General features: G+C 44.2%; 3 protein-coding genes across 3 annotated transcripts; 2 read left to right on the top strand and 1 right to left on the bottom strand.

The window, feature by feature from the left end:
• The first annotated feature begins 9594 nt into the window (after window positions 1-9594).
• LOC310917346 (protein spinster homolog 3-like) lies at window positions 9595-34752 on the top strand. The gene is made up of 11 exons (XM_083875495.1): window positions 9595-9838; window positions 12996-13061; window positions 13531-13667; window positions 14194-14345; window positions 15222-15288; window positions 16125-16315; window positions 18300-18452; window positions 21573-21762; window positions 24319-24384; window positions 30880-30978; window positions 33690-34752. Exons 1-11 carry the CDS (start codon window positions 9631-9633, stop codon window positions 33855-33857), a joined length of 1497 nt encoding a protein of 498 aa, XP_083731621.1. The 5' UTR covers window positions 9595-9630; the 3' UTR covers window positions 33858-34752.
• Window positions 34753-91216: 56464 nt separating this feature from the next.
• Window positions 91217-223184, top strand: SPNS2 (SPNS lysolipid transporter 2, sphingosine-1-phosphate; the record flags this gene model as incomplete). The annotated part of the gene is made up of 13 exons (XM_083875094.1): window positions 91217-91511; window positions 127690-127755; window positions 153705-153841; window positions 174033-174184; window positions 176010-176076; window positions 178589-178731; window positions 179859-180011; window positions 181752-181941; window positions 187385-187450; window positions 194446-194544; window positions 204989-205152; window positions 220998-221044; window positions 222751-223184. 12 exons carry the CDS (start codon window positions 91217-91219, stop codon window positions 221038-221040), a joined length of 1575 nt encoding a protein of 524 aa, XP_083731220.1. The 3' UTR covers window positions 221041-221044; window positions 222751-223184.
• A 7084-nt stretch (window positions 223185-230268) lies between these two features.
• Window positions 230269-287625, bottom strand: MYBBP1A (MYB binding protein 1a; the record flags this gene model as incomplete). Its single annotated transcript, XM_083875183.1, has 27 exons — window positions 230269-230862; window positions 231311-231435; window positions 232481-232582; window positions 243660-243773; window positions 265164-265232; window positions 266727-266858; window positions 269052-269157; window positions 270970-271104; window positions 271929-272086; window positions 273125-273289; window positions 273986-274114; window positions 274712-274801; window positions 275504-275655; window positions 276734-276824; window positions 277222-277330; window positions 277978-278181; window positions 278904-279029; window positions 279602-279709; window positions 280405-280694; window positions 283178-283295; window positions 283466-283633; window positions 283923-284113; window positions 284902-285009; window positions 285430-285504; window positions 285924-286007; window positions 287171-287266; window positions 287428-287625. 27 exons carry the CDS (start codon window positions 287623-287625, stop codon window positions 230379-230381), a joined length of 3927 nt encoding a protein of 1308 aa, XP_083731309.1. The 3' UTR covers window positions 230269-230378.
• Between the last annotated feature and the right edge of the window lie 298 nt (window positions 287626-287923).

Genomic DNA, 287923 nt, shown 5'->3' with positions numbered 1-287923 from the left:
ATACTGTCCTTGGCATCCAGAGGGTACTCAATATTTTCAAAAACTGCTGTGTGGTGCCTAAAAAGCTGGAAAAAATCATTCTTTACTCCTCCCCACAGGGGCTGAGTGAGATTGTTGAGGCCCCAGATGTAGCATCCTAGACCAGGACACGAATCCAAAACTGGGGATATATTCTGAATGTTCATTGCCTCGGAGTTTATCAAGCAATGGACATAGTAGACCAATAAGGCAATTTTAGTACCATACCCTGGTCTATGCAGGAGCATTAAGACCGGCAGATAGTACGCCATGTGTGGAAAAATATAGAGAGATAGGTATAAGACACATGTAAGCATGTTGAGCATCATAGCAAACAGGTGTCTTCTCAAATACAAAACTGTAGTTCTGACTTTTCTCACTGCCTCTGGCCCCACGTTGGGCACCAAAAAAATGTTGTGGTTTGAAAGCAAAATGAATGAGAGGCTCAAAGTCAGAGATATAATTTAATAAGAAGAAAGGTAAAAAGGTAAAAATAAAATAAAATAAATGCAATAACACAAAGAATCACTGACAGAGTCAGAATACAACCTAAGCCGGATGATGGAAGCAGTCCAGGTTAAGTGCTCTTCCTGAAGCAGTGATCCTGTAGAAAAGTCTGGTAGCTCTGCTCCTCTGGGAATCCAGTGGGTTAAGTGCTGCTTGCACTGTCCCGAGTCTCAGCTTATATCCAGGTGAGAATGCTTGGCTCCTCCCCCTGGGCAGAGCATCTCACAATAGCATGAGAAGTGTGAAATGGGTCCTTGATGGCCCATTAACAGAGATAACCCCTGGAGGGAGTTACCTGTGACTCATGGGTCATTAGCAGAAGACACCCCAAAAGTCATTAGCAGAAAACACCCCAAAGGCGTTAATGGGCCATTAGCAGAAGAGGCAGGGGGCTTGGGAAAACACTAGCCCACCTGGTTTCAACAGTTCACGAAGATGGTGATAGAATAAATACTTTGTGTACATCCTACACTGCAACCCAGGACACTTGCACACTTCAAGTGCCAAATCCCTGAATGTGCATGCACTTAGAGATGTTCCCTGAGGATTAGTTCCCTCAAGGAATCAATATAGGTTAAGATGGTGCAAGTCCAGCCATCAGTAGGCAGTAGGGTTATTATTTAATACAATATTTGCCTCTACTAGAAAATTATACAAGTGCCATTCTTGTATTATACACAGGAACTCTGGAACTGCATATAGTTTCACCTGAAGGCCAAAGGAAAAGCTGGGCTTTGGAGCACCAGGCAGGTCTGTTGTGGGAACAGGGGGGTGGAACAAAAGGGATGAATGGCTCAGGCCTGTGGAGTCTGGTGATCTCACTGTGTGGCTGTGTAGGACTGCCTTGGTTTTATGTCAGGACTAAGAACTTGCTGGAGGAGGAGAAAAGGGGGAGGGGGAATGGAGGCAGTGAAAACACAGGTGGCTTCAGTTATATTTGGCTTTTTGAACAGATTAATCACTTTGTTGATTTACACTGTCCCTATTCTGTACTTTTAAATCATTTCTTGAGGCAACATTTTAATGAAGTAAGTCAGAAGATATTCTATTGACATAAGCCTTCTTGGAAGGTAAAGAATTTTTCTCTTTTTTGGATAGTTTGGAAAATTGAGTGATTGCAGTTTTTCAGGTTAAACTCCTGCAACCATTCTGGACTTTGAAACAAAGCCTCTTCTTAGCTTCATTTAACTTCAGGATTTATGATTATAAATCTCATAACACTTTTTTTCTAAAGCAAATGTACCAGCTAAAGTTGATATTAATGCTCTATTATGAACAGTATCCAAAAAGTTACTTTGAAGTATGGAAAAGAGACTTTGCTGCTTGCTGGCTCATAGGAATAAAGAGATAATAGTTCTTCCACTGGTACTGAACTTGTCTTAAGCAAAAGTAGCTTCTAAAATCACAATAATAAAATTCTTTTATTAGCAGCCTGAGATTCTGTGTTCTTGTACTTCATCAAAAGTGTGTAAAGTGTGCAAATGCCAACATGACTCCAGGAAAGAAAGAAAGGCCAGAGTTTATTCATATACCTTATCATTTTATATGTAACATGTCCTGAGACTATCTTCAGAGCAGGTAAAATTTCTGGGATAAAGAGTGATTGGAAAGAGATTGTGAATAAAATTAATAGAAAGAAGTTTAATTTCTATCTTTTTACTTTACTATTGCTAAGTAATTAATAAATTATTCGTACCGTAATTTTATTACTGTGGTTTTAAATTTTGTGAAGAACATTGTTTGCAAACCAGAGCTTTAGGAACTGAGTGCTGAACCCTGAAAACATCTTGTACATTAGTTAACAAGAATCAGATGTTTAGTAGAACTGTGCAAGTGTTTCAAAGTTTTAATGCTTATTGTTTTCTTTCTCCCTTTAAATTATTTATGGTACCATTTGCTTTAGGACTGCAGGCTTGAGGACCCTTTGCTTTAGCAAAGGAAGTTTGTAGCAGGGCAAGGAGTTCTTCCCAACTCTTTTGTCACAGGTTACCAATACAACTGGTGCACAATCCTTTCCACACATCATGGTTTTTTCCTCCATGTTCATGGATTTTATTTTTTAAATTTTGCTTTATTAACAGCAGACATTTGACTGCTATAGATTTTTACAGACTTTTTTTATCTCTAGTGGATTAAAATCAAACAGAAGATGCCCAGGAAAGAGGTGACTCTGGCCACTTTCTCTGTTTGTTCTCTTGTAGTTGGACAGTGAGCTGCCCGCTGTCTAAGGTGGGTACCTATCAGTGATAGTATAGATATATTTTAATCCAAATTCCCTATCTAAATTGCATTATAACTTTAAGAACTTACAAATATTTTCATAATAACTGTCATAAAAATCAGCATCCTGGGGTTAGTGCTTAAAAATGACCAAGCTTTTCTTTTGTTGCTGGCAGAATTTGCTTCACAGTGCCATCAATTAAGCACAGATATAGTGAATTCATGTACCTGCCCTTCCCAAAAGGGTGAATACAGCCTCACTTTGCCTTACTGGAAGCATTGAGAGTGACAGTAAATCTCTTCGTGCAGGACTTACTTCTGGGAAAGAAAGACCTTCTCAGTACTTAAACTGTTTTTAATTTGAATCAATGTTTATTCAAATTTTTAGTTAACCCTGACTTTACATTCTCTGTAGTGATTAAAATACTGTGTTCAATGCAGTTCTTCCCTTTCAGTCTGGAGGTAGTGAGGCTGGAAAGAGAGAGGCCTCATAGGAAAAGGCCTCCATTTTTGTGCTATCAATGCTTGTCTGGTTGTCATTTCTCATAATAAATGGCTCTTATCTGCTTTGCTGTTGTCTTAATGAAGAGGACTCTGGTGTATCACAGTGAAGGCTGCAGTGGTCAACTAATGATTCTTTTGGGGATGAATGTTTCACTGTGGTAGAAAGGTCAAAACATAGGTTAAATAGACATTTAATTCTTCAGTTTTCTTCCAGAATCTGAGCAGATGTCACAGCCCTTTTCTGCTATAATTGTGTCAGAAGCATCCAGAATCCCAAAATGCAAGAAATTCACTTATCAGCTCCACCAATAAAGATAAGCTTGAGCTAAAAAAATGGTACAGGCCAAAGCAGATAAACTGTTTGTGAAATAGTATCTTTGGTGCACAGTTACTATAATTCTTCACTTCTCTTGACCTCCATGAGCTGCTCTGTGCATGACTCAATCTCAGCTCTGTTCTAGCAATGTGCAGCTTTCCGCTTTGTCTGGTGTTAATGCAAAATATTCTCATTTGCAAAGGAGGTTTTTGCTTTTCTTTTTGTTTTCCTAGAGAAGAAGGGAGCAGTTAATAGAATTGAAGTGTGTTCATCTTTTGCTGCACTGTCATTATGTGCTGGAGCTGTAATCTCTTCTGCTGTACCTTTTGGGACAGAATTATATTGATACAACCAAGGAGAATGTCACCTGTGAGATAAGTTATCTAGGTAAGAGCCCCAAGAATTTTTTTGTAAAGCTGCAGTTTGTTTCCTAATTTATAAGATGAAGGAGAAGAGTCTGAATTAGCTTCCCTGTCCAACCTAAAACATGATCTGCATTCCTGGAAGTAAGAAGTTATATAGAGCTTATTTGTCAGTAATAATGAAATAGTAGGTTTTATGCTTTAGTGTGTGTAAATTTTATTTGTTGCTATCACAACACTAGAATATGTTCCAGCGAATCCACCCTGGGTTTTGTGCTATTACTTGGGCAACAAAAAAGAGGGAAGGAGGGAAGGAGGGAAAGGAAAGGAAAGGAAAGGAAAGGAAAGGAAAGGAAAGGAAAGGAAAGGAAAGGAAAGGAAAGGAAAGGAAAGGAAAGGAAAGGAAAGGAAAGGAAAGGAAAGGAAAGGAAAGGAAAGGAAAGGAAAGAAGGAAAGGAAAGGAAAGGAAAGGAAAGGAAAGGAAAGGAAAGGAAAGGAAGAAGGAAAGGAAGAAAGGAAGAAAGGAAGGAAGAAAGAAAGAAAGGAAGAAAGAAAGAAAGGAAGAAAGAAAGAAAGAAAGGAAGAAAGAAAGAAAGGAAGAAAGGAAGAAAGGAAGAAAGGAAGAAAGGAAGAAAGAAAGAAAGGAAGAAAGAAAGAAAGAAAGGAAGAAAGAAAGAAAGGAAGGAAGGAAGGAAGGAAGGAAGGAAGGAAGGAAGGAAGGAAGGAAGGAAGGAAGGAAGGAAGGAAGGAAGGAAGGAAGGAAGGAAGGAAGGAAGGAAAGAAAGAAAGAAAGAAAGAAAGAAAGAAAGAAAGAAAGAAAGAAAGAAAGAAAGAAAGAAAGAAAGAAAGAAAGAAAGAAAGAAAGAAAGAAAGAAAGAAAGAAAGAAAGAAAGAAAGAAAGAAAGAAAGAAAGAAAGAAAGAAAGAAAGAAAGAGATTCAGGGTGAGGAGGTAAAAAAGGATGTGGTGACTAAAAATGTAGCATTTATTGAAACTCACAGAATGAGAATCTTCCTAGCAGATATTTTCCAATCAATTGTATAGTCAGGATTCATTTTCCAATTAATTGTATAGATCAGATGGTCCAGCTGGTTTTCTTGAAGTTTTTTGTAATAGTGGACTACTATAAAGATGTTTAGTCTGGATGGTTTAAGCTGTTGCGGCATACTTGTTCCAGAAGATATGGACAGGGACTCAAACAATTACTCACACGTGTAGTTCTGCCTGCAAAGGTGAAGAAAAACTATTGGCAATCTAGTTTTGATTATTCAGGTCCTAAATTTCCTGCTAAAATACAAAATATTTCCTAACAGCTTTTGACGTCATTAGCAGTTGTTTACCTGAGTGTTAATCACGGCTAATGTAGCTGCAAACACCACACAGAGATAAAGCAGATTCAACAAAGTACAGGTGCAGAGTTTCTCAAACCTCCCTCCCTCTCAGCCGTGTGTTCCAAGGCAATAACAGCTTGGCAAATGTGCATCAGTCTGGAGGGCTGAAAGGCAAGAAAAATATACACATTAGTAGCTGAGTCATCTCTGGAGTTTTGTAATACAGACTTTTATGAGAGCAGGACCAAGTGTTGACTCTGTAATAAATCTGTAACTGAAAATCGTGCTGCTTTTATACATGACTACATTTCTTGAGCTGCCTAGCCTCCTGTCAGGCTGGTCACTGCCTGGTTTAAACTGTCCAACTGCAGCCCAGGTGTTCATGGCTCAGTCCAAGTCTGTCTTTATGTTTTAGCACTGCAGACTGGGTTCACAACTAAAGTGAGTTATTGTGCAGCCTTGGTACAAGCAGTGACAAATGTTAAACCCCCACAGCCTCTTACCTGAATCTCTGTCACTCTGCAGCTCTTTTGCAGTCACAATAATTGTCTTTGCATCTCTTTGGAGTGGAATATTTCAGGTGGGTCTGGACATGCATTTATTGAGTTGTCTGTCTACCACAACTATGTTAAGTTTCACTTTTTTGATCTTGTCAGACACGAAAATTATTAAGTTTTGCACCAATCCAAATGTCAGTTATTTGCAGAATCTCATGTTTTATGAATTTGCTTCCATCACAGCAGGCTTAAAATACATACACCTCAAAATGAAGACCAGTCTTATATGTTCTGCATTAAATGCATGCTTGTTGGTTCTAACTATATTCCAGCAATTAAATATATGCTTGCAAATACAGGTATATATTTTCTTTTGGTTGCTTTATGTTCTCGGTCTGGGTAATGCATGAGAGAGATACCAAAAGCAGCTTATTTCTTCCTTCCTAAAATCAGTATTGTTAGCTCTAGTCAACAATGATTATTATTTTCATATTTAGTTTTTCACAGATTTTGCTGCTGTTTGTTTTTCAGTGGATTAATAAGCTTCTTTTTTATATATATGTGTGGAAATGATTTGGAGTTAATCAGGATAACAAAATATTTTCAATTTATTTCTTTTTGACATCTTGGTTCACTATTAATGCCCCTTCTAATGTAGCTTTCTGGGAAAGCTCTGGCAAACCTCCAAAACTGTTCACAGATGTGGCAGCATCCACCATTAGAGGATATTTGGATAAATAAGTACATTCAAAGGCATTCTGTAGTAAATACTTGGAAATCCTTTCAGGGAAAGGCAGAAGCTCTCACACTGGTGGTGTGCAAGCAGCCCTACTGGGATTCAGGCATGGCACATTTGTTGGCCTGCTGAGGATCAGCCAACCACTTTAACTATCACCAAACTTGTGATACTTAAGTTTATTTTACTACTTTACTGATATCTCTGTTCATCTGGGGGGGGGGGGGGGGGGTGTGGCGATCCCAGTTGCCTCTGTCAGGTTCAGTCATCAAATCCACTTCTGATACCACAGCCAGATTCCAAATGGTGTAAGAAAACATGTTGCTCTGTGTCTGGACTAGTGCCAAACATGAGAATAAAGAGGTTCTGACTTTCTGCTCTCATGGGAGGGTTTATCTGCATGGCACAGTTATGAGATCTCGTGCTCAAATGAACCACCAAGAGAACTGAGCTTCTGAAGGAGTATCACAGGGATAAAAAGCTGCTTTTTAATTATATTTTTTTTATTGCATGGGCACCTGGCACCGACAGGGTAAGCTGTGGAGGCAAACACTCCACTTTGTTCCAAGAAAGAAACTGCCTGACTGACAGAACAAATAAGGAAAAAGTTTAATTTGCTATAAAGAAGTGAGCTGTGATCTTGCCTAACAAAAGCTGACTTGTGTTGTATAGTGGCATTCTACATGCCCACAATGCCAAAGTGGATTGTCACAAACTTTTGGTGGAAGTTTTCGGTGCAGTGTGGCTTGGACAAAGGTGAAAATTGTGATTAGAGAACAGGACAAGCACGCAGTTAAGGCAGGGTGGCTCTCAAGGAATGGTGGCTATAGGAGCTGACAGAGGAAGGCAAATTCACAGGGGCCCTTTTAAAAACCACTGCAGATTTGTACCCAGCAGTGAAACCCAAAGTGAGTGGAAGGAGGTGGGTTGTGACATAGAGGGAAAGGAGAAGGGGGACGTGTAGACAGAGGTGATGGCACCAGTGGCCAGGCAGTACAGCAACAAAAAGCATGAAGTGGTATCTGGAAACTTTAATGAGGATAAAAAAGGGAATCAAACAAGTGTTTAGAACTGATGGGTTCGTGTTTGTGAGGAACATTTTGTTTAATCTGACTCTGTCTTTGGAAAATTTGGAAATTGTAAATTCTGCTCTATAAAAGCAGAATCGTGTTCTTGCCACAGCAGTTACAGTTAGAAACCTGCTTTTGGCCGTGTCAGAACATCAGCTCCGGCAGTAAACGCCAGTTGAGAGCAATACAGGATGTGCCCTGCATACTCCGAGCACGCTTGGATCAGGGGACATCTAAACTCTCCAAAGAGAGAGTTAAACCCTGCTGAGCTGCCCTGTGAGCCTTCCTTACAAGGTCCGAGCTGTGTCCGGGCGTCAAAGACGGAAAACATTCCCGGGAAGGCTCCGGAGGCCGGACGGGAGCGGGACCGGAGCGGGCTTCGGGCGCCGCCCAGCGGCGCAGCGCCGCACCTGCAGCCCGCTCCGCTCCTCCGGGGCCTTTGAATTAATTGGTGATGGAAAAATAGGGGCTTCTGATTTGCCTCTGTTCGCGGCTGGGCTTCGAGATAAAACTCTGAATTGCTACAGAATTGTGTTTATTCTTTATTTTTTCCAAGAAATTCCAAGGAACTCTTGACTTCGCTGGTTTAATTAGCGCTGGGATGGTATGCCTAAGGTGATATTGCTCAGAGAACATTCTGTGGTCTGAAAAAGAGAGAGAGAAGAAAGAGGAGATAGAATGGAATACTCGTGTTGGCACGTGGAAACAAAGGAGTTTGCATTTTGTAAAAGGCTTCTTATTTGCCTTTGTCTGCAGCTAGAGTCTGAAATAAAACTCTGAATTGCTAAAAATTGTGTTTATTCTTTATTGATTCTTTATTTCTTCCAAAAACTTCCAAGGAACTCTTGACTTTGCTGGTTTAATTAACACTGGGATGGTATGCCTAAGGTGAGTTGCTCAGAGAACATTCTGTGGTCTGAAAAAGAGAGAGAAGAAAGAGGAGATAGAATGAAATACTGGTGTTGGGCACGTGGAAACAAAGGAGTCTGCATTTTGCAAAAAGGCCAAGAATGGTAGGTGCTATTTTGTTTTTCAGTTAGTCTAAAGTGTGAAATACCCAGCTCTTAAAAAAAGCCCAACCACAGACCTATGTCTTCATGCATGACTCATAAACCATAAGCAGTCCTTATCCAAATTAGCTGCTTCACTCTTAAACTCTTAGAGTTTGCTGGTAATTTTCACTTGAAATTTTCTTAACAGGGTGCAAAAAATAAATTAGCTTCTGAATCTGATAATCCACAAAGTCACTCAAAAGACATGTGGCTGAATCCTTCTAAAAATGTGAGTGGACAGAAGAAAGAAGGCAGATAAAGGTGTCTCTGTGTGCCAAAAGAACAAGAATGCCTTTCTGTGCCCTCTCCTCCTCCCCTTTTGGACCTGTTTTTTGAGGGAGAAAAGGGAAGGCCCAACTCTGTTTTAAAGGCTGATTGTTTTCTTTCTTTCTTTCTTTCTTTCTTTCTTTCTTTCTTTCTTTCTTTCTTTCTTTCTTTCTTTCTTTCTTTCTCTCTCTCTCTCTCTCTCTCTCTCTTCTCTTTCTTCTCTTTCTCTCTCTCTCTCTCTGTTTCTCTTTTTCTCCCTTTCTATCCTTCTCTCTCTCTCTCTCTCTTTCTCCCTTTCTCCCTTTCTCTCTTTTTCCTCTTTTTCTCCCTTTCTCCCTTTCTCTCTTCTCTTTCTTCTCTTTCTCTCTTTCTCTTTCTTCTGTAGAAAGACTATTTTTAGCTCTGGCAACTCACTGACAACAAAGAATATTGTTATTTTTGCATTTGGAGCTTCTGTGAGATCACTGCAGAGTTGTTTTATTTCTTGAGTGTGCAATGGATTACTTTGCTTTTGTTTACATTTACTTTTCCTTGTCTTCAAGGCCATGGTCTTCAGCACTTTTGCAAAACACAGCACTGGAGCTTTTTTCTTTGTAAGTTCTGTCTGCAGGGAACAGTTCAGTTCAGTTCTTAGTGGCTATGCTCTGGTGCCGGAAATGATCGTAGTGATTGAAGTTCCTCATAGCCCCGGCGCATCAATTTTGTGTGAGGAAATGCTTCATCATCCCTGCTGAGTGTCTGCACTGGAAACATGCAACCCCCCTGTGAAGATGAAGACACAGAGTTGCTGCTCCAGGCACTGCTGGAGGGACAGAATTACGGAGCTGCTGCAGCAGAGGGGACACGATGTCCATCAGTGTCTGTGACAAGGAACTATCCAGCAAAGAGGGATTGCCTGGTAGTTGCCGTGCTGTGCTTTGGGAATTTAATAAATTTCATTGATTGGTTCATTGTGCCAGGTGAGGACCCATTTTCCTCTTCTAAAGAAAAAGAAATTTAAGTTCTTAACAGCTCTACAAATGTTTCTAAACTCTACAAGTGTTTATAAAGCAAGGATATGCTTTATGTCTTTTTACTTTTTTCTCATTTATCTGCTTTAGCCTGTTGATCATATTCTTAATGAAACTTGTAATTTTGAATCTGGAAAGTGCTAGGAATGATTTATTAAACATTAATAGTTAGTAGAATAAAATAATATTTTAAAATCTAAATCTCTTGTAAACAGACTTTAGCATACAGAGCAACTGGTCCATTTTTGTGGCTGGATTCTACAGAGATTTGACTAAGGACCTTCTCTTTACTGCGCACAGCACTTGTAAAGCCTTCTTTGCATCTACTAAATTCTATATAGTATTCCTTTATCTGAAGAATACTGCTGCTATTCCCTCCATTGCAAGTTCAAAAACTGTGCCATCTTTGAGATAACGTTGTTACCCATGTTAATTTGCTTAGAGGAGGATTAACTTCCTTGGCAATCGTGTGATTTCTGCAATGAAGAGTGGAACATGATTGTGGAAAAAGAATCCAGGCCACTTCCTTAAGCCTTCCCCTACCCAGGTTATGACTTATTGTCACATTATTAATTATTAATAATTATTAATAATCATTATTAATAAATAATTATTAATTATTTATTAATAATTATTTATTATTAAGTCATTATTAATAAATAATATCCTTCCTCCAAAATATATAATAACTCTATATTAGCTTTTAACTATATTTTTACCTACCTGAAAACAACCAAGAGTTGCTTATAGTAAACTGGAGGGAAACTCTTATGGGTTTTTCCTCCCATATAAATTGTGGTCTGTGTAAATTCTTCTATTCAGTATCCTAAGCATCTACCCTGCTTCTAGGGATCTGATTTAGAAAATAGGGGAAACACTTGTTGTGACCTTGCTGTATTTTGCTTCTGAGTGGCCTGGGAAACAGAAATGTTTTAAAACCTTGAAAAAACCCAAAGGATGGATCACTGAACTTGGAATTAATACCTAATTACAGTACACAAATTAATTATTTTGCTACTATGACCATTCAGAAATTTAGGACATTCAGTCAGTATGTATAAAAATGGAGAGTATAGTGGGTTTAGGAGTTTGAGCTTGAGTTTTTTGAGTACTTTTTAACACCACAAGAGGGAAGGAAGCAAGTAGAAGTGCAGTTAGAGTGCCTGCTGAATGACACTGCAAGGCTGTTAGTGAAAAACTTCTGTGTATGTGTTCAGTTGTCAAGTAACTTTCCTTGGAGAAGATCAGGGGACTGAAGAGGATCCAAATACCTTCAAGGAAGAACTTGGATGCTAGAAGGGTATCCCCTTGGGAGGGTTAAGATCAAGAAGCCATTTGGCTCATTCCAGGCTTTGAACTATTCAGGGGCTCCAATGTTCCCAACATGCTTTTGTGAGTGAGGTACTTTCAGGGACATGTAGGAAATCAAGAGCAGAGGTGGGGATGGTGCCCAGGCCTTTGAGACATCTCCTTTAACTACACTATGTGACTAAACCACTTGTTACTTAGTTCTATGACTCCTGGGCCATGGGGAAAGTCTGTGAACTGCAGTTTATCCCACAGCAATATACTGTTCACCTGCTAGAATTCAGTGCCCCTGCAGAGTTCTTGCAGCAGTGCATTTGAGTTTGGCTGTCCCTGTGCATGACCATGTTGGTAAATATCAGCTAACAGGAAGGAGAGGAAGGGGAGGTGTGAGTGTCTCCTTAGAAGTAAACTGGCAGCAGTTACAAAGTTGTGGTTTCCGGGTAGTTTTTTTCACAGGCTTTGACAGCGTTTGCATCACAGAAAACAAGCTCTTCCCCTTAATTGTCTGCTGACTTCAGTTTGTTGAAACTAGTGATCCTGGAGACCTTTCTCCTCTTTTCTGTCCACCAAGCTGTTCAAATCAATGCTTTGTAATTTGCCAGGAACTGGCAAGGTTAGTTATGTGGAGGGGTGCTCAGTGTGAATGTTAGTTTGAGATGAAGTTATGGTTCTGTTCAAAATACTGTGATTTGTTCTAAAAACTCCACGACAGCAAACCTGAATTCCTGTGATTTGTTCTGAATATTCCATTGGACCAAACCTGAGTTCCTGTAATACAGTATTTCTGTGCATTCATCACTGGCTGCCAGAAAGGAAGGCTACAATTGATTTTAATGATGCAAAATGTTTGAATTTATTATTTAAACTTCTGAGACCATTAGGAAACCCTTACATGTAAAATATATTCAAGAGTCATTGAGAAACAGCTGTAACCCTCTGGATCTGCCATTAGGCTGGACTTTGATCTACAGTGACTTGAAGTCACATCAGTAAATAGTGAGAGGACTGATGCTGCAGCCATGGGGACTGTGGGAGAACATGGATTTAACTTTAAATTAGCTGGTCCCACATCCCTTTTAAGTGGCTGGAGCAGTGTAAAACAACATGTAAAACACAGTGTGGGAGAAGGGGTGCCTCTTGCTGACCTCACCCACTCCCTTCTGCTGCAGATGTGAGCACAGCAGGCAAATTACACAGAACTTGTTCTCTTATGTGGTGGTGGTTTCATATTCTTAACAATGTTATGACTTTATCTATTTTGACAAAACTGAAGTAGCATAACAAGTAAATGTCTTTTTAAATTGATATCTCTCAGCACTGGAGTACAGGAATGCTTTGTCAAAGCAGGATCTCCTATTTTTAATTAGTTTTCAGCAGTGTAAATTGGAAAAGATAGGTGAGATAGAAGATCTGCAGCTCTGGCATGGTATAGAGAAGAAAATTACCTTTTTGTCTTAACATGCACTGTTTTGTTCCACATTGTGTCCATTAAACTTTGAACTCTGAATTGTTTGTGTACTTAGGTGCTAATGGGGCAAAAGAAGCAGAACAGGTGTGGTTGAAACAGGGGGTAAACTGACTCTCGTAATACCCTTATAGTGGAAGATCATTAATTTTCTCTATAGTGATAAGAATGTTTAATTCTCTGTGCATCTTGTGCTTGTGGTAGAGAGTAATGGCTTACATCTAAACCACAAACTAAATGTGCTGCAGTTCTTGCAAGCCCTAGTTTAGAGTTGGCAGTTACCAGGATTGAACAGGGTACTTTGCTGTTGTTCAGTGTCTGTCTCTGTTGCAGGGATCCTGTTGGATATACAGAAATACTTCGGGCTTAGCGATGGGAAGGCAGGTCTGCTGCAGACAGGTAATAAAATCTCCTCAGTTCAAACAGTTGGCTTTGCCTTGCCCCTCTGTGGTCTGCTCCTAAAACACAGTCCAGTTACTTACCTCTTCTAGTTCCTCCTTGTATGTAGTATTGCTCACTTCCACTTGTGGGCAGGCTGACTATAATGCAAAACTGAAAGTCACACTGGAGTCAGGTCCTTAGAAACCCCACAGTATGTGAATCACAAAAGATGAAGAGTTTCTCAAGAAATAGAGAAGTTGAGTAATTCACATACATTTTATTGTTGTGTAGATACTTTGAGTCTGCATTTATCTTTTTCCAGATATCAGTCTCCCTCCTAGTCCTATTAACTCGGCCTTTAACCCTTTATTATTAACTGCCTTTAACCCTTGCCCTAAAAGTAACCTGAGTTTATCCGGGGAGTGAGCAGTACATATGACAGAAATAATTGGATGAATATTCTCTTTGTTCATTGTTGGATTCTCAGTCTTCACCCTGTGTTACATGCTGGCTGCCCCCATCTTTGGGTACCTGGGAGATCGCTACAACAGGAAAATCATCCTTGGAGCTGGTCTTTTCTTCTGGTCTGGTGTCACCTTGGGGAGCTCATTCATCACTGAGTCGGTATGTTGCTTTTTTGGAGAGTGCTGTGAAAATTACCTGCATACAACTTGCAGGACTTTAGATACAGTCCTTCTGTAATTCCATTTAGAAAAGCATCAGTGACCACTCATTTCCCAAACCTTAAGCCTGGACTAAATATACTCCATGCAGGAATGCCTTATAGGATGCTAGAGTCCAGCCTAGGCAATAGAGAGCCCACACATTATTGTTGTGATTGATGGGATTTTATTTTTGTCCTGAATATTTGTTGTTTATAACCTTATGAGTGTGGCAGCTTGTTGGCTACATGTGCTCTATCCACCCTGTCCTGAAATTCCCTCTGGGTGTCTGAGAAATCACTGCTGTGCAGAAAGAGAAAGCTGAACAGTGAGATGTGAGTGGAGGGAATACAGACATAGGCAAAAGGCAGTTCAATTCTGATTTTCTCTGGTAGATTTCATCCACTAAAATGCCCCTCTTTAACAGTAAGCTTTCTTTCTTGCATGGACTTTTTTTTTTTTGGCTATAATGTGTCTTTTCCCTGCAGCATTACAGGATATTTGTTCTTTCACGAGGACTGGTTGGCATTGGCTCTGCCAGTTACTCCACTATAGCACCTACCATCATTGCAGACCTGTTTGAGGAGGGAAAAAGGACCACAGTGTTATCTATCTTCTACATCTTCATTCCAGTGGGAAGGTTGGTTTTCTTGGAGTGGCCTTTTGAAATTCTGTCTGACCACACCTGCAATTCAATATACCCTGAGCCCTAATCAGATTTATTTTGATGTATTTCTGCATTGGCTCTTGCAAATGGACTTGTCACTTCCTTAGCAAGTTTGAATAGAGCTGATTAGGTGTATTTTTCAACTTACCTTGATAAAATTCGCTTTTCCCCCCCTAACATTTTTTAGGGAAAATTTAGACTCTGAAAACTCTGGCTTTGAATAAAATATTGAATCAATTCTAAAAGAAATATGTGCATGAGAGTATGTAATTTATTCCTGTGTTTTGGAAGACAAAAGCTTTTAGATATTAGTTTAATTGACAGATTTTTCAAGAACCCTCCATTAAATGTCTCCCAAGAAAGACCTGGTACTTCCCTCTCCTCTTTTAGTTAAATTGACATTTTGGCTGAAGAAAAGGTGGATGGAGAAGGGCTTTTCGAAATGTTTAGAGTCATACTCTGTATCAGAGCAGGCAGCCAAGGCTGAGCCCAGAAGGGAGATTAAAACTTGTAGGGCATAATTCCTGTGGCTAGCACAGAAGGGAGTAGGTAATAAAATGTTTTATGGGCTCTTTGATCCAGGTTTGCAGTGTCATTCTACAGAATATGTATTCCCAGGAGAATCTGGGACATTACTGACATCATCTCCAGTCTGCTCTGAGGAGGTTAGACTCTCTTTTTAATACTGGCTGGCAAGCAGACTAGCACAGACCATGAGGGTTATTTGTGTTTATCCCTTTGGAAAACTATGACAGAACAATTCTGTGTGTTCTCCTTAGCTGGCAAGACATGTCATTTCAGCCATCCAAAGTTCATTGGTTACTGATCATTGCTTTCTGTTACTCACAGTGGTTGTGGTTACATGCTGGCAGCTGCCATGGCAAAAAGCACAGGTGACTGGCACTGGGCATTCAGGGTGAGTTACTCACTCTCCTTCACTGTAACATCAAAATCATCACTGGGGTTTGGGTTCTTTATGTTCATTGTGTTAAAAGTGAGCACTGCAAGGACTTTCTACCCTCTGACGGGTCAGGAATGTGGTATTTAGGAGAAGTTTTCCTGCAGGACAAGTGGCAGATTTCTGCCTAGCTCTGATAGGGCAGGTGCTGATGTTCCTCTTACCTGAGGGCACATTTGGAATGGCTGTTACTGCACCAAGACCTCCTCAAACAGAGGAATTTGATGGTAAAATGATAATTATACTGGTAGCACCAGTTTTCTGGAATGCTGTTGGGAACAACTTCCATTATTTGAGGTTTTCAAGAAAATAACCTCTTCTGTTCTGGTCGTGTCATCATGGTGTCTCTCACTGAGACACTCACAGCTTTGGAAGCACTTTGTCAGAGCCTCTTTCCTTGTATACAAAATCAGCTAGCATATGCAGGAGAGTGGAGCAGAATATTTACTGGAGTAACACTGATGTTATTAGGTAACACTGGTGACTGCATCAGTCATTCTTGTGTTGGTGGCTAGAATACTGCAGTACAGTTTTCATTCTTCACATGTTTTTCTTTGAAATCAGAGGGAGGAGCGATCATGTATCTGTATGATGGGGAGGGAGGATCTATTATCCTTCCTTCAAAGTTTCCAAAATCACTCTTTTTCTTTACAAATATGACCTAAACCAGCACACATCTATTTCTGAACATACCTGCAATTTTCTGACAGTGGTTCTAATGCAACTGGAGTTGCCGTGGAGTTCTCACTATAGGAAAACACGTGTCTTTGATCTAACCAACCTTGTGTTTACAGGTAACTCCTTGCATGGGAGGACTGGCACTGCTCCTCCTGATTCTACTGGTCCCTCACAGGATCCAGAGAAGGACAGCAGTACACAGAGCACTGAGCATCTCTGGCACAATACAGGAGGCAGATGAGAAGCCAGATGTACACAGAACTGCCAAGACCACTTGGTGTCAAGATGTGGGATCACTCGTCAAGAAGTAAGTGGTTTGAGCTACAAAGGTTCCCTCTGTTGAGGAGCCACCATTCCATTAAAAGAAATGTGTCCATTGAATCCCTCTTAGTTCCTTTGAGCTCTTGGAAAGAGGATGGAAACACCATTAGTAAAAATCTTTCTTCCACTTTTTTACAGGAATGCTACAAAAGAGATGAAAAAATTTCTTTGCTTCTTCTATTGCCCCATTTTGAGGAGGGGGAAGGGGGCAAAGTTATGATGGCAGTTTGCTCCTATTTAAATCCAAAGCTCGACTTTCTACTAAATTTTCCCTTCCCTACAGAAGCTAGATTGGTAAAACTGTATAATTTTCTGCTGTAAATTTATTTATAGTTCTTAGTGCCTGAGGAGGGTTGGATTAGCATGTCTCAGGCACTCTCTGTGGTATTTGGGAGCCTGCTGCACATGAGATCAGAGTTTGTGGGACCCCAATATGGTTTATAAAATAATTGTCTGTGTGTTTTGATGGGCTGAGCTGTGGCTGGCAGATGACACCTTCCTTTTAACCACACAAAAATTAAAGATGCAGGACCTGACCTGCAGGACAGCTTAGTAAAATCTGGGCTGGAGCAGGTTCCTCCCTCGCTCCTGTGACCTCAAAGTCAGGCAGTGAAAGCCGTGACAGCTGGAGCTGGTTTGGGGAACAGCAAAGGGACAATGCGGGGCAAGACAAGGAAGGAGCTGGAGCTTTGGGAACAGCAAAGGGACAGTGCGGGGCAGGATGAGGAAGGAGATGGACCTTTGGGAACAGCAGGTGCCGCTGTGCAGCTACTCCAGACCCGGCTCCGCGCTGCCGCTGCCCTCGGGCCGCTTTCCCCACCCAGCGCTTCTCGTTTAAAGACTTGCTTTCCTGGGACCTCGTTTGTCTTTGGGGTGTTCTCCCACACGATCCAGAGTTTCCTAACTGCCCACTAAATCTGCATCCTCTTTACGTATAAACACCAGGTACACTAGAGATCGGGTTTGTAGGATCACAATTTGTAGGCACTACATTCTGAGGTGAATGAAAAAATAATTTTCCTGAATCAGAAATGAACCTTTCTGACATTTCAACAACTAGACTATTTCCAAAGTTGTTTTCCTACATAGACGTTCCAGGGTAAAAATGGGTCTTAATTTTCTTTCTTCCTTTAGCAATTGATTGCCATATTCTTTTCCTTGGGCATTTGATTTCCAAAGTATAAAGACAGACTGCAAAAAAAGTGGTTCCACTTTTAATCAAGGCCAAGAGCACTTTATCTTTAGAAAATGAAGAAGTAGGTTCACTTCTTAACAAATCCTCTAGTTTGGTGGTCACCTGATCATTTGCAGCAGTCTTTAGATTTCTAATGTCACTCAAAGGGGTTTTCTCCTGAACTATTGACAACAAAGAGTGCAACAAAAATTTAATTTTCTCCTAGAACAGGGCAGGAAGGAGACAATGTTTGGACAGTTTTCAAAAATGCTTCTCCTTTTGTCTGAAACCTGCTGTGGAGATTGAGTCTATTTTTACTCACTCAAGTAGAGTTAAGGAGTGCTTCAGCCACTGCAACAGTTCGTGACCCAGACGTTATTCTCATTTATACTGGTTATAGAAGCAAAACCTGAGGCATTTACACTTGCACATAGAACCCTTTCCTTTAGCTACTCGGCCATTAAATTCTTGCTCATTCTCTATTGTTATACTTCTGCTATCAAAAAATTCACAGCAATTGTTTTGGCAGAAGTTGGCATGAAACCTGCAAGAGACCAGGGCTTAATATGAAATCAGTAGGTCATACCCTTTGCTCTAATTAGTACTTTATTGTTGAATTGCATGATAAAGCCTGATCAGAGTTCAGATATTCAAGGGAGTGGATTTTGATTACAAGATGTCTGAATGAATTGTCTTGTTATTGCTTGAAATCCTGGGTGTTGCAAGTAGGTTTTCCCCTTTTTCCTCACACACCATTCTTTCAAATATCTCTCAGTTGTTTTCTTTTGACTTTCAGCTGTAGTTTTGTCTGTTCCTCGCTGGGTCTGACTGCCATGGCCTTTGTCACTGGAGCCCTGGGAATGTGGATGCCACTGTTTCTGTACAGAGCTCAGGTTGTGCAGGGCATTGTCCCACCGTGCCTTCAGGAGTCGTGCAATTTATCCAACAGGTGAGCTGTGCCTGTGGGAGCAGACCTGGAAACGCTGCACAGGCTCAATCACGGCTTCTTTCTAAAGGCAGAAGGGAGGATGTGGCTGAGCATTTCTTGGGAAGGCAATGGGGTGTGAATGTTAAATTGCTTCCAGGTATCTGAGACACTCCCTTTTGTTTGTTTGTTTATAATCACTCAGTTAACTGGAAAGATGCTGTTAGCCCTATTTAGGTAAAGTGGGAGAAGCACTAATAGCAGCACTTGTGGGGAAAAAGGAGCAGCTTTTGCAAGGAGTTTTTAGTTGGCAAATGGCTGTGCATCCCAAGCTACTTAAATACCCATTTAAGTATATTTAAATCCTGTGTTTTAGTAACGTGCCTATTATCTTCTTCTTATTCTGGTTTTATAATCCTTGCCATGTTGGTGAGTTCATTGTGGCTCCCAGCTTGAAGAAAGCTTGATGATTTCGATGTAATATCATCACATCAAACCAGGATCTTGTGAACATCTACCAGCAGAGCTCTGCTTACAGATGATGTCCAGACTAATGAAGATGCATGAATTCTATAAAATATTGTATAAGAAGGGGAATTACTAGTGTTCTAGTCTACTACTAGTGTACTACTATTCCTAGTGTACTAGTCTACACTAGTAGAACACTTCTAAGTAGTCATAACACACCTTTTTGTAGATCCCTTTTCCCCACCAAGGAAGAGTTTTTCTTCACAGTGTGTTGTCCAGAATACAAACATGTGTTCAGTGTTCCTCTTGAGTCTTCACAGCTTCCCTCAGTAACAGTGAGCACTGGGACTGACTCCCTGTCAGTGGTCTCCTCCCATTCTCTGGGAGGTATCCCTAGTCTTGTTTCAGTTTCTGCTTTTGTAGTGGATTTTACTCTGTGGCCTTTCCAGGTAAATGATAAGGAAAAGTAGCAATCACACCTCTGCTAATGGGATTTTTCTGGTTTTCTGCAATGGAATAACTAAGTCAACTCAGAAGTGATTTCTGAGTTGTAGCAAAATCAGATGGATTGAAGAGTCATCCCAAAATCCTTCAATGGGAAATTAATTGTCCTTTCATGGATGCCACCAGAGGCACATTACTTGTCAATGAACAGTAGTGGGAAGGGAGTGAAACACAGGAGCCTGGCTCAGGGCAGGCAGATGAGGGAGGCTGAACAGTTTAGAGATATTTGGCTGTATCTGTTCACAGATGCAGTGTAAATACTTCCTTTGTTAACTTGAAGGTGTTAGCCTCTAGTTTGTTTTCTAATCTACTTCTGAATTATTATTCCACAGTAGTGTTTCTAGAGCAGACATGGTCTATAGGGAAGTAAAACAGAGCATCTGATAGTTTAACCTCATGTACTGCTTCTTATAGTATGCTTTAAAAATAACCTTGGCATAAGCTCATGCCAGAAGCTGGTTTTGGACTGTTATTCCAAGGGGATGTAAAGAAACAGAATATAAACTACTATGTCAGATGTGATGGTGCTGGAGGAACTGAACTGCACATTGCCAGACCTGCCCAGGGATACTTTAAAGATGTTTTTCCCTCTGGCTGTTCAACAGTTTCAGACTGTGTTTAAGGATCAGGACTGTGTCAGTTAGACTCCATGGAAACACAGACTCAAATGGCACCACAACTGACTCAAGTCTCAATCCTTTCAAGGCAGATAAATAGGAGGTGTGGAGTCTTTGTTCAGGTCTTTGTGCAAACACTTGGGAACAGATCACAGAGATTAAGTGAGCATTCTCAGGCCCTAAAAGATCTCATAGGAACCTTTCCTCAGTATGAGGTTTCTGTACTTTCCTACTCCCTGTCAACTGAAATGTGCTTGGATTTAGTTTTGGCCGTTCTCTTTTATTCCAGCTGCAGGTTTATTTCAACTACAGTTTACAATACATGAATATTCTAAACACAATTCCAGGAATGCTTCAATCAACTAATGTCACTTTGGAACTTGCCTCTCTTGAACAAATCTTTGAGATTATTCTGCCTAGTGTCAATCTATAATGTCACTATCAAGCTATAGTCAGTGATGGATCAGGATCCTGAAAAACTTGCAGGGAGAGTACAAATTTGCTTAAAGTTTGTTAGCCTGCATAACAATACCTTTTTTTTTTTTTCTTTTTTTGTAGAATTATTGAGTCCTTCCTAATCAGCCAGAAAGAAATTAAGAAGTGGATGTGCTGTAGTTTAAAGGAACAGATCATATCCCAGCTGGTTACTTTGCTTTGCAGTTAGAAAAAGCTCAGGAAAATGTACAGGACTTACCATGTAGCACTCTAAAATATTCAGAAGTGCTTGTGCTCAGAATACATTGGTCCTGTCCCTGCTTGCCTTCAGAGAGTTACAGGGCAGTGGCATCACTGATCTTGTGCAAGAGACTTGCTTTGTCAGTGGGGGGGTCTCATTGGGACAGAGATGAAAGCACACATGGAAGTCCCTTTGGAAGTTGAATCTTCTAAACCATTCAGACATGTTCTTTTTAAAATATGAACTTCCTGAAGAACACATTTGCATTTGCAGACACACACAGCTGGATGATATTGGAAATTCTGTGTTCAGAAAATGCTGCGTGGACCTGGCAGTAGTTACCTACTCAGTATTCTTTGAACTTTTCTGGGAAGTGGTAGGTGTTTCCCATAGTCAGAGAAGTGACTCATCTCAGCTGTGCTAACCAGAGGGTTATAATTTAGATGTGTATCATTCCACGTGCTAGGATCTCTTCCAAGGCAGCAGATTGTGATACAGGGATGCTCCATCTGTGTTTCAGGGATGACTGGGTAGATTGATTCACAGGGTAACCACGATGACTTTGTCTCCTCTAAATCACAGCATGTACAAGGCAGATTGTACTGAGCAGAGCCCTCCTTGAGCCTGGGTGCATAACACCTGCTCTGTAAATGGGAAAATATCTTCTCCACGGGATACAGCCACCAGAGCAAAGCCAAGGCTTCAGCTGAGGCTTGGGATTGCATCCATTTAGAAGGAGTGGGAGGGTTACATCAAGTGGAATAAAATTCAACTTCCCCATTAAAGATTCCTCTGAAACTACAGGTACAAGCTAACACCATTTATTTTTCCACAGTACAGTCTTACTATGCTCAGCTGAATCCTTTGCTTTGTCACCAGCCTAATATTTGGAGGCATCACCATTGGGACAGGAATCTTGGGTATTATTGCTGGGGCAGAAGCTGCAAGACGATTAAGGAAGAGGAACAACAAAGCTGATCCTCTGATCTGTGCCACAAGCATGTTCATTTCTGCCCTGTGCCTCTACATTGCTCTGATGGTGGCCCAGACAAACATCCTTTCCACTTTTGTAAGTGACAATTAGCAAAATGTCTTTTGGCATCCCTTGGAGAATGGGAAGGGGAAGGAGGAGGGGGCAGGGGGTGGCTTTTGCAGAATTCTCTGCAGTCTTCTACACCACTAAGGGGTTTCAGTGACTTGTGACAAGGTATCCAGGTAAGCTCTGCTCTCCCATAGCTGAAATCTGTCCTGTGAGAGCCATGTTGGGCAGTCCTTGGTACAGTATAAAGGGCACACAGAGCACAAAAACTGGGCCTCAAGTCCTGCAGAGTGCCCACACTGAAGGAGAAAACAGTAACTGTGCGTTTAGCTGCATTGAAACATGCCGCTTATGCAAAAATCCAGTTAAAGCAAGTCTCAATCTTATGTTAATTTTTAATGCTTTCTGGCTAATTTAGTATTCTTATTTATTTTTGCTCTCTGAATACTTAAAGGTTGGAGTAGTTGGGACTGTACAATACACACAGTTCTTCCTAAGAATAATTTAGCCCTCACCTTCAAACCCCAGATCACTAGCTGATCCTCCAATTCAAGTTTTTGGCAATGCACACTGAAGTATAAATCACTTAAATTCCACTCTCAGTACAGGGGAAAACAGAAACTTCCTAGGAATGGCAAAAAAAAATCCCTGTAAGAGGGAACTGAATGTAAACCCTATTTCAACTATAATCTGGTAACAGCTAGGAAGAAACTCCTGTGCTTTTTTTCCTGTGACTCCACAGCCAAAATCACCATGATTAACATAAATAAGAGGATCCAAGTAAAGTAAATTACAGTAATCAACAGTTCTCTGCAAAAGGGCACTTTTGCACATTATTTGCTTCTAAAAATAATGCTTGTTCAAAGAGGTTTTCCTTCTGACTCCTCAGGAATGTGTATTCCTATGGAAAAACACCTTTACATGAAGACAAAACACAAGAGGATTTGACTGTCTGAGTTTGTGTATACAAAGCAAATTGTGAAATGAAAGATTATTTTTGGATCCAAGAGTGGGGATCTGAGTGCCCAGAAGAATTTACCATTGTCTTTTTCTGCTTCTCAGAGTCCTACATAGCTCCACTCTTAGTGTGTTCCTCAGGGGATTTTTTGTCATTAAAGGCAGAGAACAACAGTTTAATTTGCCAGTCTGTGTTAGATGAGTGAATCAATATATTTGTTGGAACTACCAAAATACACCTTTTATTAGAATTATAGAGTCACAGAATCACAGAATCAGAGTTTTGGATTGGAAGGGACTTAAAAGCTCATCCAGTTCCACTCCCTTGCCATGGTCAGGGACACCTTCCACTGTCCCAGGTTGCTCCAAGCCCTGTTCTGCCTGGCCTTGGACACTTCCATGGATCCAGGGAACAGCCACAGTTTCTCTACCCTGTGCCAGGGCCTCACCACCCTCAGAGGGAAGAATTTCTTCCTTATATCTAGTCTAAAGCATTGTGAAGGAAAAGATGTCTGGATAATGGTCTATACTAAGTATCTCAGTGCTTCAAGGAATGTTTTCCCCCAAACTGGTTTGGAGAAGGAAACAAATGAACAGAACAGACAAGAAGCACAGGGTGTATGGATATCCTACGCCTATCCTATATCTTTTACCTACAGGATATCTACAGATATCCTTAGGTGTACTAGGTCTGGTTCTCCTTAGGAGAGTGTAAGTCACCCCTCCAAAACCATCTGAGTTTGTCACTGTGCCTCTCCTAGACTGTGTTTTCATCAACCAGGGGCAACATCCTGACCAAGACCTTACCAAACACAAGGCTGGAACCTGTTGTAACAATGTGCCATCAGTCTGATTAGTAGATAAGGATAATGTTCCAGGTGCCATGCAAATCTGTGCCCTGTGTTTCTGAAGAGATTCTGCTTTCTAGCACTGCTCCACCTCAATGGTGTAACTTTAATGCTTTCCTCTGGGCAGGCTGCTCCAGTCTGTGTCCAGGGCTGGCTGAAAGGGTTAATATTTTCTGAGACTGCAGCTGTAAGAACTGGTTGGTGCCCTACCCCTTTTCCTCATGGCTGGGTCTCCATCTGTGATGGATTAGGGATTTCCCACAGGACACCAATGTTTTGAGACTGCCTGTTCCTTGGAGTCCATTCCATTTTGGAACTTCTCTCTCTGAAGGAGCCCTTAAGAGTACTTGTACTGGCACAGAGGTGTTTACTTGGCTTCATTTGCATCCCTGTGCACTTTGTAAAGCTGTGCTGAATGTTTCTCTTCCATGGATCTTGCTTTTCTCTTCTTGGGTTCAGTAGTTCATAGCAGTTAATTTGGGAGAGTGGTATATGTTTCCTATTTTGGCCCTTCTGGTGAGGATTTGTGACTCAAATACCTTTTTTAGTTCCTTTTCCCACCTTTAAGATGAAGTTAGTGTTTGTAGGCATAGACAGAGGTGTTTAATTTAGAAGTAATGGGTATGTAGGACAACTCTTACATAGATCAGCACAGTCAGTGAGCCTGCCTCATCTTCACATTATAGAAGGGTAATGCAGTGTATAGTATAGTATAGTATAGTATAGTATAGTATAGTATAGTATAGTATGGTATAGTCACTGCTTTTTTTCTGTTTTGCAGATTTTTATTGCATTTGGAGAATTGTTCTTGTCTGTAAACTGGGCTGTTGTGACAGACATATTGCTGGTAAGTGCTCAGGAAACTCTTTCCTTATTTCAAGCTTTTTGTCCATGTAATATTGTTCCTAACCCTGCACATTGGCTTTCTGGGGACTGATGAACAAAGTCCTACAGAGAATCCTCTTATTGGTATCCTGCTTGGAATCACTGCCACAACGTGCTGCTGGGCAGGGATGCCAGAGGCAATAAGGGAGTGGTGGTGCAGAAGTCCAAGTTATTATAATCCCAGAAAGATGTGCTGATTTGGATGGAACTCATGCACATGGTACTCTCTAGTGCTGCCTGTACCCATAGTATTTTGAGCTTCTGTACAGCTCTGTATTGTCAGATATCTGCTAGAAAATGGCTTGCACCAGAAACAAGGTCATTTTGTGTCTATAATCAGCTTTTCTATTTGTTTTCAAGAGGTTTGAAAGGATGATCCAAATGAGGCAAAGTTGATAGTCCATGAAGTATTAGCAAGTTTCCTTAGTTCAGAATACAGTGCAGATGAATTCCAGCTCTTGTAAATCCAATTCATAAGTGGTGCTACACTGCCAGAGCATCAGGCCAGCAGTGATGCTTAAAGGGCTCTTGGGGATTCCAGGACTGACACCACAAACCAAGGAATAGCAATGCATGATTTCATTTGGATTCTGTAATCAGTAATTTTTTTAGAAAGGAGTGATGTGAAAAGCACACGTCTTGTAGCACAGTTTGTCTAGACTGTCATGAGCAGCTTCATTTTATTATTTCAAAAGTTTTTAGAGTTAGTAATTTTACTTGAGTTTTTACTCTAAACAAAAATTTGGCAACATTTCATTTAGATTGTAGCTCCACAGTCACTAATAGATGTCTGTGTAAACCCTGGGGCAGATACTACAATTGCTGAACTACACAGATCATTATAGTCTTATCAAGTAGTTTATATGATTTTTTTTTTAATAATCCACAGTATGAACGAGTTGAATATGGTTTATCAGTGCAATAAGCAAAGAAATGCTCATATCTGATAGTCAGACTGCAGAAAGCTGATTTAAATACCAAAGTTATTTATATGATTGACAATTCTTTTGTTGCTACCCATGGGCATAAGACAAAATATTTAAATTGACACTACCCTTTTCTATGAGGAGTAGAACCAGATCAGCCAAGGGACCCAAACTCTCTGCTTTGGGATCCCTGCGCTGAAAACCTGTGGATGTGATGGTAACCAAAATATTTCAAGCAGGAAGCTTCCTATGGGACAGGGACTGTTCAGACAAGTGTGGTACAGGCACAATGCTGCAGCAGGTGGCACTGGAAGTGGGGAAATTGTGTGTTACTCTTGCCCTTAGAGGGGCAACACGTTGTGACGTGGGAGCGGACCTTCACAGAGGACGGCAGGCAGCAGCAGGGTCAAACATGGAAGGCTCTTTTATTATTTGACTTCAATAGTTTATATACATTTTGTACAGAGGGGCAAAATTGGCCCAAAGAGATTACAACCTCTTGACTCCATTGGTCAATATGATCATCAGTCAAGTTTTCTCTCAGAGAACAAGAATGCAAAACATACTGATAAATTCTAAGAATACAATATTGTTTACATGAAGCACCATGAGAAGCTGCTGCAAAGACTCAAACACTTGAAAGCAAGAAATGCAGGGACGACAATTGTGTAAAGCCATCAGAACAAGTGAGAGAAGGCACAAAGTTAAGGGACAGCAGAACAGAGATCTTTGTCTCTTCCCAAGCAAGACTCAGGTGAGTGTTTCCCATTTTCTGTAATAGTGTTTCATTCTAAGGGAGCTGAAATCTATTTGCAGTTTGCTGCTGCAAACTCCACAGCCATGATAAATCTTACAGTGAGTGCATTCAGGTGCATGCAGCGATGAACAACAGCAGTCCACAAGAAGGACAGGAAGAAACCTTGCAGCCTGTGGCTCCAGTGGAACACACGTCACTGTCCCCTGCTGTCACAGGACCTGGAATTTTACCCCTGAGCTCCTGGCACTGTGGTCTGAGCTGCTTAGTTATACAACTTGCTTGGTATCTCTACCAGCTAATTAAACCCAAGTAATGGACAAGCTGAGCAGAGATAAAAGTATCCCTCTTACAGTGTCTGTGTAAAAGGATGAGAAAGCATATTGCCAAATGCTGAGCACTCTCTAGTGCTCAGCTGTGAAGCACTACAGAACTCTCCTTCCACTGCCTGACCTTGCCTTGACATAAGGCTGTTTATCTTTGTATTTCATAGCTGAAGAACATTTTTTTACATTCTGATTGAGATGAAGGAAAGGAACTACTTACATTTCATGGGTCTTCAGCAAAGTCCTGCTGACACTGACTGTGCATTATGTTCTCTTTCACGGTGCTGCTCTCTACATGTCAGTTTTCTGCACTCTGAAATTTTAATAAAATAGTAAATAATGCAGTCAGCATTAGTCAATTGGCTGCTTGCTTAACATCTCAGGCAGCAGTCAAGAGGGTTTTGATTCTTATTTGACTCTCACAGAATGGTCAGAAACAATTATCCTATAAGAAAAGGGTTGAAGCCTTGCAGCAGTGAACAATGCTGAAAAACTATTGCTTGTCCAGACTGACATTTTTACTTATCTTCTATTTCAGATTATTTTGAAAAGATTGGGGTTTTTTTGCAACAGAAACAAGTATAAATACCATTGCCACTCTTTTTACATGAGCTGAGCCACCAACTTTTTTAAGTTCCTCAATTTACTTTTCTTTGAACTCCTACATCTGCATTTTAATTCTGTCCTCTGTCACTGTTAAAGAGGAAGGTGACATCACTGAGTTAGATAATGGTGATACATGGTGAGGAGAGTGAGGCAGATGGTTACTGTCAGCTCTTTCTTTCAATTCCTTCCTGAATCCAAACTGCAAAGCCTGCAAGGAACAGGGCTTTTGTTCAGTTCCATCACTCCAGTCTCAGCTTTCTCAGGGAACACTGCTTCACATTGCAGCCCACAGGAAATCCGTGGAGGGCATCATTGCCACATCCTGGATCCATGTTAATCTAGAAGAGAAGGAAGTTCTTGTCTCCCAGGTGGCCAACATCCCTAACTTCCATTTCTTTCAGAATACTGTGGGATTAATTACCAGCAATATTGTATCAATTGAGGAGGTGAATATTGCAACAAGTGAGGAGGTGAAAAGTTTGGTGTAGCAGAGCTCCCTGGTGCTGTGTTCCCCTGGGAACAGACATCAAGTTTATTACCACAAATGTGCTTTGGGTTGGATCTCTTGAATTCTTAATGCTACTGATTGATTTATTACAAAAATGATGGAATTGAGCTGAATTTCTAGATGTCTGCTCATTCAGTGGTAATCTTACTTGGGAGTTGTGTTTCATCCTGTTGAAATCCCATGAGTTCAGTGTATTACTGCTGTTATATTGACTGAAGGATGCCATAGATAACAGCAGTAATTTCTCTTTCAGCCTTGCTTCCTATGTGAACTGGTAGGATTTCTGATAATGTAGCTGGATTTGCTAAAGCATGTTCTTATTTTGCCGTGAAAATGACTTTTCTTTCTTCCCACGTGGCACTACTGGCCACACAATGTAGCTAGGAATTCATTTCTCCTGCAACCTGTGGAGCTGGAGATAAAGGAAGATGCTGACTGAATGATAAGGACTTCCTCCCTTTGTGGCTGGTGCATCAAGAGGCATTGCATGCAGCCACTTTTGTGGCTCCTATTCAGTGTAAACACAAATGTATCTGCTGTACAATTGCAGTCCTAATGTGCAAGTGGAGAAGTGCTGTAGCTGCCTTGCTGATTTACTGGGAGGCTGCACTTGGAGTTATTCCTTATGAAACACATTTGCCATCTGTGAGGTTATGGAACTTTGTCTTTTAGGTTTTTGGCAGCTAATAGTGTAGGAGATGCTGGAACTGGAGGGGTTTGGGAAGGCTACCAATGTATCCCTGTCTCTGGAAGTGCCCTGGGAGGTACAGAAGTGCTCACCAGCCTGTGTGTTCCATCTGCTTTTTCAGCTGACAGCTCTGTGGCAGAGTCTGCAGAGGGTTCTCTGAAACCTCCAGAGGCAACACGAGGGATCTGCAAACCTGTTTGGGGCGCCTGCTTCTCTGCCCAGGCACCTGGGCTGGTTCTCCTTGGAGGAGGAGTGTGCAGGATGTCACTTCACTCCTGCCATGGTGTGGAGTCCTGGGCAGTCAGTGTGGCCAGGCAGAACCCCATGGATACTTCACAGTCTCTGTAGGAGGGTGTCTTTTGTTTCTTCTTTTCCTGGTGAATCCCACAGTGCCCAGAGCTCTTGAGAATAGTCTCTGTCATGCAGAAGAACCTGAGTAATAGCACAGGCAGAGTTTGTGTGAGCCCTGAAAGTATAGGGAGCATCCCATTCTTCTCTTGTATTTTTCTTATTCGAGTTTTGTTCCATCTCTTGTAGTCGCAGATATGGGATATTAAATAAATGTAGTAAGGAAGTGGTGCAAGGCACTGGGAGAGCCAAAGCACATTTAGCTTTTCTCATGCTTGCAATGCTGATGATATAGTAAGCGCATAACAATATTTGATTTGCATTTCTCAAACACAGCCTGTCATTATCCATGAAAGAAATTTGAGTCTAGGGCAGATGACATCAAAACCTCAGAGAGCCAAGAGCTGACAGTCTCCAGTCTAGTACAGTCTGTCATGGCCAGGTCTGCTTCCCAAGCTCAGAGTTTTCCATTGTAGGTTTTTTGTCTCTGTACAAGGGAGCCTGTTCACAAAGTGTGTGTGCTCATCATCCAGGCAGCTTCTGAGAGAAAAAGAATGTGGGTAGACTGCACACCCTCAGTCTAGGCCATAGTGTGCTTTGGCCTCAGTGAGAAAGAACTGTTGGATTGTTCCTTCATCCCACAGGTGTCAACGATTTCAGAACAGCCAATCCCACATAACTCTGCTCTTACACTGTCTGCAGACTGGATGCAGTGTCGTGGCAACCTGACATCAGACTAGTTTTCTGTAACTCTGGAGAGATCTCCAAAGCATCCCTGGTTTAATATTTACTATTGTTGAAGCATTCTACCTAAATATTCCTAATGAAAAAGAAATGTTCTCTCTATGCTTAGAAATATCTACTTTGGAGGGACTAGGAATGGAGTAGGTTACTCATTAGCTGCACGTGTGCAAAGGAAGAAAGGAGGTTGTGTGTTCTAATCCAGCTGCTCAGAGCTCTGGTACTGGGTGCAGAAATGCTGGTTTAAGAGTGATTTGTGTATCCAAGGTTGAGGCCAAGTGCCTAAGAGGGTACTGCCAGTGTTCTCTGGTTCTTTACTGAAACAAGTAAGCAGGACCTGTGCAATATGTGGTAAGCAGGACCAAAACTCTAAATTAAATGTGAGGGGGGGATCTTTTTTAGTTTTAAGCCCAACTTATCATGTATGTTAATGTTTCTTTGAAGGCAGTGATAAACCCACAGTATAGAGCCCAAAGTACAGACCTTGAGTCTGTCCCTTGGTAAAACACCAATCACTCCATTAATTAGTGTGTGAGACATACTTAGTGACATTTAGGTGAGTTTCAAGAAAACCCCCTCAAACTGTGGAATAGAGGACTGAGAAAATCCTAAGCATTTTGTTTCTGATATGAGCAAGTGGTTGGAAAACAAAGGTATGAAGGCTTGAAATTGCTTCTGAAGTATTCTGACTGTGAAAGCTTTTTGGAAATGTATTATTGAAAGGCTTCTTCAGGCACAGTTCAGATCTTCAACAGCACAGGCACAGAGCTCTTATTACCTCAAAATTACTATATTCCATTTGACAAAATAGTTCTAATCTGTGTGATGCTTTGCCATGTTCTGGATGTGCACCACATCTTCTTCTCCAGCTTGTTATTTAAACTGTGTGCACTGAAAAACAAAATCAGTGTGAGGTGTTATTGCTACAGTACCTTGTGTCTCAGGGGCTTCCCAGTCACAGGCAATACCATCAAAACATCCCCAGCCACTTTCTGCTCTGGCAGCTTCGGTCCTCACCCTCAGTCTTCAAGGGGTCTTCAAGGCCTCAGCTGAAAGGCTTTAAAAGCTCCTCCAGGTTCCAGGGACTCCACTTTCCCCCAGCAGTCTAGACCAGCCCTGCTGACACAGGTCATAAGATATTTTTCTGAGAGACTGTCAGTGCTGAATCCTGATTAGCAAATCATTGTGACTGCAAGGGATACTGGCTGGAGGCTTCTATTGGTTGCATGACCAAATGGGTCTGTACAGGCTGCTCTGAGCTGTGTATGGAAGCATGGGAGTCACAGTTTAGCTACTTTATTGTTATTTTCTCCTGTGTTTTCCTTTCTTGAATGGTTTTTTTCCTCAGCAAAAATGCAGTGCACCCTTTTGCTCAGAATAACTTTTCTGACTCCAAAGTTGTAAAGAGTGTTTGAATATGAGATACACAGAATTGCTCTGTTGATGTCTGTGGTATATTCTAGAAGCAGCTGGACCCTCATGAAGTTCTGTGTGTTGCTGTTCCCTGATGAAGTTCTGTGTGTTGATGTTACCCCTACTGTGGGCTGTGCTTTGTTTCAGTACGTGGTAACGCCAAGGCGACAGTCCACAGCCATTGCCCTGCAGATCCTGGTGAGCCATCTGCTGGGAGATGCAGGCAGCCCATACCTCATCGGGGTTGTAAGTGAATTCTCTCCTTATTGACCTTTCCTTGGCATAAAACTTCCAGAAACTGAAAGACACACACTCACAGAATTATAGGCACTACCTGGTCCAAACCCAGATATCACTCAAATTGAAATTACTCTGAGTCTGGGACAGTGAAACATTTTTCTAAATGTTTTTACTTGCATGAAGCACTTGGTCCTGTGACACTGCTTGTAGGTGTGACTAGTTCTATGCAGTGTGTAGAAATTTACTTTTATTTTAAATTTGCAGACTCATATTTTTAGAAGCATACATTTTTGCAAAGACAGTGTAATGGGATTGAAGCACTTGCTGCTAAAATTGTGAGGAGTTTAATGGAAATTAATTCAATGTGTTAAAACCCATGACTTAGTTCAAATTTTGAAGCTTGAAATATTGCAGTTTCAATGGTCTCTCAGAACAAAAGTGGGGCAATGGTTGTCTTTAAATACTACTTGACCTTTAAAGCTCTGGTCTCAAATCACCTTAATCCTGAATTCCCATTTTCCTTGAGACCTGATTTCTTCCTACATTTACTTGATCTTAGGTGCTTCTGTGCAGATCAGCCTCATACTGCTTTCTCTGTGCCGTTCATGAATTTTAGTTCCAGTGGACTATATTTGTCTTCCTTCCTTCCTTCCTTCCTTCCTTCCTTCCTTCCTTCCTTCCTTCCTTCCTTCCTTCCTTCCTTCCTTCCTTCCTTCCTTCCTTCCTTCCTTCCTTCCTTCCTTCCTTCCTTCCCCCATTTTGAGGTTTTTTGCATTACATGACATGGGAGATTGAGTCTTTGTTGTTGATTTAAAGTTTAGTTTGTATGAAAATTTATTTCAAGAAGTTCACCCCATGTTAACAGTGTCAGGGCTAGACAGGGCCAGCAATGCCCAAGTGAACTATGCTTGCTCAGATGCTGCTGGCCCAGCCACACAAGAGGTTCCCCTTGTCCCCAGCTGTGTGAAACCCAGAGTCTCAACTCTATGAACTGCCTGGCAGAGAAGAGAGCCTCTCTCCCTGAGGCATTACCCCTGCTGGCTTCCTTTTTTTGGCAAATGAAGAAACCACTTTGCTCGTTGGTGTTAGGAAATTCCTGCTCTCACACTTACCTGACTGTGTATGCGTGTGTGGGAACACAACAACCAACATCCCTGTGGAAAGTGGCTGAAACGGGATGCAAAAATAGGAGGTACCCCAAAAGCTGAAATATGCCTTGTTCATTCTCCCTTTGACCAATCTATTGCTTTAACCTTTCTACCTGAAAGATTAAACTGTTTGTGCCTCTTGCCTGCTGTCCTTTGCCCTCTTGGGGGCACAGACAGAACTGAGGCTTTGTGCTGCATCCTGCCTGTCCCTGTGTGTAGGACCTGCACAAGTCACCTTGAAGAGGTGCTTGAAGAGCAGCACATCAAAAAGAGTAAAGACAAAAAAAAGCTTATCCAGATGAGGTTAATCTCAGGTAACCTTGTAACTTCACCAAGAACAGAGACAATAATAAACCCAGGAATAAAACCACAGTGTCTCCAAGTGGGTTCCTGTGTATTGAGCACCCTCATTGTTGTCTGGAATGTTCATAGAACATTCCAGACACCATATATATACACACCAGACTCGTACACCAACACTTCCCATGACTGCTGTTGGTTAAACACCAAATCTCCTACTTTCATGTACTGATAGTGTTTCCTAACCTGCTTCAGCCAAGCTTAAAATCTGCCTGAAGAATCAGGGAATTTTCTTTTTCAGAGCCTGTTTTTCTTCCCTCTGCACTCCAGAGATTTTTTTACTAAGTATTTTAAAATTAAATGTATTAGGTCTGCATCATGGCCATTATGCTTGCTGTAGTCCCTAGGTACCCATTTAGAGTTGAGCTTCCTCTTATCTTCCTAAACTGTCATAAATAATCATAGAAACCCAGCAAAGATTGAAGAGTCTCATATTTATGCATTTCAAGTCACACAGTGTATTCTAACCATCAAGAACATATATGGGAATAAAAATGACTGCTTTCATCATTTATCTTTTTGTTTATGCTAAGAAAATATTTCAAGTTCCTGGGTTAAGCATTGAATCTTACTGAGTTTCTGGAAATCAGATTTTCCTTCTGCCTACAAAAATAAAATTCATGTGTATCATTTATAGCCTTTACAACTTCATTCTCTCTCCGGAGCAAAAAACACCTGCCTGGTATTTTCTTCCTCCCACTTACTCACAGTGTCACTCTATAACTCCTCAAATGCCTTTTGGCTCAAAAGCAGGCCCCACTCTTGTCTTAGGTTAACTTCCGTCTTTTCCCTGTCTTATGAGTATTGTTGCTTGTGCCTGTATTGCTGCTTGGCCCCGTTTCTATCCACTGGATGCCAATAAGGGAGGCAGAATGTCACTGAGTAGGATCAAGAAATGTTAAAGGTCACTGCCAAATGCCCATTCTGTGCTGGCAATCTGGAGATGGGCTAGGAAATAGAAAAATATGTTTCCTTGTGACTGGAGGCACTGAAGTTGTAAAACTATATGAAATTCCTTGACCATTTGGAATCTGGAGAGCAGTGGAGTACAGGTGTGCAGGGTTTGACAAACTTTGGGACCAGACTTTCATCCCTGCCTGCCTCTTTTATTCTTTTCAAGGCCCACACTGCAAACAGTGTGTTGAAAGCAGGAGAGGATAGCAGTGTTATTGTTCCAGATTAATGGCAGATTAATTGTTCCCTCCCCAGATCTCCAACGCCATCCAGGCCAGGAACATCCCATCGCTGCAGTGGAGTTTCAGGAGCATGCAGTACAGCTTTGTCACCTGTGCTTTTGTTGGGGTCTTTGGAGGAGGCTTTTTCCTCCTGACATCTTTCTACATCGAGGAAGATCGGAAAGAAGCACAGAGTCTCTGAAACCCAGGTGTGGTGACTTTTGTAACATTAAACCAATGCTGATGTCTACCTTATGCTAATGCCATGTCAGTCTCTATAAAATAGATAAGGGCAAAATCCCAGTGAAGTCTCGGATTAAACAAACCTTCCACATGGAGCAAAACAGACCACAGAGCTCACAAGCAAAATTGCTGTTCGCGCAAAATGCTGCAGTACATGGAAATAACATCTCTTACTGTAATGTAAGTGGCACATTTCATGGAAAATGAGATTCTTTTTTTACTCTGATCTTTCTCAGCCCTGTCTCTCTGTAGCACTTTTGCCTTTTCCTTGAAAGAAATCATGTTCAAAGTGTAAAAGACTTAGAAAAAAACTTTTGAATTGGACAGAGCCCTGTCCTCAAGCACCTGGATTCTCACAGCCTCCTCCTGCTCTGATGGGGTTTTCCAGGTACCAGCAATGAACTGCCCCCCAAAGGAAGATGAACTCTGGGGTGAGATTCACATAGAAGAAAAGAATGTTCTCCCTTTTTTCTTTCCTTTTTGCTTAATGAGATACAGCTGGGGACAAGGCCAAATCAGAATTCCTCCATATGGCAGAAAATCCTGCATACTGACTTCTTTTGGATGCTTTTGACTGCGAGTCAAAAATTGCTCATGCATTGGCATATGGCAGCTCTCCTCCCCCATTTATAACCAGGCCTTGTCCTCTGTGGGGCTGGGGAGCTCCAGAGGGGGTTTCACAGAGCTGCCACCAGCATCACTGCTGACCTCAGCAAGGCAGGAGCTTCTGAGGCACAACATCTCCTGGAGTTTTAGGGAGGGCTAAGAGTTCTCACCAGGATGAGATTTGCCTATAGAATTTGGAAAATGTAGATAGTAAAAAGAGTGTTTAAAGTTGTCTATAATCACCAAGAGAAGCAAAAACTATCAAAGGCATGTCAGATTCAAGATTGGAGGGCTGTGATAATTTTATAGGTAACATCTTAATGGCATGTCTCTTGCTAATACTTTGAGGCTCTTCACTGTATCCTCAGGCCTTGGGTAAGTATCTCCTCTCATGATGAGCAGTAGTACCTGTAAAACCACTTCAATATAAATGTCCATTCAAAGTCTTATCTCTGAAGTGAAGGGGATTTGGGATGTGCTATCTGTTGTCACAATACCAAACAGGACATGACCAGTGTGGCCAACTTCTATTGTTTCTCCTGGCTTAGTTCCCAGTAGCACCTTAAAGCCAAAGCCTGATGAAGATATTGGCAAGTGAATTGTAAAGTGTTGTGAATCTTGTATGATTCTCCCAGTAAATCATAAGGATCATAAAGCACAATATTCCTGGAATGACTGTGAATGTCTAATGTCACTGTAAATAACATAATTCAGCTACTGCAGGTTTTTGTTCTTCCCTCTGTCTACCTAATGTTTAAAAAATCTGTTCTGAAATCTGACTTAAACCTAGGTAGTGAAATGTGACCATCGTGGGAAATAAAAGAGAAACTTTGTGATACTCAGTAAGAGTGATACTCATCTTTAAAATAAAAGTTTGTATTCTGGAAGGTTGAGCTACTTTTTCTGGTTGTAAAAACTAGCCATGGCCATTATCCCAGTGACCTTTTGGAAACTCCTGTGCTGCCAGAGCCCATATCCAAGAAGGGATTTTTGCTATTGGATATGAATGCATAACCTTGCAAAGGTCCTCAGTGCTTCAGCCATGGCAGGATTTCAGCAGCTCCATGTGCTTCTCTATGGGTGCATTCAGGATTTACCTTGCAAACAGTTGAGCAATTTATCCCTTTCGTTATGTCAGCACTAAATTCCTCTTTAAAAATTCATCAGAAGCTGCATCTGGCACACTGTGCAGGCACGTATTTGACATATAAGCAAGAGATGCCAAACGCTGTTCTGTAAATGGTACAAGCAGTCCATGGCAAACTCCTTCCTCCTCCTACTCCAATCTCCTCCATGAAAGTCAGTGCCTAGAAATGAGCAGGATCACACTGACTAGACATCCCATCTTTTCGAGTGCCTCTCCCTTTTTACTGCAACTATTGGGCAAAGGATGTGGATTTTTGTTGTTTTTTCCCTGCATTTAGCAGGACTAACAACTGGATAATCTGAGCTGTGCCTGGGCATCCCTGGAGCTGCCCTGTCTCACTGAGAGCTGCTGGCAGAGGCCATGGAGAGATGCAGCACCTGCATGAACAGCCCAGGGAGCCTCTGCCTCCATGGCAGGGCAGCTGTTTCCATCAGCTGCTTGGTCCTGTCTCTTAAAAGATGGAACTTTCTCACTAGGATTTGTATGAGGAGTAGAATTTCTTAACATTTTCTGCATATCTTGATTTTACTTCTTAGTGGGTGTCACCAAATTCCGCATGGAGGGGGCTGTGCTGCACTGTAGCTATTTCAGACATCACAGTCATCCCATGCCACCAACAACCTGCCTCAGGGAAAGTCACAGAGTCCTGGCACATATCCAGTGAAGGAACCAAGGTTTTCAGGCCTCAGCTGAAATACCAGTTGTTTTCTATGGTTCCAGTTAAGTACAAGTAAGAGAAAAATTGAGGGCTTTAAATAAAGTTATTTAATCAGCTGCTCTGTCTATATTGGAAAGAGTTGCTGCTGGAAGCTGCTGGTTATTGTTTGTTTTGCAGCATTCCTGCTGCAGGGAATCTGTCCCTTGCAGCACCTGAATGATAATAAACAAGTTGTCAAAATGTGTATTTTCTGAAATTGTTTGTATATTCTCCTCCTACCCTTAATATTTGTTCTTTGCTCTTTCCAATCAAAATAGTGAGTAAGAGGCACTTTGAAACAGCTCCAAAAGCTGGGATTTTATAAGTCCATTCAGGTAATCCTTCTGATCTTTTCCTCCCCTTCCCTCATTCCCAAAGCAGGGACAGGTGACCTTTATTGCTGTTTGTGTGGATATTTTTTTAACAAGTTTTAGAGCTCTGCTTTGCATAAAAATTGCCTTCAGAGCTGTGATTATTTCCAGGTTCTGCCAAATGCCTGTAAAGGTGTCCAGTAGGCAGGGCATGTTGTCCTGGGTTGCAGTGTAGGATGTACACAAAGTATTTATTCTATCACCATCTTCATGAACTGTTGAAACCAGGTGGGCTAGTGTTTTCCCAAGCCCCCTGCCTCTTCTGCTAATGGCCTTTGGAGTGTCTTCTGCTAATGGCCCATTAACGCCTTTGGGGTGTCTTCTGCTAATGACTTTTGAGATGTCTTCTGCTAATGGCCCATGAGTCACAGGTAACTCCCTCTAGGGGTTATCTCTGTTAATGGGCCATCAAGGACCCATTTCACACTTCTCATGCTATTGTGAAATGCTCTGCCCAGGGGGAGGAGCCAAGCATTCTCACTTGAATATAAGCTGGTATGTGGGACAGTGCAAGCAGCACTTACCCACTGGATTCCCAGAGGAGCAGAGCTCCCAGACTTTTCTACAGGATCACTGCTTCAGGAAGAGCACTTAACCTGGACTGCTTCCACCATCCGGCTCAGGTTGTATTCTGACTCTGTCAGTGGTCCTTTGTGTTATTGCATTTATTTTAGTTTACTTTTACCTTTTTACCTTTCTTCTTATTGAATTATATCTCTGACTTGAAGCCTCTCATTCATTTTGCTTTAAAACCACAACATTTTTTGATGCCCAACGTGGGGCCAGAGGCAGTGAGAAAAGTCAGAACTACAGTTTTGTATTTGAGAAGACACCTGTTTGCTATGATGCTCAACATGCTTACATGTGTCTTATACCTATCTCTCTATATTTTTCCACACATGGCGTACTACCTGCCGGTCTTAATGCTCCTGCGTAGACCAGGGTATGGTACTAAAATCGCCTTATTGGTCTATTGTGTCCATTGCTTGATAAACTCCGAGGCAATGAACAGCATTCAGAATATATCCCCAGTTTTGGTTTCGTGTCCTGGTCTAGGATGCTACATCTGGGGCCTCAACAATCTCACTCAGCCCCTGTGGGGAGGAGTAAAGAATGATTTTTTCCAGCTTTTTAGGCATCACACAGCAGTTTTTGAAAATATTGAGTACCCTCTGGATGACAAGGACAGTATTATGTTATTGTCATCCCTGCTTTCTCTTCTCTGCACAGCCCTTTGTTTTTTCTGCACCATACTTAGGATCAAAACACTACCTGGTGTGATACAGCGTGTTCCTAAGGAAGAGGAAGAGGGAAAGAGAAGCAAAGCAACATCATCAGCATCTACACAGACTATTGCAGAGGAGAAAGAAGCCAAAAGTGAATCAACAGTGTCTGCGTCTACACAGACTGTCACAGAGGAAAAGGGAACCAAAGACAAGGCAACAGTGTCCTCATCTACACAGACCACCACAGAGGAGAAAGAAGCCAAAAGTGAGGCAACAGTGTCCACATCTACGCAGACTGTCACAGAGGAGAAAGGAACCAAAGGTGCTGTCAGCATCTCCACACAAACCGTTACTGAACTGGAACAACCTAAACCAGTAGCAGTTGCCACCACTCAGAAAAAGAAGTCAAGGAGCAAATCAGTCCGCGTAGTGACTGACGAGAATGCAGCAGGATCTTCGCAGCCAGCAGAGGAGACAGAGATAGAGATTATTACTCGCTCTCTATCCCTGGGTGAGTTGCGTGACCTGCAAAGGGAATTCACCCGCCAGACCAACGAGTCCATCCTGACCTGGCTACTCCGCATCTGGGACGCTGCAGCCAATGACACCATTCTGGATGGAATTGAGGCCAGGCAACTGGGATCGCTGTCCCGGGATGTGGTCATTGACCAGGGAATTGGGAAAACCCAAGAACCTCTCAGCCTCTGGCAGCGACTGCTGACAAGTGTGAAAGACAGATACCTTTGTAAAGAAGACCTCCAAGTGCACCAAGGCAAATGGAGCACAATAAAACAAGGTATCCAATGCCTGAGGGAATTGGCTGTGCTGGAGATCATTTTTTCAGAAAACGAGAGATTTCCTAAAAACCCAGATGATGTCCAGTGCACATCACGGATGTGGCTGAGACTTGCACGGCTTGGACCAGAGATGCACTCACGTTACCTGGCAACACTGCAATGGAGGGAAGGTGAGGACAAGGTGGGTGTCTTGGCTAATAAATTAAGAATTTACGAGGACACTGTCACCGCCCCAGTTCGCACCCATGTCTCGTCCGTGGAAACACGACTGGCTGAGCAAGTCCAAAGCTTGATTGAAGAAGGCCATCAGAAATTAAAAGAACTTAAGGAAGAAATTTACCATATCTCACCAGAGCCGATGAGAGTCTCTGCCATTAGGAGCAGGTGTCCCCCAGCCAGGGAGAGAGGATACACACCACGAGGTAACCTCTGGTCTTTTCTTCGAGAGCATGGAGAAGACAGGAAGAAGTGGGATGGAAAACCCACCTCCTCCTTAGCAGCCCGGGTACGTGAACTGAAAAGAGGAACACCTACCACAAGAAGCCCATCTAGAATCAAGGTTGCCCCAGTCTCTCAGAACTCCAGACGGTACAGGAATGATGATATGACTGATCCTCTGGAAGGGACCTCAGAAACATACGTACAGGAGGAGAACAATGTATGCCATGACCAGGAATAGGGGTGCCCTGCCTCTAGCCAGGAAGAGGAAAGGGATAATCGGATCTACTGGACTGTGTGGATCCGATGGCCTGGCACATCTGACCCACAAGAATATACGGCGTTGGTTGACACTGGGGCCCAATGTACCATGATGCCATCAAGGTATGTAGGAACAGAATCCATCTCTATTTCTGGGGTGACAGGAGGGTCCCAGGAACTGACTGTATTAGAGGCTGAAGTGAGTTTAACTGGGAATGAGTGGCAAAAACACCCCATTGCGACTGGTCCAGAGGCCCCATGCATTCTCGGCATAGACTGTCTCAGGAATGGATATTTCAAAAACCCGAAAAGATATCGTTGGGCTTTTGGAATAGCTGCAGTTGAGAAAGAAAACATCAGACAGTTGAATACTTTGCCTGGTCTCTCAGATGACCCCTCTGCTGTGGGACTGCTGAGAGTCAAAGAACAACAGGTACCAACTGCCACAACAACAGTACACCGCCGCCAATACCACACTGACAGAGACTCTGATTCCCATACATGAGATGATTCGTAAACTGGAGAGCCAAGGGACAGTCAGTAAGACTCATTCACCTTTCAACAGCCCAATATGGCCTGTGCGTAAGTCCAGTGGAGAATGGAGACTGACGGTGGATTACCGTGCTTTGAATGAAGTCACGCCACCACTGAGTGCTGCTGTGCCAGACATGTTAGAGCTTCAATATGAGCTGGAGTCCAAGGAAGCAAAGTGGTATGCGACCATTGATATTGCCAATGCCTTCTTCTCCATTCCTTTGGCAGCACAGTGCAGGCCCCAGTTTGCTTTCACCTGGAGGGGCATGCAGTACACCTGGAACCGACTGCCCCAGGGGTGGAAACACAGCCCCACCATCTGCCATGGGCTGATCCAGGCTGCACTGGAGAAAGGTGAGGCTCCGGAACATCTGCAGTACATCGACAACATCATCGTATGGGGGAACGCCCCAGGGGAGGTCTTTGAGAAAGGAGAGAAGATTATCCAAATTCTGTTGAAAGCTGGTTTTGCCATTAAACGAAGTAAGGTTAAGGGACTGGCTCAAGAAATCCAGTTCCTGGGAGTCAAGTGGCAAGATGGATGTCGCCAAATCCCCACAGAGATAATAAACAAGATCACTGCCATGTCCCCACCTACCAACAAGAAGGAAACACAAGCTTTTCTAGGTGCCATAGGCTTCTGGAGGATGCACATTCCTGAGTATAGTCAGATTGTGAGCCTTCTCTATCTGGTTACCCGCAAGAAGAACGATTTCCACTGGGGCCCTGAACAGCAACAAGCCTTTGTTCAGATCAAACAAGAGATTGCTCACGCAGTAGCCCTTGGCCTGGTCAGGACGGGACCAGATGTGAAGAATGTGCTTTACTCTGTAGCCGGGAACAACGGTCTGTCCTGGAGCCTGTGGCAGAAGGTGCCTGGGGAGACTCAAGGCCGACCATTGGGATTCTGGAGCCGAAGTTACAGAGGCTCCGAAGCCAACTACACTCCCACAGAGAAGGAGATCTTGGCCGCCTATGAAGGAGTTCAAGCTGCCTCAGAAGTGATTGGTACTGAAACACAGCTGCTTCTGGCACCTCGATTACCAGTGCTGGGGTGGATGTTTAAAGGAAAGGTTCCCTCCACGCATCACGCCACTGACACCACATGGAGCAAATGGATTGCTCTCATCACACAGCGCGCCCGTATTGGAAACCCAAATCGCCCTGGGATTCTGGAAGTTATAACAAACTGGCCAGAAGGTGAGAATTTTGGATTATCGTCTGAAGAAGAAGAAAAGCAAGTAACATGTGCTGAGGAAGCCCCACCATACAATGAGCTACCGGAGACTGAAAGACGATATGCTCTCTTCACTGATGGATCCTGTCGAATTGTAGGTGCTAACCGGAAATGGAAGGCTGCAGTTTGGAGCCCCACACGACAAGTTGCACAGGCTACCGAGGGACAAGGTGGGTCGAGTCAGGTTGCAAAGCTTAAAGCTGTCCAGCTGGCTTTGGATATTGCTGAACGAGAGAAATGGCCGAGGCTCTATCTCTACACTGACTCATGGATGGTAGCTAATGCTCTGTGGGGATGGCTGAATCGCTGGAAAAAGGCCAACTGGCAGCGCAGAGGAAAACCCATCTGGGCTGCTGACATTTGGCAGGACGTTGCTGCCCAAGTAGAGAGACTGACTGTGAAGGTTTGACACGTGGATGCACACGTACCCAAGAGCCGGGCTAATGAGGAGCATCACAACAACGAGCAGGTGGACAAAGCTGCCAAGGTGAAAGTATCACAGGTGGATCTGGACTAGCAGCACAAGGGAGAACTGTTCCTAGCTCGTTGGGCCCATGATGCCTCTGGTCATCAAGGAAGAGATGCGACATACCGATGGGCCCGTGACCGAGGAGTGGACCTTACTATGGACAGCATCTCCCAGGTCATCCACAACTGTGAGACCTGCGCTGCAATCAAACAGGCCAAGCGAGTGAAGCCTCTGTGGTATGGTGGACGATGGCTGAAGTACAGGTATGGGGAAGCCTGGCAAATTGACTACATCACCCTTCCCCAAACCCGCCAAGGAAAGCGCTACGTGTTGACCATGGTGGAAGCCACCACTGGATGGCTGGAAACCTACCCTGTGCCTCATGCCACTGCCCGGAACACCATCCTGGGCCTGGAAAAACAAGACCTGTGGAGACACGGCACCCCTGAGAGAATTGAGTTGGACAATGGGACCCATTTCAAAAACAGCCTTATAAACACCTGGGCTAGAGAACATGGTATTGAATAGATATATCACATTCCTTATCACGCACCAGCTGCCGGAAAAGTTGAACGGTGCAATGGACTACTAAAAACTGCCCTGAAGGCACTTGGCGGGGGGACCTTCAAGAATTGGGAAATGAACTTAGCCAAAGCTACCTGGATGGTCAACACCCGAGGGTCTATCAATCGAGGTGGTCCTGCCCAGTCTGAACCCTTGCACACAGTGGATGGAGATAAAGTCCCTGCAGTACATATGAAAGGCATTTTAGGGAAGACTGTTTGGATTAATCCCGCCTCAGGAAAAGGCAGACCCATCCATGGGATTGTCTTTGCTCAAGGACCTGGTCACACTTGGTGGGTAATGCAGAAAGATGGGGAAACCCATTGTGTACCACAGGGAGACTTAATTTTAAGTGAGAACAGTGTGTAACATTTTATTCTCTATGTGTATGCATATCTTTGTAAGAATGTATTGATTTGGATATGATGTAGATGGTAATAGAATAAGGGGTGGATTATGTCCTGGGTTGCAGTGTAGGATGTACACAAAGTATTTATTCTATCACCATCTTCATGAACTGTTGAAACCAGGTGGGCTAGTGTTTTCCCAAGCCCCCTGCCTCTTCTGCTAATGGCCTTTGGAGTGTCTTCTGCTAATGGCCCATTAACGCCTTTGGGGTGTCTTCTGCTAATGACTTTTGAGATGTCTTCTGCTAATGGCCCATGAGTCACAGGTAACTCCCTCCAGGGGTTATCTCTGTTAATGGGCCATCAAGGACCCATTTCACACTTCTCATGCTATTGTGAGATGCTCTGCCCAGGGGGAGGAGCCAAGCATTCTCACCTGGATATAAGCTGGGATTTGGGACAGTGCAAGCAGCACTTACCCACTGGATTCCCAGAGGAGCAGAGCTCCCAGACCTTTCTACAGGATCACTGCTTCAGGAAGAGCACTTAACCTGGACTGCTTCCACCATTCTGCTCAGGTTGTATTCTGACTCTGTCAGTGATCCTTTGTGTTACTGCATTTATTTTATTTTACTTTTACCTTTTTACCTTTCTTCTTATTAAATTATATCTCTGACTTGAAGCCTCTCATTCATTTTGCTTTAAAACCACAACACATGTCTAAGTCACAATAGCAGGTTGTGTAACCACTTCTCCAGAGGGTTCCCGTCTTCCACCAGTGATGTGGTGTGACATTGCTGTCAGCAGAATTTTAATTGCCAAAGATGTTTCGTGTAACTTGTTCTCTCCTTCCCAAACCAGCAGCTCTGTGCTCTGCTCTGGAAAGGGATTTCACAGCACCTCAGGAGCTCCCTCTGCAGATGGCAGAGCTTGGCGTCCCAGGAAACAGATTTGGAGATCCTGTCTGGGTTCCTCTCTCCTAAGAACATCTTGTGGTTTATTCCTCTTTGCCCTCACTGCTTCTGCAGCTGAATTATCTTTTGCAAACTGTTTTGCAGAACAGCTGTGAACTTTATAGTGGTGCTGATGTAGCCATGGGTGTCAAAAGTGGGGAAAAAAGGCTCAGAGTATGGTTCAGAAGGGCCTGTGCTGAGCCTGGGTCAGTTCTGACTACTCAGAGTTGTACCAGGATGGCTGTTTTTTTACTAACTCATTCCTGACTTCCACTGAAAAACTCAGCACCTGCACAGGTGCCCTGGGTCAGTACTCCAGCAATGAAAATTGGTGTTTCCCCCCATATTCTATTTCAGAATAACTGGCTGAATTGTGCCTTGTTCCTCACCACTGCACTTGTCTCCCCTTGCAGCCCTGCCCTGCCCAGTGACTGCAGCTCAGCCGGTGCCTTTACCATTGGGTAAAAGTGTCCGCGTGGCCTAGGATCTGTAGAATTCCTGTAGGGAAAGTAAACTAAAGGAGAAAGACACTCTGAGAACAGCATCCCATGAGTGCAGAAAGGCCCAGTCAGTCATATTTATGCTGTAGCTGATTTTAGTTCTTTCTTAGCAGTAGATTCATCACCTCTGCTTTTTCCTTCCCCACAATACAATGCACGTGCAGCGTATGTTGAAATAAATTCTGAAATAACTAAGGAAGCTAAAAGTCCTCCATTATCCCCAAACTTTTATGGGAAAAGTTTTCTTGAGAGATCCTTCTGCTGTTTTGCAAACACTGTTCATTCTTCAGGCCTCCTTTGAGCACTGGGTTCTCCCATCCTGCCTGTGAGGGTGCCTGGGACTGGGGAACAGTCACCTCATCCCTTGGAACAGGCAAAACACCCATGAAAGAACAGGGTCTGTGGGGCCCTGCCAAGTCAGACTGGCAGTCAGGTAGCTGGAACTGGCTCTATTCCATTACAAGAGAGCAACTGGATTAATCTCAGTGCTATAATTACCCTCATTGTAATCCAATAAAGCCTTGCAAAGGTTCTTAGAAAGCTTTTGGCTTATAAGGGGAGCAAAGGTTAATATGAGGAGACTCTTGATTCTGATGTTGTGTGGCTGATCAAAATTGTGTGGGTCTTACTTTGTGTAATTTCATGTTTCCTAACAGTTTTGTTATTAGCATGTAGATTGCCTGCATCCCCTGCAAGAGCCAAATGGCTGTAATTGGTGAGATTAATGGACATGCTGTCAAATCCTATTGTAATAAGGTGTTTTGTAAATGCCCTGTTAGAAGTGCCCAGATTTGGAATGTGTCTGTCTCCCAGCAGACACAGATGTGTCTGACCCTGCCAAGGGAGCAGGGAGGAAACACATCCTGTATTCCTAAAACCCCAGAACTCAGCCTACACTGGGGCACCAAGCTCTGACTTCATCTGCTCATACACTGGTGGGTTTTTTCCTACAGTTCATATGTCTCGATATTATTGTGAAAAATACTTCTAAATTGAATTCAGAGGTAAATTTATGAATTCATGTATGCAGGTATAATTTTTAGAATCAAATGTGTTGGGCAGTAGGCTTGAAAGTGATATAAAAGGATGGAAGGAATAATTTTTGAGAGTGCTGACTTCAAGCTACCTGTTTAATTCTACCAGCATGTACCCTAGGAAGAGGCCTGATGTTTTTCTTTTTTAATTTCTGTTTTCTCAAGAGCCTTGCACCCCTCAATTCCTAACAAAAGTGGGCTAAGTCACTGTGTGATCAACACTGAAGATCAGGCCATTTGCTTAAAGATTTAATTATTGGCTTAGGAATCATGAAATTCATGCACTGAAAATGTAACCTGCCCAAACAAAAGGCTGTGCAGAAGTATGCCCAGTCTTAGGAACATACATTTGAAATCTTGGTTGTAGGCATTTTCTTCAGCAAAAGAAAGGAAAATATCCTGCTTAATGAAAACATCACTTTAAGAAATGCAGGTCTGAAGGTGTTGCTTACTGGGATTGCCTGGTCTTGCCAACTTAGTTGAGGAACTTCTGCCACTCTTTAAGGGCAAAGTATGTGAGGAAAGGGGAAAGGTTCCCATTTGCTGATGTTCCATAAAATGCAAATCTTTGACAAAAAAAGAACAGCCTGTTTAGGTGAAGACAGATCTAGTAGAGAACTTAAAGAGGTGTGGGAATGGGATGGGTCTGCTTGAACAAGTGATTGGCTTTTTTATCCCAACAATTCCACAACAGACTTAACTACAAGTAAGTACCTGTTGCTTCTTGAGGCAAACCTGCCTTAAACCCAAGCTCAGCTTCCTACTCCTTCCCCCATTTTATTTCTGATGTGACAAACTGTGGGTTTGTCACATCTGCCCTCCAGTGATGCTGCAGAGGTACAAGAAAAAAAATCCAAATGCATCCTCCTGCTCCTCCTCCTCCTTACCCCTGGATTTTATTTCTAATGGCCCTGGAAAGCCAGTGTTAAAGCTCATTTGTTTAGAGGCAGCATCTGTCTTTCAGAGGGGCTGTGACCCCTGAGCTCCAGCCAGGACCTGTGTGTGTCAGACATGCACATGCTGAAGGCAATGCCAGAGGGACAGTCTGGGCTGTTTGCATTTGCATCCCAGCCAGGCTTTGCTCCATCCTGTTCTCCTCCAGCCAAAGGCTGAGCCCAGGGCTAAGGAGGGATAAGGTTATTCTGTATCTTCAGGCTTCTTTCCACTCCGAACTGCCTCACTGTCCTGGTGTCAGCTGTGGACAGGACAAGGTGTTTGACAGGAGCAGCCAGGGCCATCACCTGCTCTAAGGATGGGCCTTTGCTGCTGCTTTCCTGTTAGAACCCTGAGGGTTAAACATTTGGGGTGTAGTTTGAACAGTACTGTGTATCTCACAGGAGGAAAAACTTAAATTTAAGATTTTAATACATAGTAGCACATGTGAGACAAAATGAAGGATTTTAGGTGTTGTCTAAGTCCTTCTTCTTCACCTTCTTCTTCCTTCTTCATGAGTTTAGGTGGTTTTCTGTAACTGAGTAAAAAACGTCTGCATTACAAGCCTTATGTAGTCATTATTATGTCAAAAGTATAAATAATATAGGTGTCACCTTGTTTTTACGTAATTATCACCTAAATAACCTTAGAAAAAGTTAAAAGTGTCTCCATTTTACCTCGTTTTCCCAGCTTGCCAGTTGGAGCTCACAGCCTGGGAGTCTGCACATAAATAAAATATAATAAACAACCAAATCCAAACTCGACCCGTCATTTCCCATGTCTTTATCCCAACCTCAGCAGGAAAGAAAAGAAGCCAAAAAGTCTCACTCTCCCTCCTCTCCTGGAGTCCTGGCTGTGGGAAACGTGTCAGAGCAGGCAGGGAGTGCTGAGAGCCCCAGGTGAAGCATCAGCTGTCCCTATGAGCACTCCCAGGGATGTGAGGCTGAGCAGGGAGGGCTGGCAGGTGAGCCCAGAACACAGGGAAGGGAGGCAGGAGCAGCTGGAAGGGCAGGAAGAAGGGAGCAGTAACAGGAACAAATGGGAGGAGTGATGGGAATGAGAAATGTCTTTGTGCACTGACATCCAGCATCCAATTCAGCAACAATCTCATTAGGATTTCAAAGAAATGTCCAAATAAATTTGTTCCTTTAAGGGATTTGTTTTAATTCTTTATTAAAATAGGAGTTATATGTGCATTCCCCTCTCAGCCCACTCTTGTAATAGCCTTTAGCATCAACCCCATGGACTATTTAATTTTTCATTCCAGATCTTCTGTGTGCAGCTGTCTCAGCAGATCCAATCAGGTGCATTTCATTGCTCAACAGTACAGAGGAAATGAATTTTTCTGGTGAGGGGAAAGCACAGTGAATAGCTGGATTCCCCATCCCAAATCCCATCTGCAGTCAGTTTTGTGCTGCCAATGAAGTCAATGTTTTCCTGGGTCAGAGGTGCCTGATTATTCATAGCACTTTCATTTCCAGCATCAGAGTCATCCCATCCCTGCCAATCATTTTTCTGTTTTGTGTTGGGTTTATTCTACAGTGCTCTGAGGTTTGCAAGTCTAGCTGCTCTCCAAACTCCTCCTCTTCTTTGTTGCTTTTCCTGGGCTAGTGCCAGCAGTTCTCAGCTTCTGAAACAGACCAACAGGAGGCTTTGGCACCAGTATTGCAGTTTTCTCCCATCTTTTGAAATTATGTTTCATGAAAAAAATAATGAAATGGGAGGGAAGGGAGAGTGTAATACTCAATTCACTTGTAAGTAACCAAAAAAGTATTTGTATTTTACTGAGAGGGAACAGTGTCATCTGTAGAGTTGTTTTTAATGGTAGTAAAGCCCAGAGAAATGTCTTTTTCAGGTAGAGCTGGGATTTGAACCTGACTGACTGAACTCTCAGGCAGTTTGTTCCCTGCTCAGTGCTTCCTTCTGAGGAGTGTCCAGAGCTCACACTGTGGCAGCAGCCACAGACAGGTTCAGTGTCCCTTAGGCTTGTCCCTGGCAGTGGTGCCCTTGGATTTACAGCACTTTTCCTGCCACAGATGAGAGGAGCAGTGGAGTTCTGGTGTCATTCAGCAAACTGCCTGTGCCTGGTGGGGAGGGGAACTCATGGAACTCTGATCCAGCCTTGCACCATCACATACTTTTAAGGTGCTCTGCACAGATCTGTTTAGAAAGGTTTCAAGAGGGTTCCAGAGTAGATGCTGATAATTAAAATGCTGATTAAAAATATTCCCAATGGTATTCACTGATAGTGTTGCCAGAACAGGTGAGATTTCAGTTCTCTTGCTATTCCTTTTAGAACTAGAGGAGTGTCCTGCAATGAGTTGAGATAAACTACCTGAGCCATGACTATTTCATGGCATTTCAGTGCTGACTTTTCTGCAGATTTCTTCAGTTTCTCTTCTTCATCTTCTCAAGGCTGTTCTGAAAGGCCTTGAGGTAACAGCCATGAGGACAAGGATGTGCCAGTGAGGGGCCCTCAGACAGTGTCATCTCCGAGGTCAGACCTTCACAGACACCAAAGTAAAGATTTCAAATGCTCAGTTCTTGCAGCCTAAAGTAGCAGAAAACAGGTGAGTGTTCTCAGGAGAGGCCCTTGCTTTGCAGGTTTGATTGGCAGGAATTTAAAATCCTTAAAGTAGGAAATGGCACAGGGTATTGGGACTGTAACAAGAAGAAAGCTGAAGATGGGAAAATCAAAGGAGAGGAATTTGGATTAGAGGGATCCATGGAAAGAAGAAAAGGGGCTGCCACATGTCTGAGTAAAAGATGTGCTCTGGTGAGGTGGGCAGCTGTTGGCTTTCACACAGGAATGCCAGGACAAAGGTTGGATGGCCTCTGTCCTGGGGCCTGTGATCTCTGGGATTGCAGAACAAGGAGGTTTCACCAATTTTTCTTGACTAGATCCTGTGTCATGAGGGATGTGGACAGGAACTCTCTCCAGAATGTCAACTAAATTTAAACTTCACAAAAATCAATTTTCTGTAGCCAAGAGGCTACCGAAATCAATTTTTCTGAGCCAATGCTGCTTTCAGCTTTCCCTTGGAAGGCTTTAGTGCCAGCTGAAGTATTTCCAGAATCAGCATGTTCTACCAGAGCAGTGTCTAGAAGTGCTGGTGGAAGCTGCTGCTGGTGTCCAGCAAAGCACTCAAGAACCATCTGACAGAGGAGGAAGGAGTGCAGAAGTGGAAGAAGGTGAACATATGCTAAACCAGAATGTCTGAAGCTAATGAGATGTAAACCAATTCAGCTTAATGAAGCTTTTAATGAAATAAATTTATGCTAAACTCTACCCGGAATCCTGCACTGCCTCTTCCTTAGATCAAAGCACTTTGTATTCCTCTGATGCTCACAGGTAACAATGAGGAAAGTTATAATTGCTGCCCAAACACTGCTTTCCTTCACACCTTGTGATAACCATGGGCTGGGTTTGGTGGTAAAAAGTGATGTCTGTGACACTGCTTTTTGAAGTGAGGTAGGAGGTTTGGAGACAATTTAGGTCTGTTTATAAAATCAGGATGTTGTGCAATGCCTGTTACTGGTTGCATTATAATTTTATGGGTACATTAAACATTGCAGTCTGATGTTTAACACGCAAAACACAGTCCTGAGGAGATACTGGGGCTCCAGCTTCACTTGAGCCAGTGGAACAGCTTAAAATACATCTGTACCCACAGGACACCTTCCTACAGCCCAGCAGGGCTGTGTGCACTGCAAGTAAACACTTCCTAAGGGTTTTGGTGGGCGACAACAACAACAAATCCCTGTCATGAATGAAAGTTACTTTGAAGATCCTCAGGGAAGTGTTTTAATCTAAAATTAGTCACTAGCTTTAAACCCTGTACACTTTCTTTCATTTTTTCCTGAAGTAACTCCAGGTGGTCCTTCATTGAGGCAGGAGATTTCTTTTTCTGTGATCTGATAAAATTACTCCTTCATCTCCCCTGATTGAAGGTGCTGCAAAATTTCAGTGAAAACAGGAATTTTTTTTTTTTTGTTAATATCTGCAAAAACTGCTGATACACAGCAATGATGTACAGTTTGATACTAACTTTGAGTTATTTTATATTATCATGGTCTGGTTGAACAAGGTGCAAGATCTCACTTTAAATGACATATGGATTTAAGAAGCATATGGACTTAACCACTGGAAAATTCACTGAACAATCCCCAGGAACTACCTAAAGACATCCTGAGTGTTGTAGAATGTTTTGTCTCTTTAGAGGAAGGGAAGGCCAGCATTCCTACAGGATGGAGGGACTGTGCAGAAGAGTTGGGAAAATCTGATCCCATGAGCTGGGGGGAGGTGGATAACAGACTCTTGACTGTTGCTTCCTGCTGGAGCTGGACCAAAGCAAACTCTTCCTTCTTGGTGGTGCTCAGATGGGCCTTCTGTCCCTCTGTGACAGCAGCAGGGACACAGGGAACACAGAGAAGAGTCTCCTGGCCCAGCACAGCTCCTGCTCCTAAAAAGTCTCATCTGGTAAAAATCAGCTTGAGGAGTATTTTGTAGAGCAGCTTCGGTGGCAACAAGCCCATCTTCTGAATGACAGGATAAAATACATAATAAAGGATGTGTGTTGATTAATTTTAGAAGTACATGTAGTGATCTGAAGGAGAAAGGGAATTAGCTAAGTGGAAAGATGAAACAGGAATGAAGTGCCTTTTCCACAGGTGCTGGAGTGTGTCTCAGTCTGTCAAGAATAAACAAAACAACCCTTGTGTCTGCTGGGAGACTGGCCAAAGCCAGTGTCACTCAGCACTTGCTTTAAAAAATAGTCTTCTTCTGTTCTGTGGTTAAAAGGCTTGAAATGACACAAGACAAATATATCCACCTGCTTTTAAAGAACTGACCTGGCTGTAAGGGAGGGAAGGAGCTGCACACTCCCAGCAAGCCAAGGGGAGTGATATTTTCACATCTCTGTGTGAGACTCTCTGTCTGGGGCTCTCCAGGGCCAGGATTCCTCACCTGGGTCACAAAGGGCTGGTTTAACTCCTGGCCTACCCCTGCTGGAGTGGCAGCTCTGGATTCTCTGTGTCACTGAGAAGCTTCGAGTGACTCACTGTGTTTAATTACAGTGCAATTAGTACAGCACATTCACCTTAAAACAGTTCTTCAGAGTGCTGGCAGAGAGAAACATTCAATGTGTCATTTAATTGCATGTCACCTCCAAAAAGTTCCACCAGAATAATGCTACATTTTGTTTGTACAGCAGAAACCAGGAGAGGATGTTAAACTCTGGTCACTGACATCCACACCCCAACCATTGCAGCATCCCAATCTCCTTGGCTTAGTAGGGATGTAGCAGGAATGTTCAGGGTATTCAGCATTGAATTTGCAGAAAAACTGCTGAAAATGGAAGTGCAGCTTTTTAATTGATGTATTGCATATTTTATATACTTGTAAACTTGGGCAATGTGTTTTGCCTGTATTTATTACATCAATCGCTTTATGCTGCACTTGCATTACTCCCATTTTACAATTCTATCAAACATTCTGTTATCAAATGCTAACTTTGGGTTAAAAAGGCTCAAACAGCCTTATTTGCTGCTTTATAGGTGCTCTAAATGCTCAAAGGTGACCAGTGATGCTGATAATGCCTTTAATAACAACCAGATGTTCTCTCATTTTAAATTAGACCACTGCAACTTTATTTTTGTCTTGTCTCAAGTACAGGCATTCTCTAAGTCTTGTAGGAGGTCACAGTGTTTTAGCTGGGCTTTTTGTTATCTCCTGTGGGCAGAGTTTATTGTAAATCACAAATTGTTTATTTTTGTTTATTGTAAATCACAAATACTCTACTGCAGCTGGTGCACTCAGGAAACATTTCTGGTTGGGCACACCCAGGATCTCACTAACTTGAGCCTCCAGCAGGAGGGATGTATTGGGATGCTCAGAGCTGCTTTTAGAGATACAAAAACCCCCTGAGGCATCAGATTTCAGTATCCATAGAGAAGTAGGAAATCAAAGGGCTCTGAGCTCTTGGCCCACGTGTGAGACAGAAGGTGTAAGAAGTGTCATGGAACAAAGAACAATCCTGGGAGGGAAGAGAATAAAGGCTCTGTCAGGAAACGCATCTCTCCAGCTACAAGAAGACACTGAAGGGACTCAGTGGTGGTGCTGGTAAGTTTCTGGTTGTTAACTGTGCTTTGAAAGTTTTTGGTCTGTGTGGGATTCATCTGGAATACAAAACCTGTGGATGAAATGTCTGTCGTGCTGGGGGTGACCTTGGTGTTTAGGAGAGAGCATTGCTGCCTGTTACCCTCCACAGCCCCAGGGTTTCTGCCCCTTTCCCTTTGGTGTTCCTCCCTTTAGATGGGGCTGGGAGTCAGACAGGGCTGGCACTCAGCTCTGTACTCTGTGTGCTGTAAAAGTGACCCCTGAGGAGCTGGATGATGGACTGCTGATATCCCCAGAATGGCACAAACTCAGTTTGTCATTTGCCAGCTGAAAGGAAACTCTGAAGGGGCATTTTTTGTCATATTTGTGCTATAAGTGACAGCACCCTCCTGTAACTGGGCTGTCTCATGCTGGGGATTTTGCAGAGCACCTCGAGGGTCCCTGGGCTGGGCCATTCCCCTGCAGGTGTCAAAGCAGGGCTGCTGTGGCAAGCAGGGGCTACAGTGGTAGCTGGGCTGTGCCCTGAGCACACACTGTGATGCAGGGATGACCTGGCCCTCAGGATCCTGCTCCATCCTCCTCCCACTGGCACATTGGAAATATGAGTTCCTAAGGCACAGAACTAAATGCTGACTCTGAAGACACAAGTCCTAATATCCCATGAGAAATTATGATGTCAGTGCTGGACTGGGAGACCTAAAAATGTAGAAGCCAAGTAAGTGTGGGGGTGTATACAGGACAATACAGGATTGTGTGTGTGTGTGTTGGATCTGTGGTTTGCAGTGCATCCTTTGTGAGATTTGCTCATGAAATGTATATTGGACCAATTTATTCCTTGCTGGTGCCAGGCTGTTTCCTATTATCTTTTTCCTTAAATGATATGTCAGCTTATAGCTTTTAAATATCTTAGTTAAGTGTATCAAGAACATTAGTAAACAGCCTTGTGGATTTCCCCATAAATTTATTCTTTGTCTGATACTCATCCCTCCTAATGTTGTCATACAAATCCCACGTGTTAGCCTAAATATTTCCACATATACCTTTCAAGCCCTTCTCGTTCTCCCTTCCTAACCAATCCTTCCAGTCTTTTTAATTACATTTACAGTTTGCATATTTAGTTTGTCTCTGCTTTATGGAACTGTTAGAGCATTCAGTGGCAATTTTCCTTGGACTGCAGCTCTCCAAACAGCCTGCCAGCTTCCCATCTGTTCAGGAGCCTTCCTGTCACATGTAAATCACTGTCAATAGACTATTCTTGGGAATTAAGATATTGCCTGAAGTCCCTGTTTGGCTGACAGGCCCATTTTCTGGAACATGTTTCACTTGTGCCATAAGTGAGAGCACTGCACATGCTGCAGCCTTTGTTTAGCTCAGTTCTCTCCCCAGACTAGCTGTTGAATAATTGCAGGGCTGGCTGGGGTGCTTTGGGAATCTCTTCTCCTGCAGATATATTTTTTTTTTCCATGTGGTTTACCATAGACTTGCTTTAAGCATGATTTTCTGTAACGAAGCACACACACATCAAAATGCTTTCATTTCTGAATGACAGCAAGGTCCTTGAAGGGTGGGCAGGGCATGAACTGGGTAACATAAAGAGAAAATGGGAATTTTCCCAGTCCCATAAACAGTGGATTCCCTGTACAGCTGGACAAGGAGCTGGGATGTGCTTTCCCATTGTGGAGCACCATGAAAGTGAAAAAAATGAAATTTGGAAAATTGAAACCCTTGATTGTTATGTAATAGTGCATTAATATCTTGAATGTTTATTTTGTAATGTAACAACGAGAAGCCACCTTGGTAAGCAAAAGGAGAGAGCTCTTTAAAAACCACAGGCACCCTCCCTCCGACCCAGAGTGGACTGCCTGCCGCCTTGAAAGAGAGAAAGCCTGCAACCCCCCCCAGACCCCAGACCACCTTAAAACAAACCTCAGGAGTGGGCTTGCCCGCTCCCTTCAAAGAAGCCTGGCACCACGGCTCCCCACCCCCACCCCCGATGCCGGAGCGAGCCGCCTGCCGCTGGGGCCCGGCGCTGCCCACCGCGGGGACCCCAGCCGCCGAGGACTGAGAGAGAGGGCTTCGAAGGGAGGCGAGGCGCTTCCTCGCCCCTGGTTCCCCCCCCGTGCAGGCGGCTGTCTGCGCGATCAATCGCCGTCCGGGGGAGGTCACCCCAGCAGCGCGGCTGGGGTCGCCTCGCAAGCCCGTCGCGTTGCGGTCGCCGTCAGCACTGCGCAAGGACCTTCATTCCCCTAAATGCAGACTCGGGGAGTGCTCCGTAGCTCCCCGCCACCCGCCGCCAGAGCCGGCGAAGAGGAAGCTTGCCTGCCCGCCGCCGCTGCGGGCTCCTGGCTCCCGGCGCCCCTGCGATCCCCGCCGGGCAGCCAGGCACCGCCAAGAAAGCCGAGAAGTGAGCGGGGCCGCCCGGCCCCGACCTCTGCTCCCGCCGCTGCAGGGTCTGGCTCCCGGCGTCCCCGCGGTCCCCGCCCGCAGCCGCCACCATCGAGAGTCTGCCTCGGGCTTCCCAGCCCAAGCCTGGCGCTGCCCACTGCGGGGACCCCAGCCGCCGCTGCTAGACGGCGCGTCCCCGGGCTCCCGTGCCACGTCCCCGGGCCTCCAGACTGCCGCCCCACTCCAAAAAGAACCCACGCCTGCCACGCTCCATCCCCACCTCACAGCTCCGCCACCACTGAGACCTCCGAGATGCCATATCTGATTGCGAAACTGCCATGAGGTTCTTAGAGCCTGCAGCCCCTACGCCCCAGAGCGACCCTGTACATGCAAATTGGAAATCCCAGGTGCATCTCGGGACCCTTTTAACACCAAAAACCCCTTATAAAAATAAACCTAAGTAAAATTTAAACCCACAAGAACCAATACTAGGCCGTGTAAACCCTAGAGTATCAGTGGAACTGATTTTTCCAGTTTTTGTGACTCACTGTGACTTAAAAGTACCAAACCAGGAGTGAGACCCCGAGGCAAACAAAAGGAATTCAGAACTTTTGGAACACTCCCAGCGAGAGAAGAGTTCTCCAGCCCTGCTGAACTTCCTGCTGCAGAGCTGAAAGGACCCTCCTCCTCCAGGGCGTACCGGGCAGCCAAAACCCCTCAAGAGCCACCATTGTAACAGCTGATTAATAAAGGCATTTTAAGGAGAAAAATATTATCTCCCCCCATTTATAACAAAAGGGGCTGGTGCATGTGCTGGGCTCTGCTGCCTGCACTTAGAGTCAGCCCTGCCAGTTCTGTTACATCTCGCTGTGTAAGTGACCACTGAGAGGCTCTTCTTTCTCTAATAAGGAATAATAACAGATAACTGGAGGTTACACAGCATTCTACTTCAGCTTGGAACCACCCTTGAAACAGCCTTCCCCAATAATTCCCCCGTGCACTGCCTGATGGACACTGCTCTGTGTGTGCTGTCACTGAACAGCAGGAGGGGAGGTGCTGCTGGCTGGGGAAATCTGCTGGAATCCAGCATTCCTGAACCTTTTTTCTAAATAAAGCTGCCAAGTTTATTGTGTATTTCTTGCTTAGTGGAGATAGACAATGCTCCCTGTTCAAGCCATTGCACTTGTCTGGAGTTTGCAAAGAGGTCTGATGCTGCTTTGGTAGAAAGGGAGTGGTAGAAAACTGTGGAGTCTCCCATGGTTTGTGTGAGGCAGGTTCTGACCAGATAGAATTACCAGGAATGAATTTTTAGTTTTGGTTCTGTATGGACAACCCACATGAATATTTTACCATTGCTCAGGCTGTGGAAGGGGAAGATCATTCCGAGTCCAACAGGAGCCCAGAGCACTGTGAGGCTGTGACCCTGCAGCTTTAATCATCTGGCTGGGTACAACAGCCCCAAACTTCTGCTAAAACTGATGTCAGGTAATTGCTGAGGAGTGAATTTTAATGACTGTGTAGATGAGAAGAGAAGACTGAAGGCTGCTGCCGTTATCAGGCAGTGGGTACAGGCAGCAGGGCTGTTCAAGCAAGGAGGAGAGGCAAACAGCACAGATTACACACTGTCTCTGCCCCGTGCTTCCCTCATTTGCGTTCCTGGCGATAATCCCGGCAGTGGATGCCATCAGGATGAACAAAAGGATTCCCTCTGGCATTCGTGTAGCTTTTACAACTTCAAAGTCTCTGATGGTGCGCTGCTGAGGAGGGTCGCTCATCTCCATCCCGCGGGGAGGGCGCTGACGTGTTTCTGTAGCAGATTAGGGTGCCTGAGGCAGATGCGAGTAGGACCATTCCCCAGTCGTGCTTTTAATTACTTTGCCCTGGATCCAGCTTCGTTTTGAGTCTTATCATAGCGTCCTAAATTAAAGACTGAAGGTTTGACAACTCCCTGCTGGTCACATCCACATTGATTTCAAAACGGGGGCAAATCAGGAGCTGGTGGCTCCTGAAATGAGCTGGGTATGGTTCTCCTCATGGCAGGCGGTGGTGGCACCTTCACCCGAGCTGGGGCCGACCTCGCTGGGTTCCTGCCCCCTGCTGGAGCTGTCAGTGCTGCTCCTCACAGCCCAGCCCAGAGCGGGGGGGCAGGAGCCGTGGGGAGCAGCAGGAGCCTTGGCTATATGTGTGAGGAGTTCACATCCACAGCCCTCTGTGGGTGTGGGCTCTGTTCAGCTTCAGAACTTGCTGCAAAGTCCCTGCTGACACAAACCTGGGGCTGGGGAAGGGAGCTGGGAGGTCTCACAGTGATCCCCAGCACATGGGAAAGAAACCAATGGCTCTCTGTGGGTGAAGCTCTTGGGGAGCAGAGCAATAAACACCCCTGCCCAGTCTACAGCCCCTGGCAGGGAAGGGGGTCTGCTGCACTGCACCAGGTGGATGTTTTCTGTATAAGGAAAAAGGTTCCAGTTTCACCTTAGGACTTTTCAGGGAAGACCACTAGAAGTTTCTATGCTCTCCTGGCAGTAATTGGGTCAATGCCAAGACAAAAACACTGATAGGTCTCTTTAGCTGTTTCTCAGAAACTGAGCTGTTCTCTGTTGGGCTGTTTGCCAAAAAACCCCACCTAAATCGTTCAATACTTAAGGAAGAACATGAGGCTTCCCTGTGCATTTTCAGGGTGTTGTAGCAGGTGTGTGCGACTTGTCCCTACACCGTGTGTGTGGCTTTTATTCTTTTGTTTTGTATAATTTTCTTCTTCAATTAAAACCTTTTTGCTTTCTCAAGACACATTTGATCAAGCCATCTCACAAATTACTTTAAGCCATTCCTGTGAGGTGCTGGACACCCTCAGAGTGTGTTGGACCCTCGTGAAGATAAAAACACCTGGCTCAGTGAGAATTCCAATAGGGATCCACCCAGGCTGGAGACCACTAGTGAATTACAACCTGAAAGAATGACTTTTGCAGGCTTCCTCTAAGGTTAGACCAAAGACAAAATAAAAATTGAATTTGCATTCCAGACTTTGGTTAAAGAGTAAAGAGACTGTTTCACATCACACACGAGCTTTTGTTGGCAAACAGTGAAATGAGAATTGGATTCATGTCAATTTAATTTTGATGCAGTTGTATAATCTCCCTGAAAGATTGCAGGGCAGTTTTCTCCTTCTTTAATGGACTCATCCTCTCTGCAGCAGCTTTTCTTCACATAATCAGTGAGTGGTGCTGCTACAGGAGTGAGCCAACTGCACTGCTTGGTTAATTAAAGGGTTTGTTCATCAGGGGGATGAGATCACAGGAAAGAACTGATTTCTGAGCTCTCATGCAATATCTGTTACTGCTGACTGCCAAAATACTGGACTCTGCTGCATGAGGCTGTTTCGGAAGCAATCCAAACAACTCCAGTGTCTGACATCAGCTTTAAATGTTGTTTCCTGGACACCTTAATAATTAAAATAAATGAGTTAGATTTCAGGAATCTTCACTGTTATTGAAAAGTTCTACTTGGGAAGGGAGGGGCTCATTGCACAGCACAGCTCAGCACATCATTCTTGTGGATTTGTCTGTTGGATTTCATCAAAACCTTTTTCTATAGGTTTTTAGTTTAGCTTTCTGTCATTAGCTTATGGGTGAAAGCTGGTCTCAACCCCTCCATAAAGTGGATCTGGGTTCACATCCCCCACTCATGGACATTTGAGACCTTAATTAATTAATGATTTAGAGATGCTGGTAATTTTGTCATGCTAACACCAATGATTGACCTCAGTATCACAGAAGACTCAAATGAACTAACACTTCTAATACATTGCAGATACTTTTTTAAAATCTTTGACTTCCAGAGCACTGGAACATCTGGAGAGTCTTGAGCTTTTCTCCCATTACTGTTAAACTTCTGCCTTCCTCAGGCTCTGTGGCTGTGATCCTGAGGGGTTTGAGGGCCATGAGACTTTGGTAGTGATGGTCAGGACCATTCTCCAGCTGAGCCCCTATCTGGGGGTGGCACTTGCTCAGTGCCTGCTGGGCTGAGGCCTGAGCCCAGCTTGTGCTCATCATTCCCTCACTTCAGAGGGAATATTCCCAGTGCTGCCCTGAGGGAGCAGAGTCAGATCTGAAAGGAGCAGAGTGCCCAGCAGGAAGCAGGCTGAAAGCTGGAGAGGTGCCAGGTGCTCCCTAAGCACCAGCCGCTCATGGCACAGGAGGAACAGCTGTCCTCCTCCAGAACACCAAGTGTTCATGGCTTCACACACATTTAAAGAGCAAAGTTAGGTGGAAACACTCCTGCTTCCTTCTGAAACATGCTTATCTGAGCCTGTCTCTGCTCTCCTCTCTGTGGGAGGGGCTGCACTCCAGGATTGCACCACAGCGATGGGAACTCCATTAAATCATGTGGTGTGTGCTGGACACCTCTATCCCACACCTGGCCATGCAAACAGGGGAAGGCTGTGGCTTGGTACAAGTTCAATACGCCCTCATCTCTTGTGTCATACAGTATCTCCCTTAAGTATTTAACTACTGAGAACAAATTTAGTGCTTCATTCATCATTAATCATGCTGGAGGGGTTAGGGAGTGTTTTGGCAGTGGAATGGTGCACTGTCATTACAGGATACAGGGTTAGACCCAGGCTGGATTGCTGGGCAGATTCAGTGTGGGAGATAATGCTGCTGCTGTCATGGAAGAAAGAAGCAGTTAGCTTGGGAGTGTAAATCCTTCTGTACCTGGCAGTGTGCAACCCTGGCAGTGGCTGGCCTGCTGAGTCAGCAGCTGCCATAGAGTCGAAAGGGTGAGAGGGTCATGGAAAATGCAGAACAGTCACTGTTCCAGCCAGGCCTGCACCCAAAACTGTCCTGCTGCTGCCTGCTCTGCTGCTCAGTGTGGAAGCAATATGGATCAGAGAGATGTGATGCCCTTGGCTGGTATCAAATATTTTGGGTCAAATGCCATGCTGAATGTGAGCCTCAGCTTTGGCCAGTGGTGAGTCCATTGTGGAGCCAGCTGGCTTTGGCTCCCTCCTTTTTGGCTTCTCACAGAAGCCATCCTGTACTCTGCTACCAAAGCCTTCCTACACAAACCCAACATGTTAAGCTGGGCAAAAAGAAATTTTTCCCTGTTTCTACAAAGGAAATATGTGTCGGTGTTGAATCCTTAATGGCAAGTGAATTTTGAAAAAAAAAAAAAATTGTTTTAAATTACTTCACTTCACCACTCTTCTGGTGCTTTGTATTTTTTTAGCCACAACAATCTGGCGAGGTTGTGCCTTCCCTGTCACAGCAAAGGGTCACAGACAGAATGTGTCAGACAAGCTTGTTCATGCTAATGGCAGCCGTCCGTCTTCGCTCACCAGCAAAGTGCTCTCTTTGCACAGTTTTAATTTAAATCCATGAAAAAGCCTTTCTCTCCTGAGGAGTGTCAAAGGCCTCTCTGCCTCTGATTGTCTCTCTTTGTCCTCATCCTTCACTCTCTGGTGGCACAGGTGCATCTCTCTCCTTTCTGCTGTAGAGTTTCGATGACTTTGACCTATGAATGACAAGGGTAATGGAAACTTGATCTTCCATTGAAAAACACATCCCATAGCTCATCATCTTTCCACTGCAGATAGCGAAGTGTATTTCCTGTACCTGTGGCCTCCTCTGCCTGTGTAGTAGAACAGCTTTGTGATTTATAAGATTTCCTCAGTTTCTATTTTTTCCCAATTTCATCATTTAGATTGATTAGTTTGGTTAAGATTTGAAGCCTTGGCAAGTCTTGCTTGAAAAGTAGGCTTTGGTCACAATGGAGAAAGCAGTTAAGAAATCTCAGCTCTGGACTCATTTTGGCACTAGTTTGTCTGAGTCAAATTGACTGTCTGCCTTTACTTCCCACAGGCTTCCCAGCTGGGGTCTGGATGGGGGATGCATTCAGAGGCAGAGCTGCAGCACTGGCAGCAGCCTGGAAATGTCTCAGTTGTGGAAGGTGTTGCTTGTTGCCTCTGCCTGTTGCACTGTGTGGTTCCCCAGTCGTTAAGTGTAACACAAAACCAATTCTTCTCAGAGGCAGACACAGAAGGCTCCTGCTGGGATTGTTCTGAAGGGAACAGAAAGGAAAAGAAAGGGAAAGACTTTTTTTCCCCTTTTTCTTCTATCAGCATTTTTAATGCTTCGTGATAGAGAGTGAAGGGAAAAGCTGGTATTTCTGAAGGTGGGTGTGACTGTGGCTCTGATGAGCTGTTCTGATGAGGGCACAGGTGCAGTGGCAGTGCAGGGTGGGCAGCAGCAGCAGCAGCACAGGGGCTGTGTCTCAGCCCATCACTGTGCAGGTGTCCAGCAAGGGCTGCAGAGGGTCCTGAGCAGTTGCTCACAGCCATTGCACTCTGTGCATTTCAGTCTCCCAATGACATCTCACAAGTCTCTCTTCTGCCCTGAAAGGTGTATTTTCCCCTACAGTTTATGGGGAAATATACCCTGGAGCAGCTGGGAATGGTGCTGAGGGGAAAGCTGTGCCTCAGGCCAGCACAGATGAATGGACACAGAGCTCGGGGAGGATCAGTAAGTCAGTGACTTCCTCCCTGTCCCATCATCTGGTCAGTGCAAAGCTGCTGAATCAGGCACAGCAGCACAGCAAAGTGATGGCTCTGCTGTCCTGTCACTGTCCATTTATGGGAAATAAACCCCAAGCCTTTGGTGTTTTCTCTCCTTGTGAACAGAAGTTGGGCTTTTACTCATTAGGAAAGTGTTTGCATCCAGCACCTGAGGGAAGAAAACCCAGTGGCCTGTGATACAACAGCTTTAGTTTAATCTCTGCTGCACTGATCAGACAGAGCTCCTCGGGTTCTTCTTTGCCACTTAGCAGCTCAATTCTATCCAGATAAAGACTGTGCTGGAAGGACAGCTGTGGAAAATCCTGGACAGTAAAGACACAATGGGATGCATTCAGACACAGGGAGCTTTAGCCATTCTTTATCAATCCTCTTCAATTCAGCCTTCTTAGTCCTGTTGTGCTGACCAGAAGTTTTAAAACAGACCAAACCAGAAATTGCAAGGGTGTCCTTAGATACTGAGTGTTCAAAGTCCTTGATAACTTAAAAAAATGTTATCAGACATGAATACAAAGGATGTGTCTGTGGTACATTGTGCCTTAATCCCAGACAACTGGGACTGCAACAAGAAACACCGTGGCTGTGCTCAGCACTACATGCCTGACCAGCTGTGCCAGTCTTTGAAGCAGTTTGCAAATAATTTTAACTCAAAAGGATAAAGGACAGCACTTTTAAAATACCAAAGCTTTTTGCCCTAAGACTGCGAGTTGAAAAACTGACTTTTACTTAAGAAATACAAAGTTTGAAATGGGGGAAAAAAATTTAAATTATATAAGTCTTGCATAATACAAAGGCAAAGTAAAATACTTCATTTGAGCTTGAAAGCTCTTCAGTCAAAAGCTACAGGCTCTTTCTATGCACCTGCAAAGCCTCATTTATCCCCAAGTACATCTGTCTCTACATCTCTCCAATCTGAAAATTTGTCTCTCCCATCCATCCTTCCCCATTTCTCCTATATCTCTGCAATTTCACTACTGGATTAAAAGAGAAATCTTTTATTTGCTCATCTCTGGGGCCATAGAACCTGAAGAAGTTCAGTTTTCACATCATGCTGATAGATGGAACTGATCCCATTACCAGGGCAGTGTTGTGAAAAGTTCTGTGGATGATTTGCAAAGTCCCTTCTCTGCCTGGTCCCATGTTCATTTTGAGCAGAACTATCAAGTCAGTGATGCTTAAAACCTGTGGCAGCCAAACAACCCCAGTTGTTTGCTCTTGTCCTTTGGGTTTTTTCTGACTCTGTGTAGAGAGGCAGAGCTGGAAGGTTCCCTGTCATTTGCTGTTGCCCAGAGTGAGGATACTCTCACACTTCTGAGCACTGCTGCCTTATGGAAGCTTCAGGGGTGGAATTTCAGAGCTTGTTATTTACAAAGATCTCAGCAGTCCTGCATTTTTTCACCTTAAGGTGATTGTATTAATCATCCTTGTCCTGGATTGTTGCCATGGTTTGGGTGGACTTGCTTTCCTCCTGTAATTTCTGCACTTATTTGGAGGAGGAAATGTTGCCAAAGGAGTCAGGCTAACCCTGATTTGAACCCTGAAACATTTATTTCACAGGTTGCTGTGTTTGGAAGATGCTGTCGGGCTGAATTACAACAAAGCTATTGCAGTTTGGGGAAGTGTAAGCTGAGTGCTCAGCCCGGAGTCCCTGTGGCCTTGTCTAGACTGGCTGAAGGGACAGTAGCTGAGCTGTGCCACTGAAGTGCATCAGCAGGGGCAGAGCAGACTGCTGTGTTCAAACGCACTTTCCTTTTCCTATGCTAACAATAGCCCAGCTACCACCCCAACATCCCTGTCTAGACAAGCTAATGGCCACAGGTTTGTGTACCAGAGGCACTGGGGGAACCTGGAGAAGCTCCTCTATCCAACTGTTCCCTCAGCTCCAAAAGGAGAGTTTGAGTGTCCTAAGTGAAGGCAAAAGCCCTTGGTAAACTTGACAGCAGCACCCATCAGTGAGAGGAGGAGTGGGGGCTTAGGCTTGGCTTTAACTGGTTGCCTCAAGCTCTCATCAGCCTCTGTCTTTTCTCCAACACAAACTGGCCCAGAAATCCAGAAGATCCCTCCTCGCCCTGATGACAAGGCTGAGTTGTCTAGACTACCCTAAAGGATGTATGTAAAGCCCATTAGCTAAAATGACTTAATTATCACATTAAACAGGTGAAGCAGGCAGGAGGATCTGTTTTCTGCGGCTGCAGCCAGAGAAGGCTGCAGTGAGCCCTGGCTTTGTGTCTAATGGCCAACAGTTCTGAGCTGAGGCTGAAGTAGCCAAGGATCTGGGCTTCACCCAAATCTTGGAGAAATCAAAGGATACAGGATCAGTGTGTGCAGCTCTCACTGCAGAGCATCAGTTGATAACATAAATAGCTTTTTCACTCTGTACTCTTGCAGGCTGTTAGGTCAACTGGCATTTTATGGCCCTCATGGCTTGTGAGTTTGCTTGATATGTCAGAATTGGTGGAACAGACTGTGTTTAAAATTCAAATAATCCATTTTCCTATGAAATCTGTGTGAGATTTGAGCAGTGGCCAAATTAATGCATGGCACATTTGAATACTGACTAATTAGACTTAACAAATGAGTAAGAATTGAGCACTGGTGAGAACTAAACCTATTAAAGAAACAGAACATCAGTTTATTAAAAAAAGGGGGAAAATGAGAGAAAAAAGCCCTGACATTTGATGTAGTATTTTCCATTCATAGAGATTTTAAAATGCTGATTAAAACAATGACCTCTGGGATAAACCTTGGCTGTGATATGCAGAGCAGCAAGGTAAAGTCTGAGTGAGAAAACACAGGATTGGAGTCCTGAGTGATACAGCACAAAGCTCAGGTCCACTGTTGCTGCAGGATTTCTTTTCCAGACAGTAGCAAGAGAAATGAAGTAATTGCTTAAATGACAGAGAGACTGTACTATTGATGTTTTAGAGTGGCCCCATCCATCCTTCTAGGGCATAGTGAATATTGGATTCCAAGCTAAACCAGGCTCTTTAAAACATCTGAAAGATGGTCCAAGGAGTTCCTACTGGGTGTTCACAGTGGTTTTTGCAGTGCTTAAATGGTTGTCTAAAAGGAAACACCTTGGGACCCAGGATAAAGTCTAACAGGGAGAGACCAATGGAAAAAGACTGCAATAAACTCTCATTTTCTGTCATTAACAATGTGGGTTTTAGAGCTTCTGTCAGAATATGTCATGTACTTTGGACATGAGGTGTCTGAGGCTGATTCACTCAGGGTTTCTTGGCAGCAGCTCTGTAGGAGGGGTTCTTTCTTTGGAACTGGGTTTTTCTCTGGAACTGTGAACAGGAAATTCATTATCTCGGTATCCTCATTTTGTACCACTGCCCTGACTTGCAAAGCCCATGAGCAGCCAAGTTCTCCCCTTTCAGCTGCTCCTTATCTGCCATATGGAGATACTTTGCCATGAGGAGCAATCCCAAGCATTTGAGAATACCTGCACTGTGTGTGGAGCTACAATTCGAGGAGATATTTTCATGCTGCAGAAATTAACTCCCATTGTGCTTATTTTTAAGTTAGTCCTTGCTGTCTCCTAAGAGTTTCAGAGCATTAAGTGTATCATTAATCTGACAGGCTAAATATTGTGACACAGAAGCACTTCAGACTTTTACTGACAGCATTACTGTACTGGGAACCACAAGTGAGGAGCTGTTTATCAGAGCCCTGAGAAAGGCTTTTGCCTTCCTTGTGATGAGAAACTTCTGTGACTTCCAACAAAGCAGCAGAATGGGGTGAGAGTAAAATATCTTGGGGTGAGAGTAAAATATCTGTGCTATCATAGGGGCATGTATTTGAATCAGGCTTTCAGCTTTTCTGTCTACTTGCTGTTGCTTTAAATTTTGGCATCCCTGGAGGATCCCAATTGGCAGAGGGAGGGCAGGAGACTCTTAGGTGTATGACTGGTGGGAAAGATGAGACAGCCACGGACGTTCCTATATATGACATTTAAAGCAAAACAATCTCAGCAGAGACACAGGGGACTCCTGCCAGAGGCTCTCTGGGATGTCCCCATGCGTAAACCTGCAATGTTCATGTTCACCACTTCTCCTCTGAGGTGCAGCCCTGTATTTGTAACAGAGTTTGCATCATCACAGCTTGTTCCAGGCTGGCAGGGAACCTGGTCCACTGGAGCTCCACCAAAGGATGGCTTCTCCAAGAGAATGTCATGGCCCAGTGACAGATGTGATGTGCTCCCTGCTGAGCCCTGATGAAGCAAAAGTGCTGGGATCTAAACAATGCTCCATCTTTGAGGGAACCCTTGGTGTGAATGGAGTTGTTCAGCTCTTCTGCCAAAGAATCTCATTTTGCCCCAGTTCAAAGGAAAACTCTGGTGGGTTTGTCTGGCCTAGACATTGTTCTGGTTACTCAGGAGGGATTTACTTTGGCCTGTATAGATCCACTGCTTTCCTTAATGCCTGGTAAGTCTTTTCCCACCCAGAATTCCCTTGGTGAGTTAGTTGATGTATAGAAGTGTTTTATGTCAGCCCAAAGCAGACTATTTTTCTGCTTCAGTAAAAAGACACAATTCCATCTTGTTTTCTGTTCTTGATTATTTCCCTGAAGGCTAAACACAAAATATTATCAATCTGAGCTGTAATCATACTCAGTAATTGCATTTAAGGGGTCAGCACACATAAGCAGCATTTGCAGTGAACATTTTCACAAACACAGTCACATTCCAAATCAAGCTTTTCACAAGCAGCCTCACCACCAATACAGAGGCACTGCTCCTCCATCCAGCTAAGGATGTTCATCCCAGAGGTACTTTCCTGTGCTCTAAATACAATTGAGCTCATATCCAGAGGACAATTGTGCAGGGTTTGCTTGCTGCCTTGTACAGAACTTGGAATTGGAGCAGTGAGTGCAGTGAGGTTTGGAACACAGACTTGGAAAAGAAATGTCCCTGTTGTATTTAACTTTAGGTAGTTGACACTGCAGATGAGATTCTAGATGATGTGCAGATCAAAAATTTTGGTTTTGCCCTGGGTAAATTTGTTACAATGCACACATCAACTACATGTTGGGATCCCAGATGCACTGGGGCTTTAGTATTAGGCAGGGAAAAATAGTTGGAGGATAAAAATATTCCTGTACAAATTCAAATTATCTAAGAGAAGCAGGATAGATAACAGTCAAGATCATGAGGATGCAATGGAGTAATTTCATATATTATATATGTAAATAGCTTGTAATGGGTTTGTTTTTAATGGCTTGTATGAAAATGAGATTGCAATAGCAACAGTGAGAACTTGCCCACTTACAGAACTTGGCTTTAGAAATGCAGAGACCCTGGGGAAAAATCTGTGACCTAAAGCAGGTGTGATACCACCTCATCCCTCAGTGGCATCTCCACAAACTCACTGTAAGCACTGGGGCCCTCTCTGGGCCCTCTGTGACTGTCACACACAAGCTGCTGTGGCCTCGACTCGTGCCACTCTGTGCTTTGAAGCTTTATCTTCGCATGGAGGGAGCCTTTATCCCTGATGGCAGAACACAGATTTGAAGGAAGAGGCACTGTGTGTTCCTGCCTTCCCTGGCCCTGTCAGGGTCAGGGATTCCTGTCTGCCATGGACACAGCAGGTTTGTCCAGTTCCCAGATTTCCTTTATGGAAAGAGACATTTGGGCCACACTTTGCCTCGTACCAAGAAGCCAAGGGATGATGTCTTTGCACTAGGGCACTTTGGTTACATTCATCTGGGTTTTGGTCAGCCTGCTTTGCCCTGGAGGGTATTTTTTTGCCCTAAAAGTCAGATGTTATACAGTAGAGAAACTTTTTTTTTTTTTTTTTTTTTTGCTTTCTGTTACAAGGAACTTACAGCTGGGACTATTTAATGTCCCACTCTGTTCAGTTGCACAGTAAATCTGAGCTATTTCCTTGGAGTTGTTGTTCCATGGTAATGTACCTCCTGCTGTACAATGGCTAATAGACCCTGGATAAAACCCTCTCAGGGGTTGCAGAAATTAGCCTCAGAGCTCAGAAGAGGACTCAGCTGGGCAGCTGGTGCTGAGCTTGTATTTAAATCTCCCCTAAAAACCAACTTCAGCCAGTACTGATGAACACAAGGCATCTTTTTCATTCAGATAATGCAGGTTGTGGCTCTGGGTTCAGATGTTTAGAAACAAAGAAATAAAATACCTTTCCAAGTGGTCTAAATGAGGTGGGAGGGTGCAACAGCTCAGAACACTTGTCAGGGAAGTCACAGGTACCATCAATTCCAGGGGCAGCAGGATTTCCTAAGCTAAAGTGAAATTCTTCAGCTTTCCATGCCCAAGTGCTGTTCAGCAGTGACCAACTGGCACCAGTCTGGCCAGTTTGGGACACAAGGGCTCCAGTTTGGGTCCTACAGGCTGAATGTGCCATTTCTGTCACTCCAGCCCTAAAGCTGCAGTGCTGGGTCAGTGATAGTCCTGCTGTTGGCACAGTATTGATTCAGACCCTGAAAATGCAGGTTTGAACACTGGGCTGGGAGGTGTTTTGGGGGAACTCTGCAGTGCCTCACACCCCTTCCAGTCTCTCTGGCAGCCCAGCATCAGTGAGTTTGGGTGTGGGGTTAGCACAGTTCTAGAAGCTGAGCCAAGGTGTCAGACTGGGTGGGTGCTTCTGCCCTAACTTTAATGTAGTCAGAAGCAATAGCAGCTTCTGAGAGCAATAACAGCTTAGCTGAGAGGAATTGATTTGGAAGTAAAGTCAGCACAGATTCATCTTCATGCCTTAAAGCATGGCAACCAATTTGCAGGGCTCTAGAATCTAGTTACAATAACAAAAAGAGTTCAGATCACACTTGCAGAGAAATCAAAGTGAGAAATTCTTCCCTTCGCAATTTATTTAGCAGGAGAGGTGAACAAAGTGAGGAGGCATCACAGTCTAGAAGAGATATTCAGGTAATACTGGTGCAGCAAGTGCCAACTGTGCTGTGAAGGGCAATGATGTGCTTTGGAGAATGATGTTCTTTATGCAAATGGAATACAGGCCCAGTCTGAGCACGCAGAGCTGTGCAAAGCTGATTTACTACAAATGGGAGTTATTTCACAGGAATCTTGGAGGTGGCAAATGTCCTTGCAGCTTCCTTTTCTCTCAGGTACTGGGGTGTGAGGATGAAGATGGGCACAGGTATTTGTTTTCCACATGCTCTGGAGCTGGGTAACCTTCAAAGTTTCCAGCACTGGGCTGTATCACCCCTGCTTTCATAAATGGTCACTCCAGGAGATTTTACCTGGCACCTTGTAGGACTTCATCTAATCAGAATGTCAGACTGCATGGGCACCATGCAACAAAAGAATTTCCTGACTATTTAACGGCTTTTTTCTTCTTTTTCCAATCTTAAACTTGCAGTTTATATAGAGCCTTGAGTCAATTTGCAGCTTACCCTGCATCCTGTTTCTGCCTTGGAGAAGTCAGATAACAGTGCATCAAAGTGAATCAAAGCAGCCACTTCTCCTGGTGAATGACATTTCTGCAGAGATTTAACAACTGGGATTGTATTGTCCAAACTAAAAAAGGTGGAGTTTCAGAAGAGAAACATACCTGCTTGAGAGTGATGTTCTTTCTACCAGCTGTACTATCAGTCCTACAAACACTGACCCATTTCAGTGGGGTTTGTATCTCCATATATTATTGATCCTATGGGCTTTAATCCTTCACACAGTAAAACTGACACAGTTCAGAAATCATAACTGAGTGATGCCTTTATCTCTGGTCCTAGAATGATGAGCCAGACACAGTTAGGGTGACAAAAAGGGGTTACCTTTCTATAAGAATCCCTAGGGGCACAATTTGTCAGATGGAAAATGCCAAAGATGTACCCCTGCATAACGTGCACATAATTTTTATAGATTTTGCAAATTAGCAAGAGTCCCCAGTTAGAAGCACACTCAGTGAAGTCATTCCCCCAGTTCTTGTACCTTCCAAATCTTCCCCCTCAGATGAAGACTAAACTTTTTAAATAAAAAATATGTCTTGAAGGGCTGGGCTCAGCATTGGTTTCTAAGGAGAACCAAGGTAGGATCTGGGTCTTGGAATGTGTTTTGTCCTTCTGCCTATTGTAGCTAAGCTAGAATAATAAACTACAGAGCTACAAATATATGTGTAAAGAATACAGAGAATATATAAAAGAAAAAGGCAAAAATCAACACGGCATCATGGGCTCTGACAGCAATTTCTAGCAAGAAAGAGCTGAGTCACCTTCATCTGGACTCAGCTCCTTTCCCCTCCTCCTGCAAGGACAGACACTTTGGGATGTGCTTCACAGGGATGGAGCTTATGTGAAAGGGATCAAAAGCTGCCATTCTGTCCCAACACGTTTATGAAAACATGCCTAAGCTTCCCTCTGTGTGGGTAGAAGGCTGTTGGTCCGAAGGGACAGATGGGGACCGGTGCGAGAACGTGATGACAGAGATCTCTGGACTTTGCTGGAATCTCAAGCATGCCAAAGAAGGATCAGCATCAGAGAAAGAGGACAGTGTGTGCTGAGGATGCAGCTCAGCCCAGATCTTTCCAGGCTGCATTAAAGAAACTAAACAATAATTGTTTTAGAGCCCTAAAATAACCTGTGTTTGAAAAATTCCAAAGGATCCTGGTGGAAGTGAACTGTTAACTCCCAATGCCTTCCATCCTGGGGAAAGGGCAAGGAGAGCTTTCTGCAGGAAGGACTTGTATTATCAGTTGTGTTTCCTGCCTGGCACTGAAAGAGAGCTGCCCCCACACAGAAAGTGCCCTCAGGAGCCCAGAGAAGGGGGAAGGGACTGCACAAGGCTGGACATGTGGCAGCTGTGCCCAGGGGGGACCTGTAAGAGCTGGTTTAGCCTTGCTTTGGTCCCTCTTTACAAGTGGGGGCTGCAAAAATAACGGATGTGATGTGTCAGTAGCTGCTTGTCAGATTGCACAGGAGAGGTGAGTCCCACCTGTGTGTGTGGGGACTGTGATGGCAAAAGCCTTGGTACAGAGGTAAATGGAGCAGCTGGACATTTGCACTTGCTGCTGCTAAATTTGCATTGACCAACACCTGGTGAGAGATGGAGTGAACCCTGCTGCAGAGCTGTGTTGTGGTGCTTTTGGAAGTCCCTCTGCATGGAAACCAGAGAGATTTTTACTGATAGACTCTGCATATGTGGCTCATAATGGTGAATTTAAAAGCAAAGAGCTACAAAATAGTATAAACTCAGAAGCAATGGTAGGACTTGAACAGGGACAGATGTGCAGAGAAACACCAAAATGTGATTGATGTCTGATGTGCCTGTCAGAAGTCAAAGGGCTGAGGGCTGGAGTTCAGTGCCATGCAGAAGAAACCCCTTGTGAAGCTGGATAGACTGTGGTGCTTTCCTGACAGGGCACAATGAACTGGGACAGAGATGTATTTATACCACTTGATATTTTATTTAGTCCACATGCATATTTTAACAAACCCCTGATTAGCTCCCACAGCATATCTTCAGTAAATCTTTGCATTGTGCCTGGTGAGAAACTCTTGCTAGTCTTGTGCTTTTTTCATAGCAAAAGCGATCATTCCTGCCTTAGCCTTCAGAGCAAACTGTGCTTTCCCTTTCTACTTTTTTCTTAATTCACTTCTCCAGTGAAGGGCAGAGTCCTTCTGACCAGGGAACCCACACAATCCCAGCACATGCTCTAGAGCTTTTGTCGGCCAGGCAGTTCCTCTTCATTGACATTTTTCCTACTGCCCACTCCTCTTTCCATTTGAATAGCAAAAAGACAACAACTATCCTCATACTGTTCTTATTCCCTATCCCAGACAGGAATTCTTTGTTCTCCCAGTGCAGACTACTACTTCTGCCTTCCCCCTGCTCATCTAATTAAATGTAATTTACTAGGCTTGAAGGATTTTCTTATGAAAGATCAATATTTCTTGCTGTGTAAACTGTGCTTTTCACTTTATAGCAAAACTGTATTGATGTTGGGAGAATCCTATTGCTGGGCAGTGTTGAGGGATTTGGAAGTCTGGAATGCTGTGACTATCAAGGGTAAGATATCATTGTCTCACATACAAGGTAGTTGCATCCTTGCTGTGACTTCCCAAGAAAGAATTAAGAGCCTTGCAATACTGACTGTGCTTTTTGGAGTTAAATGTATGGGCTTTATGGCTGGCAAGTTGTTTTGCTAAATAGCTTCTTACTGTCAACAGAAAAAAAACCCAAACCACCAAACAAAAAACCTTCAAAACAGTAAATTTTACTCTCTCTTTTTGCATTGTTATGTGGAAACTTCTTGAGGACAAGCTGTCAGATCTGTCACGAAGTACACAGAATATATCAAAACAAAATGCCAGGAGAAATCTGCTGTCACACCAGCGGCTCTCTGCACACTTTCTTTCAGAGTAAAGCTCTGTGATGGCAATGTTTCTGTTTATCTTCAGTGGGGTGAAATTGTGCCTATAGACTAGCAGTGAAGAGAAGCTGGAATTGAATTGCTGTATGGGCTGTTTTCACCCAGTAAATGTAACTGGACTTTTTCCTTTTATTTGTTTATTTGTTTCTCTTTTTTTCCTACTAAATGTCAGAGCTCCACTGGCTGTTTTGCTGAAAAATGAAGATGTCTGTTGTGGCATCAGCAGCAGCTTCTTCAGAACCTAAAACTGCAGTGGTTTCAAGGTTTTGCTGGAGTTCCATCAGATCTCAATCTGAGAGACATCTCTTACTCTGGCTTGGAGTGTTCCTTCACTCTGTGAGCAGCTGGAACAACTTGGTGCACACTCACTGGGCCAGCTCTGCTCTGTAACTCTGGCACTGAGGTTACATAAAGGAAGAAACTTTTCAAGTATTCCTTTTGTCTTTATTTTTCTAAGTTCAGCCCTGGTATCCCTGACTGGCCCCTGCTTTACTGGGCCCTCTCTCTTCCAGCCAGCACAAAGATCTGAAGAGCTCTGTGGACTCCTTCCTAAGTGTTAAAACAAAGCTGCCCAATGTGCACTGCCTGTGGTCACCCTCTGTGGCTGATGTTCCATCTGTGAGTGGGATATCCCAGCCTTTTTTCAGCACTTGTGTTGATCCAGTAGCCTTGTTTCACATCATGGGTTTTTTTAAATATTATATTTTTCTGTTGGCCTAATAATTCTTTAGGTCTTTGTAACCATCCTTCCCTAGTACAGAAAATCATGTCATGGAGTTGGTTTCTATCTCAAAGATATCCTGGCCTGAGTAGTATAAATAAAGAACATTTCTTTAGATCTCCTCTGTGTCGATGATGATGATTCCATGTTATGCATCTCCCTGTAAATGCAAAGGAGCTCCTGTGTTGTGGGAAGGTTGTGGACTATGACTGTGAGCAACAAATTGAGGGACAATCAAAATTACTTCATGAACAAGGAAATTTGTTCAAATACAACCATTGTGTTAATAACTGCTGCTATAGCACATCAGGATGTGTTGATGCAGATTCTGTTAATTAAGTGATAAAAAGTCAATCCAGCCTGTGGATAACAGCATCATTCTTCTCTCTCTTCCCACTACCACATGATGAGGACAGAAAGAAAGGGGGGAATAGGCAAGGAGAGGCTCCCAGCTGCATTAACTATGAGTAATAAAAATCCAAAGTGTTTGGCACACACAAGAGTCATCAGAAACAGATGGTAAAAGAGAAATGAGTGGGAACTGGGAGCAGACCTGGAGTAACCTGTCTTATCAAAACAGAGAGGAAAATAATCACTATGTACCACTTCAAAGGGACCACAGAGAATCTCTTCATCTGCTGGAAGACACCCCATCTCCCATATTTGAGCAGAATATAGTGGCTCTCACCCACCTTGATGGGCTGGGTAGAAGAAAGTTGAAAATAACCTCTTCTAGGAAAGTTCATAGATGAAGGCAATAATAAAATGCATTGCTGCAAAACCAACAGTTTAAACCAACATTTTGATTTTTGTAATTCTTGTAGGAAAGCTGGAATACTTTATGCTCCTCCATGCACCCTCTGCCCTCACCTTGAATGATTTATTCTTTACATATGTGACATTCAGCGGTGCCTGCCATGTCCTGTGTGACTCCTGGATGTTCTGCAGGTGTGGGACTGATGTGCAGCTCAAAGTACACTGGATGTCTGTTGCAGCAGCTTCCACCCATGTGTCTTTTATTCTGACATCAGAAAATGTATTTTGTAATGGAAGATAACTCCTCCTTACCTCGAGGAGGCCAGTGTGATGCCAAGAACAGGAAGAGTTTGAAAAACTGATTGCAAAGAAATTCAGGGGAAAATTTTTGTTCTCTTTCCGTTCACAAGCAGATCTCAATGCTGTAAATGGTTTTATTCTTAGCATTACTGACAAGTGCATGCAGGGACTCCTGCCTGATATCTTAATGTTTCAGACATCACCTGAAAGGGCTCTGAAGGTAGTCTGGGAGCTGCTTTTTTTGGCTGAAATTCCAGACTTGAAGGTGGGAAGGAGAGCAGGTCCTTGGAGTTAAAAATACAGAGAAGACCTGCTTTGTCTTTGACTGAGCAATAACACATCTTTTCCAGATTCCTTTTCCCACTTCTGCTATTCACTACATCCTCTGTACAAGGAGATTATGAGAAATCCATTTCTAAGTCAATAGCAACTTATGAGCCATTGACTACCTGGAATTATTCCTGGTTAGAAAACGCAGAATCAATTTCTGCTGTAATCTTTCCCACACATTGGCATGTCTGTATTTATGCCACACAGTTTTGATTGTTAAGGCACAATGACCTTGTAGTTGTATTTCTAAGCACCGCAATAATTCAGCAAAGAAACTGGATATTGGACATGTTCTGGTTCGTGTCTTAATACTTCATAAAGTATCCAGACCTCATAAAGTGTCCTACACACCCCTGCAGAGGCCAACGGCACTTTGCGTGTCCGTCACCCTCCACCCAAAATTAAAGCATGCCATGTTTTCATCCATTACCTGAACAAGAATATTTCTTAGGCAGCCACATCTGGGTTACAGGAACATGAATGTTTTAACTGGCATTGCTGTGCTGGTCTCTGGGAGACTGTCCCAGCTTCTGTCCCTGTGGTACCTGTGTTTGTAAGGCACCTTCTCTATTCTTTCCCTCCCATGTTTAGTCTGCAGGAGGAACAGACAAATACCTTAGAAACCTGCACATGCTTGAGCTTAGGAAGGGCTGAGCCAAGGTTAATATTTCCTCTGAAAAGCCTTCTTTGATTTCTACAGGAACAGGCATACAAATAGTAAAAACAAACCAGGCTTGTCTAGTTCAAACTCTACAAGTTCCAAATGTCATTTGGAGGTGGTTAGGATTCAGTTTCTGTTTATACACTTATTCTCAGTAGAGAAAAGATTGCATTTTACTGGGCAGAACTAGCAGAGTCACTTGTCACTTCAGCTTAGTAAGTCTTCTCTTTGAACAGAGCCTAAGCCACTAGAGGTCAGGGGAGGGATGGACGGGGAGAGCTTCTTAAAAATGAAGCCAAGGAAAGAATTTTCCAGGGATTGTGTTTTCATCCATCCTGTATCGCCTAGGGGAATTTTTATAGCCTTGATTTTTAGATAGTCCCCCGAGGAAAACACAGGAGTGTCACTGGTATTTGACATCTTTATCCAGTCCTTGGTGCACTACAGACTTACAGTGACACCTTTAGGATGTCATCTAATTGCTCTGCGTCACAGCCCCCATCTGCCATGGGAGGATTCCTGCTGCACCTTGTGTTTCCTCACTTCACACAGAGCCACGTGTGGCACTGATAGTTTTCCACTGGGTGTGTCAAGAACAGGGCCCCACCATCCAGTGACTGAAATGCAGATAACTCACCACCTCTTTTATCTGCAAGCATTTCCTTCACCTAGAAGGAATATTTGTAAACTAACCTGGCCTGGTTGAACTGCAGGGTAAGGGCCACCTGGTTTTGATGAAAGATTCACTACACGCTGTCTTCTAATTTTTTTTCCTAATTTTGCTTTTCGTCTAGAGATTGTTAGTTTTGTGCAGAGTAGTCTGTGCTTATCAGATGAACTCCCACGGGACTGGGAAACTTGGTCCTTACGGAATTGTATCCATAGGTGAGCTGGAGCTGCAGGTAACCCTTCACCAGGAGGGGGGGCTGCCTGCCCTCAGAAGCAGCAGGCTCGGGGCTGTGGCTCTAAGGGAATGTAGAACCTGGCCGTGCCCTGTCCCACCGCTCCTGCTCAAGGTCAGTTTGTCACCTGAGCCTTCAAAGGCAAAGAGGGAAGGGAAGCAGAGAATATGAACAGGTCTTGCATTGGCCTTTCTCAAAGCCAGATAGGTGTTTGTTCCCACAATTTTCCTTAGAGACAATAAGGCTCGAGTGGAAGTGACTGATATTCTCTTTGCCTGCCTGGTTGGGATGGCCACAACAAAATCAGTGGGTCCAGAAAACTGCAGGGTATAAGCTTTGAGAGCCCAGTAAACACGGGAAAGGAATTCCAGCATTCACCAGGATATGCATTTAAACTGCTGTGACTGAGCTGGTGTAATAGGCTTCACTATACAAATACTTTCAAATTTCTTTGTGTATTTTTCCCCTTGTATTTGTTCTGACAGAAGAAATTTGGGCTGATCCAGGAAAACCTTACTTGTGTTCCAGGCTGAGCAGGGCTACACCCAGTGGAACATTCCCCATGAAGGTGTGCTCTGCACCTGCTGCTGCCCTCCCAGGCTGAGCTCACCACTCCTGGATCGTGTACAGGGCCTGTGCTCTCAGCCTCTGGGAGCTGGGAAACAAAAGGTGAGGAAGCATCGCAGGGAATGTGAGATGTGTGACTTCTAATACATCTGCTTGCTCACACTGTTCTGCAAGAAACAGAGCACTTCCTTTGTCCTGTGAGGTGGTTTGGTTATAGTACTCAAAGAATTCTCCCCCCCTTTGTCTTGCTTCATGCTAATAGGACTGTGACCTGTCCCCTGGGAGTGCAGGAAAATACTTCACATATTTTTCCTCATCACTGCTCCTGTTGTAACTCTCAGCCCTGGTCTCTCTGAGCTCGTGGCAACAAGGACCCCCTCCAAGTGACCAGGGAGCACTTGTGAGCAATGTTTTCTGGATTGCTGAGCAAGGGCTCTGGCTCCTGTAGTAAGCACACTTTTCTGTACTGGAAATAGAGATTGCTGCTCAGGGGAGTATTAGGCATGTGTGAATGATTGCACCCACAGCTCAGCGTTAGTGCTGCTCATTCTCCATCTGCTCTGTGGAAGAAGGAAAGATGCCAGGAAAACAGAAATCCATAGTGGTAAATAATATTTCTGTTGCACCTGCTATCAGAAACATACAAAGTGTTTTGCAAGCTCTGCCAAAGTCCTGCTGCCACCAGGAAAGGGGAGCACGTTCTTGTGCTTTCTTGTAATGTGATTAATGGGAGGAGGTGTGAGGAGAAGACTGAATCCTGGGCAGCACGGATCTGGTGGAGTCTAGCTCTGTTTCCAGACTTGCAGTATGAAGTTGGTTATGAGAGAGGAATAAAAAATTAGTTGGATGCCTCACAGCAATTTGAAGAATCTGGAAGTACTACCAGACTGCTCAGTGAGGGAAAAATGCTGCAATGACAGAAATATTTGTGCTCCTGGACTTGTTCTGCCTCAAACACCCATGGGGCAGGACCTTGCCCCTTCCTCTGCATGCCAGGGTGATGGCACTCCTCCACTGAGACCCTGGAGCAGCTCTCATGGATCACTTCCTGAGGAGATACTGCTTCATCCAAAACATTGTGTGACTCTCCTGCAATTTCTTTTAGGAATCAAATAAAAGATTTAAAAAACCTCAACTGTTTTAACTAAAACTCCTGTCTGCTTCTTTGCTCCTGCATATAAATATGTAGCTATAAAATGTTTTGTCGTTGCAACAAGTCCCATGGAAGTAGCTTGCTTTGATTTGTGCCCAGGGTTTTGCCTCCTCACAGAGCAGATCATGTCATGTTATGTGTTTGTTTGAGGCCTGACATTTGATGAGTAGATATATTTCCCTTGCAGAACACCTGACCTGAAGCTCCTTGCCACTCTCAAGGACCAGAAGGACAAGTCAGGTTGCTGGTATGTCCTTTCTGAAGGGATCCCTTCTTTCTGCATCTACAGACCTGGATGATGATTCTGGAAGAAATCATCCCCTAGCCTTGCATTTCCCGTGTAAGGAATGGAAATGCCACTGGAATGTCTCCATAGCCATTATGCAGTATTTCTGGGAACTCCTGTTATATTCATTTGTAGCAGGAGCTTTCCTTGTCACTTGTTTTCCAGCTGCCCAGACTCTTTGGAGCCCAGCACTGCCCATCTAGACTTATTTTCGGACTGACTGGGTGCTTGAGTACTTCTGCATCACTTTAAAGATGATTACAGACATTGAGTTCCCTTTGGAAATGCTCATAGCTAAGCTGGAAATTGTCAGCATGAGAAACTTGTACAGGTATAACCTACAGATGTTTGATTTGACCTTGAAAGGCACACTGCTAATTTATTTTCTACGTGCCTGTGAACAAGAAAACCTTCCAGTGGCTTTATCTGTGCAAACCCTTGCACTCATTTGGCCTCATTTTTTGATTTTTTTCCACCAAAACAGTCAGTCTGATCTCTCTGAGGTCACCTTGGCTGGGTGCCCACTGAATGGAGGAACAAAGGAAGTGAAGCAGCTTGTCCAGGGACAGGAATGGAATCTGTCAGAATTGCATTTATGTATCTAGCGTAATTTTCCCCAATGCTGTGCCAAAACCACACCTCTCCGGTGAGCTGGCTGGATGGAGCAGAGCATTCTTACAGCCTGGAGTCAGCTCGGGGTTTGCCTCCTATAAAACTAGTTTTTCTCACCCTCTTGCTGATAACTGACAAAAGTCAATCAGCTCCTACCTGTGAGACCCAACCAAGCTGTAAATCAGCTGTACCATGTTTGTGTGGGAGGAGGATGTTTCCAAGTGCTTGGCAAGGAAGCTGCAATTGAAGTGATGTTGTTTTTATGGCACACTTCTCCATAGGCTGGATGCAGAGGGCAGAGCTATTCCCATGGTGCTCAGATGTGAGAAAGTTCATTTCATTCCACCACCTGTTCCTCAGGGAGTGCAGTCCACCAAAAATCAGGGCAAACACAAATGTTAAAAATACTTGTATGGAAGAGAAAACCCATAACACATTCATGTGGTATCAAGGGCCAGCTGCTCTGTGGTGATAAAAGTGCTGTGGCTTGTGTATTGTAAAGGACTTCACAGTTCAACAAATCATGGCTTCTTCAGAGAGAAAGATGTGGCAGCTTTCTTCAACAGTAATATTTCCAAGGCCTTGGTTTTGCTTTTATAAGCAAAAGCTGGAGATTCAGATTCAAGATATCACTGAGACTATTTTTTCATAATGGTAGAAAATGTTTTGTGAATGAATAATAAAATCAGCTTTCCCAGCTATTCCCTTCTGGCTGGGGCACAGTCACTTGTGCAAGCAGAAATAATGGCAGATGCCCTGTTATTTGTTTGTTCTAGCATGAAAGGTTGACTCTGTGGTGAGGTTTCAAACTTTTCAGTCTTCCTTGTAACCCAGATTTTGTCTAAATGACTTCTCTGAAATCCATCTGTATTACCCAGAAAATTCAAAACATGACAACTGGCCCCCTTTCTATCTTTTGCTCAGGACAAGGCAGGTGGTGAGGAACCATGAAGTACTGCATGGATAAAACGTTGTGCCTGTTGGTGCTAGAAGGCTTCTCTTTCATCAGAACGATATCTGGGTAAAATCTTTGTGGTGTTATTAAAGAGCCACACATTCCTGGGGACTATTGCACAAAGACAAACCTCCCAGATTATAGACTGGAGAGCAAATGCTCATCAATGTGAGGTCAGATAGCCTGGATATAACATCTAATAGATCATCTTCATCAGAATATGCCTGAATCAACAAGGGTGCTTGAGTACTTCTGCATCACTTTAGAGATGATTACAGACATTGTATCAGACATATCAATGCTACAACTTCAAATATGATTCTTCTAAGTGTTAATGATATGATAAAGAGGTTGCTGAAAAGCATGTTGGCTGGGGTGATCATAGATTGATTCTATTTAAATTGACTGTGAGGATAAACAAAAGTAGGTTTGTGATTCAGATTTTCTATCTATTTCAAAGGGAGAACTGATTAGGGAAACCAACATAATTGAATATGGATAAAGGTTTGGAATTCCTTTGTCAGCTGTTGTACAATTATTACCAGGATCTTACCCAAGTACAGATCTTTCACTTCAGCATTCTGAAAGAACTGGAATATAGCAGCAAAAAAGGTTTGAACAGACTTGTCCTCTGAGAATAGAACCAAACAGGTGGAGGAGACAAACCAGGCAGCATGGAAATGAGATGAGGGTAGAGAGTTCCTAACAATAAATGAGATATTATTTAATATTTGTGTTGGTTTACTTTCATGGATAATTTTAAAATATCATGGAATTGAAATGGATACAATTCTGCAAGACAAAAAACATATGATTGTGAGTCCACAGATCAAGAGATATTTCTGCTGTACATGGCCTGTAAGTGTAATCAGATGGGGGAGGGGGATGGGAGGACCAGTCAAAGTCTGGATCTGACCTCCAGGTGGGAAGAGTGCAACTGCAGTCCTGGTCATCAGGGAAGGATGAGGGGTTGGTAATGCATTGTATGAAGCAGGAATGAAGTTTTAACTAGATTTGCAGGGACATAGCTCTGAAACAAGTGCAGAAAAAGGTTATCAATTTCCCAGTGACTCTAGAAACCCTCTTGATGAGAGAAGGAAAGAGTCTACCATCTATAAATACACTACAGGAATGAACAACAGGAAGAGAAACATATTTAAACCAAAGGATAGCATTATTCAAAGAGCAAAAGGATATGACCAGGCCAGGATAAACTTCATCCTGAAACAAGATAAATACATAGAACATTCAGAACAGAGAGCCTTTAAGAGAGTCTCCAAACTAGTGCTGTGGAGAGAAGAAACTTATTCTAGAAAATGGAGGTCTGGGAGGCCTTTCCAGCCCCATGTTTTACAGAAAGGGTAATGCAGATACAGCTGAACAAGTTGACATTAAAAGCACCAGGTGCCATCAGGAGATAATAATTTGTTCTAGGTGGCAAGAAACTGAATTATTTTTTTAGAAGTGCTATTCAGGTGGAGTCTGGTTATCTCCACCACTGTTTGCCAAAGGCCACTCACCTCTGTTTTTTGGGACAGCAAGGCAAGTTTCAGGCCAATACACATTTTGCTACAATGCTTTCAGACCTGCCTGAGAACCAATGTTGAACATGCACATTCTTACAGAATATGTGCCTACACCATCATCCCCCTGGAGCAGAGAATATGTTTCCTGATTCTACAACCTGACCCTAATTCAATTAAAGGAACTGCTGATGTCAGTTTGTGCAGTTTATAAATGGTAGGAAAACATGAGCTACAGTTGCATTGAACCAGATCCTCCATTGCAAGACATGGACCTTGCTTGCAAAGGTTTCATTTTTAATGTTCTTTAGAACTATACTGATGAATGTGTGGGATTTGTAAAATAAGCCATAGGATACATCTGTGTGAATCTTGCTGCCTGAGTAATTTTAGGAAATGATGCAGGTTGGAAAGTTTACCATATTCTTCCTGCTGCAGTGAGTATTTCCCAACATACAGCCCAGCCCTCTTTACAGTGAAGTTTTCTGCCAGTCAATGCCCAGTGGTAAATAAACTACAATGTGGCAAGAACTGATCTGTCAAAGGCTGTGTCTGGGATCTGGTGCTTTGAAGGGAATGAGGGTTCCTGCAGGTGTTCAGGCAGATGAACAGCAGGAGAGTGACAGTTCCCAGTGCTACACCTGCAGAGAGAGTTTACCTTGTTCCTTTTACCTGCCTTGCATGGTTGTGTGACTGGTCTTGCTGCAGGTTACATTCCAGGAGGAGGTTTGAGCTGCTCCAGCAGCTCAAATAAGCACTAGCTACGCTGATATACATCTTAGAAGAATTAGCTGCAAAAAAGAGCTAGTTGGAAACAGCAATCCTGAGAGGTTTGTTCTATTCTTGAGAATTAAGCACTTAAGCAATGCCCTCTAGCTTTGTTCTGACTTTGTAATTCTCTGTAATTCAGCAAAGCTTACAAACCTTGCCCTCTTGCCACGTATCAATTGTGGTTCATTAGGCTCTGCAGCAATGAGCATAGAAACAGACAAGTGATAAGAGTTGGCATTTATGCTCTTCAGTACCACCACTTGCCACTGCAGTTAAAGCCATTTTTTCTATCTTTGTACTTCCTAAGAAAGAAAAAAGCGTTTGAACAAACAGAAACACCTGCTCTAATTTATTCTTATTTTATATGTGTGTGTCTATGTGCATATACATATATATGCATATGCATGTATATATTTGAATTTGACTCTATTTAAATACAGATTATCAGAGCAGATGAGACTATTTCTGCCTATTTAATCTGATAACCTCTATGCTTTAGCTGTAGACTTCTGTAAATTTTCTTCCTATTTGAACTACACAGGTCTTCAGAAAAACATCCAATTTTGACTTGAATAATTTTTGGTGAAGTAGAATTGCTACAATTGCTGCTGAATTGCTCCACCTAATTATCCTCATTACTAATAAACGTGTGCCTTGTTTGCTGTTTGTATCCAGCTGGTCAGGGGTTTTTTTACAGTTTTGTCACACAGACAACTGTAACAATTAAATTAGTCTTCTTACATACACGCACAAACCCTGTGCAAAGCAGCCATTGGCCTAAAAATCCAAACCCATGTCTGCTTCTTGAATTTGTTGTTATCAAACATCATTCCCAGCCCCTTCATCTTTCTTGCAGCTGTTTCCTGAGTGCTCTTCTGTTTATCAAGTGCCTTCCTGAGTGGCAGTCAACAGAGCTGCACTTGCCGTGTCTGGGGTAGATGTGACACAGCAATTGAACAGTGACAGCACTCGCTGCCTGTTCCAGTGCTGAGAGCACATTTCCCTACAGCTCTGGGCTGGGAACTCCTGAATTTGGGCTTCTTGCTGTCAGCCTAGTCCCCTTTCCAAAGGGACTGCTTTCCAAAGCAGGATCCTTTGGCTGTAAGACTCAGATCTATGTTCTTAGACACTAAAACATTCCAGCTTGCCAAGCAACCCACACCATTCCAGCAGTGAGCTCTGCTGTACTCATTTACTAAAAGCTATGATTGTTGATTGTGTCCTTGTTGCTAACAATGTATTAGAGAAAACAGCTGATATTTCTGAGGAACTCCTTCAGAATTACACTTAGTAAAATATCCCCACTTCTGTTGTGTGACTTGTTGTCTAGCCAGGTTTAATTCATTTAATGTGTCATGGTAAGTCTCAGCTGCTGTAGTTCCCTGATCAGCATTGTCACATAATATCAAGTGAAGTGTGCAAGAGTCCAGTCCAGTGACACTGATACTTTCAGCAGGCAAGGAAACTTTTGATCCCTTTAAAATAAAACTCAAATTCATTTGGTAAGTTCTACTTTCTGATAAACACTTGTTTGTTGGTACTAATTATGTGATCCCCCTGTTTTTCTGTTTATCGAGCCCTGATGCCTGGCTGGCAGGCCAGCATTTCTGTTTAAAATATTGGCACAACATGAGCATCCTTCCAGACTCCTGGAAGTTCTCTCTGGGAACAGTTATCAGCAAGTCTCGTGTCAGCAGATCAAAGCACCCTCATCCAGCCTTTTTTACAACCTGTGAAGTCCTGTCTAGGCCTCTAGCCTGCAGCCTGGGCTCCTCCTGGCAGGTCTATCCCATTAGCTAATGAGGAGACACCATGCTGTCAGCACTACTCTTATGTTAAAACAGACTGGAAAACAAAAATACAGAATGTTCTGTGTCCTTCTGCTTGTTATCAACTTGTTTTATTTTTTTATTCCAAGTTATCAGAATTTGTCCTTTCTATGGTAATAGTATGTTTTTTGTAGCCTCTTTCTCAGTAGGTGGTTTTCTAGGCTGTTACAGTTCTCTAACTCTTCTCTTGACAAATTGGACTCATGATTGTTTCAGCTTTGTGAAACAGTCCCTGTTAAAACACCAAGCACTCAGTGGTTATATTCTGTTTGCATCCAAGAAGGATGACCCAAGTAAAAGCACACCTACACGAACCACAGCCCACATTCAGTTATGTGGTCAGTTCCCTCTGGTGTCAAAAATAAAGTCTAACTTAAAGCTTCTCTTATTAGGATACAGGATTATTTGCACTACGAAATAGAAACTGCAAATAATGTCCAGAGTTGCGGGAACTTTGTAACTGGCAGCACACATCCCTTTACCTAGTACTGCATTTTTTTTCTTTCCCTTATCTCTCCACTCTATAACAGGTAAATTTCAAGTGTACCTACCCCTTACTCTATGCTACTTTACTGAGGCAGTGGATTGAGAACCTCATTCTTTCTCTTTCCTTATAAGGCATGAACGATCTGAGAATAATTCAGATGTTCTTTCTTAAATTGCTCTTAAATTCCCTGATCCTGACTATATTCAAACTGTGATCCCTTCAAAGCATCTCACTAGCACCTGCAAGCACTGTTACCTTGGGTAGAAACCTAGCTCAGCTTTCTAAATTGGAGTAACACTTTGGTTTTGAAGGACTGCCTTTCTTTTAATTTATTTTATTTTATTTTATTTTATTTTAATGCTCATGGTACAGAATTTGCTGTGATATACAAAGAGCTCTTTGACAAATTATCTTGGTCTCTTTACAAGATGGGCAGGGCAACCCAATAGTGAAGTAACCCCTGCATGTTCTGTTCTGTTTGACCAAGTGAATCAGTCACCAGTGTGGCTTTCAAGCTGCAAACTGTTGAACTAAGTGTTGAACCACGAGGAACAACTTCTGTTTCCTTCCATCCTGTCTACCTGGTTGTCAAATCCTGTCCCACAGAGTTGTAGGCAACCATTCAGTCCCAGGATGTAATTGCTGGTAGTCTAGAAGGCTGCATTCCCAATACCCTATTGTAAACCAAATAGCTTCACTGTAAATGCTGAAAAGGCATGAAAATTACTGTGTGTGAAATAAAATGATCCCCTCTTCAGAAAGCCCAGATTAACCCTTTGGGTGATGAGGTTATAGATGCATTTTGTTTAACTGAAAATGCTTCAGTCTGCTTAGAGCCCAATAAATTCAAGTGACCCTGATGATGTACTAACATAATGCACATGATGTTATGAGACTGGGCTTGCAATTTTCACAACAATGTCTGGGGAAATGAATGCTCAGTCCCAATTAGAGCTGCTAGTATTAATCCGGAATTTTCAAAGTTGCTTGAGGAAATTTGGTCTTGAAATGAGTTAAGCCAGATGGATTGAGTAAACCACACAGTTAGAGCTGTGCAGTTCCTGCCTGTTCCACTCGGTGTGACTGCATCTTTTACCACGTGAGCAAAGCAAAGCAGTGCAACCATTTCTGTCAATGTTTCTGCAAGAATCCCCCTCTCATGGCTGGAGCCCTTCTGTAAGATGCCAGGAAGCGGTTTATGAATTGGTAACTGCTGGGTCTGTCCTTATTGTTTTAGGATTCCTCTGCTCCCACATGGACCTGGCAGTCTCTTCCCAAAATGCTGGGGTAGTGCAAGAATGCTATTTCTGTAGCTATCCATTCCACACTGGGTTCTTAAATGCTAGTTAATCAGACCTCAAGTATTTGGCTGTTCTGAGAAGTGGGACTAAAGGCAAAGATGCATCTTATCATCTGCAGAATCTGACTCCGCAAGTGGGCGGAGGCAGAAGTTCAGAGCCTACATCCTTCATTCAAACGGAATGAAACTTGCCAAAAATGTGGCACACTAGTAATTGTAGTCCCTGCAGGGACTTGAGGTGACACCACAAACTCCATTTATTTGGAGCATTAAGATTCCTCTGAGTATAATGAAGACCAGGACTTCTAGAGATGGGTCATGGCATCTGACAAGCCTGAACATCAAAGGCCATTTGCTAAGAAATCACAAAGGACACTGGCAGTGTTCTCCTTCTGTACCAACAGCCTCTGGGAGTGGAGAGAACAGGGTTGTTTGGAGTGCTTGGGGTTTTTTTGGTGTGGGGCCTTTTTGGATCTTTTCCCTTTAATTTGGTTTTGTCTGGCATGAGCGATTCTAAGCAAGGCAGCCTGGAACACCATACAAATGTTGTAACTGAAAAATTCACAAACAAATATTCCAGCATTTATGTAGGATTGTAGTGGAGGGTGAGAGCAGCTGTTCGTATTGTTGCAAAAGCTAAATGTTTTCATGGAAATACAGCTTCTTCTGCATCCAATTTATCTTTTCAAGCACAACAGTGTGAGGATCAGAAAAGAACTGGGTCTGGGGATGCCAGTTTCTGTTCATGGGTTTTTCTTTTGATTCCCTCTCTTTGCCTCCATCTTTTTTCTCTTGAATTCAAGCAATTAAAACCCTGCTACACTTTCAATATTAAGTCTAATTTGTATTCTGAGAGATTTTAAAACTTCTGTGCATCTTGGGGCACTGTTTGTATCTTCTTTGCTTAATGAAATTGTTCTGGAGGTGTCATGGTCAGTGTCCAGAGCTCTTCTCAGTGAGACGTGTTACATGTGAATGTGGAGGGAAATGGATGATGACCAGAAGTTTATTCACATCAATGAGCATTGAATGCATTAAACAGCAAGATCCAGGGAGTGGTCTCCAGAGGTAGTTTAGAATAAAGAGCCTGTCTGAGAGAGTGAGTGCTGGAAAACATGGAGATATGTGTTAATGCATATCCCCCTTCACTACTGTGGGAGAGCTGTTTGCTCCTTGTCATGTCTCCCTGGTACAGCATCTATCACAAGAAACCTCTGAGCTGGATGAGCTTGTAAATGCCACCGCGTAATATCAGGTGTCAGTAACACAGGTTAATTCATCTGAGAAATTTGTGAAGAAAAAAGAAGCCATGAGATAATCATGGGCATAATGGGAATGTAGGTGTGTAATTGCAGGGTTGCGATTCTTGTTCTGCAGAGCTGCAATCTGTTTGAAGCCCAAGAATGCACAGTGCTGTCTCACTGTCCTGTGTTTTGCCCTCACATCCTTGATGACCACCTGATGATATGACTTTTCATGGAATTTGGTCAGTTTAAGGCTTATGTCTGGATAACCCAAAATCTGGGGTTTGTGATCCTGTAGTGTGGTATTCTGTGTAGCTCTGTTTTTCTTACATGAGAAGCTGTGTGTCTCTGTGTGTCTGTGTTTGAGCCCTGATTTTGAATCAGATAAAGCAAAACACAGGAAAAGGACAATAAAAGCATTGAGTCATAATTATTTACAGTTGAACATATTAGACAATTATATGCAGTTACTGCTTCTGATAATGGTAGTGGCTACACTGGTGTATATTTTGGCAAAGCAATACTATAGAGAGATTCCAGCCCTTTGACAGTTCTGGTTTAGAGATTGTTGTGACTTTCTGAAGACAAAAAAGTGGGGGTTTTTTTTCCCCCAAGGTTTTTATTTACTGGAGAGGAAAACTGGATTTGAAACAAGCTAGGTTAATTTCCATTATTTCCAAAAGGGCAATGTGATGTTCTCTTGATGGTCCAGTTCCTCAGGCTGTGTAAGGTCCAGCCTGGTTATCAACAGAGATCACATCTGAGTTTTGCCTTCCACAGGTGGTCCAACTCCCCATTCTTCTCTGCAAACAGCCACATTCCCTTGGCAGAGAAGGTGGGAGTCTGGTCATAAGCTTCCTGCAGGCCAGGAGCAGCCCCAGGATCAGCTACTGGACTGTGCCACTGAAGTTAATATTGGTGCACTGGCAAATGTGGGTTTGTTTCCTCAAAGATAAGTTCTGTTGTCAAACAGAAGCACTTCTGCTCACACTGACCCTCTCTAGAACACCGTAGAGGAGGAAAAATCAATAAGTGCAGACTAGGATAAACTAAAATAAACATTTTCAAGCTTTTAAGAAACTAACAAAATACTGAAAGGAAGAAAATAATCCCTGAAGGGATACACTCTGTTGACTGCCCTGAGAGAGAGCAGTGCTACTAACAAGTGAGGCTGTTCTTTCCTCACTAATATATGGCCAGATGCCTGCAAGTTCCCTCAGCACAGGACTAGTGCCTGGTGTGTTTTGGTCTCACCCAGTGTTGTGTTTGTGGCCACTGGGACCAGACGGTGATGGGCTGTGGGCTGAGGAGCTTTCAGAGACCAGGAAGGCTGCTCATTCTTTCAGTCCTACTAATGCCTGTAAGCCTGTTTCTGCAGGAAGTGGCTCATTGTGGAGCAGAGATGATGTGCATAACATGGAAGAAGCAGGAAGATGAGCTAGCTGAGGTCAGACTTGCTTTTCAATGTATGCACATAGCTCTTGGTACTGACCCCAGTCTGAAGGAGATTACTAGCTTTTAGACAAAACACAGTATCCCAGGAGGATGCTGTTCATCTTCACCACCTGGGCTATGTGGACACTCCTGTTTTGCAGTCACCATTTCAATTCTAGGTTGTTGTCATGTGCTTTCCTAGGGGCTGTTCTCAGATCAATCTAATGACTGAGGTAGGTGCACAAAATGCATGCCTGGAAAGCAGAGTAAGAACTGGTATCTTCAGGGCTAGGACTTTAACCCACTAGCCTGACCTCCTGTATCATCAAATTACAGCCCATTCTCTCTGCAGGGAGTGCAAGAGCTCATTTGAATTCAATAATGCAGTTTCTAGAAAGGCAATCAAACCTGGATTGGAGAACATAAAGGGCTAGAGAATACACTCCTTCTTTAGTATTTTGTTCCAGAGGATAATCACTCTGTAATAAATGTGAACCAGATGATTCATTAGAATTTTTCTAACTCCAGCTCTCGGCATTGTTCTGGTTCTTGCTATGCCATTCCCCCCTTGATTACAGCTCTTAAAACTGGCATTTTTCTCCCCATGTTAGAACTTGCACAGTGTAATCAACCTGCCTCTCAACACCCTGTAAGAGCCAAGCCTTGCAATGTCTCTGAGCTAGAATCTCTCCTGTTCCTCTTAAAAGCAGCTCAGTTATATAATCCATCCTGCCAGTAAAGACCATTCTATTAAACTTTTCCCAGTTCCCTCTGCTTTCCCTTTACATAAATCTCGTGACATGGATGCACTGGCATTTCTGTGTTTGCCTGTGAGTTTTCCATGTAAAGCTGAAGGTGTTAGGGCTGGCTGCAAGACCCTGTGTGTCCACATAACTCACTGCCCAACCAGTGTCTGTGTGCTGTATCTGTGGTTCTCTCTGAGCTGAAACTTCTCTCTGCATCAGAAACAAAAGGATGTTCTTACATCCTCCTTCAGCTCAGTCCTGCAATGCTCCATTTTCAATGGCCATCAGAAGCCTGCCTGAACTTTGGAACATATATGTTGACCTTTAATAGTAAGTTGGTGTTTGGGATGATTTTTTTCTTCTCTTGGGGATATGCTGGATTGAAGAGATTTGGAGAAGTCACTCCCTAGAGTTTTTAGGCAGTTTTTCTAATGTGCATTAAGCCACCATAGCTCCCGTATTAACTGTGTTTGTGTGCTTGATACTGGTTAAATGAAAAGAAAAAATGAAATTAAACATCTGTTCCTTAACAAAACCATGCTTTCTTGACAAAACCATGCTTTCTTGATTTTCCTTTCAGGAAAAGCATCTGACTCAAAAGACTAAAGCCTTTAAGTTTAGCATACCTTTTAATCTCATTGACATCTTCTGAACATTATTTTCTGTGTGCAGAGCCTGGGGTAGACCAAGCAGAGAGAAAACAGACAATGAGAGTCTAATAGCAGAGAGTAGAATAGACTGTGGAGCAGCCCATTTGTATCTGATGGCTCCTGGACACTTTGGCTGCTCTCTGTGGAACTCCTTGAACCTGCAGTTCAGCTGTGTTTAGTGCCTGATATGTCTGATATGTTAAAAACCCCATGAGTTTTTCTGGGCAAGCCAAGTGGTCCTTGTGAAGCCATTTCAGTTATCTTTTCTTTTTTCTTATTTTCTTCCTTTCCTTTTTTCTTCTTTTCAGTTCTACCATTTTCTGTTGGTTTTGGTTGGTTTTGTTTTTGTTTGTTTGGTTGGTTGGTTTGCTTTTTGTGTTTTTGGGCTATATAATGTGAGCACTGTCACTTAACCAAATTAAGTACACCACTAGAATTCCGAAATTACTGGGGACATGAATAAGCACTTTTGTCAATATAACTGTTCCCACGTAGTCACATCTGAACTGCAGATGCTGCTATGGAGCAAAAAAATGATCCCCTAGACTTCAATAAGTCAACCTGAACATTATCATTAAACCAGATACGTTGTTTCTGTTACTGAAATGAACCCTGGAACATCTGTGCAGAGCCAGTGTTAAAATGTCACCTCTCAGTTTTGGGAGTGCCACGTATCACCGGAAACGGTGTTTGCTCCTTCCCTCAGCGGTGTTGCACAAACAGCCCTGAATTGCAGCTGACTCACCAAAAAGTGCCCTTTTCTCTGGTAGCATTCTGCGGGTTACGTTGGTGGTATCTCACCAGATTTCTGGCATAGTCTGAACCTGGTGTCATTGGTGGGCAGGGTGTGACACAGCCAGGTATGCTGAGCACACACACACACTGTGCTGCAAGCAGCTCTGTGTTCCTCAGAGAAAGGCGGTGAGGATTTGTTTAAGTACCTGAGAGACAAAGGCTTTAATCACAACACACTTTCGTAGGTAAGATCAACAAACTGAGAGAAATCTGAAATTGTAACATGCTGTTCTTGGACACAGATTGGCTCCCCAGCAGCCTTTTTATTTCTCTGGTTTTAGTTACCTTTTGTAGTTTTATGACAGGTATGACAGGCTGGAGCCACTTTGGTTGCGAACACTTCTCTTTGAAGATTCTCCTTTTGAAATGAAATGTTTCTTGGCCGTTCTTAGCTCAAAGGTGGAACTTTATAGGGAGCGGGATGGAACTGTTTGCAGTGAGGGGAACTCCAGACCAATTTTACTTCCTTTGAAGAGGTGTGTTATTCCTGAAGCTGCTCCTGTGCCGTAGGAAAATGATCTGGGGCCAAGCAGGAAGCTGTGAGATCGGTGGCACAGCCCAGTGAGCCCCCACCCTGCACCACACTGTCCCTTCCCAGCCAGCCCGTGTTATTGGAGACTGAGCACTCAGGATGGGCAAGGAGAACTTTTGTACAGATTTATTCTTAAAACCCACGTCCGAGGGTGGGCCTGCACGGCCATTGTTGGGTACAAGTTGGTAATGCTGAAGTCATTGGTTTTGTTTGGTGGGTTTGGGTTTTTTTTCCAGCTACTTCCACGCTTCCGCCCGCCCGTGTGTTTGAAGCTCGTTGTGCAGTGCTGAAGAATAATAAAGGCAGATAAAGGAAATTCATTACACGACCCACTGTGCTGGTGACGCTGGGGAGGTGGGACTCGGCCTCTCCGGGGTGAGGTGAACTGAGCTGAGCTGAGGGGGAACCTTCTCATGGCGGGACTGAGGGGGGCTGAGAGGGAATCCCCTCACAGCCAGGCTGAAGGGATCATCTGAGTGAGGGCTAAGCTGAGGCGGGCAGAGGGAAAACCTCCTCACGCCCGGGCTGGGCTGGGTTGGGTCGGGCTGAGGGGCGATCCTCTCATGGTCGAGCTGAGGTTTCTGAGGAAGCGCCTGTCGTGGCCGGGCTGAGGCGGGCTGAGGGAGGGACCTGGCTGGGCTGAGGGATTCCCTCAGGGCACCTGGGGGGGGCTGAGGGGACACCCTCAGGGCCACACTGAAAACAGAAGAGGTGCCGACCTGAGGCGGCTGACGGACCTCTCGGGGCCGGTCTGAGGAGGGATGAGGAGGCGCCCTGAGGAGGGCTGAGGGGACACCCCTGCGGGCCGGTCTATGGGCGGCTGAAGGGCCGGTGAACGGCGCGGCTGAGGGAACGCCTATTAGGGCCGGTGCAGAGCATGGCTGAGGGAACACCTATTAGGGCCGGTTCAAGGGCGGTTAAGGAGCCGCCCCGCCGGACCACCCCGGGCCGGGCTCATGGACCCCTCGGGGCCGGCGGGGCGGGGCGCGCAGGCCGGCGGGGCGGGGCGGGGGCGGGACAGGGGCGGGCATGTTTCGGGCCCCGCCCGCCCGGGCTGTCAGAGCCGGCCTGTCCCGGGCAGGCTCGGGGCGACCGCGGGATGCGGCGCTGAGCGCGCTCCGCTCGCTTTCTCCGCCTGTCCATCCGTCCGTCCGTCCGTCCCTCCGTCCGTCAGTCCGTCACACCGCCCGGGCTCCCGCACGCCGAGATTCCTTCCCGCAGCCCATGATGTGCCTGGAAAACGACGGCTCCTCCGGCAGCAGCCCTGGCTGCGGCGGGCGGCTCCGAGCTGGCGACGAGGAGGAGGAAGAGGACGGCGAGCGGGGCTGCTGCGGCCGGGGCGCCGAGGGCGAGGTGCAGACCCTGTCGGGCAGGATGAACCCCCCGGCCAGCGGCAAGCACCCCGACCGCCCCGCCGCCCTCCGCAAGGCGCCGACCCTCGGCCGGGCCCGGGTAGCAGCCGCCGGCATCCTCAGCGTGGGCAACGTGCTCAACTACCTGGACCGGTACACGGTGGCAGGTGAGCGCACCCCGCGGCTCTGAGGGCATCCCCCGCTGCCCAGGGACAGCCCTGCCCGAGCACGGTGCAGCCGCCGCCGTGCCCGGGGCTGTCCCGGGCTGGGGTCAGCGCGGCTCGCCCGCCGTGCCGGGGCTGGGGAGGGAGGGATGGCGTGAGGCATGCGGCACGGCCGGTGCCCATTGTGCGGCCCCTCCGGTATTGTTCTCTAGTTTGTCTGAATTTTATCGAAAATAAGAGCAGCGCCCTTTGTTTGTGTGGGCTCGATGGCGGAATCGGTGCTCGGTGGCTTGGGGAGGGAGCGGCGGCCGCGGCGCGGTAGGAGCGGAGCGGAGGGCGCTCGGCGGGGCTCGGGGCGATGGCAGACGCGCTATCGATCCCGGCATGGGGTGAGCGCTGTGGGCGACAGGTGCAGCTGCGGCCGAGGAGACACAGCCCGCTGCCCAACGCGGGGAAAACAGCCCTGCGAGAGCCATGTGTCTCTCCTTGGGTGAAAATCGCAGCGAGGCAAATCCCCTCTGCTTTGTTTCTGCGGAGCGCGTCCAGCCTGGAGTACTCGGCTGCCCTTCAGCCCTGTGCCAAGGAGGGTCCCTTCCCTGCAGAACTCCCGAGCAGGTGACAGCAGAGCTGGCAGGAGCGGGCGCAGGAGGAGCAGCCAGGCAGCTGCAGTGCACTTTGCAAAGCTCGGTTTTCTTGAGGTAAACACTTAAAACCGTGCGCTGGTGGATGTGTGACCAGCCGTGCTGTGTGAACCACTATGTTTCTCAGTACTTACTACTGCTGTGAAGCTCAGCTCCAAAGCAAATGTCTGTTTGGATGTTTACTGGGCCATCCCTAGAGAGGACTCCTTGTTTATTCTTGTCAGGCAATAACAGCAGGGAAGCAGATCATCACTGAACTTTTTCTAATTAGAAATGAAGTAGGCTTGTTGGTAATCAACTGTCTCATGTCATTAGAATATAATACATATTCTCTGTTTGGCAATACTGATAATTTTATCTTCAGAGCTTACAAAGGGGTTTGTGCATGTATAAATTTTTCTCTATGCATATATATGTTTTAATCACTAGGGCTCAATGTGGTGTTAAGCAAATCTGATATTTGTTTATACTACATTAAAATAATATATGTTTGTAGGGCAATGATAGAGAGCAAGGGACATAAATCTAAGTCACTGTTGTCAGAATAAGTTGGCCAGGTTGTATTTATTTTGTCTGGAGTAGAGAGATGGGGAGGATTAGAAGGAAAATTAAGCTGGCACCGTTGTGGCTTTTTTGTTTTTCTTTTTAGATGTGGCTTGTTCCTTCAGAATATGTAAAGGCCAGTATTGGGAGATATTGAGTACTCAGCTGGTAGTCAGTCTGTTACAGAAGAAAGCTTGAACATACAAGGTTAATCTGTTATTATCAAAGGAAATTGTAGTGTGCTCCCTTGCCCTCAAATAGGGACCTCTCTAAATAGAGTTTTACTACAAAGCACCTTTAAGGCATGGGAAATTTCCTTTTTAGGAAGCTATTCCCCCCCTCATGCATTCTTAAAAAAAACCCAAAAAACGAACCACAAAACACATCTAGTTCACCTATTTGCTCCAGCACTTCCACTGAGACCTTTGCAATCTGAATTTTCTGCCTGCAAGAACTGAAAGCATCTTCTTTTCTGGAAAGACTGGAAGGTGCCTGACCAAGCAGAGAATAAAAATGCCTGCCTAGTGTAATGTGGCATTGCCAAACCCAGTGCTGTGACTGCTGGTATTTCTGGGACAAGCTCTGGTATTACTGTGCTCAATAATTGCCCTGTGGAACTTATCTATTAACATTCAGCTTGATATCAAAGGTTTGAGATCTCAGACATCAGACTTGCCTTTGGGGACAGAATCAAACTTTGCATGGGCTTTTTGTCTTCTGTCAATTGGTATTTACTTTTCAAACTGGTGTTATATAAAGTGCTAATCTAAAACATGAAATAATTTAAATCCAGTGTAATGGAAGAGTTGTGGTAATAAAAATTATATGTTTTGAGCTCAAAACTGACTTGATTATAAAGTCTTCTCTAAAAGTAATCTTTACTTTTGTATTTTGAGTCTTAGTACATACCACATGCTTATGTGATGTGCACTTGCAGATGAATCAAGCTAGCGCTTTGAATATTCAGCTCATGTCTCAAGACAGGTAATAATTAGTAAATACAATTCTCTAGACCTTCAAAGTACATTTCAAATATGAATTGTTACAGCAACATAATAAGGGATTTTAACACCAGCCACATTATGGCAGGGGAAGTAGCATCAGAAATTATGATTTACCTAAGGCCAGTGGACTGTTGTGAGAACTGAAATTAATTTCTGGTTCCAGCTCTATTTGAAACAAGTGTTAGAGGAGCAGCAGTACCAATGGAAACTGATTCCTGAGGATTTGTCTCTAGGGTGATCCCTGCTGTGGATTCTCTGATGTCAAATAATAGTTGACCTTTGTCATTAGCCTTTCTCTTCTTGTCTTATAAGAGTCTTACATCTACCCAACCATTTCTTTAAATGAAAGTGTTGGAAGCTTTGGGACTTCTTCCTGCTGTCAGATTTAGTCAGAGGCAGGTCTGGCCTCAAAAGCAATTAGCAGGCAGCTGACAGACAGACATAAGCAAACAGAGTGTCCAGCTGTATGGGCACCATACTCCAAGTACATCTTCTGTCTTACTTGAGAACATGGTTGCAATCATTTTGGTTTTCCAAAAAGTATAAGCAAATGCAAGCATATATTTAGTGTATATATATATTTAACAAGTATATGCAAGTATGTATTTATTTACTGGGGGGGAAAATCATATACAGAGTTATTTCCAGATGTAATTTCCTGAGTGTCTTCCACTATTTTCTAACAAATCCTCGCAGAAGCTGGATGGTATGTATCCAGTCAATGCAAGAGCATCTTATGCAATAGAAAGAACTAGGCTGGCCTGTCCTATAGCACATCTTACCCTTAAAAGTAAAAGCTTTTGCATTGCTACAAAGCAAACAGCAAATGTTTTACTTCTCGGTGTTTATGCTCTGGACACATAAACATTGTGTATAATGAGTTAGTTTTGGATAATCTTTTTTTTTCAAGTGCAGTACACAAGAAAGTAGCTGCCTGTTGCCCTGGTTTTGGTTTAATGACTTCCCAGAATGGACTAAATGAGTTTACGATGGGATATGGCTTTTTGGTATCTGCGACAGAGCTTGAGTGCAGTTTCCAAGATACAGGGCACGCACAGCTTCACACCTGACACCAAGTTTGCAGCCTTTTTTGGGAATACATGATGAAAATGGGCCTCCACTGAGGACTGGCCTGTTTCTTAAGGTTTAAGAATAAGTTTCTTCCAGTACTTAAAAAATAAAGCCTGCACAGCACTAGTGGGTATTTCAATAAGGTCCTTATGTTTACAAAGAGTTGGAAATTTCCAGTACATGTGGAGTGTTTTGGAATATACTGGTATTTAAGAGAAGCTGTCCTAGACAAAAAAATACAAGTGCATCTACTGTGGCTTTTGTAAAGAAAAGATTGAAAACTCAATCAGTGCTGAGCATTACCAACTTGAAGGGAAATGATCCTCTGCAATTTTCTTAATAGGTCTTTGATCATACTGAAAACAGTTGCCCGTGGAAAAAGCATTCTTTCAAAAGCTGTGGTATTTCACTGCTATTGGGATAGCAAACAAGTAAGGACAAGGGGGAAACAAAAGTAATGAAACCATTGGAGATTTCCTGTGAAACTGCAGGATTGCAGCCATGCCACGATGCTGGGACATATCTTCTTCCTTAATGAAGTTTTGGGAAAAGTCATCTTGCCTTCAGAAGTTTGGAATGTGGTTTCACAATTATACCATGGGTGACCTTTTACTGCGCCTGCTGTTGACGATGAAAACAGTCTTGCTTCATTAGGGTGTCACCTCCACCTTTAATTCAGATGCTACTTCCTGGCATTTCTGTAGTGCTTTAATTTAAAGGCAACGATTTAATTAAGCTGGAGAACTACCCAGCAAAGTAAAAGAGTCTCACTATCCTACTACAGAAGGGGAAACCAAGTTGCAGGATATCAGTGATTTGCCTGTGTAGTGGCAGAGCCTTAGCTGGTATCAGTTCATCCTTGAGGTTCTCCATCCCTGTCACACAGTATGTCACAGACTTTGGTCTGCTGGTTTTGTCCTTTAAATGTCTGCAACTTGCTAATAACTGTATTTGTGTTAATTAGCCTCTCATTACAACACATAGTTGCAAATCAAATGCCATTCTTTGAAGATACATACATGCAAATGATCACTGAAAGTTGAAAGTCAAGTTTACAGCTGCGTAGTACAGACTCCAGCTGAAGGGTTAGGAAAGGTTCAGCACTAACTAAAGTGCGAAGACATTCAAGAGGTTGTGAGCCAAAACTGCTTCTTTTTTCTTGTGACCTCACATTTCTGATAGTAACATAGTGTCCCATTGAGTGTTTTTTAGTGAATGTAGTTACAGAATTCATATGGAATGGGATAAAAAGAGCCCCTTCTCCCCTTTTAACAAGATTATGCTCAGTGCTTATAGCTTCAGGGAGGGAAGCGTTAAGAGGCAGTGCAAGCACCCAGGACAGAGCTCTGGAAGGAATGTAATGCTGGAAAATATTAGAAAATAATACTGACAGAATGCACTCGAGCCAGTAGTGCCACCAGCTCACACATGTGAGAGTCTGTGAAAGGATGACAGTGTTTTACGTGGGCAGAAGGGACCTGCTACTGACTCAAAATTCAACAGGTGCTGCTTTGGGAGCAGAAATTAGACTTGAACCTGGTGCGCTTCAAAAGCAGGAGACAGAAAGTGCTTTGCAGCACAGTGACAGGGATTCTGCCATAGCATCTTGTTCCCTCGTGTTCTATTTTCCCTCTGTGTTGTGCTTTATTGCAAAGGCTGCTGCTTCCTGTTTGCTGCTTATTATGCGAGCTGGCAGGATTTGTTCCAGAGTATTTTACATTTCAAGTGAAGTCTTATTATGTTTAATCATAGTATTTTTTTCTTCCTTGTGCTGTAGGTTTGCCAGATACTAACTATCTTTGTTATTATGTGCAGATTTTCCTGTTTGACTCTGAGATCCTCTTTCATGCATGTTGATTAATTTTATCCCCAAAGCATCCAAGTCATCACAGCCAGAGAATGTGGCCTTTATTACATGGAGTTAATATACTCATAAATATTGAGTATGTTCTTAAGAATAATGTAATGATCTCATTAGTCCCTTGATCTCTGTGACTGTCAATACCAGAAGCTTTGTGATAAACTTTCTCTGGGCAAAAGTGTGGGAAATCTGTAATCATTCCTTCAGACTTTTGAAATACCATACCAAGCTGCAATAGGGTTAAATTCTATCACTCAACTTGTATAATAAATGGGAATAAGGGAGAACATTTGCTCTTCATTTTTTCTGGTACACTGTTCATGATAAGCAAATAAGCTGCTGATGATGTAGCATGGTGGGTTATTCTATGGAATAAGGGGGTGCACCCAAAGTACTTATAATCCACATTTATCTCCGTATCTCCAAAATATATCAGAGAGATGCAGGCCAAGGATGGAGAGTCAGAGGGACACAAGAGACAGAACTGGTCAATGGGAGAGGCCCTGGAAAATGAGCAGATGGGGCTTTTTGTTAGGAAGTTCAGCCAAGGGGTGAGGGGAGATTTGAGGGAAGAAAAGGGCAGCTTTCAACAAGAGTTTACAAACAGCATCTTCCAAACATGATGAGCATCACAGGAGAAAGGATGAAGATGTCTGTTGGAAATGGGTAAAGGAGGGTGATGCCCTTCTGGCTGAGAGAGTTTTGTGGAAATTGGCACTATGGATGTAGAGTGATGAGTGTTCCAGAATAAATAATGTGTGTGCAAAATGAGTTCTGCAAAGAACCTGTGAGGTGCCTAAGGGGCCACAGAAGTTAATGGGTTCCTATTTTCTCTATTTGTATTAGTAACATTTGTATTTGTATTAGTCATTATTGTCTTAGAATTCAGCTCTGTGTTCTTGGCAATGTGGAAAACAACAAAAAATGGGTGAACTGACAGTGGTAACAGTACTGATGTCTGTGTGAAGTCTGCAGGGCCTGAATTAAACCTGTCTGAAGGTTGACTCTGACTCACATGGCTGTCCTGGGATTTGCTGATCTGTGCTCTCTGCATACTCTCATTTCAGAGAAGTGATCCTTCAGGAGGGTTTGCCAACAAAGCAGTATGGATCTGAAAAGGAGGGCAGTGGGGGGGTCTTGCCCAGTTGTTGATTTGCAATTTTCACTTCTCTCTGCCTGTCACGTTTGCATTTCATGATTTGTGCCTGTGTGGTGGTGATGACCTTGGAAGTTTTGCTTTGAATCCTGACTTAGGCAGCTGCTTTAGCACAGCTTTCCTACCAGGTGGGCACTTTGGGAAGTTCACAAATCACTGTGTGCTCTTGCCCTGTTCCTCTTCAGTGGAACTTTTCATTTGAAAACGGGAGACTATGACAGGATTTCTTTTCTAATAATTTTGCATAAGATGCTGTGTTCTCATTTTCACATTGCCTTTAGTGCTGGGTGATTTTTTTCCAACAGACTGGTGCTTGTAAACTTTGCCCCAGCCAGACCCACTGGGGCTTGGCTGTCCCAAGCTGTAGGATATAAATAATTTGATGTGACACCAGCTGACCAAGTGCCACTGCTGTCCAGGCTTTATTCCCTGAGCAGGTTGGTGGATGAAATGTTGCTTATGGGATGCTGAATCAGAGCTGCTTAAACACTTTGGGCCAGGCACTAATTTTGTGCAGTTTCAGTGCTAAATAATAATTAATACAGAATTGCAACACTATTAATAAATACCAAGTGTGCAAAGTATGCAATAAGGAGGAGTAATTTCTGTTGCAGCAGTGTGGCTCATCAGGAGGGGTCATTGCCTGTGTTGGTGTGCTGAGCTATTAGAACTCAAATACTGCTGCAGTAATAGCAATGTTAAAACATTTCTAATAGTCTTGTTATTTCCGTCTTGCAGCCAGAAATGCTGACTAACTGTCAGGATAACAATCTTTTATATATTCAGGAAACAAAATACCCAAGGGCTACTGGTGACTGACAGCAACAGTGTTCTGATTAAAACTGACAGTTCCTGATCAGCTCCGTCTTGGATGTGTTAGTTCCTTTTCTCGTGGGGAAGAGAAGACAGAGGACAAAAAATTATTTAATGTAATAGTATTAGGATATGAGACTTGATTTTTTCCTTTGCAATTCTTCAGGAATTTGTAACTCAGAAGTACCAAAGTACCTGAGTAATAGTGCTTGGAAGGACAAACATTAATCTCTCCATGATGACTTTCCTATAACAAGGTACAGAAAATGCCAAGTGTTGGCTTTTAGTCATTGATTTTTGACTGTAAGCACAAAGTGCTGAGGTTCCTGAGCTTTGAGCTTCTGATGATCAGTTAATATGTTTGTGTGTTTTATTCCCAACTGGTATTAAGACAAGGAAGATATTTTTTCCCCCTCTAAATGAGAGGAATTGTGGTGTTCTTGTTCATCTGCACTTACATACAGACTGCACAAGCAATTACTCCATCCCTAATGAAAAACCTTGAGTCATTGTTCAGAACATGAGATTGTTGGGACCACTGGGCTCTGAGCACTGGTGCCCCCCAAAGTGAGTGTATCTCCTGCTCTCCCCCCTTGCCCTTCTCAGCAACAGCATTTCTTACTCAGTGAGGAAATAACCAATTTTATTTTCTTTACCTCTGTGTTTATTTAGTCTGCTTTTTACACATACAGAGATGCTGGATGCTCAGGAGCAGTTAGCAACACCTGCCCAGCATACGTTGCTGTGTGCCTTTCGGCTCTGGGGTGTACCTTGAACTGTACAGAAGCTGCAAAAGCAATAAAATTAATGATTTCACTTCATTACTTCATTATAGCAGGGTCTTGGCAGATCTGCTAAAGTTTAGAGTCACTTGCTATTTCCTTCATGAAACATGTATTTTTAAGTAGTTGAAATTTTCACCTCTTACCGTTCCAGCTGGGCATAAATAAATGTTGCTCTGTTACTTTGTAAGCTGGGCCCAGTTTTGGAAGCTCATGCACTGTTCTATATGTGCTTTAACACCCATGAAGGCAGAACTTTCCATGACTTAAGTTTTGGGTCATGCTCTTAAGCTGCTGGAGTTAGGGGCATTGGAGAAGTGGCACTCTTAGAAGCTAAAACACTTTTTCAAGTCAAGTTATAATTATGTTTGTTCATAAAGGTGTATTGTGATTGTATTAAGGCACATTTATGTCAGCTATTTACGGTGCACTGGAAGTGCTTTATGTTATTACAAAGCCACCAAAATTTTCAAGTTTTTGGGCTGTGAATCAAGAGAGTTGCAAGAGTTGCTGGAGAAAAGAGAGGTAAATCACTTTTGGTCTGCATTTCACTGTGTTTTTTAAACTTCTATCTGGAAGTGACCAAAATTAGTAATGCTTCTGTAGTCATATTATGTTCAAAGATATGTAATGGTTTAAATGTCAAACTCCACTTTATTGCAAGCTTACATTTGCCTCTCAAGTGTGCATTTAAATCACTTGCACTGCTGAAAGCCACTTAACAAGAATAAATTAGAAGTGGCGCTGATGTTTGAATAAAACCAGAAGTTGTGTGAGTGGCTGAGGAAAGGTCTCTGTCTGTAAGCACATGCAATAAAATCTGAATCAGGATTTAACATTTTTGGTTTAAATATTTAGTCAAGCTCTATTATACCATCCCTTCTCATTTTCTTGGTGAATGGGAAATGCATTCATTACCATTTAGAAATTACTGGGCTTTGTAAGCTGATAATGTTTGGTTTTATTCACTCAGACTTGTGCAATTGAAGCACAAACCACTTCAGTCCTGAGTGGGAGAGATTTCCTGGGCCATTGTTACCTGCAAAAGAGGTTTGTGTGTGCGGCATGAGCCCAGCAGTGGAGACTGGGATTGTCCAGGCAGTCATAGATGTTCTGCCTGTGCTCTCTGCCCAGAGACTGCCAGAAAACAACAGGCAGGCTCAGCCACGGTGTGGACACCACTAGTTAGGAGATTTCTATCACTGATCTGATAATTAAGATGTTTGTAAATTCCGTTAATCACTCTTTTGGCTGGCAAGTCCTCTATTTTTCCAATGCTCCAGTTCTCTTCGTATATTAAAACAAATGCAGAAAAGCTTTTGCTTTAGCGAAGGAAGCTGCTTAGAAGAAAATTTATTATTATTAATTAATTGATTTGATTTGATTTGATTTGATTTCTCCACTGTTTTCAAGTGTTTCTTTTATTCTGCAGGAGCAAGGTTTTGGTGGTTTTTCTGATCAATGCCTTTGACATAATATAGAAGATCCCTATTTGCAGCTTCTATTCAAACATGTGGACTCCAGTTGCCTCTGCTAGTATTGAGTCATCAAGACAGGAGAACTAAAATACAGATCTTACAGTCTGCAGGAAGTTTCTATTTAAAAAAAAAAAAAGGCTTATATGTATGATGTTTCTAAAATATATTGAGTCCTTTGTAATTACACACTTTAGATATTAATACATATAATTATGAAAGTATAATTAGACTCTGGTAGGTAGTGTCATAACAATTTTAAGGAAGATTTAAAAATATCTTGTATCTAAATATCCCAACAAGAGCAATTTTTCTTCTTTAGTAATATTCTTGGGCTTAGTCTGGAGGACCTAATCCTAGACTCTGGGTTTTTTGCTTTGGGTTTTTTTTTTCCCTTTTAACCCATAATTCAATAGAGACTGAATTGTTCTGTCTGTTAAAGGAGCGATCCCTTTATAGAGGGACTTCTAGAGGGTTCTTCTGTAAGATTACAGGGCTAGAGGGAAGCAAGAGCACCAAGAGCACACTCTGGATAATTTTGGGTTAGAGATTATTGTTACAAAAGAGTCTCTTGGCATTTTTTAAAAAGCCAGGTGGTAAAAGGCGTGGTTGGTGGAAAGCTGAAAGAATGTAACACCTACAAGTATTGGGGACGAGGTGTTACGGTGTGTGTGAGGGATGTTCACAGAGCCGCTCCAGACCCTCCTGCCCTGGGACCCGTCCCTTTGAACAGATCGGTTTCCCTTTAAATCCAGAGCAGCCTCTCTCCAGCCCAAATTGCTGTGCGGCGTGTGGTTTGCTGAGGGGAAGGCAAGTCGCTTTTTGTCTCCCAGAGGCTCGTGCCGTGCCCGCCGCGCGGTGCTCCTGTAATTTCAGGGCGATCCCGCTCGGAGCCCTGCGCTTAGCCCGCAGCTGCGGGCGCCCCGTGCCTTCCGCATGGGTGCCCAGAGGGTCCTGCTGCTGCTGCCTTTGCCGCCCTCCCCTCGGCTCTCACTTGTGTGTAATCAAATTAGGCAGCGGCAGCAGAGAAGAGCAGCTCTGTTTGAAGCTGTCCCTCCAGAATGTGCGCACAGATTTCATCGCCTGCACCTGCCGTGTCTGGCTGCTGCTGTGACCTCCCGTGCCAGCAGCCCGGACTGATAAGCGTTCCCTGTTCCTTCCATCCCCATTAATAGTTTTAAGAACACTTAATTCCTTGCCAGCCTTATAAAACTTGTCTTTGTCCGCAAACACTCTGCGTTATTGTTGTAAAGGTCCAGTAGAAGAGTGCTTTCAGAGCATATAATGAAAGCTAGAGCGGGCAGTGTTAGGAGGTTTCTGTTAAACACATAAAGGCAGCACTTGCTGGGGAGTGATAACTATGTGAGGATGCTGTGTCATTGGAGCTGGAGCAGTCACTCATGCAACACTGCAGACTTCTCTTTGAAAGCCTTTGTAGGTCGGTAAAGCCTTTCTTGCTGTTTCTTGAGATCCTTGGGCATTGTGCCTTCCCTGGGGTACAAGGCTGCTGCCCTTTCCCCGTGCAGGACCCGGTGCCAGCCACAGCAGCTGCTGTCTGGGCAGGGTGGAGATGCAGCAGCACATGGGTGTGGAACAGGCACCAGGCTGTGAGATTGCCAGGGCTGTGCAAGTCCTTCCTCTGTGCTCTTCACTGCCTGATGAACTCCATGGAGTCAAATCAGCCTAAAACCACTCCCTCCATCGCTACCTACAGGATATTTCCTTATGTCACAGAGCCATCTCATTGAAATATTTTATGTATCAAAGTACTGACTGATTTTAATCCAGAATTTTTTAGTTCCATAAAGATGTGTATCCATTCCCTTTCTACCACTGAAGACCAGTGAGACAGGATGAGCTCAGGGGCTCTTATAAAGAGCCCTGCTTAGACTGAGCACTAAACAGTGGTGTTTGGCTTCCTTTGGAGTTCATTGCTGCAGCCCTCCCACTGAGGGCAACTTTTCATGGATGGATAATTTTCATTTGTGCAGCAGATGATGCACATCCCATGAGTGAGTGTTACAGGTAACAGTACTCATGGAAGGGTGTCTCTCTACTGGAACTGGAGAACATTAGTGGAGCTGAACAGGGTGCAGCCTCCCTCGTTGGTTCTGCTGTTGCATTGTTAAAAACACGATAATCTTTTTAGCTGCTCGGTCTCTCCGATTGGTAATTGCTAAATGTAGTTGCTTATGTACAAGCAAGCTCAAACAATGGAAAATATATGAAATATGAACCCTTTCTTTGTGCTGGGGTGGGAACATTTATCTTGCTGTGGTGAGGAATGTTCACCTCACATTTCCTAACATTGTGTTCAGCAGATGAGCTGTTTCCTCCTTCTCCTTCAGGTTTTGGTCTCTCCATTGGGGACAGGGCTGAGGCCATGCTTAGATGGGCTGTTAGAGTAATTATCCAAATGAACAGGCATGGCTTTAAAGAGGCTGTTGTGTGATTTTATTGTTATTGAGTGGGGTGGGTGGAAATTGGCTTGGTTCTTGTTTTGTTTTTCCATAGTTCAGTCTATTGACATGTAGATGAGTGAGAGTCACTTTGGGAAAGATCTGCCTTTTGACTTTAGTAGTCACCAATTGGGAGAAGACTGAAAGAATGCAAGGGTACCTAAAAAAAAAAATAAAAATCTCAGAGCTGACAGCCTCCAGTCAAGCAGCATGTTTGCACAGATGATGGAAATTTTTATGTGGCTACTGTATTTTATCTCTGCTGAGTGACTCTGTTACTCTTAAATGGCTGAGAGAAACCTCCTTGTACAGGCATGGGCATAATTCTACACATCCTAAGGTAAAGAGAGTAAATGATAGAGAAACATTGTTCCTAAACAGTCTCAGCCCAATTTCATGGAAACTTGAACAACAAAATATATACAAACCCTTTTTTTTTTTTTTTTTTTTTTTTTTTTTTTTTTTTTTTTTTTTTTTTTTTTTTTTTAAAAAAAAAAAAAAAAGAGAAAAAAAAAAGCTCCTAAAATAGAGATGAGGTTAAAAGGAGACTGTGTCTAATTTTGTTTGTCGCTTCTGGTGGCTTGAATTCCTCACAAATTACTGGTTTGTCTGCAGATCTGTAATTCCCGCATGCTGTAATTTTGCCTTTAGAAATGTTGGCCATGGGCAGCTCTCTCTTTCTGAGTTGGAATTCTGAGCACTTTTGAACACTCTTCAGCATGGTTTTTCTCTGTTTGGTGGAGGTGGAGGCTCCTGCTTTGCAGGGAGGATGAGCAGCTCTGGGTTTGCTGGGACAGAAAGCCCTGGGGAGGTGCTGAGGATGAGCAGGGGTGCAGGAGGTACCTGCTGTGAGTGCTGAGGCAGCAGTGGGGTTGTGTGTTGGCTGTAAAGTTTGTACCCTTTGGAAAGCAGTGGAACAACCATCCAGCAGAAGGGTGTGCTGGACAAACAGGCTGTCCACTTCTGCAGTACTTCAATATGTGAGATCAAGATACTATGGGAACAATTCTGAGGCTTTTGTTATGGAAAATCCTAGAATTTTCCAAATAATGTGCCCTGCTCTTTAATTCCTATCAGCTGCTGGAAGGATCAGCTACTGCTATGAGCCTTTGGCTGGTTTGAAATCATTAGCTACATGCTTTGAGGTCAGCTAGCACCCAGTCTCTTCATTTTGTGCCATATGTTTAACTGTTATGTTATAAACTGAAAGAATATATCATTTCTTATCAAATCTCAGAACTTGAAATGCTGAGATGAAAGGAGAGATGGATATGAGTTGCACTTTGATCTGGTTTTCATAATTTCAGTTGGGTTTCATTCTTGGTTTTGTTTGGTTTGGGGTTTTTTTAGGAGTCCAAAGAAATTTAACCTTACTCTTTGTTGTTTGCTTTTTACATCAATTTTATCATCTTGGTATAACAGTTGTTTTGACTGTTAATACTCTCATAGCCTTAGTATGGATCTCTCAAGTAAGAAGACACGACAAGTAAATGCAATTAACTAACTATTCATCTCTCCAGGGGCTTATGAGGTAACTGAAGCTGTTGATGGAGGTCAGTCTCAAAGTACAAAGATACTTTCAGCTCTTGGTATTTTTACTTTTCTGCTCAGCTCTAAAATTTACTGAAATCTTGATGCTTACTAAAGTAGTCACGGATGCATCTTGAGTCTGAAGTGCCTGGGGAAGTCTCTTTGGTTATACAGGAGTTATGAACTGTTTCCATTTACACTTGGGAGTTGCAGTTAAGGGGACCGTCCCACTGGTTATGTCAGGAGACTGGAGCTCTGCTTAGCACACAGATCACCTGTGCCACAGCTGCAGGCATGGATTCCTTCACTGGAAATTCCTTACCTCAATCTCTCTGCCCTTGGCAGCCCTCAGTGATAAGGCTGGCCATCTTTATCAGCTGCTCAACAAACTAATGGGGTTTTATGTTGATTCATATGAAGCAGAATATAGGCCTGCAGTGTTCTCTTGTGCAGGCCTAGGGATGGAGAGAAGGCAAAACCACATGCTGGAATTTCATGAAAGGAGAGTGTGTAATTTAAGCAAAATGCTTTACTTGATAGGCTGCAAGCATCTATTTTTCAAATGTGCTGTGTACTGTTAGTAGTGGGTTTCTCTAAAGGCATTTAATTGTGAAAGAAGAATGTTTATTTTGGGTTGAAAAGTTTCAGAAAGGAAAGGATGTGCATATCTTGATCAAAGCTGAGTAATGTCAAGTTTGGAAGGCAAATATCTGGGCTTAAGTCTCTTCACATTAGTGTGAATGCAGGGCAGTTGCAGTGTTTGTATTGTACAACTGAGATCTAGATTTTACTACTTTATTTTCCTGTGTTAGGATAAATGGGCGAAGGGACAGAGAGCTCAAGCTTGGTTTTGGGCACTGCCATGAAGTGTTGCTGTTTGTGTTACCACAGAGCCCACAGGTCCACAGGGGCAGATCCTGTTGCAGAAGTCTCTGTGCTCTCCAGCTGCTGCAGTGGTGCTGTGGCAGCAGGACAGCAAGGATGGAAAGGAGAGAGGGGAGGCTCAGTCATGTCAGGGTCCTGCAGAGGCACACATGGAATTCACAGGTGGCCCTTCTTCCAGGGAGACCATTCTTCAGGCCTGCTCTGTGCCCTGGGATAACTAAGCACAGCCTTGTTATCAATAAAAGGGCGGAGATAATATTAATCTCCTTAAAATGCCTTTATTAATCAGCTCTTACAATAGTTGCTTGAGGGGTTTTTGGCAGCCCGTGCGCCGTGGAGGAGGAGGGTCCTTTCAGCTGTGCTGCATGAAGTTCAGCAGAGCTGGAAAACTCATCCCTTGCGGGGAGTAATCCCAGAGTTCTGAATTGCTTTTGTTTTCTTCGGGGGTCTCACTTCTGGTTTGGCACTCTTAAGTCACAGCCAGTCACAGAAACTGGAAAAATCAGTTCCCTTGATACTTTAGGGTCTACACGGCCCAGCATTGGTTCCTGTGTGTTTTAATTTTACTTAGTTTTATTTTTATAAGGGGTTTCTGGTGTTAAAAGAGTCCCAAGATGCACCTCGGACTTTTGATTTGCATGTACAGGGTCGCCTTCGGGCAGCAGGGGCTGCGGGCTCTCATGGCAGTTTTGCAATTCAATATGGCGTCTTGGAGGTTTTGGTGGTGGGCAGCACCAGGGCTGTAAGGTGGGGACAGAACGTGGCGGGCGTGGGTTCCCCTTTCTTGGAGCGGGGCGGCGGTCTGGGCGCGCCCAGGGACGCGGTACAGGAGCTCGTGGACGCACCATCTAGCAGCAGCGGCTGGTCGCCCGTCGGCCGAGCCACGTGGTGGGTTTGCGGGCTTTGGGGTTTTTCTGCGCCGGGGCTCGGACCGGGACGGGCGACTGCTTGGCGGGCTGGAGCCGCGCCGGGGCAGGTGACTTGGCAGGCTTTGGGATCCCCCAGGCCGGGCTCGGGCCGGGCGGAGCCGGCTACGCTGCGCTGGGAAGCCTGAGGCAGAATCTCGACGGCGGCAGCTGCGGGCGGCCGGGGTCTCCCGTGCCAGTCTTGGGGGGAGCGGGGAGCTCGCGGTGCCGGGCTTCTTTGAATGGAGCTCTTGTTTTTAAGGTGGTCTGGGGGTTGCCACAGAGGTGGCTCCTCACTGCTACATTACAAGATAAACATTTCAAATTTCATTTTTATCACCCTCTCTGGATTTGCTTTCCCACCCAGCACAGCCTCTCTGGCATGTAAAAACTCCCCCTAAATAATCAGTACTCACAGTGGCCCTATAAGTTAGTTGTTTATCATTAATATTGTAGTGTTGGTGATGATGCTGATGTCTGCCTTGTGCTCAGAAACTGGGAACAGCAACCAGGAGGAGTCGATCCTGAAATGGCTTCTCAGAGAAATGGAGGTATCTGTCATCTACCTGCTCCAGTTGTTTGCAGGCTGTCAGAAAAGCACTGCTGCTCACCTCCTGTTATTTGGCAGGGCCTTCCAGTGCTCCTGCAAATGAATAGGCAGTTAATTTGTGAATGAGCTGACCTGCATGCCTAATTTCCTTTCACACCTCTTGTTTGCAACTGATGGAAGTGTGCATTAAAAGAGGAAGCTTTCTCTGCTTATTCTGAGAATGTGTGTGTGTGTGTGTGTGTGTGTGTGTGTGTGTGTGTGTGTGTGAAAAGCAGAAAGAGGGCAAGGGCTGTAAGTAAAAATGTATTGATGGAGGGCTTTTAAATACCTGTACTGTGACAGAAATGGATGTGTTTCAGAACATATCAGTTGGTATAAAGGACTTGAAGAAGAAATTGATGCAACTCTCAGACCACTTTAGGAGGCTCTGGAAGCAGCCTGTATCCAGCTGGGGCAATGTAGGTGAGGATTAGGAGATGCTTCAGCTGGAATAATGTATTTGCTCATTTCTGAAAGCTTTTTGGAACATTTGTAGGCAGGAGTATTGTTAATTTTGTCTTATAAGGCAAATTCACAGAGTTCACAGAATGACTGGGTTGGAAGAGACCTTCAAGATCATCAAGTCCAACCCAGCCCTAACACCTCAACTAAACCATGGCACTGAGTGCCAAAATCAGTCATTGTTTTCTGCAAGGAGGGAAAAGTAATGCAATAACACACATCCCCCTTTCCCTTCCCTTTCCCTTCCAGGTGATTTTGCTCCCTCTCTACTCAGGGCAGGCCACACAAGTAGTTGCTTTGGCAGGTGACTTGGGGAGTAGCAGTAAGAGGATCAGGGCAGGGCAGGTTTCTGGGAATAAGCAGCTGATAAGCAAAGTACTGCGACACTGCTGATCGGATAAGAGAGATTAGGCAATTAAATTTTTATGGGGGTAAAACCCCAGACAACATCCTTAAGGCAAAGTAGTATTTTGTTAACAAAGGGCAGAGGATTTTATTTACTTGTAGCTCTATGGATGCAGAGGGTTTTTTGCACCAGTTATTAACAAAAAGAGCCTTGAGTTGATCAGCATAGAATCATAAATTTGTTTAGGTTCGGAAAATTCCCCAAGATCGAGTCCAACTATTCCCCCAGCACTGCCAAGGCCACCACTAACCCATGACCCCAGGTGCTATATCCCCACATCTGTTAAATCCCTCCGGGGATGGGGACTCCACCACTGCCCTGGGCAGCTGTGCCAGGGCTGGACAACCGTTTCAGTAAAGACTTTTTCCTAATATCCAACATAAACCTCTGGATACTTGTCAGAGAGACAGAAATTATACATTGTTGTCTTGTATTCTCCTTTCATTTGTGTCTCTATTAATCTGTGGCCTTGTTGTCTTATGTCTGAGCAATATTTTTGTGTCAGGAATCATCATTTTTCTGTTTGCAAAAAAATAAAAGATATGGTGCTGATGTCTGATGGAAATTTACACCCTACAGATAATAATTGCCACAACTGTGGCCATAATAATGAGTAGACCTTTCAATTTTGCTATGAAACTTAGACATAAGTAAGTTTTGGTTGTGACAGAGTATTCTGGATTTGGAGCCTGTTTTTTTCCTGTTTGGGGGATGTTTTTGTACAACCATGTGGGTTTGTAGAGCTTAGTCTTAAGGCATTCAGTAACAGCTGTTTTAAGGAGAGTGCCAAATCTTATGGGGGATGGCATTTCTTAAATCCTACTTCTCTAACAATTTGGGCTGATTCTGTGTTTCCCTGGAAAGCCATGGCATGAGGCAGAGCGTGTGCTGCCGTCAGATGGAAACTAAAACACGACAAATGTTTGCTGGTGACTCAGGAAAGGTTTGCCTTATGTGGAACTTCTGTGAAGCTTCTGCTTTCCTTGCTGAAGTGGGGAGGTTTTTCAGGGAATCATAGAAATGTTTAGATGGGAAAAGACCTTTCAGATCATCAAGTCTGTGTATTCCCAGCACTGCCAAGGTCACCATGTCCCCAAGCCCCACATCTACAGATTGCTCCATCTACCTTTATTAACCTCCTTCCTCCAGTTCTACTTTCAAACTCATCTTACACTGAATTGGCCCATTTTCCTAAAATTTGTTGAAAAAATAAGCACTTAAAAATTATATAAGCATGAAGTTTACTAGAAAATATGTAGCAGGGACTCAAGAAATCCTTTGCATATGTTTAAATAGTGCTTGCAGTGTGACTGCCATTAGGCTTAGACTATTTTGTTGATGCTGTTGCTCCACCACAGCAGAAATCTCATTCCAGCTGCGCATGTGAAGGGTGTAAATATCAGAACCAGCAATTTTCCTCAAGCATTTTCTTTGCATTTGAATGGAGCACAGAAAAAAAGCATCCGATCTGACAAGCAAACCTGATGATAGCTCCAGGAAAGCAGTTTTTTGTTTTTGTTTTCAAAGCAATTTCTGTAGTTTTTCTGCACTTCTCTGTTGCAGCATTTTAGCTGAATGGTGATATATTCTGCCTCCAGCACACAGCACGAACCTTATGTCTATAGATGTTTTATGCAGTCTTTTCTTGTGGCAGTATCCTAGGGTGGTGTGCCCAAGGTGAATATTTTTTCCTACTCTTTCCCCAAAAGTGGCATTAATAACAATATAAAAAAGAGGAAATTATACAAAAAAGAAGGTAGGAGTAGAATGGAGTGTGTCTTCATGTGATAAATGCCTTTCTCATTTCTAACACTTGAATTTTTAACATCTAATGTCTATTGTCCCTCAATATCTGTACTCCTCCTCTGGGCCCTTAGTGTATCAGAAGAGAGGGAAGAGCAGTTTGTGACCCAGCATGTGAGGAGATGAATTAATGGTGTTCTCTGAAATTATAGGCCATTTAAAAAGCATTAATTGCAAGAGATTTCTCAGTTTCTGCCATTGAAGATATCATGCTGTATTTTCTTACCTGTAGCAGACACTGATAGGGACACAGCTAAGTCAAGAAAGAAACTGAAAGTCAGTTCCAGGTTGGAAAAGGTTGTGTGTGTTTTTAAATAACGGCCATATAAAAGTCAAACTGCTGATCATGTTTCTGAACACAGAAGGAAAACCTGCTCTCCTTGGTTTCAGTTTCAGTGTGCAAGGAGCAGCTCTGATTCCTCAGTGTCAGTTCAATCACAAAGTGGGAGCAAAATGAGCAGGAGACAAAAATGAAATCCTTTGCATGGGAATTTGAGTTGACATGGAAGGCAAGTTTCTTTATTTTGGGAGGAGCAGCCCAGATTCCTAGTAGCAGGGAAAGAAAATAGTTTAACTGATTTATTTCTGAAGATATAATATATGTCCTGCAGTCCTAGTAAATATAGGATTTTAGGATTTGATTATACTTACATGTAGAAATTTCTCATGGTTTAAACGGTGTCTTGAGGAAAGCTGAATGGTAACTCTTTCCCAGCCCAACTTCTGTACTGAATAAATGTATGACTCTGATCCTTCTGGCTACTAGCAGTTATGTATATTAGATAATTTTCCATGTGTTTGCTACATCTTGGATTTCATGCAACAAGTGCAGCACATGATAAGTATTTAAAAGCAGTAGATACATTCTCCAACCATTTTTGTTCTGGGTCCAACTTTTCCAGATCAACCAGCCATAGGACAGGTCCTCCAAATTGCATCCATTTCCTTGAGGATCACCAAGTGCCCTCCAAGCATGCCATGAGTATTTCAAGCAAGGTGTTAATAAGACTCATTTTCTAGGCAGATTGCTGCTCCAGGTTTATATATGCATTAGCACAAATTATTTTCCCCTTGGTAACTTCTAGTTTTCTCTACGTATTTTTTTGAACCTTATTAAATTTAAGCCCGTGGTTGGGGATTGCAGGAGTCTGAGGAAGAATGAACAAGACTTTCAAGGTGATCTGCTTGTGAGTTTGTGTTCTTTATTACCATTATTGAAATGAATGAACAGGTGCCTCACAGAATGAGAAGTAGCACATAGAGCAGTTTTTCATTTTTCTAAGATTGCACAGCAGATAAAGAAAGCCTATTGGTTTGTTTCCTTTCCCAAACCACTTGCATTTGGTCCTTCCTCACTTCCACTTTCTCTTCCCTGCCAAACCAGGTGGAGCACAGGGAATGTGCAGTTTCTCAGTCATGCACAAAGCACTTCCAGGCTTGCCAGAGAGAGGAAGAAATTGGATGACAAAAATGGAATTCTCTTTTGTTTGATTTCCTTCCTCTCATTGCTGCTGTCATGAACATGTGAAAATTACCTCTAGCAAAACACTTAAGCTGAGATATAATCTGCCAAGGGAATTTGGGCATACAGTACCTGCTTAAAATAACAATAAATTAGACAGTTGGATGCCTTATTCTCAGTGCAGCTTTGAAAGTCTCTGGCTTTAAGTATAATTACAAATATGATTTAAACGATGTCATTATTTATACAAGCTCGCGATGAGTCATGAATTGCATCTTTCTAAATTAATAAAAAAAGATTAATTTTCTCTCGTTTTCACTTCCATCATCCCCAATACCTTGCGGGGGAGAGCTTAGAGAAGAAACTCCTTCTGGGGCCCTGGCTGCAAACCATGGCAGTGTGGGGGCTGGTGAGGAATGCTGCAGCTCCCTTGGTGGAGTGCATCCCTCCTGGGAGCACCTGCTGCCTGTTCAGACCTGCACAGGGATTTATCTGCTGGCGTTGGGTGGCACTCACGGCGGGCTCTTGGACTGACTTGAAAGCTCCCTCACAACTTGGCTTTGGCCTGTTTGGAAACAGCTCTTTGTGCTGGGGCAGCTCACCTGTCTGTCTTGTCAGTCCTTTTGGATTTACCTGCCGCCCTTATGTGCTCCAACATGTTCAGTGGGACCTGGATCTGCACCACGCTGGGTTCTGCACTTCTCTCCACAGTAAACTCCTCCTCCACCACAGAGGGGCTGAGGCCAGCAGTGGTCAGCAGGTGCTGTAGACCCCAGCAAACCCCTCATGCACCATGAGGGTGCTTGGAGCCAGCCATGATTCCAGTGTTAGGAGCAGGATTGTCACTGTAGGACACGAAAGAAAGACTCCAAATATTTCAGAAGGCAAAGAGCATAGAAAAAAGGTTTTATTGTCTAATTCTTACTACCTTTGATAAGGTGTTCTGATACAGACTTAAAATGGTTGGTGAATAGGAATGACACCTCTCTAATCCCATTGATTAAACCAGAGAAACAGCAAACACCACCTAGAGAAAGATTTTTTTGAGAAAGGGGAGTTATTTGCCAAGATTGTTTTGAGAAGAAGCTTTCTTGAGAATTTTTTCCTTGGGAAAAAGTTAGCAGCTGCTAGCAGGCTAAAATCTCTCAGACCTGGAAATATCAAGCCCACACAGGATAAAGTCTGTGGGACACACCACACTTAGGCAGGACCTTCAGCCTGCTCTCTCCCTCCAACCTGCATGCCCCATAGCAGGATGCTTCGTGTAGAGTTTCTTATATCCAAATATCACTTTATCTGATGATATCAATTTTGGTGCCCAGAGTTTGCGGTTCTTCCTGAATCCTCATTTACTGTAAATTTACTGACCACACGAGCATTTTGCAATACTGTGCTTTGCCTTCAAAGCCCAAACAGCACTGAGGCTGGCTTTCCCTTTTGCTTCAGACTGGCACTGGTTTTATTTCCTTCTCTCGATATCATGCAGCATTCTAATGGGCATACAACTCAGGTGCTTTATTTTCTGCTTCATGTCTAACTCAAGAATAAATGAACAAAAGGATTGACGTGTTTCCTGAAAGAAGTGCCTTTGATACGAGTGACTGAAGTGCAGGATCAGTGTGTGGATGACTGACTGTCCAGATTTAGGTCTGAGTTACCTTTTACTTTTGAAATTGATCTTTTCTTTTTCTTCTCTCAGTGAGAATGGAAGTTCACAGGCCACCAACAGGCTTCTTCATCAAGACTCTGCTTTTTGTGTTTCATTTGGTGGCTAAGCATGTTCTTCCTGACCCCATGTCTTCATCTCTTTATGTATTTCTGTGCAAAAGAAGGGTGTGGGCAGGCAGGGAAAGATTCTGTTTGCTTTATTTCAGTGTTAGTCCCTTGTGTGCAGTGCCTGTGACTGATCTTGATTATCTCTGGAGATTTAACAGCTTTCCACTTCTTACATAACATCCTGAGACAAGGAATGGGAGTTAGGGACTACCCCAAAAGCCAACCACCTCCAAAGCAATGTGGTGTTTATCTCACTAAATTACTGAGAGTGTTGATTAACAGAAGAGAGAATTGTGGGAGACAAGGGATAAGGCACACGTTTCCAAGTTTATAGATGCAGTGGAATAATACTGCTGGTTTGCTTCTGTATGGACAGGAGGAGATGCTGTGGCTGACTCTGGTCCTGTAAGGCAGAAACAGTGACTTTTCTGAAACAGAAAAGTCACTATGGCAGAGAATGTGGAATTAAAAAAAATAAAAGAATTTTAGCAATTCCAGTAAATGGAGACATGAATTGCAATGGAAGCAGTTTCTTTTGAACAGAGAGTGTTTTGTAAGTTGGTCTCTCTCTGGATTATTCATTATTCCCCTTCTCCCTAACTGTTTTAATCCATTGGCAATTTCAGCCACACTTGAAAGAAGACTTCTTCAGAATACAATACTGCTGGAGGGTTCATAGACATTTGGAGCCAAGGAAAGGAGGGAGTCCCTGTAACATGAACTTAATGTTTATGAGATGTGAAAGAAATCACAAAGGCAAAAGATTTTGAATATCCAGCACCTCTGAAAAAGCTTGGAGTTTGCTGTCTCGAGCATAAAGCCATAGAAGAACAGGCATCATTATTTCTACTTTTAGGGAACAACCTTTTGCTATAAACTTGCTGTGATCTGGCTTGTGGGACCTTGCCAAGGCCTTCTTTGAAAAAGATGTGGGCTTCTCTGAGCCCTGTACTGTGGTTAACTCCTGATCTAGTGATTAGCTGTCCTGACTCCAAGGTGCACCTGTTATTAAGGAATTAATGCACATTTCATGAGCAGAAGCTGAACAAATTAGAGCCTTTTGCTGTTTATAGTTAAGGGGTGAAACTCTTTCTTTAGCTGTATTGAAGTGTCTCCTGAAACAAGTGGAGGCTATGTCCTTTATTTCTCCTACTGCATTGGTAATTATCACAAATTAAGGTGTAGGTGACTTGCTGACAGCAGTTTCCAAAAATCTGACTCTTGAGAAACGAAAAGTTCAATACCACCCTATTTTTAAAAAAACCTGAAAACTTTCTGTGCAAGGTGAAAGCAAGGAGTTTGTGTGTCCTGAAAAGAAAGTGCAATTATTAATTTTTTCCCAGGTTCCTGTACTCATCTATTTTTTAAGGAAGTCATTACTGATTACCCCAAGGGATATTTAATGAAATTTGGTATCACAATGAAGTTAGAGTTGGAACTGTATTTGTCACTGGATGTTGTTGAATTTAAGTTTGGCATTCATTGAGGGCCTGCAGCATGTCCAGAGAATGGCAGCAGAGGTGGGGAAGGGTCTGGAGAGTGAATCATATGAGGAGTGGCTGAGGGAGCTGGGAAAGGGGCTCAGCCTGGAGAAGATGAGGCTGAGCAGGGACCTTGTGGCTCTGCACAACTCCCTGACAGGAGGGGATAGCCAGGGGGGTCGGGCTCTGCTCCCAGGGAACAGGGACAGGAGGAGAGGGAACGGCCTCAGGCTGGGTCAGGGGAGGCTCAGGGTGGACAGCAGCAGGAATTTCCCCATGGAAGGGGTGGCCAGGCATTGGAAGGAGCTGCCCAGGGAGGTGCTGGAGTCCCCATCCGTGAAGGTGTCCAAGCAAAAACTGGAGGTGGCACTCAGTGCTCTGGGCTAGGTGACAAGGTGGGAATCAGGCAAAGGCAAAGGATGGATTCCATGATCTGGGACATCTTTTCCATCCTCAGTGATTCTGGGATGTCTGGGACACTTTCAGCTTGCTGCAGGAGGAAGAGGGGTTGATCTCTGGCAGAGGAGGAAGGAGCTCCAGGGGAAATCAGCCCAGACTGGGGCTTGAGGAAACACTCAGGTCTCTTTCTGGGCTGTGCTGCTCAGTTAGATGTGAGCGCAGATGCATCACTGTGCCTTTCCCTGTGTCCCTTTCCCCATGCTGAAACAGACAAAGATACCAACCAAAATCAGGAATACTTGGTACTTCCTGAGACAAAATCACTGTAGAAAAGATGTTTCCATTTGCACAAGTTTTTGTTACATACTCAAGTGCTTGTTAATACAATTTTGATGCAATGTTTCCCACTATGACTGTGCTCACCATGGTGTGTTTAGCCACAGGAAATGTTTCCTTTTTTCCAGTCCTAGTCTTTTCTTCAGAGTGGCAGTAAACTTTTGGTTCCTTGATTTGCCTCACAACAGTAAAAACACAAGGCAGGCCTGTCATCACAGACAGTGGTTGCTGTGAAATCAGACCTTCAATCAAAGGCCTTTATGTTTGCAATATGAGAAGCTCAGCGGCCTTTATCACCTACCCACCATCTACAAATAAAATTTGAACGTGGAAAGTGGTTAAAATGGATCTGCTTTACCAACAGAGAAATAAAAGCTGGCCTAAATCAGACAGACTCTCCACTAATAACAACAACAACATTGTTCCTGTCTGGTTTTTATTTGGGATGCACATCTTATAATTAATCTTCCTTCTCCTAATTTCTCTTTCATCTGGGGCTCTTCCAAGCACTTCATAAGAACATAATAACCAAGCCCAACTGTATCTGTGACACACATGATTATTGTTATTATCTTCATTAGGCTAATGCAGACTCTGAAATTCTGCATGATCAAGTACCCAAGGTTAAATAGTGATGTAGTGTCAGGATTGAGAACAGAGCAGCCCTGTCTCCTAATTCAGGGTTGAATTCAGGTTTTGCCCTGTCATCTAGGAGAGTGCGTCACTGTCCTGTTACCACAGCCCTTCTCATGGAGGTCCTGTGGCAGTGCAGCTTGGCAAATCAAAATCCTTGCTGTGAAGGGTGTTTTAGCTCCAGAAACTGCTGCAACTTGCACTGAATAAAACACTCTATTAAAAAACCAGGACAAGCCCTTTTTGTGCTGTGAGGATTTCCTGGTCTCAGCTGTAGCCACATGCCCACACCACTGACTCCTTGCAGTTCTGGAGAAGCCCTCTCTGTCATGCTGATTTTGGTGTCCCCTGTTCTCATCTGAGTACACACTCTCATGCAGGTATCAGGTTTTATCCACAGATTTTTGCTGTATCAGCTATGGACCTATGGTAGAACATAGTAAATGCTTTACTGGATCATTTTAAGAAGCTAGACTGATGCATTTAAATATCTCTTGTGATAACTCCAAAGCTGGTTTCTTTTCTCTAATAGTGCTGTGGCTAAGCTGTGGGTTCCTTAACAAGCTTTTGTGTCCTGCACAGGTCTTTAAATGCCTGTGTGCTCTTACTAATTACCTGTACAAAGCCACTTGCCCTGTCAGTGAGATGAATTTAAAGAACTTTGCTTAGACTAACTAATGGACAGTTGGGCACCACACTCAGTTGTGAACTGGCACAGCTTGACCAGGACCCAGAATGAAATAAAAACACTCATTGTGTTCCTGTGGGAGATAAATGCATGTGAGGAGTGTCACATTGCTTTGTGCTCAGGGAAAGGTGTCTTAATCTGTGGGAGATGTTGGATCAGGCAGTGGCAGGAGGGCATTTCCACTCATACATAAATTTAAAAAATCCCTATGGTTAGAGCTCTGCAGTGACTGCTTTAAGCACATGTGGCAGAAAGCTCAAGGTGATTCCAGGAACCAACATGGGCGGTGTGTAGGAATGTACCCCCATTCGGCCTCATCTGTGGGAAAAAAACATCTCCCTCAGAGCATGTGAGGATAAAATAGCACTTTTTGATTTATTTACATCATGCAGGTGGTAGGATTCCTGCAGATCAGTGCACTTGTGATGAGAGAGTTCCCCAAATGCATACCAGAACAGAGAGAAGGAACAGGAGGAAGGGAATGTTGGATATGAGAAGCTGCTGTAGGGATCACAGTGCCCTCTGGATCAGGGTGAGTGAGGGGACCCCAAAAGTCCTAATTATGGTGCTCTAGAGAGAACAAGGAAAAGAGGCGGATGAAAGGAAGGATTGTGTTACAGTGGCCTTGGAGCAGCTTTAGCCTCCCTTCTTATCCTCCCTCTTATGAACACAGGCTAAAAGAATTGGGCTTGTTCAGCCTGAAGAAGATCAGGCTTAGGAGAGACCTTAGAGCCCCTTCAGTGCCTAAAGGGGCTCTAAGAAAGCTGAAGAGGGACTTTGGACAAGGGCTTGGAGGGCCAGGGCAAGGGGGAATAGCTTCCCACCACAGAGGACAGGGATAGACGGGATACTGGGAATTCTCAGCTGTGAGGGTGCTGAGGCCCTGGCACAGGCTGCCCAGGGAAGCTGTGGCTGCCCCATTTGTGGAAGGGTCCAAGGCCAGGTTGCACAAGGCTTGGAGCAACCTAGGGTAGTGGAAGGTGTCCCTGGCCCATGGCAGGGGTTCAGAACAAGATGAGCTTTAACATCCATTCCAACCTAAACCATCCCATGACTCTTTATGCAGGATGACAGATTCATGAACCTGCCTCCCATGTTCAGCAGCAGAGTCTCAGGGGTGTTTAAAGCAAATGTCTAAGAGTAAAGGCTATTCTGGGATTACTAAAGTTAGGGTAAGTATTTTTGTCCAGATGAAAAGCTTCTTCATCTGGAATTCTAAACAAGGTTTAGGTAACTACTTGAAATAGTGGGGCTTTGGGTTCTTTTACAGACTTCCTGTTGTCATAAAAGTGGGTAGCAGCACCGAGTTTGTACCACAGTTTTATCCAGGTTTTAATCTGTGAAGGAGGAGCTATAAACAATTCCAGCTTTTCTTGTTTGTGCACTTGAAGCCTCATGAGCCAGTCCAGATCTAGGTCACAGAGGGAGATTTGTGTAGTGGACACTAACATTGCACAGCCACTTGTGAAAATCAGTGTGCAGGAGCACTGAAGGTGAGCTCTTACACCCCTGGACTGGCATGAAGTTGATGACAAGAGCTCTTTGTTAGCTCAGGACTGTGACAGTGGATGTTTCATTCTTTGACTGAAATCTGACAGTCGTACTCTGCAGAAACCTGCCTGGAATGTGCCTGACATTCCCTGATGGGCTGCTTTTCTCCTGGCTGCTGCTCTTCTGCAGATCTCTCTGTACGAGGTACCTCTGCATCTGCCATCTCCCTTGTATTTTGTAAAACATTCTTGGTGGTAAAAAAAGAGAATAGGAGGCCCCTTACAATTACATACAATATACCAATGTGCCCTGGACAGCTTGTGATGTTCTGAAATAGCTCTGAGGCATTGCCAAGTAGAAGCAAAATGCAAATGAGAGATGGGATGTAATCTCTTGGAAGTATGTCCAATCTGAGTGCACATTTCTACAGATTTGATAGAAATCTTCTTAACTGGAGAAATTAGCTGTCATCTATTGTAAATCATCAGTCACTAATTACCCCAGTTGTTCATTCAGTCTCCTGTCGCAGAAATGTGCATGGCTGTAGGAGGAAAGGAAGTGGGTAAAAACCCCTCACTTGCTAGAGTGTGGAGCTAAAGAACATTCCTTTCATCTTCACAACCTCGAAATTTGCAAATTTTCCTCTCCTTTTTTTTTTTTTTTTTTTTTTTTTTTTTTTTTTTTTTTTTGGTTGTTGTTGTTTTGGGTGGGTTTTTTTTGTTTTTGTTTTGTTGTTGTTGTTTTGTTTGTTTGTTTGTTTTTTTGTTGGTTTGGTTTGGTTTGGTTTTTTTTTGGTTAACAGTTTGAAATTAATTTCATTACTGTGAAATAATATCCATGAGGTCCAGAGACACAGCTGCTTGTACACAGAAGTGCATATAATAATCCACGCTTTTTGGTGGGATTTGTCTTCCCAACCTGCCTGAAAACCTCAGATCCAACAGGTGGTATGTCAGAAGGTGTAACAGAGCAAGTTCTCATGGTCTGTGTGACTGAGGTGGCAGCAAAGTGGTTGTGCTTGCACAGACTTGGGTTTAGAACTGTTACCCTCATGCCATGCACACTACTAGTTCTCAGTTTAGTGCTGTTAAAATATTTGCATGTGCTTTGACTGGTTCCAAGTGATCAATACCCACCTATTTACTTGATAAGGTAGTATCAGGCATTCAGTAGAATATGGTAATAATCTTCAAATGTTCTTGGTTAAAATATATACTTTTGTAAAAGTAAAAGCATCAAACTGATTCTGACAACAAGAGCCCAATCAGTATGCATTGTCTCTAGAACTCATAAATGCCTCTTTCTTGATTTTATCTAGTCAGAAAACTATGAGGTTAGAACTGTGAAGTCCATAACCACATGCATACAAAGCCAGCAAAAATCTCCAAAATCTCTCCAAAAAGAGATTTTGTAGATACTTATTTTAATTTCCTTGCAATTTGTGGCTCATGCCAGTTTCCTGACTCATCGTCACCCCAGTATGGTGATAAGCCAAGTTTTCCAATAAGGAAAACAAGGGAGCAGTGAGTCACTGACTGAATTCATATGCACTTGATTTGCTCTATCATTATCCATACTGGTTTTATTTATTTTAATTAGTTCATATACAAAGTCTCTGAGATATGTTTCACTGCATGAATTAGCTCAACTTGTTAGTCTTGTCTAAAGATTAGAAAGGCAGAAGACAAGTAGAGCTTTTGGTGGCAGGCCCAATTTTTCTGCTGCAGAGTCCACGAGGAGAATGTGAATTGGGGGAGTATCTGAATTTTCTGAGATTTGAATAATTAAAATAATAACATTTTTTTAAGCTTCTCCTCTTTGTTGTGAAAATCTGGTGAGGCTTAGATCTAAAGTGTCCCAAGAGTAGTTTTTCCTCTGGTAAAGATTGTGTTTCATTCTATGTTTGCATGAGATAAAAAACCCCAGAAACTGGGTCTAAACTGAGTCCTGAGCTAGAGATGCTGGGTGTGGGAGAAAGGTCTGGCCAGCATTTTCTGAAAGCTGTTAATGATTCCTATCCTTTCAGATGACTAATATAAACCTCAGCTACTACTTCAGTTTCTGTTGTTTTTTCAGGTTTGTAGGAGCTTCTGATTTTTCCCATTCCACATAAAGGAACTGCTCCAAGTCTCAATGAGTGAGTTTGGTTTTAAGTTCAGGTCTAGTTGCCAATTCATTTTAATCTGTCCTTTGAGCCAAATCCTGTCACTTATCTGTAATTGAAGTCTTCCCTTGGCTTGTGGGAGCTGCCAGGCTGATTAAGATAGGCTGAGCAGGAGTCTGCAAGTGAGATGAGGCAGGGGTGAAATCAGGGATCCCCTTGTATGGAGCTGTGTCCCAGGTGGAGAGGAGAGTGAAGTGACACTGTTTCTCCTCAGATTTGGCCCACATCATTTTGAGTCTTACTGCTGAGAGCTGTTGTTGGAATGGGTCATACATGGAAAATCTCCCATGTTTTGGAATTTATTTAAACTCTTTGTTTCATGGTGGCCGAGTATCCCATGTTCCCTATTTGACAAGGACATCCTTCCCAGCCACAGTCCTGGGAACAGACATACACTGTAATTAAGGAGATGAAGGATTTGATTAGGGTGTGGGTTTACCAATGAGGCACCCAGCATCTGGCAGCCATGGTTGCATCCAAACTCCCATTTGTTTTGTTTTGTTTTGTTTTCTAATCCCAACAGGACTGGCTGTCCTGTGCTGCCTTCCCTAGACGCCCTGACCCTGTGTTAATGATGCTTTGTGCTAATCGATTCTACGCCTGATGAACTTTTTTTATCTCCTCCCAGTCTTCCAGGCAATTTTGTGCTCAGACTTTGCATACCACATTACAGTGGAGTTTGAGCTGTGTTAGAGAAACCATCATTTATTACTGCCAGAGTAAGAAGTTGCTTTTTTAATATACTACTTCTCTATGTTCTTGATTAATTGCATTCCTTATTTTTTTTTCCTGATGCTTAATTACTTGTTACATGCTATGCAGGTAAGCCAGTAGTAGCCTTTGGGAATGAAGGAATAAATGAACAGCTCAGATACCTCCCTGCTGATACTATAATAATGACAAAAAAATTGAATGGAAAAAGTGGGTGCGACAGGTGGTGTGAGTCTCCAAGGATAGTTGATTCAGAATAGGAATGTCACCTCAGACAGGCATTTCTATTTCAGTTCCCAAGCAGTAGTGTGTGCTTTGCAGAGCTCACAGCACCTGTCCTTCCAAAAACCCACTGCAAATGCTGCTTGGAGTAACCAGCAATTCCTCTGCTGTGCCTTGGCAGTCCAACACCATGATCTGAGACAAGCCTCCACCTCATCACCTTCTGCAGGTGGTGGGAGGCTCCCAGTGCCTGTGAAGGCTTTGAATTCTCATGCTTCTCTGGGGTTTTGTTAGGAAATGCCTGGGGCTTTGTCAGGGGAGGTTTATGCTGGGTGTCAGGAGAACCTTCTTCCCCCAGAGGGTGCTGGGCACTGCCCAGGCTCCCCAGGGAATGGTCACGGCCCCGAGGCTGCCAGGGCTCCAGGAGTGTTTGGACAATGCTCCCAGGCACGGGGTGGGATTGTTGGGGTGTCTGTGCAGGGCCAGGGGCTGGACTGGATGATCCCTGTGGGTTTCTTCCAGCTCAGGATATTCTGTGATTCTATTCTGTGATTTTTAAGCAGCCGTCTCGTGTCCTGTGAATGACATCAGCACCCTGGCTCACTCTGATCTTCAGCTCGAGCTGCTGTGATTGTCTCTTCCCAGCACTCGACTTCATTACACAGGGAAACCCCTTCCTGAGCACTGCTGTGGGTGTTGGCAGTTGCTCTTCAGTGCTTTCTAGGTCACGAGCTTCATGCATTCCAGTGTGAGCAGATCTTAGGAAACCCTTGTTTTGATTTGTCTAATTGCTGGATTTGTTTTGTTTGTTTCTTTTTAATCCTGCAGCATTATTTCGAAACCAAAGACTGTTTCACCAGTGTATAGTGTCGTGTCATGCAGCAGTGGAAACTAGTTTTGCAGAAAGAAAAGTCATGTTTATGTCCTAAGGAAGCTCCTGTCAATGTTTTCAAGCCAGATGTCACCAGGGATTTATCAGTACTTGAAGAGCAGGCAGGGAATGCTTTCATGGCAATCCAAAGAAGGCAGTACTGCATTTATATTCTAGACTTGCTTGTTCTGGCAGCAGTGGGAATTTATCTTGAGGTACAAATATCAGTAGGGCTACCACGGTGGTTTTCTGCAGCTGAATATTTAAATGGGGCTCAAATTGTGACGCTGGTGTTTAATAGCTGGTGGGTGGCTGAGCTGAAGCAGCTCGTTTGAAGCTCAGGGATGGCTGTGTGAACTGCTGCTACACCTTGGGGTTGCAATGAAGATGTAATCACAGAGACTTCAGAATAAACTTCTCTCCACCTAATCTTTTCACATGTCTCTGAAGAGACAGGTGTGTTGCACCACTCCTCTGCCTCCTTAATGCTTTATTTGTAGGAGGTTGAATATGGCTGCAGGCATGAGGAAGAGCCTGATGTGAGGAAGGTGGTTTGTGTCTTTAATGGAAAGAAGGCCAAGGCTTGGCTATTCCTGCTTAGCTTCCTCCTCCTGAGGAAGCTGGTCCTGGAAGTACCAGGGACCAGAGTCTGGGAAGAAAATGTCTTTATAAGGAAGAGAGGTAGGTAGCAAGAGGTAATAGAAGAAACAGTTGTTTTGTTGTATTGTCAGTACAGAGTCTGTGCTGGCTCTCAGGGAGCTGAGTGTGTGAATCTGGGTTCCCTAAAGAGAGGTGCAGACCTGCAGTGGGGCAGGAGAGAGGGTGCCAGGTGCACACATCCTGTACCCTGTGCAAAACCATGTGCTGGTTCCTTTCAAGCACCATCATTTTTCCCCATTAAAAAATGCCTTTAAAAGTGAACATGCTTTCTTAAGTAAGTAGTTATGTTGGCCAGTGGTGCTGCAGCACATACAGAGTATTTAAAGAATGTGAGCTGCAAACCTGTGCCTTTATTTCTGTAAGCTCTGCCCTCTGTGGACAGGCCAACTCTACATTTTGCACCTGCCTTGGAAGCAGTTTGAAAGCAAATCGTAATATTTTGTTTTGGTGACTGGAAAATGGGGCTGAGCCAGGGAAGTTCTAATGTATTTTTGCTTTGAAATTGTCATTTCACTGTGGTTTAGCTTATGGATACTGTTTCTTAATGTGGCAGTGTATACAGGCAGCAGTATTTGGTGAAGAGCCCACGTAGAATCCTGCAGCTTTTGATTTATTGTAGCTCAGATCAGGGACACAAAAGCTATCTGGGCAAGCAGTTTGCCTCATGCCTCATCTGTACCTCCTACCTCTCTGTTTGAAGTGTGAACTGCATGCTTCCAGGAAAATCTGGTTTCCCAAAGTATTTCCCCTAAAACAGAGATAACCTGGGCCATTAAATGTGCATTTGCATTCCAAGAGCCTCAGAATCAGGTCTTTTGCAATCACTGTTTGTGAAATGGTCATTAAAAATATCAGCAGTACCCTAGAAACCTTCTGACCCTGTGCGTGGGTGAGGTGAGGCACATCCCTCTGTATCTGTAGCACTCCGTGACCTTTTATCCTGCAAATTGCTCCTAGAAGTCCTCTTCATGCCCAGTGCCCACAAAAGTCTGATAACTGCCTTGGTCTCTCTCAGGTGCTCAGACATTAGGGCTGGTAAAAGTCCCCTAGAGACAGCTGCAGTAACCAGACTTTGCTCTTCTCTCTGGGTTCCCAGTAAGTCCTGTCCCTGTGCCTATCTTGATCAGCACTCCTGGCTGGGTGCTGCCTGTGTTTCATCTCACCAAATCTACATCAGCATTAACAGCATCTGGTTCAGCTGCTGAGATGCTTTGGGAGATTGGCACCATGTTTCCTGTGTGTTTGCTCAGTCCTGAAAATACAGAATGTGCTTCAGAAATAACAGGGGGGAGCACACCAGGTGCCATATACAGACATCCCAAATGGCCCCAGCCCTCCAGAGAGGTTCTCAGGAAGACTGGTGCCTGCTGGCTGCTCTTGGCTATTTTGAGATCCTCCTGGGCCAGAGGTGTGAGCTTCAATCCAAGAAAGGCCTTGCCAAGTGTGGTGGCTTCACTCTTGGGTTACATCTGGTGCTGTGAGACACAGCACTGCAAACAATGTGGTCACTGTCTGGAGCCTGGCTCCAGCTCCCTCCCTTCCCATCATCTAGAAACAGAAGGGAAAGTCAAAAGCTCTATCATTTTCCTGTATTCTCCACTGGTCTATCATTGCTTAATTGTATCCCTAAATCTTATTAAATTCTGGGGTAAGTCATTGCCACAGTGAGGTGGAAACAGAGCAGAGGGAATTGAAGAGAGGAGGAGTGTCTTCCCAGGTGAGTGGCTGGGCAGGAAAACTCCCACAGCAAGGAACTACTATCACTTCATAGGTGTGTTGCATCATCTACCTGCTGTTGCCTCTAATTTAATGCTCTAAACCCAAATCAAAACACCTGTAGTCCAAAGAGAACATAACTTGGAGTAGGTAATCCATGCCAATTAGACATGCAGATCTCTCTTAATCATCTGAGACCTTCTTCCAAGGTTACACAGGACTTATAATTGTGGTTCTGCATTGTACTGTTGCATTGGCTCCCTACAGAACCCACTTTCCTCTCCACCACCAGGATAAAACTGTAGGATTAATCCAAGTGTCTGCAGGTCTGTGTCCTAAATGTATTAATTTGTGGCTACAGGAGTTTGAACTTGTAAAACTCATTTTGGTCTGTAGGACTATGAAACCACTGTCACTGGACAAATAACTTGTCATAAACTGAAAACTCCTCTGCTTTTTTTTTTTTTTTTTTTTTGTTTGTTTGTTTGTTTGTTTGTTTGTAGGCACCATTATATTCCCCTCTGCTTTCTGTTCTGGTTTCTGATGCAAATCCATAAAAGTCTGCTTTCCATCACATCGCAGGCTCCTGCTTCTCAGAACTTTTAGAAGTTTAATGTGCCTAGCATTCTGTCATGGCTGGGAATATGTTGTTGAAGGCAGGAGAGCCACCTTTCAGGGTGCTGGATGGAGCTCTCAACATGTGTGTGTATTCCCTTGTGGAATATATTCCATCTAGTCCAATCCCCTGCTCAGCTGCAAGCAATGAGTAGATATTTCATTTCTGTGTAGCAGAACTGAATGATGATAGGAGAGCACAAGAAAATATTGTAGGCAGTATTTCCTCCCTTCTTCCACATTGCTCTTGAGGATGTTGATGAGTTTATTGTCCCTAAAATTGGGATTATAGTGCTCAGAAGTTGTTTTGACATGTTGAACTTTCCCTGATGCTCCAAGCAGTCAGACTGGAGCACAAAATGCTCAGGGCTGGTTAAGCTCAGTGAGGTTTCTAAGTTGGGTTGCATGAGAAACATTTTTTTTTGTGGAAGGGTGGAACACCAAGGGGAGCAGGGAAGTCAGCTACACCACAGAGGGGTTTGCTAGGCAAATGCAAATTAATTTTTGTTCATCAGTTGCTGCCTGGATAATGGTGTTTCAGTTGTTAATAGAGCAAACAGGGAAGCACAGTCAAGAAATGCCGGGGCACTTCGTAAATGGAGTTAAATCTGCCATCCAAGAGAAAGCAAAGAAATTCCTATTGAAATTGTAGTATTGAACAGCAATGTTCCAAAGGAAAAGAAAGGCCAGGGGAACACTGTGTCAGGATGGATGTAATCAGGCACTTAGTACTTCAGGAAATTATAAAATCACAGAATAATTGAGGTCAGAAGTGACCTCTGGAGATCACCTAATCCAAGCCCCCTGCTTTAAAAGCAAAGTCAGCTTGAGCAGGCTGCACAGGACTATGTCCTGTTGGGTTTTGAGTATCTCCAGGGATGGGGAACCCACAACCTCTCTGAACATCTGTGCTTCACCTCCCTCACAGTAGAAATTAATTTTCTTATATTTAGGGGGAATTTCTTGGATTTCAGTTGTTGCCCTTTGCCTCTTTAATTGGGCCCCAGTGCGAAGAGCCTGGCTCTGCATCTACCCCCTTTTTATCAGTAATGACATACATGAATTAGGTTCACACCCTTCCCCACCCTCAGCCTTCTTGTTTGGGGCTAAACAGTCTGGTGAGAGAGTAGGGAGGTGGGAGTTGTTGCAGGAGGTTAAGCTAATGTTTCTGGGCAGATATTGAGGCCTAAAACCCACCTGAATTCTGTCCTGAATAAATGGTGATGTACAAGTAGTACAGAATAGCTCACATGAGCTTTCTTGCTTTTTCTTTCCTTCTCCCCATCATCTTCTTTCCTTTAGTATCTATAAAATTTATGACTGTTCCCTTGGCATTATCCCAGATGTCTTCTGGGAATAGTTATCTCTGGGTCTTTTATCCCTCTGTCATTTAGTGCGATCTTGGCAGGCCCAAAAGCTAGGACATTTATGGTGAGTGATTCAGGTTGGTGCTCAGTTGATTTCTGTAACCTGCAGAGATGAGAAGAATGACTTTGGAGAAAGCCTTGGATCAGAATTTGAGCTGGAAGTGAATTCTGTGGATGTTTGGTATAGTTGGAGAATGGTCTTCTTGTTTTTTAAAAACAAACTTGCATATCCTCAGGTCTGGGGAAGACAATAGTCTAAATAAGGAAGTCTCAGATCTAAAGAGAGCAACAGCCTCTATTCCAGACCCAGGAAGTCAGATGCTGGTCATTTGTCACCATTGACAAATATTCAGGCCTATGGATCTGCATCTGAGACCACTGGACCATGTACAGCTTGTCAAACCTGCGTGTTCCTAAATGAGTTATTAAAGCTCTGCTGTGGGTTTTCCTGTTGGTTTGTTGGTTACAAAAACATGCATGTCCCATATACCTGATGTTACATGTGTCAAAATGTTTGGTACAAAAATGTTAACTCTAGTTGAATGTGTAAATACTTCAAAACCTGTTAATTCTGCTTGTGCCAATTAATGTCTTGGGGTTTAAGGAAGACAGAAGATTTGGTTTGGTTCTGCTTGTAGTTGCTTTAAATCTGAGCATTTGGTCACTTACCCACCTTTACTAAGGTATTTTAAATATATGTTATATTTGCTTTGAAAGTAAAAACTCCCCAGAACTAGTTAAAGGTGAAACCTTTCCTCATTGCCAATCTGTCATATCTCTTCCCAGCAGAGATTTGTTAAAACTTGTCTTGGATTCAATCTGTCTGTCTTGTTGAACCATTTAAGCACCTTAAGTGCAGAATCAGTTTCCCTTTATTTCTGTGAAATAACAGAATTAAGAGGTCTGGATTATGCAAAAAACACACAAAAAGAAAAGCTTTATCTTAATTAAGTAGAAAAGAAAGATCAATTTCCATTCTTGAGGATTTAATTCCCAGGCTCATTGCATGATGTTACATCTTCCCACCTCTGCTTTTATTGCAGTAGCCCAAAATTACTGAGTGTGCATGTATAGGGAAAAAAAAGGTACAACCTTTATGTGTTTAAACTGGAATTTGAAGCTTTGCTGATACGACACAAAAGGTTTGAGTTGGATGCTTTTCAAAGGCTGAAGGCACTGAGCATATTCTCTGTTTTCCTTGTAGGTGTGTTACTGGACATCCAGCAGCACTTTGGAGTCAAGGACAGCGGGGCTGGCTTGTTACAGACAGGTAAGAAAGTGTTTCTTCTCTCACTGCTCTTTGTGACATTCCATTTGTCCAGTGGGTGCCTAGAGATTTCTTCATTGTGATTCATGGGCACACTGGTTGTGAAATCTGCTCTTAGAAAGGTGAATAAATACACTCCTACTAGGAAACTAAATTAACATCAGGGGCCTTTTTGGCCTTGATTTGTTGTTGGGCAGGAGATTGGGTCTCAGAATGACTTGAGTGTAGAATGGACTAAAAGCAAACAAACCTAATGATTTTATTTACAAGAACTAAATTCAAACAGGAGATAGTTGCTTCCCCATGATCAGAAAGCTCATGATAAACCAACAGCAGGACCCTGTTCACTTCTTTAGGTTGGTAATAAGTGTGATGTATTTTGCCCTTCAAGTGCTTGACAGAGAATCTGCTGACTGGGCAGGCCCTGGGAACATCGTGTGGCATGAAAATGTAAAACTCAGCGGGGCAAGAAGCTGAGGATGAAGGCTGTAGGCAAGGCTAACAATCCATGAGAACTCATGGATTAACAACAGCCCTAGAATTGTGGTGCTGTTAGCTTCTGACATTTCTCTTGCTAAGAGAAAGAGAAATAATCCAAGAAAGGATTATTGCAATTCTGATGTCCTTTTAAAGGAACAGGCATTTCCATGTCTCAAACATCTTCAGGCAGAGCTGAACAACTCCAGGAGAGCCCCAACTTCTCTGGGCTCTGGTCCTGAGGTCGCTCAGAGCAGGGCCTGTATCCATGAGCTGCACAGGGTGACACTGAGTACCAGTCTCATGTAGACACAACAGCATGTTTGATCCTCGTGGAGAGCTGAAAGGAACAGCAGTATTTTTAGTAGTACAGGTTTTTTTTAAGAAATGCAGTATTTTAAGAAAACAGTCTGGTTTGAAAACCTCCTACTGAGCTATTAACTAAAGTCACGGATTTGTGGTGCTGTGGCTGTCTTGTCACTGTCGTCTGTCTGAGGGAACCACACTGGAACAATTATATCTCTGAAAAAGTGAGAATGCACTAAAGTTTTGAAATAGTGTTGCCAGCAAGACATGTTTTCCCATACCATCACAGTGGGTACCAAACACCTGTCAGGAGCTTCTCTGTGAAATTGTGGCCAACACTGAATTGTATAAAATCATTCATTCTGTATGATCACACTAAAGGTGAGACTATTCTGGAGCTCTATCAATTGGTCTTTGATTTCAAACTATGTGAACCACTGCAATATCCCCTTCTTTTTCATTTCCTGCAGCCCATGGCACAGCAGGGTCCTCATCTGTGGTTGCAGCTTCTTGGTAATGTTTTAATACAAACAATTAATTACAATTTGTATTAAATGGTTGAAAAATGCTGCCCTTGTGGGACAGCAGAGCTCAGCTCAGCTGATGTGAGCAGCATGTGTCCAGAACAGAAGGTTTCAGTTTTACAAGTGACATTGATTATAAGTATCATCAATCAGTTATGCCCAAAATGGCACTGGTTGTCTGTCAGATTCTTTTCTACAGCAATTATTTGTATTTCTTTATTGTACTCAGAGGAGCAGGTCCTCAGTTTATTATTAGACACTAAGTGCTTTCAAGAAAATATTCTGGTGGAAAAGGACACTTGCCAAAGCATGTATTTAATCTTCATCCTTCTGAAGATTATTCATTGACAGCCAGTAAAAGCTGACTTCAACAGGATATTCATTTGTTAATTGCAAGATATGTTATTTATTTCTCTAGCAAACACACAGGGCATCTGAAAACAGCATCACTGAGATATTACAGGATTGCTCTTGAGTGTGTCAAGTTTTCTAACAGGTAATTGTTGCTTTAAGAAAAGCAGTGTTTTCTCTTGGGTGTTTTTGCTGATCTGAAAACTGAGGACTTGTCTTTGCTTCTGCAGTATAGATAATAACGTACTAATCACAGTGCTATCGGAGGAAAAGAGTGCTCAGAAAATAAAACACCATTTCACATAAATAAGGGTAGAGGCACATAACTTATTAATTCCATTACTCCAAGTTACCAGGTTTCTGTGTTGGCAGGTGGTCCATGGCCCAGGTATACTTAATCCTGGTTAAAGAAAAGATGCTGCCCTAAACCACCACAAACATTGCTTCTAATCTTTTTCTTTTCTATAAATCTGATTCTCAATGTTAAAATTAGGGGAAATGGTTCAGGATGTAAAAGTACTTGCCCAGGGTTGCAGAATGAGCCTGGAGCAAAGCTGGGGCCAGGCCAGGTGTGTCCCACTCTTCTGCCTTAACCCTGAACTGTTCCTTTGCCAGTGGAGACACAAATGTTGTTTGCTTCCCATGAGATGGTCCTGCAAACTAATTGAGTGATGTGAGACGAAAGACTGTTCATCCCGATTATGTCCTCTGAATACAGAGTGGATTAGTCCTCAGGTTGTTAATCCTACATCTAAATCAGTCCTAAATTAATTTACAATGTTAAAGAGGGGAAGTGAAATATAGTATTTTCTGGCAGTTCATAGCACTCATCAAAAAGGCAATAAAATAAAAAACTTAAAATATTTTAAAGCCCTTTAACTGAGAAACAAGGTTGCACAATATTTTAGGGGGAAATGGTTCTGAAAATCCAAACAGAAAGTGGGGAAAAGAAATCCAGCAGGGGTAATGTTTGACCCTGTGTTCATCCCACAGCCCACTCTGCAGCCACAGCTGATCTGGTATCTCTGTCTCTCCAACCACTTGCAAACCAATCCACACTCTGAGCTTCTGATGCTGCTGGAAAGCAAAGCTGACTTGCTCCTTAGGAACTGCAGAAACAATTAGAATTTTTGTCTTCTTTCATATTAATCCTGACATACAAGCTGTTCTTTAACCAAGACATAATGCAAACTGGTTAGAGGGACACTGTAGCTCCCTGTGCAGAGAAATCAGAGGACAATCCAACCTCATCTATAATGAAAAGAAGCAGACCATGGTTGTCTCTACAGCAAGGATCCTGTGACAGCAGAGGACATGCTGACAGATGGAGCACAACTGCTGCTTGCTCAGGAGCATTCTAGAGTAGCACACATAAAACTGTGGTGGTTTGAGCTTCACTCATCTCCAGATGATGCTGTAATTGTGTGCCGATGTTCCTTTTTAAAGCACTGCATATGCAGTTATGTAAATGTTGGTTTAGCTCACTGTCCCACAGGTCTGCATTCAAGCTTTCTTTCTTGTGCTTTTCAGTTCTTACAGGCTGCTTTTCCCAGCTAGAGGAAGGATAAACCTGGCTGAACTCAGAAGGTGTTAGAGCATCTCTGTGCCTGCTTGTGTGTACAGCTGTAGTCAGTCAATACATTCATAAACCAAACCATACAAAAAGTCTTATCTATGTGTGGAGTTAGGCAGGAGTAGCTACAGAACTACAGGCCACTAGGAACACAAGGAATAAGAAGGTGGACAACTGGATTTGTAGAACTGCTTCAAAATAGTGTTATCCTTCCATATACACCATACCATGGGAGTAATGCCCCAGTGCTCTACTCTGGTTTTGACTAGATTTTTTCCCCCTTCTTTCTTCAATTTTTGTATTTTATTGCTCTGTCTGCTCTCTGTGCTTTTGAATTTATTTTGCTTTTGTGTCTCTGTAGCACACAAGAGCTCTAATAATAGTAGTGGCTGGCTTGTGGTAGAGTTTGTTGTCCAAAGATCTCAAGATGTTTTGTATTGGGAGGGCTCATAAGGCTGACTCTTACAGATGGGGAAACCAAGAAGGCCAAATGGGAAAAATTACCTGCCCGAAGGGGCACAGCAGGTCTGAGGCAGAGCCAGGATGAGAACTGCAGTTCCTGAACACGCAGCATTAGTGTTAATTAGAATTAATTAACGAGGTTAATGCTTAGACCCAGAGATTTGGTCCTTTTTACTGGGCACCTGAATCCTCCAACCCAGACAGCTCCAGCTCAGGGACTTCTGCAGGTGGAAACCGAGAGGTATCAAATGGAGGTCACTGCAAGGATTCCATGGAAGTGCAGAGGGGCAAAGTTTCTGTCTTCAGGAAGAGCATAGAGATGTTATTAAAGGAAACCCTGGCAGGTAAAAGTGTGTAGTGTAAGGTCACAAGCCAGGAAATGTAACGTGGTGAGAGATCTGCAAGGACTCATTAAAGGTGAATAATCATAGATAACTGGGGCTTTGAAGGAACTTGTCTTCCTCATGTGCAGAGAGATGGGCATTCCCCCAGATGCCTTTCAGCCCCTGGTTTCCCAGGAAGCCAAGCAATGCCAGGTACTTTTTTGTAAGCCAGATACTTTTTTTAAGTCTTGTTGTGACACTTACACTTTTCCTGTAAGGGTCAATTCTATCTACAATCTCTGTTCATTTGAAGAGTAGAACTTTTATCTACCTGTGTTGCCCTACCTCTTGAGCTGAGGTAGTGTAACCTTGCAGGGGGTTACAGCCTTGCAAATACACAGTCAGCTCTGGTGTGCTGTGATTGTTCCCACCAAGCTATGAACACCTGCACTGAGAAGGGGTCTCGACACAATGGTGGGATAAATCAGACTTGATGGATTCAGTTCCCTTTGACCCCCATCTTCTTGTCACTGGCTTATGGTGACAGCTCTAACCTTTTATTTATTCCATGCAGAGACCACATCCTCCAGGTGCTACACCTGAATATGTGTATATTACATGAGTTACAGGTGCCACTTCTCTCTTTTCTATCATCTTCTCCCAAAATGGACACTGTCTTTCTCCTCAGCTGTGCTCTGCAGAACTGAACTACAGCTTCATGTTTTGCTTCCTACTGCACCTATTTAACTACTCTTCTTGCTAGAACAGAGAAAATCATCATCCAAACACTTTCTATTTTCTATTTCAAGTTCACGGGCTTTCCTTTTGGGTGAATGTCTTCCTGCACCCAAGCACTTCCCAAGGAGATGGTTCCTCAGCTGTCCAGGCCACGAGGTGAGATAGAAAGCTTATAGAATGCTTTGTGCTTGCTCTTCTTATGACTGCAAATGGTTTGGTCCACCATGTCCTACCCATTGCCTTCTTCCCTGCTTCCAACAACACTAAGCATTCTTAAATCCAGGTTATTCTCTGGCATTCTGGTGCCCAAAATGGCAGGACAACGTGGATGTGTCTTTCTGCCAGGAGATGCTCTGAGTCCTTTCAACAATGAGCAAAACCTTTCTCTCCATTTCCCCCTCCATACCTGACTCTGTGTCCTTTCCTCTGACATTTTTCCACTTTCTGTAGGATGCTGCTGATGCAGGGATTAAACAAGGTCAGTTAAAGCAATGAAGAGAAAGCAGGGCTCATTCAATATGAGCCTTAATTAATGTTGTGACAAGGGTTGGTTTTATTTTACTGCATTGAGTTGACATAGTCCAGAGCTTGATTATTTCCCACCTAAGTCCTTTACAAGTTCAGACAGTCCTTTTTTCCTGTGTGCTAGAAAGCTGTCTGATATCCTGAGAAGTCATGGCAGTCTGAGGCTCTGATTCATGAAAGCAGTTAAACCTATTTGGAAATGCCTCTGCAGCCAAGAATGAAAGTATTGTCTTGAATCAGTGAGCAGGTTAGACGAAAATGTCTTTGTGCCCTGGCCCAGTCCCCACACACCAAGGACTGAAGTATAAAAATGTCATTTACAGCCTTTGTTCTCACTGGAGAGCCCTGGATTGCAAAGTAAATATTCTTTGGGAGGGATAAAATGGTCAGGGTGGGAAGGGAAGGTGTCCTTGGTTCCTGCTGAGAGGAGGGAAGTGCTTCAGCTGGCGTTGTATTTTGTCTGTTCTTCATGTCAGCAAGTGAGTGCAGGCTAATAGAACAGGGGAACTCTCCAGACTGCCTTGTCTTCATTAGTATTTTCACTTTATGATACTGCATGGCCAGTAGCACAGGTTAACCATTCATCTCCCCATCCTGTCTTTCTGCTTTGCATAAGGAAAGTTTGTCCTCACTATTGGCCTTTCAGGTACTTGGGCTGAGTGTTGCAAGGGAAACTTGTGCTGCCTGTGGCACATCTGTTCTATCAGTAGAAATTGCCCTATTTTCCCTCAGGCTGTAGTTCAGGCACCTCTTGCCAAGGTTGTCTCCACTTCTGTAATTTATTATAATAATGAGGGGAAAGATTTCCCACAGATTTTAAAGAAGTAGTTATTATTCCACCCAAAGTCCCCACATCTTTTAACACAGACTGTCCATCCCCTCCATGTGTTCCTCAGACCTCAGAATTTGATTCAAGCACTGTATAGTGGAAGACAGGATATTTGTTGGTATTGTGCAATATTTTCAAACAACATTTTCCTCTTAGTACCAGCAGTGCAGTCTCATGTAACTGGTATCTGCATTGTTTTGTGCACAAATAGTTCAGAAGGGCTGGTCTGGCTCCCTTGACTTTTTTCATTACCACCATAGATGTAATTATGGAAGAAGGAGATGAACATTTACACTCTCAGTTATTATGTATTTAACAGCTATCAGTTGCTGGAAGGGAAGCATGGACTTATATTCAAAAACCTTTTAAGTAGGTTACTTTCTTTCCTCCCCTTCTTCAGGCACTAAAAGCATTTGGTAGTAAGTGGAAAATCTGCTTATCTTTAATTCTTGCTTTCACTGTGCCTATAAGTTTAATTTTCAAGTGTGGTGACCAGGGGGGTGTTTTTGTATGGTCTCAGTATGGTCTCAGTTGCTGTTGATACATCTTGGGCCCAATGTAAAGGGAAGTGCTGGCTCAGAAGGGAAGGGGTGTTTTTGCCTTCACCTTAAGTGAAGTTGGATCAGGGTCTTCTATGAGCTGGGGGTGAGAAAATAGACCTAATTTTAATAGTGCATTTTGTACATTTACAGTACATTTTATATATTTAACATGTTTCACCCCAGGGGAGCCTCAAGTGCTCTCTCTGAAAAGAGGTGTCCTATAGTTCTGCAGGGCAATGTATGGTGTAGTGAGGATGTGAACAGCAGGGTGAGAAAGAGATCAGGCTTGGTCTGTGCCCACTGGGAGATCCCCAAGGTGATACAGCACTGTTGGAAGCTTTGCTGCTGGAGGTGGTGTTGGATTTGAGAGAGAGATCACATGGATAACCCAAATAGCCTTGACAGAATGTGAAGGACTCTGGAGCACTGAAGGTGCTATTTGGGAAGGAAGAGCTCTGAGGTTGGTTGCTGTGACACAGCAGGCATCCAGAAGACTGGAAAAGCAGAGGTGTGTTTGCAGTAGTGGGAATGTTTGGGATCCTGAACCAGTCCATGCAATTATTTTGCTTCTCTGTTGTTCTATCTGGAGTTCCAGGTGACTTTTCCTCTAAACCAGTGCTTCACAAATCTTTTGGGCCATGTACCAGACCACTCTGCATCCTTCCAATCAAATTTGTACAGTGATTTATTACCACTATAAAAGTAGCATTGCTACATGTCTGGCTGTTGTGGGCCACAGTTTTGGGAACTGTAGCCATGGCAGAAGCCACAACAGGGCTGCAGTGATTCCCATATAAAGACCCACATGCACCTGAGGTGGAGTGACTCACTCATAGACACTTGTACCTGGCTTTGAAAATGAATTCCAGGGCATCACTTACGTAAAACGGGAACATTCTTCATAGTATTGGGTAGTGTTAGCAGCCTGCAGAACTAGATTCCAATTAACACAAGTAAGCCTGACTTGCATGAATGGTATATTGTTGTATCAATCTCCCAATGCTCTCCCCTTGCCCCCAGTACATGCACATATTTGGGGATGTTTCCTGTAGGCTGATGTAAGATTATAGAGCAAAGACAAATTTTCTGCTTAAATTACGTGGGGAACCTAGTTTTGGAGAGGAAATATTACTGATCATAATCCGTTACTTACCCTAATTCACTTTACATTTACAATTATGTAAATGTATATAAACATTTTTTGCTAAAACTCTCTTCAGTTGTTTTTAAGGTAGTCAAATGACTGTGGAAGGCTCAGGTTTTTAAATCACAGATGAGAAACAAACAGTTCTTTGATGGGATGAGTAGTAGGAGGAGGAGTTCACACATATTCTTGTGGTCTTTGCTGCTGCATGCAGGGAAGTGCTTTGGTTTCTAGTGGAAAGGATATTTCTAGGGAAAGTTCAGTTCTGATGTCTTTTATTCCTCCACTCAGTTATACATTAGGTTATTAGTAATTAAACATTTGAACAGTTTTTACCAAACCTTTCATCCACTAATGTTTACAGAAGACTTACTTTACATATTCTCCTCCTGCATCATTCTCCTTGTTCTTTGTAGGTGAGCTGAACTGGAGATGAGGCACCTCTAATTTATTTCCTTGTGGGACAGTGGTGTTGAAGTGAGAAAATTAATAGTAATACACATTTCCTGCAAAGAGTTGCCCTAAAAAACTAAGAAGTTACAATAACTGGCTTATTTGGAGCTGCACTAACTTTAAATGGATGGTTACAATAAATTACTGTGGGGGTGGATTTGGAAGTGAATTAGGGAGGCAGTACAGGTAAAACAGTTTGAGCTTTGATTTCTTTCTCGTGAATTCTATGAGTTTACAATTCACAGAATCACAGAGAGTTCTGAGTTGGCAGGGAGCCACAAGGATCATGAAGTCCAACTCCTGGCTCTGCACAGGACACCCCAACAATCCCACCCTGTGTCTGAGATCGTTTCACTGACAGTGGTGGCCAGGGTACTCTCTTCCCTGGGTGATTTGCCCATTTTCCTTTGTCTGGATCATCACTTTGTGGAGGCAGGATGATCCCTGTCAGCCTCTGATGAATGAATACCTGTTAAAACTGACCTTGCTAAGAGTTACACAGTGAAATTTTCGGCAGAGGATTTGTCTGTCTGGGGCTGGGTTGGATTTGTTTTGTTTTCCTTGAAGGATGTTTGAAATGGGCTCTGAATTCTTTGGTTTTAATTCTGTCTAATTCACAGTTACTGGATTTTTCCTTGGCTCTGCCTCACCTTGGGATGTGAGGGGTCCTGGTTACCTCAGCAATTGATGGTATCAGTTGTCAGCACTGTTTGTGTCTTCAGCATCCTGTGGTCTTGCCCAACCCACCTGGCAGTATAAATAACAATAAAATTATCTTAGTGCCCCCGGCCACACCTTTTGAGCACTAGAAATCATTGACAAAGTCTGACAAAGAAAGGTACTGTTTCATGAGAGCCTTTGTGATAGAATGAGTCAGGTTAAGAAAGATGGGTGAGTTAAAGAGTAACTACCACCAATTTAAAAAGGAAAAGAAGAAAAACAGAAGAAGAAGAAAAAGAAGAAGAAGAAGAAGAAGAAGAAGAAGAAGAAGAAGAAGAAGAAGAAGAAGAAGAAAAAAAGTTTTACTGAGTTCCATTCAGTTTAAGCATATGGGCTTTGTTGAAAAGCAGCCTTCCATTTTACAGGTGTAGTTTAGGATAGATAAATGCTTAACTTACTAACTGTCCCTGCAAATCAAAGTGAAGTGGCACTAATTCCACTAGAAAAAATTGCTCCCAGGGTAAATTAAAAGCTCAAAATTAGTGATTGAGCTAAGAATCTTTTAAAAGCCTGATACTAAAAATAGATATTAGTTCAGAAGTAATGATGTAAACAGATATTATGGTGAGAACCATGCAATATTTCACTAGATAAATCCATCTCCTTTATCTGTCTTCTTGGAAATAAAATTACAGAACAGGAGCTTGAAAATATCTCATCATTTTTTCTGGTTGAGTTCTCACCATCCCCTGCTTTATTTTTGAATTGGCATCTCCCACCATCACATTGCTGCCCATAGTGTCGTTGGGCAGGGCTCTGGGGGCACCACTGGGGTTGTTCCAGCTCAGGGAGCTGAGTCTGCCTCAGCTCTTGAGGAAAGAGGGTCTGTCTCTAAGGGTTATTGGGTTGCATTCCTTAGAAAATTCTTCCATTCTTATCGAGGTGTAGGTGGATTAATTCCTGCTTTACCCACCCAGAGTTTTCAGTTACTTGCAGCTTTTGGCTGATGTAGCAGTCCTGCTGCCTGCCAACTGCTTTGAAACCCATGGATGTGATAATGGGGAAAATTATTAGAGAGTGTGACAACAAATGTCAAAACTGAGGGAGAGGGTGGCAAAACAAAGAGAAAATATTAAATATTAAAAGAAAATATCTCTGGAAAAAAAATGTGAAGAGAGCATTTTCCTGAAAAGCAAATTGTCCAAAGTTGTTCTTGCTCTCATAAAGGATGTTTTATGGCAGAAGAGATATAATATAGGATATTATATAACAGATATTGAATTTTCACTAAGAACTCCCCAGTAAGATATTCCTACCAGCTGCTGATGTTACACCTTCCAGGGATGTGGGCAGTATATGACACACTGAGCAGAGAAAATACTTGCACTGTATATAAAAGATGTGTTAATTTTCCTTGTTTGTACTTACTGAACTTATTCTTTCTGGATTCATAATCCAGAAACTGGTTTCTTGTCTAATCACCAGACAAATAAACCTCTGGCAGCACCATGCCAGGTTTTCCCCCAGGGTTCAGTTCTAGCTGAAAAGGACTCTGATAGCAGAGCTCAGCTGGCACCTCAGGGCTTTCCTGGTCTCCTGGGAGGGGAATGGAACAGGCACTGAGCACACACCAGCACCAGATGGGCCACTGGTCACTCATCAAGCTCATCTTCTACATTTTTAGACCTAATTGAAATGGGCTTCTTTAATACCTTAACAATCCCTGGATTTACCAAATATTGCCTTTCCTTTTTTCCATTAATGTAATTGATGGTGCATGAAGGAATTGCATTTGCAAACCTTGCGCATTGCAGTGTTTGTTTCAGGATGGTTTTTTTCCCAGTGGTACTTGTGCTCCCAGAAAGATGCTGGTCCAAAGAAATTTAAACTGAGGGATTATTTAAAACAGGGTCCAGTCACACTCCATGGCTATTGAAACTGTGATTAACCCTGGAGTCTTCTACGGATGTCGTGTTCTTTTATCCAGGGGGCAAGTTCAGTTGTAAAGCTCTCTCCTGGAACTGGAGCTCAGCTTGGCATTAGAGTGCTTTCCAAGTCAGGAATGACACATGGGTGATAATCTTAGAAATAACATCTTGTAAAACAGAGATTCTGTAAGACACGCAGAGTTTCATTGTAGCTGTGATCCTTTCCCAAACCATGGCAAGTTAAACACTGGCATATGCCAGTATTTCAACAATTTCCTTAAACTAATTTGTCCCTTTTTGAAGGCCCCCCAGCCACTGTGAAACACTTGCTCCTTGTCTAAATTGCCATTTATAATAGCAAGAGGCAGGAGCTTTTCTAAATACACCACACAACGTTGAATTGGCAAAAAATTCTGTCAAATAGCACTGACAATGGTGTGAGAGGCTTCCCTACATCCTGTGATGTCTCTTCATTGTGGGATGAAGGCTGCTCTTCACTGTAGGTGTTTATTCATGGCCTGCTGGTGGTTCAGCTCTTGTCCTAGTCCTCAATATACAAATGGCAGATTGCAGTCAATGATGGTGTTTCTTTGCATTTACTTTGTGATGCAAAAGCCTTTTGAAATGTCACTGACATCTGGAAAAATAGATGGATCAGCCCATGGCTCTGTACCCTGGCAGAGAGTTCTTCAAGTGCTGATGAGCATTGTGTGGCATTGGATAGGAAGGAAAAAGTATTTATGGTCCCTGAGCTATTCTCAGACCACTGGGGCTTGAAAGATGGTGAGACTCTGTCTAAAGCTTCCTGGACATACATAACTGTGGGAGATGAGGGTATTCTGGATGTCCTAAGCTCAGCTTCAAAATGCCTCTGGCTCGCTTGTGGCTCTTATTACATGGGGTTTTGTGGTTGTCTGGGAAGCCTGTTGTATTTTAAAATAAATATATGTCTTTATTTATATATCTATATCAAGATAGATAAATTGAAAGATAGTTTTTTATATCTACATCTATGTTGTAGTTTAGGTGCCAGACTCTCAGAGGAGAATAGGTTGAGTTACCTCGTGTGCTTTAACGCAGGAGAAAGAAGCTTGACAACTGCTGAGAGGCTGGAGCCTTGTTTTCTGCCAAAGGTAGATCTTGCTGTCTGGTGGCTCAGTCTGCTCCCTGACCCTCACAGTGCTGTTAATCAGACTAGGAAGTGGTTCAGCATTTTATTCCCTGTCTCTTGCAGCTGCTGGTGATTGCGTCCGAGCACACGGTTTCTGTGGCTGTGTGAGTTTAATGATAGGTAATAAATGAGAATCAGCTCAGGGTGCAGGGTAAGTGACAGCAAATGGTTCCTTCCCTGCCTTGTGGAGGATTTGTGATTCATAATGAAACCAGACAGAGAGTGCATTTACACACAAACCACACTTTGAGCCAGCATGTCTGGCCCAGACCAGCTCTATCCCCAGCCTGTGCTGCACTCGCATCATCTCACATACAGCCCACTTCCCTCTCACAGAAGAAGTCTCAAAAATTATTATTTTTAATTTGCTTGTCCTCAAAAATGAGAGGGGAGTAAAAATCACATAACATAATGAATGTCCTGAAAAGGATGTAGGGTTTTCTGATTTTTTTCCTCACAATGCAGAAACAATCAGTGGGGGTCAGTTTGCTGGAAAGCATTCCAAAAACCTATCAGGGAAGGGTGGAAAGCTTGTGGAAATGAATGTCACGAGGAATATTGTCAGGACCCGAGCTTAAAAGATCAGATCTTTATGAGGATAACACATTATAATTCTTGGGAGTGCTGAAGCCAGTCTCTGAGTAATTCAGCTGTCTGTGTAGGAATTCTGTGTACTTTCCTCGGAAGGATCTGATTGCTGTGCCTGTCACAGACAGGATGCAGGGCTACATGGTTTTCTGATCTGTTGTCATTGTTCTTGTGTTCTTAGGAAGTGGTCTCCTGAGGTTACATGAAAGGTATTTTACTGGGGGACTTATTTATTCACTGGCAATGCCTTAGGCAGAAAGAAGGACACGGCTGTTAGGGAGAAACCGTGAGATTCCACAGAGAGATGATTTGTTTTTCTCTTTCTGTGTTGATACTTTGAATTGAAACCCAGTCAGCATTACAGAGATTTCCCCTGTAAAGTTAGTGTGGTTTTGGGCCAGTTCCTAATGGGTGGTAGCTTATATAGAGACCTATCATTGCACAAGACACTTTGCATTTTACAGGCAACTCAGAAAAAAGTAGGTAATTGAGCAGGACAAAATACTGAAATCCCCCCTGTGAGCAGCAAACAGCTCTTTAGAAGTAAGGATTGGCTGGGCAGTGTTATGAAATGTGTGGGTTTCCTCTGCAAATAAAGGTGAAGCTATCAATAGCACTAACAGCCCTGGGAGGAGGGAAATCTTTGAGGAAAAGAAGACAATTCTGGGCTGTTGGATTAGCACCAAACCAAAGCAATTACCCACAATGGCTTTTATATCCATATCTTCTGTAGATTTTAGCATATTCCCATTCCACAGTGATTTCTATTCCTAAAAAAAAGTGAATTAGCATAAGGCTGCAGATGGCAGGATTTTAAGAGCAGTACCCCTTGCTGGCACTGCCTGCATCTTAGAGCAAGTGAATAAAAATCAGATCTTTTAGATGTCCTCTTGAAGTTTTTGTGATGAGAAATAATATCTTTTCATCCCCTAGAATTCAGTTTAATTTGATAAAGTTTGTCTTCCTCCAGATATCTGGAGGCAGGCAGTGTGAGACCTGGGTGAAGTCAATGTGTTTAGAAATACAGAAAGATGTGAACTGACCCCTGTGAAGGGAGTCAGCTGTAATACAGAGATGAATCTATATTTTCTCCCTTGATAATTTCCTTAGTTACTGAGTTTTATTGATTTTAAAAGATGGCATTTTACTGATCTGCTAAAAGCACTCTTGCAGACGTATGGCTTGAGTTGGAAAGGGAACAGTTTTGTGAAAAATGGTGTGGAAGGAGTTGGCCACCAAACTCTGACACACTTTTATCTGCACATGCACAGACACACACTGTGAATGTGATTCCTTGTCCTTCCCTGTGCAGACATCAGTGCTTCATTCCTGTGCCGTGGTGATAACACTGAAACAAGATCTGGGGTGCCCTGCATGTCTTTCATTCACCCCAAAGCATTTCCTGCCCATTTGCCTGTGCTTACGTGCTTTCCTGAGCAGTTTTGGGGGCACATAATCTGCAGAAACGTCTTCAGTTTTGACTCTAGGACAACTTGGGTGGGTGCTAGTGATAGACATGAAAATTGAGAGCAAAGTCTCATTTCATCCCTGTGTCCTACCAGATTAGAGGCTGTCCTGAGGCTGTCCGTGCTGTGGTAGTTGACAGCCAATTCCATCATTAAAATGCAACTATGGCCATTTTCCCCTCCAGAGAGGGAGCATGTGTTTTGCTAAGCCCACTATAGATGGTACAGCCCCCAAAGAACTGTAAAAATAATTAAAAATAAATCAATCAGTCCCAGTGCCAGCCTGAGGAGAATGACAGCAAATAGCAGTGTCCCCCTGCCCATTCCCAAAGCAGAGCCGTGTGGATTTCAAAGCTTTGATGTAGTTTTTCCTCACTACTCTCAGCATTTGCTTGGCTCCCAGCAGTGTAGCCATCAGGACTGGTAGCTCCAAAATCCCCCTGGGCTTGTGGCCCTGGTGGAAGGCAATGGCCGAAGGTCTCTTTCTGGCCAAGGCTTCTGGCAAAACCTGCTCCAGCCTTCCCCAGATCCCTCACTCCATGATGGAGCAGGTCCTGTGCCCCGGCTGTGTGTGGTGTGTTTGGGAAGCCGATGTTTGGTTATGGCAGAGTTTCTAACTGTAAATGCAACCAGCAGATATTGAGACCTGTGTGTAGAGGCCAGCAAGGCATTCCCACTGAGAAATAGTAATTTATTTAGGCTTTTCATTTTAAAAACAAACCCAAACAAACCTTAAGTCTGAAAGCTGTGGGATGAGAAATTTCAGATGATCTCCCGCAGTAAGTTGTTAAAAAAGCATGAGGAGCTCTTGATTCCACACTGAAGAGAAGGGGAAGCACTTCCTATTGCCTTGTTTTTCTTTTCTTTTTCCTTAGGAAACTGCTGTTGTTGGTAAATTACATGTAGCAAGGAATTTATTAGTAATACCCAGTACAAGTGTCTCCTCTCTATCCTGTTCTCTGTTGCTGTAGGAAGTAGGTTTTGAGATTGAGACAGAATAATTCCTATTGCATCCTAATTAATTATTTGAAATGAAAATGTTAGTTGAAGAAGGATGCAGGATTAGTAGTGCTGTTGTAAAGAGGAATGGCAAAGCTCATTTTTAGATGAAAACAGTCTTCCCTCTCTATCTCAGATTAGGAACCAGGAACATTATTTCTCTTTATACCAGATACAAATGAAGCATCATTCTATTATGAGAATAACAGATTTAAAGTATTTTATTGCTAGTTAAATCTAATTCATGGTACTCAGTGCAGATTTCAAAGATCAAGGGATTTAGATTATCCTGCATTACCGGCTTTAGGCTGTCATTTCTTGGTGTGTTTAAGTGTCTGCTCTGTTTGAAAAGACTTTGAGGACAAAGGTGCACATCCTTGCCCCTGCTCCAAGGGACCTGGGGTAGTTGTAGCCACCAGCTCATGCTGCCTCTCTTGGATCAGGGAACTTGCCAGAAAAGAGACAAGATTAGTTTTCAGCCCTCAGCCCCAGATTCTGCTCTCCAGATGGTCACACAAGCTCTGTACTGGCACAAGGGAAAGTCTGACCAGGTCCTTGAGGACATCTCACCTTTGCTTCCCAAGGCAGATGTGGCTCTGTGTATGTGCCTGAAGTCATCATTGCAATGGCAAAAGAAACAACTCTTCAAGTAGAGGAAAGGAACAGAACAAAATAAAGCTCCTTTGGGGTTTGTGGTTATTTAAATACTTTTTTAAGACACCTTTCTCTGGGTGTGAGCCCTGGGATAGGTGTTTCATTCTCCTGGCAAACAGGAGCAGCTCTTCCCAGCTGGAGGGTTATTTGTGACTCTGGCTCTCAGAGGGATGGCAAGGGGGCAGAACATCCTGGAAAACTGCACAGAAAGGGAAAGGTAAAACTGCTATTTATTCAGATGCACTTTCATGAGTGCCAGGAGTGATTGCTGCCTGTGTCTGTAACAGCAGCCAAGACTGGTTTAGGTATATTTTAGTCGTGTCACAGCTGTGTCACTCACAATGCTGCAGTGCTGCACAGCTATTGACCAGGCTCTGCACCTCTGGGAGCTCATGTCTAATTCAGGATTGACCAGAATGGATACAAATCCATCCTAATTGGCTAACTAAGTTAATGAACTTTCCCTGCAACTGATTGCACAACATCAAACTAACCCTGTCACGCACAGTGTGAGCTCCACAGGCGGGCAGGGCTGGCACCTCCTGCTGCTCTGTGTCACCACAAAGTTCTCAAACTCTCAGAGTTGCTTAAGGCAAATGGAGGAGAAACTGCAAGGGGACAAAGCTCTGACTGGGAACTCTGTAACTGCACCTTGTGTATCTGGGAACCACATTCTGGCTTTTAGAAATAATTTAGGTGCAGCTCGAGGATATGTTAATAATAAGATATTACCTGATCAAGCTGGTGGAAATGATGCAGATGCAGTTTTGTCTTCTTAACTTTTTTTTTTTTTTTTTCTTCAGAATACTGTGGGAATAGTTGTAATTTCCAGACCACACGTCCTTTTGGTGTTTTAGCCAGTCTTTGGTTGTGATCACATATATAGGGAAGAAAAAGATGAACAGGACAAGATTATGGTGGTAGTTTCTGGGTATACTAAATCAGCTGGCTAGCTGAAGATGTCCTGAACAGGAGGAGCTACCTTTAGCAGCCTTTCAATTAGTATTCCTACAAGGTTTTGTACAGTCCTGTTTTGTGAAAACATAAGCTCCTGGGGCATCCTGTGATAAAATCCCAGTGTTTAGTTAAGTTTTGTGAATGAAAGGTCTCCTTTGATTTGCATTTTTCAGCTGCCAGTCTTATTTGATGCCACCTTGGCTGGTCACTCTTCTAAGAGAGGAGGTGATTCAGTTTTCCCCTTTTCCTTGCTCTTCATGGTGTTAGATCTCCTCCATATCCCACAATGGTTGTTCCTTTTCCAGATGTTTCATGTTTTACTGTAAAAGGACTTGTTTTGTCCTTTTGGCAATTCTTTTTGGTGTCTGCTGTGCCTTTCCCAGTAATAACCTTTATTATTACAGGGATGCCGTAAACTTACTAGTATGGATGTGGTTTTTTTGGCAAAGAGGTTCTGATCTCTGCTGCCATTAGAAGTCATAAGCAGCTCTATCCAAACAAAATTCTCAGCTGTAATGCCCACTGAATCAAGGAGTCCTTCCATCAGCTTTGGTCAGGACTGTAAATGAAACCACACTGAAAGCATTTTGCAGGAAAACAGCTCAAAGTGGAAGTGGCTGTAAAACAGAATTGGCCTTGGCTTATTTAATCCATCACTTCTGAAGAGTAAGAAATGCAAAAGCAGAGTTTAAACACTGCCAGAAGAGTGGTCTGCTGGGATCTGCTGACAAGTGCCAGCAATCCAATGCTGTCTTAGGCAATAATCTGTGCCATGGAAACCCAAGTGTGCCACAACCTCCTCTTCCCTCTTCGTGGAATGAACCAGATTGTGGAACTGAACTGTGAATATTATATTTTTAATTGGTGAGGAGAGGTGGTGTCTGCTCCTCCTCAAGTGTTCTCATAGCCACAGAAGACATTCTGCTACAAATACACTGTTATTTCATTGGAAAAGCTGTTCCTTGGGGCTGAATGGCTGCTGCTCTCCCAGAGCCAGCTCACTGCAGGGTCAGGCACAAGGAAAGTGATGGGCTGGGAGCTGGACACTGGAACTGTTCTTTGGGATCTCTGCAGTGTCTTACAGAGCACATCCCTAGGAACACAGCAATGGTTTTACTGATGTTCAGGTTGCCCAAATCCCTTTAAAACAGTGCTAATGTGATCACTAATTCCCACAATGAAAAGCAGAAGTAGGAGGTTTCCTCTTTTCTATTTAAATGATATTTGTCTGTGTACAGCTGTTCAAAATTTAGTCTTGTAGCAAGTTGGCTCCTGCTCCAAGTAAATTTTCTGGACATCCAGAGATATAAAACAGTACAGTAGAATTCTGGCTTTTCCACTGTACAGTTAGGTAAAAAATGTTGAAGTACAGCAGGATGGAATTGAACTTCCATGTATAAAAGAGTTGTGAATTGATAACTGTGACTAACTGTCTCCTTATGACTTCAGCAGTAAGGAAGATATGAATGGCTGAATCTTTAAGCTGTCTGCAGCTTCAATGGACATAATATAGGAAATTAATTTTTAAAAAGCAGTTAAAATTTTGAGTGCTGGGTTCCTGGATATTCTTATCTTATTTTCTGTTTCCAAGGAGTGGATTTCCCAGCAATTCCCACTGAAGCAATTATTCTTGTTAGTTAAGGTGAACAAAGCAAGCTTCAGGATATCCTTTGCTGGGAATATAGGGGCAAACCCTTGGAAGACTCTCGTTTCTGCAGTGAGGAAAAGGGGAGGAATTATCACTACTGAACTCTTCCAAGCACTGCATCTTGTGTATTATTGAGTGAACTGTGAACTTGCCAGGCAAAGTGTGTTCAGGCCTTGTCTGGCTTCATAAGTGGTGTTTTTATAAGCAGGTTCTGACCCTGTCTCAGCAAAATGGAACTGAGTGGATTGTACAACAGCCTCCTTCTCTGTGTAAATATGTCTCAGCTGTGTGTGCACATACTCATCCTAAACATGTTGTTTACATTTTGTATCAGTTTGTGCTAAGGAAAAAACTGGCACCTCATGGTGCAATGTACTCCCTATAGAGGAGACAAGATTGGAACTTGAATACTGATGAGTAGCATCTGCAGTGAGGGAAACACGACCTAGAGTGTCCTGTGAAACAGAAACACATGCTGGAAAACACAGACTATGTGAGTAGTTAGGGCCACACCTTTAAAACACTTACTCTCCTCTCTTTCCAACTTTTGGCCCACTCCCACCTTGTCACCCAGCCCAGAGCACTGAGTGCCACGTCCAGTTGATCCTTGAACATCCTTCACCTCCCTGAGAAGCCCCTTCCAATGCCTGACCATTCAGTGAAGAAATTCCTCCTGAAGTCCAGCCTGAGTCTTCCCTGGCACAGCTTGGGGCTGTTCCCTCTCCTCCTGTCCCTATTCCCTGGGAGCAGAGTCTGACCCCCTCTGGGTGCCCCCCTCCTGTCAGGGAGTTGTGCAGAGCCACAAGGTCCCCCCTGAGCCTCCTTTTCTCCAGGCTGAGCCCCTTTCCCAACTCCCTCAGCTTTTTCTTACCATCCTTGTGCTCCAGACCCTTCCCCAGCTCTGCTGCCTTCCCTGGCCATGCTCCAGCCCCGCAATGTTCTTGCAGGGAAGGGCCCAGAACTGGATGCAGCACTCAAGGTGTGGCCTCACCCATGCCCAGAACAGGGGGACAATGTCCCTGGTCCTGCTGGCCACATTTTCCTGACAGGATGCCATTGGCCTCCTGACCACCTGGGCACACCTGGGCTCATGTTCAACTCATGTTGACCAGGACACCCAGATCCTTTCCCACTAGGCAGCTTTCCAGCCACTGTCCCCTGCCTGTGGCACTGCCTTGGGTTGTGACTGAAGTGCAGGACTTGTCACTTTGCCTTATTGGACCCAGCTTGCTGAGGACGCAAGCACAAGGACACAACAAGCTGTTTATAAAATTCTCCATTTTGTCCTGTGGTCTGTCCTGGGAGAATGTTTCAGGCCACATCCAACCCAAACCTTTGTATACCTTACTCCAATTGATTAGGTGCATTCTCAAGTTTTTTTAAAAAATTTTAAATGCTCCTGTGACACTGTTTTACAGCACAAAGACCTTAACTTCAGAAGGCTGAAAAAGTGACTCCTTTATTCTCGGGAAGTGTCTCCCCTTTTATACCATTCTACACAGACCAATTTGATTGTTGACATGAAGACAAACCTCTTCAATCACATTGGTCAGACCAGAGGGACATCAAGAAGATGCCCCTCCTAGGGGAAATATGTAAACAATTTTACCGTTACAACAACATGTCTCTTGCTTACAGAAAATTCCCTGGGAAAGGAATTTCACAAAACCAAACACCTCAGGCACAAACCACGGCTGCACTCCTGTGTTAAACATTGTCACTGTGTGACAGCTTTGCATGACATATGGAACTGATGGTGTTTCAAAGCTCCTCACACTTGTCAGAAGCTTCTCCTCTGCATGGGAGTCTGGAACCCAGGGCTCTGGTGTTTTACACCCGGCAGAGTACACTAACAGGATCCATCTGTTGGCTGTTGAATTAGCAATGAAGTAAAACAAAGCCCCTGTGCAGAGTGATGTAATAGAGTACTTATAGCAAAGTTGGTGACAGGGATGGTTTCAGGGGGATATTTCCTAAAATTGTGTTGAATTAATTCATCCTCCTTCAAAGGATGAATGTTTTAAATCATGTTGTAAAGTTCACAGGGCCTTGGACTGTTCCACCACTGGGTATCAGTTTTACCTTGGTCGTATCATACAGTCAGTAAGGTTGAAGATCTCTAAGATCATCAGGCCCAGCCATTAATCCAGCACTGCCACCTCCACCATTAATCCATGCCCCTCAATGCCACAACTACACAGTTTTTGGACACTTCCAGGGATGGTGATTCCACTGTTGCCCTGGGCAACTTGTTCCAATGCTTGACCATCACCACATTGTGCCTGAACTGTGGCATGGTTAAATAGCATGAAAGGATCTTTGTTCCTTTTTGGCTCGAATGCTGCAGTAAGAAAAAAAATCACTTTAAATTATGGTTGTAGACCTTCAGAAATCCCTCCAGTATAGAGATGATCCTATAAACAGGACACTGCTGAAGCTGCAAGACCTGTGTGGGTTCCTCATGTCTGTAGTTCATCATGGGCAGGTCACCTTCCTGTGCCTTAATTTCCTTAGCCCTAAAGTAGAAAGTAATGTTTAACTTTCTTTTTAAATTGTTCCATGCCTCACCATGATTAAATGTGCTGTGTTGTATGTGCTGAGTGGTATTATTATAGCATAAAATTAAAATTAAAAGAGGGAAGCACTGCAAAAAGATGTCTTTGGAATAGAGGAGCTGGTTGGGCTGTTGGAGAATTTTATTCACCATTGCAGGTAGATGGTAACTGGTGTCACAATTAGAGAAACACATGCACTCATGTCTGAAAGTCCCTGTGGTAGAAGTGGCTCGACCAAATCCCAGGGTTGTACTTGTACACACCCATAAATTATCCCACCCAGGGCAGGCTGCCTGTTTAGGTGTTCTCATTGTTTGGAAATTTGTTGTTGAGAAGATGTTATCAACCTCTCAGCACACAGTTCTCAGCAGTGTCTCAGTGGATGCCAGTCCCTTGAGGCAGAGGCTGTCTGGGTTTGCCTTCCACAGAACCAAGCTCACTGTCAGCACTCAATTAGATGTGTACACATGATTTGTGCTGACTCAAAGCTCAAAGATACCCACTAGGGTTTTTTTGTTGAGCATCCTTGTGTAGAGAAAGCTATTTTCACCTGACCCTGAACCTTTTTAGCATTATTCCTGATAGGGAAAAATAAGCCCTGTGTGCTTAAAGTCAAAACCAAAAGAAGGGACCTTTTTTCAGAGGAGCCTGTGATCCACTCAACCTTCCAGGAACTGAGGGATGGCAGCCTCTGTGTGTGCCCCTGTCATTGCCTCTCTTCTTCCTTGATTCCACTCTGTGGATGACCTGCTGGCAGGAGAAGCCCCTCTCTGAGGTTATCTCTGGGTTGATGAGTCCACTAAACAAAAGTCCACTATAGAAAAGAGCAAGTGAGATGGAGGCAAGTGTCTTTGGAAGCACAGGGTGGAGAGCTGTCAGGTCAGAGCCTTTTCAGGGAACAGCTGTAGAGCCAAGCTGGTACATTTTTGTTCTGAGAGAAAGAAAAGGAAAAATATGAGTGATGGTGTCTAGTTCCCGGAGGCAGGAGCTTTTTGTGACTGTTCAATATAAAGTCTACAGTTCCTTCCTCTTCTCTCATCTCCTTTGCTTCCACTATTGGAGGATTTACTTTTCCCCTGGGCACACAGGGAGCACTTGAGAGGGGAAAGTGTGTTCTGAGTAGCAGCTCCCTGGCCATAATCCTGAAACAGCCCTGAAGCTGCAGTACATGCAGCAGCAATAGAGGCTTGGCAGGATGATTTCCATGTCTGGTGGGTGTTTGGGTGGGACATGTAAGGCTTTTTATGCTGCACATTGTTGTAATTCCAGCCATGCACAGAAAAAGCTGGGCAGTGCTGGCTGAGAAAGTGCTCATGAACCTGTACAGGGTGGGACAGGCACCCAGAGGCAGAAATAGACACTAAGCCATCCTGTTTGGGCAATTACACTCTTCCTGCCCGCTCACCACAGCCACAAAGAGAGGAATAAAGACAAATGGGTTCTCCTCTTGAAAATACCTGTACTTAAAAGAACCTCCCTCTTTGACGGCATTCACTATGTGTCTATTTATTCATCCTTTGCTCACATGATAATTTACTCCTGCAGAAATGTATCTCAGCTCCACCCTGTGCTGGGACTGAGCCACTTTTGCTGGCACTGCTGGAGACCATTTACCAGGAGAAATTAACTATACACATCCATAATGGGACTGCCAGGGCTATACCTGCCCACAGCTGCTCCTGATGCCATCACTGCCTTCACAGTAGCTCATCTTAAATCCCAGTGGGTTTCTAACTCTGCCCTGACATGCACTCTACATCTCTTCAAGAGCTGGTAATATTCTCAGACATCTCTAAGTGCAAATGGGAAGAGGAGCTGTTGATTGGGAAGAGGAAAGTGCAGTGCCAACCTGTGTCCCACTGCTGCCCTAATAGAAAAGATTTGTGGCTGTGGTTGAGCTGAAGCAGCAGCTGCTGTGGTGTCATTTCAATTTTATTAATTTGGGAGAGGCTGAGCGCAAGGATCAGAAAATGCTGTGGAAGAACGGAGAGAGGCCAGAGAGGAAGAGGCTGGCACAAGTGCCAGGCTCCTTTACTGGAATGCAACCCTCTGCCTTATGCTCAGTCCTGTTCCCTACAAATTAAACATGTCTCTGCTGCCCTTCTCTGCAGCTGAATGTGCTGCAATTTTCTGTCTTCTGGATGAGATGTCTGCTTTGTGGTGTTGAGTTGTCACAGAAGCTCAGCTCCTGTTCTAGAGTAGCTCAGGTTTCCATCCTACCTGGGAACGTCCTCTACTTTTGTCCACCTCTGTTCTGCCAGCCCAGGCTGGGGCTCAGGAGTCTCGGCTGTCACTGGCAGGAGTAATTGCAAAAATTGATTAATGGGAAATGCCTCTAACAGGCAAATCCTTTTGACAGACCACACAGCCATCATACTCGGCATTTATTGGAGTCAATCAATGCTCTGGTGCATATTTGGGTCATAAATATTCTGAGATAAATTGCATTTATTCTTGTGACAGCTGTGTTCCCTTACCTGTTATTTATTTGGCTCTGTTGTCCTTTCATTTTACACCTTCTGGAGCTGTCAAGTCAGCTGCTTACCACTGACAAAGCTCACAGCTCAGAGTCTTCCAAAAATAAATCCTCCAAAGGGATTTGAGCAGCAGAAGGATGTATGTTGGTTTTTTTTGTTTTGTTTTGTTTTGGTTTGGTTTGGTTTTTGGTTTGGTTTGGTTTGGTTTGGTTTGTTTAATTTGAAAGAGGAGCTTTGTGCATTTTGCCCAAATTCCAGAATTAGACTTTTCATTTTTGATCCAGAGGTCATTGAAGCTAATAATCCCATTGATTAATGTGAGTTTTGGATCACCCCCTGCATGTCTCAGAGTTGAATTAACCATGTTATTTGATATTTGAAATGATGGGATGCTGACTTGGATGTTTCTAATTTTCCCTTGGGAGCCTTTTCAGTTTTGTGTCTTTTTGCATTGTAAAAATGGCAGAGTATGGGATTCTGAGATGAATGAATTGTAGTGTCCTTCCAAGAGAAAGATCAGATTGCAGTGGTCACACTGGTCTGGACGAGTCACAGTCATTTTCTGCTCCTCATTCCCAATAAACAGCCACATTTCCTTCATGCCAGGTTGTTGCACCAGCTTTGCAAGGTGCCAAGCCCTTGGTGTTAATTCAGGAAAGCGCTTAATCATGGAATGGATGACTCTAAAGTGCCTAATATAAGCATGTGCTTAAGTGCCTTGTTGGAGTGGGGCCAGTGCAGATGTGCCCTTGCTGAACAGAGATTTGTGAGCCACTTCTGCTCTAGTTTCTCTGTAAAACAGAGATGAAAACACTGCTCATAGTTTTATTCGTAGGTTTTGTTTGCACAAGGATTTTCGGTATAGATACAGGACTGAGTTCTATCAGTAGGGTTTATGTGTGAGCTAAACATCAAAACTGTTCATAGCATTGCTGTTGAGGTCTGTGTGATGTGTTGCTTGTGCTGCATTTCAGGCCTTAGCATTTTTCTATTATCTCGATTTATTTTACTCTAAATGTAAAAAGAGTAATCTTGTAATTTAGTTCAAATATCGCAGTGCAAAATGCACACTCACATGGGTCACAAAACACAGATGCAAATGGATATGCATTATTTATAAAGCAGCTTTGACATCTTAATGTACTAAAAGGGAAAAGACATTTAGTCATAGTTCAACATTCTGCACATTTTTGAACTGTCTTATATCATCATCCATGAAAAATTCATTATTTGGGTCTTAACCATTTTAATTTTATACGCACATTCCACCCAAAAGGGATGCCCTCTGCTCTTGTCTTTTTTTTTTTTTTTTTTTTTTTTTTTTTTTTTTTTTTTTTTTTTTTTTTTTTTTTTTTTTTTTAACCTATTCTATCCCCCCACCCCATTTTATACAATGAACAGTAGACAGTAGACAGGGGTCAGGCTATGCTAAAAGCCCACAGTGCCCTCCAAAACCTACCTGATAACAAATGAGTGTCAGGACTATGTGACTTAAGAGAGACCTCTAGGTGTTCTGGTCCCACCCAAATCCTTCTGGATTTGCTGAATCCAAGACAGACAGTTATAGTCATAGTTCATACTACACATCAATAAAATCCATGTAATTGCCCTTTTCCAATTCTCTAATGTGGACAGAAAAAAGCCAGGTATAAATCAGGTTAAAACATGGCAATTTCTGCCAAAATCCAAATTAATCAGGAACATGGTGTGAATGCCCCATTTGAGGTGTTCTCAGGGGGTTCACAGGCCAGATTATTTTGAGATGGGCAGAGAATGGATTGAAATGGATTATTATTTTGAGGTGGGCAGAGGAGTGGAGTCTGAATTGAGGTGATTTTGCAGAAGTTACTCTGTCAAGAGCCTCATTCCTCATTCATGACAGAAGGTCTTAGGTTAATGCTTTGGGGGTTTTGAGGGAACAAAGGGTGAACTTGAAGCCTTTCAGGTGGGGACAGTCCTGGCCTGTTTGGACTTTGCAGGTTAAAACCCTTTGTTCTAGTGAAGCTGTTGCTCAGTGATGGGTTTAAATACAAGTTTATTGATGGTGAATGGACCTAATGAGGAGACAGGGCTGGTGTCAGTAGGATGATCGTGGTGTTTACTGGTTTTCCTCACTATCATAATTCCTTTAAAATAGGAAGGATGCTAGGAAGGATGAAAGAACCTCAGCGTCTGTGGCCCATTTCTCTCAGGTCTCTGCTGCAAGAGCCAACAAGGAGCCCTTGGCTTGTTTTCTGTTTCCTTGAAACTCCTTCCAACCTCCACTTCACCTTCTCAGTAACATTTATGCAGAAGCCCTTAATTTATTCTGTCCTGGTTTTGCCCATCCCCAGGTCTGAGCTCAGCTGACTGTGATGGACTGGTGCTTTCAAGTAATGTGAGTTCCTTGGTCTGAAGTTTCTCTGGGAATGAAAAATCTGTTTGATTAAGGAAACCCTGACTTCAGAAAGGCTGTCGGCCTGCACTGCTCTGCGAGGCAGGGCTGCAGAATGTCTGATTATTTGGAACCATTCTCTAGAGGATTTGGCTTTCAGAAAATTATTCTTCCTGTTCTTGGTCTGATGTTTATTAAAGGTTTCTTTCCTTTCTGTCTCCTTTACAGTTTTTATCTGCAGTTTCATGGTCGCGGCACCGATCTTTGGTTACCTTGGTGACCGGTTCAACAGAAAGATCATTCTCAGCTGTGGGATCTTCTTTTGGTCAGCTGTCACCTTTTCAAGCTCCTTCATCACTGAACAGGTAAGATCTTTGCAAAGACACTTTGCAGGGACAATAAATAACTCCCCACCCCAGTGTGCTTAAGGGGAACACATCCCTCTCTTGTGTGTTTAACATTTAGCATGTTGTATTATCTGACCTTTTGTGGCAGGAGTGTGCTCTGTGTAACTGTGTTTGCTTAACTGTGAAAGCTGTCATCCTTTGATTGTGCATATTCATAAAAGGTAACAGATGAAGCATGTCCAAGCAAGAGTTTCTGTTGACATAAGGGCTTTGTTTTGAGGGAGATCCTAAAGAAGCTTTAAAAGGCTTTACAAAAGTCTTGGGAAAATGAATCCATGGCTACACAGTGGTTCTCTTGTCTTCTGATATGTAGCTGAAGCCATTGGATTTTGTTAGGAGGTCTGCTTGTGGTATGTGTAATAACAAAAGCCATCCAGCTGTGGTTTTACAGATGCACTTTGGTTTCTGTCCACCAAGGCAGAGAAGGTGGATTATAACATGGAGGGAGATCAGGCACAGTTTCAGCTCCTTTAACACTTGTCCATGGATTTGTCTGGGGAAACTGGTGATGGAGCTGTCAGGCTCACTTAATTTTGTCTCTCCCCTGCTCCCAGGACAGCTGCAAGTGCCCCATTCTGAGGACTCTTCACTGCTTTTTAATTTTCTTGTCTGTCTGAGGCATTTGGAGGAAACAATGATCTGGCAGTTTCTGGGGGGAAATATCCTCTTGTTTAAATCATATTATAGCAGAGTTATAATTGCTGCAGGTGGCAACATTCCTGGAGAGACAAATCAGAGCTCCTGGCATCATCAGGCTGATTTTCCCAAGGGAGGCAGGGGCATTCCTCATCCTTTCTGTCCAGCTGCATTCCAGAGATTGCAGCATTGAGGTCACACGTAAAGAATGACACCCAGGGACTAAACTTCTCCACCCTTCTCCATCCTGCCCACCCACATGCTCTTCAGTTTTTATAAAAAGAGAGTTTCCACTTAAAGCAGGCAGTGGCACTCAATCCAGTCTGGCTTTCCCCAGGATTGGTTGTTGCTGCATTTCTAAAGCAAAATGCATGTGGCCAAATGTGGAAGCCTTTAACTTAGTAAATTGTTCTGGGTTACCCTTGGCCAGGAAGCACCTTTTCCAGAGAAAGAATCTCTCTCATCTAAAATAAAGAAGGATATTTTTAGTTTTCTCTATAATTTTTTTCTTTAAATGTTTGTCATAACATTCTGCAAAAGCAGCTTTGATCAGAGCCCAAAGGGAGAAGTATTCTAGAGAGAACCAATGACCTTTTTATAAACACTTCTTGTGTTATAGACATATATTTATGCTTAGGTTCTCACTGATCTCCCTGCAGTCAACTGGGTCCCACAGCTGGAAGTAGGAGAGCACTGGAACTGGATTGATCTTTTCAGAGTTGAATTTCAGTTTAAGGGTTTGGGGCTCATTAGCTGAAGTAGTTCAGGGATTAATATATATGGTTATTTGTACAGAGGGCCTCAGAGTGGCAGTAGCATATGTTTGCAATCCAAACCCCAATGTTTTGGAACTCATAAGAGAGACAAGATCAAAATAGTCAGATCTGTGTTAAGTCATCCTGGATATGCATCAGTACTAACTCTGGACCCCAAAGACCATCTTGACAAAAACCACCCTAATACTTATAAAAATCCCCTGCCCTGATTTTCCTGCAATCCTCAACTCCACCAGAAGACTTAGCTACTAATCCAGAGTTCTCATGCCCAGCTCCTGTCACTGACTCCAGGAGGTAATGGAAAAAGTTGCAGCTGCTGTGAGGATGTTCTCTACCCAGAATAATCCAGCTTCCTTTGTTCTCCCTCCCACTTTGGTGTCCATGTTGGAGGCCTAGTCTCTAATTGGGAAGATGTGTCACATTGAACAAGATGAATTCCTGACATGCTAAAAGGGTCAGAAAAGAGATTTTTTAATTTTTTTTATTTAATGTAGGCATTTTTCCTGATCTTTTCATTTGAGGAGTAAAATGTTGCCTTTTCTCTCAATATTTTTTTCCTTTTAAGTCAGTACGTGTATTTGTTGGGAAGGAGGACAGGGAGCTGAAATATCAAAAACTCTTTGCTGGCACAAATAAAAGCAGTAGTAAAACTACTGTGAGTAGAAAAGTTCTCACATCCCAGTTGACATGAGAACACAGGGCTGGAAGGAGCAAGTTGACACAGGCTGAGCCCATTAGAGAACTCCTTTATGTGGCAGCCCCAAAAATCCTGAATTAGATGAGAAACAGTAGCCATTCAGCAGGAACAGCAGTCTGCCTTCAGGGATTGCCTTTCTTCAAAGTTTGAGGGCTCCTCATGGATCCTGTCAGTGTGCAATTAAATAGAATGCACAGGCACACAGCTCAAATTTGGAGTGCAAATGGAAAGAGACAGCTTTACAAAGGCTGAAAGCAGCTCCAGAGCTGGTGAACTCTGAAGGCACCCAGCTTGTAAAGCTCTTTGGTAGTGTGTCAGTTCCTGGCTAAAATTTGAACATCTAAAGGAAGCCATGAAAAATGGTGTTGTTTGAGTCAATGACTAGATTATTGTGCAAACATATTTACAGAAAGAGACATGTTCATTCTCCTTTGTCCTACTGTCTTCCCACAACTTCATCTGCTGTCCACGATGCCCTGTGGCCTGGGATATCCCTGGGCTCAGCTGAGATCAGCTGTGGCTCTCGAATTCCTTCATCCCCCAGCCCTTCACTGGGGGTGAGGAGCAGAAAAGACCTTGACTCTGTGTGAGTTGCTCAGCAGCAATGAAAACATCCGTGTGTTATCAGCTCTGCTCTCAGCACAAACCTAAAACATGCTCCCTTACCAGCTACTGGGAAGAAAATTAACTCTGTCCCAGCCAAAAACAGCACAAAAGGATTGGAGTATGCTAAACAGCTCATCTCAGACACTGTCCAAATGCTATTTTTTTCTTCTTGAGTTAAAAAAAGTGACTGAAAATCAGCGAGTAAATCAGGAATTGGATATGTGTGCCATGCAGACAGTTGCTAGAGAGCCCTGCCTTTTTTTTATTATCATTAGTAATTTATTATCAAGTATCTCCAGGTTCCTAGCATGGAATAATGACTGTCAAATAAATGAAGAACTAGTCTCTTATCTCCTGGTAGCTACTAAATAGGTAGAAAATAGGCTCTTACAATGAAAAAGAAAATCAAGCCAAAATCTGGGGGTAGTTCCAGTGCATATAGGGGCTGATAGAAAACAGCAATGCATGAATGCCATATACAGCAAAATAGAAACAGGACAACTCACGCTTAAAAGTTTGGTTACTGTTCATGAGATCTTAAATTAATTTTGAATCAAATCATAGTAAGAAACCAAATAAATACTGCATCAGAGTGATTCCATAAATACACCTGTTCCCATGGATGAAAACAGCTAATGGTAAATTTAACTAAAGAAAATCATCAGAAGGAGTAAGACTGAGATAATATTGATAAGCTCATTTTTTAATGTGGTTTGATAACTTATGTTAGTACAGAATTTCTCTATAGAAGGATAAGACATGAGGCCTCTGCTTGGGTACCTTGCACATTCCTGCTCTATAATACTGTTTAGCACTTCCCAAAATAAAAGTTCCATTAAGAAATCGTTAACAAATTTGTTCCATAATCTAAAATTAGGTAAAGTTGGCACATATTTAGACATATCTCCAGATTAACTCCATTTATAGAAGCTGTAATAAATAATGTATGTATCTTAATTTTTATTTCCTAAGTACAAACACCTGCATGGAGATTTTCTCCCTTTCAGCCTGACTTTAAATCAGTTCTGCACCTACCAGCACAACTTTTGGCATTTTCACCTGCAGAATCCTTTCTTGTGTTATTTTTGGCTTTTGCCAAGCATTTGGGGAAAGCACTTGCTGGTTGTTGGTTCATGAACTGTAATAAATCAACAAAAAAATCAGTAGCCTTTTGTGTGGTATAGAGTCATATCCCAAAATAATGAACCAAGTGCACAATCTTCATGGAGTTTCTTTACCCAGATGTGTTTCCAACCACATAGAAAGCTAAATATATGTTTGTCTTCATCCGTATCAATATAAACTCTGATTTAATAAGTGACCAGTTTATTTCCCTAGGCAGCATTTCCATGAGCACAGTGCCTGATTGCATGTGGTGGCTGATCACCCTGGGGTGGTTTATATTCCAAGCTGTCATTGCAAAGGGTCAGTAATCCCAATTGCACCATTTCTCTCTTTCTGAACAGCTTAATATGAAGCAACCTGGTTATCAGGAGTGCTCATGCTCATGCTGAGGATATGTTTCTGGCTGCTTGGATATCCACATCTATTGGTCATGATAAATGTTCTCAGCTGGTTGGTTTGAGCAGCAGATTGTGTTAGATGAAGCTGGGGTTTGGTGCTAGACTCCCTGCCCCTCTCAGCACAACCTCTGGGACATCAGGACCCCTTTCCCTCATAGGCAGGCACCTCTTAGAGCAAGGAGCTTGGAGGTGAAAATTTGCAGGCTGTTCTCTAGTCTTCTAAAATACTATGTCTATGTAAATATCTTGACTAAGGCATATTTCTGTGTAAAAGGCTTACAAATGAGCAAAGGCTTCTGCTCCACCAGACTGGGAGACCAAGAGTACCTAATAAGCAGCCAGAGCAGGCTGTGGTGGTGTGGGTTAGCTGGGAGACACCAGAGCTGCACATGCTAGAAAGCTGGGAAATGGAAAAGCAAAGAATTAACAAGGTAAACCAGGATGTGATTTTGATATGCGCTCCCACTGCAATTTACCTCTGGATAGGTAATTCTCCTAGTGTTGTTTTCTTTTCCTTTTATTTTGATTTATCTCTGGAAGAGGAAGCAAATTGTCCATGGTGGAGTTCCAGTTAGTCTGCAGTGCTCGCTCAAGTCCTGTCTTTCAGACTAGCCAGATGTATTTTTATTTCCAAAGCTTGTCTTTCAAGGAGTTTCTAAAAGAGAAGCAACAAATTGTGTGCAGCATGGAACAAATGGTTAGGTGGGTTAATTAAAAAAAACATAAACATAATCCAGCCACCCCCTACAAATGATGATTCACTACAGGGAAAAAAAAACCCTTTAGTCTTAAGTGCTCTGGCAGAAGTTGTAATATAAAACATACAGCTCCTATCCCTGTGGTTCCACTGTGCAAGACAAATACACAGCTTGAAAAACACAAACAAACAAAACTAAAATCCCCAAGCCATCATTTCATATGTAAGGAGGAGACTGAGTGTTGTCTTTGAAGTCACCATGAATTACTGGAATGTCTACATCCCACTGTTCCGGCCTATTATTTTTTGAGCAGAACTCTCTTGTAGCAAAAAGGCAAAAAGGATTCTCCCAGCAACTTTGGGAAGCCAGCTGCATGTGCTCTGAGTCCCTTCCCTCAGAGGCAATTCCTGGCAGCCCTGTGGCTGTCACAGAAATGGTGCTGGAACCAACAAATGGGTTCATGGCCGAAGCTCTTGGTTGGCTCTGCTGTGTTTTGGCAGCTTTGATGTGGCACAGGAGCCCTGCAGACGGGCACATGCTGTTGACATTTGAATTTGTGCACACTTGCTCTTTGCTAGACTGCTCAGGAAAAACATTACCTCCTGTGGACTCTCTTATCAGGAGGCCAGGTGAGTGCTGTCAGCTCCCAAATCACTCTGAGCTGCAGTTCTGATCCTTTGTGCTGCCCCAGTGCCCCCTACACCACAAGACACCCACGGCCTCCTGCTCTGCCTCTGCCCTCTGGAGAGAGATGGGGCAATCTGTTCATCTCCTCTTCTTCCAGCTATCAGAATCCCCTCCTCCCCACAGTGGAGCTGCTGTGCCAGGGGCACTGGGGTCAGTGGGTGCCAGGTGAAGGAGGTGCTGTGCTGGGCTTAGGTGCCTCAGAAGTCCCAGTAAGAGAGGGAAAGGATAAAGACTCTCATCTCTGCTTTACACTGCAGAGTGGAATTCTGCACGGGCTGATTTTGCCTCACTGTCCCTCTCTTGTATGTCTGAAAGGAGTAATTTAAAGAGAGACAGTTCCCACAGCCCCTTTTGGAATTATAGAACTGTTAAGGCTGGAAAAGACCTCTGAGATCATCGAGTCCAGCCATTAACCCAGCATCACCACCATGTGATGAATTGAAAGGCACCATTTCTTTGACCCCTCACCAGCAAGAAGGCACATGCTGTTCCTTCCAAGTGCTGTTCCCTGTGCTCTTGTAAGTTTTACTATGTCACATCTTTTCATATGGATTATATGAGGTGTACTCTAGGAAAAAATACACTATTGCTTATTCCTTTAATAATGGGACATTGACTGAGCTGGTCTTAAGATGCTCTGGGTATCTGTCAAATCTGCTATCACCTTCAGCACAGCTGATTTCAAATACTGTATGGGAAACTGTTTTTTCTGTAAGAAGATATTTTCTTGCACAGACAAGTGCAATGACTTGAACTCTTCAGTCTTGAGTCCTCACTTCAATCTTGGTTCCCTCAGATTTTGCTAACCAAGGAGGGAAGCATTGGGAAAAGATTTCTATAAATGAAATAGTGATAGAGTGCAGAATTACTGTTATGTGTTTGTCTCCTGGTCATTTTATGTTGCTACCTTGTCCCTTTGTACCTGACACTCTTCCAAGGGAACTAAAAATGAAAACCAGATTAAGGTGTTCTCAGAGCATCAAACCCAAAATAAGCCAATCTATGAAAGGAGCAGCTTTTCAAAGGTGTTATCAGAAACTGAAGTGTATTTTCTGCTCAGTGTTGGGGTTTTTCCATCCAGTATCTGTGTCCATGTATCTGTGAAGCATTTGGGAAGAGTTATTGAAAACACAGCTGGTGGTGGCTGCCAGGAGAGAGACACAGCACAGTTTGAAAGCTTACTCAGAAAGCTTATTCCCATGATGAGAAAAATAAACTTCAAGTGACTATCATAAGGATATAACTATCTCTACCACACACTCCATTTCCCATCTGCAGAATGTCTGGAACAGGAATGGTTTTCTCTCCCTTCTGAGACCTGGAGCAATCAAGATGCACCCCCATGTCCCACCTTCCCCAGGTGGGGTCGGTCTGGCACCATGTCCTGGTCAAATCTCTCAAATCACCCCAGCTGTGTGTCCATAAATCTGCCTCCTGCACCCTGCCACTCCCTCTTAGGTCATTAATGGGTCTGAGATCACACAATATCTGAATCAAACGCTGTGGATGCTGAAAGAAGAGATGTTTCCAGAGCTTAGCATCAGAACTCACCTGCATTCCTGTGTGCTGCTGCAGAGGCTGCCATTCCAGCTCAGTGGAATGAGGACAGTCACTTGCACTGAAATGTCAGACCTGCCCCTCAGAGCTCAGGCATTTTCTAGAGCAGGTGGAGAGAGGTTTGTGCTGGGAGAGCATCCAGAAACAGGCTCAAAGCTCAATGCTAATTTGCGCAGGGTCTCAGCGAGGGCCCCCTGTAATTGCCTGTCCTGTTTCAGAGTTCCATTTGTTATCTGGGTTACTGGGAGGTGCTGAAACTGTGATCACAGGATCTGTGATTGTGGTTCTGATTCAGCTCCTTCTTTGGAAGTCTGTGGGAACCTTTTGTGTGTCTGTGGCAACTGAGATGAGACCCTGCATCAACACACATTTGGTGCTGTTCCATTGGATCATGGAAATAGACACAACAGCATGGTGCATGAAAGATTTTTGCAGGCCAAAGACCTTTATAGGTTTGTCCCATTTCTTCGCAGAAAGCTAAATGTACAGTCTCTAGGTTGAGGAGCAGGAGAATTAATCTGCTGTGTCAGTTAATGGATGGTGTGGAAGCAGTGCCTGCCTGCAACATTTCACCTGTCCTGCTTTTGTTGTGCCTGAGCAGGAAATCTCACCTGGGCCAGTTATTTGCTGAGGAGGTAGAGGGTAGAAGGCATGTTTGTTGTATTTCCAGGCTGTGTGTGTCTTGGTAACATTCCTTCTTCTTGTGTTGTCTATTAAAATGTATATTCTGCTTGTCATGCTGCAGCAGAGGCCTAACCCTATGGCATGCTGATGGAACACAAATAATGTCTTATTTCTTAACTCTGTGTAAGTGAAAGCCTCTATAATGCTTTAGCATTATGTTTTATAAATAATTATGACAGTATCTTAAGCTCAGACTTGTTCAAAACATGGAAAGAATGGAAGAAAGGGAAAATGCTCCTTAAATAGGCTGGGCTTCAATCAGTTGGTGTGAAAAGAAACAAAGAAAAGAAAAAGTAGTAGTGCTGCATGTAAGTTTCCAAGCAAATGTTAAAATATAAAGGAATTTTAAAATTTCCGGTCAGCCGGACAGAATTCTTGCAGTAGAGTTGTGGCCTGAGGCTCACAGATGATTCCTGATGTGGGGTCCATGGATGTGTGCTGGGCTTCCATAGGGGATGTCTGGCTTGGCCAAAGGAGTTCAGAAGCCAAAGCAAGTCACTGCTGCAGTGCCTGGGTGGTCCTGCTGCTCTGGGAATTATCTCCCCAATTAGCTGTGTATTGAGGGTACAGAGAGGGTGCCAGGCTGGGGTACAACATGTGCCTTCATGATCCACTGGGATGGTCAGATATGGGTCTGGAGAAGTGTTACCATTTTTGAAGGCTGTAAACTGATGTGTGTTCAGCATGGATATACATGAGGGAGCTTATGGATGGTGTTCTTGAAGGTCATGCCTTGGGAGGAGGCACAATGCTTGAGCAGAGTTTGGTTAATGATGCCTCACAAAGAGAACAATCCATTCACCCCAGGTTTAGGCTCATTAGGAGGCCTGGAAGCAAAACTAAACTTTCTATTAGCAGGGTGGTTCTTGAAGGTGCTGCATATTGTCCTGAAAAACAGGATGCAGGAGAGAGAGAATGTGTTATTCAGGCTCTGCCTTCTGTTCAGATGCAAAAGTCTGGATTTGAGCCTTTCTTTGGTTGGGCTCCTGGTTGCCTGCTGATCCAAATGCATCAGTCACTCCTTGGGAAGTGGAAGTGCTTCCTCGGTGGCCACGCGGTCTTTGGCCTCCTGGGCTGTGCATAAAGGCTGGGAAAAGGACCATTATGTTCCAAGTCATGTGCAAATAATGGGAAGAAGGGAAATGTCTTACAGTACCAGGTGCTAAATTAGTCTTTTGAAGTGTTGACATTTCTTTTAAATGTATAAAGTTCCCAGGCTACACAAAACACTGCATTTGCAATTCAGATAAGTCAAATTAGAGTACTAATCTCAACCCTATGTAATAGATCTTGAGCTGGAAATCCCTGGGAGTGGTGCTGATCATCAGGTCTGAAAACATGAGTGATGGAGCCTCATGAGAAGATAGTCACAAAACATCGAAATGTATTTAGTGTGGTTTAATAGGTTGTCATTTTGTCAAATAGGCTGGATTTAAAGAATGAAATTAAGCTACAGCATGACAAAACCTTGTCAATTAATGACACTTCAAAAAGGAACGTGACAACTGTTCAAGGAAGATCATGAATAAGAAGCAATTCCTAAGTAGAAGGAGTTGATGGATGCACCACTTTCCCTCTGGAAATCTGAAGCTAAAAGTGAGGCATCTCTCAGATCTGGGCCGAACATACTGCAAGGTCAGCCTTGTTCTTGGAGGCCTCTGGATCTTGATTGAGTCAGCAAGCCAGGGAAGCGTGAAAACAGAAAGCAGCAACAAAAATCAGAGTTTGGAATGATTTAAGTGGTTCTTCAGCAAAGCTGCCTGCAAGAGCTGACCTGCTGGTGCACTTGACTTTTTAGCATATGCAAAGCAAAATATGCCAACAATCAGCAGAATCAAAAGTATGGGAAAAGTTGCAGGGACTGTAACTTTGTGTTAATTTCATTTAAACCTTAAAATATGTCCTTCATCCACTCTCAGAACTTGTTCTACACTTGAAAATGCATCTAGTGAGGGCAGAGTTTTAACACCTGGGTGTCTCATTCAGTTGGCTGAAGCTTTTTTCAAAGGGTGCTGAGAAATCACAGTTTCTGCAATGGTTTTGGGGATAGGGACATGAGATTGTGCTCTCCAAGAATCTCCAATCCAACCTGTCTGATGGGTTTGACTAAATTTTTGCTTAAGAATTGGTCCAAAACAAAGAGTTTGAGCCAAGAGGGCCCATCATGTTAAAGGAGTTGGATCTCACACATTTCTGTGGACATCACTGGAGGTGGAGATGTTGTTAGTGCCAGATATCAATGCCTGTGACTGTTTGTTCTGAAAAATCTGCCATCTCTTTGTTGCTTGCATTTAGGCTTTGCCTGTGGCTCATCAGTGGCTGGGACACAGCAGCCCATTGCTACCTGTGAATATCCTTAGGTTCAGTGAATGCCATCCCATATTCTAGCTGCCTTTGGGAACCTGGGTGGGTCAAGAACCTTGCAGTGTTTCCACAGTTGCAAAAATACATTGTATTTCTTCCAGTCCCTATTTTAGTGATTCTGGCTGTGTTTGCACCTCTCAGGAAGGAAACTGTGATAGTGCCTAATGCCAGAGATATTTGAGGCAAGAGCTGGGAAGTGTGTCCCACCTGACAGATCTGGAACAAAAAGCAATCACTTGCCTCTGACCCAGAACTATCAGTGTTCTTAGGGGAACAGTTTTGAAAGATACATTCTGGTGTAATGGTTTTGTAACAGGGATAAATGACCATTATTTCAGCCATGTGAAGGGCCATGGACTCCTCTGGGTCTTACATCAGAGCTAAGGATGAAAAGAAGTGTTTTAACTCTGTCTCCTACCAGGCACTGGAAACATGGGGCTCTTTATGATCCCTGTGATTTATTTGAACATCAGCTTTTTTCTTAAGGTCCATTTTACAGCAATGTTGCATCTGTTGGATGGGGTTTGGTGAGTGAGCAACCTGGTACCTTCCTCCCAACTGCATCCCAGGTCCCTGTCATTAATCCAGTATTAATGACCAAGAAACTAAACTGAGGAGAATGTAAATCCCACCATTTGCATGTCATAGTATTTTTACCATGGGCAGGTCAATCAAATGAAAAACCTTTCAGTTAGGGAGCCCAAATTCTGCTTTGTCTTAAATCATTTTATAAATAAACCATATTTATATATTGTTTATATATTATTGTTACATATATATGGGTTGTATATATATATGTGTGTGTGTGTGTGTGTGTGTGTGTGTGGTATATATTTGTATAAATAATCAATAAACCCTATTTATTGTCAGGGCCTGGTGGTGTTGCTTCATCACCTAGTGTTTTGTAATTACACTATCCAGTGGGATGGAGAATGGGAATTGGGCTGGGCCTGCTCTTTTTTTTTTTTTTTTTTTTTTTTTTTTTTTTTTTTTTTGTGCTGCTCAAAAATGACTGAAAAGCAACAGAGGATTCCCTGAGGACTGCCACAGCTTTGGAGAGGGGAGAGTGATGGGAACCTGAATTTCAGACACTGCAGTTTTAGTGTTGAAAGGGAATTGTACATTTGCAAATAGCTCAGAAAACCTTGCCTTGGATATTTATGTCCCTGTGAAGCACAAAGCAGCTCAGTGGAAGAAGTGCTGTGGGAGTCTTGCTACTTCCAGGGTGGTTTGGGTTTGTTTTTTATCTCCAGAGCATTTAATTAGGTGTTTCACTTTGGAGCCTCCCTGTAGGAATGCAGTTGTTAAACACTTTAGTTGCTGATTGAAGGATGTGATGAGTGAAAGAGGAGTATCTTACAGTTTTACTGGTTATTTTTATATACTAAATAATAATAGAAATCTCATAAGGATGCTTTAATCAGCCAGAATCTTAAGTGCATTCCCAAATAAAACTTTCCACATTCAATTAAGTGTGCCTGAACAGGCTACCTGGGAGAACTGAGGCCATTAACAAATACTAGAGACAATCAAAGAAAAGGTGAGTGGACTTTGCCTCATCTCCCTTGCTCATTTTTATATTTAAATATGTATTTTGGTCTCTTTCTGCCTGCTGCAGTCCCTTTTCTCCTTGTAGGTCTCTGAGTAGCAGCTGAATTTTCCCTAATGGGAATTGTTCAAAGGTGAGGTGTTTAGAGCTGAGAATCAGTGAGACACTTAATGCATCCAAATGAGCTGAAGTTTGGAAGTGTTTGACAAAGTGTGAATGGATGCTGCAGGGGACTCGGACCTGCTTTAGGAGCTGTTGTATAAGTTCCTCCTAAATGCAAAGGATTTCAGTATTGACCCTTGAGCAAGTGATTTCATCAATGCACTAAAGTTTCAGTAACTCAGGAGCTTGTGTTAAATCCAGGTGTGGTGTAGCAGCCTCATCTCTAGCACAGTTATACCCTCTAGCCAGCATATGTAGAATAAGTACATGTGAATAAAACTAATATGAATGTGTGAATAAAACCTGTGAACACTTGAAGAAAGAAGGCCTGGGGCATTTGCACTTGAGTTTTAGTGACCTGCTTGTCAGAGCTGAGGATCTTTGGGTAAGAGAAGCATCCTTTGCCAGACACAAATATTTAAATTAGTATACTTTCTATGCCAAGCAGGCTTAAGGGAAAAGGAGTGAAGAAAAACCTGGTTAGCGTGAATGTGGCAGAGACACAGCAAATGTGAGATGGTGTCTGCCATACAGATTTAACTGAATTTAAATATTTTACCTTTTCCAAAGGGGCAGCCTCCCTGTAGGACTGCTTCTGTCCCCATGGAGCCCATAGAGCTGCTTTAGAGCATATTGATACCTGATGGGAGGTGTAGAGGTGGAGCCAGACTGTTCCCAGAGGTCCCCAGTGAAAAGATGAGTCAAGAGGCACAAACTAAAATACTGGAAATTACACTTAAACATAAGAAGAAACGATTTTACATTGAGGATGGTCCAGCATGGTTGTGGCTCCTCCATTTTGGAGATACTCAAAATTCAAATGGATTATCCTGATCAGCCTGTTGTAGTTGATCCAGACTATCTCAAAACTGCTTCAAGTCTTGGGTATTCTCTTATTCTGTGAGTGTTTGCAAAGGAGAAGAGCAGTTTAAAACTGGTGATGGAAGATGGACTTTAGCATCAAGAGTTCAATTTGAAGGGAGGAAACTGTAGAACTTAAATAGAATCCAGTGGTGATGGAAGTTCTGGGAAATGTTGTGTGCAGTAGTGACTTATAAATAGTTGTGATGGTAGAGGTGGGGAGTGAGAAGTAGGCATGAGTGAGTAACAACACACACAGTGGGGGAAGAAAAGAGAAATCTAAATCCAATCACTTCCCTGCAGTGGGTAAGTGGCAGAAGAAGCAGCAGCTGCATCTGCCCTGGGATGCCCTGCCTGCAGGGCTCAGGGCTGATAAGGGGACAGCTCTTGGTGGAGGTGAGAAGGGTGGTTTATAATTGTATTTATCTGACAGGTAACTCTAGCATGAACTTCTAAGTGCACTTGTATCCCTACAGCAAACAGATAAACACTGATAACTCTCAGCTTTGACTCACAGCTGATAACCCATCAGTGTGTCTCCACCTGAGCATGTGCCCTGTTGGTCCCTTTGTACCACCCAGAGACTGAGCACAACCCACTCCCTTTGGCTGTAGGAAATCCTGAAACCAGTGCTTAGCCAGCCTCTGAACAGGGGAGAAAGGTACTGATCAACAAAACATCTCAGTGCACAGTTTTGCCCCCGTGCTGGTTTGTGTTTTGCTCTCTTGGCTGGCAGTTCCCATGAGGGATTAGGTAAGATTACTTGTCAATAAAGATAAAAATATTCATCTTCCTTTGTTCCTGCTCAAAGATCTCCCAGATGGTAAGACATCAAATGGCCAAAGTTTGTAATGAATATTCAATTACTTAAAAATCTGGGCTGGACTTGACAGGAGGACATGTTCTTCAGGATTGTCATAGGACAGTTCACCAGTACTACGTAGCCCCTCTCTGTCTGTTTACAATGTTTTTTCTGTTTTTATTAGAGAAGAGTTAGAACCATTGATGTTTGAGAAGGTGAGGTGTGTAATTTTGAGTTTCATATCTAGATTTGACATAGTATTCCCATCAAGTATTTGGGCCCAGGACTTGTGTCCACCAATAGAAGCCAGGTGCCTTGGTTATAAATATGCAAAATTCATAAAGCTTTAGGGGTGCACAGTGTTGGAAAATGTATTTAGGCTTATCAGTTCTGCTGTGGCCTTTGTCACCCATCCAGGCACAGAATGGAATTCAAAACATCAACCTCATTGTTTAATGTCAGCTTGTCTCTCGTGCTATGTCGGTGTCCTTGTTTGACTTGGAAACTTTCAGATTCTTCAAGGTGAGGCCTCATTCCTGGGAGGGCTGAGAGAATTGGAGCATTTAGTGTTTAAACAAATATGTAATGTCATTCCAGTGCTCAGCTCTTCAGTGACTCTCAGCTAATGAGCTGGAATTTGAGCTGTGACTGTGCAGGAGTCAGTTCTCTTAGTCACCACCCCGATACTCAGAGCAGGTTCCTGCTTTGGCTTACCTCATAGTTAAAGTGCATCTTTTGGCAAAAGGTGTGGTGTGTCATCATTAACCATTTAAATCCTGCAAAGTGCTGGGAAAACTTACTGCAGCACAGGAGGAAGTAGTATTTGCCTGGCCAGAAAATGCAGGGTCTGCTCAAGGAGGGCAAATTCTTGCATGTGGGTGCAGCTGCCAAAAGGAACCATGGTTGTGCAGCCCCTGAATCGATATTTGAGCCCTGTGGGGTTTGCTTTGTTCATCTGGCACCAGCAGTATCTCAGTCACAACTGATCACTTGTGACTGCTGTGCTGCCCTGGCTGCCTAGTGCAAGGCTCAGCCAGCTGGAGAAATACAGGAGTGTAACTCAGGGAAATTAGGTCAATCCCAGTGCTTTCCCATTAGTTTATTGTCATGTCACCACATTTTAGGCTGTGTGGCAATCCCATCTGCCCATGGTAGGAATGACTTCAGGCACATCTTCTTTCAAGGGGTGCAAACCCTGATTCTATATTCTTGATTTTTGCATAATGTCTATATAATAAAAGAAGGAAAAAATGGCACAACTCAGCAGAAAGAGGAATTTAATGGTACCAAGTCCTCTTTTACACCAGTTAAATGCATTATCCACAGGAGTTTAACTCAACATGCTCACACAGGGAAAGGTACAGGTGCAGGTGCTGTAGCAGTATAAAAGATCCTTCTTTTAGACCAGTTTTAAACATGGTTTGCATTGGTGCTGTGCACACACAGGAATTCATGACTCTATCTGTGGGATCTCCTCAGTCCCTGTGTCCCTCATCAGAAAGCAGCATGTGCTCAGCTTCTTTTGAGACTCTTACAAGCTGTTCCACATTCAAATGCAAATACTTAATAACCAAAGCTTAAAGATCATATGATTCTTTAGACAGTAAATCTGGTGGTTCAGAGTTGTACACATATTTGGCAGATTATAGGTTTACCAGTAGCAGATAATCTTTTAAAGAACAGTGGCTTTACTCCTTTTGTTAACTAATTAAAAAAGGAGAAAGAATTTCAAGTTGTAATTAGACCTCTTAAAACATATATTACTCCCTGAATGGTCTATACAAGTAGGATAAATGTCTAATTAGGAGGTTTTGCCAAACATGATTAAAGCCAGTCATGTGTCCTAGGCCATCAAGTATTTTTGTGTGCAGGAGATTGAGAGTAAATTCAGTATGAAGGTGTGAATAGAAACCACATCAGACATTTTATCTGTTGGATCTGATGTTCTTAGAGGTTTTTTCCAACCTAAACAATTCAATGATTCTGTATTATAAATACTTTACTGTAACCATGAAAGCTTTTTTACAGATGTAAATTCTGGAAGGATTGTCACATCCATAGCTTCTAGAGTTTGGTGACACTGGTGACAGGAATGAGACCAGGTCCCTTGGACTCCATGATCTGTCACTCTTGTTGTCTGTGGCTTGCTGATAGTTCAAGAAATGTAGAAGTTGATGGGTAGAGTTTTCTGTTCCTTATTGGTACATCCTCAAGGCATAAGGATTTCTATCCCTTCTAAAACACACTTCTGTTTTGAGGAATTTGATTTCTTTTGCTTTATGGATAGAGGATGTTTTTCCTTCTATATATTTAGGAGATGGGAAGAAGAGAGCACATCCATTGACCTTTTGTAATCCCATTGATAGGTATCAGTGCTTTCACCATGCATTCATTTCTGGTGATGTCATCTCTAGAAGGGAAATTCCCAGGGAGGCTATGGCAGTTCTGGCTCTCTGCAGCCACCATTCTTTCCATATGTTGGTGTTTATTATGTACTGGAATCTTCCATGGCTTGTGTCTCAGCAGTCACACAAGCTGGAGAAAGGCACTGGAAGCCCTTTTGCATCCTGAATTGCTCCTGGAACTCATGGCAGTGCCGTTGTGTGGCTCAGGTGTCCCCTCCCAGTGCCACATCCAGTCTGGTGCCTCAGCACAGTGGCTGCAGAACCTCAGCACAGCCACAGAGCTGCACTTTGGGCTGACACACAGGCAAGGAGGGGGATTGAGGCTGTGCACTCATCCCAAGAAACCCATGGCATCTCTCCAAATCAGGAGATGTTGGCAGCTTTCCAAAATTAGAGACAAATTATTGCTTGCCCTGATAGCGCTTTGTTTAAAAAAAAACGTTCAATCTCAAGCCTTTCATTTTAGGAAAACACTACTGATAAGTGTTGAGGTTGCTGGACTTAATCTATGGGGAAGGAACTAGTTCAGGTCTTGAAAGCTGACTCAGATATTTTCAGTTTTCCTGCCAGAAACCTGCTTGCACAGATGAACAAATTACAGCAGAGTTACCAAGTCATATAGAAAGGAACGAGCTTCTTCAATTTATATCAATTTCTGCTTGGGGAACAGTAAAATTCAGTTAAAGTCTGAGCTGCCTGTTCTGCTTTTGTGCGCCGACAGAATTGAGCTGGTGTCAGCCCTTTTTCTCTCATTAAACTCCTGAGAACCTTGAGGTAGGAAATAAATGGAAAAGCAGTGGGGGGAAAATCCAGTGCAGAGGAAATGGCAGAGGTGTCCTGCTACAGCTATAGAGGAGAACAGAATTTTCCTCAGCATGTGGAATATCTGACTTTGCCATGTGTTTGTGCAGGTTGTCATGTCCACATACACGTGGAGAGGAAAAGGGATGTTCCTATGGGTGTATGTGTATAAATGTACACAAAAAATAGCAGTTGTCTGTATTGCATATGGAGTGATTTCTGAACCAGTTTCTGAGTGGTTCATGGAATGCCTGTGGTCCAAATGAGCAGCAGCATAGTAATTTTGGAGTTGTTTTGTTGTTTGTGTTTTTTTTCTTCTTATATGAAAACCAAATAGAAAATGTCATGGCTGGGACCACTTTTTGCCTTGGGGAGCTCCCCGGCTGTCCCTCGTCAGAGACAACTAAAACATAAATTTTGAGTGACTGATTAGAGATGGAAGATGAGTGGTCCCAGCTCATTTTAACAAATTAATTTTGTTATATGAGTTCCAACAGGATGAGTGCTAGCCAAAGATCCCAAAGGACTGATAAGAAGGGGAATCAGCCCTTTAATCCTAGATACAGAGCTCCAAAATCAGGCACAGCATAGAACCTACTATATATAATTCCCTAAATTGTTTTGGATTTTTGTATGTTTAATCTAGTTATCACAACATAATGGCTCCATGGTCCATAGTCTTGAATATCTGATCTCAGAAGGGCAACACTATTCAGGTCTTTATGTGGATTATGCTTTTTAAGACTGCTTTTACTCCCAGATGAAGTAAAATCTCATTACTTAAGTTAGAATACCACTGCTTCAAAGAACATAGTTTAAATATTAAACAGATATTTGAAATGTGTCAACATGGGATAAGCCAGGGAGGAGGATTTGAGGAGGAACTGAGAGAGAAGAGTGAATGTGTTACTTTTTACAGATGATTTCATTGTATTGGGCATCTGATTCCGTGGTATTGATGAAACTGGGTCACTCTACCACAAAAGGAATACTTGGTACAGTTTTCCTGCTTTGCACAAGGATTGTAAGAGGAACCTTCTCACAACATTGTTTGGAGGAAATTCCTACCCAGTGCATTCACTGGGAGCAATACTGGCTGGTGAGCACAAAACTGTGTCATTTTTCTGTAGGTATTTCAAATTTGAGGAACATCCAGTGCATTTACAAACTTGTCGTTGTTCAGGTGTAAGTGACATTGTCTATGCTCATCCCAGGCAGGTGACTACTTCACCTGTCACCCTCTCAGTGATCCAGATCTAAACTCCCTCAGAAACCACAGCCAGCCTCCAGTTCCCCGCTTTCTAATTCTGCATGACTAAGCCTTTCAGCACGTTATAACTACTGTTGCTCATTCTAAATACATTGGTTACCTGTGCAGCAATGCCTGCCAGCATATTTCTGCAGTGGAGTGGTTGAGAGTTGGGAAACTGACATAAATTAAATCCCTTGAGTCATAGTAGTGCCCTTTCTGCTCACACCCACGTGTGTGAGTTACGTCTGTGCAGCTTTTGGGAGGTGTGTGAATGCCAGCAGCACTGCACACACCCTGCCAGCCAACAGGGAACTTGTATTCCTGACAAAATGGGTATATTGCTCCAGAATTCACACCAAAATATGAGGAAGTGAAGAGTGCACAAAAGTGTTTTGGTTTTGTGGCTATTGGAATCCTCAAAATATTCTTTTCAGCCAGGGATTACAGTGAGGAAAACAATGCAGACGTGTCAGTGGTAGATTTTTGTCTGCTGATGGATATATTTGTGACTGAGGCACGTGGCTTGGAGTCTGCATGGCATTTTCCATGTTTGTGAATGAGACTTGTACTCGAGCTTGGCTTTGCTGGAGGGCACAGAATCAGTCATTTCCCTTGGCTTTTTCCTATCTGAAGAAGGAGAATTGGTAATTGCTCATTTTTCCCAAAGCACTTTCATGATTAAGGACATATCATAAGCACAGAATCACAGAGTGGTTTGGGTTGGGAGGGAACTTAAGCCCATCTCATTCCACCCCCTGCCATGGGCAGTGACACCTTCCACTGTCCCAGGTTGCTCCAAGCCCCCTCCAGCCTGGCCTTGGGCACTTCCAGGAATGAGGCAGCCTGTGCCAGGGCTTCACCACCCTCAAAGAGAATAATTTCTTCCTAATATCCAATCAAAACCTGCCTTCCTTCAGTTTAAATCCCTGCTATTCTTCCCACAAATGATCTATAGAATAATGACAGTAAATTGAGGATTTGTAGAGGTTACATTTGTAGAAATAGATGTCCCTGTGCTTACAACTTTCTGCATTGACTGGCTCATTTCTGCCCCTGCAATTATTCCTGGGTGTAGCTCAAGCTGCTTAGATGGCTGAGAGTTTGCTTGTGCTCATGTTTCAGGTATTCAGGCATCAAAGCATTGTGTCTTAGCCTGCACTCAGCAGCACCCAGAAAGCTGCAGGGGCAGTGAAAGAGCTTGGGCTGAAAATCAGGTCCTCACTGTTCACGATAGTATTGCTTGAAATGGACCATTAAGAATATTCTATTAGCTAAACAATTCCTTTTTGACCATTGTAGATTGTGCTGTGCTGAATGTGAAGTATATCCTCATTCTGAGGGATTGTTACCCAGAAAGGGGCAGTTCCCTGGGCAGCTGAGTGACTCCTCCATGCCCCTGCCCTGTGTGGCTCCGACTCATTCCCTGCAGGTCCTGCTTACAGAGTACATGGATGCTCCTGGGGCTCCCAGGAAAGCTCAGGCCTCCTCTGAGAGTTTTGGAGAGGTATCTGCTGCTGTTCAAGGCAGGTGGAGTGAGATGGGTGCTCAGCAACTTTGGAAGATTCCGTTATTCCATAGTTTTTAATGAAGGAAGACATTTATTTGAGGGGATTGCAGGTTCAACCCTTTCCCAGCTTTGAAGAGCCTTTAGGATTTCCCAGTCAGAGCCTGTCCTTGGCACACTGGGGAGGGGTGGCTTGTGCTTGGCAGGAGTTGCTGTTTCCAGATTCCAGAGCAGGGTTTGTTACACTCACCCACCTTCCCACACCTTCCCAACTCAGGCTTAGCAAGAGTGAGCTGGGATCTGGGAAGAAACTGGGGGTCTTCTGCCTCTTTCAGAATATATTCTTGAATGTCACTGAGTAAATGTTTTATTATTACTTTTCTTTCATTCCTACAAATCTCCACAAAAAATACAGTCCCTTTCCTCTGGGCAAAAGACAAATGAAAGAACTCTGAAGTTCTAAAAATAAAAGCATACAGGAGGATCATTTTCCAGTCACAGGAATTCATATTCCCCTGTCTGTTGTGCATCCTGAATTAAAAACGCCAAGGGGGGACCTGCTAATATTTTTATTTCTTTTCTCAGTATTTCTGGCTCCTTGTGCTCTCACGGGGTTTGGTTGGCATTGGTGAAGCGAGTTATTCTACTATTGCACCAACCATCATTGGGGACCTGTTCACCAAAAACACCAGGACCCTCATGCTCTCTGTTTTCTACTTTGCAATTCCTCTGGGCAGGTAAGTGACACCAAGCTTCTTCAACCTGGGTTTGGCTTTTCTCTTAAATAAACTCACACGGATCTGAAATTGCTAATGATGTTAGTTCTTGACTTTGGCTGGAATGGTTTAGACAGGAAAATATTTTGAGCAGTGACTAATTAGTTGCAGGAATTAGATTCTTTTTCGTCCCTATTACTGATTAGTGTGTGACTTCTGGGAACTAATGGGAAGTTAGTTGTTGGTTTATTTAGGGTTTTTTTCCTACTTTTTTACAGCAATGGGGTGGAAATGGAATAAAAATATTTTAGCTGACTTTTTCTTTCAGGGGAGTTTCTTTATCAGCCCAACACAGTATCTGATTGTTGGGACGGGAGGGAATCTGTCACTATTTTTATTTTTTTAAAAAATGGCTGACCCCTCTATTGTGAGATTGTCAGCAAGGTGGCTTTGCATAGTTTGCATACCAATGCTCAGAGATGGACAACATCCTGGGCAAAAGGGCTTTGTGGGTTCATTTCCAGCAGGGAATACATGGGCAACATGTTCCAAACTCAGAGAAAAACTTCTGGTGGTGCATTTTACAAGCTGGAACACTTTCCTGTGAGATAAAACTCACAAACATCCTTTTGCTTTTGAGGAAAAAGAGAGAAACAAATCTTTAACTAGTTAAAAGAATATTTTGCCAAGAGGACCAAGGATTCCAAGTATTTATGTAGAAAATTCAATGAACTAGAAAGAAATTACAAATATTCATCCTGTTGAGCCTGATTCTGGGACTTCATTATCTCAATATCCAGCGGCAGTGTGGATTACAAGGGCACAGAGGACAGGGAAAGGACTGTATCCCCTTGGATATTAGGAAGAAATTCTTCCCTGTGAGGGTGGTGATGCCCTGGCACTGATTCCCAGAGCAGCTGTGGCTCCCCTATCCCTGGAAGTGCCAAAGCCCTGGTTGGACAGGGCTTGGAGCAACCTGGTGTCCCTGCCCATGGCAGGGGGTGGAACTGGGTGGATTTTAAGGTATCTTACAACCCAGACCAGTATGTAATGATTCATAATTTGATTTTGGGGCCTGTCTGGGTAAAATGTCCAATTTTAGGGAGGTTATACCTCACAACCTCCAAAGCTTAGCAGGCTCTTCAATAAAAGAGGGGCAGGAGGGGCCTGGGGAGGAGGGCTCACAGTTGCTCCCATGCAATTCTGGCAACTTTTAGCCAAGGGAATCTCAACAACAAATGCAGCAGTTTTGCAAAAGGGTATTTACCTTCAGTTCATGTTGAGAGAAATGTGACTGTGTTCACCTTTAGTCTCTTATAATGCACCTTTTCTCTTACATGTGGCTGAAGGTCTCCCATCAAACCTTTTGCAAGTTCTTCTTGGTTTTTCTTCCAAGCTAATAGAAAATAGTCTCTTCCTGCATAATTAGAACCAAGTACTATTTAGTGGCAAGGAGAAAAACCTAATGATGGAATATGGCCTGTCCTTGAAGGGCACTTTTTAACTGAAAGCTTGAACATAAAATTGTTCAATATTCATATTAGCAGAGAGAAAGGCCTGATGTAGAAATGAAACTGGGAAATAAATTCTTTTTAAGTCTTTGTTTCCATCCACTGTAGATTGAAAGGTCAGCTATAAACTTCCAAATTTCCATCAGATTTGGACATTTTTAGATCAGCAGTGCTGAGTAGAATCACATACTAGCCACCATCTGCTTCAATCCCCATGTTTCTTCCTGTAGGACGAGAGCTGAGGACACACAGTTGGCTGTGCCTCTCTTTGTCCAAGAACAGCTGTGACTGTGGCTTAAAGCTCTGACCAACTCTCCTCTTGGCCTTTCTTGCAGTGGCCTGGGGTACATCACTGGCTCCAGTGTGAAACAGGTTGCTGGAGACTGGCACTGGGCGCTGCGGGTAAGTCCCTCTTAGTGACACCTTTAATGAGAGCTGGTTGTTTGGTGTTAGGAAGAGCTCCATCACACTATGGCTCAACCTGTTATTAGATTTGAAAGGTGAAGGATTGGAAATTACATTTGTGGATGTGAAGGGCATGGCAGATGCACTCTCTAAGCAAAGATATGTGGCGTTGGCTTGTGGACTTTGGTGTTTTCCCTGCTTGGGAGCAAGAATTTTCCAATCACTTTGTTATCAATCAATCAATCATGACTTCTTGATGGGGACAGGAAGACGAGGCATTGGCCTTAAATCAACTCCACAGTCTTTCAGTCCCCTGCTGTCAAGAAACTCCGAGAATGGCTTCCTGGTTTGAGGAAAAAACACTTTGTTCCAGTTTCCGCTTGTTTTTCTGCCCTGAGACAGTCAGTTTCCTTCTATTTGAACCTCCTGGGACCCTGATAAATGGGCTGAAAAGATAATCCACCTCAATCACATACTTACAAACAGCTTCTGCACACAAAGATGTCTTAAAAGAGATGAGAGGAAGTGGCCCAGCAGAACTGGTTTCTGACCTTTGGTGCTGTGGGTGGCATGTGAGGTGCATTCTCTGGCTGTGGCACTTCATGGAGACCATGAAGCTCATGAAGCTGAGGCCAGCACTGTTTGTAACAGTAGGTGATGAAATGCAGGGGTTCCCATCTGTGACACAGGCCATGCCCAGGGTAAGCAAAGCCAGGAACATCACCATGAACAGTTCATCTGTGACTGGGAGTGTGGAGGGCAGTTTCCAGCTGTGCACCTGTAGTGGAAAGTGAAGTAGCCTAAAGCTCCCCACCAAGAGGATGCTGCCTCATTAGCAGAAATGTTTAAGAGTAATGTGAACTTCTGAGCAGAGGCCAACACAAGGACTGAAAACCCCAAAGCCCCTCCTCTGGTCAGTGGGCTTCAACTGGAGCAGCCTTGGAAAACCCAAATGGTTAATCTGTGAAAAGAGATCATCACTAGGACTTTTCAGGTGACATCTTCACAGTTATCCTGAGAAATCCAGGCTATCTGTAAGACTGTACCCCTTACAGCTCGTGATTTCCACTATAAATGACACATTGGTGCAGGATTCCCTAGCTGTACAAAATCTAGGGAATCTGATGAGCTGCACACATCTCTGGTGGTTGCTTTGGACACCATGTCAGTCTTTGTAGTCACACAGCACTCACAGAAAGCATCCAGACATCAGGGTAAAGCAGCTTCCATCCCTGTGGCAATTACTGTACTCTTGCAAGATGGGAATGGTTCCCCAAGGTGATGCTTCCCTCCATGATCTCCTGTGGGCTCCAAACACAGAAGAGGTCAGGAATAAGCTGTAGTTCAGTGGGCTGAAAAAGACAGAAGAGCACATGGACAAGTTGCAGCTTTGTCTCTGGGTTTAACAACAAAGTAAGTGTTTTACTGCAGCATTGCTGAGTGTTCATGGATATTGTCCTGGTGGGTATTTAAGCTTTTAGATAAAAATCAAAGAGACTTGAAATCATCTGGCTGTAGAAAAAACAGCATTTCCAATAATTTTTACCAGTGCTGTGTCTTCTGTTCAGCTGTCATAAGGATACTGTATCAGGCTTCAATGTATTCCTGGATGAGCCATTTTCCTGACTTTTAAGTTCTGAAATACTTCTGTCTTTCCTTTCCTGTGAGCTTGTCATCTTTGGACATGAAACACTGACCCATGTGTAAAGGCCATTCTCAGGTTAATAATGGAAGCCTTTTTCTTTTTTTAACAGGAATTTATTTTTTAAATAGCATGTCTAGATGAGGTGGTAGTTCAGTGGAATCTGTGTTCCTATTTTCCTGAAGCAGCTATTTTCCATTCTGACAATAATGGAATTTCAGTGTCAAAATAAGAATAGTTTTTATAGCTTACAAAATGCTGTGGGGTCTTTGTATTTTTGCCTAGTGCTTGGGAGAAAGGATTGGATACTGGGAAGCCAAGCCCTTGAATGTGTTGTTTTCCTGTCTTCCAGTCTGAATTTTCAATGTTTCTTGGTCTGTTGTACTGAGGTAACCTGAGGAAGATGCATGAAAATGAGGAGCCATTGTGGGTTAGCTGGAAGAGGGATGTATGTCAAAGCCAGCATGTTCCCTGCACCCAGAAATCTTTCAGCTGGTCTAATTGCCTTTAAAAGGCTTCTGCACTCACCCAGAAACCAGCTGGTCTCTGAGCCCAGCTGGGAGCAGGTTTCCAAAGAGTTAAACATCACTCAAGAATCGTGTTTAGATGAATCTTGGTACTTATTATTGACACAATGGACTGCCCCACTCAGAGTATTTTCAAAGCTGCATGTTTCCAGAGTGAGATAAGAGAGTCCAGGGAATGACATAGAGGAAGGAAAGGAGCAGATGCCTCAATGCTGACAAGTTGTGCCTGGCTGTGAGGAGCAGCCACTGAAACCAAACAGATTCTGTGTTCTGCTTCTTCCTGACCAGTCAAAGCAAACCCCCCTGACTCTTGTGCTAATTCCCTGCTCCTTTCTTGCAGGTATCTCCACTCCTGGGAATGATAACAGGGACACTCATCCTGATATTTGTGCCTGCTGCTAAAAGAGGAAATGCTGAACAACTTGGGGGGCAGCTGAAGGCTCGGACTTCGTGGCTGAGGGACATGAAAGCATTGATTAGAAAGTAAGAGCACGAGTGAAAACCATGTTTTGCCTCTAATGCTTAATTGGAACATCCAATGGTCTGGATTTAGCACAGTGAGTCTGGAAAGTGACGTCATGCAGGGAATTGCAGGAAGTTTAGTCTGTGGACCTAAGAAAGAAAATCACATTACATGAGGTATCAACTGCTGTGACAATGATGCATTCCAAGTTTTGCTCTAACCTTTCCAAGACTGACATCTAAGAAAAAGTCTGCTTTGTTTGGCTCATACTTCACACAAATCAGGGCTTTTGAAGTGTAGAAATTGCTATGTTCCTCCATTAATTGTTGTGCCACTGTTGCTCAGACACTTAGATCCTTTTTCTTCTTTAAAAGAGCTATTCTGCTCAGGGGGGAAAGAAAGTTTTAGCAATCTAAGATAATAAAACACATAGAACTTGCACTGTGGCAAGTTTAAATATATGTGAACAACCACGTGTGACGGAATCCATGAGAACTGAATGTGCTTGTATGTGTGCATAAAGGTTCACATACTCACGAGTGTTTGAGCAGCTGCACTTCCTTCCAGAAAACTGGCCTGTGAATGTGCAAATACTTTCACTTGTGAATTCAGGGCTACCTTGTAATTCTGATGGGAAACTTCATTTTTAGAACTACTGGCTGGAATACCTCCCTGGTGTTGTCATCCAGTGACAAAGGACTGTGAAAAGCGATGTTAGATAATTTATCATTATTTCTGTGTTACTGCTTTTGGTAGTTTGTGTAAGTAGTAACTGTATGGTGGCACAGCTGGGGAGGGAGAAGGGAAACTGCTCATCCAAGTGAACAGGTGACATTAGGGTGAAAGCCCTGTAATTCACATATCATGTTTTAGTGACCAAGTATTGATTTTCTCCTCCAACAGTCCCCTGATACAGTCCTGTGAAGCACCTCTGATGAGTTCAGTATATTGTTATCAGTGGAGCATCACATGTGAATATCCCATTCTTCTTATTCTCCAGCCCTTTGTGCCTTTTGTTACCTCTGCCCCTTGGCAAAGGGAGGTGGCAGTTGTGGGGGAACACTGGGCTTTGTCACTGAGGCTCCTGTGTGGGGGTCCTGCTTTTTCACTTTCCCCACTAAACCTTCTCTTGCTTCTGTCTCCACAGCCGCAGCTACGTGTTCTCATCCCTGGCCACCTCAGCTGTCTCCTTTGCTACAGGGGCACTTGGAATGTGGATCCCTCTGTATCTCCACAGAGCACAGGTGGTGCAGAAGACAGCAGAGACCTGCAGTTACCAGCCCTGTGGCACCAAAGATAGGTGAGAGTCAGAGTCAGCTGCTTTACAGAGGGGGGGAGGGGGTGGGGGCTTATTTACCAGAGGAAACAGGCAAGTCTCACAGAGACTAGGCACTAGAATGTCTGTAATTTCCTCTAGGTCCTTGCAACAATGATAGGAAATGCTGGGATTGTAAACTAGGCTTTATTTCTCTTCTTCATTGCATGGAGTCAAACCAAGGGAGAAGCAATGACCTCAGCGCTTAGTTCCCAGGCTGTGGTGCAGAGGAGAAAAGAGAAAAGAAAAATCCTCTAAGGGAGAGCTGAGAATTTGGGTTCTTAAGACCCATCTGTGATAGCAGCAGAATAAGCTGGCAGGTTAGGAAGCCCCAGTGGTGCCTCTAATTCAGAGCTTGGAATGGTTCCCCTAAAGCTGCAAATCCTGCAGGCTTTTGTTACTGTGTGAGGCAGGACTTCTCTATTTTATTGCTCTGTAAACTGCTGTGTGTGCTGAGTTTTGCTGAAGAATGTCCCAGAGATCTGGGACACCTTGGGCTGGAGTGTTTGATGTTATACAGTGGTTTGGGTTTTCAGTCCTGGTTATGGAATACCACTTGCAACACATAAGCTGTGAAAAGTAATTCTTCATTTTGTGATTTACAATGGTGGCACAAACCAGAAAATGCTATAAAAGCATCTCACCAGGTAAATAAAAGACATTAAAAAGCCTTTTGTCAGATCTTTTGCTTTTTAGCTCATGAGGGAAAATAGTATTAGGAAAACCTTCTTGCCTTAGCAGACATAATCCCATCTCAATTAAAGTAGTTAGTGCTGTGGAGTCTCATCAGCCAGAGTGTCCAGCAGGCAATTTCAGGCTGCTCCACAAAAATGCACTGAGCAAAACACTCAGCTCCAGCCTGACTGCCCAACTGCTGTTGGCAAAGAGAAATTCCCTCTCCTTCATTGCACCTCAATTTTTAACTGTCCTCAAGCTGCTCTAATGTGGTTGCCCAAAGTCCAAGTAGTCCAAGTCCTGCACATATCACATGGAAAACCCTCCTGGTGGTTTAAATTAAAATTAACACATTTCTGATGTGTAACCTAACAGCAAAAAGCTTCTTTGAAGTGGCCTGAAAGGAGTTATAAAGTCAAAGTTGGAAATCACTGGCATTTAAGAGTCTTGTTAGGTTTCCTTGCCCTGAAACTTCCTGGTGCCTGTCCATGATTTCTCCTTACATAATCAATGTACAGGTTATTAATTACTTTTGTGTATACATAATTAGCTGTTCAGGACACTTCATAGGAATCCCAGTTCCACCCAAGGAAGCAGTGTGAGCCCTCTGCACCCCTTTACTATGGATCAAAGCCTGTGTACAATGCTAAATTTCATATGCTGTGTTTTTTCTTAATTGCAGGGGAAGAGGACTAAAATTATGAGCATTTGTTTTATTTAAAATTTGCAAAGCCATTGTGCAAATTGTGCAAATTTCCATTAGTCACTTTGCCATAATAATTCATCCAAAGACCATGCCCATTTTGCAGAAAAACTCAAAAAAAAAACAAAAAACAAACAAACAAAAAACAAAAAACAAAAAACAAAACAAAACAAAACAAAACAAACAAACAAACAAAAAAAAACAAAAAACAAAAAACAAAAAAACAAAAAAAAAAAAAAAAAAAAAAAAAAAAAAAAAAAAAAAACCACAACCAAAAAACAACAAAATCACCCACCTTTTTTCTTATTTTGTTTCTTTCTTTCCTTTTTTTTTTTTTTTTTTAATAGTTTGATCTTTGGAGCAATTACTTGCTTCACTGGTTTCCTGGGTGTGATCACAGGGGCAGGAGCAACCAAGTGGTGCCGCTCCAAGACACAGCGAGCGGATCCTCTGGTCTGTGCAGTTGGAATGTTGGGATCTGCCATCTTCATCTGCCTCATCTTCGTGGCTGCCAAGAGCAGCATCGTGGGAGCCTATGTGAGTATAATAATCCTTTCCATATTCCAAACTCCTTACAAGACTGGCTGCACTGTCCCCTGCAGAAAGCCTGGGATGTTTTCTTGCTTTTGCCTTTCCTTCTTTTTGCCTCTTGGCGTTCAGTGCCTGAAATCTCAACTGCTTATCCCTGCTGCCCTCAGAATTCAGAGCTCCATGGAAACCCACAGCCTTTGGGCTCTTCTGTCTGCATCTCAGTCCACACCTTTATTGCTCTTGCCTAATGTTTTGGTACAAGAAAATTGAGCACTTCCCTTGCAGTGAGGGTATTGTAGCTGCAGTGGTACCAGATGACAATTACAGTGTAATTTGTCTGTGGGCAAGCTTTTGGCTACCTTTCAGTACCAGTCATTTCCATAACTAGGTGGATTGCACTAAGCCAGTATTAATTACCCAGTAATTTCAATTTGTTATCTGCATTACCATAGCCCAGGAACCTACAGTACTTGATGTTACACAAATACAGATTAAAATATGGCCCCTCCCTGAGTGCTTAGAATTGAATTGTATGAAAAGATATCAAATAGATCCAGATATATAGAAAGGTTTGGGTTGGAAGGGACCTTTGAGGGTCATGTAATCCAACCCCCCTGCACTGTGCAGGAACACCTTCCACTAGACCTTGGTGCTGAGAGCCCCCTCCAATCTGGCCTTGGATGTTTCCAGGAATGAGGCCTCCATCACCTCCTGGCCACCCTGTGCCAGTGCTTTACCACCTTTGTAAAACACTCCTTCCTTACATCTCATCAAAACCAACCCTCTCTTAGTTAGGCTGAAGGGAGAAAGAGAAGCTCAACTATAATAATCCAGCCTTAGGCTAGAATCTTGCTTTCAGCAGAGAGTAAAAATCCAGTCACTGAACAAATCTCTGGTTCCCTTCTAATGTCAGAATGAGAGAAGCTTGGAACCGGGAGAAGTTTATGAAGGGAAAGAATGAAGTGTTTGGAGTAGTGGGATCCCTTCTGAATGCCCACCCTTCACCTGCACACAGCAGCACAGGCTCATCCAGGAAGGAGAATTCATTTACAAGTAACCAGCCAACTGCTGTTCCTCATTTCTCTGTATTTTGAGCACTGGGCTTGCTGTGGTTATTTGGTGAGTCTTTCAGCAGCTGCCACAGTTATGGGGAAACACAACCAGAGAGAGTGGAAGTTCAAAATCATTAAGACAGAGCCAAGAATACCTCCTCTTTTAAGATTCATGTCTCTGGTTTGTGACCATGAACTAACATTTTAACTGGCAGAAAAATGATCACCTCAAACAACCTGTGAGAGGGTGTTATTGGTTGGTGAATCATTAACCCTCCTTTCATTGATCTATCACACCCCTCACCTGCTCCCTCCACCTCTTTGTGAGACAGAGCTGTGATTTTCTCCTTTCTCAGACCTAGTGACAGACATATTCATTTGTGCTGTTCAGTCTCTTTATACAGAAACCTCTCCTTTTCTAGGCTGGAAATACTGTTTTCAAAAATTGTGCAGCAGGAGCTAGCTATTATAAAATATAAAAATACCATTTTTATACATTTTATATTTTCTTTAATATCCATGGGACTATTCTGCATTGTTTGAGTATATAAATGGTATCATTTAAACAATCCTAGAAACAATTTATTTTATTATGGATGAGCAGTAAATCTAATAAAGAGTCAATGATTTGCAAAGGAAGTTACAGCTGCAAATGGAGGGGGGGTATAAGGAATATGAGCCTGTTTGTGATGCTGTTGGGCTGAAGTAAGAAGCACTGCCTCTCCATGGCCCTAAAACTCTGCTGCTGGAAACCTGATGCCCAGAAAGAGAGGCCAGGTCTGGGTTGGAGCTACCTGTGTCTCATAACACAAGGTATAGTGGCAGTGCCATACTGAATTGACCTACCAAGGCAAGTTTCTAACACAAACTCATGTTTTTCCATGCCATTCAAGGAGCTGTTGCAATCTTGCAAACTTGTAGAGTGTTTAATTCCCTTGTATTTCAAGGAGAATAGGAACCTGCATTGCTAGGTTGCATGGTGTAGCATTTTCTCATTGCTCTTTAAGTCTCATTGGTCCATGATGAAGGGGAGAGTGTTCTGTGGTGGCCAGAATGATGGGCTAGGTTACCTTCCTCATCTCAAAATCCAGGATAAAATCTCCTTCTGGAAACAATGCAGTCAAATTTATGGGTTGATTTTCTTGTCTCTGATCTCATCCTTGACAGCTTGTCCTGGCTCACATCCTTGAGTTCTGTGTCTGTGAAGGGCAGGGCAGTGTCTGTCCCCCAGCACGGTGGTATTTGCCAACCTTCTGTACTGTGACTGTCCTTAGGCTTTTGTCATGGATCATACCGTGCAAAAATTGACAATGAATGTTTTTGGAACCCTCATAGGCTCAGAGTCTTAAAATTCTCACTTCCAAGCAATTAGGTGGGTCCCCATGAGGGGATGTTCTCACTGAGAGAGAGCTGTGCCAGCCACCAGATCACCAACTCCCTGCTTTAGTTAACAGTTGAGAGCTTTAATGCTGACTGATACAGGCATCAGCTTAAATGAAGTGTTCAGCACTCCAGCAAGAACCTGCAGAGCCCTTGCTTTTTAATTTCTTGGGTTTATAGGTTTTATTTTTTCTAAAAAGGACCTGCATTTCCATTAACATGATCACTCTGCCCCTTACATGTTCTGTGCTGTCTGCTCTCTTCCTCCCCTGAACACATTTCTCTCTTGCTCAGTCCTTTCTTGCAAATGATTTTGGTCCTTGGGGGCAATTCCCATTCTGTAGCAGCCACTCCCATCTGAGGCAGGTAGAGAGAGGACTTTTTTCCAGCCAGTCTTTTCATACTGACCCAGTAAATTATTGGCAGTGGTGAAGTGGCTGGCAAGGTGGACTAAAACAACAATTCTGTGTTATTTAGCTGCCCAGACACCTGTATTTTTCTCTTTTAAGTATCTTACTTGGCTGTATAGTCCAATCACTCCTCACTCAGTTTTCCTTGCAGCATGTGGATTTGTGTGTTGTAATCCAGCTCGTTAAAGCACCAATTTGCATATCTGCAAGTCCCACTTTTTCTGAAATACAAACTCTTTGAAACTTGGTTTTCAAACCTGTCTCTGGAAACCCATTATATGTGTGGCACCATCATCTCACACTGCTCAGGCATTTCAACTGCACATTTTACACTTGTTTAAATAGCCAAGTGACTGGAGAGAGATGTTCTGCTTTGCCTTCCTTTGACACTGTTCCAACTTCCTCAATTTCAGCATCTATTTCAATTCCTCAAAGACATTTTATGATCTTGCAGAAGCAGCAAATCTCAGGGTAAAACCTTGCCAGAGAGCTTTTACAGCATCTTAGTCTCAACCCCAGGGACTTTCTGTTGTCATGTTGTTGGTGACCTACCTACTTCTGAGGCATCAATATTGCCCAGAACTGAGCTGGAGTTAGAATTGCTCCAGATTCAGGAGTACATGAGAGTGTCTTACACACCATTTCAGAGAGAAATACAAATAATGAAGATATTGACAGATACACCCTTTGCAAACAGTCATGGAAGGCATTTGTAACCTGCTTAGAACTTGCTGTGAGAGCTGCTGGTGTGTCCACTCTGAAACCTACTTTTATTTGGAGTCAGAATTGGCTAACTGATCACTTAAACAGAAAAGCACAGATGAGCAATCAAACACCAAATGGACATGGGGAGATGTTACATAGCACAGCTGGAGTCAGAAATAGATATATATGTAGAGGTGAAGTCTCAGTGTAAAATGAAGCTTCAAAAAGTGTGTGAGGAGTCAAAACTGAGCATTTCAGGAGCTATTATCTGCTCTGGGGCTGCCCTATTTGCTGTAAGCATCCCTGGAGTCTCCTTTCTGCAGAAATGCCACATATCCTAACATGCCCTTTGCAGTGGGGGAACTCATATTTATAAGGCCCCATCAGCAGCTGAAGGACAGACATTTTTTAATGTCAGTATCTTCTATCCTGCTTTTTGATCTTTCTCTTGTTCCTCTTTTCCTTTTACCAGTACCCACCTATTAATCTTGTGTTTCATGGGTTACTTGAAATACACATTCATCAGCTCAGAACTGGTGTGCTCTGAAGTTTGTAGCATTCCAGTGATTTATTTAAAGGACTTGTGCTAAATTCCTGCACAGGGGAAAAGTTCTTGCTGCCTGTAGCAATTCAAATGTGTGCAGTTCAAATCAGCTCAAGGCAAGCAGTTGCCTGTTTGCAGTGCTCGGAGCAGGCAGGGCACGTTGATGCTGCATTCAGAATTGTGATTCCATTGTTCCCAAGCTCAGTTTAGTCTCTCCAGGCACAGAACCCCAGCAACAGCAGCTGCAAAGCTGCAGCAGGACAGATTTCAGAGCAGGTCTGAGGAGGTATCTGGTAGCCACAGGACATGTGGCTTCACTCCTGACAGTACCTTGGTTTATTGGATGTGTTCTCACTTGTCATTGCCACTGAGAGCCAACCTCAAGGCAGAGCAGTGGACAATGGGAAAATGGAAATAGAGATTTAACAGCTGGGCTGTAAAGACTGCCTCAAATACCATCACAGAGGAAGCAGATCCAGTCACAGAAAAAGGGGATAGGGAGGGAAAATATTTGGGAAACAAAGACAGTTTTAGAAACAAATAGAGGAAGCTTCTGTAGGTCAGTGTGTAAGACTTGCTAAATAAAGCAAATTATTCCTGGCAGTGACTGGGTGATCTGAGGGGTTTAGACAACCTCAACTGGTGTGTGGGAAAGACAGTGGCAGTGGTCACATCATGCCACAGCTGCCACTCTTGCAGTTCTGTGGCTTTTAATGTCTCTTGCTGACCATCTCCACAGAGCCAAGGATTGTATTTCACCACAAGACACTGATGTTGCAAAGCCCACACTTAATTCCAGTCTCCACTGGACAGATATTCCCATGTAATGCTGTCAGGGAGGGAAGGGATCCTCCACAGTTCTCTACAGAGTACCTCAGCTGGTTTGCTACACAGCTGATACATAACTTGTTTCCCAGGAATGGAAATGGCTGTGCTTTGGGGAGCTGTGGCTTTCTTGCCTTTTCTAACAGGCTTTTTAGAAAAGAATAGTGCAAGTTGGACTTGATCCTTAAAGGGCTTTTCCAACCTCAAGAATTCTGTGATTCTAAGTATTCAAGCCTGGGGCTGTCTCTTCATGCTGGTTTTTCATGTTCTTCTAAAATCAAATGTGTCAGCCTTTAATTTAGCTGCTCTGTAGATCATAAACTTAGTTTACAATAACAACATTTCAGTCCAGCCCTGTAGAGCTCTGATACAAGTCCATGGTTTGTTAATAGTCAGGATAAACCACAACAGCAACAAGGAGTGTGCTGTGTAGGTATGAGAAAAGTAAGCAGCAAAAGAAAGTTTGTGACAGGTTATTTTTCCTCTGAATGTCAAGTGAATAAATCTCCTTTTTGTGTGTTTTGTTACAACAGATTTGCATTTTTATCGGAGAAACTCTTCTGTTTTCAAACTGGGCTATCACAGCAGACATACTAATGGTGAGTGCACTTTGGAACAGCATCCTTCTGTGTTCAGAGCAGTTTGTCAACTTGCAAGAGCAACCTGAAGTTCACAATTTCTTCCAGATCCTAGTCCCTAGTTCATTGGGGTTTTTTTGCTCTACTGAAAAGTGACATAGAGGGAAAGAAAGAAAAAAGATCCTTTTTGTCCTTTGTTCTGAGCACCAGGGAGAGATGTCCAGAAAGGACATCCAATAATTTCCCAAAATTTTAAGTGCAAAAGTTTGTGCAAAACTCCACACAGAATTCAGAATGCACAGAATTCAGGCAGCATTTCCCAACAGTCAGCACGTTTGTGGGTTTTGTTATCAATAATTCAGCTTTGTTCTGCAATAGGAAATCCCTCCCTCCCTCCTCTGACCACAAAGGCAGCCCATCTACCTACCATTCAACACATACACAATAGAAACCCACCTCTGGGAAAGCAGAGAGGAAAAGAAAGTACAAAGAATTTTTGGACTATGTCCACCTTGTCCAAGAGGAAACTGTCAGGGCCTTTTCAACTCATGTCCTTCATTTTCCATTCTTTCCCCACCACAGAGCTTTTTAAGCCTTTCAAACCAGCAAGCTGACCTCAGCAGCCCCATTTTCACATGAAATAGTCTGGACATTTGTTCAAGAGCTCTGCATGTTTTGTAGAGGTTTCCATCAGAGCCCATCAAATATAATATATGTTGAAACCCTGTTGTGAAGGAGGTGTTGCTAACTGTATGAAAAGAAGGGCACAGAACCATTGCAGGACCTTCCTGAGGTCTTTTGTCAGCTTGTTGACAGAACTAAAAATATCAGTCTGGCATCAATAGAAAACTCCCTTGGCTTGCATTTGTTGGTTATGCAAACAGCAGTGAGGAAACAATCGGGCTCAGTATTCTTAGATGTAAAGATAATGGTGTTGATATATTGATTCAGCAAAGGACTTCAAGCCTCTGCTTAAGCTCTGTTTATGTTGAAGTTCAAGGTTGTGTTTATATTTTAAGGTAGCTCTGCAGTTGCCATCACTGATGAATTTTCCATCTTTCACTCATTTGTGCAGGGAACACTTTGAGAGGTGGGGTGGTTAAATCCACTCCTTCCAGGGTGGGTAAAGCACAGAGAAACAAAGGTCCAAAAGTGGACTCTGGTAGCACTGGATGGCTTTTCATTCCCATGGCTCCTCCTGCCAGGTCAGCTGTGGTGGGACAGAGCTCTGTGGAGCTTCCCTGGGGCTTCCATGGGCTTTTGCAGCTTGTGCTGAGTTCAAGGCTGCTGTGGCCACTCAGAATGTGGTATCTCAACATTTGCACAGATGTGCAGCCTGGGGACAGCTGTGCTGAGGAAGAAATTACAGTACAATATGTGTGGTTGCTCATTCCTGCCTCCTGCCACAGCTTCCTGTCACATCCTGCCCCTGGCTGTGGTGTTCCCAGGAGCAATCCCAGTTCTCTCCACTCAGAATTAGTGGAGAGGTTTAAGCAGCAGCTGTTTTATACCCTTTTTAACACTGGCTGGCAAAGGTAATGGCTCAACTGAGGTGGTCCCAGCTGCCAGGAGGGAGAATCCTGTCAGACAAGTTCAAGGTCCTCCAGAAAATCTGTGCCAGAGACAGACCTGAAATTTGAACTGTGTTCTCTCAAGGTAACTCCAAAAGATATTTTCAACCAACTGCTCTATTATATCAAGGATATTAAGGGCTCCCATCACTGTCCCATTTAATTATAGAGGTTTTTTGTGTTGATTTCAATGTGACTTCAATATCCTATAGCTTTTTTACAGTTTTTATAGGATTTGCCATCTGTCTTACCAGCATCCTATAGTCAGTTGCATTTTGTAGGGATGCATTTGCAGTTATTTATGTTGCTTTAGTGCAAAAGAGTTCTGTAGGAAATGATTGCAAATAATAGTTCAATTTTCCAAAACATGGGAAAGAAAATAAAGCTGTGTTTAAAAATGGATTTTGGTAATTGCTGCCAACTTTTCAGCTCACTCTTCTCAGGTCTATTGAGAAAAATGAACTGAGTGCTGTATGTAATGCCCAGCTTGATGCATTAACAGCATGGGTGGACATGTGAAAGTTTTAAAGAAATAAATGTAAAGATCAGGGGAAGCAGCCAGGCTGAAGTGCAGACAGATCACATAGGGGATGAGAGGGGGCTCAGACTGTCAATGGGTAAGAGCCACAGCCACGTTTGACAGACAGCTGGGTGGGAAGTCCTTGCCAGACAAAGATGTGGAAATGCTTTAGCAGATGCACTTTATATGTTTGGCAAATTAATTTGACTGATTACTATTTATTTGGTGTAATCAGAAGTGTGTCTGTTCTTGCCTGAGGCTGGGAAGGAGTTTAAAAGCATTATTAGCGTAAGCTTAACAACACTTTCATCCTATACATAAATATTACCCTGTTTTCATGGATAAAAGCTCTCAAAACTGGCTGAACACTGCTCTTGCTGATTTCATTATGCCAGGAGTGAGGCTTTTTGGAAACTGCACCCCCAGATGATTTCTCACAGCTTTCCCAAGATTTACAGATCCCATGATGCTTAAGAATCCTTTCGGGCAAGTTGTTAAGGACCTCCAGAGGTTTTGCAAGTTTCATTTCTGTGGCAAAACAAAGGATGTTTGCTTATTATCTTCCAATTTAATTGTTGGCTCTTCCTAGCTCTGTGCTTGCATTGCATCCTCCTGCAGAAGGGTGGGGGCTCAGCTCCTGGGCTTTTCTGCGGTCCAAGGTGCCAAGTGCTGGCTCTGATAAAGTGTCAATGCTGCAGAGCTCTGCACTGCCTGAGATGCTGAAAGGCTGATATTTGCTCCAAATGCAAATTTGTACAAAACAGGTCTTATTCTCCTGAGCACAACTCTCCATATCTCCTCCCAGGCACATGCTCAGATGGTGCTTGGGGAAAGGAGGGATGTTTTTAGTGGAGCTTGCTAATTATGAAACAGATTTCATCAGCCATCTTTTGCAAATTGGCCTTAGAATTACCAGAAGCCCAAAGTAGCATTAAAACTGCCTCGTAACAGCAACAATGAATGAGCTTCAGTGCAGCAGGCAAGTGTGAACACTCAGACATGTGCAGTGTGTGGGGCTTTGTGGGAACCTGGTGCTAATAGTGGGCATTTCCTCCATATCACATCTCAAAAACAGAGATGACAGACAGGGGTTGGAATTTTTGTGTAAGAGCCACAAAGCAATTTGAAGTGCCTCCATTTCCATCGCAGTCTCTTTAGGTCTTTGCTGAGAAAAGCCATCCTCCAGTTTATGCACAGTCCTGACATTCATGCAAAAAAATTGCTCTGCATATTTCTGTTTCCTTTTAAAACATTAGTTCTTTCTAAATGGTCATGACCTGCCATGGAGGAGCTGCTTTGATGTTTTGTTGTAAAGTCAAAGTCTTCCTTTAGGCTTGAAACAGGCACAGGCTGGAGCTCAGCTGTGCCATAGGCATGTAGGAATGCTGCTTTTGTTCTGATTACCTTCCCTAAAAATAAAACCCAGTTATTTATTTAGTACAAAATGCTGCCCTATTTTTATAGTCAAAGATAAATTGCATTTCCAGAGGTTCTTGTTGCTTCTCTGCGTCCCTCCACACAATACTCCAAGTGCTGCAGGTTAGATTTGAAGGCAGGGTGAGGAATGCCTGAAAATGAGCCCACTCCAAACTGTCCAAGGGCTGCAGGTGGAGGTGTTCTGCTCCATGGTATGCTGGGAGCTGGAAACCACAGCAGCCTCCTTTCACTTCATTTAGGGGCATTTGTTTTAGACAGTGTCTGCCTGGCTTTTGTGGATGGTCTCTCTGGATCCCAGCCTTTCCCTTTTCTGAACAGCAGGGACAACTGAGCAATTTCCAGGTTCTGTCAGTGGCTGGAACAGTGTTAGTGCATGTTTTCTTTGTCTTTGGTGCTGAAAGAGGCCAGTGTGAATTGTCCTGACCCAGAAAGGGCAGCAGAGTGCTTGAAAGAGTCGAGTTTCTATTAAAGCTTAGACATAACCATCAGAACTTACCTCCTTGGCACTTTGCCTTTTCCTGGGAGAAGGGTGATCTCTCCTTGGCTTTCCCCATAAACTTTTTCCAGACCAACTCCTGCTGGTTTCATCACAGGAAGGAGATGTCAGCAGTAATCCCTGGCCTCTCTGAACCTCTATTTAAAGAGCAGAGGTTTCCAGAGCTGCTTGGTCAGCCACCCTGCCCATCCTCTGTGCTGCCTGCCTCTGGACCTGGGCTCAGGGCTGAGCCAGGACAGTCCCACAGCCTTCCGCCCTGGCTGCTGTGGGATGTCCAAACCAGGCCATGGATGGTTTGAATTTAGCTCTATTTTGGTATTGAAATGCCCATTTAGAGTTGTAATTTACTTCTGTCTTCCAAGAAAAGAAGATGTTTGCTACCAACTGCTTCCTGTCCATCAGAACAAAATGTTTTTCAAGTAGGGATAGGGTGGAGTGTATTGTTTTTTTGGTTTTTGAAGGTGCTGGTTTAAGCTTTTTTCTTCTTCTTTCCAATATGTTTTTCAATACGTTCATTTACTTGCTACATGTTGGGTTTTTCTTTGATGGGACTGTTTTTCTCTTGAATTCCAAACCAAATATACCAAGTTGTAGCACTCCATGGTGTTTCAACCATCAATAACTTCTTCAGTTATTCTTCAGCTGTACTCTTACTGTACTCCTACTTGCAGAACTATGTTTGCATAATATACAAGCTGCACATGCAAAATTATGTCAAATATATGTGTATATAAATATTTATATGTGCATGCACACATATGATACAGGTATCATTAATATTTCCTCCTCTAATTAGCATCAATTCCCCGCTACACCCTGAAAATGGTAAATCTTTAATAAATGTACCATTTCTTTTGTCCTTTTACTAAAAAAATGGAGAGAATACAGAACCGGGCAGGTTATTTTCTCCAGATTGGGTAACATAAACTTTACAGAAAGAAAAAAATATTTTAGGTTTCAATTTCATGTTTCATATTTATGCACCGTTCTTGAATTAGGTGGAATTTCATTTTATCTACTCAGATGCCCTTTCCCAATGAGCTCTTGCAGAAATGCTTCTCCACTGCCCCTGTGTGAACTGGGCCAAGTGGGAAGAACAAAAATAACTCACTCTTAACTTTCCTTTTCTTCTGTCTTTTCTATCCAGATTGCATCCATTATCTGCCTCTTTGGGGAGTGGGAATGAATTGTGAGGCTCTCCTACTGTTCACATCCTGACTTTCAGCACATTTCTCTGTCTCTAATGAAGTTTAGAGCTAATTTTCCTTTGGGGATTTCTTTCTTCAAGTGGTGCTCTGAGTTCCTGGATGCAAAAAGAGGACAAAAAGAGGCCTGACATCCACAGCTGGGCAGCTGCTCTGGACCTGAACATCTCTTGCTCTTCTGTTGCACAACAGAAGTTGAGCAGGGTGCCTGTTTAATATGTGGCATGAAAGTGCATTTGCAGCTTTGGCAAAGCAGGGATGAAGGCACTGGGAGGTCATCTTAACACACAGGGTAAACCCTAAGGAAAAGCATTTAATCTAATTTTACCCATAATTCAGAATTGCCTGTGCTGGGGACGAGCTGATTATTTTAAATATGCATCAGTTCTCTTTTAGTGTGGATTTTCTAAATGCTCTTTCTTTTGTTTCTGGTTTTTATGGTAATTCTTTCCACTGCAGACAGGGCAAGTCCCCTTCCCTGTGAGGAACAGTTCAAGCACTGCAATGTTCTTTAGTCCTGTGCCCTGAGTGAGTCCTCCCTGCCAGTCAGCTCACATAAAGGATCTCTGTGGATCTCTGGCTGGGCATGGGCCACTCCTGAAATGTCACATTTAATTAATAAATTACTTTGGGAAAGGATAGCAAGGATCCTGGCAAGGCAGGACTTCTAAAGGAAGACTGAAGGCAGCCCATCAGGGAGAAAGTGGATAAATAAAAGGGTTCCTGGTCTCCAAAGAGCTGAACAAGAGTCATTCCTGTGAGAGCCCCAGGAAAAGGCACAGTGAGATTCAGTGCTTACAGGCAGAGACAACGCTCACTTGGATTTAGAGACCTATTAAATTCTTCATTACTTCCAGCCTTTAAGTCAAGACAGGATCAATTCATAAACTGGGATATGTGGACTTGATGCAGATGTCCATACCCAGCGTCTTTAACAATTTATGCAAGAGACAATTACTTTCTGCCTCTAAAAAGTGTATTATGAAATTAAGGTCATTCTACAGGACAGAGGGTTGCTGGGTTTGGTTGTTTTGTTTTGTTTTTTTTATTTTTCATCCCCTTCCATGGTTAGGGCTCTGTTATCTGTGAGCTCTAGTCCCTTCATAGGGAAGTAATTTGTGTTTTCCACTGCTCCTGTGTAATCTGACTGATTCTGCATGGCCTGGCTAAGGGTGTCATGTCCTATTAGAGGAGTGAAGACCAAGATACACTATCTTGGAATATGCTATGGAATATTTTCCTAACGTGACTTTGTCACTTTTCACAAATGGAATCACAAATTTTTGAGAAAAATGTAAAGTGGCTAGAGATGGAGTGGGAAGGGAGGATGTGTGACTGTGACCTTTCATACTGATGTGGATTGTTGATGGTTTAGAAAACAAAATAACTTTTGTTATGGAATAACCCAAATATCCCAGGTTACAGCACAGTCCTTGAAAGCTTTATGGTGTTGAGCAACTTTAAATTTCATTCTCCCCACCAGCAGAGCAAAACACAGTCTGAGGAGCAATAGCAAAGTGTCCTGTGGGCAAAGCTGATAGCCCAACCACTGCTGAGACTGGAGCAGAGTGGGCAGAGCTCCCTTTCCTCAGCACCTGCCAAGAGGAAAACCCCAGAGCAGGAAGGGACCTGAGGCTCCAAGTGGCCTGAGCCAGCCATGGGCTGGCCAGTGGCTCTGTCTGGTGTGGCTGGTTTGTTCTGGGCATAAACTGAGCACTACAAGACAGATGGGAAAGTTCTTATTTCAGCCTCTTTACCTGTTTTTGTTTCTTTCTCCTCCTTTGCAGTACGTGGTCATTCCAACTCGCCGTGCAACTGCAGTGGCCTTGCAGAGTTTCACTTCACACCTCCTGGGAGATGCTGGCAGTCCTTATCTCATTGGATTTGTAAGTGCTCACAGCAGACTCTGGCAGGGTTTGCTTTTGTTTCTGAGCTGCTCATCTGAAATGCCAAGGTAGATCCTGCTGGGAAGGAAGGCCTGTGTTTGTCAGCAGAATGGGAAGTGCTGCAGAGCAGTGCAACTTTTTTTACCTGGTTGGGTTGTTGTGAGATGCAGTCCAAACCAGGGGGGACTGTTTGGGTGTGGGAAATAAACTTCCAGATATTTTAGCCTAAAGTGTTTATAAAGCTCACAGAGAGCTCTGAAAAGAGAGAGTTTTGTGTAGTGTGGACATGGGGCCGATAGAAATTAAGTTGGAAGAGAGTCATGAGTGTTGTTTAGCTGTTAATTGATCTCAGCAACCAAATACCTGTTAATGGGCAGCAACACACAGCTGTGCATGGTTTGTATGATAGTAAATCATAGAACCACAGAATACTCTGGGCTGGAAGGGACTGACAAGGATCATCCAGTCCAGCTCCTGGCCCTGCACAGACACCCCAACAATCCCAGCCTTTGCCTGAGAGCATTTTCCAAACACTCCTGGAGCTCTGGCAGCCTTGGGGCCATGACCATTCCCTGGGGAGCCTGGGCAGTGCCCAGCCAGGGGTTTTTATTAATATTCCTTCCTGGGGTGTTCACTTTGGGTTCCTTTCTGTGACTGCTTTAGTGGCTGACCTTGGTCTGGCTGGGGATCTCCCTTCCTGTGCCACCATTATCCTACTGCAGAACAGAGCAAGAGACCCAGCTCCAAAATCTGGCAGTCAGAGAGCATTCACAGTTGAAAATAAAAAGCCTGGGAAATTAATGAGGAAAAGAAATCTGGATGCTCTGGGGAAATGTCTTTTTCCTTCAGTGGAGTTTGATGCATGGAGTTTCAGAGATCACAGATCATCATTTATAAAATATAGTAGCATCCACAGAAATCCCTGAGTGACCCTGCTCCTGATGTGTTGAAAGTGCTGCTACCCAGGGATGTAACTGGGATCTTCATTGGTCCCATCACCTGAGAGACAGGGCTTTGATGTGCTCCTCCAGCTCAGACACAGCTGCTGGGTGCTGGGGGGCTTTTTTATTTTTTACAACCATCATTGCTCATCTATTCATCCCGTAGACACCAGTGTGTGTAGCTACACATATTTATCTTTATAGACTTAATTTTGTGAGTATATCTGTTTAAATATACATAAATGTTTACTTTTGAGTGGCAATGCTGTGGCTGCTCTGTAGCCCTCTGAAGCACACGGGAAAAGGCAGATAGAGATAAGACTGAAAAGACCAAAGGAATGAGAAATCTCTCAGGAGAATAGAAATGCACAATTTAGTTTAACTCTTTATTTACTTCAATGTTCTGGGTACCTGGGGAGAAAGGACCTTATTTTAGAAGTTATTTGAAGGTGGCTAGAACAGAGGAATTGCAGGAAAGGCTGCTCCATGCAGGGCAGGTGAATGTGGGAGAGGAGAAGGAACCAGGCAGGACAGGGAGGTGAGGGCAGGGCTGGGGCAGGCCAGGCTGCCTCAGGTGGCTGCTGCATGTTCATCCTTTTCCTTACATAAGAGGGATGTCCAGGAGAAATACCTAGAGACCCTGAATGATTGCAATTATTCTTGAAAGTTGCCTGGGGCTCTTCAATGTCATAGATTAAAAAATAAAAGGTCTTTGGTTGTAACAACCTTGCCTTGCCCTCCTGGTGTTCAGAGATCAAGCAAGTTGTGAGTTACTCATGGATTCTTGGCTGAAATATGTATAGCCCAAATTTAATAGCTGATTTAGGCTTTCTTTAGACTGGGAATATATTTGTTATTATTTTGAATGATCCTTCTCTAATGCTGTAATTGTTGGGCAGTTGTGATTTGGGAGGAGGTGATGCAGGGCCAAGGCTCTGTGCAGAAGAGGAGGAGTGAAGCACTCATGTCATGAAAGGAGCCAGCATCCCTTTGTGCAGCCTCTCTGGGCTGATTCATCCTCCCTCTGCTACCAGGACTGAAAAATCAACTACAGCTCCACATAACACAGGAAAACAAATACTATTTAAAGTGAAAGAACAGCCAACTTCTGCACCAGAGCTAAGGCAAGCACTGAACCTGGGTATTAAAAACCACAGGAATTATCCAGCTGCAGTGCAGGATGGAGACCTGGGCAGGTTGCAGAAGGGGCTCAAATTCTGACCAGGATTTTCAAGGCAGTCTGTGAAAGCTGCTGGATTTAAGGGAAATTTGATTCCCACAGTCCTTCTGGGAATCCCCACCCTGAGGGCATCAGGTCCCACTGCTGTGACTCCAGAGTCTTCAGGAGGCAGACCAAGAGCAGGGGTAGGTTTTGAAGGAGAGCAGCAGAAGGCCCTGGATGTGTCCAAGGAATGACTGGACATGGCACTTGGTGCTCTGGTCTGTTTTTTTATTCAGTCACAGGTTGGACTTGATCATCTCTAAGGCCTTTTCCAACCTCAAAGATTCTGTGATTCTGTGAGCTGCAGACACAAGCAGGCTCAGAATGGGTGAAACTCAACCTGATCACTTGGGTTCACCTGGGATCCTGGAGCTCTGCTGTGTCTTCCAGCTGCTTACAGTATTCCCCTGAATTCCCTCACTACATGGTCAGTGCTTTGATCAAACGTGGCTGGAATCCTACATGGTTTTGGTGAGTTTATAGTGAGATTCCCTCTAGCAATTCTCTTAACAAAGAACTGGTGACCCCTGTCCTTGCAGGAGCGAGCTGAGGCAGGCAGTTGTTTCTGCTGGATAGCAGTAAATGTTGTATTGATCTTAAAATCCCCGTGTGGAACACAGAAGGCGCAGATCAGCCACAGCCTCAGGTGTGCAATTGCTGCTGTGCTCTGTGCTGTGTCCTGAGAGCTCAAGGTCACACTCAGACTTGCTGTAACTCCACCCCATTCCAAATCGTGCACTGCAGCTCCTTAAACCACCCAAAGCAGCAAATACACATTAGTGCTTAAAAGCTAAGTGGCAGGGAGCACATATGTGTGGCTATTTTTCCTGTCTCTTTAAATATTGATAACTTTTATTATGGTAAAAAGGCTTAAGATTGACTTACAAATACAGCTTTAGGGTGGCAGCTGTGATTTGCATAAAGCTTCACTACGTGGCAAGCTCTGAGATCAATTACTTTAAATCAGCACTGCCTGTTCATTTCCAAATAAGACTAGGCATTGCTGCAGTATTTCAGTAGATGAGACAGCTTTTATTCCTAGAGAGCTGTAACTTTTTTCAGGACCTTTGTGATAACCAACCTGTAGAGTTTAAATTATTCCTTTTTAACAACTCCAGTGTCACTCCACGCTTTATTCTTGATGCAGTTGGTGAGAAATTTCACCTACTCAGTGCATTACACCCAAATATGTGCAATATTTTTCTGTCTTTGACCACTCCCACTATGCAGACATGATTGCTGGAGCATAGGAGTGTTAAGAGAAATGCCCCAAATCCCACAATTAATGTTGAGTATCAGATAAAGGACTTCAACTCCTGCCCTAGACAGCTTTTCAGACTCAGAAGAGCAAGCGGAGGGAGGTGGCAGCAGCATGTGAAATAGTTAACTCTTCTCAGGCTGCATCACAACTCCAGCTCTTTGTCTCACTATTTCTGCTTTGATCTTGGCTGCCCTTTAAAATAAAACAACTGTAATTCCATGCTGCTGTGTCCATCTGTGCACAGGCATGAACCTGTTTTCCCTGCTCGGGGTTTACATCATCCTTCTTGTTGTGTCTCCCCTTCCTGACTGCTCTTCTGCTTCTGGAAATCTCAATACAGGCAAAAGGGGGGGTTTATATCATGGATGTGGCTTGGGACTTTTTCTTTCCTTCCTCCAAGTTTGTAATTTGCTTCCTGCCTGAGCACTTTCCTCTTCCACCCTTGCCTTGTCTCTGTGATGCCAACAGGACCTGCTGCAGGCACTGGTGTCCCCATGTGCTGGGCACGCACTGTGGGCACACTCTGTCCTCACTGCCCTGGTGCTGGCTGCTCTCCTGTTTACTTAAACTCTCTCTCATCTTCTCTGGGCAGCTGTTCATCAGGTCTGAGGATGAAAACCAGTCTGTCTGTATCTCCTTGTCACCTGGCAATATCAGCCTATGAGGAGGGTGTTCTAAAGTGCCAGAGGTAGCTCTCCTCCACGAGCATCTTTTGATGGGCTAACACGCCCTGCACTCCTCTGGTGGTGGTTCCCATCTTTCCTGCCCTCCTGGGCTGTTTCAGTTTTACTGGAAGGGCACCACCTCCCGCCATTCCATGCCAGCTGGGCTGTGAGAACCTTGGCAACCTTCACTTTTCTCCCTTCCCCGGCTTTCCTGTGAGCAGGTTGATAAATCTAATGAGCTATTTAAGCAGCAAGAATACTAATGACCTTCCTTTAACAAGTAGTTAGCAGAGCAGTGTTAATTATCCCTGGTGCAGAGTATCAGAGCAGGCAGATCAGCCTTTCATTAGGGGCAAGGCAAGACAAACTGTAGTAAATGCAGCAATTAAGATACTTTCCAGTGAAAGTTATAACTGGAGGTGCAGATTTCACACTGCCTTGGCCCAGTTTGAAACAGCCTTTTTGTTGATTTGGTTTGAAGGAGTTTACCTAACCAAGTATATCTGTATAGAAAGTAGCTCTATGTGGAAAGACTTGCCTGCCTGAGAAAGCAGAATTCATGTATTGTGGTTTAAAATTCATATTTTATGGTTTAAAATGCTATGGCTGCTTCAGAGTAGGACACAATTACTCTGGAAGACCACTTCTTCTAGTGTAGTTTGCTAGACTAAAACACACCACAGCCCACTGGGAGTCAAATCCACTTCTTGTCTGACTTAAAAGCAGGGTATTGCAATAGAGTGGATGGTTGGGAGGTAATGCTGCAGTCTGGGTGTCCTGTCCCTGTCTGACCCAAGCAGCCACCTCTCAAATATGCCCCCGTGAGGTGCTTGCTGGTGTTTGCACAGTCCTGTCTCTCCTGCCAAAGCAGGGTGGGAGATGAACTGGAGGTCAAAAAGGCAGTAATGTCCTGTAACAAAAACATTCAAAATACTCTCCTGGCACCACTCTCTGTTTCATGGACCATCAGGAAATATTCCACTGCTCTTGTGAGGTTGAGGATGGAATAGAGGTCTCTGTCTTGTTGCCTTTTGCAGCATGTTCTAGTATAGTGTACTTGAGTCTGTATAAGCAGCATCTCCCATCACCTGATAAGAGTTGGTAGATGAAATGTGATACACATTTATGGGCTTTATTGTTCTTTCTTTACCAAGTCCCAGCTGCTTGACAGGTGTGGTGTAACCCTGATGGCATCACTCCTCCTGCAGGGATCTCTCCCCACATTCATGCCTGTGTGTGACCCACCCTGTGCTGAGTGGAATGGAACTTAGCCTGGCCAGTCTGAACATCTACTGTGCTGGCCAGGGAAATAATGTGAGGATGAGAACCTCCAGCCCCTCATCCTTATTACCTGTTTCTTCAAGCAGTAACTTTAAATTGAGGATTTCTCTGGTCCTGAGTAATTAAAAGCCTTTTTCATAGTGCACTGAAAGACCAAATCTTTGACATAGCTGTCAGCTGCAAAATAACAGGAGAATTAAACACCTGGAGGCCAATCCTCCTGGGATTGATCTCCTCATTGCAACGAGCTAACAAACTTCCCACTTCCAATGACTCAGGAACAGAGAAGATATAATAAAATAAATAAAATAATAAAATACCAATAAAATACCAAATGACTTCCCATCTCTAAAATGCTCTGTGCCAAGGGTTCACAGCCTGCTTTGGTGTTTTTTCAGAGCTCTGTGCATCTCTCCTGTTCATGACTGTGTTAGATGTACAGGTCCTCAGTATTTTTGATAAGTGTTTAATGTAGGTGGAAGTATCCCCTTAGAGAAAGCCCAGAAATCCAAAGCAGGTTGTTGTTGCACTCGAATATTTCAAGCTCTGTCTCATCTTCTCTGTCACTCCTCTGTGCACTGAAAACCTCATTAAATAAACGTTTTCTTCCTCTGAGCTGCCAAGGATCCTGCACACTCCCAAGATGGGCAGTTTTCATGGTGCTGAGCGCCTTTCAGAATGTTCAGATTCTCTCCAACACAAGGAATCAGTTTGCTTTTGTGGGATATACAGACAGGGATGGGGCCCATGCTGCCAGGAGAGGTGGGGACAGGGATGCTGCTAAAGGTGCTGTGCCACAGACATGGAAATGGCATCCCCATCCCTACATGGTCATGTACCTGGGCCCTGGCATGGGAGTTCCTTCACATTCCCCATGGTGTTAGGCGTCTCTCTCTGGGATCAGAGAAAGTCCAGTCTTAACTTAGAAAATCTTTGGGCAGACCAGACCAGACCAGACCAGACCAGAGAGAAAGGCAGTTAATGACTTGAAGAAAAGAGATTTTCAACCCTCTCCAGGGCAAATTTCTCTGATCCCCAGATGTACCAAGTCCATGTCCTGACATAGCAAGCAGCATCCCTATGGAGCATCTTAATTTACTGTAGCCTTTTTCAAGGCAGCACCATGTATTTAATGCAGCCTGGTCATCCAGAGGGAGGATGGGAGGGGGAAAATATAATTTAAAAAACAGTTTTACTTCCTGCTATTATAAAGTGTTCCTCATGCCATTTAGCACAGTATAAATGCTTCTGCTCCCCCCCAGGCCCAGCAAATTGTTTACTTTATAAAATCCCTCACTTTTGCTTTTTCAGCTTCATTTGCATTCATAATCCATTTTTTTAGAAAATTAAAGAAACCTTTTACATTCACACTGACTTCAGAGTGGGTGGATGCCAAACCCCTGGGGGGTTCCAGGGAATACTGTGTTAAGGAACTGTACTAAATTGATCAGCTAGGGAGAACCTGGCTTGTATCAAACTGGTAACCATGAAAATCAGATATTTGTGCCAGAAATACCCTTTTTGTGTAGGAGGATTTGTGCCCAAGTGGCAACATCAGAAGTTTAGAGAAGCCAGTTGCAGAGGAATTGAGATGTTGACTCAGCAGTGAGAGAGAGAAAATGAAATGGTGATTTCAGAGATGTGGTTACCATTACACTGCGTAATTAATAAATCAGTTAATTTACCTACCCAGACTGTTCAGGAGAGACATAACATGGAATCCAGATGCCTTCCTTGGGCTCCAGCCCACCTTGGCATCTCCTGTATCCATGGCCTGTGCTCTGTTCCAGAGCACACACCATGTACTTCCCAAGTAAAGAACTTTCCCTTTGTTCCTCTGCTGTCTCCTGCACTCAGATGGAGACACAGTTGGGGTTTGGGGTTGGGATGGTGCCCATTGCAGCTGCACTGCTGGTTCTCTGGAAGGTAGGAGCTGTCTCCAGCTGGACTCCATCCAAGTGCCTGCCAGCAGCTGGGCACATGCTGTCCGTGTTCTGCTGTAAAAACGCCTCAAGCTGAGGTTTATTTAGCAAAGTCATTCCTCTTGCTCTGAGCTCTGTGCTACACAGAGAGGGAGGAGACAGGAACCTTCACAGTTAGGCTGGTATCAAAGACTTGTAATTAGACTGCAGAGCAGCAACAGGACTTCCTCCTTGATTTCCCACCCCCGCATTCTCATGCCTGTTGGGAAGCTTTGCCACCTCCCAGCTGGAGGAACAAAGGAAGGAATCCCACACACAACTCTGAGCTGCAGAGCTGGCACTGGCCACGCACAGCCCCCGCAGTTTGTTACTCATCTTAGAGAGAAGACACCAAAAATTATGCTTGATTAGGTCTTGCCAAATCACAGTTGACCAGCTCAGGATGCTGTCATTGCCAGGAGTCTGGAAAGCCCAAAACTGGCAATGCAGAGCAGAGCATTTGGCAAACGGTGTGTCATCCGTGGAGCCTAGGTGTGTAATTATGTCCTGTGTCCTCTCGAGAGGAGATGCCAAAGTTCCAGCCTTAGCAGGTGGTTTGTAACCAAATGGAACAGAACAACAGAGAACACTGACTGTTAACAGTCATATAAAAACATATATGTGTTTTTATACACCCTGATAAAATTCTAGAGTTAAGTGATGAAGACATTGGGAAGGGAATTATATGGAACCCAGAAGCCTTGGTGGAAAGAATTATACCTTGAAAGGGAAGAAAGATGTTTTTTTCTAAACTGTGCAGTTACAGAATGTGTTTGGTTAAAAATGAAAAATAGAGCAGATTTAATAATAACATGATTTGTTGCTATAAAAGGTCAACACAATGCCTTAGAAGGGAAGGTGTGGGACAAACTGCATTGGGAGATTTATTTGTTGGAGACTTTACACTTTCAAAGCTGGTTTTTAGCCTAAAATGTCGTGTCATCCATGGAGAAAGCAATCAGGAGCACATGCATGGCTTTTCATCCTCTGCTGCTGACTTACCATGTCAATTTGTCAAGTGATTTATTGTCTGGTCCTTTTAGAGAATAATTGTATCCATTCCCAAAAATGAAAAGTGGTTTAGAATGTCTAGATTTCTGTTTTAGAATATCCACAATTCAGCCTGACAGAGACATTGACTCAATGCCAAATTCTGGTTCATAATGAAGAGTAAGGGAAATGATTGGAATTAAGGTGTCTGGATACAAAAGGGAATTAATGACCAGCTGATATCCCTGTCTCTTGGGTGCAGAGCACATTCTGCCACTTTCCTGTGGGTGCATTCTTTTCACATTCAAGTCTTGTTGCTGTTTTGTAATAAATCTCTCAGACTAATGGTCACTGTTATTTGCCTTCAGTCTCACATAAGAATTGTTTGTAACACTCTTGTTTTTCTTCATGTGTTTTACCCGGCAAATAAAGTTCTTTTTGAGAGGACTAGAACTCTTCTATATCCCAAGCACTGACATTTTCTCCTCATCTTTTTGAGGGTAGGGATTGAAACAGAGAAATCAGGCTAAGCCCCTTCAATTCTTTCTGTGGGTACACTCTGCCAGTGTTAATTCACTCCCCCTTATTTGAGAGGGCTCCATCCTGTAGGACAGTGCCATCTCCAGCACTGGGCTGGCAGCTCCTTTCCACCCCTCCTCTGGAGCCAGGCTGAGCTGTGAGAGGGGCAGAAACACACAGAGACCCGTCAGTGCTCCAGAGTCTCTCTGCTAACACACCCCCAGTGACCTGTTCTTTTTGGAGCCCCCATGAGCATCTTTCTTCTGGGACCTTCTGTTGTGCTTGGCTCTGCTGAAGCATCTCCTCACACACATTTACCTTCCAGGTTTCTGCAGAGTGGGAATTGGTGATTTCTCCTGCATGTGACAGTTCTTTTCACTCTCAAAATTTAAGCCTTGAATGTCAGAACTTGCTTGTAGGTTGTGTTTGGCTCCAACTTTTCCATTACCAGTGATGTGGCCATTCAGAAGTTGCTGCACAGGCTTTGACTATTTCTGGAGCTGATTTGCGTGTGTGCACAGCAGTAGGATTTTATGTTACAAATTCCCTGCAGTCTTTTGGTATAAACTGGTGTTTCTCCCCCAACAAAAGGTCATGGATAAAAACAGAGCTGGACTTAAAATACCCAATGCCTTGAGACCCACCCCAACTGCTGCTACCTCTCTGTTGGATTTATAGAGAGTAAAGTTGTTTTCTGGCAGTAAATATTAAAATGTGGTAGTTTTAGCTACAGACATGCATTACATTTTACATTACATTTTAGTTCTAGCAAAAGATTTTCATAATTAACTAAACAGTGCTGTTGCATGTCTCTCCTCCTTTGTGTAAGTGTAAATAATTTGTGCTTACTTTCATGTAATGATGCTTTTTGGTTGTCAGAAGGTGCAGATTGCCTTAATCCATAAATCTGGTGGTGTGCAGTGTGAGCACAGCCCCGTGTCTGAGCCTGGGACAGAGCCATGTTCTTGCACACAATTACACTTCAGGCTTGGGAGGTTGGAAGAAGGAATGAGCCCCCTACCTCAGACATGGGCACAAACCCCCCATATTCAAGTTCTGTTTCCCCAGATCAGATGGGATCTCTGGTTTCTTTTGTTCTTTGGAAAACATTTCCCACCTTCCCACTCAGTACACAGGAATGGAATTTAATACCTCCCTTTTGCTGAAAGGTAGGTCAGGTGTGGGAGTAAGGATTTGATAGACATTGCAGAAGGTTGATCAGTGCCTCACCCACTGAGCAACACCAGCATGGCCCTGCTGGCTCCTCAGGGTGTTTGGGCAGCACAGCAAAGTCAGACACCCACAGATGCTGTCACTGACACAGCCTGGGAAAACATGGAAAAGGCTGTGGGAATCATATCAGATCAAGCCAAAAGAGTGACAGTGAGAGGAGAACCCCTGCCAAGGCCCAGAGCATAAAGTGCCCAGGCTCCTATGTGGAAGGCTGGAGGGTGTGAGGGATACTCAGCTTCTACTGAACACCCTGTTCCATTTTAAACCTCACACATGTTTGGTGGGTGGTTGTTTCAGGAATCATGTTCCCTTCACTACTCTCGTGTCTGATTTTCATCTAAGTGACTAATTTTTCTGCCTCTCTCTCTTAGATCTCCGACCTGATACGACAAAGCACAAAGGAGTCCCCAGTCTGGGAGTTCCTCAGCCTGGGCTATGCCCTCATGCTGTGCCCATTTGTCGTTGTCCTGGGAGGGATGTTCTTCCTGGCCACAGCCCTCTTCTTCCTCAGTGACCGAGCTAAAGCTGAACAACAGTGAGTAGCCTGGCCATTGCAAACGGGGAGGCACCACAGCCTGTTTGCTCTCTTGATCATTATGCTTGTACTCTTCCCCTGGCCTTGGCCCTTTCCAGGTAAAGGATGTTGGGTTGTGTGTTAAGAACCTGGGCTCAGCAGAGTGCATGAGGCTGCACAACGCACAGGGGCTTGGGTCGTGCTGGCTGGGCATCCTTTACACGCTTCTGCTCTGGTGGATCTCAGTTGTTGGCCACATGGCTCAGAGGGGAGCACAAGCCCCTCACACCCATGCCTGAGCATGTCACAGCCCAGGCTGTCTGTGGTGAGGGGCTGCTGGGTGCTGGAACTGGTGGAGTGTGAGGTGAGGAGCAGGAGGGGCTTCCCAGAGCTTGGTGGTCAAGGCTGCACCTGCCCACCTCCACCCCCAGAGCGCTGCTGGCCACCTCTGGCAGTTGAGGACATGAGGCAAGGAGGAAGCAAGCTGTGTGTGGGAACATGTGCGCTCAAGGGTTGCTATAAAGAGTCTTTCCCAGCCCCTTCTTGCAGCTCTGTGAAAAAAACAGCTACTGTTTTTCAGTAAAGAAACCGATTCGGATCATCTCACGGTTGGCAACTACAGTAATTCGGAAGACGCTTCCACATGACATACAAACTTCTGGGGTTAGTCTCTTTCTCATAATTGTTGAAAAATAAGAGTTACTATGTGTAATGTCATGCTGAATATGTGGGTAGGTGACTAGGCTGGTGTTGACTGTAAGTTGCCTTTGCTTTTCCCCCACTGGAGAATGGCAGCCTTGATTTACCTTAAGGAGAAGGGCCCTGGAATATCACTCTAGCTGTGGTACAGGTGGAAGGAAAATAAAGTGTTTGGAGTTGACAGAAGTGTGTGAACAGTTTGGGCGATGCTTTCTGGCTCACACTGTCTTATCAGATGGATGAAAAGAGATTTGGAAGCAGTGCCACAGATGGTGCTGTGGCTCTGTAAGTGCAGTTCCACCTTCCTTTTACTAGCATACATAAGTGGAGTTCCACCTTACTTTTACTAGCATACATAAATACCAAAGAAGGGGGAAGTTCCTCTATAATGAGATGTTTAAACATTGTGGAAAAAACAAGACCTCGTGTCATAAGGATGGGAAGTCCTACAGAGTTGAACCTCACTGTGGTTTTGGGAAGGTGATGTGTGTGCCTGCATTGTTATCTGCATAGAAGAGTCTTAAATGGCAGGAAGGGAAGTTGGAGATGAGATGCTAGGAAGGACTTCCTAAGAGAAAAAAGAGGTAAATCCTACAGCAGATTATTTGGGGAAGACATGAAAGCTGTCCCTTGTTTCTGATGGCCTCCCTGCCATGGCATGAGGCAGGAAGGTGAGATCTGCTCTCCAGCTTATGTTCTCTCTCCAGCTTATGGATCTGCCTCTGCAGCCCTGTTTTATGCTTGTGCTGTGCTTATGCACATGAGCTGTACATGCCAGTCCAGGTAGTGACCACCTGGAGATGTGGCAAGATGAACATAAGTTTCTGGGTGCTCAGGATGGGCTTTTTTGCTGCAAGATGCCCAAAGTCCTATTTGGTGTCAGTGCAGCAGATGAAACCCCCTCTGCAGTATTCTCCTTTGCTTTCCTATAATCAGGTACTCACCTGATTATGTGAAAGCTTCAGGGCTTGTCTTTCCTGTGTTCAGAGAAGAGTGCTCATTCCACTTCTAATGGATTTGTGGTGATTTGTGTCCCTTGGCATCACACGAGCTGCCAGTGTGGCATGACAGCACCTCAGGTGGTGAAGGAGAGGCTCAGGATTCACACAGTGATGAGTTCCAGGTCACTCCCATTTTTTCAGCATGCCAAGCCCACCTGGACCTTTATGCTGGGTAGGGCACTGTGGTATCCAGGTGTTCTCAGCTCCAGTGGAGATCTCAAGGAAGAGGGTTTTGGTTCCCTCAGGAGACACCACAGGTCACAGGCTGGTCACCAGCTGGGTGACTCTGCTTGGCTGCCAGCACTGGTGTGTCTTACACAGTTGTTCTGCCAAAGCCCCAGCTTTTGCAGCAGTGTCAATGTGGGAGGGAGATCACATCCACACCTCTAATTGCTCCTATGCAAAAGGGATCATTCCTCTGTTGCTGTCTACTCTTAGCAGCTTTGGTTGTACTCTATCCACACCCAGAGCAACCAGCCAACCTCCCAAACAGCCACTGCTCCATTCTTAGAAGAAAAACATTCAGGTGTCAAATGTGATTTTGTTTCTCTTTCTCTTCTAGCATCATTCCCTTTCCTAACTCACATTTGTTTATGAATTTTGTATTAGTCACAGATATATTGTGTTGCAAACTGGGGAGAACAAATGTCATAAATAATGGTTAACAAAATAATTTCTCTCAAGTGACTCCTAGGAAGGGTACTCTTTCTGGGGTGTGCCCACTCCTATGTTAAAAATGCCCTGGCATCCTGCAGTGAGATTCCTGGAATGCAGCTTCACTCCAGTTACTGAGAAGAGAGAGTGAAGTAAGAGAGGAGCAGGGCTGGAGGCTGTGGAGGGTCCCATGTGCAGCAGGGTCTGTGCTGTCAGACCAGTCCCATTTGCCCCACCAGCAGCTTCAGTGGCTCCTCAGAATTTATGGGGCAGGATTTATTTGTTAGTATCTCCATGCTTGCCTGTGAGAGGAAAGGTAACAGAGCATTTTGCTAATAGCAGATAAAAACTGCCTGCTGGACCCCAGCTCCACCGTCCAGCTCCCACCTGTCAGGCCATCTGCACTTGGCATCACACACCTTTGGCAGAGGCTGTTTTCTGCCCAGCCACTCCTCCCCTCCATCCTACCTATTACTTGCTGGGTACAGAGGAATTTCTATTTCAGGATGCCTTGTTTTCCCTCTGCAGCCAGTCCTGCTGCTCAAACAATGGGAGTTGGAAAGGGGCTTTGCCAAAAGAAATCAATTAACCTGCGGGAATCAGGAGCGCCGGTGTCACACGCCAGAGATTAAAGCCATCCGTCACTGCCAGGGTCAGGGCACAGGGCAGCTGTCACCCACCCCTCCAGTGAGATAATACAGTAGCACAGAAGTGGAACACTGCTCCCACAGCCTATGGAAACCGAGCTGTCCCTGCTTTAGTTCCCACACTTCTGTGGAATGGAGATCAGGGATTTATTGCTGGGATTTCTGTGTTTGTTTCTTTGTGTAACTGTCTCTGGGCATTTGCTTAGAAATTATTTCTTCTTCCAGGCAGGGCAGATACCAGGATAGCAACTCTTTCCTGTAAAGCTTCCTCCAGCTTCCACCATGCTTCCTTTCAAAAACAGAAATTCTAGGCTTTCACACTACTTTTATCATTGCCACAATTCCTGGCATATTTTGTACTTTTTTAGCACAGGAATTCCAGTCAACAAGGCTGCTCACAAAACACTAACGAAAAAAATTCTTTCTATAGCAATTTTTTTTTTTTTAAACACAACTCTTTTATTACCATTTTCATGCTGCTTCAGAAGTCTGACAGCTTAAAGAGGCTTTTAGAAAATGTAGTACTAGCAGAGAGCAGGAGAGAGTACATCAGTCTGTGCGAATAATCCAATCATTTTGGGGACTAGATCTATAACACAAATTTAATCCCACCATTTCAAAGTGATAAGAGAGAGAAAACAGTTAAGAATGGGTTCTGTAAGAAGTCTCAGGCACTAGTAACGATAAATACTTCAATTGTTTTTTAAACCACTCCACTACAGTTCCTTCTGTGATATAGCTTGACTATGTTGTTATTTCTTTCCTGCTCTGCACCTCTGCAGAGGAGGGTTAAAGCAGTTGTACTTTATTTCCAAACATCAGCACTCTGAGCTGTAATTCTATTACCTGCTTGAGCAATATTGGTGAGACCCAAGCTAGATTTTAGACTCTCTAGAAGACAATACAGTCTTGCCATGGCAGAGCCCTCTGAAGTGGATCAGAAATCTGATAATTGCACTTTTATCCTCAAGCTCCATCACAGGTAGCTGTGCAGCCCTGCCAAAGAGCTGTTTCCTAGGCTGGGAGCAGTCCAGGTTCCTCATTCAATGGAAGTAAAAGCTCAGCACTGCTGAGAGTTGTGTCTGTGCTTTGTGTTCACCCCCTTCCTCACTCACAGGGCAGAGAACTGGGATAAACAAAGCTTCACCCTGGAGGGCTGCAGAGGAAAAGCCTACATTTGGTACTTGCTAGAAGCTCCATCAATAATTAGGAAAAATGTGTGGTTTTATTATGAAAAGGGATTCAAAAAAAGTCCTTTTCCCAAGCTGCGACAACTTTTGGGTACCAGGGATATAAATCTCCATAATTAGTGTGTATCAGGATCTTTTCCTGGGCAGTGAGTGCAGTGATCCTGCAGCCCTGTCCCCAGCCATGGCCACTCCCAGCTGCTGCTGAGGGAAAACCAAATTCACCTGGATTCTTCCTGAAAAATCACCCTGTTCAAGTGTGGGATACTCTACTCCTCAAAGGATTTTGTTGTTTTAACTTGGTTTTTTTAAACTTAATCCATGGTTTTACACCTGGAAACATTAGATTTTCTGTTTTTTTCCAGAGGTATGAAAAGATGCTTAGGATGGGTGTCCAAGTTTTATAATGGCTCTGTCCCTCTGTGCATGACAGAGGCTGGATGCTTTCACCAAGGATACAAGAATGCAGAGCAGGCAGTGGGATGCAGCTGCAGTGAGGATCCCTGGTGCAGCCAGAGCAGGAATAAACAGCTGCACCAATGCAGCTGTTCAGAACAAAAGAATTTAAGTCTTTAACCAGTGACCACTCAGCACTTAAGAGCCTGCCCTGCCTGAATCGTTCACCCCTTTGTTTGCATAATAAGAATCAGGTTATTTAAACAACTCAAGCAGGTATTTCTTTTCTCTTGAAATGAAAATTAAACATTTAATAAGAAAAATATTTTACTCTTAACACCTTTGATCAGATGTAGAAGCTCTTATTGAGTAGAAAAGCTGGTGGACATTTCATTTTAAAAGTGATGTGTACAAACACTAGGAAAAAATCTTCTTTACAGAGGGGATAGCAAAATCCACAAAAAGAACCATCCCTAGTCCAAACACTTCTGCTGTCTTAAACATGGCATCTTCAAATTGCATTACAGGAAAAATGAGAATAATCCATTTTCAGGCTCTTTCTTCTGCCTCATATCAGGCTTATTTTTAGCCTTTTGCAGAACTGGATATAAAATTATCTCCCAGTTCTCCTATTGCAGCAATTTGAAAGTGTCAGACCTTATTTTTGGTTTGCAGATTCTATTATGTGGGGCAGGGGAAGGACTCACAGAGCTGCCAAGCCTCCCTTTCTCTCATTTTTCTGTGGCAGCAGCTGGAGACAGGAATGACCCACCAGGTGACCTGATGTTGTTGCCAGCAAAGCCCAGAGTCCCCTTCATTAACCATTTCCCAGGTATTAAAGGTGGCAGCTGACTAATGCTGAGTGTGCTCCATTCTGGTAGTTTGCATTGCCAAAAAGAACATTCCTTCTCTGAAATAGCTGGAGCTGCATCACAGGAGGGTTTAAGAGGCTGGACACTTATTTTAGAGGGATGTGTCAGTGCTGCATTGAGGCAGAGTTTGGATTTGAGCATTTCAAGAGCTGCAAATGGGTTTTAACAACTCCCAAAAAAGGGATATTTGAGAACAGTTTGCTCACTGCTGATACTCAGCTGCTTATGGGGAGGAATATCATCACTTCATTTGTTTTGACTTTACAAAAGAACAATAATTAAACATTTCCTACAGCAGTAGAAACTCACAATGCTTTTTCAGCCCAGATAAGATATCCTTGGCCTTTGAAACCACATGAATTTACAGCAAAAACCCAGATTAAGACACAGAGGATCTGTGGTGATGGAAGGAAAGAGGCAAGGAGTGAGTTTTGAGTATCTGAGAGTGGCATGATAAAACCTCACAGACTCCAGATGGAACAAGATTAGACTATTAGAAGGTTTATATGGAATCCGTGTGAAGAATATGAAGGGGAGAGGTGGTGAAAATGTAAGTAGTTCTATTACTGGTTGGAAAAGTTCTTTGTAGGGCTGTTGGTTTTCTCACCTGTTTACTGGCCCTGTTTGTAACTCCATAAACAGAGTTAGCAAAACCAAGAATGTACCAGCTTGGGACTTGGATTTTAAATGCTGGTTTGCTGCTGCAGTTGGGAGCTGCTGGTGTTATGCAGATGGAAAATCGTCCCCTATAGAACAATTGCTGATTTGTTGTGCCACTTTAGCCAGCCGGGGGATTTCCTGCAGGTCGAGTGGGGAGGTGTCAAAGGTCAGTGTGGTTGTTCACGGGCAGTTTGAGCTCAGTGTGGTCCCTGCACACTGTCAGAGTTCAGCACTGGCAGCAGGAGCTTTGCTTTAGCTCAGGCAGGACAGGGACAGCTGGTGCTGGCACAGCTCTGGGAAGCCCCGAGCTGCATGTCTTGGTTTGGAAAGACAGGTGTCTGCAAAGGAAAGCCAGAGCTTCTCTTGGAATGGAGAATGTAAACCCTTGCCCTCCAAATGATTATAATTGTGTAATTAAGGGGCTCTCAGGCAAAGATATGGAATAGGAATAACTGTTCTTTTCTAGGAATATTAAAAATAAAAATGTAGTAGTACCAAAAAAGCAAACAAACAAAAGAAAACACTGACAGGGTCAGAATACAACCTGACCCCCTGTTGGTCAGAGTGTTGGTGTCAGTCCAATCAGTCCACTCCACTTCTGGTGTGACACAGATGTGGTTCTGTTGGAGCAGAGATGATCCTGTAGAAGGGTGCAGTTTTCCTCTGAAGGTCCAGTGGCGCTGAGATGGTCTGGTCTCCCTCTGGGAATCCAGTGCAAACAGGCTGTGCTGGAGTTCTGAATGCCAGGTTTGATCCAGGTAGGAATGCTGGGCTCCTCCCCCTGGGTGGAGCATCTCCCATGGGATGATGGAATTGTATCAGTCCTGCAGTGAGCCTGGATGGCCCATGGACAGCAGAGATCCTCTGGAGGGAGGAGGGGTCAAGAGATAAAGAAACACTGCCCCAGTGTTGAATAGCTGGTGATAGAATACAAGATGCTGGTTATACTCTATTCCTGGCTACTTAGTGCTCTCCCAGAGCAAGAATGGAACTTCTCCATGTGCCTTATGCTATAGGAAAGCCAAAGGTCACTTTTCCAAGAGCTCCAGATCAAGAACTACTCAGGAGCCCTCCTGCTGTCTTGGCTACTGACTCTCTGCTGTGAGCCCCAAGAAGTCAGATGTTGTCCCTAAAATGTTCATCAGCTGTTAAACAGGATTGAAGGCTCATTGCCACAACGTACAAGGGGAACTGAAATCATGCTACCAATGGACTCAGCATGTCAACTGGTCTTGGCATTGCAAAGGAGAATTCTTGGCATAGAAGGACTTTGCCATGCAGGAGGAGATTTTAAATTCTTACTGAGACAGATTCTCTGCTAAGGCTGCCCTGGCACAGAGACAAAATCTGATCAGATCCCACACAGGTGACTGGAGCACTGAGCAGAAGGCAGCAGCCTTCCAAGCAAGAAACAATCTCTGACACAAGGAAATGGAAGAAATCATAAAAAATTCAGCCCTGCTGTTTTCTGATGTCAGAGCATTTTGCAAAGGCTTTTATGAGCAGCAGTGACCTCTCCTTGTGCAGCAATCTGCAAGGCAGATACTGTAACTGAGGGTGTGTTAGACCAATTTACTTGTGGTTGGGTCCCTGGCCTGGGCCAGGCTTTAACCCCAGCAATCCCTCACAGCCACTCTCTCCCTGCCCCACCAGCACACTGGGGAGAATTGGAAGGGCAAGAGCTGAAAAACTTGTGGGTCGAGTAGACAGTTTAATTGGGAAAGCAAAAGCTGCACCACAAACAAAGCAAAACAAACCAAGGAATTCATTCCCCACTTCCCATGGCAGGAGGGTGTTCAGCCATCCCCCAGGAGAGCAGGGCCCCTTTACACACAAGTTACATGCAAGGACAAACACCTTCACCCCAAACATGCTCCCTTCCTCATTCTTCCCCCAACTTTACATACTGAGCATAGAGTCACAAGGTGTGGAATATCAGTCTGGGTCTCCTGTCCTAGCTGTAACTCCTCCCAGTTTCCCATGGACACCCAATTCCTCACCAGCGTGGCAGGACAAGGAGCAGAAAAGGCTTTGACTCTGTGCAAGCCCTGTTCAGGAATAACAAAAACATCCCTATATTATCACCCATGTTCAGCACAAATCCAAAGCAAAACTCCACTCCAGACACTGGGAGGAAAATTCAATTAAATCTACTCCAGCCAAACCCAGCACAGCCTGAATGACATCTTTTAGAGAAACAGGGACAAATTGTTGGGGTGTTACCTCCAGTGCTCCAGTAAGGAGTGTCTTAAGTGCTCTGGCTTGGTCATTCCCAAAGTTTCTGCCAGACCCCTACAAGCCACATGGGGATTGGCAGGACTGTTACAGTGGAGTGAAATGGATGGATGCTTCCTTGAGGACTCCAGGTCATGTTGGACAGGGCTTGGAGCAACCTGGTCTACTGGGATGTGTCCCTGCCCATGGCAAGGGCTTGGAATGAGATGGTCTTCAAGGTCCCTTCCAACCCAACCCCTTCCATGGCTCTATAATTTCCCACACCTGGTAGCTCAGAGGTTGGTGAAAAAAGCTGTAGCATGAGGCAGTTATTTTGGAGGATGAGAAGTATGTTTTTAATCAAGTGCCATCAGGAAGTTCTACAGGCTTTTCTATTTTAAGATTTAATTCATTCTTATCTGCTTTTTATGTCATGTTTTCTCCCCCTTGCCATTCAATCATTCAGCCAAAAGTGAAGCACTCCACTGCCTCTTCTCTCCATTATTTCAGTGGACATAAGTGTATGTTGTTACACACATCTTCCATGGCACTAAAAATCCCTCCATCTCAATACTGAGCCCATCAATATCTGGCAGAATTATACTTACAAAGAGATTCAGGCACAAAGTTTCAATACCTGCATCTTTACAGACTTCAGGGGTCCACGTCAGAGTACCGCAAAAGACTGGTGAGCTCTGGAACTCATTTCCATCCAGGCCCTTGGGACCCTGATTGATGCTGTTAACTGCTCATCTTCATATCTGTTCTGCTGCAGCTGCCTGGGAACATAGCAGGAAAGGTTATTGATTTTTCCTTTATGCCAGTTTTCTCCTCAGTAAAGATGTATGAAAGAGGAAAAAGTGAAGCTGACCCATGTTTCTGCCTCTCTGGACACAAATCAGCACCTGGATTAAATGAACAGATGGAAAACACAGCCTGTGCAGCTTTAAGGGGCTGAACCAAATAAGGGGAAAACACATTTGCTGTGCATGATTATCATATTTTGTTTGCTAAACCCACTGACATGCAGGAAGAAAAGGGGATTTGAGCCAATTCATTTCTTCAGTGCAGCTGGAGGAGCCCCTGTCCCCACTGCTCTGCACTGACTCAAAAATCCAGAGGGAAGGGCAGCTGTGCCCATGGTGCTGTGCACAACCAGCTCCTGTGGGAGCCTTGGGATTGGGAGCTGCAGGTGCACAAACCCCAAGCCTCCTCCCAGGCTGGGAATGAGAGCACAGACAGGCAGCAGCCACAGTGAGCAATATTCCTGCTCCAAAGCAAACTCCTCTCGTGCCAGATTATTGGTTGAATTTTATTGAGTTCTCTTAGCATCCTTTTCCTTCAGCAGACTGACCTCAGCTCCATCAACAGCCCATTCCTGCAGGCTGGATAACCTGTCAGATGCACCAGGAAGCTCAGTGCTTGGACTATTTTTAACTGTGCCAACCCTGTGCCACTCACTGGGAGCTCTCTGGGCTGATGTATCACTGTTGCTCTCCTTCTCTTTCAGTCACTGTTTCCAGCTGCAGCCTGCTTGGAGTCTGAAGTTCTGCAGGAATTCATGTTGTCAATCACATCTTGTCCCAGAATTACTGATTGACCATTCAAACAGCTTGAGGTTAGTGAGAGCAGGACCTGCTCTCTGGGAGCAATCCTTGATTCTGCTGTTCTTACTGAAGGTATCAGGTTGTAGTGAGGGTTAATGTTCTGCAGCCTGTTTTTGGGGAGGAGTTGGAGTCTGTGGCAGCTTGTGCAGCATCCCAGGAGAACTGCTGTGGAGCAGGGAACCAAAGCCATCTCCTTCCAACTGCAGCTGACCATGAGAACTATGCTTAGCTCCTGCAGGGCAGCAATGGCTAACCCAGTTACCTGCTGCACTGTTGATCAAAATCTGTATAATGATGGGCACAAAAGGTACACACCTGAACTGGAGTGTCCAGCCTGCTCCTCCTGAAGTGTCTGCTGAAAAGGTGGTGCAGGACTGGGAACAGTGTTTGCACTCAGGGTGTGGCAGAGTCCAGCTGAGAGATCCCTGGTTTGTTTTGGCTTCTGCAGTGAGCAAAACAGTGAAAGAAGAACAGCCATGGCTTTGATTTGTTACAGGGACTACTCCAGCTCTCCTACTCCATAACTCTTTCATCAGTTATCTGCAGGAATTAGTGATAACAGCAGCATCAATGCAAGTGCCTTCCTGTGTTCACGGACCAGTTGATAAAATTCACTCTTACAGCTGAAATCATGCAGGTGTGGAGCTACAAATGACCATCTTTAGCCTCTGTTTTCCTTGTCCAATCTCAGCAGCAACATCAGCTTTGGATGCTGCTGTTTCAGTAGCTGGAATTTCAGACTGCAGCATCTGGCTGGGCTGCTCATCATCCCTGAGACACAGGTGGAGAGTGATGTTGCTCTGATGCCAAAAACACCCTTTAACTGGCTGTATTTGAAAAGAGATTTGTTTTTCATAGATTAAGGCCATGAAGTATTATTACCTTTCAAGGATGTCTGACCATGAACTTTTCACCTAAAATTTCAGGTTTCAGTGTGTTTACAAGGCCTTTTGGAGATGTTTTTAACCTCTCAATGTCTGAGGAAGTTCAGGCAGGAGGAATCTGCTGGGGCTGCCATTAGTGACTGGTCCCCCTGTGTCCCTTCCTAAAGCACTGCTTCAAACAGGCACTTGATGGCACATTGCAGCAGAAACACAGAATTCCCTCCACTGAAATGAAGGAGAAGAATCCTTAATCACTGGCAGGAATTGCTGCTAAGTCCAGTGGTGCAGGTGCTCCTGTAGCCCCAGTACTTCTGTCTGCTGAAAGACGTCCAGCTCAAAATCTCAATACTAAAAAACTCCTGCTCAATAACTCAAAAACTGAGTTATTTTCAGGCTAGAAGAACCCTACTGAGGCATTTTATTGTTGGTTGTAAAAATCAAGTGATGTTAAGTCTAGCAGGCTGTAAAAACCAGGCCATCATTTCCTATTGTGCTTCTGAGTTACAAAAGCCAGAGTCTGGCTAGTTTAGATAGCAAAAAAACTGGGCTTTGGGAAAGCTGCAGGACACTGAAATACAGGTGGTGTTTAACTTAGCCATGAAACTTGACATTAACCAAGCTGGCAGCACTCCCAAAAGCTTTCTGTCAGCACAGCCTCTCTTGGAGCCTTGGGCACAGCAGTGCTCCACACACTGAGTATGTCCTCCTTCCTGACACCCTGCTCCTGGCTGGAGCTCAGGGACAGAGGTGACACTGCCCTGGGTGTGGGATCACATCCCAGAGGTGACACAGCCCTGCCAGCAGGACAGTCAGTGGGATACACATCCCACCAGTGCTCCTCACAGCTGGAGCAGAGGGAGCTGCAGGTGAGAAGGGGGATCTAGGTTCTCCCCTTGCTGGCCCAGGGCAGAGCAGATCCTTGCAGGAGCAGATCCTTGCAGTGGATGTAGGCAGCAGGAATTGTTTCCAACCCCTGGGTCTGCCCAGCAGTGCTGGCTGCACTACAACCTGTAATCTCCTTTAGCTGCTGGCTTGGGGACCAGCAAGACTGGGAGGGACAAAGATTTGGAGAATAATTCTGGCCAGTTCCTGAAATAGAGCATAGCTGACCTGTAAAAGATCCTGGCCAGTCATCTGTTATCTTAAATTGGCTGTCTTGTCCTCTTGCAGGTCTCTAACAGGCCGAGGTGCAGTGAAATTAGATCCATTTTACATTGCATAAATATTTAACAGCTCCAGAGCATGTAGTTTAATATTAAACAGACAGTCTTATAAATACTTCAGAATTATAGATGCTGTCACAGTACATGGAAATGACTTGATAGGATCTAGGAGAAATATTTAGGTTTGACAGCAGAGGAAGTGATGGAGTTAGAGAGCATCAGCCACATTTTTAACTGCTGGAGGAGTCTGTTAAAAAAAAAAAAAAAAAAAAAAAAAAAAAAAAAAAAAGTTGTACAGCTTCTGTTCTTAAAAGGCAATTTGGGTGAGTTTCCTCCTCCTCCAGAAATAACAGACTGGTTCCCACCCTACTCTCTTCAAGGAAAGAAAATATTCACAATCTTAAAAAAACACTGCAGAAAAAACAGAACAATTTAGGAGCCAATGTTCAGTGAATCCATTCACTGTGGGATTATCATTATTAGAAAGGCAAGTGGTACTTAATGAGGGATTTAGATGCTCTTGAGCCTTGTTATTTTAAGCCCACGTACTACATTTTGCCACCTAAGAGAGTTTAAAATTTATTATTGGTAGGTTTGCTTTAAAAAAAATAAACAAAATCCCATCTCACCCAAAAGCTGAGCCCCAGTGCCATTGGTTGTGGCAGTGACCACTGTCTGCAGCACGGGGGCTTCAGAGGGACTGAGGAGGCACTGTCCCAAATTTGGGGACTATTTCACTTCTCTCTCCTGCCCACCAGCTTCCTGTGTGATCCCTGAAAGTCATTTCTCTCCCCAGCAGATTCACAAGTCATGTGCAGTCTAATTTCCCATCAAATCTTCAAAAAGCATTTCAGGATTAGCCCCTCCAGGCCTTTGTTCCCATCTGTGAAACAGAGATAAAGCACAACTTGAGAGAAATGTGTTCAAATAAAAGGGCAGTACATTTTATCCCATTGGAGGCTGAAGTGTTCTACAAGCAGGGAAGTTGTGTCTGTTTCCAGTTGCGTCAGCAATGCAGGTGGGTTCTCTATGCTAAAGTCATGGCAAAATTAACTTTTTCTGTGTAGATTCTGTGTCCTCTAAGAACATGGAATGATGTGGCAAGGGATAAGACTTCCAAATATCATGGATCACTCAAATCTCTGGAGTTTTAGAGTTCTGTGATAGTTTTGTGACATTCCATAGCTTGCTTCCTACTTTTGAAGTTAGCTGTAGTATTCCCAGGTAATTTTCTCTGATGTATTCTGCACAATTCCAATGTTCCAATACAATGCCATTTCCAGTGAAGTGGGGTTACCAGGAATGGGACTTGTACAAGGAAACTTGGGTCAGCTCTTCCATCAGAAATATTTCCATTTATAGCCTGGATAGGTAGAAAAAGCACAGAGGCTTCTCTGCACCTTGGAGACCTGTGAGGCTGGTGTGAAGTTAAGATCTGAGGGCTGAACTGGACCAGTTCCTCATGCAGAGATTTCTTGGAAGGTGTCCCCTGAGTAGTGCATCATTTTTATCTTGGAACATGTTTGAATCCATTTCAGTGGGAAAATAAAGGGTTCTGGGTCAGGTACAAAGTGTGGTACAGAAGAGCCACAACTAAGTTTTAATGTGTCCAAAGGACGTTTCCTGAGAATTTGTCACCTGGCAGGGTCTCAGGCAGTGGCAGTTCTGTGATGTTCCCTGTGCACCTGCCTGAGGGTTTCATTGATGCAGGGAGAAGCTGCCTTGGACAGCAGAGGTACAAATCAGGCTGGGAAAGTGGTTCTTTGGTTCTTCTTCTTGAAGCCAGCTGTCTTGCTTTGAGAGACAGGTGTCTGCTGGGGAAGGGAGGAGTGGAATGGAAATATGACCCCCTTCCCTCCAAATTGTTATTATTTTGAAATGAAGTGGCTTTCAGGCAAAGATAAGGGAAAAGGAATACCAGTTCCTTACCAGTCTGTATAACAAGGCAGACACCCCCTTCCCCCCCCCCCCCCCCCCCCAGCAGCAGCAGCAGCAGCAGCAGCAGCAGCAGCAGCAGCAGCAGCAGCAGCAGCAGCAGCAGCAGCAGCAGAGCCCCAGCGCGGCTTCGCGCCGGGCTGCAGAGAGAAGGGCCCTGTCCCCTGGGTTGCAGTTCCGGGCACGGCCGGCAGGGGCGCTGGCGGCTCCCGGCGGGCAGGGCGGGTGCGATGGCTCCCCCCGGCCGCAGGGGGCGCTGTGGGCGGGCTCGGGCAGCAGCGGCAATGGCGGCCGGGCTGAGGGGCAGAACTCGGGGCAGCGGCCGGGGCGGCGGGGCAGGCTGGCCTGGGGACAGGGCCAGAGGCAGCGGGAACTCGGCAGCTGGATCTGTGACTGCGCTGGCTGTGCAGGCGGGGGGTGCGGGCTGCAGTGCAGCAAAAACCCACAGCAGGGACTGGGCAGCAGCAGCAGCAGCTCCCAAACAGGGCCGAGAGAGGCTCCGTGGAGGGAGAAGCGAGGTTCCCCTGAGGCACCAGAGCAGATGGTGAAAGTCCTTTGGTGAGGTGGGGTGCTAATAAGGCCCCAGTTCAGTGGCTGCTTTCACCAAGGCTCACCCACAGCAGAGGCAGGAGTGGGCTGGGCTCTGGTGGTGGCAGCGAATTCCCTCCCTCAGGCAGCGGCTCTGACCGTCCTGTTCCTAAAGCCCAGAGCAAGAGGGACAGCAGCTCCCCCAGCCTGGTTCTTACAGTATCTGAAACCCCCAGGTAACCAGAGAGAGCAGCCAGCTGGACCCTCCCCTGAGCCGTGGCCCCACTTTTCTGGTCTCCCTTAAGTACCTTCTCCTTATTGTCTCATAGCAACACAGAGGAGAAAATTGTTTTAGAGAAAGAAACAAAAAGAAAAGTCCTAAACCCCAACACCAGCACTGCTGACCTTAACTGGTAGGTGGAGACTCTCCCTTAGTGACTCAGATTTATTTCCGCTGCTACTGCCCAAGTGCAGCCAGAGAGCCCTTGGGTAAAGCACTCACAGCCTGGCCAGGGCAGGTCTGTAGGTGTCGGGGAATTCCTGGTGCTGTAAGAATCCAGGTGTTCCCACTAAAGTCAGGGAGCACCTGAGCTAGACAGCAAGTTCCAAAGGTCCGAGGATGACCCCTCTGACAGGTGTGTCCTGGGACAGGTGACACCTCTGACACTGCTGTATGTGTCAGCATCAAAGGCACTGGCTCCTGTCCCTGAGGAACAGCAGCATGGGAGAGGAGCTGCTGCTGAGGAAGGTTGTGTTTTCCAGGGCATATACTGCAAGGACAAGCAGCAGGTGTAAGCGATGGCCTTGGTGGGACCATTGCTGCTGTCGCCGGGTCCCACAGAGAGACAGGAGCTGCTGGACAGCTCCTGCCTGGTGCCACAGCAGTCCCTGCCTGGTGCCACAGCAGTCCCTGCCTGGTGTCGCAGCAGTCCCTGCTGGGTGCCACAGCAGTCCCTGCCACACTCTGTCTATCACCCAGGAGCAGGTGCCTGCAACAACAGCAGGTCTTCAGGAGCTGCTAACTGAGAGACAACTCACTTTTTCTTCATTTAATTTTTATCACTGGTGACTGTTTACATTTGTGCTGTCAGGCTGAAGGACACCAACAGCCACTGTACAGTCTTGTACTGGCTTAGGGAAATAGTTATCTGGATGCCTTTGGGACCTTGCCAAATCCTTGTCAATTAGTGCCAGTAATGTTACTTGGCATGTTCCAGCCATTGTCAGCATTGCTGTCAAGCACCCCTGTGTGACAAGATTTCAGCTTTATAACACTGTGCAGGACAGTTATTAATGTCCCACTTCTTTAGACACTGTTAAGCAACCAAAACCTGGATTTACCAGGCTGGTGTGTTATTAGGAATCCATTTCTTTGCTAATTGCAGCTCTCACACAACACTTTTGTTTTCTTTTCACCAGGGTGAATCAGCTTGTGATACCACCAGCCTCTGTCAAAGTCTGAGATGGTGAGTGACCCAAACCAGCAGTAACTTTCAAGCTACAGCTCTGCTCCAAACCTCTGTCGGCCCATTTCTTTCCTTAGGAATTGCAGAGAAGATTCCTTAGCCAGCTCTGATTTGCACCTTTGCTGCCCTCAGCCCAAAGCAGAGCAAATCAAGAACAGGGAAACCAGGGGTCAACTTCAGTGTCCTTTGTGGTATGGAGTTTTTTCCAGAATGTGATGCTGCCTTCTTTGAGCAGAAAAGCCCATGTCACCCATGTCCCCTTGACCACCAGCAGTGTGACTGTCCCAGGCCAGAACTTAAAACCTTTCAGTGTCCACAAAACCTCCTGCTACCCTGTTCCGGGTCAAACACGGGCTGCTACCAAACCACCACTTCTGGCACAGCCCAGATTCTCTGCAGGAAGTGTTTCCTGGCAGCCCCTGACCCCGCATGTTGTTGCTGGGCTGTCCCCTCTGCCACCCTGGATCCAGGGCCACACCTCTGAGCTGGAGGGGCCGACCCCTTCCTGCTGCCCACCCAGTCCCTGCTGTCCTTATCACTGCCCCACAGCGCTGCCGCTCAGAGCTGGGAGGGATCAGCACTTCCCAGCCTTTTACTGCAGCCAGAATTAATTAAAGCAAGTGTTTTTGAAGAGGAGATTTCTTTCCCATAAATTAAATGCATTGAAAGACTAATCAGAAAATCAGAACTCAATGAGACACTTCAGAATGGCCTTTTTGAGGGGAAAGATTTAATGCAATCTCCAGCACAGCAGATGTGTTATTTCCACAGAGGGGAGTGGATTCAGGCATAGGACTGCCTGGAGTTTGCAGGCTCTGAGCTGGATGTATTCACACAGTATTATTTAACAGTAGCTTTTAGATAAAGTTGGAGATGTTTTTTTTTTAAAAAAGGCCATCAACAAATCTGGGGGGAAATACTTGGTGCTATTGCTGAAACTTGCCTTATAAAGCAGTGACTGCCTGTGTCCTGGGCACACCAAGACTTTTCACTGCACTTTCCTCTCTTTTGGTCCAGTTTTACACAGGTTGAAAGAAACCAGGGCACCATCCTAGGGGAGTTTTTCTGTAATGCAGCAGCCACTGATTTTTAAGGTCAGTGGCAATTTCCTGCATAACATGGAGGACAGAGCCTGTCAGAGGAAATCCTGCAGTGAGAGAACTGGTTATCCTTGCCCCATTATCTAGGAAAGCAGTTGGCTGCTGGACAGGCCACCAGAGTGGCCCTCAGCAGTGAGCAGAGGTGCTGACATGGACTTAAAGCCAGCAGGGACCAGAGCACAGCCTGCTCTGCCTTGTCAGCACCGTGGGCTGGGCTGACACCTGAGCTGGGCTCCCCAAGGGACACCCCTGTCCAAAATGACAATTTCAGCATAGGGCAGTCCCTCTTCAGTAAACTGAGGTGTCAAAGAGAGCCTACAGAAATGGAGCCTGTGCTGTGCTGAGCTGCCTCAGCCCACACCAGGAGCAGCTGTGCCTGCACACCTGAAATTGTACCTGCTGTCACCTCCTGGGGCAGCCTGGGCCAGGGTCACAGTGCAGTTGTTCCCATCCCATAGTGCTGCCTCCACCACGGGCAGGCTTTGCCAAGCTCCTGCTGGCACAGAGACCAGGGCTCTCCCAGCTGGCCCCACCAGCACAGGGAGGCTGCACCATCACCAATCCATACCTGGAACTGCCTAGTAACCTTCTGTTCCCTGTTTGCAGCTGCCAGTGGAGGCAATGGCACGTGGACTCCTGCTCCCACCACACCAGTCTCCATCTGGAGATTCCCTTCTGTCCTGGATATCAGTGAATCCTTCAGCTCCACATCCCAGAGGGGCTCTCCAGCACCACATCATCCCTCCAGCCTGCAGGGTCAGGCATCAGGAGATGAGCAGGGCAGCTGGGTACATGGCAACTTCTGGAACACAAGGACACTCACAGGGTCCCCTGAGCATGGAGAGCAGCTCTCCACTGGACCCAGAAAGTGCTGCCCAAGTGAGCAACTGTAGATTGTGTAAATGGTTTTAGTTGTAGCCAATGAAGTCCACACTGTTTGTAGGGCAGCTGGTGTCCTATGAATGCTGCTGCTCTGCTAGCACTCCCACTCCCACAGACTGCACTAGTTGAGGACCTGTTCTGTACATCACCTTTTCTTTGACAGTGTAGGCTTGATTCAGATTATTATTTTTTATTTAAATATCTTATAAGATGCTTTATCTCTGCTGAAGACATTAGATTTTATATATATATATATATATATATATATATATATATATACTTAGATGAACATTTTTTATTTAAACATTTGAAATCTGGAGCTGCCTGTGCAACCATAGCAGACATGAATAACGTCCACAGCTCTCCTCCTCTCAGTGCCCTGTGCCAGAGCACCACAGGGAAACTTCCAGTGGATGACCCACCTGAGCAATGGGACAGGGGAGAGTTTCACTGCACTGGGTGTGCTGGTGGTTGTCACAGAAAGGCCCAGAACGTTGGACAGAAATCCCTATGGGCTCTGGAGTTTTCCTTATGTTAAATTCAGCCTTCCTAGGAGGTTCACAGGCTTTTAAAGTACCAAAATCCACCTGGCTGAGTGGCTGTACCTTGGGAGTGCAATACTGCTGTGCCAGTGACCTTGTGCTTTGTTTACATGGTGCCATATCAGACTGTCAATGCTAATTCTCCCTGTCAGTATCCAGAGCAGGGGGCTGACACTGCCCTGGGAGCAGTGCTTGGCCTCCTGCATACCCACCCCTGCCCTGTCCCAGAGCACTGTCACTGGGGTGTCACCTGGGGGGCATTTGGGAGCTTTCACAGGGCCAGTGTCTGGACTGGGTTAGACTCAAGTGCCGGAGCACATCCTGGTGCCATCCCAGGGGAGTCTGGATTCCTGCACTTGGCCTCCACAAGCCAAATTTGTGCTGTGTCAGGTGGATGGGGGAGGAAGGGAAGCACAGAGCCTGAAGAGGGCCAGGCTGCCACAGGAAGGCACTGCCACAGGGAGGGCACTGTCACAGGGAGGGCACTGCCACAGGAAGGGCACTGCAGGGGCTCAGCAGGCCCCCATTCCCTCTGTTCTGAGCCCCCTCTGGCAGTTCAGATCCCCCTTCCAGTTCAGCACAGCCTGAGCAGGTGAAAGCAGCTCATTCTCGTGGCTCACAGGTATCTGCACTTGGGGTCCCAGGAGGACTAAATCAGCTCAGGAAATGTCAGATCAGGGCTGGATGTGAGTTCAGGCTGGGAGCTGCTGTCCTGGTTGTGCCAGGAGATGACTCAGGCACAGGAAGGCACTGTTAGCAAATCTGGGTTTGTCTCCCATTCCCTGCCAGGATGTGCTGGGACCTACAGCAGAGATGCCTCTGATTCCAGGTGCTCCCCCCACAGCAAGTCCCTGCCCAGGCTGGGGATCCCTGTGATCCTGTGAGCCTTTCCTCCTCCCCAGACCTCACAGGACTCCTCTGCAAGGGTTCTGTCACCTGAAATTCCTCAACAAAAGCTCTAAAGATTTGGCTAAAGCAGCAGAGCCAGGAGTGTTCCTCTAGTGCCTGAGCAAGCAGGTGCTAGAAATAACAAAGCCAAGCAAATCCCAACAATGCTTCACTTCCTACCTCGTGCCACTATTTACACTTGGAGGGGAAACACAGCCAGTGTAGTCTGGGAGCCAAACACTTGGCTTTAAAGGCACATGAATTTCTGATTCCCATTAAGAAATTCCTTTTAAAGCTGTTTAAAAAGAAACAAAAAGCAACCCAACAATCAGTCATTTCATCTCAGAGACCAAAGAAGATTAACCATATTTCCTAAATTGCCTTTCTGATAGGCTCTCTGTTGTAGCATTTACTGTCAACAAAATGGAACATTTCTGCTTGGGTTCAGAGATTAGGAATTCTCCTTAATTCTCAGGAGTCAGCAATGAAAAAGGAACTGAAGTGTTCTGTAATGTCACTGGCAGTCCCTGTCAGAGCTAGGTGCTGGTTTTATCCTTTATGCACATGAAGGAAATGCTATGGATTCTGTTTAAACAAGGACAGAGGGAAGGGAGCAAACAAGGAAGTGAGAAGTGAGTCCTGCCTTCACCAAGGGATCCCTGAATCCCTGCTCCCACATGTTCCAGGCTAAGAGAGGGAGGCTTAGGCTTCTTCCAGATCCCTCCTGCATTCACCAGGGTCTGTGCAAGTGTCCAGACGCACCAGGGAGGCTCCAGCTGCCCCTCACAAGGGTTTTTCCTCTACTCCACTTCAAGAAGGGGATTTTTTAAAGCATTAACTCCCCCCAGCTGATGCTGCAGTGGCAGTGACGTGGTTGGGACACTGTGGGACACTGAGGCAGTGGGAGGCACCCAGAGGAGCAGGAGGGTGACCCAGAAGGCAGCAAGTGCTGGCCCAGGGGCTCCTGTGCCCCCAGAGCCTCTCCCCTTGCAGTCAGGGTGACCAAACCCCACCAGTGTCTGGCTGTGCTCTGGAAGCAGAGTTCTTCCAAGCTCCACCCAAATGCTTGTTTTCTTCTCCATTTGCTTTATTGTCTGGCAAACCAGCACTTACAATCACTTTTACTACGTGATGTACGGGAGTATTAGTACATTTTCTTGTTATACAAGGGAGGAGTATAAAATAGTTTTCTGATTTCTTTCAGAAGTAAATGACTATTTTATTTTTTAAGAGCAATTGATTGTGAATCTCAGAGTATAAAAAAAAAGATAAGCCAAATATATACCTTTATGTAAATTAAGAAATAAAAGTATTTAAAATGTACCTCCTGACTCCTTTTCTTGTGTCACCTCCTGTGGTTGCTGCCTGCAGGGCTGGTCCCTGGGATAAGGATGCTCCAAGCTCCAGCAGCCTCAGAGCTGCCAGGAACTGACCTGGACACCAGAATTTGCCTGGAGTTCGTGGAGAAGTAACACCAGGAGCAGGGAAGGTGGTGGATTACAGCCTCCTTTCCCCTCTGAGCTGGATCCAGCCAGGATCAGAGCTGGGGGAAGGAGTCAGTGTGGGCACAGGGGTGGGGTCCTGCTCCCCCTCACAGCGCAACCAAAGGACCTGGCTGATGGGAATGGGAGGTGTGGGAGCCGTGGGTCAGGTGCTCAGGAAGATGGACAGGAAACCAGGATTGTAATTCCCAGGGGGTCCCACAGCGGCCATCAAGGCTGCCCTTCCCCATGATCCTGCAGCAGCCCCACAGGATGGTGACTTGTGGAAAACAGGAGTGAAGGGGCTGGTCCTGGAGCCCAGCCCTGACACACAGCCAGGGTGTCTGAGGCTCCCTGAGCAGCTGGGAGAGACCCTCCCCCAGCACCTGCAGTGCCTCTCTTCAGAGCCCTCCTTCAGCACAGGGCAAGGCTCCAACCAGGAAACTGCAAAAGCAAAGGCTCTGACACTTCAAACAATCATCCCTGCTGGCCTTTTGTCTGTGCTTCTCGGGGCTTTCAGCTTAATCATTCTTGTAAATTATGTGATTAAGAATAATTTTCCAAATTCTGATGTTCCAGTAGATAGATAAGCTATGAAGCTCAGCAGCTTTAGCTTCCTTCCACCAACTGCACCAACAGGAGTGTGCTGTCCACAGCACATGTGGATCATGGCCATACCCGTGTGTGTTGTGTGTGTGCCCCCACACTCCCCATCCCTGCCTCACACACCCTCCCCTGGCTGCCTGTAGAGCTCTCAGGGCCACGCAAGCTCTGACAAAGCCCACGGGCTGGCACAGGGTGACTGCCCTGACCCTCTCCTGAGCTGCTCTGTACAAGCTGATGCTCTTTGTGCTGGTCTCACTGGTGCATTTACATTTCTCACATTGTACACAGAGGTGGTGATTGCATGGAAACCTCTCCTGAGCAACTCCAGCACTGCACCCATTGCCCAGAGTCCCTTGCAAAATTTCTGTATAACATACAGGGTATTACATCAGAAATCACAGAATCATGGAATGGTTTGGGCTGGAAGAACCATAAACACCAATTCATTCCACCCCCTGCCATGGCAGGGACACCTTCCACTGTCTCAGGTTGCTCCAAGCCCCAATGTCCAGCCTGGCCTTGGACACTTCCAGGGATCCAGGGGCAGCCACAGCTTCTCTGGGCACCCTGTGCCAGGGCCTGCCCACCCTCAGAAGACTCCATGTGCCTGGATTTGTCCCATGGCCTTGTCCAGTCTCCAGCATTGCATCCCTCCCTCCCCTGAGCTCAGTGCCCAGGGCCTGTGGCTGTTTTCCTGCATCCAGAGGAACTCTTGAGCTCTGTCCTAAAGAGCCCAGGACAGCTGAGAAGAAAAGGCTTCATTTAAATCACAGTAAGCTCAGTTGTATAAAGCCCCAATGGTCGAGCAACAGACAGGACCTGAAATCAAGCAAAATTAAACCTTTGTGATTATTTAAGGGCCCAAATAAGTGCTGGTGAAACAGTTTGACTTGCTGGATTAGTGACTGCATTCTATAAACTGTGCAGCAAAGCCAGCCTACAGTCGGGTAATTTAATTGGCAAAAGAGTTGTTAAGGCAGCTTGATTCTCACTGTGCCCTGCAGCTCTCCTGTCTCTTTTCCCTCTGACCACTCTGCAGCTCCTGGGGGCTGAACACACCAATGAGCAGAGGAAGCAGAGGTCAGCCAACATCTCCAGCCCGACAGCTGGCACTGCCACCCTTCTGTCAGAAACAACAGCTGGCACAGCTTTGCCCTCGTGCTTTGCCCTTCCCAAAAGGACAGTGACAAGCTGATCCACATGAACTCCTCACTGCAGTGGCCCTGGCAGGTATCCCAGAGAGGCTCTGTGGCCTCATGTGGGCAGGGACTTGCCCAGCATGGTGGCTCTGGGTGCCAGAGCTGTGCTGTCTGCAGGCAGGTGAAGATTCTTTCCCTAAACTGCCTGGAGAGAACCCTCTCCCCCAGCTCACTCCTGCTTCCCACCCACCACACTTGCCTGCTCTTCCTCCTCTGGTTCCACACAGCAGAGGCACAAAATCCCAGGATGTCCTACTTAGAGGCACAGAGAGAAAGAAGGGAATCATCAGGGAGATACTTCAGATCTGCAGCCCCTTGTCCCCTCTGGAGCCCCTGAGGATCATTAAACCAGGACAGCCGTGACCTGCTGCCCTCCTGTGTGCTCCATTTGCATAATACCTGAAAAGCCTTCACTGGAGACAGCTGGAGGGGCTTAGCTGGGATTGAGGCTGTAACGAGGCAATGAAGCAGCTCTGAGCAGTGAACGGCAGAGGAAGGGCAGCATCCCCAGTGTCAACAGCCCCGTTGGGAGCAGAGGAGCCCTTTTTCCTGGAGACAGGATTGGCAGGAATTGCCAACACCTCCAGCCTGGGAATAGAGATTTGCAGCTCGTCTTCAGGCTGCAGCAGCAGGTCTTGCAGTCAGCAGCCTACAGGCACCTCCAGATGAACAAGTGCTTTGGGAGAAAAGGTCCAGCAGGGTGAACCCAGCCCTGAACTGCTCAGACCAGCGTGGGAGCACCACAGAGCAGGAACCAGCCACTTCCTGAAGGTCTGACCTGCAATGTCCTGGTGACACCTGCAGCCCAAATCTCCACCCTGGCTGGGCACCTCTGCAAACCCTTCCGAGGCTGGAAACCAGCAGGCATCAAGGGTGGCCACAAGGAGAGCTGCCCTTCAGCTCCCGCTCAGTCTGTGCCAATACTTGAAAGACTCGACCTGGAGAGTCCAGAGCCTGCCAACTCCTCCTCATCCAGCTGCACAAGGGCTGTGTCCACCACCGAGTGCCCCTCAGCCCTGACTCCCCCAAGTGCCTGGAGCCAGCTGTGGGGGCAGAGAGTGAGAGGCAGGCACAGGATTCTCTGCTGAACTGTGGGCACAGAAACTGCAGCTGTCACTCACCTGCTGCTCACAGGAGCCAACACACACCTTGGATGTGCAGCTCAGTTGTGGGATCACTGCTTAAACCGGGAAAGTGGAACCTGCAGGCCTGCAGTGGGATTGACCAGGATCCTGCAGTAGGATTGACATGGGTCCTGCAGTGAGACTCACCAGGGCCTGCAGTGGGATGTGTCTGTGCCCTGCCAGCTGCTGTCTCCCAGGAGTTCTGTGCCATTTGAGCAGAGAATCATTGCAAAGGCAGATAAATGGCCACGGGCAAGCACAGCCCTTCGCAGCTCTTCTCTCACCCCCTCCAACAGCAGTATGACATTTCCAGTGCCCTGATCTCTGCCTGGTGGCACAACCCACCTGTAGGATGAGAGCTGAAGGCACAACAGGCACAGCCCTGCTCCCAGCCCTCTCCTCTGCCAGCAACAGCTTCTGCCAGGAGCCAGCACCAAACTCCTCTGCAGTGGGGGAGAGCAGTGAGGCTTTCAGAGAACAGACTCACTAAGGTTGGAAAAGATCTTCAAGATCACCAGGTCCAAGCTTTAACCCAGCCCTGCTCCCTCAGATGCTGCAGAGGAGTCAGGGCCAGACACCAACAGCCACATTCTGGCATCCAGGAGCAGGGGAGGCTTCAGTGGCAACTACAGCATGAGCAGCATCTCAAACACTCCCAGCCTCAGCTCTCAACAAGAACCAGGTACCCAGCACATGGGAGAACTTGGTCCTGGCATTCTCCAAAGGGATGATGGCATTCCAGCATTCAGGAGCCTGGGGATAAATGAGCAGATGGAATTGCAGGCAGTCACCTTCCCAGACTGTTTGCTGCAGGCCTGCTGTTCCAGGTGCCCTGCATGGCTGCACACAGGCTGCCAGCTTGGCACAGTGGCAAATCAATCCACCATTTCAATTGTTTCACTGATTTATTGATGTCTCTGCACTACCACAGGGGCCATGACCCCTCCTGCACCCAGCAGCAAAAAGGCAAGAAAAAACAGATCACGGTAGTTACAGACAGTACCAGAGTGTCAGACTGGAAATAACTGACCCCAGAGTTTGCCTGTGCAAACCCATCTCACCCCAGGCATTTCAGAGGCTCCATCTCCCACAGTGGAAAAGCTGTGAGCATTGCTGGGCCTGGGCAGGACAGGGATGAGCCTTTAGGAGTAACTTCTGAATCTCACACACAGGCCTGACCAATAACTCAGCAGTGCCAGCACACCCACCCCAACTCCCCAGGGAATCCAGACCAGACTCACTTCTGCCTTGGGAAATGATGGAGACAGGATTCTCTGGCACTGCCAGAGGGGAGAGTGGGCATCTCCCAGAGCCTGCAGGGTGTGTAACCTCTTGAAGCTCTGTGCTCTAGGCTGAACCCTCCACACAAGCCAGACCCACAGCTTTACAGCTCAGCATCATGAAAGGTTTATTTAAAAGTCATGGAGAGCATAAAAAAATTAGATATTAAAGATATTTCAAGAGTCTACTGAGCCATGCTAGGCATGCCAGGCCTGGCTGAGTCCATGGAGTTTACTCCTGCTGCACTGGAGCTTGTTTCTGTTTTCTTTTCTTCTTGGCTTTGTCTTGCTTCTGTTGGGTCTCCTGGACAAGACTCCCCTTGGTTTTCTTTGCAGCTGGAACCTGCTCAGCTTCATCACCTTTTCTTTTTCTGTTTTTCCTCTTCTTTTTCTTCTTCTTCTTGTCAGCCACAGCATCTCCTCCGTTAGCAGTGGGGAGGTCCCCACTGTCCTTGGCCACTCCATTCTCCCTGACCCCCTTCTTTGGATGCTTTTTGCTGCCCCCAGGCACTAGGCCTTTCTTGTGCTTGAGGGTTTCTGTTCCCTGGGGCTGTTCCTCTGCTGGTTCTCCCTCCTCTCCTGGGGCCACCCTGTTCTCCTGGACACTTTTGCGATTCTTGCGTTTCTTGGTTTCTGGCAGGAAGCCTTTCTTCTTCCTCTTGAGCAGCTCCTCTCCTTGTGTGGGTTTGCTGGTTGGCTTCTCTTTCTTGGGCTTCCTGCAGGGAGAATGCCAAAAACCAACAGCAATTTCATTTACAGCCAGGGAACAGTGTGATCCCTATGACAGGCAGTCCACAAATAGGCAGAAGCACCAGAAAGGTGCAGGAAGCACAGGATGAGGATGAGCATTACCCATGGAGGTGGGATAATGCCTGCCTGTGGCCCCTCAGTGAATTTCTCAGATGATCAGGCATCAGACATGTCAGTTACATGTTACAGCCCCTTTCCATCAAGGACAAATCCCAAGCACACAGGACAATGAGCCTGGTATTATCCCAAACAAGCGTTAATGAATCTCTCCACCCCACCAAGCAAGGAGCCCCATTAAACTCCACCCTGAACTTGCTGCCCTGATTTCCTTTCCCTTCCCACCTCCCCAGCTCACTGTGCCCAGGCAGGGCAGGCAGGCAGGCCCAGGCACGGCCCAGGGCCAGGCACACTCACGTGTAGTTCAGCCAGCGCATGACGTTCCAGTAGAGAGAGTCCAGCCGGGGTGAATTCCCAATGTCCTCCAGATGCCTCAGGGGCAGCAGCACCTTCTCCACCTCTGCCAGCTCCACATTCAGCTTCTGCAAGAGGCAGACACAGGCAATCTGCACAATGAACTCAGGAGGGACACTCACAGCAACAGGCACAGGCCATCCTTAGGGGAAGGCCATGGCAGGAATTGCCAATCCTGGCTCCTCCGAGCCACTGCCTTGGGTCTGTCTGCACCACTTCAGTGTGGGGCAAAACCTGCTCAGTCACACCATCAGCTACTGGGTCTGCCTCAAAACTTGAGTGCCTACCATGAATCTAACAAAACTGTGGTGGCATAAAAACAACTGGAGGGTCCTTCAGTCCCCTTTCCTGTCCATGGCTGGAGCAAGGAAAAGAAGACACATGCCTATGTACCCATTCAGCAGCATGTCCACTCTGGTTTCTAAAGGTCTTCTACAGCCCACTGCATAATCAGTCAAACCAAGCAGAAAGGGGTGTTTCAAAGCCTATTCAGCTCCTACAAGAGCCTTGGAATAATCTCTCTTCTCCACCCATTTTCCTATTAGGTCTTCACAAAGAAATAGGCTCTGGACTTATCAGTAGGAAACAGGGCTTTGGCAATTCTGCTCCTTGTGGTGTTTTCCTCCAGTAAACAAGACCCCATTAGGGATGTATTTTGTCACCTACAGAAAATCTTTGCATGCTCAAAAAAGTAATTTTTTATTAGGGAAACAAAGTCCCAGAACAAAGCTTTACTTCTGCTCTTAAAGCTATTAAGTCTGGTTTTGGGAATCATGATCTCTGGAGTTCAGTGGAGAGGAAAGAGCAACCACCTGCGATAAAACCCACCCTCACTGTACCCCAGGCTGTATTTCTGCTGCTAAGAAAGTAGATGCTACAAGTGTTTGCTGAACACTGCACAAATTCTCCTCTGGAGATGAGCTCATAAAGACTGTGGGTCACTCCTTCAGACAGGAGGGCTCTTCTGCCCTCAGACCCAACCAGGAATTCCCTCTAGAGGAACTTTTGGTAGGAAATGAGGTGGGATGTAGCAATCACATGGTAAAATCCAAGTGTGACATTTAAAAGGTACTCAGAAAACAGCCATTGTCACATACTGGGTCACACACTCACCTGCCCTGTCACAGTTTTAAGGAGAAAGTTCAACAGCTCCAAGATCTTGGCAATTTTCTCTTTCTCAGCCTTCATGAGGGGTTTTCCAAGTGTTTTCAAACACTGCAAATTAAATGGGAAGATTGAGAAGAAAGACACATTAGGTGGGCAAACAAATCACACTTCACAGCAGAAAACAAGTAATGAATGGCAGGATTCACCTGTCAGAAAAGTAATTCTGGAACACAAACCCCACCAAACTCTGGAAAAACTCAAGAAGGCACTTGGTGAAAGCTTCTGCTACCCAGTTTAATTAAGAAACAACTGCACAAAGAGCAAGCAATATTACAGAAGTAGAACCTTGCTGCTGTCTATAGTTTCTAAGCTAAAGCACAACTGGAGATGCTTTCCTGGAGAAAAAGAGGTACAACAACCCCTGACCCCACCCTGGAAAGGCCAAGAAGCTGCCAGACAACACACACACCTGATGGAGCAGAGCTACTCAGCTTCAGGAGCTGGGACTTACACAGAAAGCATTGCTGCAAAAATCCATTAAGACTCCTGCCCAGGAAATCCCAGGTGCCAGCCTGTAACGGCTTGTCAAGTTTAAGTTCACTGAAATATCTGAGGGAAAAATCTCCCTGGTGCTCTCTCCATGTGCTGCAGGGTTTCTGAGACACTGAAAGGTCTGGCTTAGAGGAAAATCAAGCCAAAGATAGGTCAAATAAAAGCCAGTTATTTACAAAAAGGGCAGGAAATAGCCATAAAAAGGCAGCTGGATCAAAGAGGTGGCCCAGTGGCTCAGGGGCACTGATCCTCTGCCTGCAGCTGGTCCTTCATCCCTTACATGGTTACATGGTCCTTTTCCTCCCCACTCTATTTCTGTGTGGAGACACCACAGCAAACCCCACACAGATCACACTGGTATGAACTAATCACTAATAATATGAAATAGGATTTGCAGGGACAAGTGTGCTGCAGACAGTGGCATGTCCCACCAAAGCCTGTTCCTCTAGAGAAGGCTGCACCTGTGGCCAAGCCCTCCTTTCCTTGGAATTTGGACATTTCAGCACAGCCAAGGGGTAAAGCCCACCCCATGCTCAGCATCCTCAGCTCAGAAGTCCCTGCCCCAGACCTGTATCCTACATGTCATCATCCTCTCACAGATCCTGTATTACAATCAGATTGGAAACAATTTAAGGACTCAGCAAACTATTCTCCATCTACATCAGAATAAAGTTGGCAAATAAAATAAAAAATCCTTGCAGACACCAAGAGATGTAAGAAATCTATTTCCCAAAGCAAATTCTTTCAGTAATGACACTCACAACAGAAAAATAATGATTCCCAGCAAGAGTGTAGGAAACACTTTCAGCACAGGAAGTGGGGAGACAAGATAACACGTCTGCCAAACCAGCAGCCTTCAAGTAGAATTATTCACTATCTGTACAGGCTCCACACCCTGGGAGTATCTTTTTTAAATAATAAAGATACATTTATTTCCTGTTCAGGATGGTCCACTCAAGCCTGGTATTAGGAAGCCATTCTGCTGGCTGGAATTCAAGTTGCAACTTCATCTGACTATCAATAACTTGCTAATTACTCTCCCCTGATATAGACAGATGCACTGCAACTCTATTCCAGAGCTGTCATTAACCTGCAAGGTCACACAATTCCACAGCTCTGAAGTCTCCCAGGTAAAAAGAGAGACAAATACAGGGGGTGTGATTGAAAAAAAAAAAAATCTTCACATGTAGGATATAACACCCTGTGGGTCAGGCACATTCAGTTTATTAGGCTTACCACTAATAAAAAAATAATAATAAACAAAAAAGGCTGATTTACATAAACATTTTCTCTGTAATCTGAAGGACAAAACATTGCCAGGCTAACAGTCTTCTTTGTGGTTAAATCACCTTTCAGGGAGACTATAACGTTGAGATCCTTATTTTGCTAAGCTGTGCACAAGTTCACAGGATGAGAAAACCAGGAAGAATCAGGGCAGTGCTGTGAGATGGAGCCAAAGTGAAGTCAACTGTCATTTCATCTTTTCAATATACATACACTTTAGAATTAAAAAGGTGTTAAAAATAAATTGCATTTTCTCTTCACTGTACATGAGTGATGTAGACAATGTAGGCATTTAAATCACTGGCTTGGCTCTGCCTGTTCTTGCTGCCCTGATGCTTTTGAAATAAAGGTTTGAAATAAATCCTACTGAAGTCAACAGAAAAGTCCTGCAGCTCTGAAACAGCACCTGAGGGGCTGATTTCCAGCAGTACACAAGTTTTCAGGTGTAGGGGAAACTGGGAGGTGCATCTAGCAGGGGGTACCCAACCAAATTCTTGCAGACCTGTGGAAAGAAAAGAGTGGCTGGCCCAGCTGGAGATGGAAAACATCACTGGTCTGGTGACTAAACATGTATATTAAAAGCAGTATTTTGCATGAATCTGGAAACTGCACTTCCACCAGTATAAATAGCCAGAAGCAAACTGGTACAATTTAGATGTTCTGCAAACAAAGAGCTCCCTACTGAAATGGATCACTTTGAAACAGCTTTCAAAGACCAGGAAGGAACAAGGAGGGTGAGAGGAGAAACCAAAGAAGCTGCAAAGAAGCAGCAGATAATTCATTCCTACAGCCTGGACAATTTTCTCTAGCCCAGAAGCAGAAGGATTGGCTTTAAGGAAGCTGGATTCAGAGAAAGTTTTACTGTTGCTCAACATATGCCTCCTCCCTTTCCCTTCTCCTACAAAGGGTGTAAAACTAATTTGCTACTCAGGCACAAAACTACCACCTCTGTATGTGGTAGGCTGAGACAACCAAACCTCCCTAAAGATTTGAGCCCAACTCCTGCCCAGCCCAGAGTCCCTTATTATCTTGATCTCATCACTCAGAGCACTTCCCATTTAGCATTCCATGAGATGGTATCTGTGATTAGGCATTGCTTCATTCTCCTGCTCCCAACAGCTGGGAGTACACAGAATGGAGCATTTGCTTCCATGGGATTTGTGTTATTTGTGTTAGCATGAGACACCAACACAAACACAAACATGCTCACTCTGGTCATGTAGAAGAAGCTGACTTTGGGCTGGGACTGCTGGCAAGCCTGAGGAAATGCCTCCCAGGGAATGAAATCCAAAGCCTCCTCAATGGGAACTGGGTCCAGAAGTCAAAAGCAGCTTTCCCAAGAGTTTATACAACTTAATCCCAAGTAATATAAAACTTCCTACTACACAGGGTACCAACCATTGTCTGCATGCTGTGTTCTGCTCCCTCACTCAGGTCCCCATGAGATGAAATCAGCTCTGCCACCCCAACTGCAGAGGTCCATCATTTTACAGGCCTACCCTGATTTTATTTGGGGAATGTACATAATCCAATCATAAAATCAAAGCAAAAGCTATTATGTAACAGATGGCAAACTGCAACACATGGCAAACATGCCTTAAAAAGAGAAGTAGTATTTCAGTCCTCTGCAGCACCCTCGGGAGAGCTTTGAACACTGATCAGATCACAAACAATTGCACAAGGCTGGTAAAGATGCGTTTTACATAGCAAGACACAAAGCAGAGGTTTGCTTCCAGCTATGCTACAGGTCAGTGGTGGAGAGTTAAAGGAAAACCCAGGAGAACTTGTCTAACCACCTATTCTGTGATTCTCTGCAATGTGCTCTTCCACAGGTATCCAACTCCCTCTCTCCCTGGCCTCTGAAAGCATCACCAGCCCAAGGGTCACACAACCCAATTATGCAATACTAAAAGCAGAGAGACCTCAAGATTTATACCCAACAGCTACACTGGCATTGCTTGCTCATTTCTATTGTTTTTCTCCCATTTTCTGCTTTTCTTACTCTGCTCAGCCAGTCCCATTTCACAAGATATCTCAGTTACAGCTCCAGCTCAGCAATACCTGTGATGGTTAATCATGTCTGTACATCTGAGCTGACAGCAGATTTGGGCAGGTAATTTTCCAAAAGGAAAAACTATGGAGGCAATTTTCACAGCTGGAGCTCCCATCTCACCTCAAGCCAACACAGCTCCTGCCTCACCCTGCGTGGATTGAGCTGGCAGAGATGGGTTTGTCTTGTTATGTCAGACATGCTGCTTCCAAAAGCCTCTGGCTGTTTCTGGAGGAGGGCACTCCTGGATCCAGAGTTCTCTGCTTCTCAGATTTCTACAAGAACTGCACACTGCCAGCATCTTAATAGTCAGTGGGTTGGTTTTATTATATCACTCATTCCTGTGTCACACATCAATATACCCCAACCACTGCAGGATCCAGCCTTCGTTCTGTGTCACATTGCACTTCACAGCATTCTCCCATTGTCACAAAATGTAAAACAAGTCTGAGCACAGGAGGTAAATTTCTGCAGTAATTCAGTCACACAGGTAGGACAGAGAGCTGCCAGGCAGTTATAACCACACAGCTCAGTTTCAAAGTCCAAAAAGTTCTAAACTCCCCTGAAACCCATCACACACAAGAAGCTGTATGTGCCCCTAGAGCCAAAGTCAGCATCCCAGACAGTGCCCAACATCCTTGCAGGGGAGATGGCAATCTGCTGTCACGTGGAGCCATGCAATGTTCCTGGAAGTCTCCACATCCACACCTGCCTGCACCTCTGTCCCTTGCACAGGGACCACTGGGGGACACAGCCCAGACTCACAAGACACAGCAGCATCCCAAGTGCCACAGAGTGCCCTGCCACCAGACAAGCTCAGTTCCCAGCTGGAAGTTTGAATACCATTTCATATTTATGCATTCCCAGCATGTCCTTCAGCCTAGTCCATTGTTTGAAACAAAGAGCCCTTCCCCTCTGTCAATAGATCCATCAGTGAGAGCTGGAGAGGCCTGGCCAACTTGCATTCTCCTGCACACTGCACTACCTCCATCCATCCTCTTCTCCCACACAGCACACCAGAAGGTGATGGATGTATGTGTGGATTCATGGACACAGCATCAGGTCCTTCCACAGACACCCCTCCATGACCTCACACCACTGGACAGCCCAGGGTTCCTCAGGTAAAGTCTCTTCTCCAGCAGCAGAGTTCAGCAAAGGCTCCACCCCAGAATGTCCCCAGCCACAAGGAAGTGCCAGAGATCGCAGCTGTGTCCCAGCTGTGAGCTGCATGCAGGATCCCAGAGCAATGGCACAGCCTGGGATCTGCCTGGTGCTGTGGCTCTGGTCCCTGTGGTGGAATCACACCCAGAGGGGCCCAGCAAACACATTTGGGGTCCTACAAGCCGTGTCCAGTACCTGAGCCAAAGCACAAGATTCCCATACAGGTGAGGTTCAGGAAGGGCGGAGCCTTCCTGTGTAATTGAGAGGTTGAAAAGAAACTGACAACCAACTGAAAGCCTGCAGCATTCTGTGTGCTCACGGCTCCTGTTTCTATCCCATGTGAGCATCCAGAACACTCATGCTCAGTGTCCCCCTCACTTGTTATTCTGCTTGTGCTTTTCCTGAGAGGAAAGAGGTAAGCCAGCATCATTCCTCCTATCTCACACAGGCCAAGTAACATGATGCCACACAAATGGCAGAGCCAGGAATCAACTCTGAGCTTCCCAAACCCAGACAAGCTAACCCCAAACACTTCCTTTCATGATAACACTCACTGTACAACAGATCCCAAACCAGAACTCAGGGCTAAACCACGGAACACAAAGAAGAGAGGAGGGAAGAGCAGTATGTCTCTTCACTCCATGTTTCATCTACCCACAGAGCCACATCCACTTCCAACAGCAGGTACACAAAAAGAGAGGTGGTCACTCCCCTCACCTGACCAGCACAGCACTGCTCAGCAGTGCTGAGAGCACTTAAAGGCAGGAAAGAAGCACTGACTGTCTCTCCTCCATCCATGTTCTCTCACTAATGTTCTCAAGACTGAAAGTATAAATGTTCAAAACTTACTTCCTTGCATTTCTAACACAAACAAGTCATCAGGAAATGCTCCCAAAGGCTGGGAACCACCAAGTCTCTGCTTGCCCCTGCTTGAGAAGAAGGGAAGGCAGGGGACTAAGCAGAACCCACGTGCTGAAGGGTGTAAATAAAGACATTTTTGGTGATGTTTATTTTGGCAGTTATTAGAGGGAGGAGACAAAAAATCCAGAAACCATCCTCACAGAAAATGTCAACACTTTCCCAAGTTTAATGAGCTTGATTTTTTTTCCCCAAAGGCCATATGAAAAGGCAGCAGGGAAAAACCACACAGGACAGCTGAGGGAACAGAGAAAAAGGAAGTCTCCACAGAGACATCCAGTATTCTGAACGATATCAGTTAGATCACTACTGGCCTCATTTTACAAGCTAAGAGGCTGAGAAAGGGCAATGAAGTAAGAATTTATAAAGATGGACAGATAAGGGTTCAGGCAATCTTCAAGGAAAAAAATTGAAGGATGGCTTTTTTAGAGATTTGATGAAGTCACTTTAATAATTTATCTTACTACAAATTAAGACACTGATAATCAAATGTGATGCCCTTCAGAAATTACGGGCATGTCCACAATGAAAGGCCAGATAGTATATCCCTCTCTCCCCCACACATTCTCAGTAGCTCCAGATAGTTATTTTAAATCCCTCACTGAACAACACCACATTATCAAAACCCTGGAATGCTGTACAACAATGGTCTTCAGGGAGCATACAGTAACTTCCACATGATATGGAAAAGAGGTCTTGGGTTATCTCTGCCATCCTCCCCAGGCCATGTAATTCCCTATCTGTCTGCATTCATGTCTGCCCAGTCCAAGTCTCAGAGTGTATGGAGGCATCAGATGCATCTCACTGGGATGGTGTGCAATGACATGAAATAATCACCTCCAGAACTGGTGACCAGGAGTGCTCTGGGCTTGCACTGAACCTTCCTTTTAGATTCTGTTGGCACTTTTACAGTGCAGGATGCCTTGATCCTGTTTGGGTTTCAAACAGTAACACTGCTCTGCCCAGTCCTTATGACACTGACAAAAGAAGCAAAGGGAAAATCAGTAGTAAAGTTTGTCTCTTCTTATGATGTTCTTACTGCAGAAGAAAGACAAAGGAAACCCTCAGGAAACCAGTGTCCAAGCCAGAGAAAGCAGTTTTAACAACAGTTTTCTGTGGGCTGTTCTGTTTTGAAGTTCACAGCCATCAAAATATGTATTTTCTGGACTATTCTCACTCCCTTTGACTTTGGCATCATAACTGGGAGTTTCAGCATAAGTTGGGAGTTACACACAGAACACCTCAGTTCAGGAGGGCAAGCTGGTCTCTAGCAATGGGATAACAAGAAAAGGTAATGAAATTATATATATTCAGAATCTGAAACTTCCTGTCCTGAATCTGTCAGTGAGTTACTGAAAAATTGGTACAGGTTCAAGATCTCTCTAAAGCCAAGACAGCAATTTTGTAACATATAAAAAGAAAACATAAATATATCTAACAAAGGGATGCAAACACCAAAACGTGCCTCCAGTGACAACTGAGAGAGCTAAAAGATCAAACTGAGAGATGCTGAATAGAGTAAAAAAGATTGTTTGGGCCCTAGTAGCAAACCCAGAGATCCCTCACCAAAAGTGGGTGAGAGCTTCCTGTATGGAATGGGGAACTGGACCTCTCAGGCTCTCCAACTATTTCATTGTGTTATTTGGGGCAACTCTCAACAGTCAGCAGAGTTACTGTGGGACAGAGATGACTCCAACAGACTGGGCTGGTCTGAAGCCAAGTTAAGAGATGCTCAGATTGTCCATGCATAAAAAGGGTCTCTGAGATGCCTCAGGAGACCCAAGTTTGACTCTTGGCTCAGCTCCCAGCCAAGGAGTGTCACCTGTAGAACAGGATGAACAGGCTTTAGCAAACCAAATCCATTATGTCTTGGGTTTCTCCAAAATACTTTCTTCATTACATCAACAACTCACTGCTTTGAACTTCCTTTGTAAAGCACTTTGAGACCAACTGATAAAGAACAAAGCTCTCCAAGAGGAAGATGTTTCTGTCAAATGTTCCAGCATCCCAGGTGAGCTCTGTCACTTACAACATGAAGCAACTCTATTTCTTTATACCATGAACACAACTGAATTCCCCCAGATACCCAGTTAGAACAGACTTGAACAGCTGTAGCAAGACTCTGCTTTGTGTAAAGTAACTATATATGATTTGGGAGGCAAAACTGTGCCAGAGCTGTTTTTCTGCCTCCTCACCTTTGCAGTGCAGGGCTGTAGATGACACTTTCTGCCCAGCTGACCCAGCAGCACAAGCCAAGAGCACCAACAGGAGGCAAGACTCTCATACAAGTGAACTCCAGAGCACCCAGTGGGACAATGAGACCTGTCTCAGTTATAGCAAGGAGAGGGCAAACCTGGATCCCCCATGGCCATGGTATATGTTTTATAAGCATGCTTAAACAGTTTGGGAACAAATAAGGTCAAGTTAGCTTATGTAAGCACAAGAGCCATTGCCTTGCAGCAGCTAGAGCTGCTATTTCAGGAATCTGTCTCTTCACTTAATGTTCCTGGCCGTTGATTCTCCCTCATCTGCCTCTTAGCTTTGCCTGCATAATTCAGTGATATCCAAGACTGCACTTGTCTGGCATTGCTTCTTCCCCAGTTCCAGAGCTCATATCACTGCCTAACCCAGCCCAGATTTCCCTGCTGAGGACGCTCCTCACCAAGGGATCTCAGCAGGTATGCAGTGCAATCCCTGATGCAAGACAGGATAAGCAGGCAGACACCAGGAGACAATATCTTGTCCTCTCTGACAGCTTTAAGCCTGCCAGGACAATCCTGCAGGTGGGGAGCTAGAGCCTTCTAGCTGCAGATGTGACCCAGGACACAGAGTGTGGCCAAGCCTTCAGGTGACAGTCTCCTTGTGAGCAACAGCATCACCTGAATTACAAGAGCACATCAGTTAAAGAGTTGTAAACCTGTCCCTGGGTCAAGGAAAGGTACGAAATTCTGGGTTATCATTTGTGAGGGACAGTTGCAGGAATGGCCAATGACAAATACAAACATTTCGAGCAGATGCAGGGCAATAAATATCATTTTCTACAGCATCCCACAGCTTTCAGTCCAGGTTCTCATAGGTAAGCACCCACATCTGCCAGCACCTACTCATGTACATACTCACCTCTAAAATCATAGCTGATCTAGAATGACCCATGGAAACAAGTCTCAGAAGAAAAGGGATGAGACTGAGCTGCAGGAGAAACTCAGAGTTCTGCAAACATCATCCCAGTCCTCCAGCCAAGCAGGAGCATGTGAGGACAGCAGTGACAGAAAGGGCTGTTGTTTAGTCCAAGCTCTTCCAAAACAAACTCACCCCATAACTTCGACATCAGGCCTGGAACTTCTGCCCAACCTGCAGCTTCTCTGTCAGCCAAGCACACAACTTCCACCTGGAGATTCAGGGCTAATAAACTCTTCAGCAAGTTACTTTAGTGGTGGAATAGTCCCTTTGACAAATACCTACTTTCTACAGATTCTAAATTTGCTCAGCTCCCAGCCTCTGACTTCCACTACAAGACATTTTTTACCGTCTTTAAAAGAGATCAGTGACTGTGAATATGGTTTTACTACACCACAGAGCCACTACACATTTTTACAGCTCTTACTCGGAGAAGTGAGCATTTCTGCACCACCAAAAAGACACAGAATTCCTTTAGCAGCTTTAGGAAGTCTTTCAGCACAAGTGACAGCCTTTGGCTATGAATCAAAACCATTAGGTAGAATGTAAAGTCCTTGACCCCTTCTCACTACAGCAATATTTAATGTGTAGCTGCCCCAGCCCTACAGAGCCACACCAGCTGGGAAGGGAGACAAAACCCTCACATGTATGAACACCACCAGCAGTCTGTAAAAATGTTATCTCAGGACTTTTTCAGGCCAAAAAGAGAACCAGCAGCTATAGGCCACTGCCACTTAACAGTATGGGAGGCCTCCTGCCCACAGAGTAAACCTTGGACAACCCAAACAAACTGACAGTATTTCTCAGGAATTTTTCTTTAAACACACATGACCACAGACATGAGAAGCACTGAGGAAACTTTAATAGCAAAGCTCATTATAATCTTGGATGGGCTGCAAGTTGCTAAACTCTCCCTGACAAGAACAACATAAAGGCATTGTAAATGTTTGTGGTTTCCTAGTGAATCACTGAGTTCTGCATGTATTCAGCTGCTAGAGAGAAACATGGAAATGACCAGGTTGGGAGGAGTGGCATGTTTTATGTAGCTGAGAAATGAAATCATACCTAACTCCACCCACTGGATTTCTGATGAAATCTTTAAATAAGAGGTATTTAATGAAATTGATGATCCAGAATTATAAACAACATATTTAAATTCCCTGTTTTAAACTTGCTTAGATTTTTGACCCTCCTTGACAGAAAGAAACAGATCTAATTGTTCTGCTTCAATACAGCAAATTATAGAAAAGCCTAAATTACCATGTAGCCAGCATGAGTAAGTAATGAAAGCTACCCTTAGAAAGAGGTCATTATTACAGTTACATAGAAACTCCAGGACTGGAATCTCCCATGTCATCAAATTTAGTCACCACATCACAACATTTATTTGTCTGCTTGGTTCCCCCCACATCAATCCACAAGAATAAAATGAATGGCATTTGCTCCTTCAACCTCCTGTCCCACAGATAATTTCCTATGTAACAGCTGCACCCAAACACTGTCCTCAGGTACAATCTGCACTTGCCACTGACTTAAGAGCCCTGCAATTTCTGTCACTGTTTCTTCTGTACAAATTAGTTTCCAATGTATTTTAAGGCTTCCCTGATGAACAGTATTAGCCAGGGAGTCTGGTCCAGAAGGCCTGCAATGCACCAGGAGTCAAAGGTCCAGTGCACCTCAGCTCTATTTCTGTGGCCCTCAAGTTCATTCCAACACAGAACTTGCATGACATGTCCTGAAATTAATGTTCACAATACCATTCTATTCTTTTTATTTTTCCATTCTTTTTAAGCACCTTAAATTGATCTGTATGAGTGTATTCCCTAAAATCCAAGCTCTGTCTCTTGGATCCATACACAGCCTCACTGAGCTGCACCAGGAACATCACAGTGGTGTTCCAAGAATCCTGCCAGCCTGGCAGGCACAACTCAGAGCTGGTGCTGAGCACAGTCCCAGATTGCAGCTCTGAGACCAAGAATCAGGTGAATGAGAGCAGCACCCATCAGGTGTCATCTGTGCTTTGAACATGTTGGAGCTTCTTACCTCTGTCCCTTGGCTGATGCTTCTGGAGATCAATTCCTCCCACTCCTTCTCTGTAACGAAGACCTTCAGTTCATGAATGAGCAGGACTTTGTGGAGAAGCATACAGGCCATGGCCTGAAAGAGAAAGGGGAGAAAAGAACATGAAACTCTCCAGGGAAAGTGTTTGCAGTGTAAATATCCTGCTAAAATAAACAGCTACACACACCATCTAGGGGAGGCCAGCTTACAAAGAAAGGCTGCATACCCTCACCAAACAAGTGTATTACAGACTGATTTGGGTTGGAAGGGACCCTGAGGATTATCTCATTCCAACCCCCTGCCAGGTACCAGAACAGGAACAGGGACACCTTCCACTATCCCAGGGTGCTCCAGGCCCCATCCAGCCTGGCCTTGGACACTTCCAGGGATCCAGGGGCAGCCACAGCTGCTCTGAGCAACCTGTGCCAGGGCCTCACCTCCCTCATAGGGAAGGATTTCTTCCTAATGTCCAACCTAAACCTGCCCTCCTTCAGCAAAAGGCTCTGTTTGAAAACATTTTCTAGGTTTGCTACAGAGTCACCCCTCAGGAGAGACAGGGTGGTGGGATTTGGTTGAATGCACATATATAAAAGAGAAGGTCAAAGGGGAGTGGAGGGATCATTCAGTTCTAGATTTAGGCACCAATATCTAAAACATGCTTTAGCAGCTGCTCCAAGGGCATCACTGTCAGTCCCCCCAAGTTTTCAGGCAGCACCTTTGAGCGACTCCATCCTTACTGTGCCCTGACGAATGCAATAGGCACAAATAATAAAGAATAAAAGCTGGCAGGAAAGCAAATGCTTCATTTCAAAGGAATACTAAATGGGAGCTGCTGTTCAGAGCAGCAGTTGGACTTGCCCTGGAGCCAAACTTGCTCATTAAGCCTCTACATTAACACAGCAATGAAAAGAATGGCCACTAGAAAACCAACAGTAATCTGCAATCTTCTTAGATATCCTTTTCTATTCCAGAGTTCCTATTTTAAGGCTTTCTTAGGTACAAGAAAAAATGCAGCATTAGTCAAAGCCAAAATAGAGAAATGCACAAAATACAGTAATGAGGATTAGTACAAATAGCTTGAAGGATTTAAGGGGGAATTTTTTGTATCAGCATGGAGTTAGTGAGTAAACTCTACACATATAAAGAAAATAATGTTGTCTCTAGCTGCCATCACACAGACCAGACTTGAATGCAGTTACGAGTATCAAAAATCAGAAGGATTTACAAGAGTTAATCTCATCCAAAGAAAGCAATGGCTGCTGTTCTTTAACCACATATCACAGAAAACAAATGAGCAAAGTTTGTAAAGCTCCTTATAAAAGACATCATTGAGATTAAAAGTCTGAGACCTCAAGGATAAAACCAACCTGGTGCCACCCAACCTGGCCTCCAGGGACCCCTTGGGTCAAACAGAAGCAACCGTGGAGCGGGAGGCTAAAAACTTCTGCTGGGTCATTTCTAGGGAGCTATTTACTGAATAATTCAAAGTGAGCAAAGGGAAGAGATCCCTGGAACTCCTGAGCCCAGTAGAACCAGCCAGAGTCAAAGACAGTCAAACAGAACATGTCACAGGCTCAAGGAGGTCTGTGTAAGCTTACCTCCAGTTTGCACCAGTATGGCCAGCAAAGAGAATTATCCAAACAAAAAGAACTTCCATTACACACAGAAATTCTGTTCTTTACTGGAAGGTGAAAATGCAGCAGGGGAACCAGAGACCATGTCAGAGGATTTATGCTCATTCAATGAGAGAGAAAACCCTCATGCCATCTTCAAGGCAGGCAGGTTTACATATTCCTTGTAATTATGGGGAGGCTGTGTCTCACAGAACAAATTACTGCATGTCTGCATGTGTTTTCCAAACGTAGTGGAAAGTCACTTCAGTGCAATTACAAATAGAATGTGACCCCCAGAGTGGATGAGAGACTGTAATTCATTCTGAAAGGCCCAGGCAAGGTCACGAACCTCGGGGCAGCAGCTCCTCTCTGACAATTACAAACACATTTATACTGCAAGTGGGTGTAAAGCAGAGAGAAGGGTCATGTTAAGGAGTCCTGGGATATCCCAGGACTACAGGTTAACTCCAGAGGGACCAGTGACAAGGGCCAGCTCAGGTCAGCAGTGGGTAGGAGCACTGCAAAGTAATGAGGAAAAGAACTGGGAGGAAATCAAAGTCATCCAGTGGAATGGGAGCTCTGGAGACCTGAGACTCTCATAGTGCACTGAGAACAGTCCCTGAATGGAACTTACTCCCCAGTGTGATAAATTTAGGGTTAAAATTCGTGTATAAAATAATAATCCGATGTGTAATGGGAATAATGTTAATAAAAATTGTGAAATCCAGTAGAAGGCTAATCGTTTCCCCCCCAGCCTGCCAATCTCCGTTGCAAAGACAGGACGAGAATCATCAGACAAGACAAAGACAGTGGCCAACCTTGATAAGAATCACTTCCTCGCCAATGCAAGGAGAAATTCCTTCTTGACGACAATGCCGATCTCATCAACTCTCTGGCGCAACAAGCAAAATGAAATCAGCATAAGACTGACCCGTGAAATTGACATAAGAAAAGAGCTTTCCCGGAATGAAACAATGGGACTTGACAAGATCCGGGAAGGCCATCGAAAAGAAATTCGGACTATTCAGCCCATCCTGGACACCTGGACTGCCTAAGGGCAGAAAAACCCTATAAAACGTTGGACTGAAAGCTGCACCGGCGTGGATTTGGGCGTCTTGTACACCGGTGCGGACCCCTATCCACCCAGCGCGGCGCTGACATTTTCCTATTTTTGTGGCTTTCTCATCTTTCTGGTGTTCGATTTTCTGTTATTAATAAATTGTCTTGTATTAATCCGATATTTGCCATTGCATTTATAACACCAGTAAGCACTAAGTTTGAAAAGTATTTTAAAAGAAAGGGGAAAAAAATCCACATCACTGAGAATTCCCTTCTGTGTGACGTAAATGAGGAAGCCAGAACATCCAATCATCTGAGGATCCTAGCTGGTGCTAGCACTCTTTAGTAATTCTGTCACACTCAGAGCTTTCACGCCTCCAGCCTGTGCATTAGATTCCAGCAAAGTGAAAATATGTTCTGAGTTTCACATAATTAGAACACTGCTATTGCTCTACTCAACATTATTCTTTTTCCTGATTGTTTTTTAAACCAATGGTAATTTAGTACTAAGCACGAACAACTTTTCTCATTTGAAACAACAAAAATAAAATATTTGTTTGTTGAAATAAAATTTAGCTTAAGAACATCTCAGTCAGAGAGCAAACATGACATTAATAACTACATGGTCATCAGCACCATGCTATGCTATAGTTTAAGGTTATCATTCATCTCAGAGTCAATGACTTCTCTGTTCCTAGAGCTGTTATTAACATACAGCCCTTGTACAGCCTATTCTTTCACAGCAAACTGAACACTTCAACACCGAAAGTTAAACCACAGGGAGAGGGACTGGCATCAGTGGACTCAGCCGAAAATATTAGGGGCAGAACCAAAACTAAAATCAAGTTCTTCAATCCTTCTCCAAGGGTAAACCCAATAATAAACACTTCTCAATCCTCCTGCTGATGCCGTCCCACCTCAGCAAATTCAAACCAAACTAGGAGGGGCACCAAGCTTTCTTTAGAAGGTGGTGCAACCATCACACGTCACTCACAGCATCCATAAGCACATGCAGAAGGATCCTGCAGAAGGATCTGTCATCAGAAGATTGATTAACAGGCAGATGTACTGAAAGAAAACAATCCAGCAACCAGGAGCACAAAGCTGCCACAACCCATTGGAAAGCAACAGTCCTCAGCAATGGCTTTTCAGCCACAATTCATCTGTCAGGGCTGGGAAACATCAAACCACTGGCTGGGAGGGCATGGAATGCTCCCTGTAGAGTAGTCCCTGGCAGGAATTGCAAAAAGGATTTTGAACACTCAAAGAACAATCATTTTCATGACCTTGAGGAGCTTCACCAAACAAAAAAAGCTTTGCTTTATCACCTCATAAAAGGAGGGGTAAGAGTATGAGAGCTCTGCATAAGTAAAGAGAGACCCAAAGTCAGTCAGGCCTTCAGGAGCCATTTCCTTGAGGTGGCAGAGAAACAGCTCTGCTGTTGCATTTCATTTTCCTTGTTTTATCTTCTCCAATACATGGACACAATGCAGTTGAAAGCAGATGTGTTAGAGGTGTGATGTTCATGCACATGGGAGTGAACATTCATCACCCCACACCTGCTTTAGAGGGCTAGTCAGAGACATCACAAGCCACTTTCTTGCCCATCTCAACACATCCCACTTTTTGGGAATGCAAACACTCAATGTTTTTAATGCAAATAGCCTAAAAAAGAAAATGAGAATGCTCAGGGGATTTTGAAGCTATCTCCTGGGAATGAGGATCTTCCCATCCCCAGCCACAGAAACACATCACTGGAGCACCACCAAACGGTAGTGGCAGTACTAGTCATCCAAAAAAGATCTTTTCAGAAGAGAAGAACAGTCACAAAATTTACCCATGTTCAGTTCTGTGATGGCAGAGGTTTCATCGAGACTTTTGAAATACAAAACCACACATGGAGCACCTTAGGAGGAGCCAAACCACCCCAGCCAGTTCAAATCTTTTGCATCAATACTTTCAACCCTTGTAATTTCTCACAGCTCATCATTTACCCTTAATATAATTCATGATGTGTCTTTTACACATGACCAGCTGCATGTTTTACCATCAAATCACAGACCAGCAGCAATTTGAAGTTTGGAGAGTACTTCCACTAAATCCAGCACAGACCTGGAGCTCAAGCACTTGACAGTTGCCTCTCTGCCTCCTGCCCTGCCCAGCAACACTGCTATTTTGGAAAGTCTTACAAGCATTTGGCAATTTTGGAGGCTGGCAGAACAATACTGTCCCCAAGAATATGATAGAAGACTCTCTCCATTTTCTCAGTGCCAAATCAAGCCTGCTGTGTTCCTGACAGCCCTATGGGAGAGCCAAGTATTATCAACACTTCCCAAATGGACAGAAATAGCAGAAGACTCAAGAGTCGCAGCTACCAAACCCCAGTCCAGTTGAGAAAAGAGGATTGTTATCCCCCCATATGCACAGTCTCTGAAATGAGGATGTAAGAATAGTTACAAGCAGCTGACAGCCAGATTAGAGTTTTTCCTAAAGGGAGCTGTATGCTGCAGTGCATCCTGTGCATTAGAAGCCACTCAGTTGCCTTAATTTTCTCTTTAATGCCAGTTTTTAAAAAGAGCATAAAATAGTAAAAATAGTAAAACAGTAAAAAAGAAAAAAAAAAATACAAGGGAAATCTATACAAGCAGGCACAGTAGATACACATACAGACTCCCACATATATCTATCAAGCACACTACTAAATAAGGCAGAAAGGCTCATTATCAGTCCATGTGGGAGCAGAGAACAAACAATAACTAAGGGCAGTGCTGACCCTAAGATTTTCTGTGGCTTTGTTCGTTTCTCTCTTATCTACAACAATTACACAAAACACCATTCCGTGCAAAACGTGATTTCTTTCTGAAACAGGCAATGTGCTCACTGCAGTAACCAAGATGCGTCAGATACTAAAAAGGAGTGTGAGTGGAGTTTGCATACAACCCCAGTTTATCCCGCACAGGGAAGGACAAGACATCCAGCCTAACCATTAAATATGGTAATGGATTAAACCCCCACCAATCCAGCCACTGTCCTATTGACAGCAGGTCTCTAGCACAGGTAAGTCAGAAGTTGCTCTCCCCAGTCACCAGCCAGGTGAGATGGATGGAGGGGAACAGACAGAAGTGTTTTCAATCACTGCAGTTGTGAAAAAGAACAAAACAAACAAGCCTTTACAAGACTGTAGAGATTCTGTTCACAATCCTGAAGAGATGAAGGCATGACCTAAATTCAGAGTTGTTTTTTTCCAAAGAAAAGCACTCTGTTAATAGGAAGGACACTTGTTTCTGGTGCAAAAATAAACACTTTTCAGTCCCAGGTGGTTTAGGATACTGGCTGGAGGTGGCTTTGCAAACAAGTGAAAAAAGACTGCCACCCAGGCACAGTCCTGAGGGAAAAGACACTGAAAGCAGCAGCCACCACTGCCACCACCAGAGGAGCAGAAGCCTTAAGATGCGCCTGCACTGGGACACACCAAACCCCAACTCTGATTTTTCACACAGCTGCTCTGCTGGGTGATCCCAAAGCAGTTTTCAGTCCATAGCTGAGTAACCCTTCCAAATTCCCTGACAGCCATTTCCAGCTTTCAGGAAAGAGGCAGCAAGTTTGCCTGGCTTGCCTCAAGCACATGGCAGGACAGAATCTCCCATTAAATCTGACCCAGGACAGTATTTGAGCTTATCACACCTCCTTATACTTTGTAAGAGAAGCAGTGAGGAGTTTAAATGCCAACCAAAGACACGAAGATGGGTTTTCCTCATCTTTTTCCTGTTGGTTTTGCATCATGAACAAAGTTTATTAACATGAAACATGTCACCAGTGTGGCAAGACCATCTCATTCCCTTTATGTTATATACATATAAAAAACATTTTACTTGGAAAATTACAGGTTTGTACAACTCCAATAGATTTTTAGAAGTGAAGAAGCACCAGGAGCTTTAGTAGCATCAACATTGCACTGCTCTTGGAAATCCAGGAGACAAAAATATACAAGCTGGTATCACACCACAAAGGCCACTGGTATTTCAGAGCACTGATGTCTCCCTTCTGGCACAGAGCTTGCCCTGTCAGCACATCTGACTCAGTGCCAGCACACAGCATAAAACAGCAGCTCTCAGTGTGTAATCCTCAGCATTAAGACTATTCTACAGCAACAGGGATATGGCAAAAAAATAATTGCACTTCTAGAAATTTTCTCCTCCCCAGCCCTTTGAGACTGCAATCTCATGAATCACACGCTGCACTTGTGACAAATGCTACCAGGAAAGCTGGATAAAGGAACAGAGGCCAAGAATATGGGGAATTCTAAAAAAGTTTTCTTTGAATTTTAATAAATAATTAAACTATGAAATAAATTCCTCAGCTAGCTGTAATTTATTACATGTTTAAAATAAACCAACCAACCCACTCCAAAATCCAAAAGCTCCACCTTGGAGTGGTACTGGTTACAGAACAACCTGTCATTTACTACTACAGAGCAGGAGATCCAGAGCACCACAGCAAAAGCCTCTTCCAATCACTCTTAAAGCTTTTTTTAAAAGAAAACCCATGGAGCAGGTGCCAATCCACCCCCATTTCTGCTCATACAGTCAAACTATTTTAATTTTACATTCACATTGGATGTGGGATGGAGACAAAGGCTCCAACAGAGCAGTTTTGAGTTTCAGGGTCTCTTATTTCTCAACCACATTTGATTCATCCATTTGACCATTTCTGAACCCATGAGCTACAAGTCTGTTTGGTAGTGGTTTGGCAGCTGAATTCGAGTTAGAAACTCAGCCTTGAAGGTTATTCAAAAGGACAAATTATGAGAGGGGTGGGACAAGAAGACCCACAGCAACGGATCTGTTCCACACAGGCAATTCCCAGCAGGCTGTTCAGAGGCAATGGCTGTATACACCATGTGTGCTGTATATACCACACACTCATGGAGTGGTTTGGCCTGGATGGGACACCTCAAAGCCCATCCTGTTCCACCCCTGCCATGGGCTTCCACTGTCCCAGGTGCGCCAAGCCCCTCCAACCTGACCTTGAGCACTTCCAGAGGAGTGTTGCCGGCTGCTCTGGGCACCCTGTGCCAGGGCCTCACCACCCTCACAGGGAACAATTTCTTCCCAATCTCCCATCCATCCCTGCCCTGGGCAGTGGGAAGCCATTCCCTGTGTCCTGTCCCTCCATCCCTTGTCCCCAGTCCTTCTCCAGCTCTCCTGGAGCCCCTTTAGGCCCCAGAAGAGGCTCTGAGCTTTCCCTGGAGCCTTCTCTCCAGGTGAGCACCCCAAGCTCTCCCAGCCTGGCTCCAGAGCAGAGGGGCTCCAGCCTCTGGAGCACCTCCATAGCCTCCTTGGGGGAAGATGAGAAGAGAGACAGAGCAAGATTCTTTCCAAATTTAAGGACAGACAAGAAATTATGCTTCAAGATCCTTAACATGTACCTTCACTGAACAAGCATCAAACAGCAATTAGTTACTTAAAACATAGAAAACTTACTTGAATGCTTTAGACAGCAAAAGTGAAAGCCAGAGGTGCTTAAGAAATGTTTCCCAAATCACTTTTCCTCAATCCCCAAGATGTAAGTGCACTATCTCACACACACCATGTGCACACAGACATGATTCATACATATTTCAAATCCAATGGGGAGAAAGGATAAAACAAAGCCCTGGCTTTGAAAACTATTAAGAAATAGTGGCTTAAGAATAATGGCTTAAGAAAACTATTTTTGGTAACAAGAGCTAATTTTTCCTCCTCACCACCACTGAAACAAGGCATACACAAATAGCAGAGCCTGTCATTCAGTAGCTGTCTAAAAGGTTTCAGTGTGGAAAGTGCTCACAGCTTTTGGGACAAGTGGATTGTTCGGAGCATGTGGCTGGCGAAGTGCCCATGCAAGGACATTTGAGCAACAACACAACTATTTCCTGGTTTAAAAATTAGACATCAACTTTCACCCCAAATTTACCCTTTATCCCTCTGATTAAGAGACCTGAGAAGAGCCTTCCCTGTACCCTTTTCCTGGCTGATTCCTCTGTCCTGCTTGGCAGAAGGACATTGTCAGTCACTGGACAAACTCCTGGTGCCTGAAAGCAGAGTCAGAGAGAGCTCACACTCCCCACAAAGACCATGAAAACATCTCCTGTATGATCTCCTGGCTTTGGAGCCAAATTCAGTAATTCCTGCTACAATCCAGTGTCCTCAAACTAATGAAATTGCTTTTTCAATGCATTCCCTCAGCCAGCCCTGACAAGGTGTGATGTTGCTGTCTAAGGTCAGCAGTCAGATGACAGGTCTGTCCTTCTGCCTCCAGAAACAGAGATGGTAGAAGAATGCAGAAGTGAAAACTCAGCAGAGCCCCCCAGCCATCATCCACCATCCCCTGCTCCCACAACTTCACAGTGCTCCAAACATCATGCTCTGGGCCAGAAAGCATGTTCCTCCCTCAGGATGACCTTGCAAAAAAAAAAAAAAAAAAAAAAAAAAAAAAAAGAGATTTACGAGCTCAGGAATAAAATTCTCCGTGCTAAAAAGTGATGAAAACAAATTATGTTCTACAGCTTAAATTAAGTTCCTGCGACAAATGGATGAGAAAAATTTTGCAAGGCTGGTTAATTACAACATGTAAAGAATTTAACTGACACCTAAATCACATTTTACAACCTTGGACAAGAAAGGCAATTTCAGTTTAGTCCCACCAAACACATCCTACGTCATCCAGCTCTTACAATCTTCAGTGGTTTAGAACAAGTCAACCTGAACTGCAGCCCAGCTTCAGGCATCTTTACCTGCTCTTCCTTCCTAAAAATGCAGATTTCCACAGATCTGGCAGGAACCTTTAAACCACTCACAGCTTACATATAATTATCACATTGAAAATAACTGCCATACAAGACATGTTTTGCTCATTTGACCATCACCATGGTATACATGATGTGTTTAGGCCTTCTTGAGCACAAAAATGATGAATGAACTCTGTGGGTTTGACTTTTATTCCTAAACCTCTCCCTCTGGCTGGTTTAAACATGTAGAACAGCAATTTGCAAACAAAAAGGGGTTGTGTGTCCTCCTGGGACTGTTTGAACATACATCCATACAGTAATTCTATTGCAGCTCAACTTCCCAGTCACCATCTCAGCAATGGAAAAACTGGAAAAGCAAAAACTGCTCATCACCTGCTGAAGTAGGAGGTGAACTGGATCCCTCATCTCCATGAGAAAGGCTCAAGCCCAAGACTCAGGGATGGCAAAAGCGCCTCCAAGTAGAAGAAAACCACAGGATGTGGACCTAGGTCAGACCTTGGTCCCTACTTTGGATACTCTACTTTTGGGTTTCAGGTTTTGCTACCTATCCTCTGGAAAGGAACAAAGCTCCCTGGAAGTAGAGACAAAACTGGCTGCAAAGGAATCTCCATCTTCCTACCCCTCCTACTAACTCCCCTCTCCTGTCTATTTTTATTATCCTTCACCTATGGCTCAAATGTCCTGTTCCAGCAGCAAGGAGAAGTTAAGCAACCTGTTATGATTCCACTGCTACTCCCAGGGCTCTGAAGAGCAGCAGTTGATTGATCAGATGAGGTGCTCACTTCATTCTGCTGTGACTGAGGATTTGCCAGACAACAGAAAGTTTATGCCATTAGTTACACTGGCACATCCTCCTACTCCCCCACAACCTGAAAATGGCTTTAGCATGACAAGCATTTTAACCACTGCTGCTCAATTTGGCTGAAAATGTGGATTGAGCTACACCCCACACAAACCACCTTTATATAGCGCTGCTGTTCCTACAGGAGTTGTGTCAGTCTAGACCCTACAGGTAAAGACACTCATTGATTTCACTGACACAGCCACAACAGATGGGTTTTAAATGTACTTGAGACAGCAGAAATCCCAGGACTAGCAGTCCTGGCAGATCACTTATACAGCCTGCAGACCATATATACAGCATTCACTCACACACAGGGTTCTTCATGCCCTAAACCATCATTAATTGTTTAACCAGGGACTGCAAATCACATTCTCTTCACTCCTGCCAAGGAATGGACTTTTTTGATGCTTGGTTCTCCTACAAACAGTGCTCTGGAGGGTGTTCTTGCCAAAGGAAAAGCCTCAACTTGCACTTGACTAACCAGAGGGGCCCATTTGGGAGAGTGTGCTCACTGCAGCAGGACATCTGTGCCCAGTACAAGTGTGCACAGGTACAGATGCTTCCTTCACCACTGCTCTGTTGGCAGCTGGGAGAGACAAAAAAATAATTACAAGAAAAATTAAAGCTTCCTCCTATGGTCGGCACAGTCTAACAAGACGTAGTGATACAAATAAGAATTTGCTGTATTTTGAAGGGAACAGACAGGAGTCAATACACACAGAGAGATCTGACAGTGCAGTTTTTCAGACAACACTGCATGTTAAATACTGGGGTGCACTGGCAGGTTTTCTGCCCCAGAAAAAGGGTCTGCAGAACATCTGTGCAGTCAGAACAACAATCAGATAAAATAATACACAGGACCCCTGGGCCAGGCCTGGCTGATGGGATTAGATACCAGCTCTGAGCATTCAGGGCTGGGGAAAACCCTGCACTCTTCTTTCAGCAGGCAGACCCTTGGGACACAGCAATCCATATATTGGACTGCTGCTTTGGTCAAAACAGAGATTCATTTCTCCCTAGGGTAACCACTTACCATACCAGAAAGGCCAATCAATCTTAACATTTTGCTCCAAAAAAAAAAAGTCAATATATTATTACCCTAAATTCTTGGGAAATGAAAAGATGCCATTATTAAGTGAGCCATGAGGACACAAGATAAATCAGCAGCAGAACACAGATTAGCATCCATGAGCTCTGATGTTTTTTTCCTCCTCCTGTAACGCCCAGTTACAGGAGTGAAACACTGGTGGGGAATGCTGGTACCACAGGACTTACTGAGACCAGAGGAGAAAGAACAGGAATGGATTCTGTGCAATGCACCCAAGCCTCCCTTTCCCACAATAAAAAAAAAAAATCTGAAAATATGCCCATTTTCCTTCTTCTCTCCCCCATTAAGGATATAGTCACAATTTAAAAAAATAATCTAAGCCAATTTGGTTTCTTAATATGACCTTGTTTATTTTGGAGCATTTCTACTTTGCTTTTACAAGTTTCTCACAATTTCTAATTAACGTTATTTATTATTTATATATTGTAGTACTGAACACCAAGAGGCTCCACTGACACCTCAAGTTACTCACACACATTGGTAAGACCAAGACCAAAACTGTCCCCTCAGATACCTCACCCTCACTGCTCCTCCCAATACTTTCCAAGCCAGTTGTCTCCTGCACAGCAAAGCCCTCAATTTGCTGTGGAAAGAGACACAGTCTCTGAGAAAAGACTCCCAACAGGATTTTCTTGAGGCAATTCAGAAGGCAGCCACAGCATAATGCAGCCTATTTAAGGAGGCTTTGCTGAAGTCTAATTTAATAATTTAGGAGATTTAAGAGCAGCACACGTTTAAAAAAAGCCCATGTTGCCTAGGCAGTGTGTGCTTTCAGCTGCTGCCCCTGATACACCAGACCAGGTTTGATGCTGCAAGAACAAAGGTTTTCATCTTTTGAGAACATTTATCAGCAGATAATGAGAAATTAGAATGCAAATTCACTCAAACATCAACCACTGAAGTTTAGTTTCCATGCAGTATTAAAAAATGGTACTTGCACGCCAGTAAAATTGTTAGCTTGGAATATTGAAATAAAAGCATTGCTAAGGAAACAAAAGGTGGAAATTGTACTGGGTTGAACTTTGAAGATTCATTGTTTTGAATGCTCACCAGCAGATCTCTTTTCATCCTGCAGGATCCACTGAGAGAGGCATGATGACAGGACAGAGGGCACAGTGCCCTTGTGAAGAGGGACAGGGCTGGAAACCCTTTTCTGTGTGGAGGTTGCTGAGAAATCCTGCGGAGCTACCTGAACTCTGTTCTTGTGCATCAACTTTTGCAGAGTGGCATTTTAATGTGTGCCAAGGGAAAGCAGAAAGAGAAGCAGCCAAACCCCACTACTCCCACATCCCCATACTACAACAAAAATGGACCTGCTGCCACTTAGTACACAAACACTTGGGGACATCCTTGTCAGTGAGCAGAACTCAGATTGGCATTTCATTTTATGCTGTAGAAGCCCTAATCTTTATTCACTTGCCAACAAAACACCCTTCCAACACACCTCCTAGTACTCCCACACCAAGATCCCACAGCTCAGTGTAAACAGAACATAAATCATTCCCCAGAACTTCCACAGGATTCTAGCCTGAATTTTTTTAATATATTTTGCAGCATTAATATATCTTGAGTCCATATGACTGAGAGTAACTAATTTTATCACACCACAGCCACTTCTTTCCCTCCTGTGTTTGTTATGCCATTATTAAATACATGGCAATGACCTCATCTCCAAGAAAACTTTTCCCATTTGCTCTACACAAACACCTACTCCTCAAACTGTTGGAGGGGCTGTGTTTGGGAGGCTGAGCACAACACACTCGGGTGGTTCAATCTCTTTTTAAAAATCATCAACTCACTTTTTAAAAACTATCAACTCCCCATGTGTCAGATGGCAAGTTTAATTTAGTAGGCTAGGAAATTACTCAGAGTTGGAAAATCACTGCAATATGGTTTGCTCTAACTCAGCAAGTCCATCCTACATGCAGAGCTGTTACTGCTCTGGAGCACTTCCCTCCTTGGACAGCTCTTACCAGCAGCTGTGTCTACAGCAAGAATTAAAGTTTAAGTGACCTTTTAATATTTTTTTTCTTCACAGGAAGAGACTAGAATGTTTCCTCCATTACTGAGGATTTGCTACATGATCATCAACACAATCAGCTGAACAGTGGTGAGGAGAATAAATACAGCCTAGATCTCCAGAATCACAATAAAGAGGCAAACAGAAGCTTTTTCATGTTCTGCTTGTACTACACTGAGTATGGTGAATATAAAGATAACAGGGCAGTGTCTCTGTGCCAGTCAATTAATGCCTGGTATCACTATGGATTTGTTTGTGGGTAATGCAGGCAACTGCCTGCTAGACACTTCTGGCAAAAGACAGAGAGGCCATTAAAAAGTCACCAAGAAGTACAACAACAAAAAATAAAAACTGTATGAAGGAAAAATAAACAAACATAAACAGCTTACAAGACTCATGATGCTCCCAAGTGACCCTGCAGCTTCACTGACAGAGGTCCCACATTCAACTGAAATACAGCACAAGCACACCAAGTTCTCAAAGCAAATACAAGTGAAAACTCCTGCCATGGGATTTAGAGCACTCAGTTTTAAATGCAGTCAGCAGGACCTGAAAAATTTAAACAGACCTTTTTAAATTTTCAACCATCTCACACAAGTACGAAACACAGCTTAGAAAGCAATTCCTCAGGGAGACACGTTTTTATGTGGCATCAGACACCTTTCCAAAGAACATCAGAGACTATTTATAGATGCTGTCAATGTCCTCCTGCTCAGCAAAGGAAAATGTTTTTTCTGTGCAATCCCAGTGCAAGAAACACTCTCACACAAATGAAAGGTTGGGATGCAATAATCCACATGCACAACCATCCTAAAGGTCTGGGAACTAAAAGTCTCCACACAAAAATGTAGAGCACTCTGGCTCTGACCCAGCAAAGCATTTAAGCATTCAACTGCTCTCCCTTCAACTTTAGTGGACAGTTTACATATCTAGAGCTAGTTCATGTCATAGGGCTTTGCTGGCTCATGATGAAAGAGATCAAAAAATGCCCAAGAGCCCACCCATAGTTGAGCTTCACCTTGCAAAACACAGACTCTCCTTGACCATCACCTTACTCAAAAAAAAAAAAAAACAGGAACAGGACACTGACTGGAGCCAAAGCATGTCAGTTTGCTGTAGATTTTCCAGCTGCAAATGATTTCTTTTTATTGAGGAGAGGGAACATACTGAACCAAGGAAGATGAAAAGGATGGATCTGACAGGCAATAATCTCTTTATCACTGCATGCCTTGGATCTCACTGCCTTCTGAAGGTCTGCCCAGCAGTGCCACCTCTTCAGAGGACACAGGCATAGGGTGTCTGACCTGTGCCAAGGACAGAGGATACTCTGAAGGAAGGGAGCCTTTCACTCATGGCCCATTGCTCAGCTCCCACCAGCTGCCTGCCCAGTGCTTTCCTGATGCAAAGGAAGTAGAGCTGAACTGGTGCTGGTTCTTATCTTATGGGGAGGTTTATTTTGCTTCATTTCTAGTAATAGCTTATGTAAAATGTTCCATAACAAGCTCTTCCTCTACTACCTGCTGGCAGCTATCTGTGAGCACGCAGGCAGGGCACGGTGCATTAATGTGGGGATCCATTCCTCTCCCCCAGCATGAAGTGAAATATTCCCAAACACTCACACAGAGGGGTGCTGGCTTCTGAGACTTTGCAGCACTTTTACTGCTCTGGCGGTATTAAAGTTTAATTAATTTTTAACTTAGATATTTACATAGAACATAAAGTGTTCGGAAGGACAACTGTCAACCAGCCAAGACCTCTCTGGCAGGACTTTGGGATCATATTTTACTCTTCTGGTGATGGCAGCTCTGGCACAGACCTGCCTCAGTTCTGTAAAATTATGTCTATATATGTTTGATCCCTTTGGGGAGACTGCCAAAGCACCAAGATTAATTAGCAACTTACCTAAAATACACTCTCTCTTAGACAGATCTTAAAGGGTTCCTGGTCACAGACAGCTTTATAAAAACACATTCTGAAATACCAATGAATCTGGATGACATAAGATGACATTTTGAACTCTGTCTCAGTGCCCATTCTCATTTCCACACTAAGTAAAATTACTTTTATTAGTTTCATGACAGCTCTGCACTTACATCAGCTCTGCAGAGTTCCAGCCAAATCACAGAAAATAAACTCACTTGATGGACAAATATAGCCTCATTATCCAGCTTCCAGCTACTGCAACATCCTCAATCAATATAGCTTTGAATGTAAATAAGAAGGCAGGAATGTATTCAAATTGATGTGTGACCACAGTGCTAAAGTAATTGCAGAGGCTCTTAGCAATTGTGTTGATGTGCACACACCCAGTGCCTTTCCAAAGGAACAGAACAAGGGATGGATATGAAACCATTTCCATAAATCTATGGAAAAACTTTCAGACTGGAAGAGGTTTTAAGTGTCTGACATGAGCAAGATGCAGACACCACCTTACTCCTGGCAGTAGTGATGTTTCATTTATTAGTGCTCATTTCCAAACTGGTTCCAATACTGCTGGCCAACAAGCTGGACTTCTGAGGGAAAAGCACAACTGTTCCAGGCCAGGTTTCCAGATTAGCTGTGCTTCAGCCTGTTTCCAGCTGGGAGCTGCCAGGTGCCCTTGCCTGCAGGAGCCTGGATCAGCAGCACACCTGGGTACTGCAGTGCAACCAGCCACACGTTTTCCCTCTTCACCTGATCCTCACGCTCACAGAGAGTTTTTAGAGTAGAAACATTAGTTCATGGGCTCATCCAGTCCTCATATATGGGAATGGGGGGATACTGCAGTGAGAACCTCACCACAATTAGCAGTGCAGCACTGAGGGGTTTGTGCTGCAACAGCATCAGCCCAGGAGTGCACAATTACAGAATTAGAAGTTACTGTAGCTCTGCTCATCAGACCAATGCAGCTAAAAATAAACCAGGAAAACATTCCTCACCTAAGGCTCAGGAGGGTTCTGGTATGTAGCTGAGTCATGCAATAATCATTAAATTAAACACATCTTGATCCCTGGTTTATGCTCCATCAGCACAAACTAAAAAACCCAAGCTTTTGTGCATATTGAAAAAGCAACACTACACCCACTGAAACAGGCAAAAGGAAGAAATTTGAAGGTCAAGGTCTCCTGGAAAGTGACTGCAGCAGTAAGAATGAATTGTCCTAAGAAAGGAGGAAGTACTAGCTCACACACATTTTTCTCCAAACAGAATTTGAGAGAGTATGTTTAGTGCTTATGGAAGACATCAGGCTGACAGGAACATCCTTTGTCCATGAAACAGCTCCAGTCTCCCCCATCCTGTCAGCACCACACACATCCTGCTGGCTAACTGCACTGCCAGTGAGATCATCTGTGCCAGAACCTTATCCCAATTCACTAGCACCAGGACAACTCAAAGGGATAATGCAAGCTCCACTTGTCATTTTCCCATGCCAGTTATCCCCGGGGTGTCTTTCCCCAGCTGCCATTTGTACCTGAGCTGCTCAGAGCACTGGTGTGTGATAGGTTTGTGCTGGTCACTGCACTCCAGGAATGGAGCTGCACTTCACTCTGCTGGAAGCACCTTGTCTGTAAGGGGAAGTGCTCAGAGCTGCCTGGATGTACCAAAAGGTTGTGATGTGGGCACTGGCCCCATTCTCCCACCACTGAAGACATTTCTGCAAGGACAAGGTCACAGTGTGACTGACTCTCAGGACCTCAATCTGCAGAACTGCATTCAACAACTTAGATTACACTGCCCTACAAAGTCACCTTCACCTCTTTCTTCCTTTTTTTTACTTTAACTTGTAGCACTTCTCCTACACTCAATGTCCTCTTGAAAAGCTTCACAGTTGCTGCTTGCAATCAAGTGATTTTGTACAGTTTTTAGTCACTTCTTTCCACAATAGAGAACACTGCAAGGACACATGGCAGAGATGAGACGGGCTATATTCTGAGAAGACAGTACAGCCTGAAGTTATATGTTAGTTTAACATACATATGGGATGGCAAGGATCAACAAAAGTTTGTGAAAGGGATCCAACTGCTACTGTAGAAAAAAAAAAAAAATCCCACAAACAAAACAAAACAGAAAACAACCCACCCAAACCACCACAAACCACACCAGATTTCTCAGTTCGATAAATGAATGACAACCAAACACTACTTTTTTTTAAAGCCTGAAGCATTTTAACTTTCACACAGACACGTTTGGGACTTTAACTTCCCACTTGAAGAAAGGCAGAGTTTGAAAACAGGCCAGCCAATATCACTGAGCATTCAGAGCTCCAGCTGCCACAGGCACAACAATGCATTTGAACTAGCAGAGCACAAGCCACAGGGTCCTGCAGCCAGTGTGGTCTCACAATGGGTGAGGAGTCCAGCTGGGAAGCATGAACTGCCTGGAACAAGGTGGTTTTGCAGATCCACTGTCACACACATCTTGTATCTTCCTGATGTACAGGTTTAAACAGGTACTAAATGAATTCAGGGTAGGATGACAACCCCCTTTCCCTGGTTAAAACATCCCTTGCCTTTGTTCCCCCACCCATAAATAACATCAATCTCTCCATCTCTTTCCTTTTCCAGGGAAACTGCTGCATTACTGTCTCCTGCAGGAATCTGTGCCCCAGTAGTAACGTCAGAGGAGCAGAACTTGGCCACAGGTACAAGCTTCAGTCTCGGTTAGATCACTGCAAATTTACCTTTCCAGTTTAAAACTTGTTATACAGGTTGAGCTTACTGCTAAGAAAACCTACCAACCCAATCACTGTGAGCCACACTTAAAGCTGCTTTGAGAGCTCTCACCACCCCCAAAGTGCTGTTTTATCTCACAAATTACTTCAAAATGGAGCTGAACAACCTCACTGCTCCTTTGGGCATGTAGGAACACTGTCAGAGGGAAAGGGCTGACAATGTCAGTCACACTATCTGAAGTTTTAAAGCTTCATTTTATTTTGCTAAATTCTGCATCAAGATGCAGCCTTTGAATTATCTCCAGGACACCCTACTCCACAGCAAATACCCAGGCCAAAGAAAAGAACTTCCCAGAAAGACATTAACTCCCATAGCTACAAACACCTCTGACTGTAAATACACAGCACTGCCACTGAGGGTTTGCTATTCTCCAGGTTTTAGAGGTGACCAACTGAGAGACACAGGACAGCACAAAGGCAGCAGCAGTGCAAGACCCAGTTGCCTGGGTCATCAGCTACAGCCAACAGTGCACATGCAATCTCTCCTTTACAATATTCGTGTACCAGCTTCACAAAAGCTCTAATTTCCTTTTAATGAGCACTGTCTCTGATGAAATAAATGTTTTCACCTAGACACTCCTGCCCCTGAACAGACTGCCCTGTGCCCTGAGAACAAGTGAATTGACTGAAGTTCAACATGGCAAAAGGGGGAAAAAAGTGTGTGTGTGAGGGCAAGGTAAGTTTTCAGCCAAACCATCCTTATATCCCATTTTGTGATGTAAATGCAGGAACATCTGGGCAGCAGGCAGGCAGTGAGGGTCCCCAGGACAAATGGCTGGGGCTGGAGAGGCTGGACTGCTCCTCTCCAAGGCAGTGCCAGCTGAGCAGCACCTGCATGGCTCCTGCATTTCCTACAGGATCTTCTCTGTTACCACTGCCCAGAAACTGAGTTTGACAGACCTGCAGCAGCCCACAACAGCAGGCACAGGAACAACAGTGCACACACAGTTCAGGTTTGCTTTTTCTTGACCAGACCCCAGGCAAGCCCAGGCCTTGCTGTACACTGTGTTCTGCAACCCACCTCAGCCAGGCTGGTCCAGGGTAATAATCACTTATTAAAAAAAAATTATCAAGTTTAACTTCACACTAGAGGGCCCAGCAAGAGCAGAGCTTCTTGAAGTAAGAGCTGGGTATGCAGGCCAGTGGCCACAAGATCTTACTCAGAGGCCCTAAAAACGTAGGGACCAGTCTGGCTGAGAGGAGATGTGGAACAGCCTCCATGCTGCCCTCACAAACTTCCCAGGTATGTAGGATAAGGAGGAAGGAAAAACCCCCTCACATCCTCTTCACAAATCATTTTTCACTATTCACAACTACCTCAAAGCTCAAGGTGAAGGTGCATCTCCTTCTCCCCCAGGCTGGTTGGGACAGTGGGCAGCAGCCCTGCTGGCCCAGAGCCCCAGGGTTCATTACCAGGCCAACACAAGACACCTGCTCAGAGCTGAGCCTCCACCTTCCCCTGCAGAACATGGCTCTTCCCACCTGGTGTGGCCCTGGGGACTCCCTGCTAAAGCTGTCTGCAGAGCCAAGGAGTCAGAATCCCAGTGGGATTAGCTGTCCATACAGGTGCAGCAGCCATATCCAGAACAAGCACCACTAACAACAGGAGTGTTAGAACAGAAATTAAGCCCCCAGTCCCTGGGACTAAGCCAGTTTAATGATTAGAAGTCAATATTCAGGGCTAAAAGTAGGAGACCACCCCACTTGCCTCTCAGTCATCAGGGCTGGCCAAATTCAGAGTATCATGAGACCTTTGGTGTTTTCAGGACTCTTGAGTCAGTTCAGCCCTTTTGGAAGCTGAGTCCTTCCACCTCATTTTCCCAGACGCTGCCAGGGAGAAGTTATCCCCTGCTTTACCCACATCACTTTGCCATACACCCCACCTAGCTTGACTTCTACCCTACCCACTAGGATACCACCAAAAGATATTTGCATTTAGCATCAGTGAGAAAATTTAATTGAAGACCTGAAAATCTGGACATTTCATGCTGTAAAGCCAGAATTCCTGAAAAGGAAGCACTGCATTTTTTACAAAAAAAATGTAAAGCTGCAACTCCAAGCTCCACAGGCTTTCCAGAGCTCACTCTCCATGTGCCTGTGTCTGAACAGCAGTATATCCATGTTCTGTACTCAGCTCCCACACACTCCACATGTCCTCCCCTACTCCTCCCACCCACAGGCAAACAAGCTCTGCAAACAAAGCTCAAGCAGCTTTGTGGAAGCCCTGGTAGAAGTACAATGCTATTCCCTGTGGAGAAGCAAAGATACCCACATAATGGAGCTGTCTGCTTGGGATGCTGTTCTGGTCTCCTGAGGATGAGATCAAGTATGTGCCTTACAATTAATTTGTTATTTGTGTAATACATCCTTATTACCATCCACTGAAATTATTAATAGCTCAATTCACACTTTTTTTTTTGTCTTCTTTAAATAAAAGCCATCCCTGTTGGTTAAAACAGTCTGAACTGCAATTAACAGTGACAAAGTAAAGCAGCCCTACTGTAAACACATACCTACCCCTTCACACTCCCTCCAATGATCAGAAACAATAAACCAGCTATTTATGAAACAGAAAGATCAATCCAGGATGCACTTCTGCAGGGGACAGACACAGGGTACAGCTGGGGGGTGGGAAAGTTTGAGACAGTGCTACTGGCCTAGAGGGGTTTTGGTTGTTAACTGTGTGCAAGGCCCCCCCAGTGCAGTGAAAATCCAGACAGGCCTCATTCCCTGCTCCAGCAACACTGAGCTGTGCACTCACCCTGCAATGTTTTATTGATAAGGCTCCACTAATTTTGTGTTAGTCAGGCACAGGCAACCAACCATCAAAAATCAGATCTGTGGTACAGGTGGTTTTAAACTAAACACAGCAGCTCATGGACTGTAAAATGCAAGAGAGGTGGCAAGGCACAGAATAGACTCCAGAACCTGACCCCGAGGCAGCACGAGGAGGCAGAGACTACAGCACACCCCATTAATAGCAAGGAACATCTTACCAAAAAGGAAGTAATCAAGGAATAAGAACTGGAGTCAACCCCTACCACAATCAGGCCTCAACCCTGAAAGCTGCAGGCAGTTTTTAAGGGAGATGCTACCAAAGAACCCCCATGACTGTGGATATATTGTGTGGTACTTCTACCACTTCACACAGCAGCAAGGCCGTATTTGCAAAAGCTCTGCCCCCCCACAGAAGCCACTTCCAAAACTGGGCAGCCCTAAAAGCACATTATAAACTTATTAAAAACCATCTGAGCTGCCATGCTTAAGTGACTTCTCTGACTGAATGTTATACAGCTTTGTATACTTCGTTTACTTTACAGTTTGTTTACTTTCATTCTTACCTGCTGATGTTGCCTGGCTGCTGCTGTGATAAACTCCACAAGAGTACCTACTAATGGCTTACACATGATCTGTAACAAAGAAAGACAGTCTCTTATTAGTGGTTTGCTGACAGACAGGCTTGTTTTTCATGCAAAACAGTCTATATTTTACACAGCCTCTTGAGTAAGAAGAAAATGACACAAGAAAGTGTCCAGAAACCAGCAACAGTTTACTTGAAAATTAACAGCTTTGTTCACACCAGCTCTGAGTGAAATCTTGATCACAACAAAAAAGCAGCAGCAAAACTCTTCATCTCTCTTCATCTGGAAAAATCAGGCAAGCATTTTTCAGCCCCTATGCTCTGCCAGTTGAAAACCAAAGTCTGCATCTGGCTGACACTTTCTGTAGTGTCAATTCACGCTGTGCAGAGCCCCAGCCCCAGGCAAAGAGGAATATGTTGAGTTGTAGCCAGGTGTGGGTTGGTCTCTTCTCCCAGGGAACAAATGACAGGACAAAAGGAAAAGGCCTGAAGTTGCACCAGGAGAGGTTTACATTGGGTATAAGGAAAAATCTCTTCACTGAAAGAGTTATCAGGCACTGGCACAAGCTTCTCAGGGAAGTGGTTGAGTCACCATCCCTGGAGGTATTTAGAAAGACATGTGGATGATTTTAAAAGACAATCCTACAAGGAACAGTCATATGGAATCCAAAGGCTTTAGAAACCTGCAGGTGGAATCTTAAGTTTGCTGTCCACGTGGGCAACACCCAACCCTGCTCTCCCTCCATTTCTCAAACTTATGTAGGAGGCATTGTGGGCTGGTGGCAAGCAGAGGAACTCCCTCGTGGATGGAGTCCTCAGTCTGAAAGGATCCTCCCCCAGTTACACATCTCCTCCCACCCTCACGTCAGACATCAATGCTGAAAGGTTTTGAGAAAGGGCTTCTGGCAGCTGTCTCCAGATTGCTCTGACCTAAAAGCCCCTGGAGAATTGTATGACATTCAGGCCCATGGTCTGTTTGTTAAAAACTGGCTGTCCTCATAGAGGAGACCAGCCCTAGGCATAGGTCAAGCTTGCAGGAAATATCTCAAACATTTCAGACACTTGCACTGTTTGAATATCAGGCTTGGAAATTAGATTCCAATTAGACTTTATACTCTTCAGCCTTCTGGAAGAAAACTGAAAAACTAAGGACGCAGTCAGAGCAGAGCTGGACAGGAACTACACTGGTTGTTCAAACAAGGAGACCTGTTTTGCCTTTGTGCAAACCTTGCTCATCCATGTCATCTTAAATACTGGTAAAACATTAGAGCTTCTTAGACTATGTTTTAAAGAGCAGCCTGCTGTTCACCTGTTTTCTGCATGAGGTATCCCAATCCAGACCATAAATAAGATCCTGGCCTCCTACAATGTTGCTATAAAAACTGAGTCTAAGAGTCTGAGCAGGTGAAAATCCTAGGAAATCCTCACAGCAATTTCAAAACTCTGCAATAGGCAGATAAGTTTCTCTCCCTACTTTCCCCAGAATTATAATCATTCTTTGGAGCCAGCAGAAGCCAACATAGTACATATCAGCAGCACTTACTGGGAAGCGTTGGAAGAGATCATGGAACATGGAGCATGTCAGGGGACTGTTCCGTTTACTGAGGAACTGGGTCAGTGCCTGCTGGTAGATAACAACCACCCTCTTCACATTCAAACAGCCTGGGTTCAAAAGCTGTAGGAAAAAAACCAGAACAAAAGCATTTCCAATGAAACACAATAATGAATCACCAACAATGTAATTTTCATCAGTTCTAAGAGGTTTTTCCAACAATTAGTTATGCTTGAGATACGACACAGAGCCATGAAGAAACAGCCCAGTGGGGCCCAAATGTGCTGCCCCAGGCACTGACAGCCACATGGCCTTGTCACTGAAGGGCAGCACAGCTTCCTAGTAGGGCTACACACACTCCATGTAGTGTGGGGGCTGTGCTCTAGGTTTGTGGTTGCCATGTCTAGTACACGAGGCTCACAGAGCACTGCAGCCCATCCTGCAGTAGCTGGGCTGTGCACAGGGTGTTCTCAGCTGAGGAGCTCCTTGTATCTGTAGATTTTAGTGTATGTACACATCTGTATCTTCAAATGCTCAACATCTATGCCCAGGACTCCTGGGTACTCAGCAGACAAGCCCTAGCACTGATCAGGGATCCAGCAATCCCAAAACTGTGTCCATGCTCCAATATCCCCCTCTGGTGGGGAACAAGAATCCCAGACACACACACAGACCTGCTCAGGCTACATGGATCTAAACAAACAGGAGTCATTGAAGAGCCAAGTGTGGAGCACTGCATCCCAAAGTTCCTGACTGTTCTCATATTGCCAGGGAAGTACTGCTCTTTGGGAAGAGTCAAAAATTAGAGCCCAGGAGGAAAAAGCTGTAATCTTCACAGTAGTAAGCCTCTGCCCCAGAAATTTTTCCACAGTCCCATGGAAGTCTAAAGCCAAGTTAAAGTGGTGTCCCAATCTCAGGTCAAACTCCTAGTGCTACTGCAGCTGAACACAGGTTAAAGTGGAACAAGAAAAATGGGTCTTGAGATATGACTTCAGTTGTTCTAGTTGAGTGTCTCTACTTAGCAGTTATTTAACACACACATCTGCAGAGGAAACAACTGATTCTTCTTCCATGCATATATTTACTGAAAAAAAATTCTTCTATAGTTTTTTCCATAAATTTCGCTACCGCTTCCTAGTGTCTGCTCTAGTTCCACTTTCCTGCTTATTAAAAAGCTCCAAATTATGCTCACAAAGCACAACTCACGGGAAACACACCACACCTCTGTCTCTGGTTCCCCACTGCAAAACCTCACTGGCCTCAACACAATGTCAGCATCAGCAGCATCAGATGAACTGAGCTCTCATTTCCCCGTGCCTGGTCAGGGCCAGAGCTCTGCTCCAACTGGAATAAGAGGCTTCCCTGTGAATCTGCACAAGGATGCTGTGAAGCATGCCTCACTCTAGCCTCAAAGTCAAGTATGTTGTTTATATTTTCCCCAGATCTCCCTTTTTATTTTTCTTTCACAAAAGGCTCAGAATTGCACAGGAGTTACTTGGATTAACACCTTCCACTTCTCATAAGCCCTAGAAACACTGACTGTCTTTTCAGCCTGCGGTAATACCTCAGTGTGTGTCATCTCCATGAGGGAGCTCTGTTTATTTTTCTACCCCACAAGATGTCAGCAAGATTAAGGCACTAATTGCTGTGCTCAATTTGAGGGGTACAGAGGCAAGGTCAGGGTCAGCTGGTGAGACTGAGATACTACTTGCAAAATTTCTAGTGGAGGTGACTGGAGTGGGGTGCCCAGTATAAAGGGTCACCACACTCTGAGACCTGTGAAATGCAGCAGAGACAGCAGGTGAAAGGGGATCAGACTAAGGGTCTCGTAGTAAAGGACACCTGCAGCACAATCAGATGAAGTCTCCCTCTAAACAACTACCATCGAAATTTGGACTGCCCCACACACTCTTCACCCTTCACTCTTCACCTTAACCCAAACTTCAGGGGAATGGAGTTTACTCTCATCCCCCACTGTAATGTGTCTTCCGGCTCCTCAGTACCCGCTGGAAACTACCTCAGGAGTGACTGCCAGGAATTCAATGGAAAAAACAGCAAATCAGGGAGAACAGCACAAATACACTTGAGGCTTCTTTGGACATCAACCTGGATCCACTGAATCAGCAGTCCCTGTGCCTATGGGCAAGCACACACTGAAGGGCAGGAGGGTGAGGGCCAGAAAGGAATGGGGAACTTTCCAGTGTTATGGAAATCATGTAGACAGGTACCTGCAAGCAGCAGTGACAATGAACAAGGAAAGCCCACTCAGCAGAACCAGGGAAAAAACACACCCTCAGGAGCAGCCTCGTGTCTCACCTGGCACTCCTGCTTTGCTCTGCTGTCACTCTGTTCCTCGGGCTCAGGGGGAGGAAGAGCTGATGATGTGCTTCCTTTCAACACTTTGAGCAGGTATAATGAGGCACTGTAAAATAGAAGCGGAGAACACAGCAGTTGCCACAGTGCCACTGCAAAACTACCTAAGGGCAGAGGCCAAGCAAAGCAGGCAGATTACTTGGTAGCAAAGATGGTTATAGAATTTGAGAGGGTCTCTTCTCTCAATCTAACCCACTCTGGGCAAACCTAAAAACAAAGAAATCTCAGGAAGCTGAATCATTTCATTATTTGTCATCACAATCTGATATACCTACTATCAGCCTGGTTTTCTCAAGCTTATGCTTTTGACTGGCACTGCTGGAGGAGCTCTGCACCTTGCCCAGGATTTCTGAGCCTGCACAGCTCAGCCAGTGCTGCAGTGTGGCCTCAGCCTCAGCTGCCACGTGCTGGAGAACTCAGGTGTATCCACTGGGAGAGCATGCAGACCTCTGTGCTTTTGGAAAGTGCAGTATTTACTGGGCACTGCTCCACTGAGGACTGCCACTGCTGGGAAGCTGTCGGGGAACCATGCAGCATGCACAGCCAGCCCCATGCTGCCAGAAGTACCACAGTTCCTGCACAGCCATGAGGGACATGTGCTGCAGAGCCAGCAATGTCTGATGGCACTGGGTTGACCATGCAACATGGTACCCACTGCAGACATGCTGAACTGAAAAATCCCAGACTGAGCATGAAAGTGTCCTGGGTTGCAGTGTAGGATGTACACAAAGTATTTATTCTATCACCATCTTCATGAACTGTTGAAACCAGGTGGGCTAGTGTTTTCCCAAGCCCCCTGCCTCTTCTGCTAATGGCCTTTGGAGTGTCTTCTGCTAATGGCCCATTAACGCCTTTGGGGTGTCTTCTGCTAATGACTTTTGGGGTGTCTTCTGCTAATGGCCCATGAGTCACAGGTAACTCCCTCCAGGAGTTATCTCTGTTAATGGGCCATCAAGGACCCATTTCACACTTCTCATGCTATTGTGAGATGCTCTGCCCAGGGGGAGGAGCCAAGCATTCTCACCTGGATATAAGTTGGTATGTGGGACAGTGCAAGGGCACTCATCCACTGGATTCCCAGAGGAGCAGGGCTACCAGACCTTTCTACAGGATCACTGCTTCAGGAAGAGCACTTCACCTGGACTGCTTCCACCATCCTGCTCAGGTTGTATTCTGACTCTGTCAGTGGTCCTTTGTGTTATTGCATTTATTTTATTTTACTTTTACCTTTTTACCTTTCTTCTTATTAAATTATATCTCTGACTTGGAGCCTCTCATTCGTTTTGCTTTCAAACCACAACAGAAAGTCTTCATGAACTGGCTGCATGTCACAGAAGAGCCTGCTGGTAAATGGCACTCCTATTTACACCACAGAACAGCCAGATCACTCATCTTTCTAACAAATACATATCTGCCTTATCCTAATTTTCCTGTATTCTACAGCAAAGGAGAAAACACTGGTATGTACAGTCAGGACTTGATTGCTATTGTCCGCATTGTGCCATCATGGAGACAGTAAACACCACATTTAAAGAACAATCATCACAGGTTTACACTCATCCCCCACGGAATCACACACACTGCATTACTCCCAGAGGAAGCCTCAAGAAAGCACTTCCCACCAGCAGCAGCAATGCTATACCAGACCATTTCTGTATCACAGAAGTTATAAAAGACAATCACCAAAAAATAGACGTTTGAAAGAGCTGCATACTGCTAGGACTGACTAGTCCTTATGTAAGACACAGATGCTGGTATCAACCCTTCTGCAAGGCTCTTGCTTCCCAGAGCTCTTAACACAAAACATCATGCCTGCCCAGATCTCACAGCATCAGCAGAGATGGTCATAATGAACACTCACCTGAAGTAATAGAGAGCCACTGCAGAGTCGTTGTGCTTGCAGGCTTTCTGGACAAGTCTCTGCACTAAGGCATGCACATCTTCCTGCAGAGGGGCCACCCTCTTGCAGTACTGCTTATTGCGGCACAGCGAGTTCCTGCACAGCATCAAACAAATCCATTACCCACAGACAGAGCTCTGGGGAACACTTAGCACTATCAGGGTGAGTGAGAACAAAGCCAGAACACAGTGAGTGATAACAAACAATGCTAGCTGTGGGCAGCACATGGCTGTGGCAAGAAGGGTGAAGGCACTTAACACTCTTCACCTTCAAGCACAAATTTAGGCATCAGAGCCGACTTCCCTTCAGAGCTCCCACAAAGGGGACTGACTACCTCAAACCTTGTGACTTCTCAACTGCTTCTCAGCTGGCATGAGACATCAGCACTGGAAATGCTTTAGAGAGGGCTGAGGATGTCAAGAAATGGTGCAGAGAGGACACATGTGACACACCATGCCTTATGTCTGTCTATATGGTATCATCCCTCACTTCTGGCCCTGGACAGGGAATCTGCACTCTGCCTGTCTCATAAATAGCTTGTTGAGTTTGTTCCAGCCACAGCAGCAACTCTGTAAGCCTTGGGAGTTGTTGCATGGTCTGGCCCAGAGGTCAGAGGCCCATGGAGGTATTTAGTGACATGGCTCCATACCTGCAATGCCTGTGTTTGTTCTTGAGGCTTCCACCTGCAAACAGGTTTGACACTTCAAGTCCTTTAGCCTAGAAAATCCAGATCCCAATTCCTTTCCTGCAGGTTATGACTAAGCACTGTGTATGTGTGTGGTGCTGATAATCTAACCTACACAGTCTCTAAGCACAGCAGTTGCCTTCAACCTTAGAAAGACAGCTCCTGGTGTTCAACCAATACCACAGCTGTTTATCAAGAGCCATTGTCTATTATATGGAGGTCTTGGGACACTCACCTGAAGATATTAGCTGTTTTCTGGAGGAAGTCAAGCTCCTGCTTGCCAGAATCTGAGCTCATGCACTGTTCAATCAATTGAAGCAGGGGCTCAATGATACCAAACACCAAGGGGTTCTCTGCTTGCTTTACCAGGAACACATCAATCAGATCCAACACCTGCAAACACAGTTATCAATGTGAGGAGTATGGCAGACAGGGAAACAAGATGGATTTACCCAGAGCACCTACCAGTGGGTTGTGGGGCAGCTGGAGGGGGCTGAAGAAAATTATTTACAGCTGAGATCTACACACATTCTGGTATCTTTTCTACTGTTAGGGCATGGGAAACTGAAAACTAAAATTTGAAACTGAAGATTAGGAGTTGTCTGTTGGTTCCATCTCTACTTTGTGCAGTGACACCATTTAGAAAGAACAGTTACAAGAATCAGTGTCACCTGGCCAGACCTGCAGTCATTCTAACCTGGCACAAGTCCCTGTTAGTACCACTGACTGACAGCTCTCACCCCTGCAAGCCCCCCTTGAATTACAGACAGTGCATTAGCATAAAATCAGCTTTTATAGAACAGCATCAGAAGGGAAATGCAGCAGAGCCCCTGGCTCACTTCACTATTCAGCTTTGGTTAACCTGACTCCTGATTCCCATTTCTGCCTGGGAGCAGCTGGAGCTGTCCCTGGATGCTGGAATGTCCCAGAAGGTCCATGCTGGCACCAGGCGGCCTGAACTCAGCATTACAGTCACAACCAACCAGGGGTTTATCAAAATCCCCTCCCATGTTACCAGCATACCAAGCCAAAGAAAGCTGACGTTGCAAAATGACCCGAGGCATTTTATGCATGTCTCATTAAGGAACACCAAGCTTATCCAGTTAAAAAAAAACCTGACACACATCTTTAGGTAGCTGTGGAAAAGGATCTTATCAATTCAAGCATTTCAGATCAGCAAATGAAAACATGGTGCACCTTTCGACAGCACAATCCTGGTGTTCACACAGGCCTGTGAAGCCCCAATCACTGACCCAAACAGGGCTGTGCCAGGTGCTGTACAAAGCCAGAGCAATCCAGCCCCAGCTCCCAGGAGCTCATGACATATGTGAATGTCCAAGCTGTTCAGTGTTAGGTAGCTCATGGCATGCATAGGCTTCAATTAACATGCTACTAAGCCAGAGGTCTTCACACCACACACTTCTCTCCCACCTTAGCCTTGAAATCCCTCCGTAGGATCTTCTCTTTCCGTATTCTTTCTTTCTCATCTTTCTTTGCCTCGATCCGTTTCTGCTGCTCAGCAAAAAGGGCTGAGATGTTCTTGTCAAGAGCCATCATAGCCTTATCATCCAGCTCTTCATCACTCTTATCTCCTTCCTTTCAGAAGAGAAAACCCAACACATCAACTCATAGACTTCATAAAGACAGTGGGGAGGGAACCAGAGCCAAGACCAGACCCAAGCAGGGATGTAGCTAACCCAGAATGATACTGTAGGGAGGGAACACAGATGCTCAGACCCATGAGAAATCTCATTTATATTTCCCATCAGGTAATCTTGCTGCCCAGCACTGACATGTAGAGAGGATCAGGAGAGGAAAGAGGCTGAGGTTTTGACCTGACTCCTTCTGTGCTGTTCCTCCTTCAGTTTTACCTTCAGTAAAGAGGTTCATATGTTGCTATGTCTGCAACCTTTATTGGAATCATTAAACCAAATTCTATCACTGCTATAGTAGATCTCCAGTGGCCTTCAGGGAACTCTCCTCCTCACAGGCCAGCCCACATACATCTCAGTGCTTTAGCTCACATCAATCTTATTTATTACAGGAAGAAGCACAAGCTGTGTCAGGCTAGACTGAACAAGCTAAAGTGCTCCAAGACATATGAACAATAAATAAGAAGACAAGTGACTTATTCCCACAGCTCACCTAAGACGCTGAGCTATCTCAAGTGCCATACAAAGATGGCTGCAAGGGCTGAGACTGCATGAGTTCAGGCAGGATGAGGGTTACTAGATCACCACTCACCATCCCAATCTCCTGGTATCTCTATCAAGGTAGGCAGTGAAAACATACCACAGCATTCCCTGCTTGGAGAACTTTCATCAGCTGACTGCGAAAATTTTCATCAACTTCTTCATTCTCCTCATCTTCACTGTCAGTGGACTCCTCTTCATCTGAGGAGTCCTCGCTTCCTTCTTCATCCTGAGGGAGGAAAGTTCATCTCCTGAGTCCACCATACAAGCCCAACTCAATGCTCAGATGTATCACTGTTCAGAAATAAAACCTCAACCCTGCCCTCTCCATCTGCCTTCCTTCTAACCCTCAGATTCAAGTACAGACACCTCAGATAATGGGGTACCAAGTCTCCACAAGAGCTAAAAGTGGAATATAATGCAGAGTTCTGTCATATTAAATAAGTATCAAAGGGAAGCTTCCAAGGAACAGCTCCCATCTGACCCTCCTCTCTGCTGATGCCTGTGACTTGAATCTCTACGGTCCTTAAAAATGTGAGATCTGGAATCCAGCTGTGCATCACAGCCACAATCCTGTCTGCTCATTTCAGAATGCAGCTGTTTCTTCTCAGAAAGGCATCTATTCAACCAGCCACACTTACAACAGCAGGCCAAGAGACTCAAGCATGCACTTCCAACAAGCCACTTGTGTGCTGAACCTTTAAAATAAATCTTAATAGAGTTTTTCTCAAATAGAGGAATGATGCTGATCTATTAACACAGTTCAGGGGAAACATTAAACACTGAGGATATGAAAAGCGTTTGTCGCTGGCAATGGCACAATTACCGTGTCCTGTGCAGATTTGGTCTTTTTGTTTGATTCCTCCATCACAACTACTGCACTTTCTTCATCTTGCTCTTGGTTAGGGTCAAAAACCTACAAAAAAAAGGGGACTTGTGTTTTTTCAGTGTTCTGTTTTTCAGCATTTCTTGTGTACAACAGGCAGAAATTTCAGCACGGTAAACCAGCTGAATAACAGAATTTTAAGGGCATTAACCTTCTGCTTGTTAACATGCCAAGTTCTTTCTGTAAGTAACAAAAAAGGTGGAGAAAACTGAAGAGGCTGATGGCATCACACATCTTAGTTTGTTACAAATGAAGTATTAGGTTCATCACAAAGCACCTGACAGCCCACCTTTGCAATCCACATATTTTCTCAGTAGACATCACCTTTCTTAGTGATATGATCATTTCAGATTTTTAGTGTCACTTATTTTTAGCACCTCTCTGAAAAAAGCACCTTTCTAGAAAAAAAAGAAATGTTACCATTTATACTCACATAAAATCTACCCGTTATAGAAACTGACCCAGGAATTTCTTCAGCCTAAAACTACCAAATAATACAGCTTAAAGTTAGCAGACCTCAGGCTCCTGTAAAAAAAACTCCTCCCCAAAAAACCCAACAAAAAAGCCCCAACTCTTTCTAAACTACAGTTCAAATTCAGTAACACACATCACTGGACATTTCCTAAATCAAGCAGACTTTAAATTAAACCCAAAATCGAGACATGCTTCTACATACATCTGTTAGGGACAAAACAGAGAAACAGTACAAGGCCCTGGTAGTGCCTCACTTACATCCAGGATCAGCTGCAAGCCCCTCTTGGTCAGGTTAGGGCATATCCATGCAAACACGCTCTTGGAAATCCGACGTAAGAGGAGGCTGGGCTGGGCAAGGAGGGAGAGAAGGACTTCCACCATCACCTCAACCCATCCCGGCTCTGAGTCCTCTGCACAGGAACAAACAAACAATGACAGGAAGAGGCAGTAAGAAACTACAGAAAAATTCACCAAAGAATAAAAAATAAAATTGTCCTTCTAGCTGACCCTTAAAAGTACCCACTCAGCAACACAGACCAGAAGGCTGGGAGGGAGAAACTACAGGGAGAAACCACAGGGGGAAACGTGCTTGAAATGGTCTTTTGAACACTGTAAAGGCTTACCAAGTAACAAAAGCTACTATTTATTAAATCATTATATTAAGTTAGTAATGATTTATTCAATCATTATTTAGTTCTGTGAGTTGTGTGCCATCTACTTTGCCACATTAAAGCAATTAGTAGCTGGTTAGCAAAAGTACATCCATTTTACAGTGTTTCCAGTGAAATCAGAAGTCACAGCAGCCCATGGAAAGTGATGGCATTTGAAATTTGTCCTTTAGTCCAAAAGTTTGGGAATCCTGCTCTACAACCAACCAAAGCACCGAAGAATTACAGCTTTTATTTTCACAGTGCCCTCAAATTGATTTGCACAAATTTCAGGAGAACAAGACCACAGCTGGAGAGGAAGTCAAAAGATTTTTCCTGTTTTTTTCCTGGTCAAGTCCCAACCTAGAGGGTCCACAGGCCCTAAACAAGGATCAGCCTCCATCTCCAAACACGCTGTGTGTACACAGAGGATACACTCACTTTGCTCAGAACTCAAGCTAAGAAGAAAACTAGTTCCATGCCTGCTGGGTGTTGGAGCCCACAGCTTTGCCAGGCAGACACCAGCAGCCACTGGCCCACACAGAACAGTGACTCAAGGAGAATGGAGTCCCTTGGAGTGCTGCCCCAAACAAGGGCACCTACAGAGCTCAGCTCCCCTTTTGGAGGCACACAGGAACACAACCCACTGACAGTGCAGACACAGAGCTGGAGCAGAAGGCTTAGAATGGCACACAAAGAGAATGAAGAAGGGATTCTCCTGGGGGTAAGTGCATCAAGCCAGAACCACAGCAGAGTGCTTCACTAATGCAGAACTGCCATCTTTTGTCTTTGACAGACCACCAACAGTCCCACTGCCTTTCCTTCTGTAGCAAGGACTCACCAGTCTTCTTCTTCTTCTTGGCTTCTTTGCTGAATGCCTTCTCTGTGCAGCTCAGAAGGTCGCTCAGAACATCTACTGTTTCAGGCTGATTCTGTTTAATCACAAGCAGAAATAAACAGGCTCAGAATTCCTCACTACTAACAACACAAGGAATATGCTCTAAATCTAAGGACCACTATAAACAGGTACAAATATTACAATCAGCTACAGCAACTCTTTTGCAGAAAAAAACCCATGAAATTAGGTAAAAATTGCTCCAGTCAGCAGCAAATCAAGGTCAGAACTAATGCTCAGGCCAAGCTTTGCCCACTACACCTCTACAGGCAGTGTAAGAATCACAGTTTATTAGCTTCCCGTTGCCCATTTTCAGAAGCCAGAAGTTCTGAAAGGCTAAATCTCTGAACACAAAGAAACTCCCAATCTTGGTGTTCAGAAAGCCCAGCTATCAGCCTGTTTTATACTACAGACATATTCATCAGGGATCTTACCTTGAAAAGATGAATAGCCATTGAAAGCAGAAGTTGTTGGAAAGCACCAACTTTGGCACTGTCTGATTTGTTTTCCTTCTTCTGCAAATTCTTTGCAGACTGAAGTGTTCTGAAGAAAGAAATCTCTCTGAGTTTTTCACAATTACAACAGCAAATCATCTCATATGACTAGACTAAAAACGTGACCAAAACTATAGTAGTGTTTTGCATACTTAACATTTCACTTACTGGCATTGGATATTGTTTTAGTACAGTCTTAACCCAATAATAGTATCTCACTGAATGTGGGTTATAAAAAAATTGCAATTATGCACAGACTACACTCCTAATACCACAGCTAAGGCTGTGGAGACCTTTATGGGGAATCAAACCCAGAAAAGAGTCTTTCAGAAGTTTGTACAGGCATTATTAAGAGAAAAAATGAGCCAACCATTACAATCATGTTTGGGAGAAGGACTATGAGCAAAAATAGAAAAGGACATGGCTATCACACAATTAACATATGGAAGGAAGAGGAAGAAAGGAATGGGGTGAAAAGAAACAGAAAGACATTCTGAAACCCAGTCATGGGTGCAGGATACTCAAAGGGAAGAAAAAGAACTGCCACTGCCTGTGAAATGGCTGTGCTACAGCAACCAGAACAGCAGGAGGCAAAGGGAATACATCTCTTTTACGGTCCTGAAGAGAAACCAAGGCCAGGGCTCTCCCACCTTTCTCACTTCACCAAGCCAGCACCCAGTTTCCCAAGCGTCTCACCTGTCCCAGATATCCCTCTGTTCCTTGGTAAAAGGTTTCACAGCTTTGACATGTTCACTGGAGAGCAGCTTGTTGGCATACTCAGTGAGGAGAAGGATCCACAGCTTCCCATCTGCAGTCACACCATGGATGTGCTTTCCTCTCAAGGCGGCAGTCTTTGCTGTATCCCCCAGAACAGGCAGGGTGTTTAATGTCTGAAGTAACCTGCAAAGAAATATAAGCCACCATGTTACTGTCAGAGGAACCAAATGGCCTGCTCCCATTTTCCAAAATAATTCCCACCAGCAAAGCACTCTCATCCCAGAGCTCTGGTTAATCACTGCAGCCCAAATTGTGCCCAGCTTTCAACCCACACATGTAGCCAAGTTAGTAGTGCAGAGCTCATTATGTTGGAGGCCCCAAGCTATCTGGTGCTCTCGAGGACACTATTAATCTCAGTTGTTTCTCACTCTCTGTCTCACCATGTCCTCTGCTTTCCTTCTACTGAAGTTTGGCAATCAAAACATCTATGACCAACTCTATCAAGTTCTTGAGTACAGGGAGGGCTGTGGAGTCACCAGCACCTCTCACACAGAATGGACAGAAAGCCAACAGCCACCAGCACAACCCCAGCACCTGTCTCCTGGCTCCTTCCCCTTCCAGCTTGCAACAGAGGCAACGGAACTATTATGGGAAAAAGCAGTATGAGCTCAACTCCACACCAGCCATATCATCCCACATATACTCATCAGATTTGCCATGGACAAAACACAGATCTTTGAAATATCTATCTCCTTAAAAAAAGCCATTTCCTGGTGCTGGAGTCAGAGAAATGCTCCTACAGCAGCTACCATTCCAAACTTCTTGCCCCACTGTTCACAAGCTGATCTTATCCTCAGGAAAAAAAGAGAAATTTCCAAGCTTAAAGCATGCAATCCAATCCTTACCCAAAGAAGTAGTTTTCTATCTCTGTATGATCCCGTTCACTTAGGGGCTCTGATGGAAGGACACTAGCCTCAGCTATCTGGGAATTCTTCTTCTTAGCAACAAAGAAAGCATGGAAGAAGCAAAACCTAGAATAGACAGAAATAAGAACAAAATGAAAACCCAGACTGGTCACAACAAAGCAAAATCAGCTCATGCATGCAAACCAAACAACTCCGTGCTCGAGGAAGTTCAAGCACTGAAAAAAGCCACTATTTACAGTGAGACTGTTTACTCCAGACATACACAGTAATGAAGGGAAAAAGATGCTCAAGACTTCACAAAAGTGAAGCACCAACACATAAGGCCACAAAACACAATACTAAGACCATCATACCCTCCAAGACATTTTAAGTGACAGATAAATACTTATTAAGACCTGATGTTAAAAATATCTTCAAGCAGTTTAGGCAAGCAGGAATGGAAAATTTATTGAAAAGAAATGGGATTAATGTGATTTTAAGTGCCAACTACTTATCACACAGGTTAGTCCAATTATGCAGAAGGTATTTTGAAAATAAAATCTAGTCTCCTAAATCATTTATTATGGAGCACTTCCACTACTGGATTTGCCCAGTATCATGGGGACAGCTTATATGGAATACTGCTGTTGAGCTACACAGAATTATCCCAAGTACATTTGTCTTTGCATCAGTCTCACCTGGCAATGTCCATCACATGGCTCTCTTCTTTCCTCGTTGCACTTTCAGTGATGTTAACCAGTCTGTGCATGATCCATTTTCTCAATCGAGCAGTCTTCTGTTGTGCTCTGCGAATAAGAAGGTGGGCACAATCAGCAGTGTGAACACTAACCCAACATAAACACACACTGCACAATCCACTGCATCAGGAAGCGCCTTTCAGATATTTAGAGACCTTAAACACTAAAATTGGCAAAGTTATGTAGTAACAAAACAACAGGTACAAAAGAGATATAGTCTTCTCAAGTTTGCTTTTTACTATGTAAAAGGCAATCTATTTACCCACAGTGTCTGCAGATGAACAAAAAAAGCACTTCAAGAATTGCAGCAGTCAGTAGAGTGAGGTTTATAGATGCCAGGTAATACATAATCTGCCCTGGGAAAGGGCTGTGACATGGAGGATTCATTTATTCCCTTTATTCCATTATTCTAATACACAGATATGTCTAATACACAGATAAAAGAGAGGCATAATTCCTACAAAGACCTGAGATGATGTAGTGAAAGAGGAAACCACCAGAGATATTCTCCAAAGCAACTGTCGGGGCTAGAAAAAGAAGAGAAAAGGCTTTTTTGGTGATCCAGTCTGCTTTGGGCAGGCTGAATGGCTCTCAATATGCTTGCAGAATTTGCAGAACTGAGTTTTATCCCAGCAAAAGAGTCAGATGCTGGGGCTGAACTTTCTGAGATAGAGGAAATAAACAATTGCCAGCTCATGGCAAGGGAACCAGCAAACACTGAGAGGAAGGTGCAACGTACTCACATGTCGGCATTTTCCCAGTTCTGTTTTCGCCGGTTACTGGAGAAGTCTAAACAACAGTCCAAGTCTGGCCTGAGAAACATGTCTTTGAGCCAGCAGATGTATTTTTGCAAGGCCACTGCCTGCAGGTGTCTGACTACCTTGGAAGCACTGAACAACACTGGCTTCCCTTGATTGGTGAGGGTAGAGAAGCCCATCATCACAGCCAGCTGCCTTTCTGGGTCATTGCAGCCACTCAGAAATGTATCTATGTATCCCTCCATTTCTGTAGCAAACTTAAACCCCTGTGGAGACTAAAAAACACAGTTAAAGAAGCAGGTCAGGAACCTCACACTCAGTTTGAATGGCTCTGTAAATACAAATAATAGAATCATAGAATGGCCTGGGTTGGAAGGGACCTCAGAGCTCATCTCATTCCCAGTCCCCTGCCATGGGCCTGAAGGGACAACATCCACTGGATCAGGTTGCTCCAAGCCCCGTCCAACCTGGCCTCTAACACTTGCAGTGTAAATCACATGAAATGATTTGGCTGCAGTAAGTAAATTAAAGTAATGTGACTGAATATTTGTCCTAAGGTTTACAGTCAGTCATCAACTTCACCACATGGTCTTCCTCTCACAGCAGCAGCCACTATAACAACTATAACCACAGAACCCTGCCATGGACCAGGATCACCCCTAATTTGCACCTTCCAGAACAGTGAGACTTCAGCAGGATGGAGCACATGCTGGCCAGGGCAACTCAGCTCCCAGGCTGATCAACTCTCAGTTTTGGGTGAAAGTTCCAGGATGTTTCTCACATCACCTGCCTTAAGAGTTTCTCCAGATTTGGAAATTCCTCACCATCAATTCCAGTCTTATCTAGCAGCCCTGAGCCTGCTGACCTATAGGGCTTAGAATAAATGCCACCTTCTCTCCCTGGTGCATCAGAAGCATTGGGACATTCTGAAAGGAGGGAGAGTTGATATGTTTAAGCTAAAACTCATACCTGAGGTGTGGCTGTTTTGTGCTAAGCCTGTGCTGCACTGCCCCACACGGCATAGAGCTGGCAGGCTGCTGGCCTTGGACACTGTCCAGCAGCACTGAGACCACCAGGACATGTCCTGTTCCACCATGCACCCCATTCCCCTACAGCTTTTAACAGCCCACAGTGTTTAATCCCACTCAACTTGTCCTAGAAAAAAAAATAAATAAATGCTTAATAGGAGAAATCTTGAAGAGGTGGTCTCACTCCAAAAGTCCAATATATCTTTTTTTAAATTAATAAAGTAACTTGTTTGGTCTCTGTCACATTCAATACAGAGACCTGGCAGGAGCAGAAATAGTACAAAAGTCTAGGGAACACTGTTCTTTTAAATAAAGGAGCTATAAACTTGTAATTAACTAAAAATCCATCCAATTATAACACAAATACCCCTGAAAGAAATCTCACAGAAAATACAACTTAGCAAGCTCCTGCTGCCATTGTTGGAGAACTCAATACTTGTGCATCAATATGAAAACTGGGAGAAAAAATCCAGGAAAGACACTGTAAACAGGCTATTAGCTCACAACAGGGGTTCATCAATCACCTCTCTAGAAAAGCAAATCAGGTTTATTTGCTCCCTTGTTGACAAAAACATGGAATCAGGAGGATAACTGCCAGCAAATTTCAGACTCCAGCTTTGTCTAGGTCCATCTCCAATAATCACCAGAATCCCATAAGGAAGTACAAGGTAACAGCATTTACTTCTCAAAACAAACAACCTATGTCAAGAAACAAAACAAAACAAACCCCAAAACCAGAATCAAATTCTACTCTCTCATCATCAACAATATTAGGAGCTTCTTCCATTTAGTCTCATTGTCTTCAAGGGATTTGTACATTTCAGATAGGAACCAAATAAAAAAGATTTTGATGCACATGGAAGAATACAGCCTAATTTGCTATGCAACAAGCACAAAGAGTAAGAAATAGGAAAACTACTAAGCCAGTGGATAAATCCTGGAGAAGACTGGTCCATTTAGGGAGGCACCATGGTATGCAGTATTTGCAGAGCAAACCCACACACCTATGGCTGCTCTGATAACAGAACAAAAAGATCACACAGACCTCTCTCTCCCAAGAGACTACAACTATTTTGGGGTGCACACGAAGAGGTTTGGGATTGTGTTACCACAAAAAGCAAAGCTAAAAGCGATTTTTAACAGTATTCCCCTTTTACTTTTCTTCTGTTTATTGCAGCGTTGTGTTGTTTGCTGGCTTCCCAGTAGGGAAAGAGGAAGAGAAGCTTCAAAATCCAATTCCAAATAAATTTTGTGTTTAAACCTCAGATGTGCTTATTGAAACAAGCACTAACAAACAAAAGAACGAGTTGTCCCTCTTTGTCTTTGCCTTCCAATGTTGATGTGACACCCAGCACAATGATAAACAAAAAGGAGCTTCTGGACACACAAAAGCAAAGGGACTGTTAAAGGACAACACATGACACTGTCAATTTGCTGAGGGCTGCCCTTCCTCTGCTTCCCCCATCATTAGAGCTTTCCTGGCAGCAGCAATGAAAGCAGGTGGGGCAGGGCTGAACAGTTTCCATACCCTTAAAATAGGCAGTGACAGTCAAACACAGGCTACACTCAGTCCACTGCAACCAGTGGTCATACACAATAACCTTGCTTTTAGTAAGAGTTCAAGGTCTAAAATTACATAAACTTTTTTTATACAAGATAATTTGAAACTAGGAGTGGGGCAGAGATGATTTGTGCTCAATCCATGGCCTTTAGCTTGTCCAGAGACCTACCTGAGTGGCCACCACGTGTTCTCCATAGTGCAGCATCACCTTCCCTTTGAGAACCACCTGCAGCTGCTCCATGGACAGCAAGGGGAGAGCACTGCCCAGCAGTCGGTAGCACATGTAACTGAGTGGGAACAAAGAACATTCCCTGAGCCTGAAGCACAGCAGTAAATCCACACACAGGGGAAAGGCTGGGGCAGGGTCCAGGAGCATGCAGGGAGATGGAAGTCAAAACCTCTGGGTCAAGAAACAGATGGATAATATAGAAGACAAAGAGTGTATGTTAAAACAAACCTCACAGGTCCTGATTTCTCCTTCAATAGCCCATTCTCCACAACTTCATTCCAGAACACCTCAAAGGCACCTTCCTTCAGCGCAACCTGTAGCAGATCAAACACTACACTGGGCAATTTCTTGTCTTCCTTCTCAGACTTGGCAGCATTTTTCAGAAGCTCTACAAGTCTAGAAGAAGAAATAAAATAATGTGAGAGATCTGACCTAAAAGGGAATTGCTGAAGGCCAAATTCATCCTTCTGAAAGACAGAAAACATTTCCTGAGCACTGCAGGCTGTGCCTCCTGGGAGAAATGACACAACCATAACCTGGGAACCTACATAACAATTAACACCTAACCCTTAGCAGCACCTGAAATGACAAATACAAGCAGGAATCAGAATCACAGCCACATTTCTCCCACTGCTGGCCAGGAGGAAAATAATATTCATTTAAACCTCCTTATTTAAGAACTTACCTGGAAATATTTTCCTTATTTACAACAGTAGGTGAGCCGAACAGCTTCTTCAGCTTTTTAGGTTTCAGAACACCAGGGAATTTCTGCATACCCACAAGCAAGAGGTGCAGGTTCTCTGGAGATGTGAAGGCTGAAGAGAGGTCACCTTGCAAGATGTCAAACAGGACCTCCTCAAACACAGTTTCAGGTACCTAGACAGGAACAAGGGTGAGAGCACATGTGAAATATCTGAGGGCATTTTACTAACTTGCAGTGAAGTAAGTACAATAAAGTATCTGCATTGGAGGACATTTTACTAAAAGCTTGCAGAAACTCTAGAAATAGTCTTTACAGTGACACAAGGAAAAATAAAAAACGGATGTGTCCAAGACTGCCAGACAGTCCCAGGTGCTAAACCATGGGGAGTAGGACAGTTTGCTGTCATAAGACACCAATTCTGGTCAACTGACTCCAGCTGCAATTGTCCTCTTGCTGCCTGACTGCTCTGCCTGTACAGCCAGGGACAAGGAAACTACTTTTATTTAACACTGCAATTCTTCATGTCTACAAATAATACCCACTTTAAAAAAAGGAAATAAACTCTTTTCTTTTACTACATACTCAGAGCTCTTTACTCCTTGTCCCTGCATCATTTCACTTCCAACAGCCCAAACTTCAACCTTGGGCCCAGGCTTGGTGCATAAAAAAAGGTAGTTTGCTGTTCAGAATTTTCAGCATACATCTGTTCAAAAGAGCAGATGGTCTAACACATCATCCAAGCAAGTGAAACGGGAAACAACAGCCTGTGGGATTGTCCATGATGAAGTCAAACTAGGCTAAGCCCTTCCCAGAACACAAGCATCTGCCCACAGGCAATACAGGGACAGCTCCCACAGTTTACACTCACTCTCCCACACCCCCTGTAACTTCCAGCTATGAACAAACCAAAGGAAAAGGTGACCCCAAAGCCAAGCCCCAAGCCCACAGGCTGTGCCTGTACCTCAGAGGTGATGTCAATGAGAGTTTTGCGGGGCAGATCCCTGAGGTGTGTTTGGTGGTTTGACAGCTGCTGGAGAAGCTGGATGCTCTCCAGCAGAGCCTTCCGGTCCTAGAAAGGAAAAACAGGCCAAAACCAGAGGACATATATCAAAAATTAAACTGAAGACTCAGGTAATAATCCACTCTTTAGATGTTTATGCCTACTTATAATAAGAAACACACAATTGTTTCTTGATAGGCCACTCAGCTTGTCCCAAAATCATGTTTTCCAGCTGGATACAACAACAGATCCCTTCCTTCCAGGAGAGGTAGGAACCTCCTGCACTATTTGACACAGTTCCTACAGTCTTCTCAGAACAGACATTAACAAGGCACAAAGAGTCCATGCATGATGCAATAGAAATTAACTGAAATTGATGCTTCAAGTGCCACTGCATTGATTACCCAGTGGCCCAGCCTTTCTCTGTCAATCCTCTTCCCACATCAGAAGCTCCAGAACCAGCGCTGACACCCCTGACAGCAGTGTTACCTTCACAAGCCGCCCAGACTGGAACAGAGCCATAACTCCAAAAAAGTTCCCAAAAGCAGCATTTCTCACAAGTTTCTAAAAAAAAAAAAAAAAAACAAACAAACAAACAAAAAAAAAAAACCACAAGGTAAAAATCTATTCTCCTGAGAGGCCAGATTACACATGCAGTTACATGATCAGCGGAGCAAGATGGCAGAAAGGTCCAGCTTTGAACACTCCACCATGGAAGAGAACATACTGAAAAGCAACTCCCTGCACAATGTTTAAGAACTGTCCTACAGCTCCTCTTCATCACACTGACAAATCTCACCTAAAACAGGGCCAGATGACAATGTCATCAACTTCCAATTTTTAGAAACGTTTGTTATTTCATTATAGTAGTAGTACTTGCTTTAACAAGAACCTCAAAACAACACTATACAGCAAGACTTCAAATAATAGAGCACAGTTCATTTAAAGTAGCAGTTGGCAAATGTTGCCACGAGCTGACTTACTTTTTTCACTTTTTCCAGATTGTGTTTTTCTTTTATCTGTTCCAAAATGCTGCACAGTGGAATTTCCTCAAAAGCCCGCAAAACCTGAGGGGAGAGATGGAACAGCTGTTTGCAGTTCTTCCATTTCATGACATTGTATTGGGTTAAGCTAAAATAGAGCTGAACAGTTGTTCAGCACAGCAGCAGATGTGCTGCTTTATCAGGCCAGAATAAAGACAAGTAGATCAGCAAAGAGGTATAGAACAGGAAGTAGACTGGGAGAACTGGGGTTGTGCAGCTTGGAGAAGGCTCCAGGGAGATCTCAGAGTCTCTTAGAGATCTAAAGAGGCTCCAAGAGAGCTGCAGAGGGACTCTGGAGACCCAGGACAAGGAGGAATGACTTCACATTGACAGAAGGTCAATTCTGGTTAGATATTAGGAAGAAATCATTCCCTGTGAGGGTGGAGAGGCCCTGGCACAGGTTGCCCACAGAAGCTGTGGCTGCTCCATTCCTGGAAATGTTCAAGGCCAGGCTGGATGGGACTTGGAGCAACCTGGTCTAGAAGAAGGGGGTAGAACAAGATAAATTTTAATTATCCCGTCCAATCCAAACCATTCTAGGATTCTATGCAAACACAAACATACCTGCTGATATTCTAGGGGTTTTCCCTGTACATGACAGAAAAATAATGAGAACATTTTGCTGAAACTGCCTGACCCCGTAACAGAGGTGATCAAACTTTTCATCAGGGGCAAGGCTCTGGTCAAAGTAGGAAACACACAGACTCCTCTGCTTTCTCAGATTCTCAGGTGAGATGAGGCCACACACTGGTGATACCAGTTGCTGGGAGTCTTTGCCATGTTACAGACTCAACCACTGTGGTGGAAAACAACAATGAATTGTTCTTTAAAGAGTTACCTTTTCAGATATCTTACATCAACTGATCAACAGCAAGACAGTTTTAAGAAGTAGTAACAGTAGTAAACGCAGAGTAATTGAAAACTTGGTCGAGATTTGTAAATTAAGGACAGTCCTTGAAGCAGGACTGAATTCTGCAGTACAAATGTTTTATTGATATAGTTCGTAACTTTATAAGAGTTTCTAAAGCAGAACAGCATTATTTAAAATCACTACGGTTATTGTGAGAGTGTTCCCTCCCATGTGAACACAGGAGAAGCCAGAAAGGAGCCCTCCAGCCTTGCACAGACAGCAAAAGACACTCCAAGCAGGCTGCCGACGGTTCTGACCCACGCTGGGAAACACTGACCTGCGCCAAGGCCAAGCTGAAGCCAGGGCGGGCGGCTTCGCGGGTGGCTCCCAGTCCCTCCACTAGCCGCTTCAGGGTGTACTTGAGCTCATCGTCCTGCAAAAGAGACCGAGCTGAGCGATGTCCGGGCTGCTCCGAGCGCGGCCCGGCCGCCAGACCCACGGCCCGGCCCGTGCCCGTCCGCCCCGATGCGTTCCCAAGCGGGAGCAGAGGGATGAGCGGTGTCACTCACTGCCCGCCCGCATCCCCCGCCTCACCTTCTTGCCCTCTCGCAGGTGCCGCAGGAGGCTCTCGGTGGCCGCCAGCCGCACCTCCTGCTCCGGCTTGGCGATGTCCCAGAAGAAGTCGAGGAAGGCGCGGCCCTGCCGCAGCACCCCGCGGGGGTCGGTCACCGGCGCGCCGCCGCCCCGCTGCTCCTTCTGCTCTATCTGCTCCATCTCCTCCATCCCCGCCATGCCGCCACCGCTCCGCACGTGGGGCCGCCCGCCCGCTCCGCCTCTTCCGGGGCAGCGCGGCCGCCGGGGGACGGGCTCGGCTGCCGTGTGAGCCTCTATCCTCGGTGCCCCCGGTACCTCAGCCCGCTCCCTTCAGCGCCCCCGGTACCTCAGCCCCGCTGCCCTCATGGTCGCGCCTCAGCGCCTCCGTGTCCTTCAGCCCCGCTCCCCTCAGCGCCTCCCGGCCCTTCATCCTCGCTGCCCTCAGCGCCTCCCGCTCCTTTCAGCCCCGCTCCCCTCAGCGCCCCCGGTACCTCAG

The sequence above is a fragment of the Zosterops lateralis genome, assembly GCF_965231275.1.
Source record: "Zosterops lateralis genome assembly, chromosome: 19".
Lineage (NCBI taxonomy): Eukaryota > Metazoa > Chordata > Aves > Passeriformes > Zosteropidae > Zosterops > Zosterops lateralis.
The sequence above is the reverse complement of the archived record's forward strand: the minus strand, read 5'-3'. Positions and strand labels throughout refer to the sequence as shown.

Bases quoted from the DNA above. Each gene is read 5' to 3' on its own strand.
- LOC310917346 (XM_083875495.1), top strand. From the start codon at position 9,631: ATGCAACCCCCCTGTGAAGATGAAGACACAGAGTTGCTGCTCCAGGCA. The intron at 13,668-14,193 runs GTATGTTGCTTT...TTTTCCCTGCAG, and splicing joins GCTCATTCATCACTGAGTCG to CATTACAGGATATTTGTTCT. The intron at 16,316-18,299 runs GTAAGTGGTTTG...TTTGACTTTCAG, and splicing joins GTGGGATCACTCGTCAAGAA to CTGTAGTTTTGTCTGTTCCT.